Source organism: Barbus barbus, assembly GCF_936440315.1.
Source record: "Barbus barbus genome assembly, chromosome: 27".
Classification (NCBI taxonomy): Eukaryota; Metazoa; Chordata; class Actinopteri; order Cypriniformes; family Cyprinidae; genus Barbus; species Barbus barbus.
This window is the reverse complement of record NC_136755.1, coordinates 15,711,246-15,935,321: the sequence shown is the minus strand read 5'-3', so window position 1 is coordinate 15,935,321 and position 224,076 is coordinate 15,711,246. Positions and strand designations below refer to the sequence as shown.

Sequence of the window (224,076 nt, the reverse complement as noted above, 5' to 3'; positions counted from 1 at the left end):
AACAGTGAGCACTTAGATTGGCACCATTCACTTCTATTGTAAGTGCCTAGCTTTAAATAAGATTTTTGCTGTATTTTTTAAAAGAAAAGCAGAGACCAGTCAAAACGATTTTTTTTTATAGTAATCAGCATTATGCTGTTCAACTTGTACTGAACCTGGAATATTCCTTTAGGCATTCCCACTGACTTCTCTTTAGGCCTTACAATGAATCACACATCACAACCATTCAGTTCTGAAAACTTCAGACTGAACAAACACCAATCTCTGCTGATGTCACTGTGAGATTAATATTTAGTCTTGTCGGGGGAAGTGGTACATACGCATACTCAAAATGCTACATAACTTGACAATCATGAGCCTTTGATTCTGCTTTTCTCCAGGCGTTTGAATCTCTTTCATTTCTTTGTGCTGAAGACAATGACAGTGGATTCAAATTCATCATAAACACTACTGATTGCATCATGACATAATAACTGTGCAATGTGCGAGCCCAATGGGATATATGAAAGAGAATCACTCAGTACAGCTGTATGAACACAATTATCATTCTCCATAAATGATTTCCATAAGCCATTTGTGCATAATAGCTAAGAGAGGAGACCCCCAGAGATCCCGCTGCATCAAGAAGATACAAGTATCATGTATTTTTGCATTGAAATGACAGTTTCTTTCTTATTATAATAAATATTTGTCACAGCTGTGAAATCTGGACAAAATTTTGTGCTATTACGATAATAGGTAACACTTTATTTTGATAGTCCACCTTAGACATTCTACTAGCAGTAAGTAACTTTGCAACTACATGTCAACTAGCAGTCATTAGTGTATTAGTAGACTGTCTGCTTAATATCTTCTAACACTTTATTTTGATGGGTGCACAACATACAACATACTGACTATAAGAGACTTTGCAAGTATATGTCAACTTATTCTACTAACCCTAAACCTACCCTACTGAGAGTTAGTAGACATGTAGTTGCAAATTAATGAGAATTAGTTGACATGTAGTTATAAAGTTACTTATAGTTAGTAGAATGTCTAAAGTGGACTATCGAAATAAAGTGTAACCCGATAATATAATTATGATCTGCTCTTATTAAAGTTCAGAAGTCTGTATTATGAAAACAGCTAAATCTCTGAGACTAGTACGACCAAAGTGTTTTAGCGAAACTAATTATTTTTGTAAAGTTCAACAAGAGTTTAAAAATTCTGTATATTAGTGGAAAATGGTCTGAGAACATTTATGAATGACAATTTTATTTTGCCCAAAACTTGCCATTAATGTGAAAGTTTAATGATGTTTGTGTCAAGAAGGATTAAACTGGAGTCTGGCTCTAAGGCGTCGCTGGTAATTTGTGTTTACCGAGTCTTCAGGCAGCTAAACCAGGCTTATTCGTAGTCTGTTCTGCAAATAGGATTTGTAAACATTTGAGAAAGTTAGTATTTGCTGGTTACCTCTGGTATCTTGCTGAGTGTTTCTGGGAGACTTTTAGCTTCGTTTTAAGTCTACGTTTACGGCCTGAGGGCATGATAAAATCAGAGTGGCAGATTCATTAAAAACAATCAGTTTGGCACATACACACAAGCAGACCAGAACTGCTGTAAATGTTTCCAAGAATGTTATTTTAGAAATACAAATGGTGAATATGAATATATTTGAATAGCATGTGAGGTGAATTTCCATTTATCTCCATGATGAGTTCCTCAGAGCCCTAAGACTTCATCTGAATGCAGCTGTCAGGTCTCTGCATTTATACCGCATGGTAGAGCTTTTCGTGAAGTATCAATTATCACCCACGTCTACTTCTATTAATATGCAAGCAAAATGGAAACAATGGCTTAGACAAGTTTGAGAAGAAACTAATAGCTTTTTTACCAAACATTCCTCTGTGCCATTATTAAGTACAGTGACTCCATTAACAATGACTGTGGGAGTCACTGAACAAACTGTTCTGTATAAGTCCTGCAGAAAGTATTTGTGTGTGTGTGTGTGTGTGTTTGTGTGTATGTATGTATATATGTATATATATATATATATATATATATATGTATATATATATATATATATATATATATATATATGTATATATATATATATATATATATATATGTATATATATATATATATATATATATATATATATATATACATACATACACATAAGATGCATTAAATTAATAATAAAAACTAATGTCAGAAATTTATATTTCAAATAAATGCTCCATTATTCAAACTCTGCTCATCAATAGTAAGCACAGTATTTTTTATTTTTTTTCCTTTTACTTTATGGCTGCTGAAAATAAGGCCATCACAAGTAAAAAATATTTATAAAGAATTAGTAAATAGTTATTTCAAACGGTCATAATTTATAATATTATTAATTATATTCAAATACAATTTGTTGGTCACACTTTAGTTTGGGGACATATTCTCACTATTAAACTATAAACTATTAATTTTGCCTCAGTAAACTCCTAATTGACTGCTTATTAATAGTTAATAAGGCAGATGTTAAGTTTAGGTATGATGTATAGGTTTAAGGGATCTAAATTAGGGTCATGCAGAATAAGGAATTAATATGTGCTTTATAAGTACTAATAAACAGCAAATATGCTAGTAGTATATTAAAGTTCACAACACATTAATAGTGAGTATTTATCCCTAAAGTGTTACCAATGAGTTTTTTGGACATTTACTGAACATTTAAACAATTTTTTTTTTCTGATAACGAGTTGCAAGGATGATGAAGCTGAGATTGAACGTTTAAACTGATTAATGTCTGTCTGAGCTCTGATGAGTTGAATAGTAAGTTGGCCTAAGCCCCTGTGCTTTGATCACGTCTGCTGGGAGCACAAAGCATCGCCTGCATCGGCTTTGATGAAAACCCATTAGGCAGAAAAAAAGCATAATCGTGATTATACAAATAGAAGGAAACTCTCTATTGGCACTTCACAGAAAATCCCACAAAACCTGACCTTTATTTTCTCCTCATGTCTACCTCCTCTTTCTTTCAGCAGAGGTTACTGTGTAAGAAATCACATGCAGGACAGTGGGAAAGAAGAATGGAGCAGGATGAATAGCTGATGGGTGGAGAAGGAAACACACCAATGCCAAATGTCTTGGCCGTGCATGGCCCTGGAGAAAATCCAAGTGACCTCTCACTCAGAGCATTTATGCAGGAATCAGCACGTCATTCCCAAGAGCCTCGTTCAAGAACACGTGACCTGATCATGCCAGCACATTTGACTACCAAAAGTCAGTTGCTGTACTAATGTGATTTAAAACATATTAAATATGAAATACAATCAAACATACATTTTTTTTTTTTAAATCCATACAAATTCAAGAGGAACCTTTAACATCCACAGAACCTTTCCATTGCACACAAGCTTTTTATAGTAGAAAATGGTTCTTCAGATTATTAAAGGATTCTTCAAAAAGTGGTTATTTCAAGAACTGTACTCTAAAAGGTTCTTTTTGGAACCAAAAATAGTTATTCTATGGCATTGCTGTGAAAACCCCCTTTTGAAACTTTTATTTGCAAGTGCTAGTATTATATGTAGAGATCTTGTTTTCAAGAAGTGAAGGTGTCAGCTGTTTGACTGAACATATGCATGTGTTTATGCATTCGTTTTCATCAGGGGATCTTCATATGCCTACATTTGAGGAACAAGCACACAGGCTGGACATCAACTGACTACATTTAATACAGCAGTCGATGCATATTTACCTAAAATGTTAAACCTTTGCAGCAAAACAATCACTAGTATTTCCTTCAGGAAATATAAAATCTAGTTTCCAAATCATATGCATCATGAAGTTGCAGTTGACTCATAGTGAATGGGGATCTGCCAATCCTTCAATCACCGTCACCTCGGCCCACGTCCAGGTAGAGAAACAGAGCGCGTGGCCAAGAGGAGGGACGTGAGAACAGACTTCAGCTCAGGATGAGGTGCACCTGATCTTCATTACCACTGCCACGAATCAATCAGCGTATGTCTCGCATACTATTAAACTGCATTGTGCCCTTTTAAGGTAAATTATATATATATATATATATATATATATATATATATATATATATATATATATATATATATATATATATATATATATATATATATATATATATATATATAATGATGGAATTATATATGTGTTTGAATTGTGTTCGGAATTATGGATGTGTTGTCATTATGGAATTATATAATTCCATAATGACAACACACGCACACACACACACATATATGTGTGTGTGTGTGTGTGTTGTCATTATGGAATTTATTTACTTTGGAATATTAATTATTTTATCTGAAAAACAATATTTAAGTGCTATTAAACTGCGCTGTGCCATCTTAAGGTAAATTAATAAAATAAAAATATTTTGGTGATATTGTGCACCCGTTATCAAGGTTATGACGTTCATTAGCATTTATGAATCAGTAAATTGATTTTTGCATAAATAGTCATGAAAAAGCAAAGCTGAAAACCAAACACTGTTTTATGTTCTGATAGGAATCGTCAAGCATGGAAAAAATACAAAGGAGAGTAGAAACTGCCAGCGTTTAAAGTTATATATATATATATAGAGGGGGGGGGGGGGGGGGGGGGGGGGGTATTTACGTGTTTTATATATTATATAGTATATATTAGTTTTATATATTATTTCTATAGTATATATATATATATATATATATATATATATATATATATATACACACTACACTTACATACATATACAGTGTTTCCCTGATTCATTCATTATTTTAGAGGGGCAGCCTTTTCTATTAAACAAATAGCCTTATGCTTATGCTTATCTTATTTAGGGCATGTAATTTCTGAGCTACACAACTGGTGATATCTTTCATACCTTTCCACACTGAAGCAGAATCACTGGAAGAGAATTTGTTCCTTAGCTTGTCAGAATAATTCCTCTTTGCCACTCTGATCTCCTTTTCCAGTGTGTATTTGGCCTGTTTATACAAGACTTTATCCCCTTTTCTGTAAGCATTTTCTTTGGCCTGACGGAGCTGTATGAGTTTTGCAGCAAACCATGGTTTGTCATTGTTGTAGGTTAAATGAGTCCTGGTAGGAATGCACATATCCTCACAGAAACTGATATATGCTGTTACAGTCTCTGTGAGCTCGTCCAGATCGGTGGCAGCAGCTTCAAAAACAGTCCAATCAGTGAGAGAGAAACAGGCTTGTAAATGTTTCATTAGTCCATCTTTTAACAGTTCTTAATACAGGTTTTGCAGACTTAAGTTTCTGCCTGTAGGTCGGAATAAGATCATCAAACAGTGATCAGAGAGTCCTAAAGCTGCCCGTGGGACAAAATGATATGCATCCTTTATTGTTGTGTAACAGTGATCCAATATATTACTCTCTCTGGTGGGACATGTGATGTGCTGTCTGAATTTTGGCAGTTCACGGGAGAGATGTGCTTTATTAAAGTCCCCGAAAATGATTAAAACAGAGTCCGGTTGTTGTTCTGTGTCTGTGATCAGATCAGCGAGTTTCTGTAAAGCTGAGCTCACGTGTGCTTGTGGTGGAATGTAGAGACACTCACGAGAATGAACGAGCAGAACTCCTGCGGCGAATAGAACGGCTTTCAGTTAATGAATAGTGTTTCTAGATCTGAACAGCACATCTTCTTTAACAGTTACATCTGTACACCACCTCTCATTGATGTAAAAGCACGTGCCACCGCCTCGCGATTTCCCCATTGATCCCGCGTCTCAATCTGCTCTGATCATCTGGAAGTTAGTCAGATTTAGCACGCTGTCCAGAATGTTGCCATTCAGCCAGGTTTCCGTGAAACACAGAGCAGCAGAGTTAGAAAAATCCTTGTTTGTCCGGGAGAGCAGAAGGAGTTTGTCCGTTTTGTTGGGTAGAGAGCGGAGACCAGCCAGAGGGATGCTAGGCAAGGGCATTCGAAATCCGTGCTGACGAAGCTTCACAAGCGCGCCGGCTCACTTCCCCCATCTGCGAGTCTTGAAGCGTTTGACCAGAGCTACGGCTCCGCCAACAACAACGTCCAGCAAAACGTCCGAATAGTCAAAATCCGGTAGAAGATTTTGTGGTGTGTTCTGTCGAATGTTCAGCAGGTCATCCCTGGTAAACTGATCGTATTTGAGAGACAAAAAACAGGAAAAACAAACAAAAACAGTACAAACACTGAAGAGCAAAGCACAGTAGCTGCCATCTGCGGCGCCATCTAAGACCTAAGATGCATGGCGAGGAAGAGAGTTTGAGTGGCTAAAGACTCTCCAAGGACTACAGCTGGAGAATTGCAGATACAATAGTTGAGTCTCGGGATCAGAAAACCTTAAAAAAAAAAAAAAGAAAAAAGAAAAATGGTCAAACAGCACCTACATCATCACGTTGTTTGGGAGGGTTTCAAGAAAAATTCTCCTAGCTCATCCAAAAACAAACTCCAGCATATTCAGTTATCAGACACGACTAGAACTTCAAATGGGACTGGCTTCTATGGTCAGATGAAACAAAAAAATTAGCTTTTTAGCAGCAAACACTCAAGATGGGTTTGGTGAACACAGGGATAAAAAAGTACCCCATGTGTACAATGAAATATGCGGCTGTATTTTTGATGTTGTGGACCTATATTTCTGCTGGAGGTCCTGGACATCTTGTATAGACACATGGCATCATGGATTCTATCACATACCAGCAGATAAAAAAAATCAATAAGTGACTGACTCTGTTAGAAATCTTATAATGGGCCATGTTTGGATCTTCCAACCGTACAATAATCCAAACACAAACCTCAAAAACAACACAAAAATGGGTCACTGAGCACAAAACCAAGCTTCTGCTGGCCATTCCAGTCCTGTGAACTGAACCCTGTAGAAAATGAGTGAGGTGAACTGAAGAGAAGAAGCACCAACATTGAGCTGGGAATCTAAAGGGTCTGGAGAGATTCTGGATGAAGGAATGGTCTCTGATCTCTTGTCAGGTGTTCTCTAACCTCATCAGACATTATATGAGAAAATTTAGAGCTGTTAAACTGGCAAATGGAGGTTTAAAAAAGTATTGAATAAAAGGGTGCCGTTAATTGTGGCCAATGTGTATTAGAGAAAAAACATTTATTTCATAATGATATTTCTTATTATCCAATGAAAGGTTAGATTTTTGTGAATTTAAAAAAAAAAATAAAGATCAAAAGGATTAACAATGCAGATTAATTTTCACAGCCTTCTCTGATTATATTTACCAAGGGTGCCGATATTTTTGGCCATGACTGTGTGTGTGTGTGTGTATATATAATATATATATATATAATTTTTAATTCATCTGTTTTAGCTTCCAGAATAACGGCATATTTCTGTGTTTTGTTTATGCTGTGGATACAAATGGCTCTCTTTTCATGGAATGACTCATGTAATTTCTTTTCAAGTAAGGCTACAACTCACACTGAAGACAAATCCAAAAATGTGTTGCATCCAAACGGCATTAATCTGGCAGGAAGACTGCTGGCTGTGAGATTTGTTACTCTCTTACATTACAGAGCTCAGACTTCATGGAGCAGAACAATCATAGCCATTCCTTCAGCCTCATAAAGCTTAAGACTCACAGTATGATCAGAATAATACTGGAAATGTCTTCATAAAAATCAAAGCACATAATTAAATCCTAAATGGGGTTTACTGTGCACAAAAATGTCCATAAAACAGGATGTATTTGAATTAAACACTCTTTTAAAAGAAAGTGAGAGCCACAGCTACAGTATAAACTGCTGACTTGGATGCCAAAGTTCTTGGGTTTAAATTAAGCTTGCCTGCCTACTTTTCAAAAATCATCTGATCATTCACAAACTTGTGATACTGTAGCATTCGGATGGTATTTTATATGAATATCCAAGTAAAAAAATGTTTTGCTGCTCTTTCACTTCTATCGACCAACCGCTTCTTTTCCCACAGACAGTCCAATTAAAGGCAGAGCTGAATCAATAAGACAAACTGACTGCACAATAAATACACTTTCAACCATATTATGCTCAAGGTCCAAATTCTAGATATTGCTGGTTACCTGCAGAACTGGTAGATCTGATGTTGCTCATAATATTGAGCTGTCCTCACATGCTGCCAATGCACCGTTTAATGTCTAGAGACAGATTTACTGCAGCCTCCTGCATAGTGAACATAATGCATAAGACTCATGATTAATGATAAAATGATATCAAATACATCTGCCTGTCAAACTGCATGCATCAGCAAATACACAACAAAAAGTTCAACTGTTTTTCCACAAAATAAAGATCTTCAATGGCTCTGATTGATCTATAAAGAAACTTAAACATCCGCAGAAACTTTCTATTGTTGAAAATGTTCTTTACAGTGGAAAGAGATTCTTTAGGCCATGTCTACAATAATCCAGATACACCTGAAACTGACAGTTTGATTTCTAAAGGTTTCTCGTCCACAAAATATTGGAAAGCCTTAGTCATCTTACTTAGTCATTTGGAAATAGTAAAACAAGCTCACTGAGACCAGTTAGAATAAAGTTCTCAGTTATAATTTTAATAAAGTTTGCTATTCCTTTTATTAAATCTCAATAGGCATTTCATCTCTGGTCTAAAATGCAATTGCTAGTAAATATTCTCTAATCTTTGCAGGAATGTATATGAAGATTGTACAAGTAACATTTACACTATGAAATAAAAGTTCCAAAATGGCGTTTTCATAGCGATGCAATAAAATAAAGAACCTTTCAGTGAACAGTTTTTTAAAGAATCTTTGGTAACACTTTAGAACAGGGACCAATATTATTCTACATCCCTAATCCTACCCCAAACCTAAACTTAACAACTACTTTTCTAACTATTAATAAATAGCAAATTAGGAGTTTATTGATGCAGTAGTCGTAGTTAATGGTTTGATAATGGCGAGAATTGGACCTTAAAATAAAGTTCAAGTTTATTTGTCATATGTGTGACCAGGTATTCATGATGTACATTGTAATGCATTGTATCTTTTCATAAATAACTGTAACCTAAGATAAAATTCATTATAATACTTGAAAATAATTGCTTGTTATGTGCTTTAATGTGTTATATTTTCTGAAGGTGTAAGTTTAACAATGCTACGTATTATAATGTATTATAACTGTTACCTGATCATGAGATCATAATGCATTATAAGATGCATTGCAAGGCACAATTAATGCATTAAAACTTCTTTAATAATGCATTATATATAAAGGCTTTAAGTAAAGTGTTACATAATCTTTCTTTTCTTAATATAAAGAATATTTTAAAAACCTAAAAGAACCTTTTGTGGAATGGAGAGATTCCATGGATGTCAAGGTTCTTCATGAACCACATATGCTTATTGGGGACACGCTAAATTCCCAGCGATATAGTCAACTTGAATGCACAGTCAGATACTATTTGAACTGAACTGAGCTGGATGATGACATCATTGAATCAATGATGAACTGACTTTAACTGAAAATTGAGTGTTTACTGTTGTCGTTTTACATTACACACTATTTTTCCTATTATATATGGTAAAGCTGCTTTGACACAATCTGTATTGTTAAAAGCGTTAGCTACATAAATAAAGGTGACTTGACACAGATGCCAATAAAGAACTTTTTTTTTTAAGAGTGTATGCAACACGATGAGATAGATAGATAGATAGATAGATAGATAGATAGATAGATAGATAGATAGATAGATAGATAGATAGATAGATAGATAGATAGATAGATAGATAGATAGATAGATAGATAGATAGATAGATAGATAGATAGATAGATAGATAGATAGATAGATAGATAGAGAGATAGAGAGATAGAGAGATAGAGAGATATATTGGTACAATACACACCACATGACTAAACAGCGAAAATTGCATTTATAAACGTTTTCCACTTGGGAGAGAGTCTTCAAAATGCTCAGGTTTCACTGGATAAAAACAGTCTAATTGTGGGTAAAATGTAGATAAAAAGGTGAATTTGGATTAATGTACACTATAATGCAGCCTTGGATTATTCAAATTTTCTTTGAGAAACCCAAATAGTTATTCGATAGCATTGCTGAAAAACCTTTATTTTTAAAAGTGCAGATGCTTTTCCCTAGATGCAAGTGTATGAGCATGTAAACAGAAGCAAACTAAGTCACTGACCCACAAAAGTAAAAAAACAAGTGGCGGAGAGCCTGTCTAGCCGGTAATCCTGCTACCATGGTGAGATGCTCCTGAAATTGAATGATGGGGGTGTTGTCAGGGCAACCTGCGCAGATCCTTCAGGGCGCTCAGTGCTCACATTTCCCCGTATTCTTTGTTTACAGAGAGATGGATTGAGAAGGAAGACAAAGCTTGGAAAATGTCTCACTACACCTGTGCATGGGATATAAATCCAGCTATGTAAGAATGTGGCTTTCACCATGGGACCAATAAGATTCAATAAGTCCTGGCATGAATTCCCAGGCTGCTCATGTAAACGCAAGCGATCATACCGTATATAACTGAATCTGTCACCTCAGATGTCTCAATACGAAAAAGCTTCGCTTAGTGACAGTGCAGCACCACGAGAGCTGAAGAACGGCTGATGTGACCATCACGAAAATGTCACCGCTAATAATTGAGTAACTCTGTGCTATGAAATCATTTACAATGTCAGAGGAGATTGGGTTCAATGCTATAAAGCTGTTGATCTGTAAAGGTCAATTAGGAAAAACATGGACTAATTACCCTGAAGCCTTGTCATTTTTCTGATTGCCATGTGACTTTAAAAGGGACTGGTGTGATAATTAATACTAAGCCTTTTGATCCTTCCTGATGGTCCCGTTTCTCCCCAATTAACCTTTCACGGCATTGGACAAAGTATAGACAGATTTGAGATTTGAGCCCCACAGTTCAAGGAAACTGAAGATTGCTTTGCTATGTGCATGATTTCTGCACTTATTTTGAGGGAAAATCTGTTGGAAAATTCTGCTGAATGGATTTAAACATGGCAGAATATCTTAAACTACACTTTTTGGTGTCTGAAAATATTAGCTACATCCCAATTTGCATACTATCCATCCTAAATAGTATTCAAAATTTGAATTATGTGTCCCAAATCGTAGTATGTTAAAATGAGCATCGCAAAGGTGCTCTGAAGGGTCTACTATTTCCGGTAAAAATTCAGATCCATATACACTCTTAGGCTATTACGTCTACATTACATATGAAACATTCGATACATTTGAAAACAGCGTTTTCATTTGAAAATGTCCTCCGTCCACACTTGCCTTTTTTAGATTTTTTTTTTTTTTAAAACAAAATCCTCATAAAAAGGTCACTGAGACGATACTGACATAAGTTTTCATTCAATTCTTCTGGCAGGATAATTATATTTAGGAAAATATCTCTACGTTCACTGATGCGTCCAGGTCACACTCAACTCATAATTATATGTTTGATCTAAAACGTAACTGCTCTCATGTTTTGCTGTAGGTCAGCAATTGCAAGTCAATTTTCTGTCATCTTTGCAGGACTATCCCTTTAACAGCTAATACTGCCCAAAATCCATTGTGCTTTTGGAGAAAATTCAGTTTAGGAACTACAAACACAATATAAAAAAAAATAAAAAAAATAAACCTAAAACACGGTAGATGTGGGAGACCTAAGGTTAAGTAGACAGAGTATATATAAAGGGGTTTGAGTGATTTATAATCAGCATCTAACTTGATGTAAATATTCATGTTCATCTGCAACACCAATATTTGGTGATGTACACAAAAATAGTGCTGATAAAGTATACCAACAACCAGTGAAGCATAGGTATCTAAAATAAACAAGTGTGAAAACGTCAACCTTGATCAGGAGCACATGCCTGAGTGTGGTGTGATTCAAGCAGGTTCACCGTGGAGGAATTGCAGCACACCAGCCATGACAGTAATGAAACGCTCCAGAATATAGCCAGAACACCGTGATAAATCTCCTCTGATAAAACAGCATACAGTCCAAACTCTGTTTTAAGCAAAGCAGACAGCATACTTGCATTATGACATCAATTAATAGAGGCAGCTTTGCAAAATGTGTCCAAATCTATTCCATTAATGTGAATACTTGCAACAGATACAACTACACTTGCATTTCCTGTTGATTCTGGCGGCTATAGTTGCTTAAACGTATGCAAGGAAGAAGACCAACCATAATTAAGTGTACAAACAGATTTTAGAAAGATGATAAATTGCAATTATTATACATTATATGCAAATGTGATGGTGTTGTTCTTGTAATAGGATATATATTCAGTGCAGAACGTTGAATGTGTCAAAATATTGCAGAACCTGAAACAGGCAGTCATACTGCTATGGGTGGGTTTACACTGAGCATTTTTAATATATATATATATATATTTTTTTTTAAATGTTTGCATTATGAAATAGCTGAATTGGTTTCATTTGATAATTGAAAGCTATTTTGGAAGATTTGAGGAAAGAGAACCCTCTACATTTGTTTGTTTTTGAACTTTCTAGTAGATCGGACTAGTTAATTTTTATTTTACTAGTAAAACAAAATTAAATAAAAATAGCACAGGATGAAATTACATGCACTATGAATGAGTGTTACCAGTTCATCATAGGAGAAATTCTCTGGCACTGTATTTCCATATTTCAGTGAATGATAAACTGCTATGCATGGTTATGAAGGTGTGAGAGAGGATGTTCTCTCAGGTGGTCCTCTAATGTTTTAGAACACAATGGTTTCCAGACGGCCCCCCTGCTGGCCATTAAAAAACCATAAAAATGCCTCCCACTCACAATGAGTCACGGCCAAATCAATACACACTCTCCATCCCAAGCAGGCTATTTAAAGTGCAGCACAACAGGAGAAAGAGAAGCCAATTAATTAGTGCTAAAGCTTCACTTCCTATAGAGGATTAAAGGGAACTGCACAGCGTTTGGAAAAAAAAAAACATACCTGAAGGGTAATATGTCATTGTGGAAAGTTGTTAAAGAACTTTAGAAATAAATCAAAATTCGGAATGTGTGCTGATAAACTAACTGTTGATCAATGAGATTCTACTAAAGTGGAGCATGTGGTGTACTCGGATTAAAAACACACACGCACACACAAAAACCCCAGCAAAGCTGCTCTAAAAATACCTGAGCAGGTTCTATAAATGGCGGCGAGATTTTCTTCTGCTGACTGCGTTACGAGAAGTCCAGAGGGAGAGTCCAGTCCTACGCTAACTTCTAACAGCTAGACTAGAGCGGGAAACAGATCAGCGACTTTTTCACTGAGCACACAGCTTACATTCAGCCAATATGTGAAGATTCAGAACATTTGAACATCAAAATGTATTCAAATGTCGACTAGTGGACTAAATACACTGGCATATTGTGATTCATACCACAAAAAAGGAAAAAAGGATGAAACAAATAAAATATAATTTGCATGATAAAAATGTTAGCGTATTTATTGTACGACCTTGCCTTCAACTTGGTACAGCTGAATAGTATTACATTTTAGTAACCACAAACAAAGCAACACATTTCAGCAAGATAAATACAGTTTTTCTCTGCATTTCAGATGTACGGTCTCTGAAATAAATAGTTTTATCACTTTCTAACAGGAAGGTTTCAGGTCTTTTTTAGTGTCTTGCTCTATTATTACTATTAACATTTAAGTAATCACATTCCTGCACAAATGTGTTTAATGACAAAATGACAACAACACTACAATACGTCTCTAGAATCTGTAACAGGGCGAGACCAGTGACGCACAGCTAGTGAAATGACATTGACCTGTCAAAACCAGACAAGGAACGCACATGCTTTTTGTGTAAAGTATCAGAGACGGAGTCTCAGTGTGTTAGAGGGAATCTTGGTATCATTTTAAAATGCAGATCCAGCACAAATTCCTCAAAAAGGGAAATATGGAAGAAGAACCTGGTTGCTTAGCCACAGCTATGTTTAAATTACTGTTTGATAGCACATGAGTCATGCATTCGTGTTGTGATTCAAGTGATACTGATAATACCTTCATTATCCATTATCCTTTACAGCCCTTCAAATGACCGCTTCATACAAAGTCAGAGCACATCCTGCTTACATTGGTAATAAAATGTAAACAGAAACTGCAAACGTTTACATGGTTAAAATAAAATGCAGGCCGTGCACGATAATAGATACTGGACAAGTAACAGTAACATTGAATGTGTGTATGTGTTTTCTGTGGAGCTTGGTAAGGTGCTTCGGTGACATTTATTTATCTTTTCGGTCGGTCAATGTCATCGATAGCTGCGAGGAGTTTCTGTCGTGCTTTCTTGTTGATGTGGGACCCGAGGCAGACGTTGACCAGGTTAGTCAGCTGCTTCATAGAGTACTCCTGGTCAAACACAAAACAAACTCGTGATAAATCTCTACTAGAGATGCCTTACATCATTTTAATGACGAGTTAAAGCCTGCCTTTGCATGACATGCTTTACTAAGGAGCATCACAGGGTTTTTTCTTAACATTTAAATAGGAATCAATTAGTGCTGCATGATATATAGAGCCATTTTCACAATGGTGATATTAAATTAGATTAGCTTTGAGATATTGCCATATGCAAGAACTAAAGTTTTAAGACGGGGATGTTTTAAAAACATCTCTGAATTGTTCCAGATCTGACTCCTTTCTGTGAATTAAATGTGAATGTTTTAATGAATCAGTTCAAAACTATGATTAGTTAGCATTATTACTTCAAACTGTTCACATATAATATATATATATATATATATATATATATATATGTTTTATTATGTATTGTTACATTAGTGAATATATTTTTATAAAATAAAATGTTACATCACATAATATTTAATAGTCTTGAGTTCATTTAGCCTTGATTACTATTGATTTCATGTGTTTTCACTTAACTTGTTTTGATTGTATGAATGAACAATTTTTAGCTATTTCAAAGCATTTAACAATATATAAAACCTATTTAGCACCTTTTAACAACCTGCTTACGTGGTGTTGTCAGGTGCCATCCATCTTACCCTGTGGTTCTTGATGAACTGCTCCATGTCATTCTCAGTAAGGTAGTATGCCTTGATGTAGGTCTCTACGAACTCCTTGTCTGGAATTGGTCTGAGGTCGGTGAGCTTCTCCAGCTTCATCAGGAACTGCTGGAAGTCCAGCTGCATCAGCGCACGTCCTTCATTACTGCATTTCTTCACATTTGCATAGCTGGAAGACAGCAGGAGGGAAGGAGAGGTGAGTGTGCGTCAAATAAAGGGCATTAATTAAATGTTGACAGTTTATGCTACATTAATCGTAGAGACAGTTCCCTACAGTAACCTCAGGTTAAGTGCTTGTAACTCTACGGCTTACGTTTAACCTTATGTCCTATCAGTGATTGAACCTGGAACCTCACTAACTGCTAGGCCACCATAATTGTCAATGGAATGTCAATAAGAATACATCAATTAATAGATAAATAGAGCAACAATGCAGAGTTTGACAAGATTTACGATAGCTGAGATCATTATTTCTGCATCTAGGTCCCTTTCTGAATGTAAAGACATGATAAAAATGTTAAAATACAGGGGTGATACTCATAAAATAATAAATCTGCATAGATGCTCCACATATCTGGTTTTCAGCTTAAATAATACTAATAGAGACAGACTGTGGGATGTGGCATTTAAGCCAAAAGACAACTCAGCCTTTGACTGGTAAGAGACACCAAATGCTGAGGGCCATTTTTGGTCAAATTTGCCATTTGTTTAGTTTGACACCTTTTGATTTGTACAGCTTGTGGGTCTCGGTTTGCAGTCCTGAGACCTAAGCATCCAACACAACCAAAGCATCGATTTATAGTGTAGTTGCATCCAAGGCAAACAAGCATCCATGCAGAGTTCAGTGCTGTTGACACCCCTGTTTACTTTTTGGCTGACAGCGGTGTAATTACTTTCCGTGAGGGGAAAGATATTGCTGGGCCTACTGAGTATATCCAGTCTGCCAATATATCCCTCTGTTTCCCTGCCTCCTTCCTTCTTCTTGTCACGTTCTGCTTGATGGCCGGCAATGATTTGGAATGCAACTCGGCGCTGCACTGGCAGAGTCTACTTGTAAAAAGAGCGGCTGAAATGGGTATCATTAGAGTTGGTGCTAGGATGAATTCGCTAAGGGGCCATTTAGATTTTGGAAGATTTTTAGAAATTTGTCTCTTCACCTTAATTACACATAATGGTACTTTAAAGATTAAATGCTTTTTAGTTATGCATATAAATGCTACTGTTCAAAAATTTGGAATTTCTTGAGAATTTATTTGTTTAAAAACAGTAATATTTTGAAATAATATTGAAAATAATTTATTCCTGTAATGGCAAAGCTGAATTTTCAGCATTTACATTTTACATTTAGTCATTTGGCAGACGCTTTTATCCAAAGCGACTTACAATTGGGGAATACAAAAAGCGATTCATCTTGAAGAGGCAATCAGACAGAGGAAGTGCTCGTAACACCAAGTCTCAGTCATTGTTCAAATAAGTACAAGCTAGTAAAGGAGGGAGAGAAAGATAGAGGGAAAGAGTGAGTTTTTTTTTTTTTTTTTTGAGTTTAGGATTAAGTCAAGTACTGCCGAAAGAGATGGGTTTTCAGTTGTTGCTTGAAGATTGACAGGGATCCGGCATTCCAGATAGGGGTGGGAAGATTATTCCACCAGCCAGGAATGGTGAACGAGAATGTTCTGGAGAGTGATTTTGAGCCTCTCTGTGATGGTACCACAAGGTGTCGCTCACTAGCAGATCTCAGACTTCTGGAGGGGATGTAGGTTCGTAATAGTGAGTGGAAGTAGGAAGGTGCTGAGCCTGTGGTAGTTCTGTATGCAAGCATCAGTGTCTTGAACTTGATGCGAGCTGCCACTGGTAGCCAGTGCAAGGAGATGAAGAGAGGTGTAACATGCGCTCTTTTGGGCTCGTTGAAGATCAGTCGTGCCGCTGCATTCTGAATCATTTGTAGAGGTTTGATTGTATTTGATGGCAGACCAGCCAGAAGAGCATTGCAGTAGTCCAGTCTAGAAACGACAAGGGCCTGGACAAGAAGTTGTGCAGCATGCTTTGTCAGAAAGGGCCTGATCTTTCTGATGTTGTGTAGTGCAAACCTACAGGATCGAGCAGTCTTTGCAATGTGCTCTTTGAAGGTCAGTTGGTCATCAAAGATTACACCAAGATTTCTGACCGAAGTTGATGGGGTAATCATTGATGAGCCTAACTGAATTGTGAAGTCATGCTGTAGAGTCGGAGTGGCAGGGAAGACAAGAAGTTCCGTCTTTGCCAGGTTGAGCTGTAGGTGATGTTCTTTCATCCATGCCGAGATGTCCGCCAGGCAGCCTGAGATCCGTGCAGCTACCGTTGGGTCATCTGGTTGAAAAGAGAGATAGAGCTGTGTGTCATCGGCGTAGCAGTGATAGGACAAGCCATGTGCATGTACGATGGGACCCAGTGATGTAGTGTATGTGGAGAAGAGGAGGGGTCCAAGAACCGATCCCTGAGGAACTCCAGTGACCAGTTGATGTGGTTTGGATACCTCCCCTCCCCAGGCCACCCTGAAAGATAGGATTCAAACCAGCGAAGTGGAATCCCAGTGATGCCCCGTGATGAGAGGGTAGACAGGAGAATCTGATGATTGACAGTGTCAAAAGCAGCAGAAAGATCCAGCAGAATGAGGACTGATGATTTGGAATCGGCCTTTGCAATTCGCAGGGCTTCAGTGACAGAGTAGCGCAGTCTCTGTTGAATGGCCACTCCTGAAACCTGACTGTTTAGCATCCAGTTTGTTGTACTGTGAGAGAAACCGTGAGAGCTGGTTGAAGACAACTCGTTCGAGTGTTTTCCCTACGAATGGAAGGAGAGAGACAGGTCTGTAGTTTTCTAAAAGAGAAGTGTTTAATGTAGGTTTTTTGATCAGTGGGGTTACCCGAGCCTGCTTGAATGCTGTGGGGAAGATGCCTGTGAGGAGAGACGTGTTGATAATGTGTGTGAGTGCCGGTAAGAGTGTGGGAGAGATTGTTTGGAGAAGGTGTGAGGGGATTGGGTCGAGAGGACATGTTGTAGGATGGCTGGAGAGGAGAAGTTTGGATACTTCTGCCTCGGTGAGGGGACAGAAGGAGAAGATGGGAGTTAGCAGCCATTAGTTCTATCATATATCAGTGTCACATGATCAGTGTCACATGATCATATATCAGTGTCACATGATCCTTCAGAAATTTGGTTATTTAGTGCTCAAGTTTCTTATTCTTTCACTTGTCAATTTTGATGTTTTTTGAAAAAAAGTGTTTTTGATGAAGAGAATGTTCAAAAGGGAATAGAAAACGTTTGTAATGTTATACATTTTTTACTGTCACTTTTGATCATTTTAATGTGGGAAAATTGTACTAACTCCAATACTTGAAATGGTAGTAATATGTGTATATGATAATAATGATAAATAAAATGTAAAAATAAAATGGGTAAAACTAAAAAAGTAAAAAAAATAGTGGAAGAAAATATGCAATAAATGACACTACGCTATAAATAGAAAACTTTTAACATTTTAATTTAATTTTAATATTTACTGATTTATTTTATAAAGGAGTTGCAAAACATTAAACAAGTAAAACTTTTGTTCACAACTGACTTTTTTTTTTTTTTTTTTTTGCATTTCATGATTATTATTAAAGGGTTTTCCACCCCAAAACGAAAATTGTCATTAATCACTTACCCCCATGTCGTTCCAAAGAAGTAAAAGCTTCGTTCGTCTTCGGAACACAATTTAAGATATTTTGAATGAAAACCGGAAGGCTTGTGACTGTCCCATTGACTGCCAAGTAAATAGCAATGTCAAGGCCCAGAAAAGTATGAAAGACATCATCAAAATAGTCCATCTGCTATCAGTGGTTCAATCCGAATGTTATGAAGCGACGAGAATACTTGACAGTGTTATTTACTTGGCAGTCAATGAGACAGTCACAAGCCTCCCGGTTTTCATCCAAAATATCTCAAATTGTGTTCCGAAGACGAACAACGTTTTACGGGTTTGGTACGACATGGGGGTAAGTGATTAATTACAAAATTTTCATTTTGGGGTGGAGTAACCCTTTAAATGTTTCGGGAACTATCCCAGCATTTAATAAGCTATAGGACGACAGTCATTTTCTCAGCTTACAAAATGCGGTGGATGCTGTCTACCAGAACATGTGATGATTACAGAGAGCGTTAACTCCCAGCAATCGCAATCACTGTTCAGTTTTGAGCAAAACTGCACAGGCAGAGACAGCAGCAAATCTAGCGGATACAGACTGCTCCAGCTACATACAGACAGCCTCTTTAAAACCTCTTTCAAACAACCTGCCTTCAAAGACAGTGCTCTGCCATTTTCATACAAGTGGCCCTTGACCTTATGATGCAGGTGTACAGCTGAATACTGCCAGGAGGTGCTTGCCAATCTATGCTGGGCCATGCTCTTATCAACTATATATTTTGTCTTGCCAAAAAACATCCTTTTAAACAATCACAGTCCTGCACCTAAGCTACCTCTGAAAACAGAGGATTATGACAAGCTGATGTTGCTGGAACCCTAAACCTTACCCTAATATCTGATTAATTAATTAACAAAATAAATCATTCCCATACTGATTATCTACCTATGATTTTAAATTGTCCTCAGGGTGTTTGAGTGTTAATGTGTGGCACTTTGTACAAATGGAGTATGCAGACTTTATAGAGGACCAACAATTAAGGAACACACCAAATGGTGATTTTAACCAAAGCACACATTTGGCCAGTGGCAGCCCAGATGGGATGAAAGACAGGGTACAGGAATAATGAGTTTGTAGAAGACGCTTTAGAGTTTCTTAGATATTCTGGGAACATACGGTCATTCCACATCAGTCCATCTGTGCTGTTGTTACGCACTCTATTGTGAGCTTACACTGGGCTTTTCAGTTGTTTAAAAAAGCCTTTTCATCTCTGGACAGTGTGTTATTACTTCTTTATGCACTCCCGAGCTATAGAAATGAATAATCAATGGATTACATGGCTAGTGTGACGAGTCGGCTGCCTCCCCCCTGTCCATCATCACCACCCCGTCCCGTATTCGCCGCCCTTTACCAGGCTCCCGACGGGAGTGGGTGTGTGAGAGAGGAGGGGCGCTGAACACCCAGGGCTGGCGGCGTGTGATGAGGCGCACCTGACGTGAATAGAGCCTCATCACCGCCGCCGTTTAAACGCCGAGTGCGCCTCTCCTCGGGAGACCGGTCTCTTCCCCGTGCATGCACGCTGGTGTCCTCGTGGGTCCAGGAAGGGAGCGTCGAGGAGGACTGCCGCACCCGTTAGGCGGCTGACGGGCCAGAATGCCGGGCCGCCGAATCCCCCCAGAAGCGCCAAGAACCCAGGAGTAGGAAGGAGCCGCGCCAGAGACGCCGCCGCCACTCGCTCCCGGCCCCGAGAGGGGAGCGCGTGCGGCCACCGGACTCCGCCCCTTCCCTGGACCCTTTCCTGACGAACACTACCCTCCTTCACTAGCCCCGCGGCACAACGAGGACACCAGATTCCCCGTTTATTTGGACACTTTGCCCCTTTGGACACTTTATTTTCCTTTTTATTGTTTAATAAAAACCTCTCCGAGGCTTGACGCCACACCCACTGTGTCTGTCGTTGGCTCGTCCTGCCACACTAGAGAAATGCATTATTCTGATACGTTTTATTCTCATATGCGAGTGTGACTAAATCCAGATTTCTACAGTGAAGCTTTACTATGAAGAACCTCTCTGAAGTCAAGAGGTGCCTGTCAAGTCATGTCAAATGTGCTCCCAGCAAATCTTCATTATGTTGAGGGGGTGATGAGCAAAAATAGCTTCTCCGCAGGTCTGTGAGCTTCAAGATTGCCAGCACACTGAAGATAATATACTGGGGTAAGGAGAGAGTGATGGAAGACAGGTTGACAACCAGCTTTTTGGAGAAGACATGGCTTCTAAGTTGCTTGTCGCATCGTGCCACGCAAACGTCTCTGACATTCATTTACAATAATCTGGCTCACGACTAATGTCAAGCAGATGAGTGCAAGAAGGATGGTGCAAGAAGAGGAAACAAGAAGGAAAAATAAATCTGAAGAAATCAAACAACATTGATGGATTTATATATTCTGCTATTTGAGAGCAACAAAGGCTTTCTGCTCACGGCACAAAGTCATTACTGACATTTGATGAATCTTCACAGAACTAATGCATTTTTACAATATCTACAGTAGGAGCATGCCTCAGGAAAAAGGTAAAACTGGGGAAAATACAATGACGAGAGTTGTTCCAAACACAAGATCGATGAGGCAGCTGAAAATCTCAGGGTTTCTTGACTTAAATCAAATATCATCAACACGTAGCACAAGATTTCACACACCCACGAGTCCCCAGTGATAAAGGGTTTGCATCTCTCAAAACAATCACTGCCAGCAAAGCCATAATTGAAAAAGCCAGAAGCTCGTCTTGCTAGCAAAACACTCCACTATTTAAGCAGATGAATAAAGAACAGGAGAAACTAAACCTTTCATACAGATTTGCTGTTTTAATACATATAGCTGTGATTTAAAAGCATCTGGCTATGAGTGCATTTGCTTCAAAAGTGAATATACTATTGAAGGAAGTTTAACAAGAAAATTGTAGAAAATATATAATTTATCAAGGAATTTAGGGGAAAACAGTACCATTGTTTACACAAAATTACAAGCAATACATATAATGGTTTTCAACACTGAAAATAAAAAGAAACATTACTTAAGCACTAAATCAGCATATTAAAACGATTTCTGAAGGATCAAGTGATACTGAAGATTGGAATAATGGCTGCTGAAAATTCAGCTTTGCCATCACAGGATTAAATGACATTTTAAAGTATATTAAAACTGAAAACAGCTATTTAAAGTAATAACATTTCACAATATTACTATATTTTACTGTACTCATACTTTCTGTTAAATACAATTTAATTATACTGGATAAGACATTCAATTATCCAGTGATTAGTGTAGCAGATTCATACTCAGTAGTCAAATCCACTAGTGTTCACTTGTGCTTTCTTGTAGCATAAATATCACTGACTTTGCGAGAAGATTTAATCAATTGAGATCTGCCTGAGGAACTTCAAGAAGAAGTTGCTAGGAGGAAAGTAGATGGTTATAAAAAGACTGGCAAAGCTTTTAACCTTCTACGTCCATTAAAGCAAAACGGAAAGAGCGTGGCACAACCCAAACACTTCTAAGGTCAGCCCATCTAACAAAACTGAGCAATTGGATAAAAAAGGGCATTTGTAAGAAAAATGACCAAGACGCCAGATGGACTACATGGAATTCCAGAGCAGTTTGAAAAGGGGAAAAACTGTCTAGACAACAGCAAATGTTGAGCATTATTTGATGTCTTATGCCTCTTTGGGAGATCAGCCAGAAAAAAGTCGCTTTTGAGACAAGCCAACATGAAGTCAGCCTGGAATTTGCTAGAAGCCATGTGACAAAACATGAAATCTATTGGAAGAATATTTTGTGGTCTGATGAGACCAAACTTGAGCTCTTTGGCCTGAAAGTGAAGTGCTGTGTTTGGCACACCAAATACAGCGCAATACCAAAAATACCAAGCAAGATGGTGACAATGCCATATTCTGTGGTTGCTTTTCAATAGGAGGAGCTGAAAGTTTGTGACAACAATTTGGCAAAGTAATACTTGATAAAGTATATAATATTTGACAATACAGGCAAATCCTTGAAGAGAAGCTTAGAGGTAAATACTTGTAAATGAGAACTATAAGTGGAGAAATAAATGGCTAAAGGTAAATTTACTGGATATATGTGTTTAAAATCATAAGAGGATTTATAAAAATAGAATAGAAAGCACTAAAAAACCCATTTCCATCAATACTACCAATGAGAAGTGGTATTGCCACAGTAATAGGAGGTTCTTTGGCTATTGCTGAACTCAATGGACCTGTATGTGATCCAACTGCTCCTGCAAACTATTTTCTTTGTTTGGGAAAGGGCTGAGTGGTTTGTGATGGCCACTATTCCAATAAAAACACTCTGTGGTAGGAGATTTATCTGAGAGCAGGTGGTCTCATAGACATCCACACCCATTTGGTTCAGCTTGGTAGCCCACTTACCCCTCCACTAATGTCCTGTTGGCCAGACGGATGCAGTGCTCCCATAAGACATTGGACACAGGCAGAGGAATCCGAACTATTTTCGACACATCTCCCAGCTTCTGGTTAAACTTCTCAAACTCCTGCAGAAAACAGATGATGATACACGGGTCAATGTCATGCCGCTCATGTTTTGTTTGAATCTATTCATTAATTAAAAAAGGATTCATAATGAAATACAGAAAAATAAATGAAAACATTACAAATGGAACTCATACATGGAATGACTTGAATGGACCTCTTCTAAAATATATTTTGATATTTTTGAGTCAAAAATGTCAGAGTTATAAAACTCTCACAACACATTGAATATAAAGCCTCAAAAACCTTATTTATGAATAAATAATTAACAATATTTCTGAAAAATACTTTTTTTTTTAAACGATGATGATTAGTGTATACTCAAGGAAAATAGGTCACGAAGGAAAAAAAAAAGGAAAAACGTCGTGAAAGTTTTTCAAAACTGCATGAAACCCACATGATTACAAACAATACATTTCTAAGAACTTCGCATGTGCATTTTAACGTAGATTGCTAAAAGTTTGTGTTATAGGGGACACATTAAGTTGTCATTGACCCTTAACCATTTTGTTTTGCGTCCTCCCTTGTGTGCAGTGCTTGCTGTTAACCGTTCACCTTAATCACAGCGTTCTTATTGGGTGGTGTTGGAACCATCTGGTTGAGAGGTCACGAACGGGCTAGAAGCGGTTTTGTTTTAGCATGCCGTACAAGTCCAGAAATCTCAACAAAGGTGTAAATTAATCACAGAATCAGAGAAGCGGAAACGGCAGTCTATAAATGTTCACTGGAGCCATATTGGCGGACCAGGTTGTCAAACCTACAGGATCCAGGCTGTACGAAGAAACTGTCTCTGCGGTGCAGATGTCTCAAAGTAAAGTCGTGCCACGTACAAAAACCTGTACTGTATAAGCCGGCTGCTCACGGAGGTGTTGATTCAGCTGTGCTTGAGCCCATTTCTCTTTCACTTGTGACAGGAAAACCCACCCATAACTTTCTTAACGCAATGACATATGGCTCATTTGAGAGCCAAGGACTACATGCACTGTGGGCTCGCACCTTGAATGTTGATACAAAGCCAAGAGCACTAAAACGGCTGTGCAAGTTGTCTGGGTTATTTTGCTACCTTTAATCTTCTGAATAAATTTTTAAACTATCAAGTTTATTTTACAGCTTAGAAATATGGTTTTAAGAAGAACACAGAAGTGCTGGTGTCAAGATTACTGTTTCTCAGTATCTAATTATAATTTATAGTTCCTGCAAGAGATACCAAGAAACTAATCACAGTAAACATGGATCAGATTATCTGCTCTCAGTCATGTTGATAAGCATTAAAGCAATGCAAACGGAAAGGTTTTTGATTTCTAACAAGTCTTGCAGTGCAAAAAAAAATGCTGTATGATGAAAAACCACATGAAGGTTTAACCCACTTACATCCTAAAGAACGGAAATGTCACTTCTGAGCTGTCATCACTATTGGTTCGAAATAGTCACAATATCAGTCTCTTAAATCAATTAGCAGAAAAAGCTAAGAAAAACAATATCTTATTTAATCTTCAGAGTTTGTGCAAGCTTGGCGTGCAAGTATTCTATCATGCACAAATGCACTCCTTCGCTTCAGAAGACCTTTAATAACCCCATAGAGCTGTGTGGAGCACTTTATGATGGATGGATGCGCTTTTTTGGTCTTCAATATCACCATTCACTGCCATGATAAAGCTTGGAAGAGCCAGGACATTTTTTTTATATAACTTTGATTGTTATTTGATTTGGCAAAAACAGCTGAAAAATTATTTAAAATGTCCTCTTTTTCCGCAAATATCATAAAGTTTGAGAACGCCATTTAAATGATGACAGAATTTTCATTTCTGTAAAGAAATGAACAGCTTATTTTAACCTATAGAAATAAGAACTGGTTCACCCAGTACATGGGAGTTACAGACAAATAACAGCGCATTCCTGCTCTATAATGCAGGCAACTAATTGTGACATTTACTAATACATATAGGCAAATGTCCTTTATGGGCCCAGGCACCTGGACGCCATTTTCTTGGTAATTTTAAAAAGAGCAAGAGTCAGTGTGAGTCACTGCAGTATTTCCACAGTTACATAATTAATTCAGTCAGCTTGGCAAACCCAGACAAATTGGCTTCAACAAACAGACTTGGCACAGGGTTACAATGATGGCACCAGGAGAAACGGCCACAGCAGCTTCACTCAGCTTAGTGGGCGCACAAAGGTGAGCCTCATTTCTTCATTAGCAGCCAAGCTCCATTACATTCCCCACTAAAACTTTGCAGCTCGGATCACGAACTTATGTAAATCCACATGATTATGCATATTTCGGGATTCATCGAGCTTCCTCAGCAAATAAGCCAAAGAGATAATTCAATTGTGAAACCCCATCTGCTCTCGGAGCCTTTTTTTTGTCTCAATATATGCGCCAGCCATTCAAATAGCTCCCTAACTCCATGCAAAATTCATATAGGCTAATGAGCAGAGGTTATAGAAGAGATGTGGACATGCAAAGGAATGAGACACCCTCAGTCCAGTCATACTGAACTGAGACATGGGAATACTTTTCCCTTTTAAACTTGCCCCTCAAACTCATGTGACTCCCAAAGCTTGACCGTTTTAATAATTCAGATCCTGACAAATAATTGATACCGTGATCTTTCAATCTAAAAGAATTCATGAGGCAAAGTCATTAGGCAAGAGGAAAAAAATTGGGAGGAAGAATACAAATCTGCATGAAGAAAGCTAACTAGCAACCTTAGGGTAAACATATCAATCATGCCTGCTCGTTGTGAGAATCAACTTGTTTGTTTGCTTCAGTGGAAGTCACAATAGGGCCAGTAAATTATAACATAGACGTGGCATTTCCATGCATTCGTAATGTACTGCATGTGAAATAGCAACAGTGACAGGGGACAGTGACAGTTGTAAAGGGCTTTCATTCAAAAGTTCAAATCCCACAAGTCTCTCCACAGCAGCACCCAGAGGAGCAGCACTTAACCTGAATTATCTCACTTTAAACATGCAGCTGTGTGAGTGGGCATGGGTTCAACAACACAAGGTCCACTGCACATGACTACGCACTTAGACTTCATTTCAGTTAATGAGAATTTATTGGCTGTGCCAGCGCTGCAATTCATTCAGAAATCAAATACTGATTATAACTCAAAGTTGGCAAAATTATATATTATATATATATATATATATATATATATATATATGTGTGTGTGTGTGCGCGTGCATAATTTATATTTATATATAATTACCTATTATATTATTATTTTGTATATTACTATTATGCAGTACCTATATACAGTACTATTCAATAGTTTGGGGTCGGTAAGAATTTTTGTAGGTTTTTTTTAAAAGTAGTATCTTATACTCAACAAAGCTGCATTTATTTGATTAAAAATACAGTAAAAACAGTGATATTGTGCAATATTATTACAATTTAAAATACCTGTAGCCTATTTTAATATATTTTAAGAAGAAATTTATTCCTATAATGAAAAGCTGAATTTTCTGAGGGTATTAATCCAGTCTTTAGTGTCACATGATCCTTTTGAAATCATTGTAATGTGCTGATCTGCTGTAAAATTTATTTCATCAAAATAAACACACACTTTAATTATTTCTAATTAAATGTGCTGAAATATGTGCATTTGCATTTATTTAAAATATAATTTTGTAAAATATTTTTTTTGAACTGTGTGTGTATAGGAGTATACGGAAGAGGATTAGGGCCATCTCGAGATTAAAGTCGTTAAATTTCAAGAAAAAAGTCAAGATAAAATGTTGAGATAAAACCCATTCAATTTATACCCAATAAAGTACATATGTTTCAAGAAAAAACTCGTTAAATTACGAGAAAAAAGATGTTAAATTGAGAGAAAAAAAATTGAGAAGATGTTGAGAATAAACTCATTAAATTACGAGAACAAAGCCATTAAATTTAGAGAAAAAAGTTGAAATAAAATTAAGAATAAACATTAAATTGCGAGAAAAAAATAGTTACATTGAGAAAAAAGTAGAGAAAAACACACTCGTGTCATGTTCATTTCATCTCGTTGGACAACGTTATTCAGCGTCTGAATAACGTCTCCGCCACCGTTTTTCTTGAAATTTAACAACTTTTTTCTCATAATTTAGTGAGTTTATTCTCAACATTTTATTTAGACTTTTGTCACAAAATTTAAAGACTTTATTTTCGAGATGGTTTTTATTTTTTTATTATTGCTCGGCGCTAATCCTCTTCCGTAGGAGTAAAACAATAACGTAATGTTACCTTTTTGTTTTCTTTTTAAGAAGTAATGCTCCTCTACACAATTGTTTGTCATGTAAACTATAGATAAATAAGAAATAATTCCAGACTCTAACACCCAGGAGCTGATATTCCTCACCTCATCAGTAAAGTCAGCCCATAATCAAATCAGTCACTTGAGTGAGTGTTTGCACAGTGTTTGAGGAGTCGTCTGTCTCTCTCATTTAAACCCAGCATGTCAACCTTAACTTTAGACCTCTGGATAACCTTCTGACATACACATTCTGACACCACACATTTCGATCATCCTGCTTCCTGTCAGGTGAGTACAGCAGATGAGTGGATAGGACATGTCAGCAATGCCCTCCTACAGTGGCACGACAGTTTTCTTAAAACTCAACAAACCATGTTGTAATTGACTATAGAGAAGGAAAGAAATTGCCAAGAATAAACTATAGATGAAGAAAAGGTTGGCTGGTCTTTACTGATGCACATCTAAGTGAACTCCCACCCGCTTTCCTCTAGTGTGAAAATGAACAGAAAGGAGGCAACACATTATTCTCACACATAAAATCCACTGCACGGCCTCACAAACACATTACCTTTAAAAGGACATCCACATAGACGTTGTGCTGTGACATTATCTCTTTAATGTCCCATTTCACTCCCGCCATCAGTAACAGCATCTGTTCGTAATCTATGGCTTTGGCCGCCACTATCCAGTAAATGGGTTTGCGGAGCTCACTGGCTGTAGATACAGTCTATAGAGAAAACAGCATAGAAAAGGTCACAATTAAGAGTACCTACCCCAACCTCCCCAGCCAAACTTTAGTATATCTTAAATATCCAAGATCCAATGTATATGTCATAAAACACTTCACATCAATCACACACACAGCAAAGCTAATCAACAGTCATTTTGAGTCCTATATCAAAAGTTACACATTCAAAGACACTACTCACCCTGTCAGACAGAGAGATTGAAAAGGCTCTCAAAAAAAGAAACTGTAAAGGTCAGGGCCATAAATATTGGGATGAAACTGACCTGTGAGTAGAACTGTTGAAGAAAGGGCTTCTTGGCTGAAGGCATCATAGTGTCAAGATGAGGCTGAAGGAACTCAAACTGCTCTGCCAGAAAAACTCTGCGAGGGAAAAAAAGGCACAAGTGAGAGAGCGTTTTCTGCATGTTTGCAGCGGTACACAAACGCTACATATCGGTTACCCACAGGGAACTGGCTGTGCTGAAAACTAGTTACGTTGGTGAAAAAGGTATGATCTGACTAGGAAGTTTGAGGATATTTGTCAGCCTACATTTGTTTTCCCCCTTTTAAGTCAATTAATTTTTAAACTAAATTTAAACTAAGTAAAAATGTATATTTGACCATATCTGCAACATTAAACGAAGATGCATAATAATATTGCAAAAAAATATTTCAACCGCAAAAAAATAAAAATAAAAAAAACTATTCAAAAGCAAAATATTTGATTGGTAAAAATAATGATTTTTTATGTATAATTGTCCAAATCTGTTCACTGATGCCAAAGTCTAATTAAGTTCACTGTGATTCAGTGCTTTAAAACAACAAAACATGAAAAAGTCCATGGTGGTGAATACTTTTTATAGGCCCTGTAATAATGAGAAGGGAAATTACCATTCATTAGCATAATTTTCTAACTGCTGAATTGATTTTTTCCCCTCCTGTTTTGTCTTACAACCCAAAGTTCTACCATTTGAAAAAGTTAGCTCACAGTCATAAAATTAATTTATATTGTCTGATCAAATCATCTGCATCCAGAAAACGAAACAAAATTCTGCATGCAAGAATTAAAACAGCCTCTTTAACTGAGTGAAGAGGTAATTACAAATCATTGATTCCTTCTGCCGCCAATGGCTGTGCACAACCGGAAACTTCATAAAGTCAGTACCCACCCACCAACACAATGCATAAGCCACAAGATAATTTACGCTAATGACAGCCCACATACAGAGATAAGTGTTCATTGAGCAATAAGAGCCCAAATATTTGCATATAACAACTAATGAACACTAGAATTGATTAAAAGCAGAATACGTAAAACTATATTGCATGTCGAAGACTGCTGAGACATGCATGAAACAACCAGCACTAAACAACAATTACTCAGTAGCAGAGTTTCCATCCAAAGTTGCGAATTTAACTTCATAGAATTAGAAATGTTGCATTTCAGAATGACCATAACAAAATTTCCGATACTTCAAAATGCGCATTAAAACAGGAAACATAGCTAATGTGGTTTTCTGTTATGTACTGAATAAATGTTCTCTCAAAAAAAGGGAAAAGTTCATAATGAAAAACAGTAAAACAGGAATGTTGTGAAATATTAGTATAATGTTCTTATTACAGAGCCCTGACAAGCCACCAACAACGTGTTCTCAAGAAGATTTAATTTCAACAGGCAAAATAAATGTGAAGGTAATCATTGAATCAAGTGCATCATGATCAGGGCAGAAGCAAATTACATCTAAATATGTAGCAGTTATGTGGGAGGGAAAAGCGAGTAAGATGTCACTGATTTTTTGATATTTAAAATACTTGATCTTGAAATAGGTCTGTTGTATCAACAGACACATGGTGCTGATGGAACAGGATATAATCTAAGGTTTGCATGGTTATGCTTGTATAAACAGCACTCAGAAAGTAACAAGAGACCCTGTTTTGTCGCTTATCGGTCACACCCTCATGCCTGCTCTCTGCTCAAACTTTGCAGCCTTCATTGATTATTCCATTAAGAAAGGAAGTGCAGGGGGAGGATTGAGGGGGGTGGTGCAAATAAGAGATTGCACTGCCACTAACCTTCTCTGAAAAAAACAAAAACAATGGTGGTTTCAAGTGTGGTGCATTCAGAGCTCCACAAGGAGAGCAGAGACCTTCATGGCTTTGATGACTCAATATGGTGGAGTTTCTGTGCATCACGTTAAAGCAGAGAGTCATTATTTCCTAAGAAGAACCTTAGGCTTAAACTCTGGATCTTCTGATCCGTCTTCAATCTAAGACTTTGAAAACGTTCTCCAGCACAAAGCTTGGCACGAATCGAACGCCATCTGGATGCATCCAAAGCAACTATTGGGAGGATCAAACTCTCTCTGCGAATGTGCAAGGGAGGATTCCCTGCTGTTGCACAAAGGTTTAACGTCTTGCTGAAAAATCAGTTGAACGGGATAAAGGTCAGAATAGGAGGACTGGAAGTTAAAACATGGTTTGGAGGCCTGAAGACTTCCTCTTCAGGATTACGGTGGAAATTCAGGTAGCTCTCATCAGCCCCTGTGACATCACATCACTTAATGAAATGAACTCCCTGGCTGTTGCCGAGAGCTGGTTCAGCCCAACTCTGTAGACTCATCAGGAGAAAAGCAAGGCTTAATGGGGTTCGCTGATTAGATAACAACCACAGTGATATGACTGATTGGGTTAGACAGGCTTGGTAGAAAGGGGCTGCTGGGGTTAGACGTTCATCACATAGCAACAGTAAGCTTGATCACAAGACAAGAGTCAACCAGCTTTTTAATGTAAATGTGTTCATTTGCAAGTCTCATTCCGCTTCTGCTACAAAGACGCCACAGCTGGATATATGATGCAGATGCCATCTGGCTGCCTTCTCTTTTAAAGTGCAGAAATTTCTTAAAACACTGATATGTGGATTGCACTAGTTTGCTCATCCAAAAGGGAAATCTATCTATCGATTATGTATATGTACACTACTATTCAAAGTTGGTAAGATTTAAAAAAAATAAAACGATACTTTCATTTAGCAAGCATGCATTACATATTTAAAAAAATGACATGTTATAAAAGATTTAAATTTCACACAAATGCTCTTCTTTTGAGCTTTCTATTCATCAAACAAGCCTTAAAAAAAAAAAAATCTAAGTTTCCACAGAAATATTAAGCAGCACAACTGTTTTCAAAATTAATAATATTAAATGTTTTCTTGAGCACCAGATTAGCATATTAGAATGATTTCTGAAGGATCGTGTGATGGTGAAGACTTGAGTAATGACTGCTGAAAATTTAGCTTTGTCATCACAGAAATAAGTTACTGTACATTTTAAAATGTAAGTGAAAATAGAAAACAGTGATTTCAAATAAATTTAAAATAAAACTGACATTATATTTTACAATATTGCCGTTTTTACTGTATTCTTGAGCAAATAAAGCACAGACTTGGTTAACATAACGGGCTTCTTTATGAACAAAATAACGTTCATTTATTTATTGAAATAAATGTTGTATGTATACATGTTTGTAACAAAAACAAGGGTGGGTAAAAAAAAAAAAAAAATCTTTCATTTTTGGTTGAATTATTTCTTTAAGAAAGACGGTTTAAAGTAGCTTACAGTGATTCAGTGGCGACGACTCTCTCAGCCAAGCCATAAAGAGTATCACTAGCCGTCAGAACCACCAGCTGACTGAGATGAGGACTGGGGACCTTCTCCTTCCTTTCCTCAGGAGATGCGTGAGGACCTGCGTTCTCCCCTCCAGCCTCCTGCAGAAACAACAACAACAAACATTTAGATCCTGATCCTGTCCAATTTAAAGTAATAGAACTGAAAATATTCTGCAAATTAATACGATGTCCAGTAAAACACCGTCTGTATTCCAGGAATCAGTTCATTTATTTAACAAACAAAATGAACAGATGTTTAATATAAATATTAATATAAACAGATGTTTAATAAAAATATGGCCAACTTTGGTTTTATATTCAAAAACTGTCCACATGCAAATGTAGTGCTGGAACCTACTAGCTGCTTCTTTTTTTTTAACCAATAATCTCAGAAATACTCAATGTAATTATTCAGAAAAGTTTAAGGGAAAAGGTTTTGCTTTTAACAAAATGTTTTGCCAACACTAAGTAAGCCAAAGCCGCTTTTTGTAAGAAGAAAGGGGATAACTACCTCAGAGGTTTAGAGTTACAATAAAAGTAATGAGTAAATGCTGTAAAATGAGAACAAATACAGCGTAAAACAACAAACTGAATTTAACGAGGAACTGTGAGTTCTACCATCAAATGGCAAAATGTGGTGGTAAGGAGAAACTTCCCTGCTGTCCTCAACCATATTCAAGAGTCCAAAAGACCAAAGAAAAGCAATGACGGAATAGAATGACTCAAAATTACTTTAACTGAAATATCATTTAGATGTCACATTAACACAAACACCATATAATTAAATTGTAAATAGTGTCCCAAGGAAAAATTCATTTACAAATGACAATTCAGTCATCATTTACATTTGCAAACCTGTATTCTTCACGTTCACTATGGAAAACACCAGCAACAACATCCTGACTTTTTTGTGAATGATGGTAGGAAGAAAACAAAATGGATTTGGAACAACAAGAGGTTGAGTAAATGACCGGATTTTAATTTTCAGGTGAACTACTGTATCTCTTTTCAGTTCAGAAAAAGCCAAAAAAACAACAATAATACGTTTTCTAAAATTTGGGTTTTGTTAAATTGGTTTGGGATATCACAACATTGCAATGCAATTTGAACTTTGCCTCTCCATCATTAATATTCAAAGCCTTATTTCCCAATATCCTTACACAAACCTATTAAGGTCATATGTGATTACAGCTGAAGGGCTGCCTTTGCGGATACGTGTATTATATTCTACATGAATTAATCATACAACTTGATTTGGTACATGTGTAGACATCTCCCTGTAGAATTAAATTGAGATCCAATCCAGTCAGCAAGCATTGTTTGCAGACTTATTCAACAACAGCGTTATCGTAGACACATTCTGACCTATAAGCAACACTAATTTAGCACTGTCAGTTGAGTGGTGTGAGATCTTACAAAAGGCAACGGTGTAGTCAGTAAGATTATTTTTTATTTATAAAGGTTGCATTAATTGATCAAAAGTGAGATATATCGTTTCAAAAATATTTTAATTAAATGCTGTTCTTCTAAAGGTTTCTATTCAAAGAAATATCACAAAAATATTAAGCAACACCGTAAAATTCAGCTTTGCCATCACAGTAAAATACATTTTAAAATATATTAGAATAGAAAATAGATATTGTGGCTACTGTACTATGTTTTGATTAAAATAACTGCAGTCTTGGTGAGCATAATAGACATTTCAAAAACATTAAAATCTTAAATACTAATATGTCCACTTCTCACCTTTCTTTCTAGATAATAAAATAATTACTTGGAGACCAAATAACAAGCACTTCAGCATCAGTGAATCCTGAATAAGGGGTGTTTTTACCATCTCTACACTTAAGTCTAAATATGAAAGATCTGGTGAGACACAATATAGTAGCAAAACGTGCATTTTGAGGTCATTTCCTGGCCATCAGTTTCACCATGTGCAATGCACAAAGCAATATTTATCTTTTCTCCAGAGTAATGTATTCAGAACAACATAATTATATGGCCACTATAAGACCTTCATCCTTACAACAAGGTCAGAACAAATATCTTCCAAAAGCATAGTTATTTTGAAGGATGCAAGACAAATCTTTCATCTGATTGTTCTATGTATAAAAACACTGTCCATAGTAATCAATCTGTCCATGAAATGACCTTTAAAAGATCATAACCTAAAGGCAAGTGGAGCACACGATGTTTGATGAAATGTAAAATGAAATGCCAACAATAGAGACCTCTAAAAATTATGCACATAAAACTTACAAATGCCTAGAACAGAAAAAGTATTCAACCCTTTCACTACACCATTGTTTCATTTACGCCATTTAACCACAGTGGACTTAATTTGGCTTTTTTTCATTCTTCAACTGTATTAACTGTTGAAGAAAAGTCTAAATAAATGCTGCAGACTGTAGGGAAACACAGAAGGAAAACCAGATAGTGTCTCTAAGGCACCTGTGACTTGGGATATAATTTGTCTTCAAGTGAGCCAAAGTGAAAAAGCCAGTACTGCTTAAAAACAATAATGTTAATGTCCTGAAGTGGCCAAATCCAAATCCAGGTCTCAATCCAGTTGAGAATTTATAGGTGGACGCTGGATCTCCATGAAACCTGCTGATCCGGAGCAGTTCTGCACAAAAGAATGAGAAAATGTGCAGTGTCCAGATGTGGCTCAGAGAGACTTCGAGTATCCACACAGACTAAATACTGCATCTGCATAGTACTACTGACTAGATTTTTCTCTGACATGAAAGAATATTTTCTATTGATCAGGTGCCACAAAAGCCAAAATACATCATGTGTGATTAAATGAAACAAAAACTGACACTTTTTATAGTCACTGTATATTCTTAAAATAGAAGCATTTATATCCAGAAATCTGCACTCTCCAGTCTCTGTCTGTTGCCTGTGAGTGAAAATAATATGAAAGCAGACAAATGTAACCTTCCTAGCCACATCACACCTTTTTTTCCACCAACGTAACTAAATTTTCAGCAAAGCCAGTTCCCTGTGGCAAACAAAAATGTAGCAATCATGAACAAGCGTGCCACTGCAAACCTGTAGAAAACTTTCTCTGATTTGGGTCTTTTTTTTTCCCCCGCAGAGTTTTCCTGGCACAGCAGTTTGAGTTCCTTCAACTTCATCTCGACAGCATGATGCCTTCAGCCAAGAAGCCCTTCCTTCAGCAGTTCTGCTCACCGGTCAGTTTCATCCCACTATTTATGGCCCTGACCTTTATAGTTTCTCCTTTAAAGACCCTTTTCAATCTCCCGTCTGTCTGCTACAGGGTGTCTAGTGTCTTTGAAATGTGGGACTTATGTTATACTGTAGGATTCAAAATGATTACTGATGATCTCTGCTGTGTGTGTGATTGATGTGACGTGTTTATGACATAGACCACCTAATAAAGGACAATATTAGGTGATATAAAGTATAATATACAATGCCTTGTAGAAGTTTATTTAATTTTAGCTCTATGAACTGAAATAATCCTAGTGCATGATTTCTTTTCCTAAAGGTATGTGAGAGACTCTGAAGCCAGCTGGAAGATCAAAGATTCAGCTTTTTGGCAATCAGACTAAATGATGTTTGGTGCAAGCCAAATACATCAGAAACATGCCATCCTACTGTGATGGCAGCATCACGCTGTGAGGATATTTCTCTGCGGCAGGACCTGGAAGACTTGTGGAGGTTAAGAGTGGTTGAAGAAGGTTGAGCAATTTAGTTTTAGCTGGAAACGCAACAAAGAAATTGTTCTCTTATTAAATAGCATGTAGTAATTTGTATTTTTTGAATATACTGAATTACGTATTTTATAAATGAAAGGTCTAATTTAATTATTTTCTTTTGTGATTTGAAACCTGATGGACGCAGAGAAAAAGATAAGATTATTCATAACAAATGTTAAGTCTGGCATCTGTGCAAAAACAGCTGCTTCACACTGAACGGTCTAGAACAAAAACAAGAAAAGTAAGAAGAAGCAGTGAAAAAAAAAAAATTATTTATTCAATTCAGATTTATTCAAACTGACTACTTGGAAATGCTCACAACTTTTAATAACAAACACATCCCGCTCTTCATATTGACATTCCTCCATGCTATTTTTAAAATACTTGCATGTGATTGCAATAATGCTGTCCTGCCAGCTGAAAGTGGGTATATTTAAATACTGAGGTATAAATGATACCGGCTGACACATTATACTGTTGCAATGGTATATATCTTCATGCAACCCAGCCCTAGTAGAAGACAAAATTAATGCAAAACCCTGGGAAGACCTGAAGAAATCCCAGAGGAAAACCTGATGGAATCTGAAAGGAACCTGCAACTTGGAAAGAGATTTATCAAGAAGAAAATGACCCCAAGCATCCAGCCAAAGCTACACAGCCAATGGCATAAAACCATATTAATATTCTAGAACATCCAAGTCAGTGTCTGGATCTCAATCCAAATGAAAATGTACAGGTGGTCCTGAAATAAAAGGCTTGTCAATCTCAATGCAACTGGACTGAGCACTGAGATAAAAAGAAGGCGACTATGTAAAAAAAAAACGAACCAAAACAAAAAAAATACTATGTATACACAGTTGTTGTACAACTCCTCCCTTGTATGTTGCATTGGATAAATGAATAAATGTAAAATGCAGTCATATTATTATGCAAGCTTTTAGGGCGTTCTGAATATGTATTAAGTAAACAGTATGCATCAAACAATTGCTGAATGGTATCGGAGGTTAACGCTATCCATTGAGATCAACTGTAATGAGGTTAACATTAACATTCTGTTCCTGTAAGAATAAACATGAAAGAGGATAATGGGATTACTAGGCTTAATACCACGCATAAATCAGAGATTAAAGATTAATAAATTCCCTTTGAATTCTACTGCCAAACTTCTCTGACAATACAGCCCGAAATTACAAATGTGTTTAAAACACCATCAGCTGTAAAATTGACTGAACATCAGAGGTGTTGTGCTGATAATGACCCATAGGATAATCAGCTATGTGAGAAAACTAACTGAAAAAAAGGCTCCCTAAATGACTGAGTGCAAATGAATGTCACTTTACTATGACTGCATGCCAAGGCACAAACTCAGAACAGTCATTGCTGAGGTTAAATTAGAATTTTGCAGGTGCAAGACCCTAAAAGACAACAGTAATTTTGTGAAAGTTTAAGACAAATTAAACTGTCACAAGTTTTGGTAATGTGCAGATCCTTGCAAAAGCAAGGTTAAAACAAATGAATAAGGTGCAATCATTTACACTTCACGATCATCCTATTAAAATAAGGCTGATATGAAATTTCACAGTTCAGAGTTTTTGCGGTTCTACAGAATATCTGCCTTTGGGAAGTTCTTTTGGAAGAGCCATGCATGAGTAACTACAAGGATCTGCAAAGGGGCGCGATTTAAAATAAAGCTATGACAAAACAGGAAATTAATTTGGCAGATGGGCCTGCATACAAATGCTTTATCTGAATATGAATATAACTTTGTAGACTTTAGTGGCTTAGCATCCCATTTAGCATCCCTCTTTTTAGTTTGAACATTTACTGCTAATCACAATTTATGTATGACAGTATTCTAAATAAGATACCACAAAAACTACAGGTCAAAGCCGAATCATAAAAATACAATTTGAAAATAACATACTTATACTGTACAATAAAAGAAACTGGTATAAGACTTTGGGCTTGATAATGATGGCCTCATCTTGATAAAATGAATAATCTGTAAGACAGGAAGCGCATGACGCACCAGGGTGCTACTGAACACTTGTTTTTTTTCTGCGAACTCGTCTTTTAAAAGAGAAAGCTGCAGTTTATGGACATGACTCCCACAGTCCCTACTCACCTATAGTCATTTAAGCTTCATCTTTAAATCATAACCTGCAAAAAAGCCATAAAAGCAATCCCATACACCATCCACAGATTTTAAAACGAGACCGAATCTACTTTTCGCCCACCAAAAGACCACAGGCACAACATCAAAGACAAGGTTTACAAAATCAGTCTTGGTAGAAAATTTTGCAAGTGTAATAACACACACACAGGAATTAATATACAGTGCTGTAAAAAAATAATACATCCCCATAACATTCTCCATTATTGCCTGTTTGAAGAACTTTATATTTGCACGGTTTCAAACTAAACGTGATGTTTGCAGTCAGCATCACCACTTGCGATTCGATACAAGTCCTGCTCATCACTGAAGGAACCTGGGCTTATTCTTCTTTAAAAAACTGTTTTAACTTTGACAGATCGGTAGCTCTTCAAGCATGAACTGCTCTATTCAGATCCTGCCACATCATCTCTATAAGGTTCAAGATAGGGCTGTGACAAGGCCACTCTTTCAATTTAGTTCTTCTCAGCTGTTCAGATGTGGAATTACTTCAGTGTTTTAGACTACTGCTGATGTACTCAAATACACATAAAGGGACAGTCCACCCCAAAATATATACATAATCTGTCAACATTTAGTCACCCTTATAAGACTTTCCACTTCTGGGAATATTCATCATCATTCAGTCTACACCACAGACTGAACATTTCTAGAGAGATATTAAATGAGCTACACATTTCTGCTCAATTTTTGTTTGCTTTGACAATTGTTAAATGATTTTCTGTCATAACTGACCATGACACAGATGCTGCTGATAAAGGTGGTATTTATCGTTGAATATTGCTTCAATCAATCTGTCAAGATGGTAAAGATGGTATTTAGATGGTAAAAGACCTCAATAGAAAAGAAACTTTCTTTAGCACTTTACCTCAGAGCTAACAACATTGGTGGTTAATAGCTGGTGTAAACTGGACCAGGAGGAATCCTACCATGATTTATCGGCCTATCTATCTGGATGCATTAAAATGCACCAGGCTTCATAATTGTCTTCTTATCAGGCGCTAAAGCTACCATGAGCTCAAATGTAAAGGGGAAAGGGGCCATCAAACAAATATACAAAGAAAAGAAAAAAATCAATACCTCATCTCAAAATGATGACTTTTTCATGAATTTTGGTTCACTGTGAATAAACTGAAGGCTAAGGTGCCTTTATAACCAGAGCTCAGGCTTGGGGTTTATTAAAATGAAAAGAAAAGACAGAAAGAGAGAAATGCAATCTGATAACGCACAAGTGAAATACCCGCAATGGTCTAGCATTCACCAGAACCTCAAAATGCTTAAATCTAATCTGCTTCTAGAAAGGGAAGAAAAAGGCCATGAGTGGGAATTGTAAGGCAAGGAATAATCCATTTCATTGTGAACATAGCTGAATTTAATTACAAAGCCCTCACAGTTGAATATGAGTATGAATGTAATGAATCGCTCAGACTTTTTCTCTCAACCATGCACAAAATAAGTATGAAAAATAAATAAAAGGCTTATATCTCACTCTTTTTTAAAAGCATCATAAAATATGATCCTGAAAGATAAAGTGGTATTTCAGTGTTGCGTGAAAACTGTTGATAAAATTCCAAGCGACTTATTAACAATCATGTGGAAATGAGGGTAGATAATGCATGTCTAATTACAATTCGCTGCATTTAAAATGTTATGTGCAATCATTCATTGGTGATCAGCTGAAAGCCAACTGCTGACCCAAGCGCACTCATAATAATTCACAGCATAGTGATTTAATTGACACACACTTCATCAAGTGCTTCAACAAAATCAACACACAAAATACATATTCAATCAAGCATTATGCAAAAGCTCAAAGCGTCAGGCTTTTGACATGGCCATATTTAAAATATTGACTGACAAACTTGATGAGGGAATAGGCTGCAATTAATGCGCACCAAAGCAAATGGAATCACTTGATGCAGGCACAATTGATCACATTATGCATTTATGCCTATTAAGATTCTAATCTGGACATTTGGGACAGTGTAGGAAGCTGCAAACAAAGTTTTACCCCTTAGATGCTTTATGCTTTTTCAGGGCAAAAAGGTAAGGCCACAATCTTACTGTTTAGTAAGTTTTTTTGTGATGTGCACAAAGAACCTCAGTCTCAGCCACTTTATAAAACACACTTCTATGAAAATACAAACCATATACACCAGTGTTGCCATTGGGCTACATTAACACTGTTGCCGTGGGTTGTTTTTCATGTCTGCGGGTAGAAGCGACCCCAATAACGTGATATTTAGCCCCTAAAATGTGAATTTTACCAGGGGAACCCCTCCAAAAAAACGTGTATTTTACCCCCCGGAATGCGATTTCTAACCAGGGGAACTCCCTCGAAACGCAATTGGGCTATCGGTTGGGTTATCATATACATCAATCAAACAGAGCGCAAACAGAGCAAAAACATTCACTATAATTCTTTTTACTAATACATTTTTGTTATTAATGAAGAGTAACTTTAATGGGATTAACAAAAATGAAAAGTAATCCCCTTTTTTTTGTCATGGAAATGTCATTTAGTCATTATTTATTTATGCTACATGTTAAAATTTTAATTTTGTTACTAATGTTTCACTCTTGAAATTCTTAAAATAACTAAATCTTAACTTTCAATCTTAAAATTATTTTTCAATAATAAATTCATTATGAAACATGAACAACTCCAAACATAAAATTGTCTTTATTTTGTGTAAAAATTATTTACGTATTTTATATTAAAAATTATAGCTGGAATTTTGTCAAATCACTCAAAATACATATGTAAAGTAGTTAATATAGAATAAAATATTACTTATTTGTATTTAATGTAAATGCATAAAATTCTAAAAATGATAAGTGGATAAGTGTTGCAAAACAATCCACATGCAGGCACTCACAAGCAAAGTAAAAAACCTTTTTTTTCCTAAGACATGGCTAATAAAAAGACCCCAACATGTTATCAGTCCAAGCATAAATGTATAAAATGCTAGCTGTAGAATTTGCTTTAGGAGGAAGAATGATCATCATGCTATTAAAAATACACTATGAAATGTGGTACAAATGCTTACAACTTTCAGAAAAAGAATTCCATGAATATTAGAATTCTCCTGTGATTCATATACTGTATGTTTACTATTTGGCATTGTTAAAACACAAATCAAATATATCAGAAAGAGTGTGAAACATGCCAAAAATGCTCATAGTTGAAAAAACACCCTTCTACTGTATATTCAGAGGTAGCAATGTTAGCATCTCCCATGTTAACACCTCTTATAATTCAACATTGATTATTTCAACAGTTCTGCTGATATGATTTATTTTTATACAGAACGTTCACAGTGCCAAATCTGGCACTCAAACTACATGCACAATCCCATTCATCTCTATCCAGTCACTGTTAAAGTCCCCTGAATCGCTCTGCTCATTACAGCCTTTTCAAAGACAAAATAATTCGAAATCTGGACTTTCTTCCAGCATGTCTTTACACCTCCCTCCCACATTTCACCCTCTAACATCTCCCCAACGGTTTCTCACACAGAGTGCTATGTTTCCTTTGGCCTCAGCTGACCCCCTTCTCTACTCTTCATGTAGTCCATCAGTGTTGAGCTAGCATCCTCACACGCGTGTGGGAGTACACCAGAGCATTGTCACACAAATTAACTCTCTGTTTTTGTGTGTGTGCCCTACTCTCAGCAGGTAACATTGAGAGAACAGAGCTCAGCCCAGTAGGTCCCCATCACTGTGTCTGGCTGTCACTTTAGTTTAGCAAGAGGTCCAAATGGCTGTTATTTGCTTGATTAACTAGAGCCTGCTCCAACCAGGTGGTATTTGAACCCATAAACTAGACAGAGTGGTCTGATTTTGTCAGTTTCAAACACCTTGACTGGGGAAAAACAGCACTTGTCGACATAAACAGAGTCCCGTCTTTGTATTAGACATTTCACACGATGTCTGTAGGTATGCCTGATGCATTTTAAGTACACCAGTAGTTCAGGAAAAAATAAACAACCTTCACAAACCTGAAAGGTTGCAGGAAATAATATAAACAAAGAAAAAATCCAGTTTCCAGGAAAACCAGTATTTATTGTGTGGTCATGCAACCTTCGGAATGCCTGAAAAAGGTTACATGAATGAAATGTTACTTATTTTATCTTGATAAATTATTTCTTGCAGGTTAGAGTTGTGTGAGAGATTTCTCTCTTTTAATCACACAAACAAACAGATTCTAGAAGTAAAAAAAAAAAAAATGCAAAAAATGAAACCAAATATACACACATTTTTTAAATTAATATATTTTTCTTATACTGAGCACATGCAGCATAATAGCAAACATAACATCACATTTCTCAATACATCAATTATTTAGTTTTGGCTTTGGTACAGTAAATGAAAGCTAATCATGTAATTTGCAAACAACACACTGTCAATGTTTTCTCATATTGTATTGATGCGTCTATAAACTAAAAAAATATTAATATACGGCTATCTTTATATTGGAGAAACCTTGCGATCAAAAAACCTTTGAAAATTCCTGTCCCGATTCATTCTGTGGTCTCTTTCTTGTTTAAAGGTAAATTAATTTCACCTCAAATCAATCTTAACTGTCCATTTGTTTACTTATTTTGCAAGTAGCCACTTTCCATCTTGATCACCCTGTAGGGGTTCATTTTACAGTAATTAGTGCCTTACTGAACTGTTAATGTAGTGTGAAAAGCTGCAGGGTTGTGTCTTTGTAAAAATTAGCAGTAACGCCACTTTACACAATTAGGAAGACATCTGTGCCACAAACAAACACTGTAATTTTGACATTAATCATCAAACTAAACATACTGAAGCATGGATTAGGCAGTGCTGAGAGAAGAACATTTTCAGAATAACAGCTCACAAATTACAAGCTTAATAAAAAAAGCTCTTGAAATAGTAGCTACTGGTATCTTTGACATCTTTAGCAAACATGGCTCTTCTGGTATGCAATTACTCTAGTTTCAAAATTGAAGAAATGTCTGGAAATGTTGGGTCTGCGACATTCTCATTTTCTTGAGCTGATAACATTTCCGTCCTTTGCTCTTTCTGAGATACACTGTGCTTATTTTAGAAATGACAGAGAATCACAAATATAGTGAGACAAATCTCTACTTTCCAGGGCACTACTACTACAAAGAATTTTCTACAAAACAAGAACATATGGTAGATACTGCCAACACTGTACTACATATTTCTGCGGTACATCCTCAAAGCCTAGGCTTTGTAAGTAATATTTTCTGTGGCTACGATGGCATTCAAGGCTTTATACCCACAAAACTGTTCTTAATCCTCCTGGCTTTGAGGTCTAACATCATAATGGTATCATCTGGAAAAATATAGTGATACTTCACACATGGATCAGCTGGAAGCACAGCCTTTTAAATTATAACTGTTGTTGTTGGGATTCGCCTGTATTGTAGAAGCTGATATGCTGAAAATAGAGTAATGCGGTATGGCCTGCTCGGGTCTCAAATAATCTGATGACATCTTTGACGTGCTGTTGGATTCATTACTTATAACGAGGTTATAGAACATCCATCCATGTTTTATGTATTAACAATAATCTCAAGTATCTATGCATTGCTGTATCTAATAACACCACTTATCTTTAAACAATCTTTCAAGTTATTCACATGCAGTATGTTTGTGGTAATGAAAAACGTCTTGGCTCTGTAATGTCAAATTAAACAGATGGTTTTCCCAAGGTGCGCCGTTCATAATGGGCTCTTCCTCTTGTAAGTATGTTTACAATGCATTGCTTCAATATTACTTTGATTCTTTACTCTCAAGGGTTTCTGTAAGAAACGGGGCAGAAACGTCAGTTGGCAATTACTGTCAAATGCATTTCTCTACTCATTTCTTTTTGCTCTCCTAATTTCCCAAATTTGTTTCTCATTAGACAGGTGTCAAACAGAATTAGAGGCCTTGTTTGCATGTGTTGTGTCAGGTCTCCTTATCCTTGCATTAGAATATTTTAAGTGTCCATTTCTTGAATTTACAGTATGGGGTCTTGAAGAGGCTCTGTTGCTTCATTGGGATGGAGGAAATCAAATCAACAGCTTATGGAGCTCATAAAGGTGGTTCTTTGAAATAGCAAAAATAAATTGAAATCTTCACATATCAACTGAAGGAAAGTCACAGGCAATTTGCTGTCGATCTAGGAATTTGTGCACAAGCTGATGCGTGTTCTTCTGGCTCTGGACTGATACTCCAGAAAATCTCAAAACCTTAAATGCTTTTTTAAAATAACTATTTAAAAGATTAGCTTTAGCTGAGAACAAATTATGTCAGGTAAATTCATATTAAATTAAAAATAATAATTATAAAATAAATTAATAATGTTTAAAATATAATAATAAATAAAATATAAAATAAATATGAATATAAAATAAAATAAGGTTATGTGCACGGCACATCCATTAATGTGTTAACTGAACTAAAGTAAACAAAAAAATAAAAAGAAAAGAAAAAATAAAAGAAAATAGAAAAGAAAAGTAAGTGTTGTTAAGTAGAAATTTGTCTTGGTCATCTTGGTCATCTTGGTCAGCCTAACACAGCAACACTGTTTAGAGAGATGGGCAGATGATATCAAATGTACAATGTGTCAAATGTTAGAGTTGTGTTTTTTTTTTACAACAGTATATTTTACAAACTGGCCAGATATCAAACAAACAACAGAACAGCACACACCGAGGATACCCTAAGTCTGCCGCATCTAATCCTGTGGAAGAATCATGGGGGCAGATGTTCTTGTGGACTGCCATAAACACAGGGGAGACAGAATGTGGGAGGAAATAATTGATGCTTCACCCAGAGCAGCCATCATGCCAGTCTGTGATATGAGCCAAGTCAGTGTGTACCGGCACCCATAATACAACCACAGGCTTAAGGTTAACCGCCAAGCTGTTGAATGAAACTGAGCCATGGCAGACAGCTGTCTGCCAGAACCTCTGTGACCTGAGGACCCCTGTGACCCCTCAATGAAATAAAGAAGTGCTCATTTTTATCTGATTTCAAAAGTGAAACGGATCAGGACTGACGCCACAATGCTAAAATCCTATTAGGATAGCTCTGATTGTGTGAGAAGACAATTTTTCAAACGAAGCTCAACAGAAATAACATTTTTAGCATCATCTTGTCTGCATGCATGATAAGACTGCTGGATTTGTACCACCAAAACTGAAACTGATCTTTGTGGGAGGATCTATGGCTGGAGTTTTTTTCTTCAGAAAGCAATGAAATTGATCTTCCTGAAATGAAAAAAAAATGATGGCAAGCAATCATCATAAAATCTTTGTTTGTTCCATTGTACATACAACCTTGCTGAACACAAAAGCAGTTTCCAACGCTGTTCATACAAGGGGTTTGTTGATGCGGTAACACCCACAAACAGATGCTCACACACCTGAACACAAACATGTGAGGTAATAAAAGCTAAAATACAGTGTTTACAGAGTATTTCACAGAACAGTGGACCGAGGGACTGGATGGCATCGCTGGAGAGAGCTAATCACAGAACTGCAGATGGCCCGAGGGAGAACCACTATCAGATCTGAAACAGAAGTCTTCAGCACTGCCCAGTGGACACTTCACCACACACACACACACACAAACACACAAGCATCTGTCTGCAAACAAAGACAGGTAAACACACACTCTCTGTCCCAGGCTCTCTTCAAATTGAGCTCAACAGCAGGTTTCTGGAAGTCTGAAGAGATTCTGAAGGAAGCCCCTGTTACCATGTAAACGAGAATCACACCCGAAGAGCTTTGTAATTTTTACTTATAATTAATGACTCTACATTAATAGCTTCATACTGTACCATAAATTTTATTCACATCATTCCCAAAGCTTCATGGGTTTTGTCCATAAAAGATATTCACAGTGCTATAGACAGAACAATAGATAGACAGTATTATAGAACAGAAATAACAAATAGAATATAGAAAGAGTGAATGACAGCAGGACAGATAGACAGACAAACAGGCTTGCTGGCTGACTGATAGATAAATACACAGACAGACAGTTTCCTATTACAGAACAACAAATATAACAAATAGAAGATAAAAAAGATGACCGACCGACCGAACAGACAGACAGAATCTCGTCAGTAAAGCCGGTTCTGTGATTATTAATGAATGACGGAACAAAAGACAGACAGATCAATAGAGATTTGCTGAAAATCACCAGGACTAGCTTGCCACAGTAATGAAAGAATCGAACACTGAAAGATGTGTAAAACTGAAGGACTGAAATGAGAAGAGGTGGCAAGAAAAGCCATTTCGCTTTGAGTGACATGCCTCTTGAGAACGGACACGGTCAACGCTCACTGATTCCCACTGATTTATCCAATAAACAGAAAGAGATTATAAACGAGCAGCAATAATGGGTTTATAAATGAGGTCTCACCAAACTTGTTCATGTGTGTGCCATGAATCACACATTTGGAAAACAGCATACCTTTGACAAAAATAGCAATGATGCCGGTGCCTAAACAGGAGTGTTATTTTTTTTTTTAAATGGTCGATGAAGATGATCTAGATTTCACTAAATTAGACATTAAAAAATTTTCATCTTTATAGAAAATAATCTGCATATAGTGAAAAGTACTCAAAGGTTAAACTTTTACAGAGGATGAATCTTAGGTAATAAAAGATTTATCGAGTCATACAAAAATAGCACTGTGCACATTGGAGGTGAAGCCTAAAGGCTGTTCCCTCTAAACATTTTAGGTTGTTTTCTTTTCCGTGGAATCCAAGAAAAACAGAGATCAAATCTCACAGGATGTCTGGTCTTGCCAAAGAGGCGATAATGTTTAAAGAGCTTTTAATTCTGCTCCAGCTGCAGAGTGATATCATTATATCTGCGCTGGAAAGCAGGCCACAGTAGGTGTACAAACCCATGGGAAATACCCTCCAATCCCAGTGCAGAAAAATCGCTTTCTGCTACAGTGTGCTTTACTATTTCAATTCTCAAAGTTCTCAGCTCCTATGCCAGATGAACGTCTCATGTAATATGGCAAGGTATGTTCCCCATCTGTGGTGTTAACTGATCTGTGAATCCGAATTACTGACAAGAGGTTATAAACAAAGCACTGAGACCTTATTAAGAAGAGATGAGAAATGAAAGATGACATGAACAATATGAAGTTAAAAAAAAAAAAAAAAAAAGAAGATATTGATTGTTTAACCAAAGAAAACATTCCATTAGAAAAACTGTGTAAATACCATGCATTTCCCAGGACCTTAAAAGGATATTTTAACCAAGAATTAACATTCTATCAGCATTTATTCACCCTCATGTTGTTTCAAATATGTATGACTTTGTACGGAACAAAAAAGATGATATTGTGAAGAACTCCGTACAATGAAAGTTAATGGGGCCTACGGTTGTTTTGGACTCCACTGACTTTCACTGTAGGGACAAAAACAGTTCTTAAAATATCTTCAAAAAAGTAGTCATACAGATTTGGAATGAAACGAGGGTGAGCAAATGATGACAGAAAGATCATTTTTGGGTGAAAGCCTTTAAGGCACATTGACAGAAAAAACTTTGTACCTTATCAACCCCTAAAGGCTCAATAATAATAGCTTAAATTACTAATTTAGGTATAAATGTTCAGCTATGTTCTGATTGGCTGTGATTGTGTTATGTCAAGCAGCAGTTTTGCATTCGGTCTGGAGAGAAAAAAAAAGATTGCTTTTAAAAACTTGTTGCATCCGGTATGGAAAATTGAGCTTTGTCATCAGGAATAAATTACATTTTAAAATATATTAAAATACAAAACCATTCTTTTAAATTGTGTAATATATATTTTTTATCAAATGAATGCAGACTTGGTGAACATACAAGACTCATATTCAGAAAACTTAAAGCAGTGCTTTGAGAATATGAAGTGCGTAGCCATATTAAGTAAATTATCATGATAAAGCTAGTATAATCTTAAAAAACCTGCTTGTATCTCCAGCCAATAAACGATTGCTCACAAATCTCTTCAGGCCATCAATTCTCACCACTATCACAGACACCTGAGGCCCTGCTAGGCCTTTTGAAATAAGTGTAGCAGTCGCTTGATATGTGATGCAAGAGGTGCCAAAAGTCTGGGAGCAGATCTCGAATATCTCCTGACAGCCCATATGTAGGAGGGCCACTCACCACTGATGACCTAGTAAATAATGGGGGCTTATGTTTTAGTCAGTGGCATAATAATCTATAGTTTTTTATTAATTTTTTTGTGAAACAGTTAATGGGCAATAAAAAAACCTATCATGCACATGGCATAAACAGGCAATGTAACTGTTTTTAGAGACCTAACTTGCTGTCTATTTCATATAAAGGGCCTATTTCCTGAAACCTCATTAGCAGCTGATCAGCAATCTTGTTAAAAGCCACTGCTGTGCACAACAGAGCCATTACACGCTCATAGCCGATTGTGGCTAGCTGACATGTAGCTAGCAAAACAAACATGCTAATAATGAGCACAAGAAAATAGCACACATAAAATTTAATGTGCAATGGATCATAATGACTTTGTGTCCAAACTTTGCCATATTAAATATACATATAAAAAAAAAAAAAAAAAATTATATATATATATATATATATATATATATATATATATATATATATATATATATATATATATATATATATATATATATATATATATATATTTTTTTTTTTTTTTTTTTTTTTTATAAAGTTACATTAAAAATATAAACAATACCTACAAATTACTTTTTAACCTTGAGGTCGTTATGATATTTTAAAGGGATAGTTCACCCAAAAATGAAAATTATGTCATTAATTACTCACCCTCATGTCTTTCCAAACCCGTAAGACATTCAAAACACAAATTAGAATATTACATAAATAATATTTTTTATAAAATACAAGAGCTTTCTGACCCTCCACAGACGGCAATGATACGGACACGTTCAAGGACCAGAAGGACATCATCAAATAGTCAATGTGACATCAGTGGTTCAACCGTAATTTTATGAAGCTATGAAAATACTTTTGTATTGAAATGAAGGGTCAGAAAGCTCTTGGATTTCATCAAAAATATCTTAATTTGTGTTCCGAAAGATGAACGAAGGTCTTACGGGTTTGGAACAACATGAGCGTGAGTAATTAATGACAGAATTTTCATTTTTGGGTGTCCTATCCATTTAATATTTTTTAAATAAGTCTCTCGTGCTCAACAAGGCTGCATTTTAATCAAAAATACAGTAAAAACTGTTATATTGCGAAAAAATATTACAATTTAAAATAAGTGTTTTCTATTCATGTATATTTTAAAATGTAATTTATTTCTGTGAAGGCAAAGCTGAATTTTCAGCAACTTTAGTATTCCGTGTCACATGTTCCTTCAGAAATTATTCTAACATCCAGATTTGATGCTCAAGAAGTATTTCATATTAAATGCATAATATTTATGCTTAGTATTTTTGAGGAAAATGTGATGCGTTTCAGAATTCAAAGTAACAGATGTATTTTAATGCAAAATTACTAATGCTTGCTGAATAAAAACATTAATTTCTTTAAAAAAAAAAATCTATCTGTATAAAATATTTATATAATTACTCAAACACACACACACACATAGTATATTTATTTCACTTCATATAATCTATAAAGGTTAAAAAACACCATATAGTATAAAATTACATAGTAGTACATAATAATACAAGAACTTGAAAACAAACGATGCACTAAATAATGTCAAGAACAGCATGTCATGCAGAGAATAACGTCAAGCTGCAGGACACTGCGGTCACTGCTTGACATGCCATGTCTACTACCGACTCTTAAAAAAAGAAGAAAAACTATTTCTCTTGGCTCTGTTTTCTATATTGAATGGAAATTTCTTGCTGAGCTAATCATAAAATAGATTGGGATTGCCTTATCCACAAAAGAAACCAATATACTGTAGCTGCCTCAAAATACAGCCAAAATGAAATCTGTTTAGGAGACAGCTTAATCACTTGCATGATTCTACGATGACTAAAAATGCTGTCTAGGTAGGGTAGGTTAGATTTAGTATTGGAGTCAGAGCCATACTCCCAGACTCCACTGAGCACCATAACTTGCAAGTCTGACAGGATAAAAACAATCATGTTTCATTATTTTATGCAAACTAGTATCTTTTCTTGCTCTTTGACATTCAGACATCTGGGGGAATGGATCCTATATAATGACTGCCTATTTGTGGTATATGGTGCATTCTGGGTATCAGGCCTTTGGCTCAGAGTGCCTTAATGGGTGCAACCACGGAAACCAAAGGACATTTATAACAAGAGTACAGGGCTATCCAAGTGTACTGATGGTGATTAACTCACCTGTGGCTGCTATAGCTGAAAGTAAGAGGGGGTAAGAGATGATAGACCTGATGAGAGGCTATAGGGAACTCAGATAAATGCACTCTACCAGTTCCACTCGGATTCGTAATGGTTACATAAGAGAGGCCAAGAGAGGAGATGAACCATAGGAGTGAGATGGCCAGAGGAAGAAAAAAAAAACAGAAAGAGTGCATTAAAAGTGCCTCGTTTTTTTTACTCACCACATCTATTAGGTTCTCCTGGATTCGGCTAAGCGTAGTCCTCAGTCTGCTGCTGATCAAACCCAGCCCAGATGATTCATACTATAGGAGACAGCAAAACACACCCTGTGAGAAAGAGACTTTGTTGCTTTTCAATCATACAGGAATACACACATTCACAAAGTGCAATCTCCAAAGCTCCAGAGTGCACACACCACCGATCATCTCCAGGAAACTGCACTTCATTCACACAGCTCCCACGAGTGTGGTTCAAGACTTATGTTCATTAATTGCAATCTAGTTTTTTTTATTAAAGGGGGAGGATGAAGAGGACTGGCAAATCCTCCTGAGAACCTTCACTGGAAATGTATTCACAAATGCAGATAAGTATGCAACCAAGCCAACGTGTTATTAATATGCAATAGATCTGACATCAGCGAGAGAAAGGCAAACATAAGATAAATTTTACTATGGGAGCAGAGCAGTAAATCTCTAAATAGACAGCAGTAAAAAATGTATAAAGTAGTATTGAATTTACAGTAGAAATAACAAAAGATAATACTGTACATGACTTCATAACAGATTTAAGGATTAAAAGTATAGGCTAATCCTTAAATCCCATTCAAGCAACTTTTTGTAATCTAGTTCAAGATGTAGAATCAATAAAGAGTTAAATAATTTTTTGAGCACGCTGATGCCTCATCTGTATTAGTTTCAACATCATGTCATACTAAGAGAACACAGGACATTGGATATATAAAACATATGAGTAAGGGGATGAAAACACAGCACACAGTGGCAGGCACTTCTAGGCTCCACTGGCTCAAGACTCAAAGCTCCATACAGCAGTCTTACCCAGTAGATAGGGACCACCTGTCTGGACGCACCAGGTTGAGAGCCTTGTGAAGGCAGAGATGCAGATTGGAAGTGCTTTGCATTGAGAAACAAAAAGGAAAATCGACAAAGAAAATAATGAAAGAGCAAAACAACCTTTTTTTGGATAAAAAAAATTGTAATATATGGTAATTACTGTGAATTTTTACTACAAAGCATTAATTAAGCACAATTAATCATTTTAAAAAAGACATTTATATACACATTTAAATAACATTTAATCAGTAAAGAAAACTGACTTCCACCGCATTAGTGCAAGCAATTTAACACTTTCATTTACTTAGTGAACAAATGGCTGCCAGGGGCACAATAAAACTGCAGTCTTTCTCTTACTTTAACATTTTTGCAAAGTTTCCAAAGCACCCATCTGTTAGTGTGACAGTCACATCTTCTCGTCCGTTACTAACTCTATCTGCAACATTTAATAAGCACTACTCAAGCTTTCCCTACACTCAAGCGCTTCATCATCCTGGAGGTGATCCATTTTCAGATAAGCCACTTGCATATCGTTCCCCGTTCTTTCCATTCATTGCCTTTAAGCTAAGTTATTAACTTGAGGTAAAGAGCAATGAATGCCAAGACCAATGCATCTAAAATTATGTGCATGGCAGAGTTGATACTCCGGCTGTATACAATGGCGTACAGACCTTTCAGATCCTAATGTTGTTCATTACTAAACGAAATGGTGCAATACATAATCTCCATCTCCATACGAGATTGAATGTCTTGTGTGTTTGGAGTTATTCATGGTTGAAAGTGAATCCAAATGAGCATATCAATTTCGGCCGCTTTGTAAATTTAATTTTTTATAAGTAATGATATTTACTTTTTTGTCTCTATAGGCTTTTCTTCGAGCCCGGCTGCCTCTGATACGGACAGCTACTCTTACTCATTTAAGAGTTTGAAAAGTTTCCATTAATGACAGAAACCCCTCTCATGCTTCTCTTGCTGTCCGCTCAGCAGAAGTGGTGAATGTGTAAAGACCAGAATGAGAGCAAGAGAGAAAGATGAGATGTGTTGTTTTATTTAATATGCTTTCAAACCTGTCGGGTGGGTTAAAGGCTCTTGTGGCGGCTGTATCCAGTGTCCCTCTGATTCGCTGCTGGATTTGGTCAGGACAAAGCTAAAGTGTAAAGCTCTCTGATCAGCGCTTAAATTTCAAATATAATATACTACACTGTTACTCAGAGGGCATGTGGGGGGGGGGGGGGGGGGGGGGGGAGTGTTGCCTTGGCAGAGACTAAATTCTCTCTCACTTGTTCGGATTAGTTCCTATGAACAGCAGTGGCTTAAAAAGGCAAAAAGTGAAAATTTGAACATTAGCAAAGCCTCATCCAAATATGTAGAATTAAAAGTCAGGTATTTAGAAAGCAAGTCATGAAATCCTGATCACACTTGAAACTCTGTCCTGATCAATGGATCCAGAAGCTCAATTCTTCTCAGGGCCCCTCATTTCCTTCAGTTTTTAAAATGCCTTTGTATGTGGCCCATATCTGTCCAGGAATGTTCTTCTTTGGGAGTGAAATCATGACTTATAACGGCGCTAAACCACACGCGAAGGCCAAATGGAGTGCAAAGCCTTTACTCCTGCTCTATAGTGTGCAAGGGCACTGTCCTCAATCCACCAGCATGAAAGCATTTACTTTTGATTTAGCACTGGCTTAGCATAGCAAACAAACAATTATTTGCAAAGCATACAGAGCGCAAATGGAACACTTCTGTGATATGAAAACAAAAATAAATAAAAAAAACACTAAAAAAAACATGGAAGGTGCAATCACTGTATGCTGCTGAGAGTTTGGCCATAAAAGCATCACTGGGACCAGAATTTAGCGCATGACAGATGAAGTGTAGAGATCTTTTTGTTTCGTAAGACACATGTTTCATTCCCACCTGGCTTGTGTGGTACGATTAAAGACTACTGTCAAATCCCATGACAGAAACACTATTTTACAGTTGATGAAGGCCATAGACTCCATCTAGAAAACAGCACGTCACTGGTTAGCCAATCAAAGCCTAGACTGACAGGCTGGTGTTATTGATAGGTTTAGTTTTGTTGTTTTAGTTCTCATAAGAATGTCAGGATATTAACAATGAAACAAAGGAACTGAATAATGTTATTTGCACACTAAAGGCCCGATATACTTCAAACGAAATCGAAGAATGAACTGTTGTCATTTCAAACAAAACCAGGCCGAAACAAGTTTTTAAAAAAAATTCGAAACAGCTCACCAAAGCGAACTTTCTGGGGGAGTTCGTTTTGGCTCCTAAACACCTTTGAGCTACCATTGGTCCGTGGCGATTACGCAATCGGTGGGTGTGTTCTGGAACTCCCCTTTCTTTGATGCGCAATTTTTTTTTCCCGGTTCGTTTCTCATTCAACAAAGGTCAGGCAGGAGAACAACATCTAAGTCACTAGCAACATAAATACAGTGTGTCGAATAGCTGAGCTGCCACAAATATATCCGCAGCTGTACGATCGCTCGTGGAGAGACTTTAAAGATTCAGAGAAAGCATGTAATTCCTAAATAGATATTGCAACGATGCTTGGTGTCAACGACCTGGAGTTATGCAAAAAGCGCCGTAGAGAAACATCAGATGCAAGTTTTGCAAAGCCATGAAAAGAATGAAAGAAGAGTAAAACATATAAGGTACCAAATACATGCGTTTCAAATAAATGTTACACCATACTGCTGCTGCTGCTGTTGTTCTTTCAATAAGCGAACTTAAACTATACAATAAATGAAATGCCAAACGAACATACAATAATAAACCTTTGTTTTTATCAAATTATGACAACATAAAATATAAAAATGTGTAATAATTTATTAAGTTTAATAAAAGACCTAGATACACCATCATTGCACCGTTGTTGTGTTTAGGGCATACGCGCGAGCGTCGTGACATGTTTACATTAATCTACAGCCCGCCTCCAGCAGTGCGGGGGTGTTGGAATGTTCGAAAACAGTATACCGTCACTCACGAAGAACGAAAACGAACTTCGTTTGAAGTATATCGGGGCCTTAAGGAATCAACTGTTCAGCTTCTTCTTCCCAGAGAAAAAGTTCATGGCTTCTTGAAGACTACAAAGAACAAACATCTTTTTGAGGTGGTCAACAGTGAGCTGGGTAAGTAAGCGCAGCTGTGAAACAAGTTGGAAAATGCGAATGTTGAGGTCTGTTTGCAAGGCAGTAGAGGTCTGAAAATCCAAGACGAGAAGTCCAAGAATAGCAGGTAGTTCTTGTCTTTAACAGGTTCAGCCAGATACCCTTGGGCTGCCACTGCCAAACCAATGCCCCAACCAACAGCTTTATTATGGCCTCCAATGCTGTTTAACAAGCTTGCATTCCTCAGCAGATTCTCCCAGCTCACATAGGTGGAAAACAGTGAGAAAATTCAATGCCCCTTCAAAGTCATTCCCTCTGCACTCAGGAATTCACTTACACCTGCAATAGTGTTCAAAAGGCCCATGACTTTATGAAGTAGGAAAGGCAGTCCTGAAACTCTCAAACGTCCTGGGAAGGAAAGTCACATTGTCAGTTTGCAGAGGTAGAGGCATGGACCTATTTGAGCAGCAGACAATGCATTGAAATGTGGCTTTACTTCACAAAGGTCTGACAAACGGGAGGCTCAAACCTTAAAGTGATAGTTCACCCAAAAATGAAAATGCTGTCATTAATTACTCACCCTCATTTCGTTCCAAACCTATAAAACCTTCGTTCATCTTAGGAACACAAATTAAGATATTTTTGATTAAATCTGAAAGCTTTCTGACCCTGCATAGCCAGCCACAGATCTACCACGTTCAAGGCCCAGAAAGGTAGTAATGACATAGTTAAAATAGTCCACGTGACGGCAGTGGTTCAACCGGTAAAGACTGACCCGGAAGAGAAGAAATTGTTGAATAAAGTCGATATTTTTGTTTTCTATGGGCATTAAAAATTTTCCCGTAGCTTAATAAAATTATGGTTGAATCCCTGATGTCACATGGACTATTTTAACAATGCCCTTGCTATATTACCAGAGTCTTAGGGAGCTAAAACAGCTGCATTGCAACAACTGGGGGTCTTTGCCAGTTTACCTGCAACGGCTTGAGTCAGACTTCTGGGAAATCAAAGCAAGCAAGGCAACTCCATGTAAGCTTCATTATTCCAGTTACGTTTGGGCAAATGAGGTGGCTTTGTTGTAAGGTCATTTGGGACAGTGCACAGAAAATAACCAGAGAGCTCTGGGGAGCAAGAAACAAGCTGCTTCCTATGGAGCTGCTAAAGTGCAGTATATTGTGGGATACTGCTATTGTGGCGAAGGCATTGAAAACTCTTCAGATACGGCTTATTGAGTCTCAAAGAGTGACAATTATGAGGATAATTGAGCTGCTGTCTAATTTTATTTAGGAAGGCCCGGCTCTCGAAACTGATTCATCTAGCCTAAAGCTGTGCTTATTAAAGCGTCGAGAACTGTAAGTCAAGTCAATATTATTTTTATAGCGCTTTTAACAATGCAAATTGTGTCAAAGCAGCTTTACATCGGCTTCAGCAACTGTAGCGTCAGGGCACAAGCCTATAAAGAGGTCTGCATTCAAATCACTCAACAATTCTAGATATGAACTTATGAAGGCACATTTTCTTTACCCAAAACTCTCAAGGGTCAATGAAGCACATCTATACATTTGTGTATGCAAGTAAGATTTCAAGTTTCAGTAGAGTTAAATTACTACCATAAACCTAATTTTTAGAAATGGTACGAATAAGCAATTCATTCAGACATTTACACCTTTCTTTGATGTTCAGAGTCCAGCCTCCTGAAGCAAACTCTACGCCTAAACACTTGCTCACATGATAATGGAAGTAATTATAGAGCAATGCCCATGAGGCTTGCAAACACTAGAGGAAAAAACAATGCGTGTACTGGCAGGCTTTTCTTAATGAACACGTACCATCCAGAGAAAATATACAGCACAGCAAGGATCCAATTGTATATAATAAATATTGCATAATGTTAAGTATTAACACCGAACATGGAAGAGAACAAAAATGCTTTGAAATGCATACCATGTCATTGCGGCCAAAGAAGGTGTAGACGGCATACAGGTAATAATCAAAGAGTTGAGACACGCAGTGGATGACATCAAAGGCGATGGGCTTCAGAATGTTCATCATCTGCATGTATTTTCCTATAAAAGCAAAATCAATCAGAAAAAAAGTTAAATATATATGAAAGGCAAACGAATAAGTTTCACATTCAGAATATAAAACCAAAGATTTAGCAAAGGGAAATATGAATGCAAATAATTTAGATATAAAGAACTGAAATGCAATACTTTGGCAAATGTCCCATTCAAAGCCCTTGTACCATATTTAAAATATAATACCTTTTTAAAAATATTTTATTTATTTTTTGTTATTTGTTCGACTTGGGGGTGAGTAAATGGCCATTTTCTCTCCTCTTCCCCTAAAATAATTTAAAGGGCTCAATATTTTGAGAAACAAGATTCTCACTAGTCAATCAAAATGGATGTTTTCTAAAACACTGATAAAGTTACCAGATGGTGTTTAATCAATTTTAACATCTGGATGTTAAAACGTATTCCAGCTGATTTCAGCAAAACACTTTAACCTGTTAACCTTTGCCCCCATTGTGGGCTTCATAGGTGAAAATAACCTACCTAAATTAAAATGGTAACAGTTCGTGACAAAGTATGCTTACACAAACAAATTAGGTATCTTTGGAAAGAAGACACTGTGGGCTTTACTATCCATCATCCAAAGTTGATAATGCTCAAAAAGATAAAAAGTTATACACACTGACGTGCCTTGAAAAATATTTTTCCACACTGAATGTTTTTTTATTTCATATACAAATACATGAAATAAGTCCTGGAGCAATCCAGAAAAGTAATGGGTTGAAGGCCACGTGTCTCATGAGTTTATATTTCAAATTTGAAGAAGATACCATGAAAAATGAGATTCCTGCAATATTTTTTCTGAAACTATTTATAGTCCCCCCACCCCCCTGTTTGAGGAAAAATAACCACCAAATGGATTGCAGAATTATACAAGCTATTTTAGTCATTATACATGTTCCTGCATAGTTTTTCAACTATAAAATAATAGACAGATTTATTTGAGCACAAAAAAATACAAAAATAATTATTTGAGTAATAAAAAAGGAAAAAAAATAGAAAAAGAATGCTTTGTATATAGTATGTATACTGAAGTATTCTGATTGCCAGACATGAAGTGATATTGCCAGACATGGTCATACAGTCAGTAATCACACGCTGATGTGCTTCCATTCAGATGATAATCATACAGATGGGCCATATAATCAATAATAGCTGATCAATGAATCACAATGATAGCCGTCATAGACTCGCTGATGTCTGTCCATACAGATTATAATCATGCAGATACGGCCACATTCCCCACACAATACACGCACACACATATAAAAAATGTAGAAGAAAAAAAAAAAAAAAGTTTTTTATGGATAAAGCAGATCGCTAAATTACGCCCCGCTCAGATGACAGCGTCATTGCCTGCGTCACACGCTGGCAGGAGGGAGCGCCAAATTCAAATAATCTATATTCCGCTTTTCTGAGACTTTTTTTTCCGTGCACGGTCTCATTCTGTTTGTAAAACTGTATGCTACAACACAGTGTTGTTTTTTTACTACCAAGACGCTGTTTTTGAGTGTAATTTACTCCATAACGGACGCGAACAGTAACTCCCGAAGAAATGAAACGTAAACAAAGGAATATTCATCCTGATTACAACGTTATTGTTTCGCTGGACTAAAAGTGCTCCCTGGGATGTTGTTCTGTGGACCCTTACCTCTCTAACTAAACTGGGATTTCAGCAGTGGACGCGTTTGTGGCTCGTTATTACAATGATAAAGGTACGTACTGCTTTTTTACTCTGCGTGTTTGGATGTGTACTGCTTACACAAATGTAGCAAATACATTCCTTATAAGCTTTCCATCGAAAAACAGCGATCTGTCGTCGATGCTTGAGGCTTAGACCCTCAGAATGATACATAGTTTGTCAAGATTAACTTTGTCCCGTTTCATTTATTCTATTAGAAAACAATGACACATGCAAACAAAGAGCGTTCAGTGCGACGTCGCTCTGGTGAACGTTAACAGGTTTTAAACCAAAATTTTACAACATCAGCTTTTATCAAAAAAGAAAATTCCCACCTATGGGTTCATGACAGCATCTTTTTACAATTAGATTCTGTTTTCCTTAAATCGAACATTTAAAGATGAATGGTGTCATAGCCTTCATCTCATTCAACACATCAAACATGTGTTCAAATGAACCTGAAGAGATGAGCAGGCACATGCTCGGAATGAAGTTAATGACCGGAAGCTGAAACAGAACACAGCTGACTCTATGAACGCACCTCTTTCATAGTAATTGAGCTATTAGCCTGTTAATTAGAGGGCAAACTGTGGCCTTCTGCTTAGGGTCAACTTTATCATGCACCATCAGTCTTGCATGGGTGTAAGCTCAAAGGTCAATTACTCACCAACCAGGCGAATCACGTTGAGGGTGGTGTTGGTAAGGATGGGGGCATTGGCTCGGTTCAGATTGTAGTCGGACCTCTTCCGGCTGCGAAGTGTCTCTCTGGACACGCTAATTAAGGGAGGACAGAGCAGGGACACTGAGATCCAGGATTATTAGGAGCATTAGAGTTCAATGACCTTTAAAATTGAAGAGTCTCATTCACACACTTCCGTCATTAACCTGGGTAACACTGAAGTGAATGTTCTGGGTTTTGCAGAACAGATGAAGGTATGATATTTATCCCAGATCATATGTACAATAGGTGCATTAACATGACTTTAACATGAACAAATTTATTCTCCAACCATTTCTGATAAGTTATATCCAAGTCTGTAACTTTGTAGCCATGAAAATGCACTGCTATAAACCCTAAAAAAATGACCGAAACAGGTTTATAGTTCAAATAATAAACATGTTTTAAAAATTGCAAGTGCCTCACTATAACCTCTATTTTTGCTTTTTTTTTTTTTAAATGAGGCGCAGGTTGAAATGACTTCTTTGGTGATTATCATTATCAACACAAATTCTGTCAACAGAGCTTAAATTGTATTGAACCCAGAATATTCCAGATGTATTCTAAACAAGCAATGAAGTCACAGATTGTGAGCAAGAGTCACCATATTGCGTTTAAGAAAACTTATGTCATTTTAAATATGCAAAACGTCTCTAACAATGAAGTGTCACAACATGGAATGTGCCAGCTGATTTACTGCAGGGAGAACTGCCAGTCATCTTCGTGAGGAACAAACAGGCATTAAATATTCATCAGGGTTCACTGCTTAATCACATTCCTAATCATTTCCTTGATTTATGATATTTCTATCACACTTCGACACGGAGTCTAAGCCAAGAGCAATTATGAAAAGTCATGTAGTTGGCAAAACACAACCACGTGATGTAAATCCAAAAGGAGCCATTTTAACAATCTCCTTGAGACCGTTTTATTTAACTTCAAAGCCCCGAATGGCTCTAAACGGCAGCCTTGTGGACTTAAAAGGCTCATTCTTCATAAAATAATTAAAGCCTTTCTTGCTGATAAGAGGCTAATGATAGCTTGTGTGTTCACTGTACACAGTGTGAATTTAAACTATTTCTGCTGCCTGAGAGGGAAAAAGAATCCATAAATGAGAATTTTGCTGCCTCCTGACCTTGTCTTGGGTTAATGAACCGATTCATGCGCGACTTGGATCTACAGCACACTAATTTATGAAAACATGCCAACAGGACACAATCAAACCATGCATATGTAAACTAACTGTCGACATACCATTTGGTGGGCAATTACTTAGTATACACAACCTAGAGGTGGTCCTGTGTGACATGAGCTTCTGGAAGATGACTCAGAACTGACCTCTTCACTGGAGCGTCTCCTGTCTGTTCATCTACAAAGTCTTGTTTCAGCTCCTCAGGTACATCACTGTCACTGTCGTAGTCCTGATACACACTCTTCTCCAGCTCATCTGACTCATACTGCAGAGAGAGGAAACAGAACGGAAAACCACCACTTTTCTTCCAACAGACCACCAAAACAATCTGAAAATCAGCTTAGCTGGACTGGGAGATGGCTGAGAAGCCATCTAAGACCAGTAAAACCAGCAGAAAGAGTAGAAAACTGATCTGTAAATTCTGAAACTAAAAGCGTATAATAAAAATAGCACAATGATTCAGCTTTAATCAGAGCTGGCCTTGAAATAAAAGGCCTTTAATGCACCAATGTCAAATACGTGATGCAGATCCAACATAGATAAATCTAACCTTAAATAAATTTACCTTAAAGCTGATGGATGTAGTGACAAACAAAACGGCATGGAATCCTTAAAACGGCAGGCATTACTATGCAAAACACTTTGTTCTCTCTCAGGGTATAAGCACTTGTACCAAGGGCTCCCACTCTCAGTCATCAGCGTTTGTTTTCATTACAGGGGCATCATCAGAGCTTTAATAATGATGAGTATTTTCTCCACATAGAACTAATGGCCTCTGTCAACAGTTATAAGGACAATGAGTCACTTAACGTTAAAATATTTACACATCAAATTTTCACTCATTTATTTTCTCTTTTTCAGCAGTCGGTTTGGCAAGCATCTAATAAGAATATAAATGTAACCATAAACCCTTATAAAATGCTTGATTGCTGAAGCCTGATGCCAAACAGCATAAATATTGCTGAACTGTGTTTAATATTGTAGGAAAATATTGAAATAGAGGAATCAAGAGTTTAGATGGCCTAGAAATTACTGGAATTTATCCATATACAAGAGATGCACAGAAATGGTGTTCACACAAAAACTGGATGAATATTAAGAGATTTAAAACAAAATGTCTGTGAAAATAATCATCAGATACCTTTTTTCCCCATATACAGTTGGCATTTACTTTACATTGACTTTTTAAAATATTGCTAAAACCTATATGTTGCTCTGAATGACATTTATGTTTCTTAAACTACTTTATACCCCATTAGAAGCCAGGACATCCTCTGTCTCCTCTTCCTTATTGTCTATCTGCATCTCAAAAGGATTTCCTCCCTGTAGGTACTGCTCAAATAGAGAAAGCTCCACCAGCTCTGTGGATTCCAGCTGCCTGCTGGGAGATACTGAAGGAGAACGACACTGACCCATGAACTTGAACTCCTGAAAAAGAGGGGAAAACAAAACAAATGTATCAGATTTCATATCACACAGATCAAAAGCTAAAAAAAAAAGTAGGATATGATAGGTGGAGATTAGGTGGACTAGATTTAATTGAATTGTTTGTGCTGGTTGAATGTCCAAGGAGGAGACAAAAAAGCTCTAAAGACCCCAATATAATTCAAGCGAAACTGAAGAATGAATTAGTGTGATATTAATTTGAATAAAACCAGGTCAAAACATAGTTTTTTACAAATGATACGGCTTGTCAAAGCAAATTTTCCGGAAAAGTTCGCTCCGGCTGGTAAACAATTTCTATTGGTCCCTGGTGATTGATAATAGGTAGTGTGCTCTGGTTTATTTCTTGTGTTTAGCCAGTCAAGGTTAAATGCGAGTAAAATTTTAACACTCTGGAAAGCTGCTATATAGCAGAAACTGACATTGTTTTTAACATGTGTTATATAAATAAATGTGATGTGATGTGATATGACTTGACTGAAGTGCCGAACTGCAGAGCTGGTGCAAACATCCACATCGTTATGATATGATGCCTTCTCACCACTATCCATTTTGTTGTATTTTTACTTCATTATTGAGAGGGAAGCACACAACACATATTTACATATTCAGAGGTATTTCAAGTATATCAGAGCCTTAAAGTCTGGGTAAAATCAAAATTGCCACGCCACAAGGATACGTCTTCTACGTTTGTTTACGCTTTGATTTGAATGAAAACAGTGCATCCGGTATGCGGCTGACACACAAGAGCGTACTCTGCTTGCGTCCAGCGAATATTCTCCAAAATGGCGCTACGCTGAACCAGAGGATACGAATTGCTGAATAAAGTCATTGTTTTGTTTTCTTTGAGCAGAAAAAGTGTTCTCGTCGCTTCATTAAATTCAGATTGTACCACTGATGGCAGATGGACTATTCTTACGATGCTTTTCATACCTTTATGGACCTTGACGGTGCAATTTACTATGCAGTCAATGGGAGTCAAAAGCCTCCCGGTTTTCAACCAAATTATCTTAAATTGTGTTCCGAAGACGAACTAAGCTTTTACGGGTTTGGAACGACATGGGGGTAAAGTGATTAATGACAAAATTAAAAGAAGCTCCTTCTGCTAAATTTTCAATAATATATATATATTTTTAAAAATGAACAATTAAAAGCTGCAAGGGTGAAAGTGCAAAAGCTTTGAGCGCTAAATGACCTAAAGCTTCTCACAGTTAATCCGCTTTGCACATTAAAGCTCCAACAAGAAGTCATTATGCAAATGTGGCTCATTAAAGAGCACCACTGATTATGCCATTTACTGATGTGCTATTCAACACCGCCTTTCTCTACCACACAAAACTAGTGGCACTTCTTTTGAGAAAATACCTATTATATAGATAATATATATTCTGCACAAAACAGCATAAAAGATCTATCAGAGAACACTTTATCGAGCCAAAGACCCTGTTTAGCATATAATAATTGAAAGAGATGCATTTCGGTTTATTCGACAGATACTCTCGGGTGAATATACTTGCCTTCCTGAGTGTAATTTGTTTTGAGACGGATGACACCCTGACTAGAAGAGAAAACAGCTTATGTTGGAATACAATCAGTGATGATGCTTACCCTCATTCATCAAGTTGTCAAGCTTTTCCTGAGATTTAAAATGCATATAAAAGCACTCCATTACGGCAAGACGGGAAAGCCGAAGGAAGATGATCTACAAAAACGCCTTCTGTTTGGTTAGAAAACCACCCACCGTGGACTGATCTCATTTCCTGCATTGCTCACATAAAGAACACTTTTTGACCCGCTAATCATGACAATGTGTCTATGAACAGCATTTGTTATGTAAGAAAGCATGTTCCTGTGCCTTTGGCTTGTAGCCATGTGTTGATTGTCATTGCGAAGCACGCACAGAACAAAAACTCTCCGTCTCATCTTCATATGCAAATGTGAAATCCCAAAAGACTGCCAGCAATGCCATTTGGTTGATATCAGTCATGAATAAAAGTCACATTACTGCATTTCAAATTCTTATCTGTGGCATTAGGACTTACGTGAAGCTGGGCAATACTGAAGTTGGACTTCACAGGGCACAACTCCCATGTTTCATTTTCAAGAAACATTCGCAACTCCTCCAGACGAGTTCTGCAGGGGTACAAGGAGAAATTACAAGAGGTTGGCTTTTGTCAGCTGAAGACCCTTTGCCATTCAACTCACTGAAATAGAAATGGGCTGGCAAAAACTGTCGATCAGTGAAGAAGGTTAGAGCAAGTCATGCTACGATGAGTGTCAAAGTGGCCCGCTGCCAGACAAGGTCAATGCCAGCAGCCTTGTACAAAATGTCAACATCAAAAATTTTAATTTATTTTGAATGCTACGTAAGCACAAAGTGGAAGTCCACCACTAATCTCTAAAGAACATACTGGCAGTTCACATGATCATAAAGTGGGATGAGCTCTCTAGACTCAAATGAAGTGTTTGACATTTTAAATACCATCTCTAGTAACGTCTTCAATCCATTGATATTTTTAAATGCTTCAAATTTACAGCACTAGTAGGAAAAACTAAACAGTTTTGTTCTCCAAGTCAGAAGGCACAAATATATTTTAATGGCACAATGTGTTAATGGCGACGCAGTGACAGCAGAGATTAAGCATTAAGAGGACTGACAGATAATCGCTTTATGGATGCTATCCAACTGCTTGAATATTCAGAAATAATGGTAAGATGCCCTCTTTCAACGTCCTCCTCCTCATCAAGCAGCAAAGGTCTTTGTAATGCTGACTACAGCAGCAGGGAAGGATATTTCAGCCTTGTTCAGACAGACAGCTACATCTAATTGTCTAGTGTGACTGAATCAAATAACTATAGTAGTTTGTAGCGTGATCACCAAAAAGCACATTAAATTCAGATGTTAACATACCCCCTTTTTTTTTTTTTGGAATGCATTTCAAGTGTTCTTTTATGATTCGGAACATGATGCATAGTCCAGAATACACTCTCTCTATCTGAATATACTCTTACACTCATTTTTTCCTAGTGAACTACACAACATTCAATGCTTAGTGAGCGAGTCAGCAGTTTTGGACAGTATATTCTTGAATGCACAATAAGATGTTGTGAAAGACATGAGCAAATTGAGGCAAACTGACCAGTTTTCCAACCCTTCAATGACAGCTACTCACAGTTGTTGTCTCTTGGCATTGGTTTGAGATATATCATTACTATAGCAACTGATGCAGATGCACCGGATACAGACCACAACATCAAATTTCAACACTTGCGCAAGGACAATATTATGGAAGCCGGTTTCCGCCACTGAATTAAAAAAAAAAAAAAAAAAGGTTGTGACTTTCTCTCACAATTCGTACTTTTTTTCTCATAATTGTGAGATATAAACTCGCAATTCTGAGAACAGTCTTTTTTTCTCCCTCAAAACTGGACTTTAACTCGCAATTGCGAGTTTATATCTCAATTCTGAGAAAAAAAGTCAGAATTGCAAGAAAAAAAGTCTGAATTGCAAGAAAAAAAGTCAGAATTGCAAGAAAAAAAGTCTGAATTGCAAGAAAAAAAGTCAGAATTGCAAGAAAAAAAGTCTGAATTGTGAGAAAAAAAAGTCAGAATTGCGAGAAAAAAAGTCGCAATAACCTTTTTTTTATTTTTATTCAGTGGCGGAAACGGGCTTCCATACAATATGGAGAATCAGTCCTGTAGATCAGATTTAAAAATCAAATCCAATTTGCCAGCAGTGTGAACAAAGCCCCAGATGGTTATTCTCTCATCATTCTAGTCTAGAAATCTGAACACATTTTCAGACTTGAGTATTTGACAGGTACATACTTGAACACATAATTGTTTTTTACAACCTAGCTTTTAGATATATTCATATATAAAATATTGTCATAAATGTGATTTACATCTATCACAAAGAAGGTATGATGGAGTTATTATTGATATATCTACATCACTTCTCATAATTTCTTGCATTTCCTGTGAATTTATCCTATGTGGCCTTGGCGTTGCTAGTGCAATGCTATATTTAGAGCTAAATATAGAGGAACACTGTGACATTGAAAACATCCAGATTTTTTAGGCATGTTTGCAATGTTAAATCATTTGCATGTTTAATTAGTCAATTCAGCACTAAAACAGCATGAACAAATAAACAACACTATCAGTGGCCACAATACAGTGCTGCGGGAATAAGTACTTAAACCTGAAAACTCGCATTTTTGGACTTTCATCATGCTGAAGTCAATGGGGTTTTTTTAAAATGGGTTTTTGGTTAAATGTCTCTGGTTAACACAAGCTCAAGATATTTTCACATTTTGTTCTACAACATAAAACCACATACATTTTTAAACTTTTATGTGGTCTCGAAAAAGGCAGTCAATAACAAAGGGCTAAATGGGACTACTGGGGGACAGGGACATTAAGCGCCAATATGCCGAACAGGTAAACTCATCAAGTTTTTACAGCCTCATGGTGTTTTTACTCAGACTCAAAGTTTCCAAATTGTAGATTTTAAATAAAGATTGAAAGAGTTATTGGAAGCTTGATAGTGGTGACTTAAGTCATGCGACTGTGACGTAGTTTGTTTATAGGCAACCTTTAGCTTTTTACATCTGGCAATTGTATTTAAGCTCCAAAATGAATTTAAAAAGTTGTTAATTTCATGAATATTATGCTGATGAATAAATTGTGCAAGATACTGGTCACAGAGCTTACAGTTTGCAATAACTTTACAAAAATACAATCACTACAGCACTCTATTCATTTTTAGTGAATCCTGAGGTCAGTTTGGCAATGGGCTTTTCATCTTACCTGTGATAGTTCTTAAAGTAGTTTACACTCTGTCTCTTAATAGACTCTTGCAACACCTCAGACTTGCTGCCGCAGAATTCCTCTCCCACCTGCATCAACCTATCAGTCGGCAAAGAAAAAAAAACAAACAAGTAAAAAAAAAATTTTAAAGTAGAAAGCAGTTCACTCTTCTAATTAACCCCAAAGAGTCACTTCACATCACATGTCCCAGCGAGGGCAGAAAACGGTGCTTCTATTCACACAAGTCAGTGACCCCAAGGCAGGATCAATACAGAGGGCTGTGGTTTCACACACAAAATGGCCTTTTAATTGAGCCCTGTTAATGGGGATGACAGCACCACCCCTCTTGTTGAGGAACAAGCGGTTTCATTGATGCCCCCTGGCCCCATTTTCTCTTTAGGGGAGTTTCTCATGAGGCAGAAGGGATGGTGGGGGAAACGGTGAAGTTGGTCCCCGTAGGCCAATCCAATTAGCACTAATGAGGAAGTTGGTCTCTACCTGCTGATAACATCCAGAACCACAATGAAGTCGTCGTACTTGAAGTTGGACATGTCTGTTCCCAGCAAATAGGCTTTCACTTTTAATTGGACGTCCTGGGGGCAGAGAGTGGAGGGTGAGAGGTGGGAGGGCAAGTCACGAAGCTAATGGAGGAATGGAGAACAAACAGAGAAAGAAACAAGTAAATGAGCACACTCCCTACCTGCCAGATCCGTGTTAAGCCATGTTCCAGCTTCTTTTTCACATAGCTGCGGTCCACGGTGGATTCGTCTGAGCCCTCTGCGCTGGAATCATCTACAAACACAGGATTCACAGCACAATTATTTTTAAAAGTAGCTAATACTCCAGTACACTCATTATACACCATTATGACAGGAGCTCAGGTTAGTCTGATACAGTTTGGCACACGATTTCATCATGGTGCGCAGTATCTTCAACCAGGAAGTTGTTTTCTTATAAAAATTGACTCCAAAAAATTTACTAAAATGATGAAATACTGACTAAACGAAAAGGACATTTTCATCAAAAGACTTATACAGAACATCTCAACAGTCACACGTGAGATTTCTGGTGGCCAAAATCACTGGAACCAAGAACCATCACAAATTGCTCCAATGTGATGTTAGAAATTGCATTCAAAATATGAGAAAGTGGATCAGAACAGATTGTACTTGCAAAACTGCACCATGCGCTCCCAACTCTTTGGCAGCTGCAGCAATGACAGTCACGATTACAAGGACCTTGACCCTGAAATGTCACAGTGCTATGCTAATACACTAACAAAGACATTCTCTTATAACATGGGTGCCAAATATCGTTCATTTTCCAACTTTGTAGCTTGTGCAAGTGGCTCACGGCAATGAGGACCATAAGGAACCAGATACCAATAATAGAACGTCCCAAGTAAATTTCAAAAAACTTTTCAACTCCAGTGAATGTCAGAAACACTATGAAACAAGTCTAAATGTGTTCAGTATTAATGCGATCCAGTCAAGAGAGGAGGGTAGTTTCTCTGTCAAATTGTTATTTGATTAACATCTTTGGATGTACCCAAAATGGTTAAACCAAATATACATTCCAAAGTTTATAACCTCATTAAATTACATAAAAATTAAATTTGGCCCGCATAAGGTGTCTTGATCCTCAAACTATAATGAGTTTGTCACTCCTGTCTTACAATGATCAGACTAATAACAAGCTCTTCCTGCAACAAAGCAGCTGTCGCTCCTCATCAGGGGAAGTGTTCATCCTGACATACCAAAGTGAGTTTGATCAAAGAGGACACCTATCAGAGTCATCAAAATTTACCACCTAGATGCGCATTATCTATTCTGACAGAAGCTGTGCCTGTTATGTAACATGCAACAAAATAAATTGAAACAGGAAGCTCAAAAAACTTATGCGTCAGTTCATTGTGAATTCATAGTGCTGCTTTTCATTGCTTTGGTCATTATGCATCCGCTCTAATGTAAAGAGAAGGATACTTACGATGAGAATGATATGACCTGCGGCGATGAGCACAGCACGAGATGAGTGTATTAGGAGCGTGAATGTGAATGTCTATATACGCACAGCGTGACAGAGTGACTAAATACAAAAGCCCTTCAGGTGGGATTTATTCTGGACTGATACTCCAGCAGGCTCTTAGAGATACAACATAATTATCGTGTCATTGATGAGCAGATTATACAAACAGTTCCAACCTCAGCACTCTCGCTGTAAGTCATCTCTAGAGAAAACAAACATTTACACATGAACCTCCCGTGCAAAAAGCCAAATGCTCTAAAGAAACACTCCACCTGTCTGCCTTTTCTTGCCAAAGACCACTAAACCCTTCATACTAAAAATGTTGCAGGTTTGCCAGAGCCAAAACTTTGCCAAAAACAAAACATAACAAAACAACATAAAATGTACAACACAAAATACAAATCCAAACAAAACAAAACAAACATGAAACAAAACAATACAAAAACAAACTAACAAAAAACAAACAACACAACAAAGACTAAACAAAAAACATCAAAACCCTGACATATGACGTTAACAGTTCTTCTCAGTTGCTTTCAGCGGTTAGTACAACTTTTCACCCAGGAACCACCTTTTCTGTTATGGAAATTTGCAAAGTGGCATTAACCAGAAGCATTGTGAGGTTAAGCTGACAGAAACCATTGGTTCCAACATTTTTAGGAAACCATCCAGAACGGTTCCTGATTGGGCACCAGCTTTGGCACCCTATTGGTGGAAAATGGGTAAATGAAACAAGGCACAAATATTGGGACTGTTAAAGAAAGCTTCAAAGAAGAGCTCAGTGCCAGTGATTGATGGGATTTTCAGCGGATGCTCAGTGTGGCCAGCAGATGAATGTTTGGCACTCAGAAAAGAGAGCTTTTATATAGGGGAAGAGTGTTTTTATATAACAGCACGTGGTTAAACCCCAGAGAGACACCATCATCACTCAAGAGCTGTCTGTGCAGGCTTCACGTCAACTTAGTAACAACGGAGAGAAGAAAATAACTTCCATAGCAAAAACAAACCAGCTTTACATTTTACAGTAAGTGCAAGAAAAACAATTTTCTCTGATGTATACTTTAAAAAACTAGATTTGCATCATGCTTCAATTCATACGCTCACAAATCCCGTCCGGCTTTAGTTGTACAGATCACGACTTCAGCTGCAGAACACGTCAAACATTGATATTTCAGAGGCTAAATCCACAGAGCTCCAGGCTGCCTTTACCCTTTTCCTCGCTCATAACATGAAAGATTTGATCAAGTCCCTATCGCTAATGGGAACCTTCCTGAACCCCAAGGGGAAAGCGCGTTCAAACCATGTATCAGAAAATAAATGAGGTGGAAGAAACGGTCGGTGTGTGAGCAACTACCACCTCAGAAAGTCACATGACAGCAAACAAACAGTTATTTCTAACCCCCCAGTTTAAAAAATCTTCACAATGAACAAAGAAGGGGGGTGGGGGGTGGGGTGGGGGAGAAGATATTAAACCGGAGTTGAAAAGAAAAAAAAAAACCTTCCTGTGAGACCTGGCTCATACGATTATGATAACATTATCAGCTCAAACGCTTAGACTCAGTGAAGTGTAGGGAATACTGAGTGTGCTTAAATGCACTGCCTTACATGGATTATGCTTGAAAACCACAACAATGTAAAGTACTTTAAATGCAAATGTTGCATTATTGGTCATAGGTCAAAATAGGCATAAACACATACCTTTGAACATTTCGATGTAAAAAAAAAAACATGATTCCAATCACGGTAAATATTTTTTTTTTATAATTTTAGCTAATATGAGATATTACTGTGCATCTAAATAGACTCATTGATAAGAATACAACACCTAGATCCAGGAAGGACGGCTGTTCACTGTCAAGCAAACGTGTGGTGATTTTAATCAAGGATGCTCTACATATGACCTCATTACACTGACTTTGTGAGCAGTAGAAGCTGCATTAATAGTTCAAAAGAAATTGTGACCTTGGAGCAATGAAGAGAACAGACACTTTCTTTCTGCTCATGATTATATCTATGCATTTGTCCAGAAAATGTAGCAGCAGGATCAATAACATGCAATTTAACGAGTGACAGTCACATGACAGAAAAATCGTTTTTGCACCCAGACCTTGACATACAGTGGGGGTCTAAGTTGCATTATTACTAATATTAATATAAAATAATTAATTAAAAACCATAACCAAGCCATGTAAAAGCTGGACTGAATAATACTCCTGAATTTCAGAAAATTAATGTAAAAAATCTAGTTAAATTATAATAGGGGATGGTCAAAAATATTTGCAATAAAAAAATTCTGAAAGTAATTATGCATTATGCAAGAAATATTATGGAAAAACGTAAACATTTAAATATGATTTCATAATTAACAAAAAAGGGAATGATATATATTTTTACATTCATAAGTGGTCTCCAACATTTGGATCCTGCTGCCTGAAATCTAAAACATCCTATTTTAACCTCTACATGTAAATGTAATGAAAGAAGCTCTAAAGGCGTTTCTTTATATGTCCAACAATGTACAGTGGCTGAAAAATGAAAGAAAGTTCTTTTCTAAGGTCCTTTCATTAAACTTCTAGAGCCGAATCAAAGAGCTCCTTGGCTCCTGACAATAGAGTTGGACTTTTCCCCAATCATTTCAGTCCATGAGGAGTGCAGCTATGCAGAGCCACAGAGTAAATCACAGCAAGCCAACTGCTGGAGAGGACAAGAGAAATATCATCTCCCTGGCAGCGGCTCCTCACACATACACACAAACTGAAGCGGAATGAGCACACATTCGCTCCCACACAGCTGCACACAAACAGGCAACAGCACATTGTAGAGATTTCAGCATCCCAGGGAATTCTTGGGAAAGGAGAGGGGTAGACTAGCTGAACAGGCCGTTCAAGGAAAAATCAATGAAGTGAGGAAAATACAGAACATGAACCGAGCAGCACAAGAAGCCAGAGTCCTCTCACTAATGATCACTAAAATAAAAGAGAGGAAATAATATTGCGAAATATTATTGTAACTTAAAACAACTTTTTCTATATCTATTAATTTATTCCTGTGGTGGCAAATGAGAAATTTTAGATTATTAAACATTTATTGTTAATAACAATATTATCAATCAAAACAGTTGTGCTGCTTAAGATTTTGGTGTAAATTGTGGGGGGGGTTTTTTGTGGTAATGATGGCATCAATTTTGATCAATTTATTGCATTCTTACTTAAAAATATAATATATATAAATCTGACTAAATCCAATTTTTTGAATGGTAGTGTATGTTAATATACACATTATACTACCAGATAAAATGTCACCTTTTGATTTATGCTACAACAGCATGAGCTTGTCTCATCAAATATTCAAATCATGTAATTAACAAACGTGCAATTAATTCAATTAAACTTTTAGCTGATTGACAACTCTAATAATGTGTCATGTGCAACTCCTCACTGAGGCTTATCTTCTCTGGCAGCTCTTTATTTACAGATTATTCATGAGGGACATCAAGGGTAAAGTGACATTGATTACTCATAACCTTTCTTCCTGGTAAATCTGAAAGGATGCAGGTGTACAACTGTAATTCACTACAAACAGCAGGAAATAGGCTTCAATAAAAAGATGGTCATTAGATTGTTTTTCTTATTAAAAGCAAATTCTATTTAAAATAATATGATAAGTAGAGGCACAAAAGAGATGAGTGGCAAAAAAAAAAAAAAAACGCCAAAGTTTTTGACCCAAGCTGACAGGACGGTCTGACACACCGGAGGCCTAATTCTTCAGGATAAAGCGTAAAGTTTGAGAGGACAAAACCACACATTTTTCCTGAGGTGTAAACACACGGCTAGGAGAGAACAAGAAAACCTGACATTCTCACTCTAGAGAAACCTGCGTGAAAACAACAAACTTGGACTATTAGTATCAAGGCATTTTTGACTTCCAAGCTGAAAACATATCCAAAGAACAAACAAACCACCCTTTTCCAGCTAAAAAATACGTAACTGCAGCCCTGCTTTCTTTAGTCTTAAAGTGGTGATTTTGTGCTTAGGAAGGATCATCCAAAAGCAGAAATCATATGGTGAGTCTCTCCAGTAAATCTGTTAATAGACTGAGACATGAGGGAGGCATTAAATACAAAAATGGCTGAAATCCTCACTTTGAATGTCCTCATTCACACTCGACAGTCTCCTAATAAAAGACAAATGGCTGAATTGTTTAGGAACAAGAGCAATGCATGATTTACTACCTCATTCAGAGAAAGCATCTTTCCCAAAGTTCCCAGTTGATCCATTCCCACTCAACAGAGCCAAACCTCTAAAGCAGGACCTTCAACCAAAGTTACAACATCTTCGTCCCTTCTTACTCAAGCACATATACACACAACCAAAGGCGAGCAGCTGTGCTTTCCCAATGACACAGACACAATCAATCAATCTAAACTGCTTACCGAACCCCAAAACCGATCCTGAGAAAGACCCTGCCAAATCAAGGTATAACTTGCATTCTAATGAATTACTTTCGACTGGTTTTTCCACACATGGTTGTCAGTGATTATACACCTTGTGAAATTAGATAGCAAAGCAAGTCACAGGCCAGCGGAGGCAATTTACCTGTTGATAGCTCTGGCAGCTAAGAGGAAAGTAAAGTCATCTTGACACGGACCAAGATGAATACCGTACACAGCAGCACGCAACAAGAGGTGTAATTGTCAATTTCACACAGGGATTGGTGCATTATTCAATGCTACGGACACACGTATGAAGTAAAGCATATCGGTCTCCTGATATACTGCGCTCACTACAGAACAGAATATCAACTAGATATATGTAAATAAATTAGATGTTTGAATTTTCCCCAAGATCATTACCATTCATCCTTTTAAATTATGAAATGCAATCTCATATTTAATACCATTAAGCTTAAGGTAACACTTTATAATAAAGTTCAATTAGCTAACATTAGTCAATGCATGAGGTATCACAAAATAACAACGAACAAAGATTTCACAGCATTTATAAATTCTAGCTAATATATGAATTCTAGTTAATATATATAGACAGACAGATAGATAGTTCTGTTAATAATTTATGTTCATTTATAACACAATAAACAAATGTTATTTTATATTGTTAAATGTTATAATTTAAACTTTAAATGTTAAAATGTAATAACATATGCAGAACTTAGCATTAACCAAGATGAATAAATGTTGTATTATTTCATGCACTGTGTATAAAAAAAAAAAATTTAGATATACACACCAGGGCCTGAGTTTCGGTTTTTAAACTGGGGGGGAACTCCCCCCTTACATGGGTCACATGGGGGGGGGGGGGGGTTTAAAGATTCTTGGGGGGGGGGGGAGAATAAATTGACACATCGGGCTAAATTAATCATCTTCATTTATGTCTACAGTTTTTAATGTATCTTGGTTTTCAAAGAATTATAACAAAATTTGTCATGCTCTCTTTCAAATTGACATTAAGAACTGTATTAAAACTATATATTAAGAATCACTGTATTTGTATATTCCAGTTTCAGTTCAATTTCTTTGTTTTTTAAAAAAAAACTTTATACAAAATACACCATGCTCTCCTTCAAACTGACATTAAGAACTATATATTAAGGTCTCTCAATTTCAGTGTATTTCATGGGTTTCAGATCAGTTCAGTTCTTTGCTTTTTCAAAACTTCATACAAAATACGTCATGCTCTCCTTCAAATTAACATTAAGAACGCTGTTTAAACTATATATTAATGTATCTCAGTTTCAGTGTCATTCATGTTTCAGTTCAATTTTAGTCACTTTTTTTCCATTGCTTGTGACTTTGTGACTTCTTTCCTCTGTCTCCTCCTCTTCATCTCTTTCCATTTGATGATGGCTTTCATTTTTGTGCCTTCTGAATAAAAAAAGAAATGTCTCCTCTTTCTATAGCCAAATATTTTTTTTTCCCCTAATGTGTTTAAGCGTTGTGAAATAATCTAATCAGTGTTATTTTTGTTTTTATTTAAGAAAAAAAGCTCTCCAAAGATTAAAAACCATTTCAGTGAATGATCTTTATTCCGACATAAATTAAATAACACAAGGAGAAATATCATGCATACCAAGCTGTTGGCGTCTTCTCGCCGTTGAAACATGGGTCGTTACGTGAGAGATGATGACGATCAGTGAACAGGAGTCTATTTTCTTATGTTCATTCATGTTAACTTTCGATAAAATGCGCATTTTAAGATAAGGAGATGATGATTTACTCTCGCTTCACTGCTGCTGTGTTGAGGAGTCGGCGGGCGCGCTCTATCCACTCACACACTATAAAGAGCAAAACAGCATTTGATGTTTGAATTTCGGGATTAAAATAATATAATTTGGAAGCCGATAACATCTTCACAAGCAACTCATTATGACTCAGAATATTAGAGCGCGTTACACAGCCTTGTGTGAATCAGTGCGACGCGGGCCACGGAGAACACGCCGATGCTCTGCTACAGGACTCAACGACAGAGAAGGCCGGTGCAGCGCTGTTTTTAAAAAAAAGACAGGCTGTTTGAACCAGTGATTTATTTATTTTTTCGCGTCTGAAGATGTATTTAATCTGAGATGAAGCAAATCTATTTGTGCGGGAATTTCTCGCATTATAAAAGTTAAACTTGCGGGAATGGTTTAAATTATGCGCGATCCCCGCAATCCCGCGCCGAAATTCAAGCCTTGCACACATGTATATATGTGTATGTGATATGTGTGTGTGTGTGTGTGTGTGTGTGTGTGTGTGCGTGCGTGCATGCATATATATATAATCCATAATAAAAAAAATATATATTTTTACAACATTTTGGCAGCTGTAGTTGCCAGAATAATTTTGCAAAAAAAAATGTAATGCAATAAACATTCATTAAACAACAGACGATGTAACATAAAACCCAAATGTACATAAATGCTACAAAAGCTATTAAGAAACATGATTATATATATAAAATACTTTTTCAGTTTACAGTTTTTGACTGTAAATTACACGTTGACTTGTTCTTTACTTCTAAAAATTGTACAATTAACAGCATTTTACTGTAAAATTACATTAAATATCTGGTTGGATCTTTTACAGTTTTTCACTGTATACAGTACATGAACTTACTGTTAACCTATAAAACAGTTTTTTCCCTTAGCATTTTTACAATATTTTACAGTTAAATTTATACTAATTTACTAATTTATTTTAACGTCATTTAATATAGTGATTAATGTTAATATTTCATCTTTTAAACAGTCCTGGCCTGGTTTACATCCATTGTACAGTAATTGCACTACTGTAAGCTTTTTTTATTTATTTACAGAATTAGGCTATTTTCTGAGGTTATCAACAATGCCATAAACGCCAATCAATAGAGGTCAACATGTAATTGAAAATTCAGGACTTTACTGTAAGATACACACCAATCAGGTATTTAAAAATGAGTGTGTGGCCTTCACCTTTCCTCACTTTCTATGTCAATACATTTCAGTGCGTCACTTTCCCAGTCTCCCATGAATAATTATTTTTCCTCATTTGGAAAGCTGGTTCTACTCATTGGGTGGACAGCCCTTGAAAATCGGCGGTTAACAAATTTAGCATATTCCATGTTTAAGAACAACGGCTTCTTAGGAGTAGGTGGAATTAATACATAACTGACAAGTTTAGCGTATCAGCCATCAAATCCTAGGAAATGCATTCATCCGTTTTGCCATTGATGGAAGGTTAAAGTGCCCCCTCAGGCAAAAGATTAGTCAAGGACACTACTGTATTTGGATCCAATAAATGCAGCCTTGGTGAGCGCAAGAGACTTCTTTTAAAGAATTTAATCATTTACAAATCATGCTTTGTGGGTGAAAAAGGAATAATTTAAGCCACCTCATAACATCTTCCTAAGTAAAAATGAACCTCAGCTTTGTGGAGTAACTGATGACACAAGCAAAAATTCTTGCCTATCCTCAATAAGGCCAGACACTGACACTGCTGCACTGTCACAGTGTCCTCTGCTTTTCCATAGCCTACAGGCCTGCAGATTAGTGCAGTCACTTAGTTGAAGAAGCTATTGAACGCGGGAAAGAGGGAAAAAAAAGTCCTGAAAGAAATGGGCAGGAGATGAGAGAACACCTTAAGAATATAAACCAAACATCAGGGCTGCAAAAACAACTGATGACTAGCAAGCACATGATACACTCGGCGTCCCCACAATGTCTCAATCACAAATGATTCTTGAACTTGATCGGTCAAATATCTCAGGCTAAATATATGCAAAGGTGCATAACAACTGAGATTTTTTATTTATTTTTATTTTTTGAGAGAGATTAGGATGCAGTTTCTCTACATGGCATAAAAAAGTTTCCCAGTAAATTATTCCACCACAAGCAAAAATGTTTTTGCAATATTATTCAAGATATATTTTCTATGAATTCTGCTTCAAGTAAATTCATATTTAAAAAAAAAAAAAAAAAAAGTTTACATGTTATGGCTAAGTGAGACAAAAATACTGAATTTTTTTTAGCAGTGTAGACAAGGCTAAATTATAGATTAAGATTAATAAAATTGAGCGTACTTTTTGTTCCACTGGCAGACTTTCCACTTATTTAAACAAAGCTTGCTAAATGCATTTTATATTATTAAATAAAATTGTACGTTATTTTCTAAAAGCCATTTTGGCAGAGTATATCTGAAAAAATGATGACTATGGTGGAAGTAATTGTTCTTTAGAGGACTGATGTGGAGAAAAGTACAAAAATGTGTGTATTGCTTGGCTTAAATTATTCACTTGAGTTGTAGCAAATGTGAAAAATAAATGAATAGCACGAATAACAGAGATTATAAAAAGAATACAATGCAAGTACAAGACAATTGCTAAATTCTAAAGTAGTACAGAGCTGGCTGTGTTAAAAGCCATAAGAAAATACCAGTTTTAAAGAAAATACTTCCATTAAAACGAATGATTTATGTCCCTCATTTAATATTTATAGAAAATAACCACAAACCTATCATTACCTACAGCAACAATGCCTGTTCAGTTAGTAGCATTCCGTACACTTCCCTCTGTAGGGGGTATTAGGGTACTTTAGAAAGGTTCAATGAATTTCCAAGGACAGACCTAACCAAGAACAAGCACCAATCTGTTTCAGCACTGCTCAGTGACCTCAGAAATCGAAACGGGGGCAAGACAGAAAGGCAAACGTTACAAACTACACTGCAGCTAGCTAACGGCGCAGAGCTCCTTTCAATTACCTGCTCAGTCTCCTTGGCCACTGCTGTGCCGATTACAGCACACAAAAAAATAAATTTCCTCTGAATACACAAGGCAGGACCTTACACTATAAAAGCACAAATGTAATGCTTATAAATCTAACCATCACAGGTAGTGAGCACCCTAATGAATCCCTAGCTCTTTCTAATAAAACTGATTTAGTTACATATAAAGGAGCAAAAATACAGAACGATTCCACCTCCAGACAGTTTAGAGAAACACAAGAGAACTCAGAGAGTTGCATCAGCAAAAAGATGAAGCATAGGTGCCAAAGAACATTGAAAAAAATTATATTACTGTCAGAGATGATGCAAAGTAGTCCACATGACACGTTACACCAGAGTTTGAATCTGGCTTGGGACATTTACAGATCCCACACCCCATATTTTTTCTTATCTTTCCCCACTTCTTCCTAACTCATTAAGTAATTAAATTAATTAAGGGGAAGTCGTGGCCTAATGGTTAGAGAGACGGACTTGTAATCCAAAGGTTGCGGGTTCGAGTCTCGGGCCGGCAGGGATTGTAGGTGGGGGGAGTGAAGGTCCAGCGCTCTCTCCACCCTCAATACCACGACTGAGGTGCCCTTGAGCAAGGCACCGAACCCCCAACTGCTCCCCGGGCGCCGCAGCATAAATGGCTGCCCACTGCTCCGGGTGTGCGTTCACGGTGTGTGTGTGTTCACTGCTGTGTGTGTGCACGTTGGATGGGTTAAATGCAGAGCATGAATTCAGAATATGGGTCACTATACTTGGCAGTATGTCACTTCACTAAATTAATTTGTAAAAAATCCAATTCTCAAACATTATCTTTCCCTATATAAAAACAAAGTTTATATCAAATTTCATTACATATTAAGAGAAATTAGGGTTAAACAACCTGAAACCATAAAAAAGCTAGGAACTTCAGCAAAGGATACATGTACTAGACATAAAAATCACAATAAATACAACAACAAAATTACTAAAACTTAAACTTAAATAAAAATTAAAAATCAAATATAAAAATACTATAATAGTATCCAAATGATACTAAACTATATTATATATAACTGTCTAATTCCATTGGCAGATTTTAATTATTTATCTTACTAAATTTACTGAAGAAACAAGTTAAAAAAAAAACAAAAAAAAAAACTAAGTAATATTAAATTTAAGGTACAAGACTAAATTCATATACAATTTGGCTAAGGTATTTTGTCTTGTTTAAAGGATGTTTATACTGGAAGAAAAGACCAAGATGCTGCTGAAGGATTTTTTTCCCAAATGTCAAATGTACAAGAGGCATTATGATAGGGAATATGGAGTGTTAATATTTCAGCCAGCTTGAGCCTGATATCTGATCAGAGCTACTGATTGTATCATGGGAAGTCGTTTTGATGCTCTGCTTAGTGCCATTGTTGTTATTGTTCTGCTTTCGCTGACTATCTCTGCATGACAGCTCTGGCCCAGGATCTGGAATTGTGCCTTGAATGTCAGCCAAAAAGTATATTATTGGCACAACGTGTCATTTTGAATCTTCTGAATAGTGCCATTGGTAAGACTGAAATAAATTGCTGTCTTTTGTCACTTTTATTATATTTAAAACACAGTTTACCCAAAAAAATTAACATGACTCTTTACAGAGGTACCAAGAGTGACTGATTTTGCTTACCCGCACCAGGAGTCGCCTCTTCTTCTTTGTAGTGCTCATCATGCCACTGCATGGTTAGATAGTAACTGAGCATCACCTCCCACAAGGCCTTGCAGAGGTCGGTCAAGCAGGGGATGTAGCTGTCTGTGGTAATGTGCTGGGGTGAGAAAGATAAATGAAAAGAGCTTCATTCTCACTGTTTTGATTTCCACAAGCCCCTACAGGTTCAACAACAACAACAGAACAACAACTGATTTCAAAAAGTAGTGTCAACAAAGATATACAGGAAATGATGGCATGTGACACTGAAGACTGGTATTATGGCTGCCGAAAATTCAATTTTGCTATCACAGGAATAAATTACATATTAAAATAGAAACAGTTGTTTAAAAAAAAAACAAAAAAAAAACAAAAAAAAAAATATATATATATATATATATATATATATATATATATATATATATATATATATATATATATATATATATATATATATATATATATCAATCATAATATTACAGTTTTTACTCCAATAACAGTATATACATATACTAAACCTTCCAAATACTTTGTAAAGATCCATAGATGCCCTAAAAATTCAAATCTGAGCAAAAAGACACACTAAAGATCTGGAGACGAACCCAGTTTAGCCTGACATTATGTGTCTCTGATGTGTGTCCTTAAATCTAGCTGAAGAGCCATTTGGAAAACAGTAAATCTGACATTGAGGGAGCATGAATACACCAGAGATAATGATTGACCTGCTGTGGACCTTAATGAATATTTACCATGCAATCAATCCTTCAAAACCTCAAAATCTTACAGAATCTCTAGCATTCCTTGGAACGCTATAATTAGAAATAATACCATAGAGACAACAAAACAAGCTCCTGTCTGGGATGAGAGACTGTATATCAAATCGGGAGGTGGACTGTGCACGAAGTAAAATACAGTTTGAATCAACTTTGACTTCGGTGACAACAGCGTTCTCAGAGGAGCTGACATACTTCCTTTGGTCAGTGCGATTTGTGGCCGGGAAAAGCTGACATAAACTTTGCTGTGTCTAGAAGCGCTGCATTGCCGACTCCATCCATACACATATTCATCAATGCTGTCAGCAGTGAGATGCTGGAGCTCTATCTCTGGCTTTTCTTCTTAACCAAGCTTGGAAGCTCTGCAAACTACTGGAGCCTGGTAAATTACGATCGGCCTGAGGCTCGCCAAGGCTGTTTTTGAAGGCAAGGGAATGGCACATAGCAACACGGCCTCCAGCTGTGGAAAAGCTAACAGTTTTTGCTCTTTGGTTACAATTTATGTATTACCGTCATCACTTTTTACTACCGAACCAGTGTTGCTGCAAGGCTTATTTGTAAATTTACCAATGGACTCTTTAAATTAGGCTCCACCATAGAAGCCTTTCAGCTTCTGATTGTCTATTGCCAAAAATTGGCCTAATCAACGGTAATGGCACACAGCAACACGGCCTCCAGCTGTGGAAAAGCTAACCGTTTTTGTGCTTTAGTTACAATTAATGCATTACCGTCATCACTTTTTACTACTGAACCAGTGTTGCTGCAAGGCTTATTTATACGTTTACCAATGGACTCTGTAAATTAGGCTCCACCGCAGAAGCCTTTTAGCTTCTGATTGTCTATTGCCAAAAATTTAACCAATCAACTTTACTGAAGCTTTACTTAGGATACGATTGAGGTCACTGCGCAGGAACTTCAAATGTGAACAACATTTATAAAGCTAATGGCATAGTCATGTTGCCAGTTTATGTTTATAGTCTATGAAAAAAAGCATAAAATGAAACATTAGTGCAGGAAACTATCAAATTGAATTGTCCACTAAATCTTGAGACATAAGAAAACAAAAATGTAGCACAACACTGTGCTAATGTAGCACTGCCATTAGTTAAGAGCAGTATTTACAATTTGAAATTCAAACAGTGAAATTCAATACCTGTGCTAACATGAGATTAAAATTCTATAGTATTAAATATTAAACCTGTATGTAAAATGTAAATATGCACTATGCATGTAAATACATATGTATTTAATTCTGCAGTCCCTAACTTTTTTGGTTAAAAATGACGCAAAATTAATTTGAGCAAGTACTTAACCAGCCATTGTAAGGTAAGGTAAGACATTTAAATGGTTCATTAGGTAACAGTTGTTCGCTTAATCAGTGGAGTCTCTTATGTTGTGTTTTTTTTCTCGTCTTGCTTCGTTCATTATGATAAAAGATTTACTTATTTATTGATTTATTATGATGCATTTGATTTATTTATTTTAAAACAATATAAGTTCAAACGAAATTATGAAAAAGTTATTAAATTATTATTATTTGAAGTGGATACTAGGTTCGTAAATATACAAAATGTTTCGTCACATTAGTTTTGTATCTGACAAAGATGAGTAATAGGCAAGGAAATTTTTTTTTTTTTAAATCACACATTCTTGAGAAAACAGAAGCTCCCAAACATAAATGAACACTTCAGAACACTAATCACATTCATTAAATTGAATTCCTTGATCCATAAACTTGTTTCAGCCCTGTTTTCACCCAGTACTCAAGAACCAGTGTGTCTCTTTTTGCAGCAGCACTAGACCTCTAAGATCATCTCAGAGTTTGCTTTTACATGTTCTCATATCATGGTTGAAAACCAAAGGTGATCGAGCCTTTCCTGTGGTAGCCCCATGTCTTTGGAATGGTCTCCCATTGCACATTAGATCATATGACTCATTAGACCGTTTTAAATCAATGTTGAAAACACACCTTTGCTCTGTGGCATACAGTTGCCCCTAGCTGTTAGGAATATTCAGTGATGGATATTGTTGTGTCTTGTGTCTGTTTTTGATTAATTTTTATATGTAAAGCACTTTGGTCAACTGGTGTTGTTTTTAAATGTGCTATTTAAATAAATGTTGAACCAGTGTGTCCAAAAAAAAAAACCATCAATAGTTTCCCTCTGTTTTGAGAGACACTTAGTCAAGACTACAACTTAAAAAAACACACTTGTTGAACAAATTGAGACTTTAAAACAAACAATCAAATGAATAAAAACACTCATTCACTTTTGTATCCACATACTGAGACACGATGCGACCTGATCCGAGTGGCTGCAATAAATCTAATTAGGTCTGTGCTGCATACAGAAAAAAGCTTTGGGCATTTAGAGGTGATTCATCACTTTGCAGTAACAGATAAACAAGCTCATATGAAACCATCCCACACAACTCATTATACTAGAGCGGCTCCGACTAATGCAATGAACTGTGGCTCAAGTATTACACCGAAGGAAATGCGTAACATTGCCAAAGCTGCCAAAATGTAATACTCAAGGCCGAAAGCAATAATTATATGAGCCATTCATCTCATTTGAAGTTGATTAATTGTTTTGGACAGCTTCATCCCTTCTTTGAATAAAGTTGTATAGCAGCAATCATTGAGCGTAAGGAGATACATGATGCTTAGCTGGATTAACACTGATCTAGTGGTTACTACACAGGAAGTATAGTATTCTAATTGATGACTAATGACTCCTGTAGGTGAGCAGAGGGAAAAGTCAGCATCTCATTCAAACAATCAATCCCTCAACCTCTCCTGATGACTTCCTGCTTTTGGGATTGAGGCATTGTTGCCTGGCAACTGAGCGTTGGTGGAGAGAAAGGATGATAAATGTCTTTCTAATCTCAAAGGAGTCTTATTAGACAGACAGATGGACATTTATAGCTGATATTTTGATAAGAACATTTCACGCTCTGTATGGGATTCAGGCAGGTGCACAGAAACAGATTCAGGTCAGTGACTTCATTCAATGGTGAGGTGGGAATTACATCTGAAAACATGAGAAAGTTCTTTCATGTACTCTTGATTTTTTCCTCCCTATAGTCTCAAAGACATCACTGGGGTTATTTCAGTGCTAACTGTTATTTGCTCAGATATAAAAATACGGAGTACAGTCCTGGGCAGCAGAGGTGACCACCTTCCTAAATACAACCAATTCATACCCATTGTCAAATATTTTTATATATTATATATATATATATATATATATATATATATATATATATATATATATATATATATATATATATATATATATATATATATATATATATATATATATTAAATATTTTTCATTGATATGTTTATTATTGAAATGTTTTTGTTATATGCATGTGTCAATTTTATTTAATTTCTTTATTTTCTTAAATATGTGGGTAGATAGTATATAGAGTTGTAACTTTTTAGTTTTTACTTTTTCTTATTTGTAAGTCGCTTTGGACAAAAGCGTCTGCTAAATGACAAAATTAAGTAAAAGTAAGTAAAGTAAATATGATTGCAGTAAATATCTTAAAAGTGCAGAATGAGGAAAACAAAGTGAGGGGGAATGTGCTGCTGCCGTCAGCAGGCTGTAAACGTGAAGTCAGCAAATCTCTGTGGCGTCTTCTCTATCATAGCCAAGCTCAAGAAGTCACAACACAGATGGCAGAGTTGGAGAGGCTCAACCAGGATCAAGGGCTTTCTAGTTCCTCAGGAACAGGATGTTAGGATAACATACTATTTGTAATATTAGGTTCCTTTTTTTTTTTTAGATATGCGTTTTTCTCTTTTTTTGCTGTTAATTTTATCGCTGGTCCTTTATTACATACACCCACACACTTTTCAGAGCTACAACTCAAATGGCTTAAAATCCTTTAACGTTTTATAGGGAAGAGCATCAACCAACTATATTTACATGCATCAATATAATGTTACATGTGATGCAAATGTCAAAATGTATTATTTTGCATTATGCATTATGGTAGAAGTATTTTCAGGTGATTACATAGTACTGTGCAAGGAACTGCATTAAAATGTCATTTTCAAAAATGTGCCCTTGTAATTATAATGTGTGTAAAAAGAAATATAAGCAAGCCGAGTCATGCATTTCCAACACTGTAAAAAATTTTTTTTAGATTATTGGAGTATGTTTTACAACAAAACTATTTCAGATTTTCTACTTCAAAATGTCATGTTTAATTTAACATGTTGCTTGTTGTTTCTTTCAATAAAAATCATTTTAAAGGAGACCTATTATGCACCTTTTTACAATATGTAATATAAGTCTGAAGTGTCTCCAAAATGTGTATGTGAAGTTTCGGATCAAAATACCTCACAGATCATTGTATAATTTTGAAAATGCCTATTTTGAGTGGAAGCAGAAGCACGCCGTTTTCGTACATGTCTCTTTAAATGCAAATGAGCTGTTGCTCCCTGCCCCCTTTTCTAGAATAGGGCTGTGCCTTTACAGCTGGTTCCTCAGTATACTCTGCCAAAAAAAAAAAAAAAAACCATCTGTTTAGTTTTGATTATCATGCCTATTACGCTGAAATCATGCATTTTAAAGCTATATCAGTTTAAACTTCTGATATACGGTTTTCTGAGTGCAAAGAAAGCGGCTGTCACACAGCATGAGTACTAAATGAAGTTCTCTTTCAAGTCTTATTGTTCTTAAACAGTCAAATACACACAATTTATGTTAAAAATACACAAGTTACCAAAACAGTCGGTTATGTCTGTTTGGGTTGGTAGATGTACCAGGGATCCAATTATAGCACTTAAATAGGAAAAAAGTCAGATTTTCATGATATGTCACATTTAAAATTTACTAGCAATTTCTGAGTGAAGGTTGTTTCTACAATTTTTATTTTTTTTCCCCCACTGAATGGGCCTGGGTTGGATGAACCACATACACTATGACATATTTATCCGATTAATACAGTAATGATGGCTCATCTTCCCAAATGATTATCAAACAAAGGGAGAGTAATTAGTCTGGTGCAGGATTGGTGCTTAGAAAATAGCTCAGGACAGACCTAAAATCAGCTTTGGAAATCTCTCGGTGTGCTGTTCAAACTGCAACTGCGTCACTAAGAGTCAGAAGTCAATGAGGCACTTTCTACCCAAACGCTGATCTCTGACACCCTCCAGAGAGGGAAAACGGCTGTGAAAAAAGCTGAACTGACCCGATCCTTTACGAGGGTTTAATGTAATGCAAGTCAATTTCTATAAACGCCCTTACTTGAGCTTTAAATCTAACACTGCACCTTAGGGGGAAACATTCAACCTGCTGCATTAGTATATGGTCAATATTCACATATACACAAAGAACGACAACACATTTCTCAGTTCAGCACGACAACTCATGAAGCTCTAATCATCAATGTGCAGCCTTATCTTGAAGTTTGTTTCCTTCATTTATCCTTTAGATTAGGCTGGGCTCAAAAATGCCTGCTTTGTGTCAGGTCTCATTCTCAATGAATCTGAAAACTGCTGTATGTGCGGCTTTCCTTATTAGCTATATCAATGTAGCTTCCCTGCTGTCTTAATGAACAGAATCAATCAAATGTTCCCACATTTGGAACTTCCACTGACAAAACTCTGCATGCAGTCCTTGCGTGAGAGTCAGTTCTCAAAATGTGGGATCATCAGAGATACCACAGATAACAGTTTGCGCACATTTACTATTCAGGAGGCTGACAGTTCAGAATTTGACAGCTTGATAGCACAGAATAAGAAAGACAGCAAGACAGCTCAGAAGATAATTGCTAAACCTATTAATATAACTAGGTGGGAAGCAAGAACCGATTCTCATTCAAAATCCATTTTTATAAAAATACAGGATTCAAAGGGATTTCATGATGATCATTTCATTTAACTATTCAGCAGCACGCAACACTGATACAGAATCTATAATGTAAATGCATACAGCATGACTGGTTCAGTGTAATTGCTGAATAATATGCTTGTGTGCTGATTCTTTTTAAAAGACTTATTGCAACCATGCACACACCCACACACAAAAAATAAATAAATAAAACTCTAAACTGTTTCAAAATCTGCACGGACAAAATTTTATTCCTGAAGCGAAATTCCAAATCACATGGACTCCTATTTAAATGACTAGATTTTGTCCATGTAAGAACACCAAACAATGGTGATTATGACTGCTCTTCAGTCAATAAGACTGATTCCTGAACAAATGCCTCTTATCAGCTGGTTCTTTTTTAGTAAATTAAAAACATAAAAGCACAATTAGTCCGATTTCCAATCAAATGGTTCTTTTTAATAAATAAAAAGCAGTGCATGGCCAGTCAGTATAGTCTGATTTCCGAACAAAAGCCAGTTTTTTTTTTTTTATTGAATCAAAAACATACAGTACAAGCACTGACATTTCCAATCATGTGACACTTATGAGTACGTTCTTTTTAGTAAATTAAATGTTTAAAACACAAACATAAATTGCTATATACTTTACTAGAAGCGATCAGATGTGCTAAAACATTAACCACATTTAAATGCAGACTAAAAACTCATCTGTTTAGCTGTGCATTTATTGAATGAGCACTGTGCTACGTCCGAACTGACTGCACTGTATTTTATGCATAATCATTTTCTATATTTAACTGTTTTAAATTCATTTTAAATCAATTTCTAAATCATTTAAAAATATTTTAAAGTTCCCTGTTTTATTGTTGTGATTATTTTTTGATTATTTTACTTCCTTTTATGTAAAGCACCTTGAATTACCATTGTGTATGAAATGTGCTATATAAATAAACTTGCCTGCCTTGCCTATAAAGAAACAGTAATGTTTAAGAACTTTAGCAAATGAAAAACATATAGAATAAACAGTATAGTCAGATTCCCAAACTAATGACTCTTATGAGTTTGTCTTTTTTAGTGAATCAAAATCAGCAATGTAGTTCAAATAAATAACTCTTACGGTTCTTGCTAGTGAACCAAAAATATTCAGAGCCAAAAGTGTCTGATTCCAAAATGAACAAATATTATGAGCTGGTTCTTTTTAGACTAACTTACTAAACCAAGTTATCAATCATGCTTGACTCAAAAAGGAATCAGAAAAGTTAAGAGACAGACTTGACAAAACCCACCTTAAACTATTACCAATGCACTTATTTTCCAATGCATATCCTGTTAAACAGTTATAAATGGGAGTAAATGATGTGTCATAGTGAGATACATGGGAATAACCATTTGTATAGAGATGGACAGCAGGGTTAGAGAAGAGAAGCTGATGTGATTGGCACACTCTCATACAGTACTCCTGTTCAGCTGCAAGGTCAATAACCACTAGGGTCCATCGAGAGCTCTCCAAAATACGAGTGTGAGGGATTTATTCAACTACACTGATGGTAAATAACACTGATACTCAGCTATGACGTAACTTGCAGAGACTGTGCAATTTTTAACATTTGTTTTACCTTTGTTGATGTTCACAAACAGGGCGTTTGTCACTTCTGTTCATCTACCTCACTCATTGCCCAAAGCTGAGTATGGAGAGCACAGGAGATCTCTGAAGGGACGGGATAACGATAGTTTCATGTAAAATTCATGTAGCGCTCTGCATTATGATGTGACCTTTGGAGTGTTCAAGTTACGCTGCATTTTAATTCCCACGCTGTAGTTCAGAGTTCAGGACTGAAGTGATTGTCATTAGCATACCTCTCGTCGTGTTTACTTTATGACGACTAGACGCTCAGGAGAGTTTGAGAGCCGGAAGGATGACGCATTGTCCACGGTGCTCAAGATAAAATTCATCTGCAATATTTGCCTTGCTGTGAGATGAGAAAAAAAGACAAAATCTAGGAAAATCTGTCTCGGGGCAAAACCCAGATACAGGATTCATTTTCTTTTCCCTTCGGAGGTTCAAAGGTGCCACTGTATCCAGAACGGAAACTGAAATGAACAACACTGCATCTGATTGAGAAAATACTGTTGCCGTTTTTAGCATATGTTTCAAAGCAACGTCTCAGAGAAGGAAAATCAAAAGATTTTATCAGCTGAGCAGACACCTCAGGCAGCGTCAACCCGTGTCTGAGTGTTAAAGGCATAGCACATGTTGCTAAATTTCTCAGTGCTAAAACATGTATATGGCCCACACAAGCATTCACATTGCAGCATGATCTGCTCAAGAAACATTATGATCAAAGTTGAAAAGTGATTTTTTTTTTGCGGAAACTAGACTTTTTTCAGGATTCCTTGAATAGAAAGTTTTTAAAAAAGCATTTATTTGAAATAGATTTTGTTGTAACAATGATAGAGTTCTCAGTGGCACTTTTGACCAATTTAATGCATCATTGCTGAATTAAAAAACAAAGCACAGTAATTTCTTAAAACAAAAACAAAAAATCTCAGTGACCCCAAAATTTGGAACAGTAGTGTATGAACACTCAAGAGGGGCAAAACAAAGCTTCCTTTCCAAATCATTCACTTACTTGGCATTAATGCTAAGAGCATTGAGTTCTGTGCAAACATCTGTTGATCGTACCAGCTGAACTTGAACATAAGGGCTATGTTTTACCTCAGATCAGCAGATATAACAATATTCCCTTCTGACACTCAAATATAGTACAGCCAGGTGCAGCTAAGCCTACGCCAACTATTTGAGCTCTGTGCCAATAGTAGGTTGTAGAAAGACACCACACTCTTCAACTCTAGACGTGGAATATGATGTGCAAATTAATTATAGTGAAATGAAACCCATGCTATTACTCTTAAAATGGTTTGAAAGTGAGTTGAGAACATGTTAAACAAACAGGAAAAATGGGGTGGGAAAAATAAATGCATAATTTTTACATAAATTTTACCCATGCCCATGATACCATTCTAGTTTAAAGCATGTACCAAGTTCCTACAAATAATCAACATGGATGCATTAAATTGGTCACAAAAGATTTATATTTTAAATAAATGCTGTTCTTTTACACAAAAATATTAATCAGCACAACTATTCACAGCACTGATAATAATAAAATGTTACTTGAGCACCAAATCAGCATTTCAACATGATTTCTGAAGGATCATGTGACACTGAAGACTGGAGCTGCTGAAAACTCAGCTTTGCATCACAGGAATCAATGTGTGTCATAGAATGGGTTTATTGAAGAATGAATTGCATTTTTAATTTACTTTTGAATGAAGTAATAAATTCAGACTCAACTATAATAATAATAAAAAAAGAAAGAAAATACAATTTTACATAAATTAATAGCTATAATCTTTCAGTTTAATATAGGAATAGTTACTGGGAGCCAAAGAAAAAATGAAATAATCATTATCAGTAGTGCTCCATCTACTGGATGAGCTTAATTTTATTTATCAATTATATAATCTGTATATAATGTAATATCATACGGTAATAAAATGACCCAGAAAAGATGACTGCAATTTGGTTTGTGATCTAAAGGTTCAGTGCTTCTATACAAATGCAAATGAGAATTTTAGTATCCAGGCTGAAGATGTAGCGAGACCACAGTTTGTGGTGAGTAGATAAGGTGCTTGGCAGAGACTCAATTTTTTTTAACTCAAATTAATTGCTTCATGATTTGCTCATGAATGAGATCACCTGCCCCATTCACCACGCAATACATTTCCCTCGCTACAGCTAGACAAATATAAGTCATTTCCAAAGGCAGGAATCTAACCTATTTTACGCCTGTCTAAAGCAAAATGAGAATGAAATCAATTAATGATTTCATGCTCAAGCAGTGAATTTGGTTCACAGTGACTTTTGGAAGTGACCTCTGTTTGTGTTGGCCAAGTTTATCTGATTTTCTCAGACATCCATCAACAGGAGGTATGGAGGAATGGATGGCTGGCATACCGTGCAAAGGTCCTTGTACTGCATCTTCTGGAACTTGGTGTCAGCATTGCCTGCGCACAGCTCTACATATCCCAGCACCACCTGGAAGACGGTGTTGTGGATGGCCTGAGTAAAGTGCATGTGCAGTTGATCCATGGCCGTCTGGGGAGAAAGAGGAAAAACAGGAATGACAGAGTACACACTGGATCGTCTATAGTTTTTTTTTTTTATATGAGTATTTTTATTCAGCATATTCACAAAGGCATCGATAAAAAAGAAAAATCAATATTACAACCTAACAATCTTTTTTGCATTGCCCAAATGTATATTTTTAAAGTAACACCTCTATTTATCTAAAACCTGCTGTATTGACTTTTCTCCAAAGAAGTGCTTTGAAGCTAGCAGCTTTTCTTCTCACAACCATTAGATGCTTTCACCATCACAAAAAATAAGCAATGGGGTTTATCCTACAAAGCAACACATAAATAAATAAAAAACACAAACCACAGTAAATAAATAAATAAATAAAACTTCTTTGAAAAGTGCCCATGCACATTTTTCTATTAAAAGAACCATTAAATGACTTTTAAACAGTCTGATTTCTTCCCTAGTTATTATTTTTGTCTTGTTTTCCACTAAAAATATTTATAGTAAATATTCTTAGAACAAGATCGATTTAACTGAGATGTAAAATTATACAATAACTTGCTTCAAGAATTTGTTTTATTTATTTATCTATTCTTTCGGACTTCCTATTGTAAACTTTTGAATGGAATATACCCATACTGGACAAAATAATGTTATGCTTAATTAAAGGGAGGAAAAAACAGCTTTGGAGTATGTTGTTTGTTTGTGTTTAACGCCATTCCAGCTTCAGTGGCTATTTTCATGGCGAAACATTTTATGGCTGAATTATATAATGTTTTTACAAAATTTAATATTCTTAATTCTTTAATTATTCTATTAGATAATGTAATAGAATAATAAAGGCATTCTATGAAATCAAATCTTATAAGTGTACTTTGTTCTATGGATGTTCAGATATTTTTTTTTTTTTACTAGAAACTAGAAGAAAATTACATAATCATGTATTTTCCCTGCCAAAGCAGATCTGTTTGAAGGTAAAACTTCTGGGTAACAGTGGGCCTGGCTCACAGTCTCACAGGAGATGAATCATTACCCGACTACATACTGAAGCTCAGTAGGGTCCCAATGGGAAAAGAAACAGCTTTGCTACAACTTAATTACTCTTCTACCCTCTCGCTTCTTCCTTCAGCCATGAGCGCATCCTTCCCTCGGCTTTGGCTGAATTCAATCACTCAAAAAGGCTATCAGGATATTTGCCTTCTCCTGCAGGTCAGTGTGTTCAAAAGCTGATAGGTGGAAATATTCAAAAATATTCAAACGTATTTAAATGAAAATTATGAAGCTGACGAAGTCATCAACTTCTTCTGCATTTGGGAAAATATAAAAAAACCTAAAAATAAAAAAAAAACTGAAAACATCAAATTGAAAAAACATATCTAAAAGACAAATGTTACAGAAATATTAATTGTGCTGAGAAAAACGAGCAATTACATCCATTAGACTGATTTAAAAACAAGAAAAACAGAGAAAATTAAAAGATGGAGAATTACATGTGCAGTCATTAGGCTAATTGCTGAGTTCATGGAATAGAGCCTGAAAGAACAGCACCTCTTTAGAGGCACAAACAACCGTTTTAAAGAATGACGTACAAACTGTTAACATGTTTTGCGTTTGATTTGTTTTAAACTTTGAAGCTAGATGGTCAGTAAATATCTAGCTAAAAGCATGTTGGAACATCTTGGTCAAATCCATGATAAAATGTCCATCAGTGACGTCTCTTTAGAGTTGTGAAAATTGATTTCTATGAGAACAAAGAGTGAGCTACTGCACAGAGTGAGCTACTGCAGAGAAAAGTGCATACCCCAAGTACAAAGCAGGGAAAAAGTTGAAAAGATTCAGCCGATAGGGCAGATCTGAGAAGTATGACCCACATGAATAGTGAAATTGCCTTAAACTTACTCAACAAACCGCAAAATGATGCATTTCCAAAAACATTTATATACATTTGAATGCATGGAGTGCCAAATGAGAGTAAAAAGGACAGATTTTTCTGATCACAATTCTGTGACTTTTACTACTGCTTTTCCTCGTCGATCAAGTAACGTCACTACATCTGCTCAGGCCCGCTGGGTTCGCTACTTTTCTCCTACAGCCTGCGAGGACTTTGCTACTGCCTACAAGGCAACTGATGAATTGTCAATCATAAACCGGTTCTCAGAAAGCTCTGACGCTAATTCATATTGTTATTGTTTAGTAACACCTGCCTGAGCATCGTTAACAACATTGCCCCTTTGAAGATGAAGCGTTCTACTAAAAAATCTGCTCCTTGGTTTAATGACTCTTCGTTCACTTCGACGGAATTGTAGACAAGCAGAATGCAAATGGCATAAGGACAGGTTGCAGGTGTCCTATGACATTTTAAGGGAGTCTCTCTCTGTTTTCCAGAAAGCAGTTAAGTCTGCTAAATTTAAATTTCTTTCTGAAATTGTCTCAAAAAAAAAAAATCACCATAGACCAAGAGTTTTATTTTCAACTATAGACGCTGTTTTAAATCCTGCTGTTGATGTTTTCCCTGATGTGTCTGATCTCCTATGTGAAAACTTTCTGTAGTTTTTTGTTGAGAAGACGACAAGGTTAAGACCTCAATCACTTGTGACTTCTCATGCTCTTCCTGAAACAATTAGGTGCTCTTCTATTTGGAGCATGTTTGATTTAATTAGCCTTCAGACCAGCAAAGATATTATTGATCATTTGAATCCAACTTTTTGTCCTTATGATAGTATTCCATCACACTTTTTTAAGCAAATTGTTGATACCATAGGGCCTGATTTCCTGTTTTTTATTAACGTGTTTGAGTACTGGTACGGCCCCTGACTGCCTAAAACATGCTTCAGTCACCCCTCTTTTGAAGAAACCAAATCTGGATGTGTCTGATTTAGGTAATTTCAGACCAATTTCGAATCTCCCTTTCATTTAAAAAATTGTGTTTACTCAACTACATTATTTTCTGGGATCTAATTCACTATATGAGACTTTTCAGTCAGGATTCAGAAAACTTCACAGTACTGAATCTGCTCTATTGAAAGTTACATTATGCTGGCTACAGATAATGGGAGTGCTGTTGCTCTGGTCCTTTTAGATCTCAGCTCAGCTTTCGATATGGTTGATCATACAATTCTTATTTCCCGACTGGAAAATCTTGTAGGCATGCAGGACACAGTTTTAAAATGGTTTCAGTCCTTTTTAAATAACAGGAAGTTTTCTGTATGCATTGGAAAACACACTTCCTCAGCAGCACATCTCTCCTGTGGTGTTCCGCAGGGATCTATTCTTGCTCCAACATTGTTCTCTTTATACTTGCTGCCATTGGGCTCCATCTTTTTAAAATATGGCGTATCTTTTCACTTATACGCTGATGACAACCAATTGTACCTGCCCTTTAAACATAATGATTCAAGCTCCATAGAGGTCCTGCTGGCCTGTTTACAGGAAGTGAAATTATGGCTTACACAAAATTTTCTGGCCCTAAATGAGAATAAAACCGAAATAGTACTGTTTGGTCCAAGTGATTTCTATGATTTAGGTGACCTTGACGACTTAAGTTCTTATGTCTCCCCATGTGTGAAAAATCTAGGTGTGTTGTTTGATTCTGGTCTCAAGTTCGATAAACAGATTAATTGTTAAGTCATGTTTTTATCATTTACGACATCTCACAAAAGTTAAACCTTTTCTTTCTCTAAAGAATTTTGAAATAGTCATCCATGCATTTACTTACTTATTTTATTACTACTGCAATTCACTCTATTATGGAGCTAACCAATCTTCGATGGAGAATAGAATTTAAAAAAGTAGTTTTTGTTTTTAAAGCATTATGCGTCCTCGCTCCAATTTATTTATCAGATCTTTTACGTTGTCATAATCCGTCCAGGGCACTTAGATCCGGCAACCTTGGAGTGCTTTCTGTTCGTCGATCGAGGTTAAAACATCGTGGAGACCGTGCTTTTGCGATAGCGGGCCCTAAACTCTGGAATAGTCTCCCGGTATCAATCCGAATGGCGTCATCACTCTCCTCTTTCAAATCTAAACTTAAAGCACATCTTCTGATTGTGGGTTTTTAATGTATTACTCAGATTTCATGTATGCTGTCTTATAAATTGTTATAGATCCTGTTTTTTATTTGAGTTTACTGATCTGTGCAGCACTTTGGTCAACCTTGGGTTGTGTTTAAATGTGCTTTATAAATAAACAATGAAATAAAATGAAATATTCTAGTGATAACAGAACTCCGAACGTTTACCATTTGTATGGCTATTTCTCACAGGGAGTGTCATGGCAGACACCCAATTCCACTATAATTTAAAAAATAATACTGTTTATTTTTTTTGCCAATGTAGTTTTAGGAGATTTTTAGGCAAGAATGTTATGGTGGCCGAGAGAGCTCAATGCGCTGCAAATAGAAAAAAAAACACCTGCAAATTAAGAAAACAACTTCCTCAATTTTAATTGCTCACAACTCAACCAAACAAAGAAATGCACTGCAAATAAAATTTATTTGGTTGTATTGTGAGAATTTGCAGTGTGTTTCTTTATTTGTTTGTGTTGTGAGCATTTGCACCACCTGCTGTCAAACTGATGAAGATGTTTTCTTGATTTGCTGATGCTTTTTCTATTTGCATGCGTTTTCTGAAGTTGCAGCGCGTTGAGCTCTCTCGGCCACCGTAGAATGTACTTGTTTAGACTCGTGATCTGATATGCTGCACGTTTTAGAATGAAGCGCAGTACTGTGCTCTTTAACACGCAAGCAGTTCATGATCTGATATTTTCAGTATCTCGGAGCAGCTCGTTTCACAGTAAACGCTGCTACAATTAATATTAGTAGTAATGCGAGTAGTAGTAAATTCTAATATTTTACATTACAATATTAATATTGTTATAGTAATATTTTTATTTATTACAAAACTTTACCAGGCGGAGGGGTGGTTCTGGCCTTCTTTTTTGTCCTTCGCAGAACACATGCCTTTGTCATTTATTATATTCAAGAACAGAAGTTGGAGGTTCGAAGATGATCAGATACCGTTATAGTTCGGACTGTAAACTGTAAACGATGCCGATCCGGCTGTATTATTCCCACGACCCACTGGGCAGCGTGCAGGAAATCACGAGTCTTTGGGATTAAGTTTGCAAAGCTGAAACTTAAAAGGAACTTAAATTTTAAAGGATTTCAACTAAATATGGTTAATTTAAAACCTACATTTTTATATTAAATACGACAAAACCTATCCATGAATAGTTCATTAAAATTAATATTTTAGTCAAAATGAATGCACTTGCTTTCATTTGGTTAGCGTTTACAAGCTTTTTGGCACTTCAATGTATTTAATTGTTAAATAATATTCAGTGTAGTTTAAGGACAGCTGTTTTGCAAACTGGAAATACTTAAATGACAATGAATTAATAAAACAAAACAGTTAAGTTATGCACTGAAGAAACCTCTCAAATACATTAAACAGTATAAGCAATCGGTCACCTGAATTTGTCGGCAACCACATGAAACCAAGTTACCAAGTTAATTATTTTCATAATTCTTTTTATTTTATCAATTACTTGTTGCACTGGTGCAGTTCTCAAAAGCTTGTATTTCATAACTACTCCCTGGAAGGATTTGATCATGCATCCCAGTTAAGTGTCCTGAATCACCTAATAATCTCTTCAGCCAGCGAATGACCCTCTCGGGGGTCTCCAGAGAGCCGACTCTTAAAATCAGAATCTGTTTCAAGGGTTACGTATGAATCACACATCTTGGAGTCGATCCTTCAGTAATTATGGGTTGATCCTCGGCTTAAACACCCTCACTCAGTAACCGCAGATGAAACTGCCATAGTCTGGACTGCAGACGGCAAATAAATTAAGTTCTTAGAGGTGTGTGTGTGTGTGTGTGAGAGAGAGCGAGTGTGAGTGAGAGAAAGTATATGAATAAACAGCGCAGCTGCCATCTACCCGAGAGGCTTTGGTGATCAAAGTGACACAAGGAAGGCTCTTTCAGAGGAGACAGGGGACGTCTCAGGACGCACATACTTGCATACTTAAACACAGTCAGGCTGATGGACAAACACACACAAAGAAATGCTTACAGACACACAAAGAACACATGATTTTGGATAGGATTAGATTTCTGAATGACTGCGAGTTGTTGAATTGACAGTAAACAATACTTTAATATAAAAGAAGATCTGTATCAACTACATAATATCTTGATAGCACTATTTATAAAATTTATATATTTGAATGAACTCATTTTGAATTAAAATTAAAAATGTTAAAAGTATTTCATGTGATGTCAATGCTGAATTTTCAGTAGTTATTACATCACACGACCCTTCAGAAATCACTCTAATATGCTGATTTTAGAAAATACAGCTTTATATATTTTTTGTAACTGTGATACTTTTTTTTAGGATTCTTTGATGGATACAAATTTATTTAAAATAAAATTCTTGTGACATTAAAAAATCCTTAGTCACTTTTGATCAATTTAATGTGTCCTTAACGGATAAAAACATTAATGTTTAAAAACATTCTTACTGACCACAAACTTCTAAAAGTATTTAGATATATATATATATATATATATATATATATATATATATATATATATATATATATATATATAATTAATTATACTATTCATATTTGTACTGCTACAGTCGCCATTAGGAGCAGACTACCTTCTATTTTTTAACAATGGATGGGATGCCAGCAATATTTGAACCTCCAACTGTTATTTTATCTAGAATGTTGGCAAAAAGGTCTAAATTCATAATGAAGGTGCACCCGGCAGCACAACAACAAATTTTGCTTTAGTTACAGTTTTCAAGGTCAGAATTAATGAGGAGAAACATCGTGCATTCCCAGATATTTATATCCAGACAGAATGTCTCTAAAGTCCTGAGTTAGCAGAAAAACAGAAGGTGATTTGCTCCATACTTTGTTTTTTGAGGTTGTGTGAGAAACACACAGACATGTTCAATACAGATGAGAATTAAAGCACAAAGTATACCTGTGAAACATCTCCTCAGAGAAAACTAGTCCTATCAGTGTACACACGTATATCATCATTAAAAAAATCATTAACTATTGTAAAAATACACACCTTAAATTTCAGGTGTTTGACAGAGCTATAACCTTGAGTGATGTTAGCTGATGATTGGAGATCTCCATCTGAACAATGTTTTATTTATTTTTTAACTGTTTGTCCTGCTCTTATTTTTTCCCTTTATCCAGTCATCTCACAAACACATGCAACCATGCTTGTCTAATACTTCAAAAAAGAAGATCTTTAATCCCGTAGATCAATGGCAGAGCAACAATAGCAGGAGATTTCTACCTGAACATCGTTTCATAAGAGGATGGGGGAAGGCACCCCAGCCGGGGTAGGAGTCAGCTTATAATAAAACCAACAATGAGATATTTTTCCTGGATTCTGCTTTCAATCACAGCTTTGCCTTCTTCAGGGAAAAAAAAGTAGAATACAACAGAGTGCACTTTCCTTCTGGCAATCCTGTGCCAGGTATGAATCATCTTCCCATTTTGGGGAGGGGAGAAAAAAAAAAAAAAAAAAAAAAGGAAGGAGAAAAGTGGCACGGAGAGGGGAGACAGAGTCAAGAAACACTGGATAAAGCTTCGATGATTACACCAATAATTTTATCTAGGCGAATATTTGTGTAACTGTGATTACTGTATGCATGAATACAGAAATGCCATAAAAAGTGTCTCTGAAACACTTTGGGGAGCGTGTGCACTGTCTATGGTTGTTCATGCTGCTCTCAAAAAGTATAAACAAGCAGTTCAATGGCATGGTAAATGCAAAGTGCTTCGCTTTCATCTTACTTTATTAATTTTTGTATATTGCAAATTCATTTGGCTGATCCAGGTCAGATTGCAGCAAAATGACAAGTGAAAATCAAGAATTTAGGACAGAAATATACTGCGTTATAGTAATATATATATATATATATATATATATATATATATATATATATATATATATATATATATATAGAGAGAGAGAGAGAGAGAGAGAGAGAGAGAGAGAGAGAGAGAGAGAGAGAGAGAGAGAGAGAGAGAGAGAGAGAGAGAGAGAGAGAGAGAGAGAGAGAGAGAGAGAGAGAGAGAGAGAGAGAGAGAGAGAGAGAGAGAGAGAGAGAATAAAAATAGAATAAAATAGTACATAAAACATCTATTAAATTAAAAAAAATTATAAAATTTTAGATGAAGTGAAAGTAGACCCTTTCTACACTTTCAAATTTTTGTTCACAAAGACAATCAAATGTTTTGTTGTATAACTTCTTCACAGGGTGTATGTGTATTAGGCTTACGCTGTGTGCCAGCGTCATAAACAAAACAAACAGAAAAAATTGGCGAATCACAGTTATTTGAATGACAATTCAGCATCAGCCAAAATGTCAGGGTCGTGACAGCTCAAGCAGCGATGACTCACCTGTGTCTTGCCCAGCAGCTTATATGCCAGTTGAACTTTGGTGTAGTGAGAAACATCAAAGTGCTTGCAGGTTTTGGACAGCGCCACATCTAGCTGTTCCTGCATAAACGAGCATGAAATCAGCAAGATCGGCAAAGGAAGTTCAATGGTATAATTTGAGTGCATATGGAAAGCAGAAAGAACTTAGAAGCCTCATTTTATGGTGATGAAATGTACAATTACCACAAATGAATGAGGGACATAATAATCAATGGTTTAAATCACTGATGATACTGAACGCACAACTTCATTTTGAGCTCAAAGATAAGCATTCGCATTCTTAATGGGTTGAGACGTGCGCTGCTACAGAAATAGAAAAGTGGCGTGAATCATTGTAATTTTGGTAGCAGAGCTCTGCGTTGGCACAGGCGCGGTGCTATTCGCTAATGCATGTGATGAGACGGCAAACGAGATAAAAAAAGACGGGGAGGAAGGGAAAAGAGAGTGAGAGACCGATATTAAAAGAGAAACATGAAAGAATAGGGAAAAAAGAGCAAGTCAATGAGTAAAGGAGTTGTATGCGAGCCTGGACGCCATCCAATTACATTTGCCACACAGAAATCTCTGCATAATATAGCAGATAACACAAACAGCAATGCTTGAGACACTCTGTGTGTGTGTTTGTGGCTATGCGTGTTTTGTGGCGGTATAAGCTTGAACGAAGCTACCAAGTCCTGAAAGACAGCAATTTATTTAATAAAACACAGTCCATCTGCCTCTGGGCCTGAGAGACCAAATGCTGGCAGACTGACACCCTGGGCGCCACTGTTAGACGTACAAACGCATGGTCAAGTGTTCCTTCCGATCTGTTTAATTCATATAATGTTGAAGCACTACATCAGGGCAACTGCTGTTGTTAAATCTGTCAAGGGTGCGTGAGTGTTTCTGAAGAGAATAGGGTGATCTGAGATTGAATGCCTGATTCAATGAAGGAGAAGGTCACCATCCTAGATTCTTGTCCTTTGCCTAAGGACAACAACAAAAAAGTCACATACCTCGATTTGCTCCAGAGTGTCTTGCAGTTTGGAATTCAACTCACTGAGGAAAAAAAAAAAAAAAGAGACAAGGGTGGCAAACGGTGAATAGGAATACAAAACAACAGAAATGTCGGTTCATTGTGAAGCACACGTAACCATTGTATTCTGTTTGCAGGGTAACACAAACCACCAAAAACATTACAGCAACATGTTGGAGGCAAAAACAGCTAGCTTTCTCTGAGAAATGGGCCGTTAGAATGATAGAAAGGGAGAGAGAGAGAGAGAGAGCACTAAACAACACAAAACCTGCCTCACAGACAGTGACATTTCTGTGGAAAAACAGGCACTGACATTTGAAAAACAGGGGTGTATTTTTACCGAGCATGGCTTCTTGCTTATCTTGTGCAGCTGGAACAAGACTGATGTGTGTTGTTAGTGTCGAGAGGATGGTGCTAAACTAGTCAGTGGGTTTTCTGAATGAGGGAGGAAAAAAATGACTAGTCTGTCTTACGAAGGCCATGAATAATAAGGCTGATTTAGGGTCACGTCAATCACGCACCAATCAGTCGTCTTTCTTAGGGAACTCAACAGTGAAGCTGTCTTTCCACTATCTCCAACATTCATGAACGATTGTCGCATTTCGTCCCTAATGGAAGTCGCACAGAAGTTTCAGATTGGACGTTATCCTCTGTGTATTCATCATGGTAAAATTAATCATGTATATATGAATTTATCCACACAAAATAAATGACCGCCATATTTGTTTGAAATACACTCATAGTAGGTTTTCTATAGCTTATCAATGTAAATAATTACGTAATGGCAATAAAATGTTATCTGGACATAACTATTCATAAGCACCAACTTTACAGAAACAATGATTAGGATTAGAGAAAAAATACTCACATTAGGTTTTCATTTAAATACATGTCTAAATGTATGCCTTTAAAGCACTGCCAGTAAAAATACTAAAGCTAAAACAAAATTTAGAGTAAAAAAAATCTGACCCATCTGATCCCATTAGTGTCTAAAAAAAGCAAACCTTTGGGCCGCTATGAGCAGCAACTTTGCCGGTGGCCACGCATAATCATGATCTGACAATTAAGAACAACTGTATTTTATTTCACAAGCTAACTCAGCTTGACATGAGGTATAGCCTGGCCCCTCTGGGCCAGTGTTGTTGAAAGATTAGATGGAATGCATAAAACTTTAATTAAACTGCCTCTTCCTTTTCCTCATGCTTCTCTTTGAAGGCACTGGATGCAAAAAGAGGTGTTCCAGAAAACAGTTTTTATAAATGCTCTAATTTTGCCACATTGCATGATTCCTGGCATGAGGAACCACATACGTATAACACCGCCCGGCTGGTGCGCAAAAACAGGAGGTGTTTTAATATGGAACAATCCATTTGTGTTGTTATAAAAAATACCGGCAGGAGAGAATGTGACCTTTTAATGAAAAGACTGATTCCTTCAGACAAATGATTTTGAGTGCTGATGTCCAGGACGAGTTTTTGCAAAGGCTGATGGGAGGATGCAGAAGTCCTTTAGTCTGCCTCAATCATCACAATGGGCTCTGACTCAACGTGGGACCCCTTTTTCCTTTAGGGCCCTCAGAGTAAACCCAGCATCACGTCGAGCTGATCAATTACTTCCGACTCGCAGCTCGTCACCACTGTGCCTCTCTGAGCCTCACCGCTTCCTTCGGGAAGGCCATGCAAAATCACATTTTAATGAGCTTTCACGACAGGATCCATTGCACAATAAAAACATTTCCATTCAAACGGTCTCTTATCATTATCATGCCATTAGGCAAGAAAGCGCAGAGAGGAAAGACCAATACTTTTTTTTCCCCCATTTCAGTTTCGGAACATAAATCCTTTGCTAATAGCATGGGGCCAATGGTGTTAGATGTGATTAAATTAAAGGATGTAGCTGGATTTGTGGGTAGTGTTTTTAAAAGTTGAGTGTGCTGGGCTGTAAAACCACACCGCTGGGCACTTTTGCGGTGTCTCTCTCCAATTAACTCCGCTTTCTTGCACCTGAGTGAACAGACAACTGAAGTATCCATTACTGGTAGAATAAGTGCTGGTATATAGTCTATAACTAGCTGCAGGAAAGAAATTACTTGAAAAAGTGTCAAAGATGTCCTCAAAATCCAAAACATGTTTATCTGTGAAAGTCTGCAAACTGAAGAAGTTTTTAAGATGAAGCAACATGAGAATCACAATTTCTTCATGTTGCAACAGCACATAGTTCATGCCAAGAAAGCAACTGATGGACATCTGCTTTGACTTTAAAGCTGTCATTTCACGAGAAACAAAATTTCCCTTGATCTTTTGAGATAGGTGTTTGACGTAGGAACACATACTGTAACCATCAGAACTTTAAACTTCCCATCCAAAAAAAGCAACTGGTTCTGAACTTCTTCAACTGTCTAGCATTAGATAAATAAATTAAATATATATCTGTACATGTAAAAAGTAATCCGGACTAGGGCTGTGCGATTTGGGGAAAATATCTAATTGCAATATTTTTGACTAATATTGCGATTGCGATTTTAAATTTGCAAAGTCAAGCTTCAGCTCAATATTGTCAATAATGTGCAGCACAGTATGAGTATCGTTATCCTGCTGAAACAAACAACAACAACAAACAAAAAAACAATAGAAACCATCACAGAAATTCTTACAGTTTCCATAAAAACCATTACAAAATTCCTTTTTGTTTTGGGCATTATTCCAATAGGAATTGCTGTTGTTCTATTGGTTATCTATTGGTTATCTGCTAGATTACATCCCACCAACAGAATGCATCAAATACCAGTAGACACCATTATAGTTTACATTAAAACCAATGCAATTCCCATCATAACCCTTAAATCCATTACATATTCTGTTGTGTTTTGGGAGGGGTTCTACTGGTTTTTTGTTTGTTTGTTTTCTGCAGGGAAGGTTATAATGGTATTACTACTTTTACAGAATTACTGAATTTCACAGGAAAGATTTGTTTATTTTTTTATAAATAACTGTATTTCTTTAGTCAATTATTAAAGTATTACATGTTACGCGGGCTGATTCATTAATTTTTAAGTATTTGGGATTTTAAGAACAAGTGGGAAATGTGCTGAATGTTTCATTTCCATCCATCCATCCATCTTCTTCCACTTATCCGGGGCCGGGTCGCGGGGGCAGCAGTCTAAGCAGGGATGCCCAGACTTCTCTCTCCCTAGACACTTCCTCCAGCTCTTCCGGGGGGACACCGAGGCGTTCCCAGGCCAGCCGGGAGACATAGTCTCTCCAGCGTGTCCTAGGTCTTCCCCGGGGTCTCCTCCCAGTGGGACGCGCCTGTTTCATTTCATCCAAGTGAAATTAGCAAACTGTTAAGACTTAATTTACATTCGTTTTAAACGTGGAGCCAGGCGCGAGTTGACAGAGGTTGCGCGCGTGCGTCAGGCATCGTCCATATTACCAGATGCGCTCGTGAGAGACTTGCGGAGCAGAACCGGGCGCGAGACCGTGAGTATAAAGAGCATTACGAGACAGGCTGCGTGTAAACGGCTTGTCCGTGAGACGCCGGAGACGCGCAGAGCGGAGCGACTATGAGAAGCATTCAGAGACACAGGCTGTGTGTGCGGTCTTCTGAATTAGCGAACATGCATTATAAACTTATTTCAAATTAATCTGTTGGGGAGATAAAATGTGTAAGATAAGGTTCATGTAGCCTACTAATAAAAACATCTAAAAATGTATCTTTTATTTTCCAGTACTGAAAGCAGAACCGATAAGGGAGCTCTTGATATGCGTTGTGACACAGCTCTTGCAAATTACCTTTTTTGTTCATTGTCTGTCATTTCGAAGCTGAAGTTACGCACGTTTTTCTTTAGTTTTAACTTTCATCTGACCCTTTTTAAATGGTGGGCGTTTACGCAGTTGGCTAGAGCAGTGCTGATTGGGGAGAACGGAGGTGCGCTCACTCTATTGGTTAATAAGACTGTCACTCAAGGCTGACAGTCATGCATGTGCTCTGGATCAGAGTAAAATCGCGTCCACATCGCAGGTTTTGCGATTAGCAAATCGCAACGTCTCAAATCGCGATTCGATTTCGATTAATCGCACAGCCCTAATCCGGACCATAAGAACTTGGCCCAGGCTTTGCAAAAAAGGTTGCTGCTAAATAATAGGGTAATTAAGAACTACACTGAATGCAAAATCAAACCTGGTTCCCATGTGAATTGGGCATATAAAAGCAAAACACAGCATTCAGTTCTAGAAATATGATAAAGTACAGAAAATAGTTATGTTTTGGTGGCAGATAAAACACAAACACTGTTCAAAATATTAGGGTCTTTCTTTTTTACATCAAAGTCTCTTATGCTTATCAATGCTGCATTTATTTAGTCAAAAACACAGTAACATTTTTAATAATCGCAAAATATTACAATTAAATTTTTATTTCTTTTTACATATTTTAAAATGCAAAGCTGAATTTTGAGAAGCCTTTACACCAGTCTTAGTTTCGCATCCTTCAGAAATCATTCTAATATGATGATTTGACGCTCAAGTCACATTTCTTCCTATCAATTTAATGCTGAAAAGTCATGCTGCTTAATATTTTTGCAGAAGCACATTACATTTTTCACATGACATTCTTCAGAACTCTTTCATAAAGTTCAAAAGAACAGCATTTATTTGAAGTACGCTTTTTATAATGAAAACATCTTTACTGTGACTTTATTAATTTATTATAAATGTAGGAGGTGGTGATGGCGCAGTGGATAAGACACATGCCTTTGGTGTGAGAGACCCGGGTTCGAATCCACTGTGAGACACCAATGTGTCCCTGAGCAAGACACTTAACCCCTAGTTGCTCCAGAGGCGTGCGACCTCTGACATATATAGCAATTGTAAGTCGCTTTGGATAAAAGCGTCAGCTAAATGAATAAATGTTAAATTTTAAATGTTATTCATTTAAAAAAAAATTTAACCCCAAACTTTTGAAGGTAGTGTACTGTAAGTGCAGCTCAAAAACAATTCAAAATATGAGACACCTTTGCATTTTATACTGTCCAAATTCAGCTGATACATGTGGATTGTAGGGATGCAACGATAACATTTTTAACGATAACAATCCTGAAAATTCTGAGTATCTGCCGATACCGATCTAATTCGATACCAGCACAGTTTTTCTTTTTTAAATCGATGTAGAATTTCTATACTTCTGTTTGTGTTAAACAATCTACTACATATAGATAACTTCATTTTAATGAAAAATAACAAATGAAAAAATATATAATCATAATCTATGACAAAAATACAATTATAAACTTGGTTTATAGTACAGCAAAAGATACTCTAGAAAAATCATGGAGGCACAATTTTATAAAACCTAGTGAAACATTTTTATTTACAAATAAAAGTGAATAAGTGTAGGACTAATCTGGTGAAATTATACACATTGCTCTTTGAATTGTTGTAAAATACATTCATGAAAAAACAATCAAATACATTTATATATAAATATATAGGCTACTATAAAATTAAAAGACATTTCTTTTAAATCTATAGCACAGTAATGAAGGCAGCAACATATGATAGATAGGACAGAACAGGAAAGACTGTTAATAATCTTTCATTGCGCAAAAGTGTTATAATAAGTAAGGCTCCAATATAGAGAGCAATATAAAGCGCTTATGCGCATCCCGTGCACAGAATGATGCGCTTGAAGTGACACGGTGTCACAGCGCGCAGCTCTCTGAGTCTGCATAGAAACGTTCAAAGTACAAAGGGAAGAGATATTGATGCGTAGTGTATTAAATCTGTGCGCAAGTTTATTAAGCCTTTTCTTTTAATAAAAAAAAAAGTTTTAAACCTCAGTAACTGTGCACTCTTGAAGAGAGTTTGACTGTAGTAACCGAACGCGACACGCAGTTTGATTGCTGAATGGAGGATGACAGACAGCCGCGGCGGAGAGAAGAGTTTAGCTGAACTTGAATTTAAAGACTTAAATATTCATCTGTACCTCAGATTAAACTATGGAACAGCTTCAGAACACTTGAAATATCGTGCACGAAAACTTTATGGTGCTTTATAATGTTTTTGTGCCTTTCGTGGGGCTCAACAATAACACAATAGTATACGCACAATATCGGATTTGGATCGGTCTCATTTGACTGATACCCGATCCGCAGAAAATGACCGTATCGGAGTCGATACCGATCCTGAGTATCGGATTGATGCATCCCTAGTGGATTGTTTCCAAAACCCCAGAAAACCGGTTTTGAATATTTGAAGGTCAGTTAGCAGGCACTTTGACAAGCACACCAACAGCAATCCAGCTTTTGACAGTCTCCCCACAGACTGTATGAGTCATTTTGCAACTGCTTGCGTTCACAAATCAGTGGGTATTCTTCTTTATGGTATCCATGTCAATTCTCATTCTCCGTAGGTCTGTTAAAACATTTGCATTTTAAAAAGCACAGAGAAACACAGATCTTAAATCTGAGTATAATAAAATCTTAGAATTTCAATCTCAAAGGCAAGAAATAAAGTTTTACTTTAGAAGTAAGGAAATAACCAAGTGACATTTCTCTCCGTGATATTGACCGCAGGTATTCCTAGACTCAGACATGGAGTTCGTTCCTTCTGAAACTCCTGTGCTCAGATTCAAGGAGCATTCTCCCACAGTGACATCAATACCTGCCCGCACAAACGCCTGACAGCTTAGAATCTCAATGCATCCAATTATACATCTTATCAATTTTCCCTACAGGGATCGGAATGAGCAAACCACAGTACTATCAGTATAAAAATCGTGAGATTCCATCAAACATGCTTTTATTAACAAGGGCTTTGGCTCTTGAATAGTACTCCACTCTCCTGAAAGAGTGCTCTGAATTGTAAAACAGGTGGATGAATTTGCAGTCAAAAGGAATGTTTTAGTGGTTCAACTGGCAGTGGTTCAATCCAGATGCGCACAGCCTTATTAAAGTCAAAGGACATAACCTGCAACAAAGTTTAAGAGGAGAGACGAAGATTTGTAGTTGAATCCTGACCAAAGAGGCCTACAACACCTGAAAATCTCTGTAAGTTTAATACAGAGTTTAATAAGTTTAAGCCAATCATCTGAGCCAAAAATGCCAAGTGAACAATAACAAGTCAGTACCATACTTTTAACAGCCTTCCAATTAGGGGTGGGCGATCTTCCCAAAATGTCATATGATCTTATAACGCAAAATCACAATCCACGATGTGAATCGCGATCTTCCCAATTTTGAGAGACTATCGAGAATATCCAGACTGTAACAAGCCTTATTTGCACAGAATAAAAAAACACAGCATCGCATTAAACAATTAGTTGTCAAAATGGCATCCAAATGGCACTGCATCACTGTATGAATTAAATATACATTGATTCTTATTAAAGTTATAAAGTGATTATTACATTAATGGATAACATTAATGACACAGTTTACAGTGAGTCTATTAGACGGCTGCCTCTTTAAAGGGGTCATCGGATGCAAAATTCACTTTTCAAGTTGTTTGAACATAAATGTGTGTTGGAAGTGTGTACACACATCCATCCTATAATGATAAAAATCCACCCAGTGGTTTTTTTTTTTTAAATCCCTATTTTAAAATCCCCTCTCTCAAATCAGGCTGTTCTGAGAGTCCTGCCAGAATGACATAGTTCTGTAAAGGCCCCTCCCACGATAGTTGATTGACAAGACCGTCTTACCTTAGACCCGCCCTGAGTGAACTGAGTGAGCTGTAAACAGTCCGACCGACTCCAGTGCAGGGGAAGACAAGATGTCTCAGATTAAGCGATTTAAATGTTTAGTTGTTGGATGTAATAATGTCATCTACTCCTGACATCTGAGCCCCTGAAGAGGCAGAGGATTAACATTACTTTCGCTTTGAAGTGAATGCGCTGATCATCGATTTACATAAATGCATCTATGTTCGCCCGAATCATTCGTGATCCAGCTTTATCTACAGATAAAGGAGAGTATAAGGGGTTTTATGAATCTTTGCAAATCGCCTTTCCTAATAATGTGCTAGTTAGCCAGTTTCGCGGGTGCTGTTTAGTATGCTCCATAGATATATATACCTAGATGCCTCATTATCGACTGTTTCTATTTGCCGCGATACGCAAGCCATTCGCCATTTTTGGAATGGTCTGCGAATCTTTGAGCACATTGACTGTGTCTACAATAGCAAGTTATAAGCTTGTATATCTTTGAATATTCATTGATTATTATGGTGAATGCGAGATGGCTGATGCGCCAATCTCGTCACTCCATGGAAGTGTAGCAAATAAGCTCAAAGTGAGATGAACATAATCATAATGGGTTGTTATCAATTATATTCATCCTCAGGAATTAACCGCAGCATTAATAGTACAAAAAATTATTTGTTCGTCTGCAGTACGGACAGTTTTAATTGTCTATTGACTCTATTGATAGAGAGAGAGAGAGAGAGAGAGAGAGAGAGAGAGAGAGAGAGAGAGAGAGAGAGAGCTCGTGCGCAAGAGAGTAGAGTGTAATGGCAGGATTTATACATCAGCTAACCACAACCTGTTATGAACCATCAGACAATCACGTCACCTTAATTAAAAGGGGTCGAAGCCTAGAAGCACATCTAAATAGTTAACAAGCAGTTACTTGCACTGGTTTGTTGCATTTGGACCAATCAGACACACAACTATTTGTTATATTTAACAAATAATCTCTTATGCCCCCTCACCTAACCAAAAGGCAAACTATGAGGGTCTGTGGACCCTTCCCCCGAAATGCATCTAACCTAAGAAAGGCAGAACAGGCCTCTGGTTCCATGGCAACCCATCTGATAACACTTGTTTTACTACTCAAAGGAATGTGGGCAGAGCAACTCACTTCATTTCTCTTTAGGAAAGAGACATTATGCCATAAAAATGGACTCATCTCTAATTCATTTATAGAAAAAAAAAAAACTTTCTTTGAATGAACACACATATCTTCAGGTCATTGTGTATATTACTACTGTTCTTGTATATGTTTTTGTGTATTGTATCCTGTTTTATGCACGCTTATGATAGAACACTAGTTAATATTACCTCACTTATACCATGTTTGGTCTATCAATTCGTCTTCGGATGATCTAATTGAGAGTGTATATTATATTTCCATACCTATGCAACATATTAGTGTCCTAAGAATCTTTAGTAGTTTGTGCATTAACCCAGGCATGGGTTCGGAGACAAAGAGTCGTAAAACTTTACCTCCAAAAATTCAGGACTCCATTGGCTATTTAACACCACAGAGGTGTGACCTTTATAGCAGATAAAGCTCTCACATCAGTGACGCCCCTCCAGTCTGTGGTTCTGTTAGATCCTAAGAGGATGAGGAGGATGTGAGCTAGAACTCTTCTGGACCCTTAAGTTTTTGTGCCAGGCCTTGCGGCCTTGACTTTCCTTTCAACCGAGGATCCTTGGATCTCAGCAGATCGCTTTCTTAGCTCTTTTCCCCTTTCTACCTGGGAAGAAACTCCCAATTACCACAGAGCCAGAATAACATCTTTTGGAGCGCATCGCCTTTCAAACCTGGAAGAACTTTCATCCGAGACTGCATCCAGACACTGGTTCAACAACCAAAGGCATTGCAAGTATCGTACATTTAACTAAACGAAACAGAGGTTTAGTATAAGCTATAGAACCCATTATAAATGGCGCTGATGGTTTTATTCAGGGCCCGTATTCATGAAAAATCTTAGTGCTAAGTGTTGCTCCTAGTAACAAAATTCTAAGAAAATTCTTAGAAATGTGGGTGTTTCCTCTTGAAATTAAAGAAAAGATCCTAGTAAAGAAAAAAGTCATTCAGAAAGCATCTTAACCCTTAAAAGAGGTCTTAAGGTCCAAAATTGTTAGGAGTACGGACGAGGACTTTTAAGGGGCTTACGAGTTTCTTTAGCAGCGGAGAAAATGGACGAAACATGAAGAGGGAGAAGAAATGCGTTGCACACAATGCATGACAGTGAGTTAATAAGACGCTACACATTAGATCGTGCAGGGATCATGTTTGTGACCGATCTTATTAGAGACGCGCTAAAATCTCAGACACCGCGCTGAAATGCCATAGCGCCAGAAATGGACGTAATCACTACATTAACATATTTGGTAACTGGAAAAATGCAACTATGCAGCAGTGATGATGTGGGTCTGTTACAGCACTTATTAGGCAATGTATCTGTTAATTTCCTATAAAATACGGTAAGTATGACAGCATGGTAAATAAAAAATAAAGAATATATATACATATATAATATATGTGTGTGTGTGTGTGTGTGAGAAAGAGAGAAAGAGCAAGAGGAAAAATTACGCCTGTAATTTCAAAGTGAAGGCTTATAATATACCCTACTCTTAAAAGCGCTCTTTTATTTCCTTCTTGACAACCAACCAATCACAGTCTCCAAAAGACTGTGTCATTCCTAGCAACGGGGTCGGCCCCGCCTCCTCACTAAGATAAAAGTTTTTGTCTTTTCCTCCCTCAGAGTTGCTCTCAGATTGGTCCTGAATCCCTCTTAAGCTAAGACTCCTAGTTAGAAATGTTTAAGCTAAAATAGGAGCTCTCTAAGAGGATTCTTAGAATCTTTATGAATACGGGCCCAGGTGTTTAACTGACTATTTTCATAACTTCATTCTCTGGTTTCCTGATGGTTTCATCCATCAACTCTCATTTGCCCTTTCCCCATGTATGAGTGATTGTATGTTTGTTAGACTAGTTTGAGTTAGTGTTTAGTTCATAAAAGTTGTGTGCACAAATTACATAAGCTTCTGGTTCTGCCTTGCAAATTAAATGTCTCTTTACGATTTTGACCCTCGCTACATGCTCTAATGCATTAATAGGAAAGTATTTTCTGTGGCCAAGGAATTATCCTTTCTTAGTGTTGATATGAACTTGCACTGAATGTTCGCTGGATGGACAGATCAGTTGATGGCAATTTAATTCTGCTACAGTTATTACTGTCAGCTGATATAAATAATTGTAATTAATCATAATTAATCGTAACTATTTACATACAATTCCCTTTTGAGCTATAATTTGCTACACAGCTCATGATGCTAAGCAGATGTTTGTAAATTAGGGGTGAAATTACAGCCCTTCATTCTCACACATCTGTCCAAATTTCAAGAACCATTCAACCTGACTTGTGAGTAATGCAGAGGCTGACGTCACACTTCCCGCAGACAGACGTTTTCACCTACCTCACTGCTTGTTGGAGACTAATTGCATGAAAAAACATAAGGGAAGGTGGAAAAACAACATGACAAAACACATGGCTGCTACATCCTGAAGAATACATCACTGCCAGAGTGTTAAAACCCCAGTACGCCAAGCCTAAAATGCCTTTGATATTCACTGGGTATCAGAGTAACGCACAAACATATGACAGAGCATATTATGCATCATTACATAAACAAGTAAATGAGGAGGGAGAGCAAGTGGCCAAACAGCTCCATATTGTTCCCAGCTCACATATATCAAAGCTATGCTTTTATAAAGACAGCCTTGTTTCCCAAATGTTCCCGCTGCAGGTCTTATTACTTCTGCTGCAGAAGTGACAGTGCCTTATGGAATGTGGTCTGTCTATCTAGCAATCGATCTATCAAATCTCACCCCTAAGAATTTTAAGGGGCCAGATTGTAAAATTCGACAGGGAAAATGGGACTGATTCCTTTTTTTAAATTACATCTCCTTCATTGCAGGCTTTTGTGGCTGTGCAGCTTTCTGGGTCCAACAACTGAAGCGCACAAACAAGGGCAGAGTCCAAAAATAACACTTGCAATTGGCTAACTGGGAATAAACATTTTGCAAGTCAATAAAATGGAGCTTTTCTCCTTTATTAACTTTATTAGGAAATGCTACATTGCAAGAGTAAAGCTGCAAAATATCTATTCCATTTTCCTCCTCCAAATAGCATTGTGTAAAATAAAATAAAAATACATTGAATCCATGGCATTGGCTACTAATGAAAAAAGATAATAATTACAGCCAGATATGTAGTTATGGCATCTACCAACAGGAATATACTATCCAAACTGACCTCAGTACCTGGATATATGAATATGAAATATGAAAAATTAATTTTCATTCCATTCTTCCTTCAAAAAGAGAGCTTTTAAACAGAAGGAAATCACATTGGGCAGGTTTCCATGCACTTTCATGGATATCAATGTGTGCAGAGCAGGCTGACTGGAGGCTGATCAGATAGCAAAAACGTCCTGTGCCAGCTTAAACAGAGCAGCAATGCAGAGTGACAAAAAGAGAGGGACATCTAAAGACTAGTGAACAACTGCTAGTAGTCTTTACATGAGCGAAACTGACTGCATCCCCCCCTGTCTGTTAGGCCACATCCTAATGAGATTAGTGCGGGTCGTGACATATCAATCACTGGCCAGCAAACAGGTGCATTTGTTCCTCACCCTAATACTCACAGATGAAACTTCACAGCTTAAGTACCATATCCTTCAACACAGATTGCAGACTGTTTTACGCCAAACTGAGAACATCTTGAGCAATAAAAGCGATGTAATGTCATTAGGAAACAGCATGACTACGAATTCATATTGCTATTTTTAGAACACACAATAATTTGTTCCCAAAGGGTTGAAGTGAAAGACTTTGTCAGAGGAAAGAAAAAACTCAAAAAGTGCAAAAGTGAGTGTTACAATTTGCTGAAGAAGTACCTTTCTTTATGGACAGCTATTCAGATGTGGCTTGCAAAAATCACCACTTTCAAATCATCAAAATTTCACATATTTACAGTTATTATTTGTAATTAATAGGGACCTAGGGTTCATGGGACCTAAAAGGTTTTAGATCTATACATACTCTTCACTTCACGTAAATTAAGATGCCCATTAAAGACACCAAAGAGGTGGCCATGTGCCCTGTCAAAGAAACAGTCATGTGACCCATCAAAACAGCGGGCAACAGAGGGAGGCAGCCACAGAGCAGGGAACCGCTGTATCAAGTCTGAGACATCATTATACAGTACACCATGTGATAAACAGTGGCCTTACCTTGGCAGAAGCTGTCAAATTAAATTTAACTCAGCAAATCTGAAAAGGTCGACTATAGTATGAATTCAGTTACAGTATATTGAACATGAAAAGCATTTTTTTCCCCAAGGCTAAATCTGTAGGCTATGCAGTACAACAATAACGGAAAATGGCATTACTGTATACATTACTGCAGAAAGTACCTGCTTCACAATTCTTACAATATCATTTACAGTACTGACTTATTTTTTACTGTCAGAATTTGCACAAAATCTCATGGAAAGTTCACTGATCTTGATAACACACTGGATAGATATTACAAGGATTATAAAACATAAAAATTGATAATTAAGACTTTTTGCAAGCAACACCTGAATGGCTGTCAGCAAAAAAAGATGCTGTATGGATATGGACTGTATACAACCCTACTGTTTTAAATCAATGGCTATGTTACAAAAATAATCAGTTTGTGAAAAGAGTACAAAAGCAATTTAAAAATGCAGTTCAGAAATTCAAATACATTCCATCACATATGCACATCATTTAGTGAACTTCAGAATCTGGATTTCTCACCAATCCAGTCAGCGGTTTTCCACCCACCTTATACAGTTGTAGTGTTTGAATGTGCTGGCAGCCTTCTGGCATTCTAAACACAGCTGGATGGCGCCTGGATAGTCTTCCTCCTGTAAAATTAAATGCTCCATTTTAGATGAATATCTGTAGACATTTTCACAGGACTCAACTAGAACAACTGAGCTAACAGTTTAATGAATGATGTTAGATTTCTATCATTACCCTCACAATGACAGAACAAATTCATATTTAATTTACATTTGGAAGTCATAAAAAGACCAAACACCACAATTAGTGGGTGTGAGAAACAATCTCAGTCCAAAGCATCTTCGTCCAGCTAATACTTGTTCAGTTGTTTCAGGTTCTCTTTTAGGTATCTTTTAAATATGGGGTGTATTTGTGTAGATTTCTGTGCCAACGTACCTCCAGCATTTCACTCAGTCGAACATCAGTTCTTTGCTGTAAAGGAAGCAAAGAGAAGAAGGACAGAGTGTCTGTGAAACTAGGCAGAAGGAAATTAACATGCACAGAGGACTGAAACTCTCGGTTTAGCCATTAACAATGTTGATGAAGTGATTACCAGAGTCTTTATGGTCCTCAAAGACTTCAACAATCCTGTCAACAGCTGTCGTCGCTTCTGATTGGCTAACAGCCCCAGACTGGCTTCAGTGAAGCCTTCTTTAGCAGAACGAAGCTGCCTAAAAACAGAATTACAGAATTTGTGCCTTTTCTACTGCTTATCAAAAATAAAAATTTTCAATGAATACAAAAATAAAATGACTGTTTTCCAAGTTCTTTTTCAAAGAATTACAATGTGCAGGGATTGAAGCATCAAAAGGACAAACAACATTAGTATATTTAAAGTAGTCCACACAACTTGTGTGCTGTATTCTAGTTCTTCTGAAGTCATATGATAGCTTTTTGGGAGAAAAATAAATAAAACAAATCATGCATCCACACACAGTGACCATGCATGGGTCCTTTGGCATATTCATTCAGCCTGCATGAGGAAAGTGAAACAATTAATAAAGGATTTAAATGATTCTTTCATAGAACCAGTCTGAAAGATTTGTTAACTCGCTGATAAAACTGCTCACTGGAATGAATAATGATGTAAATCACTTGCATTTTCTGTTTCTCACACAAAGCTAACATGTGACTTCAGAATCCTTGGAATCATTCAGGCCTTTTTGATATTTTTATGCACTTATTTTCTTTTTGAAACAAGAAAACTTCTGTCCACGTTTAAGTCAATGTTCTCTCTTTTTTTTCTTGTCCCACTGAGGAAAACAAGTCAGTTTGGAACAACATACAGTATGGGTGAAAAATGAAAACACAGCTTTTATTTATTAGCTGTACTATTCCTTTAAACCAGATTTTCAAAATTTGACAGTGATAAAAGCTCTCTGACCTTCGTGCATTAGTGCAGATGACTGCAGCCAGCTGCAAGTTGGTCTGCAGAGATGTCACTCTCTCGAGCTCCTACAACACAACAATGATTTTCAAGTTTTTCCAAAACATTAGGCAAGCACTACTCTGGTGTCCTTTGAAGTAGACAAGACAAATGAGACAATGGTTATGACCTTCCTTCCATATAGCAGGATATTATCTCTCATGGATAACTGCGATTCTAACCTCTATGCTTAATGGGTTCAGACCAGAGATGTTCTCTTCTATTAGGTAATTTTTTCAGGCTTGTTATGAACAATAAAGCAAGAGAGATGATAATGGTGGCAAGGTTTTTAGTATAGGAATGAGAAAAGCAGCATAATGAGATACATGCTCCCTTAGCCCACACCGACATGTCCACGAACTAATAGACAGCTGAAGTTCAGGGCTTTTTGCAAGGTTTTTCTCATGCAAGGCCCCCCTTTCACAACATTCTCGGTTTTGAAGAGTGCAGCTGTCACAGCCTGAGGTGAGCTCACACTGAGTGACCCAGTCTTTCGACGCACATTAGGTCTGGCCAACACAGAGACAGCCTTCAGAACCCAAACATCATCTCAGTGTCACGTTAAAGATAATTATTTGGCCAAAGAATACGAGGTGGAAAAAATTGATTCCACAGAGAGGGGCAGAAGAAACAGAGGCTCCTTATGCGAAGCGTCACAAGGAGAACCGTTCATTCTTCAGAAGGCTACCAGTAGCAAATACCCTGAAGAATCCTGCAAGGCTTCTGGGAGATGAACAGACCGTATTGAGCTTCAAGTTGGGTGCCTGGAGAACCTCCTGCAGACTCTAAAGTACCGTTTAATAGATGACAGCACAAACAGGAATAAAACAAAGAGTGCAGTGTTTGATTTGTTCTGCCGTCCAGTCTGCTGACAAACACAGGGAAGGCGTGAGGTTAACAGGGTGCCTTTGCTAAGGAAACACAGGCTGGTCATTTAGCAAGGCATCTGCAGAATAAATCTGTGCGATTTATTCAGTGGAATTTCTGTCTCTGTGAGACGGAGAGCTTTTGAAGTGCCCTTGGAGTTGCCCTCGCTAGAGCAGGAAGCTGAACCCAGCCATAGCCCCGCTGAGTCATAGGATCCTTAAGGGATCCAGTGGGATTCAGAACTCAAGCAAGAGTGACTCACTATCTCCACATACACACTGCAGCCAAAAACATGGTTGTCACTCCTGTTTTGAGAGCTAAATCCCATTCTGTACACACAAATATGTTAAGTCAAAACATTCTATAATTAAATTCACTCACAAATAAAATTAAATATAACCAAGACCAGTAGCGTGTTTAGGCCCCACGCATTTGTCCAGGGGGGCCCCCCATGGAACAATTTCTACTGATGGGGCCCACAAGGAACCACTTACTTAGGGCCCACAAAACTCTAAACACGCCCCTGACCAAGACTGCCAACGTTGATCACTGTGCAATTTCAGAAGTAATTAATGCACTGCAAAAGACTACCTTAACTCTTTCCCAACCAGCGGTTCAACTTTTTCAAAAAAGTTTCCGTCGGCACCGATAGCCTCGTTAGTGTGGCAACATACAGCGCATCTTGCGCACGCAGCAACCCGAGTTCAATTCTCATTTCGAGGTCCTTTGCCAATCCTGCTCCCTTCTCTCTACCCAATACTTTCCTGTCATCTCTCTACTGTCTTGCCCCAATAAAGGCATAAAAGCCCTTAAATATATTTTGAAAAAAAATGCCAGCCACTGCCAGCTTTTTTGATCATTTTCAGTTTAATGGCATCCTGAATATTTTGTTGTGTGAATATCTGAACATGCAATATGTAAAAACAAAAAAACTAAAATATTGCTTCATGCAATATATATATTTTTTTTATAAAACTTGAACATGGGTAAGTTTTATTAAATAATCAAAAGAAAATCAAGTTTTTGTAAAAGACTACATCTGGATCGGATTCAGAATGATAATCAAAGGACAAACAGAACAGATCGCTTCCATCAACACTTGCACAGTCCTATACCACTTCCTGGATAATCATTTCATTCAGTAACATTAGGCAGTTTTGATTTATAATGCTTGATAATGGTGTTATTTTACATATCCATCTACTTACATATGCAATGAATTGCTTGTTTTTGCTTCTCCACTGTGTTTTCATCCAGATGTTCAATACTCTTTCAGAAGATGCATAATAGCGCCTCCTACCATACACCGGTGAAAACACAGAAAGCTGGAAAATTCTGCCCATGTCAGGAAAGCGTTGCCTCATAAATGAAGGAAAGTTCCGTCAATGTTGGGGAAAGAGTTAATCTGTATTTTTTCCCCCAGAATTAGACAAGCAATTCCAACTGAATTTATCTGGGGGTTTTTTTCATTTACCGTTTATCGGCAAAATTGATTTTAATAGGAATCCACACGATTCCTGAGAATTAAAAATTTCTCCATGAAGATTTCACAATGGGTTTAAAGTTGGTCACACTAATTGTAACTATATTGACCAACTTGGCTTGGTTTGAAAGAGTCTTCATACTTTGCTTCAATGAACACTGGACCTTCTTGCTAATGAAATGTCACTAACGTGGCCATACTTTCAGCAAAGGTAGCACCATGTTTTTGACAGGAATAAAAACGAGGCTGTGAGAAAAGTTCAGGGAGTTCCCTGGATTTGACTGTTCTTTAACAACATGCCAATTGTTCACCTGACTAAACATTTTCCCAAGTAACCTTTCAATAAACAAACTTGACAAAAAAAAGTTTTAAAAATTAAATGTGATCTAGCACCTAGAACATGCCATTATAAAGACTGTAAAGTGCTTTTCACAAAAAAACATGATATAATAACTGTAAATTGATATTTTTAATAACTGTTCTAATTGTATGAGAACAGAGAGGTCCACACCACAGCTATAACGTTAACAGAGCATATAATCGCGGTCTAATGTACCTTAACCAGAATAGGCATTGTTATCCAACACACTGATGCCAAATTCTACTGAAATGATTGAAAATAGAGTTACAGCCTACATAGAGGTTTCATTTCAGTCAGGACAATGCCTTAGAAGGTGACATAAGCTGCCTACGTTTGCTGTACACGGTCTCTTTTCCAAAACTTTTCTAAGTGATGTGATATACCATTACTTGGTAGACTATTTCTGTGACAGGCACAATAAAATATATCACGGATATCTAAAAGCATGGGCGGCATTTAATACAGCTCAAAAGCATGGCTGAAATCCCATCTTATTTCTGAAAGGCCTGGGACAAATGCAGGTGGCTGAGGTGTAAAATGGCTTGTGGCAAAGTACCAGCAGACTTAAAAGCTCTTCAAATAGAGAAACCCAAATAACCATATTTCTCTCTACATCCTTTTGGCGAACACTTCTTAAGAGTAAACGTCCGTTGTTTAAGACAGCAAGGGTCCAAAAATAGAGCTTTCTATTCACAGGTGCCTTGGTGACCCATTGACTCGTAGTTTTTGACTATGTGTGACTCGGTTTTCCTGAAGCGTTCTCTTGTTAAGGTTACAAGGCCGGTCTGAAATTAGAACTTCAAGACATCAACTTCAGCTATAAATAGGTAAAAGGAATTATTTCAGTGATGTGAATGCATTTTATTCAATGTGCATTCTCAATGTTGTATAAAAGCATCTGAGAAGGCATGAAATATGGTATTTGTCCTACACAATGACTAATGCAAGAATAATATCTAATGCTTTTTGTGTTGGCTTACAATGACTCAAGGGCAATTTGCCGTGACAAGACTGTAGCAGTAATCTCTAAATGTTTTCTGTTCCGCTGTCCATCACAAAAACTGAGATTGAGGTCAGAAGATGAATATCTTCATTCCATTTTGGATGAAGACGTGTAATTGGTGAAGCATGTAGTTTCTAAGCCACTAGTATCACCAAATGGAACTGTCTACAGTATAACTGTACATAAGGACAAGAAATGTTTCTTGAACACAAAATCAGCATATTAGAATGATTTCTGAAGTATCATATGACACTGAAGACTGGAGCAACTCAGCTTGCCATCACAGGAAAACTAATTATAATCTTATATATTACTAAAAACTATATTAAAAAATGGCAGTAATATTTCAGAATATTATATTTTTTACTGTATTATTGATCAAAAATGCAGCCTTAGTGATCATAAGATTTATTTGTTTGTTTTTATTTTATTTTATTTATTTTTTAATCTTACAAACCCCAAACATTTGAATGGTATTCCATAGCTGTAATGCATTTCTATCTCTACTATTGTAGCCCTCAACACACACACGTCATACACAAAGCGAGTTGGACAGCATTTCTTTAGGGACGGCACATCAGACCAAGTTCGCCGGCTGAGTTATTGTCAAGTATAACATATACAGCTAAACTGTATAAATTGGACAAAAAAGAAAACATATCTGTTGTCTTTAAAGCAATGCTTAAGATATGACAGCTTGATAGATTACAGAATTTGCTGCAGAATTTGATATATCACACTTGACAACAGTTGTGATTTTTTTTAACAAAAGTGTCTTTTCAACCAACTCACAGAAAGTAAAACATCTTTCTTGGTAAATTATGACTTAAATCATGGAAAATAACATTTTCTTATTTCAGCTTTTGTCCAGTAGAATTTTGAACAACAAAAGACATAGGGAGGGAACACAATTTGGCCCATCTGACGTTAAAATTAAACAAGACATTATCAAGACAAAAACAGACTACTGCATCCATCGATGAACATGATGCATCTTTGAGTCAACCAGGCTTCATCAAGAGTGAATCTAACACAAAAAAACAATTCCACACATCAAGTTTGAGATGAAAATCCCGGCACAGAATCAAAGCTAAGCATTTCAGGCTGTGAATATCTTTAAGAGAAATTTCAAAGTGTTCCAAAGTGATCCACTTTCAAAGGAATTCACAGTTATTTTCAAGGATGTGCGAGAAATATGACCAGAGGGAAGAGGACACAGAGCCTTGGCTCAGTCTTCTATTTCCAATTTGATCCCAAATTGCATGGAAATACTCATTTGAGATAAAAATCGCACCGTATCTTCAGCCTCATCTGCAAAACACACTGCACAAATCTTATTTTAAACAACACATCTTTAGAGAGTTTAATGGTTTAATCACCAAGGTAACTAGGATGCAATTATAGTAGTCATGGAATTGAATGGGGACCATCTTTGGAGGAAAAAAAAAAAAATCAACTTAATTCAAAAGGAAATATGTTTTTATACTCCACTCACAGATACTTGTTATTGTTCTAAACAAACTCACTTAATTTTGTTCAAATTGTCAGAAAACTAGACTTCATATGTTCATTTTGCATCTGAAGTAAATATATCTTTATTTAACTATGTTTAGATATTTGCATCAGAAAACAGACATAATGAGGACGATATTATTTTGCCATGCCATGACTTTATAAATTTAAGACTTTCTGCTCCAATTTAGGACCTTTTATGGCCATCAAATCAAGACTTTAAGTTCCATTATGCTTCATAAAGCCTTTACACATAAAGGATTAGATTGTTTTTTCATACTAAAATCATGTTAGCATGCATATTGATTTGGCTATACTTTTGAAATAGTAAGTATTTTAACATTATGGAATGTTCCCATTCTCTTCCATTGTAAATGTAACCCAGATTTTTGTTTTCGTTTTCTTTTTTTTAAAAGAACAGAAGGAGCAAGTGAAAATGTAATGTTGATTACCACAAAAACGTAACATAAATACAGTAAATCTCAAATTGTTTCCCTGACCTAGATGAAAAAGCAATAATCTGGAAGTCATACGTAGATTGAATTTAACCAGCAGCCCCAATTTTTCCGGATGTGAAAGACTGCTTACCTTAACATAGGAAGGCTGTTTCTCCAAAATGAGGTCTGCCACTCTTTTAGATACCTGTAAGATGAGAACACAAGCTAAAGGTTAACATCTGTTCAACATGTCCAAGCTTTGTGCATTCAACACCTCTTTTTAATCATTCGCAGCATTAGCTGAGGCTTTAAAAGTAGTAAAAAGAAGAACAACTTGAGACTTTAAAATTGAATTGAAGTCTATTTTAGGCTTTTCATGTCTTCCGCATCTGCAACAATGACTCTGTAACAATATAGTAAATGTTTTCTTGGGGCACTCGAACATTCAGTGGGTAATAATGGCTCCACAGAAGGTCAAGTCATAAATATAAGGCATACTGAAGCACGCTCTGATCGATATGTGCGTCACATGGTGGGGTTGTCAGGAACGAGAGAGCAGGACGGCTGTGAAGTGTTGGCGTGTCGGTGAGAGCTGAACAGATGGCAGACTCAGCTGAGCAGCAGCGTATGTTAGCAGATCTCACTGTGCGAAAAGCTGAGACTGACTGGCAGGAGAGCAGTGGGGTTGTGTGTGTGTGTGTGATAAAGACAACTGAAAGAGACATTTTCAAGAGCACCTCAACTTGCTCTTTCATATGCATCAGCTCTTGGCTCTTAAAGGAACAGTTCCCCCATTTACCCACTCTCGTGTCATTTTAAACCTGCATGATATTCAAAAGTAAATATTCTGAAGAATAAGCCATACAATGAAAGTTAATGAGGTCCAAAACGACATTAGACTCTGCGGATGAAAAAAAAAAAAAAAACATTTTTGAAAATATTTTCTTTTGTGTTTCCAAAGATGAAAGACACTGGTCAAGAATATTAATGTTTTCTAAAATAAAAGAACCCATAAAAATAGTCACTTCAGATCAAATAAATGTTAACTAAAAGATATATTAAAAGATATATTAAAAAACTTATTTTATTTCAGATAGCTGCCAAGGAACCATTTCTCATTTTCATTGTTTAACTAGATGTACTAACATATCTAAAACTAAAATAAAATTAATAAAAACTCCAGACACATTAAAAAACTAAAATTATGTATAATAAAAATGATATAAAAATGAAAACAGAAAATCTAATTCAAACTCATTTTCATAGTTTAATCTGATGCACTAATATAACTAAAACTGACATAAAATTAATAAAAACTACAGACACATTAAAAACAAAAAATTATTTAAAAAAAATTAAAATCTAGAAAATCTAATTAAAACGGTTAATAAAAATGATAATCGTATCTCAGTGATACTAAAATAATCCTGATACAGGTTTAAAAAGATATGAATGTGAGTAAATGACACAATTGCTATTTTTGGGTGAATTATCCATTTAAGCCACATTTTTCTAACCAATTCTTAAAATCCCAGATTAATGCCAAGCAAACCTGCAATTTACCCACGGAATGAGTAAAGGCATTTTCTTATTGTGCAAAGATGACCAAAGGAGACCTCGAATCAGAGGGAGGGCCTGTGATTTTCACAAAGCTCACTGCTCCACCTATTGGTCATTCATTTTTGTAAAAGACCCCACAGGACGGATCAACGCCAGAATGAGAAAACAAGCTGTGAGGAGCCTTCCGGTGTGCTGTTTCCAAAAACTAAAAGACAAAGACTTTATAACAGGTGGCCAACACACTCTGTCTGACTTCGATAGGCCGAACACTGTGACAAGCGGCAAAGCTGTCTGTCAGCGAGGCACAAGACTCTCTCTGTATGCCTTCCGGCAGCCAACTGTGAGTGATTCCTGCATGGGTAATAACTCTAATTAGAAATCTATTAACCAGTGCTTGCACCAGAGCAGTAAACAGCCTGCAATTTTCTCAACCGCTGGTTCTACAAATCCAAATTACAGCAGGGAGGACCTACATTCAAATTCAGACTAACAATTCCACCTTATTTTCCAATTACGCCAATCTTTCTTAAGGACACAAACGAATATTACTTAATTATTCAAATTCATCATTAATATGGTTCATTTTAGCTAATGACTACAAGAAAAGACTTCTTCATATTCATCTAATCAGCTAAAACAGCATTACATTTAATTTGAACTTGAAAGAAAAACTCCATTAGACAGTGAACACAAAGGCCAGCAGTAAACAAGACATCTGTTGGGCCCTGATCAATACAGTTTTATTCATATTACAAGTGAATCGATTGGCATTCATTGCCAGATACAACAAACGATAAAAGGCTCATTTAAAAGCATGCATTTGAGAATTAATCACTTGAATGCTTTTTTTGCCCTATTGTGTTGTTAAAGATGAACTGGAATTAGCCCAATTTCACAAGTCAATCATTGATTAAATTCCAAAAGTTTACAAGTGTAAAAACTGTCACTTTCAAACATTTCTCACACAACTTCCTCCTAATAGCAACCAGCAGTGTGATTTTGGGGTGGCAGTTTGGAAACAATTTTGTTTTATAAAATATCTTGTTGTTCAGAAAAATAAAAATACCATCTAGGGGTAGGTTTTTTTTTTTTTTTTTTTTTTTTTTTAAGAAATAATTTTTCTGCATTTATCGGATCAAAAATGTAGTCAAAAACGTAACATTGCGAAATATTACAATTTAAAACAACTGTTTTCTATTTGAACATATTTTAAAAGGTAAATGGCAAAGCTGAATTTTCAGCAGCCTTTAGTCTTCAGTGTCACATGATCCTTCAGAAATCCTTCTGATTTGATGCTCAAGAAACATTTCTTCTTATCATCAATATTGAAAACAGTTGTGATGCTTAATATTCTCGTGGAAACTCTGACTTTCAGAAGTCTTTGATAAAACTAGCATTCAAAAGAGCAGCATTTATTTGAAAAGTCTTTGTAACATTATAAATGTCTTTACTGTCACTTGATCAATTTAATGTATCCTTGCTGAATAAAAGCATACATTTATAAAAAAAAAAAAAAAAAAAACTGTACTGACCCCAAACAATACCTGAAAGGTATTGTAAAACAATTGATTTCCTAGTGAGAAACAACTGCTAAGAATGTTGTAAGCACTGAAAACTTCTTCCTGCCCACCAAAAAAGATAAAGAAACAGGCTTATCCTGAAATACACTTGCACCGCAGACAAGCAATTAGCTCAGTGATGAGTTCCTGCCAAAGAAGTGTCAGAGCTGCGTGTTAGCAGAAGAATAGGCTGCCACCTCCAATAGACCAGATGGATTTCTCTCCCACTGACCCATCGAATCCACAATAACCTACATCTGCCAACGACACATTCAGAGACTGTGCATATGGGCATTCGAGAGAGAGCCATCTACAAAATCATTTCAGATGGGCTGAGAGAGAAAACGCATCATTACTGTCAATAAGGCCACGTTCTCTTGTGTAAATGACACTGGAATAGCTTGCATAAATCATGAATAAAATACCACACCATGCGAGCATGCTTAGTGAGAATTAACGGCATTCAACAGGAACTTCGCCTTACACAGCTCCTCCTCTGATGCCTGCAGCTGTCTGTCATGACCCGGAGTCAGCGTTCGGGGACAGGACCCCCGGTGACCCCAGGGCCACTGTGTTGCCAGCAAACGGTCTACCCATGGCCGGCCACAACACAGTGTCAGACTGAGTCATTGGGTACCCCCAAGGATCCAGAGGACCTCATTTTTCACCCTAAAGCTGATAGGACAGCTGTGCATAAGCAAGCATCTTAAGCAAGAAACAAAGACAGAGGTTGACATTCCTCTTTTTCTAAGGCTGCAGCCAGCAGTGAACTGTGAATCACCCCGGATCAAGACAGAATGTACTCACGCGCTCACAAGTACGCTACACCACACACTGGGAAGTTGTAAAAACACTAATAAAACTGTGAAGTTTGCACTAGGATAAGATACATGCTCAGAAATGAGTCAGAAAATGGGATTAACAATTCCCTTGACTTTTCAGTCAAGGAAAAGATTAAATACTTAGGCATAAATAATTTTTTTTTAAAAGACATCAAAAATAATATGACATGATCTGAAATTATTGTTGCACTTTTTATTATTATTTTAATATTAACACTTTCATCTAGCATAGAATATTTAAGACATGTGCATGTACATGTACATATTCATTTTTCAATAAAAAAAATTCTATAATAACAAATAATAATAATACCAACCTTTATTCCTTCATTTCCTTTCATCAGTGTTATAAATATAAAAAATTAGGAAAGTTTTTCAAAGTTTTTCCAAAGCTCAGCAGAAAAAACATCGAAAATATTCTTAATTTATCTTTCGTTTTATAATTTTTTTCATTGTTTAAATGTTAATGGTTTCATTAAAAAGTATTGTGTATTGACTTTAGTCTGATTAATGAGTTTTGAGATTTTGAAAGAGAATTTATCACATAAATTAGGAAGACTGTCTAGTAAAGTTGTGCTTCTTCCTTAGTAACAATGTCAAGATATATACTAACGATTAGCTTTTATGTGAGGAAACTAAACTGAACTGGATAGAAATCATCATGACCAGTCACAAAGTCCCATTTTATCGTAGACAAAAAGTATAATTTGTGATTTAAAAGAATTAGCGATATCACGTGTGTCACAAACGGGCGCTGCAAGCAGCATTTGAAGAGTGAAGTTTATTTTAAAGACTTCCCTGAATGTGGTACTTACGGCTGCTTGTTGTCTCTTCAGCTTATCTCTGTACTCCTCAAGCTCCAGAAGGTTCAAATCCGGAGGGAGTTTCTGTTGGGCAAACATAAACATACAGAAAAATCTGAGATTTGAGAATTTATTTTATTCTGATGATACTATATATAAGTTTGAACATTGTGGCAGATATCCCTAATACAGCCATAGCCAAATTATCTCCAGCTCTGAAGAGCTCCATAAACAAAAGCAGGTGAACAGCTCTAACAAAATTTTACTTGAGATGCAGGCCAACTTTATTATAGAGGAATAAACAAATAACACCCAATGCCCTATGCCCAAACAGAGAAACAACGAAAACTCAAAAGTCTGGACTCAAATAAGAGTAGTTACTTTCCCTCTTGGCTGTAATTCTCATTCCATGCATGCAGATTTTGCAAGGCACCACCAAATCTAATGAGATTTCGCATTTGCAGTATGTGACTAATCCGTTAATCGTTGTTGGCTGCTACCTGTGCTGTACTTATATATGTGTTTATATGTATGCGTGTGTGTGTGTGTGCATATATAGTATATAGTGTGTGTCACCAATCAAAAGTGTGACAAAGAAAAATCTCCGTATTTTAAAAATGCTAAACATCTTACAGATTCTGCAAGTGGTAAGACAATAAGAACACATTATGACATTCTCAAACACACACCTCAAGCTCGTATTGCACCATGTCGAATGAGTCACTGGAGAAGTACACTTCCTCTATGCTATCAATTATTTCCTGTTCTGCCTGTGGATCAGTGGGTTGTTCTCTCAATTCCCTCAGCTCCTCCTGTGGGGAGAAAAAGAGAAATGAGAATGATTATTGGCAGGGAAATCTCACTACTTCTGGGACACCATCGTGGGGAAGCTTGCAGCGCAACTAAAAACAGGGTTTGAACATTGATTATTTCTCACGTCTGGCTTATAGCGAGGCCGAGTGCAAAGATTAAGTGGTCTTAGCACCCATCCCTGAGGAACACCCTTCATGAACCTTAATGAGGATCAACACAGGAGCATCAATTTCACTCAAAACAGCTTGAAGAAACAAAGTCGTCCACTTTTCTTTGAAGAGGGGTGCTGAGAGGCTCATTACGCATGATTCACATGATGTGATGCAATGTGGTTAAAACAGCTCCACGACCAAGACTGAGATAAATTTACTAAGCCATACTGAATTACAATGATGTGGAGGCAACATTTAAAAACCCTTTAATTACAGGCATCAGCCAAATTCACAGGAAGCATTCCAAATCAATAAACCACTTATTCACGTTTGACACTACTGAAAGAACTAAGAGTTGGACACTTGGTAATATATGATGGATCTTCCATAAAGGCTGCAATTTGATGTCATTGAGATAGAAGCTAAGAAATTATTTGGCCCGAAAGCCTTTAATCTCCTCAAAGACACATGGTGCGGCGTGGATGCGGTGCAGTCTGATGTAGGCAGCGCTGTGAGAGCGCATGGGTGAACTCACTGAGGGAAGGCACCGGCATCAGCATCCGCAGGGGGTGGGGTGGTATGAGTCATTCTCCACTGGTATGCGCACAGCAAGAACAAAAGATAAAATCCTTGGGCTCACTCACTACCATTAGGCCTTAAAGACACCTTGAAATCAAATCTGGACATTTGAGGCTAATAGCATTGAGCTCATCAATATATTTTCACGTGTGCTCATAAACAATGTCAAAATGAATCAAATAAACCTAATTCTTGAATTATGAAATTTTTTGTGCCTTACAGTATTTTTTAAGAACCATTTTTTTTTACTATCATTCAAATTTATCTCCAATATTAACCATTTTTTCATAATATTTTAAGATAACAATATGCTGAAATGTTAATTAGGTAATACTTACTATTATTTTGGACCTTTCCCTTACCAAAATTGCCTTCAATGGCAAATTTGAACAAAACCTCCCACCCTCCTTTTAACCATGGTCGAATTTTACCCTACTATTAAAATGTATTAATTTCTTTAAATATTCAAAGTTTAGTTGAAATTCAAATAGTTATAAAATCAATTTTAAAAGATAATAAATGAATAATTAATTTAATTTTAATATTACAATATTTTTGGGAGTAAGACAATGAGTAAAAGGAGATTAAGAACTACTTTGGGAGACAACTACACCAAAGTTTGTCCTTTTTATTGTTTTTAATCATTTTTGCACTTGCAAATAACTTGCTAATTTTATACCTACTTTAAGCTACCATAGAGTATAGAATTATTTTCACATCTATCACAGAAAATCCATTCCACCCTCATTATAGCAAACCATCTGTTTCAGTACTATAGGCGTTTAAGAAAATGCTGCAGTGTTTTCGGTGCCTTGAAGAATTTTAGTTGAAAATAGCAGCTTTTTTCCCCTTGGGGGATTACATATATATTTATATACTCATAGTATGTGTGGGCATGTGAATGTGTGTGCGCACCCTGCTTGACAGGAAAATATCCACTCTGTGGGAGAGATAGATCCCAGGGGGTTACAGAACAGTACGTGTAGGGGCTAAATCTTACAAAACGTCACATTTCTGGGTCAAATTTGATTTATTGATTTACTAAAAGCTGCATAACATCCTGAAAGGCCAAAAGTGAAAGCCATAATTGGTTCTAAAAATACAGTTTTACAACTTTTTTTAATGGGTATCTCCGTAAAATAAAAAGTTTATGCAAAAACCAGAAACTATGTGGTCTTTATATACATTTCGGATTGATTGGTTTTACCACAGGAATAATAAAAAAGGCCTGCTTGCCTACTGACCCTCAACTAAATCTCAATATTAGTTTTTTAGCATAGGTTGCATAGGTTTTGGAGTTAGCTTTAACGTTAATAATATTATTTGGGATGTAACATTTGTGAAAAAATAAAAAACATACATATCAAACTCATCACTTTTAATTTACATTTTAAATTCATACATCACTCCACTTTCCTGCAGTCCAGCAATCCTGGAGCTTTAAAATGTGTGTGCTTTTATTAATTTCTTCCCCCACAAGTCTTCAAGTTTAAATTTGTGATATGAATTCTGAAACGCAGCAAAATGCAAAACTTATTTTTTGAGTTTGAGTTTCCGGTCTCCAGCATTTGCATTCATATGAATGGAAGTCAAAGGAATGAAAAGTATACGTGACAGCCACTTTAATCAGTTTTCTTAAATAGCAACAAATTAGGTGAGAATGTAAAGCATTGCAACAAATTAGGTGTGAATGAAGACCACGATTTGATCGGATGAGATTGAAAACATCAATCATTTCCCACCCAAACAGTCACTTGGATAATAAAACAAAAACTCTGCCACTCTAATTAAAATGATCGCCAAGCCTTTGTTCAATTATCTTTCCATCCCATGTAGACTGCCAATGTTTACCAAAATTAACACCTCTCGTCCTTTTATTCCCCGTGCGCAGACGGAGACGAACGTGAGTCTATTTGCACATAAAAGTGTGACTCGACGTGCTATATACATCAATCAAAGCTTGGGATGAGCGAACTGAAGGGTTACTGAATGACGCTGATCAAAGGCAGGAGAGAGCGTGATTTAGAATCATATTAAAAATAACAATGAGCATTTGTTCACATGGACTGAGATGAGAGAGAAGAGATGGACAGCTGTTGCAGATGTCAGATCTGCTGCAAGATGTGAGTAAACCCGACTCACACTACTTTGTAATAATACTCAGTACCTACTCCAGCTTTTATTTGTGAGATCTTTACAAATAACAGACGCCATTCAAAATCATCTAAATCTTCCAGGCTGCAATATGCATGAAATAGGAAGGAGATAAAAGTTGCTGATTATGAATTTATATGTGGTTGTAACCTCCAAAAGCACACCCACACTTAAGAATGAGTCATCTTATGAATAAAATTCGACATATTACAATATGCTCTGCATAATATGATGAGGGCAATGACGACATTAGTCTAATGACGTAAATAAACTGCATAAATGTTCATTAATTTTTACAGCAATTCTTCAAGAGGCATTCAAGACTGCTTGATAACGCCTTAATTATGTGATTATAGTGCCATCTACAGGATACAGGAGACTGTGCAGAAAAAATTGGTTCTAGCCACTCAAACATTTTTCCATAGTTAATATCCTGTTATTTGACAAGTTAAAATGACAAAACTTTTTCAGGGTAAATCACAAATCCATACAGCGGAAATGACAGGACATTTGTCAAGCACACAAGTCCCAAAATAAACACTAACCAAGAGCTAAATTAGAGTAAAAGCTGGCCTTAAAAAAATTTAAATAGTCACCGGCCAATAGGCTTGTGACACTGCAAAACAACGCATGGTTTAAAACATAATATAAAAGCAATATCTGAACCTCATTTGTTTTATCTGACATAAGCAACAAGAACAAATCAAACAGATATATGGCCCATTAAATAAAACTCGGCACCTGTCAAACATCTTCAAAAATGTTCATCCCCTCTTAAATTTTAAAATGTGTTGATTCCTGTAAACATATGTGTTCTTTTTTCTCTGACATATAAAATACAAATTTGTTAAAAACAAAATGTAAAAACGTTAGCAAACAAATAAAGAAAATTCTTTCAAAATCCTTGTGATGCCCTAAACTGAACAATATCTTGCTTACTTGTTAAAAGAAACTGTTAAAAAAAAAGGATGCTCCCCCCAAAACTTTAACTTTCAAGATAATTTGCAGACAAAGACGTGACAACAACTCTATTTTTCCTGCACACAATCCTCATTAATGGCACAGAAGCACTTGGTAGCTATTTTAAGGGCTAATCCATCATTTTCCTGTATACGCTATGTTCGTTTCAGTGATCAAACACTTTCTCACTGCCTCAGTCGTTTCAAGAAAATTTCAAAGTGTTGAAACAAATCCCACCGGGATCTAAGCCAGATGGTTCTGAAAATCATTTTCTGAAGTATGTGTAACATAAAAAAATACAGAGTAACAACAAACACTCTGCCGGTGGGAATGAGTCTCCTTGATTTGGGTTATGTCTGCAATAACCAGGGATTAAAAGTAAAAAGCATCAGCAGAAAATATCAGAGCTGCGGTTGAGAGTGTACATCGAGCACTAAAATTACCTTAGAAACCTACAGCCAGAAGATCTAAAAGGGGCCTAATCACAAAAAGGTCCTGCTGATTTAATGGACCTGTGAGGTAGCGCTAGAACCAATGCACTGAATGAAGGTCATAATACAACTCAGTGGCACTGCTGCACTAAGGCTCTGCCAAAGTCTGATTCACTTTTGTATACTCTCTCCTATATTATAAAATTTCAGAAACATGTTACATGTGAATATAGCTGAAATGTAATTTCACAAAGCTCAACATAAGATGCATTTACTCAAATATTCATATTCTACCTCTTTCGCACTATGATCAATACCCTGGAGGATAAAACTGAGGTTCTGTTCTGCATATTTTCTACATTTCACAGAAAAATGAAAACATTCACTGTAATTATCTTGTAATCCAGACCTAGACTGTAATATATGAGAATGACTGATTCATCCAGTCAAGAAAGACATTTTTCAGACAATCTTCAAATACGAGTGCTGAGATGCATCAAAAAATCTACACAGCAGCCTAACAAAATCCATTCACAAATGTAAAAGCTTAATGCATAAACAGTACAGGTTAGGTTTGAGAACATAAACTGATGCATTAGTCACCTTGCTGGGGGTCCTGAAGCTCTCCACAGGGCTCATGTCGACCACACTCTCCTGGGGACTCTTCAGACCCTGGCAGAGAAATGAAACAGTAAACTATAAATATTAGGCAGTGATTTATGGGGGTTCTTAAAGCAAGAGCCTTCAATATTTCAAATGCAGTGGACCTCCAAATGTGATATTCTTCATGCAAAGGACTCCAAAAAAAGTGTATATTATTTAAAGGCCCAATTTTTACTGTTATAAATACATGTGAAATATTATTTGGAAAATATTTAGGCTAGTTTATTATTAAATTACATTGTTTCGTTTTAATATAGTACTGTACTGTTGGATTTATTTATTTATTTACTACCTGTTTAAATATTTATTTTAACTAAATGATCATTATATAATTCAGTTTAATCTTATTTTATTATTTATTTATACAATTTTACACTGTTTTTCTGTAAACTTTACCGCACTCTTACTTGCAAAATTGAAACCCATAACAATAAAGTATATATTCTTTTTACATATGAGCAGATTATGTTACAATTAGGGGTTTAAATGTTAAAATCAGAGTGGCGGGTGTATTCTTCCCTAGTTGAAAACACTCTAGCAAGAGAGAAAAAAAATCGTGTTTGCTTGGGGATTTAACTATAGCAACAGCTCGGGCACTTTTTGGGATCATTAAAAGTATTGACAACATGAATACAGCCATTATTCGACACTTCACTATAGATTTACAAAAATCTAACAAATTTGGTGTATGAAATTTGGCTGGGATGCCATTTATGTTGCGTAAGTTACGTCTAACTTCAAAAGATCACAGCCTGGAGACTTAAAAAGTCTTAAAACGCACGAAAATAAATATTTTATAATTCGTGTATCGAAATAATTATAAATATAAGCAATAATACAACTGACAGTGCAGGAGACCATATTGCACAACGACAAAATAATGTTAACAACACACAGCCTATGTTTATAGTCTTAACGTGAATTTATAACAGTTTTAAAAGGGAGTTTCTTTATTGATTTTACGTACATCTGAGTATTATGAACTATGAATTATGATCAAAAGCTCACCATCACCTTTTTATTTATCTATCTTTTTATTTAATATTCAGATATTTTCGTGAATTATTCCAAATGCACTGATTAAAAGCGTTATGATAACATAAGTGTGCAGATCTCAAGAAAATATAAGCCGTTTTTCAGTTTATTATAACCTTTATTTTACCAGGAAAAACACATTGAGATTACAAATCTATTTTACAAGAGCATCCTGGCCAAGAATTTAGAGTTTATTTGTGTTTTAGCTAGCAGGCTAGCTTATTTAAAATGCTTCCGGATCCGTCAATGAAATCAAGAAGCAGACTGATGTAAGATGAGAAATAACCCACCTGACGGGCCATCAAAGACTTGATTTTCTGCATCGTAGAGTTGAAAACACTAAGCAAACGCGATGTATCCTATGGTCTTTTTCTGTCAAACGGCGATTCAGTTGTTGCAGTGCTAGACAGGTGCCATGTTTCACTGTTGGACTCACGTGACAGGTGGCTAGTGCAGCACGGGATATGTAGTTCCTCTGAATAACATGCTGATACTGCTTTCGGTTTAATGCCAGAAAACAGCAGTAGACAAAAACTGTTAATATGTTAAGCCCATTTCCGCAATATAAGAAAAATCATGCTTTAGTAAATAATAATTATGACCTAAAAGCAGAAATTATATAATTAAAAATCAAAATTGTGTCAAAAGGTTATGGAAAAATTTCATAACAGCTTTTTTTTCCCCTTTGTTTGGACATAAATGTTTTCGTCATAATTTTGACTTTTCAAGTGATAAATACATTATATGTATATATATACAGTATCTCACAAAAGTGAGTGCACCCCTCACATTTTGCTAAATGTTTTATTATATCTTTTCATGTGACAACACTGAAGACATGACAACTTTGCTACAATGTGAAGAAGTGAGTGTACAGCTTGTATAACAGTGTAAATTTGCTGTCCCCTCAATATAACTCAACGACGTCACGGGGCTGGTGGATGTTAGAGACCTTGCGCTCCTCCACTTTCCGTTTGAGGATGCCCCACATGCTCAATAGGGTTTAGGTCTGGAGACATGCTTGGCCAGTTCATCACCTTTACCCTTAAGGCAGTGCTCATCTTGGAGGTGTGATTGGGGTCATTATCATGTTGGAATATTGCCCTTCAGCCCAGTCTCTGCTTCAGTATGTCACAGTACATGTTGACATTCATGATTCCCTCAATGAACTGTAGCTCCCCAGTGCTGGCAGCACTCATGCAGCTCCAGACCATGACACTCCCACCACCATGCTTGACTGTAGGCAAGACACACGTCTTTGTACTCCTCACCTGGTTGCCGCCACACACGCTTGACACCATCTGAACCAAATAAGTTTATCTTGGTCTCATCAGACCACAGGACATGGTTCCAGTAATCCATGTCCTTAGTCTGCTTGTCTTCAGCAAACTGTTTGCAGGCTTTCTTGTGCATCATCTTTAGAAGAGGCTTCCTTCTGGGAAGACAGCCATGCAGACCAGTTTGATGCAGTGTGCGGCGTATGGTCTGAGCACTGACAGGCTGACCCCCTACCCCTTCAACCTTTGCAGCAATGCTGGCAGCACTCATACGTCTATTTCCCAAACACAACCTCTGGATATGACGCTGAGCACGTGCACTCAACTTCTTTGGTCGACCATGGCGAGGCCTGTTCTGAGTGGAACCTGTCCTGTTAAACCGCTGTATGGTCTTGGCCACCGTGCTGCAGCTCAGTTTCAGGGTCTTGGCAATCTTCTTATAGCCTACGCCATCTTTATGTAGAGCAACAATTCTTTTTTTCAGATCCTCAGAGAGTTCTTTGCCATGAGGTGATATGTTGAACTTCCAGTGACCAGTATGAGAGAGTGAGAGCGATAACACCAAATTTAACACACCTGCTCCCCATTCACACCTGAGATCTTGTAACACTAATGAGTCGCATGACACCGGGGAGAGAAAATGGCTAATTGGGCCCAATTTGGGCATTTTCACTTAGGGGTGTACTCACTTTGAGCATACTCACCATCTCAACGTCAAATGCAGAAATACTAATTCATGCGTTTATGACCTCAAGGTTAGACTTTTGTAATGCTTTATTGGGTGGTTATTTTGCACGCTTGATCAACAAATTACAATTGGTCCAAAATGCAGCAGCTAGAGTCCTTACTAGAACCTGGAAGTACAACCATATTAGCCCGGTTCTGTCAACACTGCACTGGCTCCCTATCAAACATCGTATAGATTTTAAAATCTTGTTAATTACTTATAAAGCCCTGAATGGCTTAGCTCCTCAGTACTTGAGCGAGCTCTTATCACATTATAGTCCTCCACATCTGCTGCGTTTTCAAAACTCTGGCCATTTGATAATACCTAGAATATCAAAATTGACTGCGGGCGGCAGATCCTTTTCCTATTTAGCACCCAAACTCTGGAACAATCTACCTAATGCTGTTCAGGAGGCAGACACACTCTGTCAATTTAAATCTAGATTAAAGGCACATTTCTTTAACCTGGCTTACACATAACACACTAATACACTTCTATTATTCAAATCCGTTAAAGGATTGTTAGGCTGCATTAATTAGATCAACCGGAACCGGGAACACTCCCCATAACACATTATGTACTCGTTACATCATAAGAAGAATGGCATCTACGCTAATATTTGTCTGTTTCTATTCTGTTTCTCAGTCCGTGTCAGATGGTGGATCGGCGCCGGGAGATGATGTATGTGGCCCTGATCGTTGGCGGAGGCCGGACACCTGGATGAGCCCCGGGGACATATCCCTAGTCACAGTAGCCACCCGATCCAGTCCGTATCCAGCCCAGATGGTCACTGCAGTCACCAGATCCAGTCTGTATCCAGATCAGATGGTGGATCAGCACCCAGAGACGACCTCTACAGCCCTGAACGTCAGCAGAGACCAGGATACCGAGATGAGCACCAGAGACAGATCGCCAGTGAGGACCCCGCTAGCCATTGGGAAAAGACCACTGGAACCAATTGAGCCCTTACAATTCCTTTTTTGATATTGTGCAGTTGCTTTGACACAATTTACATTGTTAAAAGCGCTATATAAATAAAGGTGACTTGACTTGACTTTTGTGGCCAAATTTTGCATAATTTATACTTTTTCTCATAACTATGACTTTTTATCATGACTTTATCTCACAATGTAAACTTTATATATATATATATATATATATATTTAGAATTCTGCCTTTTTCCACATAATTATGAGTTTTTATCTCAGAATTTAAACTTTTATCTTTTAGGTAAACATATAAATATGTTTTTTGTGTCATAATTCCCACTTTTTTTCTCACAAAATCAACTTTTTTAGTCATTTATGGTTCTTTTTTTTTTTAGGGGCACTCTCTGAAGACAAAACTATGGTTCTCATGCTTATTTGTTTTTATCAGTATTACATTTAAAGCAAATTAAAAATCTGGCATGCCTCTGAGAAAGTAATAATATTTGTATAATAGGGTGTCGAGACCATTATTAGATATTTCCATATTTTTCCTCCAAGCTTTTTGAGAGATAATTAAAAACAAAACCTTTAAGGTGTCTACTAACCCTTCAATTTCTAGACACACACAATCAAATTTATTTTTGTTGCAGAAGACAGTCAGCATTGTGTGTTGCACTTCAGGACCAACAGACACATAACATAAAATGAGTCAAGAATTATTGGAAAAGTCCACAAAACCTCATTTGTTTTGGGCTTTTACAGCTCAGTTCAGAGAAAAGTTTACAGCAAAATATTTGCTACGTGACAAAAAAATTCTAGCGTGGGTGTTTGAGGCAAGCCCCTCCAACTGGCTGCTGATGTGAGCACACATAAGAGATCAAGTGTTTGTCGTCAATAAAACGCCGCAGATATCACTGAAAATTTCCCTGTCAAATAAGGGAGTGGCACCTCCCTCCAGGCAGCTGAGCTGTTGATGTAATGCTTCTGCTCTTCCTTTGAAACAGAGAAAATAAAAACACAGTCATATTATAAATCTTCCTTTTATAAAGCACTGTATGTTTGTTCCAGTCATGTTGCTGGTTATACCAGACAATCCCACTGGTTAAAATACCCAACAACAGCACATACCAAAATTAAAATTATCAGCTTTCTATGTGCACACAAAGACTCAAGGCAATACTTACCAAATTTTAATATTCATCGTTTAGAAATTTTAGACATTTCAGCATGCACAAATAAGCCAAAAGAGACTCATAGAAGCAGCGTTTTCATCAACATAATATAAATTCTAAAAAGTAGGCCTAAATCAACATATTACAAATTATACAAAACTAAATACACATATCTTATTATATCTGACATTTAATTAAAGAAATGAAAAGAATGCAAAAATATTTGTAAAACCTTTATTTTCAAATTGCGGAGCATCCATCTGTGTTTAAACAGGTTTGAACAGGTGCAGGTGCAACACATAAAAAACAAAACTGACAGAAGATGTCTGTTTTACATTCAACAAACTGCTGCCCGTGAAATGTATGGAACGGGCATGTGGCATCTTGAAAATGTAATGAGCAATATTACAGAATACGCTGCAGTGTGCAAAAAAAATACAGATTCATAGTAAAAAATGCATACATCATATTTACATTCATAACGCAGAAACAACAACCTTAGATGACGACCGTATTTATATATAAATACTCTTAGCTTTTCATTAAGCATGTTGCTACAGAAAAAAATCTCATAGTTCTCTTATATATTCTTTTTAAGACAACAAAAACTTCAGTGCTCAGCACAAGTTTGTAAATGTATGATTTTCAGACCTCAAGTAGTATAAAAATGAATAACTGTAAAACAAAAGAAGTACGTAAAACAGAATGTGTGACTGTAGAGAGAAAAAACATCTGTGCGCTCATGACTATCCACCTCTCTCATTTCAAAAGATTCAGTGTTGGAGTTTCAGGCACATGTTTGATGACATCATAGATGGTGGTATGCAAATCTTTGACTGAATCAAGCCGTGCCAAAGACCTGCAGGATGCCTGGAAAACACAGAGGAGAAATATCAAACTGTTCTAGGGCAAAACTACTCATGCAAAATAGCAAGTGATTATTATTTAAGGTTTTTTTTTTTTATATACCTGTGTTGAGTCCATTTTCCCAGGTACAGAGACAAATTCATAAATGCCAAAGTCTTCAGTTGCATCTTCATGACCTGCAAGTATATTAATCAGATAAGTGACTATATATCAAAATACAAAGCTAAATTTATTCAGCCATTAACTTCTGAGATCCATATTATGCAATGTATTTAAAGCAATTTGTTCCCCCACACTAATAATTAAACAATGTATGAATAATTTTTGTCCACCCTTTTTAATTCACTAGCACACAAGTCATTGTATTTTCCAAAGAGAGTGACTGTGTGCGTAGCCAGCAAGGTGGAAAATATGTTTAGTGTATGCTGACAGAAACCAGGCAGATATGATTATAGTAGTTGTGATGTTAATGGATTGGGGAGTTTGTTGGCACAGAGAGGTAGTGTACACATCACTGCTTAACAACACAGGTATATTATAGTCCAACACATGCAGTAAACCTACCAGAGCGGTGCAGTCCTCTCTGCTCTGTGATTGGCCTGGAGGAAAGGATCAATACATCAATGACGTCACATAAATAAATAAATGTGTCATGTATTTCTCAGATGTTTGTATAGATAAAAAATATTTTCTTACCGCCTGTAGAAAGTCTTTATCACTGTAGAAAAAAAATAAAACAATCAATTAAAATGATTGCTAATTATTTAATTTGAATATACACTGATTTAAAGATTAAAGACCCCTTTGAAATCAGTTGAAACTGTTTTGTGTCCTGTAAAGTGAAAACTGTTGTTTTATTTTTGTATTTTAGACTTTAGTTAAAGGGGATGAGTGACACACTCATTCTAGAGAGCTTTTGAAATCGGTTTAGTACAAGATGAGAAATGTATGTCCAGCAACAGTGAATTTTGACAACGTTTAGGAGTGCACTAGCATACAGATGGCACACACAAACCTTTAAATGGGTCTTTAAACAAATGATTTAATAAATAATTGATTTTGTTCAAATGACACATTATTAAGGTGATGCCTGAATATCTTTAAAAATCAGAATGATATCATACTTCTTCTTGGATGGCAGCTCTTCCTTAGGAGCACAAACATCATACACACTATGATGATGACTGAAGAGATTGTAATGAAAGTCAATGGAGACGCACTCCCTTCCTGGCTATATTTTGCTTTTCCTGGAAACAAATCGATGTCAGTGTTAGTTGCGATGTTAAAATAAATAATTTCTGGTGTAATCTTCATCATTGAACTACCAAAAACCTGCATTGCATGCTTGCATTTTTTTTATTCTGTATCCATACTGAACAAAAATTCACTGCCTGTAACAACGTAAACAATAAGGACAGGTGCCAGCCCCTATTTACTTTTCAGTGGAACAGCATGACTTAGCAACTGGGGGAAAAAAAGAAGCTTGCCACAGCCATGCAGACTAACAATGGATGGAACAAAGGAATAACAAATAGGTTAGAATAACTTAAAACTCTAAAGCCATATATATATTTAGTAGTAGTAGTAGTACTAGTAGTTTTAGGAGTAGAGGTAAAAGTAGTATTTAAGCTTCAATAATGTCAATCTACTTTGATTTGATTAGGTCAGAAGAATTTAATAAAATAATTTGAAGGTTAATTTTAAAATTAGTCATTATTTTGACATGAGGAGGACTAATGTGTAGATTTAAAACTACACATTAGCTACAATCTGCTCCAGATTATGTGTAGATAGTGACTGCAAACATACCTTTGCCATTACTGGCCATCACCAGTGTGAACTTGGTCTCGTCCTGCTTCTTAGTCATATTGTTGAATGCCCTGCAGAAGAACTCTTTACCCTGGGGTAATTCATACGGCTTCACTTCAAACCGTGGTCCAGTCATGAGAATCTCTGAGCTGTTCTTTGTCTTAGAGATCCAGACGCAGGTGTTGGGAGGGTTGGAGTCTGCAATACACTCAAAAAAGACAAGTTCCTCCGGGTTCACCATGAACACCCCTTCAGTTTTCAGACCTTGGTCAGAATTTACTGCCAAGTTATAAGGCCCATCTGAAAAATTTGGTAATGTTACAAAAACATTATTAGTAGTTTCTTTTTCAAAATTAATTTTAAAAAAATAATTGGAATTTTCTATTACTTTGTTTTAATTCTATTACTATTAATCAATTATGTCAGTTATATTGTACAAAAATAGCAAAGTTCAGCTTTTATTAGGCTACTGATATCAAAATACTATTAATTTCTTTAGAGGTAAAACTTTTATAATCAGGGGAAAAATTACATCTTAATCTACATTCATATTTCAGATCGACTTTTGATAAATGATACGTCAGGACAGATCATGTTTAACATCTGAGTAACAATGCAAACAGCAGGTAATTCTCAGGCTGCAGGAGGAACCTGCTGGACGGTGTGCAATAACGAAGCAATGATTTACACATGGGATGATAACAGATGATAAATGAGCTTGAAGTCAGAAAGTATAATAGATACTCACAGAACACAATGAGTTCAGCCGGTTTGCTTAGCTTACTGCTAATGTAGTTTTGGGCCTCACAAATGTATTGACCAATGTCTTCTTTCATGACACGGTTTATAACAAGCGTCCCATAATCTTGTGAGAATATATGCCGCTCACTTGGACCAACCACCATGTTGTTTTTTAGCCATTTGTACTGAACATTTGTCCCATGTTCAACAGAACAAGTCAGCGTCACATTGTCCCTGTCTTCCACCAGTTCTGACTCTGGGGTCTTACTTATAACGGGCATGGACACAGGCACTGGGAGCAGAGAAAACAATAAATTAAGAATTTACAAGAAAAAAAATACTCATATATATATATATATATATATATATATTTATGTATATATATATATATATATATATGGAAGCACGCTTATATCTCAGAGCGATATCCACCTTATTTTTAACATAAAAGTGGGTGTGGCCATTTCTAACTTTAATGAGCGTGGCTTTCGATGTCATTTACATCCAGTTATAGTAACGGTACAAAAAAGTTAGTTATGCTGCTTAATATTAGAAACTGGCATTTGTTATCATATTATTTAAAATATATTATTAGTATATCATTATGGTTCTTGCACAAACAGTTTTACTGTTTACTAAACTTTCTACTGTTATTTTTCTAGTTATTCACCAGTATTCACCGGAAGTCTTACACATTCATAGAAAATAGCTCACTTTTTCATTGAAAAATAAGGTGAATAAAGTCACAATTGTGAGATACAAAGACATTGTCAGTCAAAAAGTCGCAATTACAAGAAACAATGCATATTGTCTGGTCTCAAGGTTACAAGCTCTTTGTCTGTCTCATCACTCACCTGCTGGATGATGCTGTAGATCGGGGTGCCCAAACTCGGTCCCGGAGGGCCGGTGTCCTGCAGAGTTTAGCTCCAACCCCAATCAAACACAGCTGAACCAACTAATCAAGCTCTTAGGCATAGTAGAAACTTTGCGGCAGGTGTGTTGAGGCAAGTTGGATCTAAACTCTGCAGGACACTGGCCCTCCAGGATGGAGTTTGGGCACCCCTGCTGTAGATCCTCCAAAAAGGGGAAGATAAGGACTGTTTATTTCCTCAGTTTGAGCTTCATTGAACTTTGAGTTTTGCACTTACCTTTTGACGTTGCCTTCAGTTTGTGAAATAAAGAAGCTCTTACCTTACTCCTCCTCGTGTGCCTCTCCATCCAGTGTGTGACAGAAGACCAGACCAAAACTTCGACAGCTATGGACATCCTATCTTCAAACCCTGTGACTTCTTCTCTCCGCAAGGTTTTTCAAGCTGGCCACCTCTCAAGGATTATGTTGCGGAATTTCTCAATCTTTCCTATAGAGTTCCATTGAAGGAAAGAACCTTGAAGACTGTCTTCTGGGGTGGATTGGATGACCCTCTCTAACAAATGCTGGCGTCTGAGACCCTCTGTTCTCTGGAACGCTATATTGAATATGCACTGTGGCTAAGTGGTTCTTCCTTCACTATTGGAGAGGTTACTGACTGCCAGGTGGACAAAACCGTAAATCCCACGTCTCCTACAACTGCCACAATGGCTTCCAATATCACAACTAGCGCTTCCACATTCCCTCAGGCAAGGAAGGTTGTTTCTAACAGCGCAGATTTGGTGGCAAAGCTTGCGGATCCACCTATCATTTCCATTAGGAAGGCTATGAAAATGAATTCCACTCTACGACGTTCATATTCTAAATCCATACCCAACCAACATGATTCTGAATCCGTTCCGGTGAATAAAAGCCTGCCATCCGTGGGGAACTCTGCATCGCCGGCTGCTGCTGACCCAAGCGAGCCGGCCGCCACCAGCTCCTCAGGTGCCCGCTCCTCCAGAGTGGCATCCGGTTGTCAAGTTAAGCCCTGGAAGGGCTGCTGTTCCCATGACTGGCCCAGGGAGGGCCTCGGATCCAAGATCTCTGCTCCAGAACCAGTTCCAGTGCTTGAGTTTGTGTTAATGCTAGCTTCAATCCTAAAGGCCAAAGAGGCCATTCAGGAACCTCTGGAATGTCCCGCCATGACCAGGGAGGTTGTCTGTGGACCTACGGCCTACCCTGTCACAGTTGTAGTAGTCACAGGGCATATACAGATTACCAATGTTTCAGTTCTGCCCTGGTGGGCTTCAGCTTCGTCTGCTCCACCCTGGTGGGCTTCAGCTTCATCCGCTCCACCCTGGCTGGTTCCCTGCTCTGCCTTCCATGGATCTCAATTGCATGGACCAGGCACTCCATCCCTCCTGGTTGCTCCGCCTCTGAGAGCGCTCATTGTCTGGTTATAAGCTTTGTCTTGTCACTCACCTGCCGGATCCCTATGACTCGGATGTCTTCCATCTGTTGATCCTCCAAAAAGGGGAAGATAAGGACTGTTTATTTCCTCAGTTTGAGCTTCATTGAACTCTGCGTTTTGCACTTACCTTTTGATGTTGCCTTCAGTTTGTGAAATAAAGGAGCTCTTACCTTACTCCTCCTCGTGTGCCTCTCCATCCAGTGTGTGACATGCAACAATTTAGTCGCTGAAATTTATGAAGTTACATTGGGAGGTATAAAGTCAACTGTGAGAAATTAGATCGCCATTTGAGGGATGAATCACAATCTTGTTTGATTTTACTGAGACAAAAACAGCTTTCACAAGTTGATAAAAGCATTCGTAACACCACTACATCAATAGCTGAAATGAGATCCCTCTTAACACTCAAATGTTCTTACCGCTGACTGTGACTGTCACTCTTTTTGTGACTGCAACTGGACTGGGAGTTCCTGGGAAGACAATGTTGATCTGCAGCTCATATTCCCCCTGTGTGTCTTCATACAGATGCTCAAATTTTAGTGAAACATCAGGCAAATTGATTTCCAGACGGTTCGTTAGGCGCAGATTTAGGATGGCATTGATATTGTTAAAAGTGACCAAAAGGGTGTTATTAGGCTTAATCTTGCACCAGAACCCCTGGAACGTCACATTCTGGACATCAAAATGAGTCTCAACTTTGAGGAGCATCGAGTCCCCCACTTTCCCATGCTGTGTGGGCTGCAGTGAAACACATTCAGTGCATTTAGAGTCCATACCTGTTCAAATGAGAGTACGAGTCATTAAACACCATTTACCAGTGTGAAAAAATATAAGCAACATATACACACAAACAGTTTTGTGTAATGTTAAAAGAGCTGTTCAGTCATCATAACATCCTTACGAAATCCATTGACCTACAATGGAAGTTAAGAATAGCATAGCCTACTTTGTTGCATAAAGTCAAGTTTGAAACCACTGTGTGCATTAGCAACACTTGATGCTAACAAGTTACAGGAGTGCAACTACAATTTCACATGCCATTATATAACAATTTCTTAACTTGCCATTCTCTTTTAGGTTTTAGGGCTAAAAAAAACCCCATCACTTATTTTAGAAGTGCAGTTTTTGTAAGTAAAAGATTCACAACCCTTGTTAAAAAGCACGTAATTTCAAAATGTCTACTACTGGTAATCAGTAGTTTTATATTTAAATATATTTGCAATTACACATTTGAAATGAAGCTTAGTACATTTAAAATATATTAGTTCAAATGTAAGTTAACACACACAACAAGATAAGATTTTAACAAAATATATAAATGCATAACTATTTTGTTATAAATATAAAAACAAGTATACTGCATTAGAGCATGACAAAAGATTATTAAAATAATGATTTCAAATGTACTTTGAAGTAAAACCTTTAATTTGACCGTTAATTATTACAAAATGCACTTTTTAAAAGTGTGCTTAAGTGCGTTAGAATTAGGAAACAGTTATGAAAGTAAATTTAGCCTTTCATTTCCTTAATATTATATTATCTGCAAGTACAGGTTTTTAAGAATATGCTTTGAAGTACACTAGAAGAGCCAATCCAGGCCTCAAATTCTCAATATTAATGTTTTTGGTCATTTGTGCAGAAGAACCTGCAATGTTTCTCATTAACAGTGACTCTGCTGATTAAAACATTCATCTAAATCCGTTGCTAATCTGAGCAGCTTTCCTTCTCCTGCGGTTCACTCTGACACTTCAAATTAACCGTACAGAAGAAAATTTGCAGAGTAAGACATCCCTCACATAATCTGCAATTCCAGCATGACACTGGATTTATCCACATCACTAATTAGTCCATACACAGATCTGCAGTTTAATCACCACTGCCTTTGCCCTGATCCTATACCTGCCTGAGCAAATATTGACTGGCTTCTCAGAATGATAGTCATCAAACATCAAGTTCTCTCTAATTTGTCTGAACAGGTCCATGAGCAAACACTCATGGAGACCTGATCGCAAGAATAAAGCTCCCATGGAGCTGGGAAGATAACGTACTGGACTGAACTGAACTCTTGATCCATCTCATTTACTTAAGGATAAGATTTCTTTTGCATGGATGAAAATGAATGAACGTAGGCCGTGGAGGCCCTGTTTTAACTGACAGCTGTTAATCTACATTACATTGCTAGGCAAGGCCGTGTGGCAGCAAGCAGGTAAACAGTCTTCATACTCCTCCCTCTTTATCATTCTCAGGCCCCTTAACTACCCGGACACGGCCATCTCCACCCCCTTTACTCGCTTCTGCCGGCCTGCTGACAGCCAGTGTTGTGCATTACAATAGATGACTGCATGGCTCGTGTTGTGCGCCAAATAATAAATAAAGACACCCCTATTGCACGCATAAAGGACCAGAGGGCAGATTCGGTGGAAGCAAAAAGCGTGCCTGTGTTTACGCCACACTAAGCTATGAATACATCACTAATGAGTGCACTTGGCCTGTTCTGGTCTTATTGTCTCCAAAAAAGGTGAGGATTATTGCGGGGATAGCAACAGCGCACTTACTCCATCACCCATTAGGAATTGAGCTATTCACACCAACAAGCGAATAAGCGACTCCTTATGCATCCCCAAACACAAACAAACATTAGACTATTCACACCCCATGATAATCCACTACGGCCATTTATGCTGCAACCAAAATGCACATAAAAATTAGTGGACTGAAAAATGAACAAATGCCTGACCATGAATAATCCAATAAGCCTGTTTGTGTATTTTTAAAGCAGCATGTGACACGGAAAGCTAAATTTAGGAAGCGTCTGCCATAAGACAGAGAGTCATATATCTCATGTCTGATCTTAATCTCGAAATGTGTTACATATTTGTATTCATAAATATAATGTATTCTCTAATATATATATATATATATATATATATATATATATATATATATATATATATATATATATATATGTATTCCACTGAAAATTTCAAAATGGAAGTGAAAATGTCCAAATGCAGGAAGTATTCGCCACACTATTTGAAAATTACAGAATTAAAACCAAACCACAGTTCTACTCTTTCAAGTTCTATACACCTTGCTACTTGAAATAATCTTAATGGGCAGAGAAGGTTGTTTTTTGCTTAGAGTCAAAGGTCGTCAATAGGAAATAATATTTACAAACAAATATTTAAATTAGAGTATCCCTCCATCCTATTTCTTAAATATGTACACAACTTTGAATGACATTTTAGGTTAAATAATAAACATTTATTTTACTGCAAATTTCAGACTCTAGAAATGTATTTAATGTATTTAATGACTGCCTTTGGCTTAACCTCACATTTTTACTGCTGCCATCCAAAAATCAATAAAAAGCATCTTACCAGGAATTAGAAAAAAGGTGAACATGAGCAGAAACATGGTGACTCCAACACATTCCATTTCTGCTATATAATCTCTAGAAGCTGTGTAACAAGAAAAGGGAACTGGTGACAGTATTTGCCAGGGAAATGAGAAGCTAGTTGAGGCCCCTCCCATGTGCCATTTGGACACATACACCTGGCCAAGCTTCCAAAACACTGCTGTCACCCTGAGGGCCAGAGACAGTCTCTGCGATACACATTCGCTGCAGATATACACAGCTTAAGCACAGTGTCAGATCACATGAGGAAAGTTCACTTGAACAGTTGCGGTACACGCACACACCGCACACACCGCTACATGTGTGAAACCAGCACAGACTGACATTCAAGTCCCAGACAGACACAGGGTCATTCAATGCACGGACATGCAAAGTTTTGCCTGAATCCATGCATGACTTAAAATACAAAATGTTTTCAAGAATCATCAAACACAAAGACGGAGTAAAGTTTGAGATAAATAGCCAGAATTTACCTTAAAAGTGTAATTTAAGTCAACAGCTAGTTTTAAAATAGCACTTCAAAAGATCATTTGCAGAAATACTAAACTAAAAGGTTAATAAAAGGGGTTCATAAACCACAGATTAAGACTAATGTATCATAGAATTAATATATATCGGCACTACGTTTTGAGATATTAATAGATTAATTCAGCAAGGACACATTAAATTGATCAAGTGTGTCAATAAAGATGATGGCGTTCTTTTGAGCTTTCTATTCATCAAAGAATCTGAAAAAAAGTATCAGTTTTAACAAAAATGTTAAGCAGCACAACTTTTTTGAGCATTAATATTAATGTTTCTCTACATGAGTAATAAAAATGAAAGATTTGCCTTCACAGGAATAAACGGTTTTAAAATATTTTAAATGGTCACAATATTTTATAATAGCACTGTTTTTAATCAATATTTTTGATCAAATAAATGCAACCTCAGTGAGCATTAGAGGCTTCTTTAAAAACATTTAAAGATCTTGCCAACCCCAAACGTTTGAACAGTATATTTGTATATTAGAATTTTATGCAGCTTTACCTTCTTTTTTGTGGTGTTTTATTGCATTACAATTAAATTGTGAACTCACATTCAAAACTTGGGTAAAATATAGTTGTTTTGCAATGCCGCTGAAGATCAGTGCAGGAAACACAGGTTCGTTCTAATATCAAAGAAAGAAAACCATTGTCAGCTTCATAGGGAAACACAGAAGCATGAATTTTCTATAAATATTTAATGCAAGTCGGCTGCCTTTACAACCCCAAAACCAGCATTTCTCATGCAGATCCACAGCAGTACACAGATACTGTACGCAGGGCTGCCAGCGGTCTAAATGACCTTTATTTGGACTGAGAATCATCTGCTTAAACAAACAAACCTGACATAATGAACCCCACACCCCTTTCAACTCCCCAAGCACATGATCCTCTCATCCAAGTCTGCCACAAAGCCGCACGGTGCTAAGAAGCACCCACTTTTAAGAGTCACTTAGACAAATATCTAAAGGGTTTTTCCCCACAGTCCGGCAAGAGCTCAGTCTCAATTCCCACTCCAAATTCCAGCTGCCTGTTGTGCAGGACGCCACACTCACTGGCCCTTTAATCCAACTCAGAGCCAGAAGTCTTCCTCTTTCTCTTTTTGCTGTGTTTCTTATGCTTCTTCTTTTTCTTTTTCTTCTTAGACTTGTCCTGTAAATAGATAAAAAGATATAAACATAGTCATTATGAAGTTCTGTTTAGCGAATCCACTCTGAATAACTTTTTTGTAAGTGATGCAGGTAGCATGTTCAGTCATTTCCAACCTCATGTGGACAAAAAAAACAATCCACTTGAACTATGACACTGGAAGACTTACTGTAATTTTCTCCTTCTCTTCACTACTGTGTTTTTTCTTTTTGGAATCAGCCTAAAAACGAACATATTGACAGATGAGTTTAGCATGTCACATGGTTTTGCTGTGCTAAAACCATTTAATGACATACATTAAGGTCACAGAAGGTTTAAACACACTCTTACATCTCTGTCTACATCAGACTCATCTGAGGGTTCGGAGTGACTCCTTTCAGCTTTCCTCTTCATTCGGCCGTCCTTTTCATCCTTTCAAGCAACATTTAATACATGATATGATACTCTGCCGTATTATTTTTTCATGTTCTTAAAAAAGGTCTCTAACACACACAAAGGCTACATTTATTTGATCAAAAATACAAAAACAGTAATATTGTAAAACATTACAAACTTAATCATTCTTAAATCAATCACAACATGGTGGTTTGATGCTCAAGAAACTATTATTATTATTATTATTATCATCATCAATGCTGAAAACAGTTGTGCTGCTTAATATGATTGTGAAAACTGAAACTTTTTTTTTTTTTGTGATGAATAAAAAGTTAATTAGAAACAGAAATCTTTAGTAACATTATAAATGTATTTACTGTCACTTCTTAATTTAATTTGTTTTGTTAAGATTATTAGTTGTTTTTTGTTTTGTTTTTTAGAAACAATTTTACTGACCCCAAACTTTTGAATGGTAGTGTAAAAAAAACGTCTCTACCATATCCTATTTAGAGCTTGACAGATAAGGGGTATTACGTGATGCTATAGACTGCAGTTGTACAGTACAGTAAAAAAATATTTAAACTTTTATGGTGTGATCTATTTCTTTAATGACTTGAAATTAGTCTTGAGTACCTTGTCTTTCTCTCCATCCAGTTTATTCTTCTTTTTCTTGGATGACCCCTAGAGACAAAGAACATAAGGACTCAGTCTCGACAAATCTCTTCATTATCACCAGCAATTCAGCTTTTATGTTAATTTATTTAAAGGGGTCATTTGACGTTGCTAAAAATTGCATTATTTTTGTGTATTTGGTGTAATGCAATGTGTTTATGTGGTTTAAGGTTCAAAAAACATTTTCCACATACTGTACATTATTGTTGCTCTTCTTTGCTCCGCCTTTCTGAAATGCGTCGATTTCTACAAAGCTCATCGTTCTGAGAAGTGAGGTGTGCTCTGATTGGCCAGCTATCCAGTGCGTTGTGTTTGGCCAAATACGTCAAGCATGTGACGGAAATGTTACGCCCCTTACCATATTGTGATGCCGTGTCACAACACGATGAGACAAAAACAATAAAACCCATTATAAACGAGGCATTTGTTGCTTCCAGTGGGGACATAATTACTGGTTATAATGACATATACTGTCTTTTTACGTCTCGCATTGCATCGCGCTTCGTAAACATTACCATGTCTGCACTTGTGATCGGAGAAACGACAAACAACAAGTGCTACTCTACACTGGCTCAAAACTTGCGTTTGAATAGTCAGTAGTAAATTCTTTAAATATGAAAACATACTTACAGGCTGTGAGTCAGAAGCGCCAGACTGTCCTTGCAAAGTTGGAATTGCCCCACTTTATAGAAACAGCCTTTGTGCACAGCTAGCATTGTAGGCTACTCTCCCAGGTTCAGGAAATAGTCCTCCGTAAAATGCGCTGCACACACTCTAATATTTGGGTTGAACTGTTCTGGAACAGTGTTGTAAAACAAAGTAATTTCACTTTCACAACGAAACACAGCATCTCCAGGACATGGTGCCGGTGGCAGCAACAATACTACAGCGAGAATAAAAATCACACCGTCTTTCATTGCATATACATTTGGGCGGTGTTTTGCAAATCTTCCCACACTGTGACGTAGACATGTGGGGGCGTGTTTAAATGAGCCGTTTTAGGTGGGCGTGGACGAGTCTTAACTTTTATAAAGAATATCTCTTTGGGTTTGAGACTTTAGTCTTTGCAACTTCAGGGATCTTATCTATGCATGAACAGCTTGTAACACTCCAAAGAAAAAGGAAAACTTGAAATAACATCATATGACCCCTTTAAGCACTGGAAATGAATATTAATGAAAGCAATTCAACACTGTTTCAGTTAAGCCAAATACTTCTTTAACTGGCAGGAACAATCCATTTAAACCAGGGGTCGGCAAGTAAGTTTGGCATCGGGCCAAAAAACTAATTTGCCACTAGATGGTGGGCCAGAACATAGTCTAAGGATAGTTTAAGAAATTAATTGAAAAAAAAAAATGCAACTAGAAATGCCTGACAGACTGTTACAGTGTCTTTTGAAAGTGGTAGTGAGCTGTTGCTCTGTGTTTAAATCCTGTAGTTGGACAGTCATTAACAAAAAGCCACATTTGTGGCGGTGTCCGGCAGAGTATGTGAACGGAGTGGAGCAGCAACAATTTCCCCTCCGCGCTCCAAGCATTTAATAATCACTCCGCTCCGGGTTCACCATTTTATACTCCGCTCCACTCCTCGCTCACTGATACCCGAAACACCGCTCCGCCTTTGCTCCGCGTCTAAAGTATTTCAGTATGTTTGAAATATCACCGCTCTGTTCATAACGTATATTAACAAATAAAATAACAGGAGAGTTTCAAAGTGGCTTATTGGAACACTAGTCTGCAAACTTACATGGTTTCTCAGCTTTAAAAGGTATAATTGCTGCTTTTGCAGTGCAAATTTTATTTGTGATGAAAATAGTAAGTTTTCGTCAGTTATTTTACCTACAGATCGATGCATTTCTTACAGATTTCTGCTCATTCGAAATCGGATTCAGAAGTAGCACTGAAAGATTATAATTGTATTGAGATTGCGTGTGAATAAGTGTTGTAGTAGCTACTTATTTAAATCATGCTTTCAACTGAAAATATTCAGTATCTAAAAGGAACAAACAAATTCCTTGAGAACCATCAGCCTTCACATTCTTTCAGATTTGAGAGATCCTTCTCTATCAAGCTAGCTAAATGTGTTTAACATGTGAATTCTGGCTGAATATGCAGTTATATTATGGGTCGTTGGCATGAATTGTACTCGTGATAGAGTGGTGATGAAGCGAGTGAAAACCACGACGCTTTTGAAAAAATCCGCTCCTACCTCCATTCAAAATCAGGCCGCTCCACTCCGCACTCTGCTCCGCTCACGTACTGATTGTGAAAAACGGTTGCTGTCATGACAAATCCATTTCAGAACCAGCCTCTATCAAAATATCAGGCCAGTTTTGGCCCGCGGGCCGTCTGTTGCCGACCACTGATTTAAACCATGTCATTTTTTCCCCTTGCAGATATAAACAAAAAGTACCCTGCTATCAGTCTCTGACTCGGTGTCAGAGTCATCAGATGCTCGTCGGGCAGAGGATCTTTTCCTCTTTTTCTTCTTTTTCTTATCATCCTGAAAAGGCAGAAGAACAGAGAATATTCAGCGGTATGGTTATTTTAGCCATGCATCCAAATAATGTCTATATAAATATAAAAACAAGCAAGACTTACATCATCTTCAGAGTCTGAGGAGGAACTGGAGGAGGAATCAGAACTCGATGAGGAGGAGGAAGAAGATGAGGAATGCTTGACCAAACACAACAAAAGCAGAATTTGTTAGATTTTAAGCCACATTACACTGATCTGCCGACCCATGGATAACAGGCCAAATGCATACCAAATACTCTAAAAATTCTAATCCTCTTTCTAGTGTGGGACATTAACCAATGTTCCACTTTTCCATTATCAATTAATTTTTGATTTACAGTTGCTTTAGATATAAAAATGGAGAGATCTCCTCACCCTACTGGACTTTTTCTTCTTCTTTTTCTGGAAAACACAAAGATAAATCAGGAAATTATAGATACATTTTAAATAGTAATACTAATAATAATAGTAATTACATATTGTGATTGCCAATTTATCATAACTGATGTTGGATTACTAGTATTTGAGTGTAAAGTTGTAACACATACTGGAATATTTTCAAGCCATCTTCTGCCTTTATAAATCCCTATTTATTCCACACTTTTGACGTAGTACTTGGGATGAAATTAGGTCTGGGTGGTATATTGAGTTTGTACGATATATCGATATATTTTTTATAAGCGATACGGTATGAAGCAATATATCGATATACAGTAGTTTGATACGAGCACATCTGAAAAACACGATATTCTCCATTCATTTTAACCAATTAAAATTCGATACAACTTTCTTATTTTAATAGTTCGTTTGAGGCGGTTTCTATGGCGTTATTTTAATGACAAATGTCCAGAGCGCATTGTAATGTGAGGGCGCATCAAAATGTGCGAGCACAAATCTCTTCCCTCGCAGGTAGATTCTCTTCACTCTCACACAAAACGGATGCACTTTCTCTTGCTTACTTGTGCGCGCTCAGAAACATAAGCACAGGACCGCTGCGGGCCAAATGGGTGCCCTAAGCAGGATTTTATTGTTGTGTCCCCTCCCTCAAATATTATGGAAGTTAGAAAAAAAAAACACCTACCATATGGGTCAAAACAGAACTTTGATAAAATATAAAAGCAAATAAATAAATAGTAATTTATTTGTATCATTTACAAATTAAAATTGTAGCTCTAGACGGTTACCTATGGCAGTAATACAGTTGTCTGATTGATTTTATGGTTTCAAGCATTCAGAAATCATGCATAAGAAAATTAAGCAGTTTTACTATGAAAATCATGGTTAATTTTTGTAAGGGTTGTGATGTCCACATGTTTTTTGTTGAAGAAATTATAGAGGTTGTGTCATCTATAGCAAAAAGGTGGCCAAAAATGAAAGACTAAGTGGATATTTGAATTAAATGTTTGGTCAATAGCCTATTAAACAAGGATATGATTATCCTGTAAGTGTAACAGCAGCAATTACCAGGCGTTGGCGCCCTTTACAGGCATTTATAACACGTAATGTTGAAAAAAACAATAGACATCATCACAAAATTTGTAATGGTTTTACTGGTTAAAATGGACCTTGTTGATCTCTACTGGTAATTGGTCACCTTCTGTTGGTGGCTTGTTAAAACCAATAAATCCTAATGGAATATGTCCCAAAACACACTACAGAAAACCATTTTTTAACCTTTTAACCTTTCAATGGTTAAAAGTTGATGGTTTGTAATGTTTGTAATGGCATTTGCATATGTGATTTATTTGTGATGGTATTAGAATTTTCTGTGATGGTTCTATTGTTTTATTTAGTTTTTTCAGCAGGGTTGCCTCATTGTTTTTATACAATGCATTTTAAATAATTTTAAGGGCTGTTGTTTGCTTAAGTCTGTTTTTATAACTGCAAAAAAATATTATCTTAATACTTCTTTATATATTATTATTTGAAGTAACAAAACCATGGTTAATTAGCAAAATCACATCATATTGCCAGGTGGTCACCCTATACATGGTATGCCTACGAGCGTAAACCATTAGTAAATTAATAAAAATATAATTAAATTAAAAAGTTTTTGCAAAGAAATGTTACAGGTTTATACAAATGTCATATAATTGTAAAATCTTAAATGTATAAAAATAATTATCTTTTTGGGAAACCCTTTGTTAAAAACAGTGTTTATTTTTTTTATACATTATAAATTACAGTAATATGAATTTTTATAATTTGTTGAATATAATAATAACAATATTATTACTTAAATATTACTGAAACTTTAAAACTGATAAAAAATAAATGTTTTTAAAGTTAAACATGCAAATGTGCCATTAAATTACTGAAATATTTACTTAAAATCTAAAGTAAATAATTTAGGTCAAAGGTGTTCGACTAACAAAAAAGTTTGAAAACTCCTGCCTTAATGCAAAACTTACATTTCACAGGTATATTCTCCATCTGTAAATGTTAGAAAGCGATGGAAATATTTCCATTTTGCTGTCAGAAGTGCGATTCTCCACTAAACTTCACAGATGTCATTTAGAACGAGCGCCACCAGATTGCAATGTTACAATGTAATGTGATTTCAACACTTTTTTTAATCCAAATACAAAATACCGAGATATATACCGTATACCGCAAATCAGACAAAAAATACAGATATGAATTTTTGCTCATATTGCCCAGCCCTAGATGAAATCCATATAATTTAGGACAAAACCTGACTGTACTTGTATTTTATTAATGAGATCCCAGATTTCTACATTAACATTACCTCTTTCTTTTCCTTCTCCTTGTCTTTTTCTTTCTTTTCACCTCCACCAAGTACCTTCTCCCTGTTTTTCTCCAGTACCTTCTTCCATCGCTGAGAAAAATTAGTTAAAGCAAATAAGATCCAGAAAGCAGATCTGAATCTATTGCAAATCCACTGACTCTAGTAAAATAAAAAATAAACCCACCTCGTTCATTCTGTCTTCAAAATCAGCCAGGGCTCTAGAGCCTTTCTTTTTCTTTTCCAGCTGTTCTTTTACCTCCTCCCTGATATACAGAACAAACAGAGCCACACATAAAGAAATATGATCTTAAAAATCACATATATACACAATTGATGCTTCGATTTTCATCATAATCATGTTTTCATACCATGATGGCCGTGGTCTGCTTAGATAATCCTGAATGGTGGGGCCGTTGTTGGGAGCAGGTCCTCTTGCTCTGGCAGCAGCTATAGGGTTCAAGTACGGCTGAAACACAATCAAACATTAAAATTCATAATACACTTTATCAACAATCACAAGACACACTTAATAAACACACCATTCAGCGTCCACGTTTCACTTACAAGCTACTAAAATAAACACATAACGTTACTACATATTATTTCGCTTTGACGGAAAATCATTTCTAAATTACTAAAGCATTACTTTTCATATGCTCAACATAAATACAGCAGCAAACATTCTGTACAACAGGACAGTTGAGTTAAATGTGTGCTAGCCGACTTAGCATGTCTGAGACAGATACATTAGCCATGCTATCTTTGCAATACTAACATTTTACAATTTGTGCCAGACTGCAAACATATAACACAATTTATATCAAATGTCTAAATGTCTGTGTTCATTCATTCATTCAGTGAGTGGACGTGGCTAATATGTTTAAATAAATAAGCTAAGCTTTTGACGCGTTAGCACAGCGGCTTAAAGGCCTCTTGCTTATTTTCTCTTGAAGTATTAGGAAGATGCGAGTTAAACTACCTTTACTTACCACTCTATTATCTCGCTTGCCCATTTCTGCAGATTTTGCCTAAATCTATAGGCCAAAATCTATGAAATCACCCTTTTGTTTACATGGCTCTAGTGCTTGCGGTGGCTCCAAGTGTAACTTACTGCAAGAATCTCTGAATAATTGCCACCTAGCGGTTCATCAGCAGCACGCCGTGCTCAACATCAACACTAGAGGAAGCCATTTATAACATTACAAAAGATTTCCATTTCAAGTCAATGCTGTTCTTTTAAACTTTCTATTTGTCAAATAATCCTTTTCAACAGTGATAATAAGAAATGTTATTGATTTCTGAAGGAAAATTCAGCTTTGCCACCACAGGAATAAATTATTATTATTAGCCTATTATTTTATAATAAAATATAATTTTAAATTTCTAATAATATTTCACAACATTGCTTTATTTTATGTATAAATGCAGCCTTGGTGAGCATAAGAGACTTAAAGGTGCAGTAGGAGCGTATATGAAGAGTTCAGATGCAAAAGGCTCTAAATGCCTTCTGAAATTCTCTTATAAAATGAGCATGTTTATCAGGCTCCTATATTTATGTTCAGTTATTTCACTTTAATTGCATAGAAAAGAACCTATACTTTGCCATTAGAGTAAAACTACTGAACCTAAACATCGCAGCCTGATGAAAGTGCTAATTTTAGATGAAAATTTCAGATGGCATTTAGAGGCTTTTGCATCTGAACTCTATGTTTCATACAAAGGGCATTACTGTGCGTTCTCGTGTTCCCCGAAAAGGGCAGATGTATCGATACTCGAAACGACGATCAGCAGTGAAGCGATTGGCTGGCAGCAAGACAGCAGTCTAATGACATATATTTAAAGCGGTCTTTTTCACTTTTTGAATTTTAGTCAGTGTGCAGTGGGTATGTTTGGGCATAAAAAGATCAACAAAGTTACAAATCTCAAAGTCCACTCCTAAGGGAGATATTTCATTTTTTTTAAATCCCTTTTCAAGAACTACAACGAACGGCTAATTTGGACTACAAAGTTGTTTCCGGATGTTGTGATGTCACAAAGCAGGCCATTAGAATATCATTAAATTAAATCCGCCTACAGAAATTCGAGTGGTTGGCGGTGGGGAGAATGCTTGGTTGAGCACTGCACGTTTCAAAATCAAAACCCGGTGCGGGTGTTTTTATTTTTATATCACTGTATTTCTGAAGAAAACCAATCTGTCTTCAGAATCTGTCTACTTCCTGGTAGACGGCTGCGTTGACCTTGGACCTCAGAAAACACAATGGACCAACACCAGCAGATGACATGGCACCCCAAACCATCAATGACTGTGGAAACTTTACACTGGACCTCAAGCAACGTGGATTATGTGCCTCTCCTCTCTTCCTCCAGACTCTGGGACCTTGATTTCCAAAGGAAATGCAAAAATTTACTTTCATCAAAGAACATAACTTTGGACCACTCAGCTGCAGTCCAGTCAAGACGCTTCTGACGCTGTCTCTTGTTCAAGAGTGGCTTGACACAAGGAATGTGACAGCTGAAACCCATGTCTTGCATACGTCTGTGCGTGGTGGTTCTTGAAGCACTGACTCCAGCTGCAGTCCACTCTTTGTGAATCTCCCCCACATTTTTGAATGTTTTTTTGTTTCACAATCCTCTCCAGGGTGCGGTTATCCCTATTGCTTGTACACTTTTTTCTACCATATCTTGTCCTTCCCTTCGCCCCTCTATTAATATGCTTGGACACAGAGCTCTGTGAACAGCCAGCCTCTTTAGCAATGACCTTTTGTGTCTTGCCCTCCTTGTGCAAGGTGTCAATGGTCGTCTTTTGGACAACTGTCAAGTCAGCAGTCTTCCCCATGATTGTGTAGCCTACAGAACTAGACTGAGAGACCATTTAAAGGCTTTTGCAGGTGTTTTGAGTAAATTAGCTGACTAGAGTTTGGCACCAGGTGTCTTCAATATTGAACATTTTCACAATATTCTAATTTTCTGAGATACTGAATTTGGGACTTTCATTAGTTGTCAGTTATAATCATCAAAATTAAAGGAAATAAACATTTGAAATATATCAGTCTGTGTGTAATGAATGAATTAATATACAAGTTTCACTTTTTGAACGGTATTACTGAAATAAATCAACTTTTTAATGATATTCTAATTTTATGACCAGCACCTGTATATATGCGCCACAAATAGTGTAAATCTGTGGGACTATAAATAAATTCAGCTGTATACGTTTCACTGCAATTCATGTTATAATGTTAATATTCTCAAGGTCTGAATTGAGATATAATGTCTATGTGAATTGATATGGCTTGCTGTTCTGGCAAGGGGCGGGGCAGCACTGAAACACCGTCTAAGCTGTTTACCAATCACAACGCACTGGGACAGCTAACCAATCACAACACATTTCGTTTTTCTGAAGGCGGGCCTTCATCAAACCCGGAACTAATCGAACCGTTTGTGCCAGGCTGGGGTGAAAGTATTGTAGTAATGTAAATTATGTGAAAAATAATGCGATTTTCGAACCACCAAGCATGAAAGCATGTTCTAGTACACCCCCAAAACACTTTGTAAAAGAGCACAATAGCACCCCTTTATTAGGAAACGAACAAAACTACATAAATGTTATAATAGATAAGTGAAATGTGCAGCTTTTAATTTATTTGTAATTTTTTTTTTTTACATGATTCCCAATTATTTATGCTCACGATTTATGTTCTAGTATTTGTACAGGCTTTACATATTTATTTCAATGTTGCAATTAGCAATTCATTTAATTGTATCTTTTAAACAGATTTGTTAGATGACAGCATTCATGTTTTTGTAGAAAACTTTGTAGGATTCGTTGTTAAATAGAAAGTTAAGAAGTACAGGGTCAAGATCATGTTATCTGCATCTCGTGCGCTCCATCTAGCAACTCCCATAATAGCTGTCAGCACTCAAATGAATGCACAGCTCAGATGAACTGTATAAAGTGTATAAGGCTCCAATACAATTATAAATTATTTGATCATAAATATTTCAATGAGTAAAATTGGCTGTGTCTATAGTATTATAGACTACACAACATTATTATATTATTTTCAAATCAATTTTTAAATTAATTAGTGGAAGAGTGCCTAAAAAGAGAAGCCTAATTTTGACATTGCTACTACAATGCTTACAATAATTACTTGATATTTACTTATTGATACTGACCGTGGGATTTTGTCATCATTTAAGGTTTATTATAGCCTATACTTTTCCTTTAACACTGGGTGTGACCCAAGTTTTATCAAATTACCCCCTATGTTATTTAAAGTAAAATTATAAAACAATTATCCATATGTGGGAAGTTTGAGACTTAGGAAAGCATTTTGTTCTCTCTAATCAAAGAAGTCATTTTCGCAACCCAGTTTTACACACTGGAATATTTATTTTACAAAAATACGAAAACGTCAGGCAGGTACAGATACAAAACAAATGCAAAAGCAGCTTTTTTTCTCAATGGCAGCAAATTGGAATCTTTAGGTGGGCCAGTTTAATAAAACTCATTCAGGAGCCAGAGCCTAAGACAAACATTAGCAGCAAAACCAGTCCAGAAAAAAAAAAAAAAAAATACAAAATACTACCATATTTCATTCACCCTTTTTTAAAGAAAAAAAAAACTAATATGGTCCTATAAGGGCACAATGACCAACACTCATTTCAATTTGGTTCTTGCAAAAATCGTACAATTCTTTGCACTACACTGACAATAGTAGCTCAATGAAATGAATTTATCAACAAAGCATCTGCTTTAAATGTAAGAATGTGCTGTTTTAACAGAAAAACATAGCTTAAAAGAGATCAATTTTAAACTGAATTTCAGTATTTCATCATAAGAATATACATTCTACTTACTGTATGATTAACCATCATTACTAATCATGACTAGATGAACCAGACAAGACTCTTTTTTTAAACAAAATTAAGGTCACATGCACGTGATCTACAGTACATCCACATGCGATTTCATTGCTTAAAAAAATACAGTTGCTAACGCAGAAGAACGCAAAATGATTTAGCAGTAGAATTACATACAGTTGAACAAAGCATTGATTTTAAAAAAAGAGTTACAAATATTTTCATGTTCTCATTTTTCCATCCCCACATCTTACAACAAAGCTGACAACATAAAATGCCAAATAACAATTAAAAATGTGCACCACAGATTGGGTGCTTACAAAAAAAACATCACTCCAGCCAATGTGGGAAAAAAGAAAACCCTGACCAACACTTCCCACTTCTAATCAATGTGCACAGTTAAAAGATGGCTAAAATAATGACATAAATCCATAAAACAAAGAGCAACAAATAAGAAATTAAAAGATATGAATATAAAACAGAGATACATCATAGAAATCATTCCACTTAGTTTACATATGTTTTTTTTAAAGAATAAGTATAACAAACCAAGTACATTTGATGCAGTCTAAAGTGATCTAACACTTGATTATCAATGAATAAAATATAATTAAGCTGCTGATAAAATAAGATTAAAGAGTTGTATTATAATGGTAATAACTGATTTTCATTACACAGTGTCTGTGCAGCAGCTAAACAGAATGAAAACATTGTGCACATTGATTAGAATATGTATTCATGCTGGATGATTTAGCATATTACATTATTGTGATTTCATGGGATAGAAATTTCCAGCTTTATGATTTTTAAATTCAAAGTATTCTCTGTCTGGAGCACATTATAAATTATTGAAGTCATAATGGGAAAACATGTAAAAATGGTCAAATATAATACAAATAAAATACAATAAAAAGAAACCAAAATATAATAATAGAATATCTAAAAAGACACTTTTATTGTTACTGTCCTCTTGGGAACAAGTTTGCCTAATTGATTACAGTTGTTCAAGTCTGCAGTGACATGAGGTGTAGCACCATTAGTTCATCACTGTCCAATCACAATTTGAGTATTACATTGACAGAATGCCTTCTGAAGCATTACAGCCAACTAAAAAAGACGAAATGTCAATAAATAAGAACAAAATGTAGGGAGCAAAACATTATGTACCAATGTCCAGCAATTTCAAGCGGTCTCAAATGTAATTTGCTTAAAATGATATCCGATTACACAAATCAAAGAGATTTTGAAAATCACTAACTAAAGCAAATCATTTCAAACAACAAAAAGTTTAAGAAATCAACAACAGATTCACTAAAAAAAAAAAAAAAAAAAAAAAAAACACGTATCATGGGGAAAAGCACTGAGATGGGCAGATATCAAAGGTGCTATTTTTTTCAGCATGACATCATGCTAAAATTCAAATTTCATCACTAACAAGAATGGGTCGTACATTCGAAAGCCTAACATTTAATACATTTATAATGTTAAAAAACACTATGAATTATTCACCAGACTAACCAAGCTCAAAAAACGGATTAGTTCTATACAAGACCCACAAACATAAAGGCATACAGTTACATTGGTTTACATTATTTGATATCTAATGCCCGCTGAAATCACCAAATCCAATCACAGACTTCTCAAGGAGGGTAAAGCTGTGCCAGCATAACGTCAGTTCAGTGGAAAAATGGTGGCGTTATACACCAATCACAAACTCATTTGTTAGACTGATGCATTGAGACAACGAACAGCTGATCACAGAATATTTGTGAAATCAAACATGTTAACAGTACAAAAGTTGCCGCACAACAGTGAACTAATACATAAAATATCATATTAATATTATTATTATTATTAATATTAATAATATTATTATATAAATAAAAATATTAATACATTTTGAAATGCTGTATTTTTCATTATCTGTTTCATTATCGTTCAATGCAAGTGAACGATATAAATAACCCAAAACTATTGTATCCGGATAGCTTTGGGACCATAATCGATAAGGATTACTGTGAGATTAACGGTTAAGATAAAACCTGAACCCTTGTTGAATCTAAAACTAGTCATAAATAGACCTGAGCATGGAATGTGACAGAATGGGTTTACTGATCCTGAGAGAATGAATCAAGCATCAGTGCTTAAAGGGATAGTTCACCCAAAAATGAACATTCTTTCATCATTTTCTCACCCTCACGTCGTTCCAAACCTGCATGACTTGACTTCTGTGGAATACAAAAAAGACATTGAGAAAAGTCTCAGTGTTTGTTTTTGTCCATACAATGCAAGTCAATGGTAACCAAACCTGGTTGGCTGCCAACACTCCTCATAAAAATATCTTCTTTTGTGTTCCACAAGAAGGTTTGGAGCAACATGAGGGTGAGTAAATGATGGCAGACTCTTCATTTTTGGGTGAACTATCCCTTTAACTGTGTGAATGTTTTGTAGTACAACAGTGCCTGCCTGTAGCTCCTCATCCCTCATCAAACAGCCTCACCTGGAATCACCAGGCTAAATGCTAAATTCCAAAGCAGCGTCCGTCCTTCCCTCCACTTGTTTGTCACACGCTACACACGAAGGCACTGAAAGCAACCCATCTAGCGGACTTGGTGCACTTTTTGTGATGATCTATCCAGACAATTAAGTGAAACTGGAAATGGAAGGATGTAGCATTGCGTATAAAGAAAAGAACCTGGACTTAATCACTGAATTATACATGGGATAGTACATTACTCTCCGAGCCTCGAACGAATCTCGCAACCTGACCTTGAACTTAACACTCGCCAACTCTATAGCTACTTTTACTAGACTTTCATAACTACACGCTAACGCTTTCATACATGTATTTCTGTTATCCATCTCAGCTGGTTTCTGCTCTAAATCAACCCTAAATTCAACATGCAACCCGGCGTGGGTTATCCTTCGACTACGTCGCGGCACTAAATCCCTGATGACAGGGACTGTTTGGTATATGTATTGAATTTTCTACAACCACCTACACCTTCAAGTTCACTAAAATTAAGACATAACATGCCAAAAAAAATGTCAACAATCAACACTGACATAATAAAATAAGTGAACAGGATGTGGAATTTATATTGAAGAAAAAAAAATACAAGTACATTATAATATCAAGGAAATATGGAGTTAAATAGTGCTTCAAAGCATTTGGTAGCTCTGTCCTGGACAATTCAAATGAAACCAGGATGCTTGTGATTAAATGCCATATTAAATAGAGCACTAGAGTGTGTCTGTGGTTATGCAGTCATCAAAAAAGTCACGATGGAGACGTGTCCACACTCTCCTGCTTGAACTGCGAAGTAACAATGTGATGAAAACAATACAGAAAATCCTCCTGGCCTGTGACTGAGAGGACTTTGGAAGTGTGAGCTCCAAAAAAAAAAAAAAAAAGGTAATTAGCGATTATATCTTAAGGTGTAAAATAAGAGGTTCCGTTCAACGGGCCTGAATTTGCAGTAGTTGTGGTTCTACATTTGCTTAATCCATGTGAGACGGACACGGTCCCACGTAAGACCTTGCTGTTTTATGGCAGTGATATGCAGCCAAGACTCAGTTTAGACCTTTACATTACATTTATGCAAACAGACCGACGATCCCTGGCAGTGTCATGATGCAGCTTTAGATTCGAGAAGCACATTTTCCTCTGAGCAGACAAACTTCCTTTGAGGAAGGTGGGTGGGAGACGAGAGCAGCTTCTGATATTGTTAAACACGTAATTCCAGGCAGCATGTTGTTGATCCGTATTAGCTGGCAGTAGTGAGGGCAAAGACAAAACACGATCGACCAATGGTTGCAGTGATATTTTTAAAAGCAGCATGTAATGTTATGCTATAGAAGACTAGTTCATAGGGGGTCTTTTTCTACAGTGGGAAACCACGTCCTTTCAAGCAGCTCTCTCCTCCAGGGAGGGATTTTTGCTGGGGAAGGGTTGGGCGTACAGGCTCTTGCTGGTGCTGTCGAGACTTTGGAAGTATGGGTGAGACAGTGCATCGTAAGCTGATATCCTTCTGGAAGGGTTAAATGACAGGAAACGCTGTGCAGGAAGGGAAACGAGAAGAGAAAACAATAAGTAAACACAGTCTATGGCACTTTCATATAAGTCATGTGCTATTTGTGTCCCTTATATAAAATGACTTTTTTATAACATAACGCTCACACACATAGTACCGCCGCTCCCTATACGCAGAGTACGCAGTTTGCGTAGGGCACCAACCCCCAGGGAGGCACCATCCCAGATGCTCAAAAAAAAAAAAAACTTTCGTTCTATATTAATATTAACATATACATAAATAAAAAAAATATACATGAACATATATATCATATCATATATATAAATGCATTTTACAGTGAATGCAGGCAGTAGGCTATGCACACGTGACGCGGCATTCCCACATTCGCGCCCGCTCGCACCTCATTTTTACGGCTGAATGCAAATTATCATAATTGATGGACAACGATGCCCCTGAACACACATCAGCAATCCGGCGCAGAGAAAAGAAAATAAAGATGAAGCCTGTGCATCACTTTCAGGTTCATAATCCTGTGAAAGTTTTTTGGTTGTTGACGTTAATAACATGTTTTAATGTTGGTAATAATTTAAACGCATCTAATATACTTTCCATGTTACGAAAATTAGCCATGGTTTTCCTTCGAATAAAAAAAAAATCATGGTTCTTGTAGCTATGGTAACTACAAATTAACCATGGGTTTGTTACTTCAAATAATAGTTTACAAAGTAGCATTAGGATAATATTTTTTTGTGGTTATAAAAACAGACCTAAGCCAACAACATCCTTTAAAATGACTTAAAATGCATTACATAAAAACAATGAGGCAATAACGATTGGTTAATTAATAATGATATGGTTTCATTGAATAACACTGTTAAAATACACAAATGTAATACAAAATAAACAATTTATGTACATTACATATTACAAATGCCTGCAAAGGGAGCCAAAGGCCTGGTAATTGCTGCTGTTACTTACAGGATCAAATCCTTGTTTAATATTGACAAAACTTTATGCTAATTCAAATGCCCACTTAATCTTGAATTTTTGGCCACATTTTTGCAATAAAAATGCTTCAGCCTCTATAATTTCTACAACAAAAACATGTGGACATCACAACCCTTACAAAAATTAACCATGTTTTTATCGTAGTAAAATTTTATTTTGCATGATTTCTGAATGCTTGAGATTATAAAATCAGACTGTATCAATAAAATCAGAGACATAGGTAACGGTCTACAATTGTAATTTGTAAATAATATAATTTAATTACATTTTATTTATTTAGCCTACTTTTATATTTTATTAAAGTTCTATTTTGAACCCTATAGTAGGTGTTTTTTTTGTTTGTTTGTTATTTTTACTTCCATAATATTTGACAGAGGGGGCACAACAGTACAATTCTGCTTAGGGCACCCATGTGGACAGCAGCCCTGCACACACACAACACACTATATACTGTTATAAAATAAAATACTGTATAAGTCAATTCTGTTACCATTTTAAGGAATAACTGCATTTAGTTTAAGATAACACAATGCAATTTATTTATAATAAAATATTATTTGCGTGAATAAATATATTAAATATGTTCATTGAATGACATTCTATAGTAAATATTTAAAATATCCTCAGTGTTGATATTTGCTACTTACAAGTAAAAGTGATTTGCCCGGCTCATCCATGTCAGGCACCAGGCCCTCTATGGGCTGGGGAGGGCGAGGGGAAAAGGCACTCTGTGGCAAGCCCACCTCCTGTGGCCAGTCCTCTGGAGAAGGGACCCCCACCACACTGGAACATCATAATCAAAACAATCGGTTATTGAAATTTTAATTACGTCTCAATACAGTCTTATTAAATACAATTCTAACCATTTATTGTTGGAGTTACTAGACCGTTTTAGTACTTACTCAAAAATCTTGCCTAACTGGTCAACATCAGAGTTCCCACGGAAAAGAGGGCTGAAGAAAAAAGAAAGGTAAAAGATTGCAGTTAATTGCATGATTCATTTTACAGCAATAATTAGACTTAAAAAGGAAGTTTTGTATTCATATAAAAAAAAAGAAAAACTATAAACAAATAAATGAATTAAAAGAAATTAATAAAACTAAATTAAACTTAAATAATACTGAAATTAATACATTAAAACTGAAGTATAAAATTAAATGAATAAATAAATGAAAAAACAAAACAAGAGAAACCAAAACACAATAAAAAACTAATTAATAAATAAAACTAAAATAATCTTGAATAAAAAAAAAACTTAAAATCAATAAACTGAAATAAAATGACTAAATAAAACCAGAACTAAAATAATCTTGAATAAATCAAATTGAAATGAATCAAACTAAAAATAAAATAAATAAATAATACATAAGTGAATATATAAGTGTAATTAATGAATAAACTAAAATAAATAAATAAATCTTACACCTTAAAAGGTGACATCATGAAAATCTGACTTTTCCAGGTTTTAAGTGCTATAATCGGGTCCCCAGTGCATCTACCAACCAAGGAAACGTGAAAAAGATTAACCCAGTAGCTTTGTTTTAGTAAGCCTTTTTCTGCTAGCTTCTGAAAAAACGAGCGCGTCTGATTTCGCTCCCTTGGTGACGTGGCAAAGGGATCTCATTATAATATTACCGCCCCTTAATATGTAAGTTTCCACCCGCTGCGCCGTCATTTTGATTTCACAAGCCGCGGCGGTGTACCAGTTCTAATGCCATGGTGAAAGTTTGAGTAAAACATGCTAACTGTTCTGCCTTTGGCTGCACAGACGAGCACAGAACACGATTTAGTCCCAGACTCAGAGGAGACAAGAGAGCAGTGGATTTATTGATTTATTTTCTGTATGCTGCTGCCACACAGATCTAAAATAATCATGCAATTTATGTCCAAGCGGTTTACCTTCACAGACATAACCGTTTTTGTAACTCGTGTGTTTTTAACGTAAACTTGTGTGTGAATGAGAACATGCTGTGACAGCAACTTTCTGTCCGTGTGCTTCGGATGTGTGCGCTCAGAAAACCGTATATCAGAAGTTTAAACTCATATGGTTTAAAACGCATGATTTCAGCACGATAAACATGATAATCAGAACCAAAACAGATGTTTTTATATAAAATAGGCATTTTCAAAATGATATAATACATGATCTGTGGGGTATTTTGAGCTGAAACTTCACAGACACATTCTGGGGACTTTAAAAAAGGGCATAATATGTCTCCTTTAAATAATAAATAAATGGCTTATAACATCATATGGAAGACTGCAGGGACAGTCATAAACCAAAGGTTATGTGTTTAGATGTACGCTCTTAATTCTGCATTAATCATGAACAGTCTCCTGCCCGTCTTCTAGAAGTGAAGGCGGCAAAGAGAAAGAAAATCCTTATAGGAGGGCATAATATGTCTCCTTTAAATAATAAATAAATGGCTTATAACATCATATGGAAGACTGCAGGGACAGTCATAAACCAAAGGTTATGTGTTTAGATGTACGCTCTTAATTCTGCATTAATCATGAACAGTCTCCTGCCCGTCTTCTAGAAGTGAAGGCGGCAAAGAGAAAGAAAATCCTTATAGGTTTCACTGTACATATAAGGCCCTAAAGCCACATAACAGACATTGGTCCACTGTATGCGTGTTGTTTCCTGGCCAGCCTGAGGCTGAGAAGATCTGAGGGCTTTTTCAGCACATGCTGGAGTCCACCCGCCTGGACCGCTGCTGGTGCCTGTGGCTTCAATCCAGTCAGGACACCCGTGGGCGGGCATGCTTCCTTTGGCATGCACACAAATTCCAGGAGCCACAAGCGCAGGCCTCAGTCTCCAAAACACACCACACAGAGTAAAAGAGAGCGAAAAAAGCTATTTATCCCTGCCGTCTACTTTCACTCTCCACATACCTCTATGTGAGAGAGCAAAAAATGACAGAACAGAAGCACGGAAATAAAGATATGTGATTTATGAGGTAAAATAAGCTCACTATCAAAGCGTTAGGTCTTTCACAAAGCTGCAACAACCGCACTTGTAATTCCTCCCGCTGCCACGAGATGTTGCCCAACAGCAAGACAAGCGCAACCGCTCTTTATTCACAACCACATGGAGAGTCAACTTGATCTCAACTGTAATCAGACAAAGAGCCAGAACCAGAAGTGAGCACGTGCACGTTTACTTACGCCTCCGTGATGTTCAAACACCCTCAAGACTAATTTAAAGATTAGTGAGAAACAGACAGGCAAACGTCTGCATATTTTTCAGAATGAAGAATGTGACTTGCACTATTCAACTTACAGCTACTATACAGAGGCGTCTTTGTACGGCTAAGATGCTGAACATTCTTTACAGGTGAGATGGACGCCTCAGATGCTCATGATCCCTTTAACTTTGATCCCGCTTGTTAAAAAGAAAATCGCCATTATCATGCCTTTCACATGCCGCATCAACTGTTGAAGCCCTCAAAGGCAAAGTCAGTCCCGAGCAGTTAAATCAGACAAAAGCGGTTCCATTTTTTTCACCTAAAGCGGTGTCATGCCAAAACAAGTATGGCTGAAAATCTCTAAAGCACATTCTGCCTTCCCTTGGGCTACTTGTTAGTCTGAATGAATTAGTGGCTTTTAGCACAAGGCAGACATTATGCCGGGGTAGAGGCTTCCTGAGTGAGTGGGCACAGGCAGGCACACACCAGGCCAGTACACGCAGTTGAGTCACGCTCCAAGTGCCAGTGTCTCTATCCACATTCCACCCGCTCGACCTCTGGAATGCATCGGTGTATCTGAATCGGTGAATGCTGGCTCGCCGGAAAAGGAGTGAGTCAATGACAAATAATAGTGTCCACGATACAGAGAAGGAAAACTTTAGTTTAAAGGGGTCATATGATGCGATTTCAAGTTTTCCTTTCTCTTTTGAGTGTTACAAGCTGATCGTGCATAGATAAGATCCCTGAAGTTGCAAAGACTAGTCTCAAAATCAAAGAGATATTCTTTATCAAAGTTAAGACTCTGCCACGCCCCCCTTAAAACGGCTCATTTAAACACGCCCCCACATGTCTACGTCACGATGTGGAAATATTTGTGTAATGCCGCCCATGTTCACGCAAAGAAAGGCGGCGTGGTTTCAGTAACCGCAGTAGTGTTGATGCAGCCATGACAGGGAGACGCTGTGTGTTTCTAGGCGAAAGCAGAAAGCAGAGACGCGGGCCGGGCATCGGGCCTGTTTTTGGTTTCTCCTTATTTTATATTGTAGACATCTATCGATTAGCGATGAAAAAAATTGCCGCGCTGGTGGAAACAACACGAGACCGTGCTGCCGCGATTGAGAGCAGCTCGATGGTGTTTAGTTTCCCGCAGCAGCAGCAGCGTGCGCAAATGACTTCAGCGCAGCGGAATAGTTCTGCGTTCAAATGCACGCAATAAGCTAAAGCTTGCTGAAAAACCCCAGCAAACATAACCATGAATGTGTCCGCAGGAAATAGTAAGGAGAGATTTGAATTATTTATTAATAAACTAATGTTTTCTGAGTCTGTGTCGCAAGGATGAAGTTGCTGATCCTGACTCGCCGTCTCCTCATTAGACGCGCCTTTAGAGAGAAATGCATCTTGATTGATTATGATTAAAATAATAAAAGAGTTTTTGTTTTCGTATTTTTTTATTTCGTTAAGTAATAATTTAAAGCTTTCTATAGATATGTATCATGTCTGTGAGGCATGTATTCGCTCAGTTTCGGTTCATTTTTGTGAAGCGCTCCTGTTCAAGACGGCAGAAAGCACATCATGTTTGTTTTCTTTGTTTTATAAAAGAACTACCTTTTGTTGGTATTGTGAGTGCACACAAATACAAGTAGACCCTTTACAGGTCCGAATGATGTATTACTCTTACTTTTATCAAAAAAAAAAAAAAAGATGGCGTAGGCTATTTTAATTTTAGTTTTTAAATTAAGTGTTTGCGCTGGTGTCTCCATGTCCTGCAGAGCGCGCTTTAGCTTCCACTCTCCGCACAAACTTACATATAGCGCACATTATTATTATAGCGGAGGTTTAACATTTAAACATTGTTATATACTTAAACTGTTTTAGTACATCTATAGATTTTATTTTAGGCAAGTCGTGATGATATGAGAAGACTAAATTGATCAAACTAAAAATCTCATGCCGCTGGCCGCTTGGTCGTTACTTAAAAAAAACGACAAACAAAAAAAACGTATAGGCTATTTAATGAACAAAAATGCTCCAAACGTTTTTCTAAATTAACTAAAAAAACTAAACAAAATATAATAATTTTGCCATTAGACACAAAACTGAACTATTTTAATAGCCGAAACAGTAGTATAAACTGTTTTAGGAGAAGGGGGGAAAAAAGACGGGCTCAGGTCGGACTCGGGCCGGTAATTCTGATAAGCTGTCGGACGTGGGCCGGGCTAGGGCCTGAGCGTCTCGGGCCGGGCTAGGGCCTGAGCGTCTCGGGCCGGGCTAGGGCCTGAGCGTCTCGGGCCAGGGCCGGGCTAGGGCCTAAATTTGAGGCCCGTGCAGGGCTCTACCAGATGTTATCACAACGCATTTTATGGACAACCGTTTTGTGAACCTAGGAGACGAGGTAATTATGACTTTGCCATGACAATCTGGCGCTTCTGAATCAGCGACTGTAAGTATGTTTTGTTATTAGTTTAAGTATTTGCTATTGACTGATCAAATGCAGAGTTTTGCACATCGCGTGTGTGTGTACACGCGTGTGCGAGAGAGACGGTCGCATCACAGTAATCGCGGCTTGTGTACTGCAAATACATACGAGCATCATCACTGTGTCTGTCACGTGACTGTTCCCCTCTCGAGCTTGAACTGATGGGTAAAACTAAGCACATTATTAACAGTCTTTACATTTATTTTGAAAGCTGAAGTTCGCGATTATGGAACGGGGCCTTTCCGACGAGTGCTTGCAGTGTTCGGCCAATCACAATGCACTGTGCCAGTTGGCCAATCAGAGCAGACTGTGCTTGTCGGAAGGAGGGGCTTTGTAGAAAACGAAGCGTTTGAGAGAGGCTGGGCAGAGGGCATAGGAGGACCTGCACTAATGTACAGTATTCTAAAAATTATGTTTTTTGAACATTAAAGCATGTCAACATATTCTGTTACACCAAATACACAAAATAATGATCTTTAAAAAAGCATCATATGACCCCTTTAGAACACGTGCAAGATTCTTGGAAAAGTGCTCTTTGAGTTGGTTTCATGTGATTCAGGAATTTTTTTTTTTAAGAGAAATAGAGATTAAAATGTAACCAACAATTCATAAATATTAAGCATTAACGGGTTATGGCACCATATTACCTTTAACAACCTGAACTAATAGACTTAATAAATTTATACATAATAATAATGTAAGTTTATGCCAAATTACTTCATACAAAATACTTACAGTACTTGGAGTGTTAGTTCACAGAAAAAGCTAAAATTACCCCATGATTTACTTACGATTTACTTTATGCTACACCTACGTTATCCTCTACAACGCCACTCTGTCATGAACGTGCGTACGACTGTTAGTGAAAACTAGAGATTAAGGTTTCTAAAGTTTTAAATATGGATATTTTTCTTACACAAACGCATCACTTCGCTTCAGAAAGCCTTTATTAACCCCCTGGAGCAGTGTGGATCACTTTTTATTGATGATGGATGCACTTTTTTGGTCTTAATTTCAACCACTTCACTGCCATTATAAAGCTTGGAAGAGCCAGGACATTAACTCCGATTGTGTTCACCTGAAAGAAGAAAGCCATATACACCTAGGATGGCTTGAGGGTGAGTAAATAACGGGGTAATTTTCATTTTTGGGTGAACTATCCCTTTAATGAGAATTTCAGTTTTGACTTTATGATGCATAAATATATCATAGACGTACATATTTGAGCTATTCGATTATTGTAAAAATTATATTCATGGTAATTTTGGTCAATACTTCTACCACAATTACTGACGTTTGGAAACATTATGAATTTATTAAAAGTTTTTGTCTTTTTATTAATGGATTTTCTTGAATATGTATAATCAAACTGAAAAACAAATAAAAAATAAATGTTAAAAATAGATAATTTTCTTATTGTTATTTATATATTATATGCAGTACCTCTACTTTTTTGTGAGAGCAGCTTTAGGTTGTGAAAACAAGGACCTGAAAGCTGTCGCACGTTGACTCTTCAAGCAATATGCACAACCCTTATAAAAGCGGAATGTCAAAAGCACTTTGTCATTCAGAAACACTGACTGATCACTACATCCTCTAAGAGATACAGATACAGACTTGCATAAAGTATGTCTAAACTTTGTGCATTGTGACCATCAGACAAGTAAAGATCTTTTATAAAACCCTCAACAAAACAACTGAGGCAAAACGTGTCAAAGGCCCACATTACACCACCCTCTCCTGGAAAACGCTGTACTTTCAACAGTTAAACTTCCATCTTAAACAAAGCCATACAATATGTTGCTGGCTGAGGCGTTCTACATCTTTATAACTCTCAGGTGAATCGAAAACCTCCATTACTGGAGTTGGCGCGGTGCACTTCTCAGACATCAGAGGAGAAACCTAGTCCCAGGTGCCCTTTAATCTGCAACAGGTGGCCTTTTAAAAAGCACTTAATCACCTGCAGGAGGAGAAAAGGTGTGCTGGTAGCAGCAATGAAAGCCCCCCTTACCCTTCCACCCTCAGGCACTCATGGAGGCTCGCCAGAAGCCCAGCACAGTGGCGTTTTATGGCACATGGCTTTAGAGAGTGGAAACCAAACACTTGAATGGATATAACTGCTGTTTTAGGGTTTCTATAATAATTAACAAATGCAAAGCCATTATTTAAACACGTAGTTATGTGTACACATCTAATCATAACTTTCCTATCTGAAAGTTTCCTATAGGATTATTGTATTAAGCACAGAGTCAGCTAATGTTTGTCTACCGTTCCTGTAAAGCAATCACCATCAATGGATGGCAGAAGGGGTGGACAGGTGGGCCCGTTAGAATGTGAAACACAGGATGCGTGTTAAAATGTGTCCGTGCTCGTGTGTCTGCGCTTTCCATTACAAATCTCCTTGCACTTATGCACTTGTTATGGCGCGTCAGTAGAGAAAAACATCGGCCCATGCAATCCCCCCCAGCGACACGAGGAGGGACGGTTAATTCAACATCATCGGCAGGGAGGAATGGAATGTGTCAACAATGCCTATACACACATAGGTGAATGGTTTAATAAGAGAAATTGCTTCCTGGACCTCATCTAGACATTAATATCTCAGTATTCTCACTGAAAATAAGAAATTAGTTCTTTGTAGAACTCTTGTGTGGAGCAAATGTAATGAATCTTAAGTTTTCTCTTTTTAAAGCCTTAAAGAAATAGAATAATTTCAATGCACTACAAAGTTGGTGAAGTAGAAGCCCCAAAGAAAGAACTGTTGAACCGTTAAATCCTGCTGTCACTGGATTGAGCAGCTTTAATAAATGTGTCAGTGTTGGGTTAAGCAGTTGGAAAGATTCGTTAAACCGCACACAGATGAACAGATCAGGTCTGTAGTGCCTATCATAACCACAAAGACAGTTTTTCTTTTTTTATGTCCGTTTTAATAACCTCAGCCTCCTGCAAAAATGTGGTCAGATACACTATGGACCAAAATAATAAATTTCTCCTAAATTTCATTTTATCTTTTCACATTTCTGTTTTTTCTTTTCTTTTTTCTGTTATACCATACACATAAAACCATAAAATACAATAAAAATATAGTAATATAGTTTCTTAAAATGAATTCCATAAAAATCATTATTTGTACACAACTCTAGTTGCTCCCTCAGTTATCTGAGCATCACCCGTCAGAATCCTCTATTTTACTTTATTTTACAGTAAGAGAGTTACACAGCGATGCTGTGCAAACTTACCGCCGTCTGAACATCTCAGCAAAGATGCAGCCGACACTCCACAGATCCACAGGAGTAGCATAGCTGGACTGAAGCAGCACCTCAGGAGCGCGATACCATAACGTCACCACCTGCACACACACAAAAATTATTATTAGAAAAATGAGTACACCAGATATCCTTCTTTACATGGCCTTACTAGCCATTATAGGTGTAAACTGGTATTAGACACTCATCTTTATTTTCAGTGAGTATTCTTTTAGGCATTGTATTGCATAATTGATTGGAATCACATCAGAATGAAGCTGGCAATGTCCACACATGAGCGCTTGTTCTGTCTATATATTCCCTCTCTACTTCTACACTGACCTCATTGACCGAACAAATGCCTTGTACAGGCTGCAGGAGCCCAGGAAAACTCAGTATGCAGGATACTGCTGTTAACAGCTACAGTAGGGAGAGCCTCCAGACAAAACTCAGTGACCCTGCTCCAGGGTGGACGGCTTCCAGGTGCTTTCCCTCCTCAGTGCTCACTCGCTGTCCTCCCAGTAGGCTCTGGGCCCAGAAACCCCCAGGCTTATCAGCCAAATCAGTCAGGCTTGTGTTTGTAAGCAAAGCCGAGTGTATATCAGTGACTCGTATCCTAAAACGTACAGTGCTCAAGGGTACGCCAGAGGAACTGAAGGAAAAAGGGTCATCCTTATGGTGAAACACAATGAAACTGACATGAACTCTGTTTATTTCTTGGGTTATAAATATAAGACACATCGAGAACTTGTTCAGTTCAATTTAGTTCGGATCAAAATCAAATACATCTTTACTTATCTTACCAAATAAATACAGTAAAAAAAAGTTAATATTTTAATATAATATTATATGTAACTTTACTGTAAAATACTGTCAAACGCATGGATTTTAAGTAAAAATGTACTATTTTTGAACAGCTAAAATAACTGGAATCAGATAATATCATAAACCTTGCATATTAAATTTTAAGGTAAAAAAAAAAAGGTACTTAAAATATACCGTATAATACAAAGGCACCAATATGCCATCCTGTAATAACAAACATTGTCACCATATTTTTTATGGTGTATTTCTTGCAACCACAGGTGTCAGATTTTTTTTCTGTAAATTTAACAGGATTTTTTTTTTTCACAGTATATAATCAATATAAATTTATTAAACCTAATCCTAAATTAAAATGTTCTTGCAATATAACATCTTAGGGTCTTTAAAGGTAGATTCACACTGCCCCAACAAACACCAACAAACTTCGAGTCACAGAGTGTCAAGTAACACCGTGTCTACAATGGACGCGAAAGTTGTCGCATCGCGCCGCATCCAGTGTAGACAGCGTCACTGATTATAATCAATAGAACCTCTCTTGTATTTTGTGGTGTCGCATCGCTCGCATCTGGTGTACATGGTGCAAGTCTGATTGGGGACGAAACTAATGATCCTGTAACCACAATCAAAATTTTACTGTTATTAATGTCTTTGTGTGTCATTCTTCACCTGAAAAGACGGCAAATAAAAAAAGTGGCCGTGGGTGAAGCACGCTTTAAGTGAAATATGCACATCGTCATGGAAACGGTTCGTGGCCTAGTCAGAATTTTTTGTAGTTTGTTGGAAAACCCTTTCACACTGCTCAGACATTCCACGACCCAACAAACGCCGATTAAGCATGTTCAGTCGGGTGAAAACAAACTCCAACCAAAGCCAACAGGGGCAACACACTGATCCAACAAACTCCAACAAACTAGTCTGTGAATTGGGAATAGTGTGGTGTGAATTGGCCTTTAGCTACAGTCAAAATGCCCAACTACAGACACAACAGTGAATAAATTCTAGACGGTGACTACATCGTCAGCTTGAATTGAATGCAAACAATTCTGATACAGTATGTAAATCATTCTAATTGTAAAAGCCAATGACTCATTCGTGTTATAATGGTTGCGGTGCAAAATATGTTCACGTTTTTCGTATGTATAACAGACTATATTTAGTGAGGGGACCGCATGTATGTGTTGACGCTTTTTCGTTGAAGTCTTCCTGATTTAGTGGAAATGGGGAGGAAGTTGAAGGTGAAATAAAAAGGATGAAGCATTTTGGCCTCTTTGTTACCATGTGACCACAGCAAAAGTACATAATATATTCTAAAATAGATTCTTCTGGGGAATTTCACTTCATTAGGAAGGTGGTTTTGTATTTAAAAGACTTTCAGAAGTCCCAGATCAGACACATAGTGACTCAAACCAGTTGACTCACTCAAATTTGTTTACTAGGATAAAAAAACAAACAAAAAAAACCCTATGATAAGGACAATATAAAGTTTATATTGGCTCATCTAAATGCCTCCTACAACATTAAACTCTAAAGACTTCTAAAAAGCCCATTCTGATTAAGTCAAACAAGAACAACCATTTTAGAAGACAAGTTTGCAAAATAACCAGATTTTATCATCTTCAATCCAAATATTCTAGCCCAGCTGAGCTTGTTAACTGCAATGAAACAAACCCTAAGCTGCTGTCTTATCTAAATGTGCGCTACCAAAGTAGAAAAAAAGAGGGTACGCTGCTTGACTTCTAGGAAGAACCACATACCGCCACTAACTGACGTTCAAGCTGAAGTATATCCGCTTGTATGACAGTGTTAATAAAAGGCCACACCGCAAGCATACATACGCACTCGCTGGTGCACACAGCATCTCACTAGCTAGCTGCAGCTTAGCAAAGGTTAAGACACACTGCAGTAATTAAACACTGTAAACCCTCAAAAGTACAAGACGAACTGACTGATAGCGCTTCCGAATTACTGTAGCAAAGGCGCAAGATAAAACACAATGCATTCTAAAAATATCAGAATGCATGCAAGAGCCATGGTCTTCAATGTTTCTCTCATGAGTGACACTCGAAGATGGCAACAGCCTGTGACATTTACCCACAGAGTTCCTCTGTCATTTTGGCACATGCCACAGTCTGCATCATGACACCAATACTAGCACACACGACAGTGTACTCACGTCACCTCAGCTCATGTCAAACACAGAATGCATGTCAGAGTGGCTGTATCCTATGACTTCAAAAAAATATGCACGTAGCTTCTGACGTAAATTAACAATGATTCGCAGAAAAAGAATCGTTCATCGTCATATTACCATTATATAACCAAAAGGACAGAGAAACTACTGTACACGTAAGATGTAGCAAGTTGAAAGCAAAGCAAGTTATGTAAGTCTTGGAAGTTTAAATCTGAGATTAACTCGTTTCATCCTGCGGGTAACTAAATTAAAAAGTTATACCAATCTGCAGGTGCATCTCAGAAAATTAGAATATGGTGAAAGAGTTCATTTTTTCTTGTAACTTATTTCAAAAAGTGAAACTTTCATATATTTTAGATTCATTACATGTAAAGTTAAACACGTCAAAAAAAAAATTGTTTTAGAATATTAGAATATTTCCTAAGATCAATCAAAAAAAGGATTTGCAAAACAGAAAAGTTCAAGTTCTTTAAAGTATGTTCATTTATGCACTCAATACTTGGTCAAGGCTCCTTTAGCACAAACTCCAGCATCAGTGAGGAATGGCATGGAAGCGATCAGCCTGTGGCACTGCTGAGGCACTATTGAGCCTTCAGCTCATCTGGATTGTTGGATTTACCGTTTCTCATCTTTCTCTTGAAAATATCCCATAGATTCCATATTAAGATAAAGTCAGGCATGTTGGCTGGACAATCAAGCACAGTAATATCATGGTCAGCAAACCACTTGGAAGTGGTTTTGGCACTGTGGGCAGGTGCTAAAGTCCTGCTGGAAAAGGAAATCAGAATCTCCATAAAGCTTGTCAGCAGATGGAAGCATAAAGTGCTCTAAAATCTCCTGGTAGACGGCTGCATTGACTTTGTACTAGATAAAACACAATGGACCAACACCAGCAGACGTCACGGCACCCCAAATCACTACTGACTGTGGAAACTTCACACTGGACTTCAAGCAGCTTGGATTCTGTGCCTCTCCAGTCTTCCTCCAGACTCCAGACCTTGATTTCCAAATGAAAAGCAAAATTTACTTTTATCTGAAAAGAGGACTTTGGACCACTGAGCAACAGTCCAGTTCTTTTTCTCCACAGCCCAGGTAAGACGCTTCTGACGTTGTTTCTGGTTCAGAATTGGCTTGGTAGCCCTTTTCCTGAAGATGTCTGAGCGTGGTGACTCTTGATGCACTAACTCCAGCTTCAGCCCACTCCTTGTGAAGCTCTCCCAAGTGTTTAAATCGGCTTTGCTTGACAGTATTCTCAAGCTTGCGTTCATCCCTGTTGCTTGTGCACATTTTCCTACCCAATTTCTTCCTTCCAGTCAACTTTGCATTTAATATGCTTTGATACAGCACTCCTTGAACAGCCACCCCTTTCAGTAATGACCCTCTGTGACTTACCCTCTTTGTGGAGGGTGTCAATGATTGTCTTCTGGACCATTGCCAAGTCAGCAGTGTTCCCCATTATTGTGGTTTCAAAGAACAAGAGATACCCAGAATTTATACTGAAGGGATGGTCATTTATTGAAACTCAAATGTAAATATTAATATTTTGAGATACTGATTTCTGATGTTCATTAGCTGTAAGCTCTAATCATCAAAATTAAAACAAAAAAAAAACTTTTGAAGTGTTTTACTTTTCATGTAATGAAGTTTCACTTTTTGAAATAAGTTACAAGAAAAACTTTTTCACCATATTCTAATTTTCTGAGATGCACCTGTATTATCAGTATTTTTAGGTGCCTAAAAATGTTGCATACAATAGACAACTTTTGGAAGAGCTTTTGCACAATTTGCTCCATGTGGTGCTGTTGAATTTAAGTTGCCGTCAAACCTGGCATTTTTAATGACCACCAAGCAAAAGCCTTATCTTTCTGTAGGAGTTTTATATAGAACACTGCTAAATTGAAATGATCTTAAAACTTCCATGACAATTGTACAGTAGCCTATGTTCATATGAAAGATTGTGCAAATAATTCTAACAGACATTACGCATTCAAAAACAGCTAGCAGAATGTAGAAATTATGTAAAATAAATAAAATACAAAATTTTTTTAGCATACTACCATTACAAAGTTTAGGTCAGTAAGCATTTTAATGAATATTTTTTAAGCAGGGACGCATTCAATTGATCAAACGTGGCAGAAGACATTAATAATGTTACAAAAGATTTCTATTTTTTATTTTTTTTATTTCTTTTGAATTTATCAAAGAATAATGAAAAGAATGTATCAGGTTCTCCACAAAAATATTAAGCAGCACAACTGTTTTCAACATAGATAATAATCAGAAATGTTTCTTGAGTACCAAATCTGAATGACTTCTGAAGGACTTGTGGCACTGGAGACTGGAGTAATGGCTGCTGAAAATATCAGCTTACCAGCTATCGCAGGAATAAACTGTAATTTAAAATATATTCAAATAGAAAACAGTTGTTTTCAATTGCAATAGTATTTACAATATTACTGTTTTTACTGCGTTTTGAACAAATAAATGCATTGAGCACAAGAGACTTATCGACTTACCAACCCCAAACTCCAACAGCTTTGTCCGTGAATACTCTGAAAATCTGGACATTAATGGGTTAACATTTCATCTTTGGATATGGCTTGCTTTTTATTTGATCACATATAATAGTTGCTTTGAAAAGAATGTCCTTTCAGTGAAAAGATTCCAGTCTGTATACTTTAGATTGAGCATGAATACATGCTAGCATTTAAAGTTTCTCTCTCTCCTCCTCTTTAAGTTTCTAACCGTGCTAGTGGTTGTGCGACAGGGGAGCCTTCAGAGGTTTTTCTGAAACTGGACGCTAATAAAAGGGTCAGATAAAGCAGCTCTGGCTGACTCCAGATTAAAAGAGAGCATTCTGTGCATTCCTATCTGGTGAGACAGTGTGGGCCCTCTCAGCACGAGGGAAATCAAGAAGCTCTTCTCAGCACTACTGACCAAGCATATCCACAACGACCCAGCTGCTCAACTCTTGCACTGGGCCACCCTGCACTTCTCTGTACCCCACTCCAGCTCATGCACTCTAGCACCCATTACCCAAACCCCTCCTTTGATTTACCCCAATAGGTTTAAAACAATAGAGACACAATGTGATTCAGAATGAGCCTGGCCGATGGAGTTGGCTAGGAGCCTCTGTTTACATTGTCTCTCTCAAAGGAAGCGAAGGATGAAAGGCCCCTTCAACACAAGACGTTCATCCGCATTCTTTCAGGCTGCCCCCGGACACTTTTAAAGGGGCAAGTCCACCAACTTGGCACAGCACAATGCCGATTACTAAAAATGAGCCTCCATGATGACCCATTATTCAGCTGGTAATAGATCAGTGAGTGATATCATTAGCTAGCTCCTGAAAGCCCTCTGCACACTAATGATGTGTAAAACTACGTTTTTTTAAAAAAACCGACTAGTTGGTCGATTGCATAAGTGACTAGTCAACTAATCTGGCTTACTTGTACAATTATGCATTTCATAAGGGCACATTTACACAAGATGTTTAAAAAAAAAAGCTAGGCGGAGCTCAGTGGAATGGAACAGAATGCTATTTATTTATAAAAATCTATTTAAAAAAAAATAGAAGTTAAAGTTAAAATGAGATTAAAATTAAGTTCAAATGTAACTAAAATCAATACAAGTAAAAGTATTTCTTATTTTGATGAACTGTATGGTGCAGAAAGCTTTCCGTAATAAAATATTTTAATTATACACTAACAGTTAGACTGAATATACAGGCCATTTTTGTGTCTGCTGTGCTTGCACATTGCAGTCGTACTGAACAAGCCTCCCTCCAACTATGTTTTGTCTTGGGACGAGCCATTCTTTGCCTCCCAGTCAAACGGGCTGTAAACACTATTATTGTGAAGCCTGAGGGTTTCCCCCAAAAAAATCAATTTCAAATGGCAACAATACTACCAGGTTTGGAATTGGAGAAAGATATATGAAGGCCTAAGCAAGCAGCATGCACAAACTGTATACAGTAAAGAAAAAAAAAACTCCACAAATGTTGCCAAAGTATGCAGAGCTTACAGGAATGCTGTATGGGGCCCTCTCTGAGCGAACAAAGAAAGCACAGTCAGACTCCTTTTCCCCAGTGCTACCACATCCGCACATCATTAGTTGGAAAATTCCTGATATATGCTGTCATTTTTTTTTTTTTTTGCTCTGGTACAGGCAAGGCTTTAATATCCAGATGCCATTTGATCCTACAACATACCCCCAAATCAGTCCTCTTTTCACGGTTGGCCTGAAGCCATCGGCCCGTCAACAAATAGTACTGACAAGGTCCCGGAGCAAGGGTTCAGCACTCTCTGTGGACCACTAGCAAAAGAGGTCACATAGGAAATACCAAATAAGACGCTGCCTGTGCATTGTGCTGGACCACTCTTTGTGTGTCTGTTGGTGTTTGGAAGCCCCCTGCTTTTTCCGCTTGAGTTTTTTTCCTCTTCCTTTCTCCTTTTTGGAATACCGGGGTAGATATCTAAACATTCCCAGAGTGTGCCGCACGTGCTATCCTGCGTGCCATGTTTTCCTTTTTCCAGACATGCCGCTGCCTCTGAGTCTGTCCAAAGCAGAAGCACATTGTCTGGCAACAAACAAGTCACTGCACTCAGCTCAAACCCAGACCGGTCTAAAAAAACCCTGGCCATATTCATCTGAACCTAAACAATTTTTCATAATTAAGATTTATGTTTTGGACAGAATGTCTTGCTAAGAAACAACTATTTGGAAAACTCAGCGTACCAACCCCCTGTGCTTTTCAAACTTGTTTCAACGGCTAACGCCCGTAGCTTGTTTCAGCCTGGCTACATTTTTTTGCTAAATCTAAGTGTCATAGTCACACGAAAGGGTTTATATGAACAAAACTCTTTCAGGCAAGTGGAAGCACTAAAGTGCAGGTGTCCGTGTATCTCCTTGAAAGTATGACCTCTTTTGAAGTGTAAGAGTAGGACATGGGGTCCTGCCAAGCAATGATGAGAATGTGACCTTGTTCCAGACTTGTTACTTCTGTGGAACACAAAGACAATATTTCGCTGAAAGTCAGTGTAGTCCAATGTTATTTTGGACCCCATTGACTTTCATGGTATGGACAACAACAGCACTCTTCATATAATCTTTCATGTTCCGTAGAAGAACGTCATACATGTTTGGAGAAACATGCGGGTAAGTAAATCACAATTTTTATTTTTAGATGAAGTATCCTGTAAGAAATATTTAATTAGAGTATCACTAGCTTTATGTTGTCATGACATGCAACAAACATTCCAAACACAAAGCTAAAATAGAATGTACTCTGTTTAAACATGTTTAAACTATTAAGATTCTGTCAGACTTCCAATAGCAAGCTTAATCTCTCTCATACTCAGTTTAAAGGGGATGATCTGATTGGATACTGTTGGTTTGCACTGGACAGTAAAGCTGAGCTCAAAATGGAAATCCCATTAAGCATATTCATTTCGTAAAAAGGGTTGAATAATTTATGCTGTCGAACAATGAGTCATTTCCCCTGCCTACACGTGTATTGAAACAACTACAGCCTCATTTAGGAATGCCTAGCTTCACTTCAATCAGAGAAGGGACTTTTAAACCCAACAGGTTGTCTGTGCGTCTCTTCCTATTCATGCTCACATCACAATGATTATCTTCTGCAACAGCCTGCAACCAGGAGAGATTAGAAGAGGCGTGAGTCTCCGACTGCAAATCTGACCAGACTTGCTTAATGAGAGGACAGATGGAGTGGACCGTTAATTGCATTATCAGTTTGTTGGACTGTGGCCCTACTTGTCAAGCTGTTTGGACAGCCAAAAAAGCCTTGCTCATCTTATTCATCTGCCAGAATAAGTAGCTACTATCCATGATTATATGACCAGTCAAGTTGTGTAAATTGATAAAAAAAAGTTGCAAATGTATCTATACACATGAACAAGCGATCAAAAATGATACTCAAGTTCCTTAAGCAAACAAAACTTGCTTAAATTCAAACATCATAGAAAATAACTGTTCAGTGTGTCAGACATTGCTTCAGTAGCCACTTTTCAGTGAGTTTATTCACTAAAAATCATTTGTTTATAAAAATCAGACCACACTGTTCGCGTGATATAAGCAGTCAGAAGAATTCAAAATTATAAGTTCATATTTGAACATCTTTGAGAAAAATTCTTTAAAAGAACTGGCTCATACGAATCAGTTATTCTTGATTGATTTGTGCAATTCAGTCAGACTAGGGCTGCACGATATATTGCATACGATTGTCATGCGAATCTCATCAGTAAAGCCGGTTCTTCTGTGATTATTAATAAATCTCCATCAAATGGAGTGGCATTTAATACACAGTGCCGTAGTTCACTGACAAGCTACGCAATATCACATTCAATATCGCAGGTGATTCATCTGCGATTCTGAGCGCGGATTGCGTAGCTTGTTGGTGAACTACGACTCTGTATTAAATGCATGACAATCGCATGCAATACATCGTGCAGCTAACTAAGTCAGACTGATTCAAACAGGCAAGTTAAGAGTTTAACAATTCATGAAAAGAACAGATTCATTGTAAATCAGAGCAATCTGTTTGGGCAAACTGAATTGTTTGTGTGTTTCAAACTTGTTACTCGTGAGATTGAGTGTCTTTTTGAACAACTCCTTAAAAGAACCAACTCATCAGAGTCATTTTTTCATGAATCGGACCACAGTGTTGGCACAAATTAATCAGCCAGAGTGATTTTTAAGTGGTTCATAACAGTCATTTGTTTGTAAACAGAATCTGTTTCCATGATTCACATAGACCGATTCAGACTGGCAAACTGGCAAGTTATACACTTGTAAGGCTTTTTGAATAAAGTCACAAGTTTAGTTTGTTTGAACTGTGTAAACAGATTGGATTGATTCACAAACAGTTTTTCTGATTCAAACTGATTACCCTTGAGAGTCTTTTTAAATTATTCAAAATTATTTGTGAATCAGACTACAGTGGTTGCACTATATACGTTTGAAACCACTAAACCCAGGTTACAAAAAGTTATTTGTTCTGTTAAAGTTACATGAATCCTTCCATAAACTGAAGCCCCCAAACCATTAGATGTCAAATGACACAATCTGCTTCAGATTTGAACATATCCGTCATCCACGGCTGTTCAGTGAAACTCAAATCAGCATTAAATTGTGGTATGGTTTGTGTTAGAGGATGAGAGTCCAGCAAGCTGTGGTCGCTAGGTGATACAAACATAAGGGATTCATTCTACCATGAGAGGGGAAGGAAGTGACAGGGCCCACAGGACTCCCACAGCACAGACTGTTATGAAGTTTGTGGTATGCAGAAAAACGGTTGCAGGAAAAGAGGGATTCTTTTTATCTCAGCACAATTTGAGTCGCGACAGCCACTTGTACAGCAAATCTACACAAACCAACCAAAAGACCTGCATTCTCATGTGCTTTTGGATCACTTCTGCAGATGGCATCTATTTAGGAAAGGCCTATAAATACGTTTTATAAGATGATAAAAGGACTGGACAAACCCATTCACTTTGTTCAATGCAAAAATGTTTGGAGGTCTTGCAGAAGGAGCATAGTAATAGATTAATGTACGCATGCTTAACACTTAAAAGATGTAAAAACTGTACAACAATCAGTCGGATAAATGATCTGAGGCATTTGCCTGCTGTTCCCTAAATCCAATTTCATGAACAATGCGGTGCACATGATGTTTGCTTGAGCAGGATTCTAATCGCTTTCATGGGACAATCCCAGAAGCCTCCATTTCTACAATAACTCCATTTGGTATAAAGGAAGAGGCTGCAATTGATTTCAACCCCATAGAGTACGCTAGATTACAGTTTGCATGCATCATAGTGTCAAACACAGCTTCTCAGTGTACATGGGCTGAGATACAAGCAACTAGGGCTGTCAAAATGGCTCCTTATGTAAATCTTGTGAATAAATAAAGACCACTGAAAAATAGGCGAATCAGAACATAATACCGACTGTGATGTAACAGTCGGTATCACTAATAGTTACACCCCCAACATCTGCATATACCCGTCCATGTTCTAGGTCAGCCGCCAGCCAGATCATCAGAAGTTCTGCAGGTATTGTGAAGAAACAAGCGAGCACAACAGTGAAAATGGCAGATCATGGAAATAAATGTTATGTTCCAGGCTGTGCAGGGGATGTGAAGTGCAGGGATGGGTTGGTGTCTGTATTCAGAAAGGCACGGAAAGCAAATAACGTGTTCTAAAAAATAACGCGAGCCACTAAAGGGACATGGTTAGCTTCTTGCTAGCGGTAGCCTGTTATACTGCAGTACATAAAATTTTACTTACCACATAAACAGAGTAAGGAGAGATGACTGAGGATGATGGCGAATGATTTACAGATCATGAGCACCACTGACAAGTATCTGATCTTGTAAAATGTGTGGTAAGTACTGCCGCTCCATAGTATAAGCAGAGTTTGTGAGATCGTGAATCTCGAAAGTGAAAGTAAAACGCGATCGTGCATTTGAAAGCAGTTTCAGTGCCCCGCATATTAATAGCGGCTCCCTGATGCCTGCATTTTATATACAGTATAATTACCTGACGATATAACTGCGAGAGAAAGTATTGAAATACATATTTTCCCTGTGATTCCTTCCTGCTGTGAGCTACTGAAATGAGCAGCACTATGAAACAGCCAATCAGAGCAGAACTCAACATTGAGACGCACTGTGAAACAGCCAATCAGAGCAGAGCTCACTTACATCGGCGCCACATTTCGTGCACCACTGATAAGGCTGTCTAACACGCACCTAGAATTTGAATGCAACATTTTTGCATTCGAATGTGGATTTTTATTTTAAATTCGACGAATTTTCAAAATTCGAATTTTTTTGACAGCCCTAAAAGCAACCTATAGGCTCACCGGACATGTCTGTGCCTACATTTTTACAAGACTCCAAAAACATACCAACACATACAATTTACTGCAGATTCCAGCTGAAATGGACACTAGAGGCAGTAAAACACCTACAACTTTTATTACTTCAAACATTATTATTACAGGGCAGATTATCGATTGATAAAGACTTCACATGGTTACACCTCAAAACACTATTATCTTAGTCCATAATTTTCAATTTAACTGCTTTGCATCACATAGCCAGCTTTATATGCATGGTTTTTCTAGCATTGTAAACTTGCTCAGTAGCTCACCTGGTACAGCATTGCACTTGCAATTCAAAGTCAAGTCCCATAAAACAAGAGTCACGATAAACAGCCAAAATGGAATGGTTGCTTCAGCAAATGTGTTTTTAATCTAATGTTTTCTTTTGTTAACATTATCAGTTTAGGCAGGGGCATCATGCACTCATTTTTGAGGGGGCAAGGGGGTGGGGGTGAAATCTCGATTGTCACCTAGATTATGATGGTCAAAGTAGCCTAATAGTGTAGTCTATTAACTATGCATAAAAACCTATCTGTTTACTTAAGTAACACATTTGGGTGTCATGCCATGACATTTTTAATACGACTGACTTTATATTTAATGTGAATATTAAAACATTGTAAATTAGGCTACTTATAATTTCATTGTACAGAAAGAGAGCAAAGAACATTTTCACTGACAGTCTAGAGTTCAAGCACTCTCAAAAACGCCCATTAAAATCACTGAAGCGGTTTACACTGTGAAATGAATCTCTTACTTAGAGATTCATACACACATCTGCACTTTGATGTTTCTGATGAGAGAATTTGCCAGAAAGATGTATTTAGTCAGCGAGCGAGTGAAGAAAACACCGGCATTTTAGCGATGACTCATCTGAACGCCTCTGATTGGTCATTGCATTCATAAGCTCAACAGAATATCGTGCGATTGGTTATAATGCGCAGTGCTGTACAAACGCGTCTGCATCTGGCTCAGCGCCAGCCAGCGAACAGGTTTGAATTTAGCAGCTGACGATATGAAGCGCTGAACAATTTAATCACGCTGGTGTGATTATATCAAATATAGAAAATATTATTCGGCTATTTTTTGTCTTTTGGAAGCTGCATTCAAAATCCACTGGGCTGAAAAATCACTTTGAATGGGCATGACGCCTCTGAGTTTAGGGTAGGGTTTAGTGTAGGTCATACGTTAATTTCAAACACAACAGAGAATTAACATTTATCACCAGATATTTAATTTTCACAAACTGCTGCAATCTGTACAGCATCCACTGTAACTAAACTTTGCAGGATTCACGTTCATCTGTTTCAGATAAGACTGAATGCACATTTAATGCCACACCCTGGAGATTTCACTCTGAAAAAAAGTGTTGCAGAAGATGTGCAAGAATCAACCTTTTTCCAATTAACTTGGTTTGGATAAAAAGGCATCTAATTCACCCAAAAAGACAAACAGGGAAAAAGGAAAAGTTGCTCTTTTATGTCCATGCTTTAGGCTGTCAATCAGAAGTGGAGAAAAGCCGCCAAGAGAACTAGAGTCATTCTAATGATCAACAATGCTATGGATCCATGAGATTTGTAGGGTCAGGCTAATCTCCACCTCTCCATGCACCCAATGGTCCGGTCCATCCAGCCCTCGTTTGCTCGGTTTTTCTCATCTACAAGTCGGGAGCAGAGTGAGAAGCCAGTAAAGCTAAGATTTATAGTCCCTATTAACATCTTTAACAACGAGAAGTATATATTAGTATATATGCTAAAGCTTAGCAGATACATGGTATAAAAAAAATATATACAACATTTGGTAAGTAGCACTAAACACTGCACAGAAAAACCCCAAAGGGGATATTTCTTTATGCTTTATGCAAAACGGTAGAGAAAGAGTAGTCTGTTTTGAATCATCGTAATTCTGCAAGTGTTCTAGTGGGCAGTTATGACTCAGCCAACCGGTCCATTCAGCACTTCTCAAGTCTTCGAATGTACAGTTTATGTCAGCATGGCAAACTAGTAGCTAACACTGAGTGTTGTCATAGAATGAGGAGCCAAAAGCCATAACAGCACGTCTGCTTTTGAATACACAATAACGACATTCCTGTAACTGCCAAGAGAGAGAGGAAATTGATTTTTTTTAGTTGCTTGAAGGGCGGGTGATAGGGGGATTCCAGGCACGAGAACATTAATCAGGAGAGCCAGAGAGTCCATGCTCACTATAAGCAACCCCCCTGCCTTATCTATCACCCGTTTTTTTCTCAGTTTGTGTGGGGAGTGGTAAAACGGAGGGGATATTTACTAATGGTAGATTCCCAGGTGAACTTACAGAGACTCACCCGCCCAACGGCTTAACAGCCAGAAGCCCCTTATTAAAGAACTGAAAACGTTTTTTGCACAGTAACCGAAACCACACAACTGACAGAAGGCACTGGCAGTCATTCAGAATCTGCAAACTGAATGAGATGTGAAAAAGTGTTAATATAGCATGCTCTTGCACTCCCTTGTGCATGTGATACGGACCATGGTAACAACTATAATTAGATAGGTTAAATTTAATATTCGCATCTTGACATCTAAACTAAATTTAAAAATGCAATAAATCAGCCATGTAAAATACATGCAAAAAATAGCTGCTGACTTAACTTGCACTCTCTCTAAGAAGAGGAAAGACACAATGTGCTATCTTTTGACATCAGAGCCATCCTCAAAAGAATGTGACTTCAAAGGTTGGCAGGAGGCAATTGACAGGACTCGATCGCCTCAGCTTAGGCCACTTTGGGACAGCCTCTGCAGGTTTCACTTTACACATTATGCGCGCGTTTTCAGGCACATGTCCGACAGGTAGTCTTTCAGTGCTACATCTGATTGGACATCACCCATATCTGTCTCAAGGGATCTATTTGTATGTATGATTGCATGTCACACTCCTAAAGCTACCAAGATATCAAATACATTGAAAATGATCGTACTGTACTTCAGGACACAAAGAGAAATGTTAGATGTTTCACCTGCATACACGACAGGATTTAGATTTTAAGGGAATTAAGGTACAGAGTAGGGCTGAACGATTAATTGCATTTGCGATAATATCGCGATATGAAAAACACGATTTTTCAACCGCAGAGGCTGCGATTACACTGTCACGTGACACGTGAGAGTAAAGAGGTGTGTTCAACTTGAAGATTGATCGGTGTATGACATCAAAGTACGGCGAGAGAAAGCATAAGGAGACGTCTGCTCTCTTATAGCTGTATTTGATGACACACAGCGATCGGTCTAGATGCGCTGCTTCAAGTCGAACACATGACACGCATCATATTTTCTCTCAACTCTCATCACCTTTTCTGACCCATTTCAGTCTCTACTAATGAGCTGACGAGTTGAATCGAGTGTGTTAGATGAGGGAGACAATACTGGGATGCTCCAGAACAGTTTTGAAAACCATTTCAGAGACACGTTCTTAATGTAACTCATATATAACTACATGCATGCACAGTTTTATGGCAGCTTTAATCGCCTTTTTGGTAACTTCATGACTTAACTGATCACGACATTGCATGCTCGTAGTTTCTTTCGCGATTTGATATGAAATGATACAGGCTATGCACACGCCGGCACCTTTGTGCGTGTATTGAAGAGCATGCGCTGCGAGCACAGTACAGTTTCCATGCTCGTTTGACTCACGCCTGACGCTGAAGTGAAGTTGAAGCGCGCGTCTGAAACGACTCCTGTTTGATGTGCTCGTAAAGACGTTCTGCAACTGAATGCATGCATTTATTGTCAAGAAAAAAAAGAGACAGAATTAGCAGTTATGAGTGGGGTGGCCAACCCTAGGCGTATTTATAAAAGTCAGTAAAAAAAAATAAAAAATTATATAGCCTTTCAAAAGTTTAGGATCATTAAGATAAGATATCAGTTTTCTATTTTAATATACTTTAAAAGATCATTTATTCCTGTGCAGCAAAGCTGAATTTTCAGCATCATTACTCCAGGCTTCAGTGTCACATGACCCTACAGAAATCCTTCTAATACGCTGATATATAATCAATGTTGGAAACAGTTATGCTGCTTAATATTTTTGGGACCTGTGATACTACTTTCAGGATTTTTGATAAATAAAAGTTAAAAAGAACAGTGTTTATTCAAAATATAAATTTTATGTTACAATATAGACTACTATTCAAAAATTTGGGGTCAGTACTTTTTTTCTTTTTTTTTTAAAGAAATCAGTACTTTTATTCAGCAAGGATGTGTTAAATGGATAAAAAGTGATAAAGACGTATATTGTTAGAAAAGATTCCTATTTTGAATAAATGCTGTTCTTTTTAACTTTTTATTCATGAAAGAATTAAGAAAAAAAGTATCACAAGTTCCAAAAAATTAAGCAGCACAACAGTTTCAACACTGATAATAATTCAGCATAATATTAGAATGATTTCTGAAGGATCATGGGACACTGAAAACTGGTGTAATAGCTGATGAAAATTCAGCGCTGCATTAAAGAAATAAATTATATTTTATAGTATATTAAAATAGGAAACCAATATTAGAAACTGAAATAATATTTCACAGTATTACTGTTTTTCCTGTATTTTTGATCAAATAAATACAGCCTTGATGAGCATAAGAGACTTCATTAAAAAAACATAAAAAATCTTACTGATCCCAAACATTTCAATGTCAGTGTAAATGTAAATGTAAATGTGTTTGTGTGTCATTTTTTATGACATCATATGAAATGTTTTTAAAAATTTCTGCTGCTTCAGACACTTGTGCAACCCCGTTACTCACCACGGAAGTAAGAGCCATCTGAAAGCTGTAGATCCGCGCCAGACCAAAATCGGCCAGTTTGATCTGTCCTCCACTGGTGACAAGAATGTTTTGAGGCTTAAGATCTCGATGAACCACACGGTGAGAGTGGAGGAAATCCAGACCCTGCAGCAGCTGGTACATCATATCCTGCCAAAACAAGACCAGAGTCATTCCAAATATATTTTAATAAAGTGGATTTCTTTTTTTTTTTTTTTTTTTTTTAATGACTGAAAAGGTCTAATATCAAGATATATATGTATGTACAGGTACATCTAAAAAAATGTGAATATCGTGAAAAAGATTTTTCATTATTATCATTATTCATTAACATTTCAAAAAGTGAAACTTTCATATATTTTAGATTCATTACATGTAAAGTAAAACATTTCAAAAGTTTTTTTGTTTTAATTTTGATGATTAGAGCTTACAGCTAATGAAAGTCAAAAATCAGTATCTCAAAATATTAGAATATTTACATTTGAGTTTCAATTAATGACCATCCCTACAGTATACATTCCAGGTATCTCTTGTTCTTTGAAACCACAATAATGGGGAAGACTGCTGACTTGGCAATGATCCAGAAGATGATCATTGACGCCCTCCACAAAGAGTGTAAGTCACAGAGGGTCATTACTGAAAGGTGTGGCTGTTTACAGAGTGCTGTATCAAAGCATATTAAATGCAAAGTTGACTGGATGGAAGAATTTGGGTAGGAAAAGGTGCACAAGTAACGACCGCAAGCTTGAGTATACTGTCAAGCAAAGCTGATTCAAACACTTGGGAGAGCTTCACAAGGAGTGGACTGAAGCTGGAGTCAGTGCATCAAGAGTCACCACGCTCAGACGTCTTCAGGAAAAGGGCCAACGTCACAAGCGTCTTACCTGGGCTGTGGAGAAAAAGAACTGGACTGTTGCTCAGTGGTACAAAGTCCTCTTTTCAGATGAAAATAAATTTTGCATTTAATTTGGAAATCAAGGTCCCAGAGTCTGGAGGAAAAGTGGAGAGGCACAGAATCCGTGTTGCTTGAAGTCCAGTGTGAAGTTTCCACAGTCAGTGATGATTTGGGGTGCCATGTCATCTGCTGGTGTTGGTCCACTGTGTTTTCTGAAGTCCACAGTCAACGCAGCCATCTACCAGCAAATTTTAGAGCACTTCATGCTTCCTTCTGCTGACAAGCTTTATGGAGATGCTGATTTCATTTTCCAGCAGGACTTGGCACCTGCCCACACTGCCAAAGGTACCAAAAGCTGGTTCAATGACCATGGTGTTACTGTGCTTGATTGCCCAGCAAACTCGCCTGACCTGACCCCCATAGAGAATCTATGGGGTATTGTCAAGAGGAAGATGACACACACCAGACCCAACAATGCAGATGACCTGAAGGCCGCTATCAAAGCAACCTAGGCTTCCATACCACCTCAGCAGTGCCACAGGCTGATTGCCTCCACGCCGCACTGATGCAGGAATTCATGCAAAAGGAGGCTCAACCAAGTATTGAGTGCATAGAAATGAACATACTTTTCAGAAGCCTGACATTTCTGTTTAAAATATCCTTTTTTTATTGATCTTATGTAATATTCAAATTTTCTGAGACACTGAATTTTGGGTTTTCATTATCTGTAATCCATAAATCATCAAAATTTCAAGAAATAATGGCTTGAAATATTTCACTCTACGTGTAATGAATCTATATAATATATGGGTTTCACTTTCTAAAATGAGTGACAAAACATATTGAGCTTTTTCATGATATTCTAATTTTTTGAGATGCACCCGTATATGCGTGGGGAGGGAAAAAAATTGCATGTGCCTTTTAGTATGGCAGATGTTGATAACCGACATGACGGCAGAGCAGGAAAGATACACAGCCTTAAGGCTCCATCCCTGTAGGCCTCTGCTTCCCTGCAGCTGTTCCAGGATCACAGCTAATTGTGAATTATGCCTTTCTGCCTATGGGCCAATATGAAATCAGACCATGACACTGAAACTCAACATCAAACGAGCAAACACACACACACACACACAAAAAGAAGGTGGGGAGAAAAGACAGCAACTGCCATTTTCTTTAGTAGAAACTGTCGATAATGGTCAAATAGATAAGAAAAAAATGGGGCAATGCGTAAGGGGTATAGAAAAAGTCATCGGGTCAGAGTACCGAGCGAGGTACATTTGCTCACAGTTGTTGCTTGACTTGTTCCAAAGCAGAGGTATCAAGCGGTGGCAGCCTACCCCTGAGAAACCCGCTGCCAAGACCTCACAAGTGACATGGATCTGAGCCCGCAGCACTGTTCATTCCCCGACCAGCTGGTGAGTGATTAAAACCGCTGAAACAATGGGGTGCACACTCAAGCAGAAAACTGCAAACGGCACGAGTCAGACCGGGTGAGGGGAAAGGGACGGAGGTCCTCACAATGTGCACGCTGGGGGCCTGCACTAGGGAACACGTGTGTGTCAGAGTCAAGCAGCCAGGATAAACAAGGAGCCTTTCTGAATGCCCATCCAGCCATGACCTCTCAGACCTTCAGGCACAGGCAGTTATTCTGTGAGCTCCTAAAACGGCATCACCCCCTACCAGCTCCTCTGTCTTGGCCTAAAATGGCCTTAAGACAAAGGTGAAAAAAAGGAAAGGTACACAGCCGCCTCAGAAGCATGACCTGAGGATAAATATGCATATCGTCCCCTCCCAACTCCTCCAAAAACATATTAAGCAGCTTGTGTACCTTTTATGTGTTATGTATCTAATTATCATGACAAATGGAGTCTGTGCTCATTTTCAGTGCTGTTTGTAGAGGGAAATCTGCAGATGGTGTCATTTAAATGTGTGAATTGGTAGCTGAATAAAAAAATTATAAAATAAACATACACTACCATTCAAAGGTTTGTGGTAAGAAAGACTTTTTAAATTAAATCACTACTTTTATTCAGAAAAGGATGTATTAAATCAGTTGAAAGTTACAGTAAAGACATTTAAATATTTAATAAAAGAAAGATTTTTATTTCAAATAATTGTTCTTTTGAACGTTCTATTCATCAAACAATCCTGAAAGACAATTTTCCAAAAATTACAAATATTAAGCAGCACAACTGTTTTCAACATTGATAAGAAATGTTTCTTGAGCACCAAATTAGCATATTAGGATGATTTCTGAAGGATCGTGCGACACTGGAGACTGAAGTAATGGCTGCTCTTCCAATTTACCAACCCCAAACGTTTGAATTTTGAGTGCATAATTAGCCCCAACTTTTAATGCATGAACACAAAAGGTGCTTCATTTGCAAATGAACAACGTTAAAATTCTAGAGAATTCTGGGGGTACAGATACCTCATATTTATTAACAGTAATTTAAGCGTTATTATTTAAATTATGAGTGATCGGTTGAAGTGATACTCTGGAAAGCCCTTTAGTTCAGTGGAAAATTAACCTTGATATACCTGTCATTCAATCTCTCATTGCTATCTCAAAAGGAGTAACCCAACAGGTGGAATCTGAAAGATTCTTCAGAGACGGTTCTTTGTTGTAACATGCTATTCACACAACAGAGGCACCGTAATTTACAATCAAAACATTAATGCCTCAAATTAAATCAACAGTACCAACCTGAAATAACCAGGCTTTGCTGAGAGGCATTCAGACTCTAAACAAAGGAAACATTTGATAGCACCTGTCCTAAAGTACCTCTTCTTGGAAAAAGGGAGGAAATAAAGAAAAGGAAAGAGTGGAAGGAAAAAAAAAAAACTCCCCAAAAACAGCAGTCAAAACAGAGCTTCCAGAAGGCACCCCCCTTTCTAATGCTAATTCATGAGGCGCAGCCATATTGTTTATTGTGCCCCGGCACAATGCAGGACATCTGCCAGTTAGCGTTAGTGTAATTCCTTCCCCATGCTTCATTAGGCTCTCCTTTATGGAGCAGAGACAGGCCTCGGGAAGGCGCGGGGCCAGAGAGCCTAGCCGCACTCCCCAACGCAGGGCCAGCCGCTTGATCTCCTTCCAGCTCATTTGATTCCTGGGGCCTCTTTCATCAATTAGCATGCGGTGGGTCTGAAATGGGGCAGAAGTGGGCAGTTTGGGGGCTGGAATGGGGTGGATGCTGGGACCTCTGCAATCTGGTGTCCTTAGGAGGGTGGTGAATAAAGTTGCTGGGCATCTTTGGGAGGGCCACACGGTCTACAACTGAGGTCTGTTATCTGATGTCTGTGTGGCCTGACAGAATGAAATCTCACTAATGCATATTCAAGAGTCTGAAAGCCTGTATAATGCATAAATTTTGTATAAAAGACTACTGTATAATATGAATATATAATAAATGACTACTAATAATTTTAAAAATATATAGAATTTATCATCAACATCTGTTAATTTGTGGCTTGATCTCTAGATTTAATTTAATGTGAAATATATATATTATATATAAGGGCTGTCAATCGATTAAAATATTTAAATTGCATGATCGTCATGAGTTAACTTGTGATTAATCGCACATTTGTATTTGTTCTAAATGAACCTTAAAATTAATACTTTAAGTTTTTTATACTTTAATCAACATGGACCAATATGGATACTTTATGCAAATGTATGTTTATTGTTATTGAAACCATAGTCAACATAGAGCATGAAGACTAGACATGTTTCAAAGGTCATAGATGTTTTTCAAAGAACTTGTTCATGTCTATTAGACGCATGAAATAAGAAATACCAGGTTCTCATTACTTCTCTTTCTTTGCACTGAGCAATTTACTTACACAAACCTGTTTACATTTTTGCACAACAGGGCAGCTCACTTCTTCGGAACATGCAAAATGTACATTTATTTTTACATTTGTTTGCCTCTCTGTGCCCACATACTGTATTTTGATGCAATTAAATTCTCAACAAAACTATTTTCATTGGTATTTTACCGTTTCTGTTGTCAGACAACTTAATGAATATAAAAAAGTGACTGAAACGCGACCCATTGGGACTACATAACCAGCTCTCCCTTCCAAGATGTTAATCTGCACAAAAATCCTGATAATTGAGCCGTCATCTGATGATATCAAATACACATAAGATAAAGACAATAGCTGTGCTGTGATTTCAGCTACACTTGCATGTAAAATTAGACAAGCAACATAATATCTGTGTTTAACTGAAAGTGCTGCTCCTCTCTGCTGCTTGCTGAACAATGCAGACACGAGAGAGAGAGAGAGAGAGAGAGAGAGAGATGTTTACATGCTGGGAAAGAAAGATCTCGCGCGGCAGTACCGGTGAGTCTCAGAAACTAAATGTTTGGGCAAACCTTAAAGATTTGTCGCTAGGCGCTTTTTTGGAAGGAAAAAAAACTGTCTCTAAAGGGGTCTGCAAAGTCACTAAGTTGGCAACACTGTGCATCTCCATTTTGGGCTAGGCGACAGGTCAAACAGAAAATGCGCGCTGCGTTAATAAAATTAGTGCCATTAAAATTTAAAAATTTCCGTTAACTTCGACAGCCCTAATATATATACATATACACACTTTAGAACTAGTAACGAAGAAATGTTGAGTTGCTCCATTGAAAGATTATTGTATTACTGTATTAAATGCTTACTATATTATATAGAGTATTATGAGAGTGAGACAGACTGAGCGAGTGTGATTACCTGCATCTGATAAAGCATTCATTCTTCAGCTCAATCTCATATTATATCTCATATTATAGTCACAATAAAACATTAGTTTGAATGTCCGCTGAGGAAAGCGATATCTTTGTTGTACTATTCTTTCATCTGTTAAAGGTAGGCAATTTTAGAAAGGTTAGCAATAGCAAGCTAGCTTTGAAAGCAAGATCCCCACCCTCCCTGCATAAATCACTCTGCAAAGCCACACCTCCCCTAAAAAACACGAATACACTCAGGCAGACCAGAGACTAACTTGTGTTAGCCCCTTCTGTACCGAAATCATACCGAACCGTGACGTTAAAACCGAGGTATGTACTGAACCGTCAAATTTGTGTACCGTTACACCCCTATTATTTATTATATTACATTATTTATTTATACAAAAACAGCCATCATAAAAGTTGCTAGGTAATTCATTCAAAAGTACAAAGGTAGTGCTGTGATGTACAGCATTAATTTATATAACATATAAAGTGATGAGATTTTGCTCTCAGCGAAAACTCTTTGCTCTAGAACAAATAATAGATTAATGAGACCAAAGACTGCCCGTTAGGTTTACTCAAAATGAATTATATCTCATGTTTAACCACTATAGAGACATCAGAGACACCGGCAAATTCCAGAAGAACTGGCTGAGGTGAGGCTGCTTTTGACTGGCACATGAGCGCTGAACGGCCACTAACTTGGATCTCTGAAAACGTCAAAGCAAATTTTCAAACAGACATTTTCTTTATTAACAAACTGCATATTTGAAGTCTAAACAACTACAAAACAGTATTATTTATAAGATTATAGTGGATTTGGGCATCTGCCATGACATTCTCTGTGAAAAATACTACAAACTGAGTTATACAAACGGTGAAACGGTTGGAGTTCTATTATCTCTAGAATATCGCACTCCTGGAAAAGGCTCTTAGCCAATCAGATTCGAGGACCAGAAAAAACTGTTGTGTTACAGTCATGGCCAAAAATATCAGCACCCTTGGTAAATATGATCAAAGGCGGCTGTGACAATTAATCTGCATTGTTAATCCTTTTGATCTTTTATTTAAAAAATTAACATTTTATTGGATAATAAGAATTTAAAATGGGGGCAAATATCATTATGAAATAAATGTTTTTCTCAAATACACGGACACAATTATTGGTAGCCCTAGAAATTCTTATGAGTAAAATATCTCTGAAGTATATTCCCATTCATATTCACAATTTTGAGCACTCCAGGGTGATTGCGAACATGAAATTATCCAGCCATGGCTTCCTGTTTAACAGAAATATAAACAGGAGGGAAAACAAAGCCCAAATTCCCTTAATCATCCATCACAATGAGAAAAACTAAAGAATATATTTCTGATGTGCAGCAAAAGATAATTGAGCTTCACAAATTAGTGAAGTGGCTTTAAGAAAAGAGCTAGAGCAGTGAAAATTCCCATTTCCACCATCAGGGCAATAATTAAGAATTTCCAATCAACATAAAATGTTAAGACACTGCCTGGAAGAGGACGTGTGTCTATAAGGCGAAGGAGAGTTTGAGTGGCTAAAGACTCTCCAAGGACCACAACTGGAGAATTGCAGAAAACAGTTAAGTCTCGGGGTCAGAGAACCTTAAAAAAAAAAAAAAAAAAAAAATTGTCATACAGCACCTACATCACCACATGTTGTTTGGGAGGGTTTCAAGAAAAATTTGCATAGCTCATCCAGAAACAAACTCCAGCATATTCAGTTATCAGACACGACTGGAACTGGCTTCTATGGTCAGATGATACTAAAAAATGAGCTTTTTAGCAGCAAACACTCAAGACGGGTTTGGTGAACACAGGGATAAAAAAGCACCCCATGTGTACAATGAAATATACTGCTGTATTTTTGATGTTGTGGACCTATATTTCTGCTGGAGGTCCTGGACATCTTGTTTAGACACATGGCATCATGGATTCTATCAAATACCAACAGATAAAAAAATCAATAAGTGACTGACTCCGTTAGAAATCTTATAATGGGCCATGTTTGGATCTTCCAACCGGACAATAATCCAAACACAAACCTCAAAAAAAAAAAACACAAAAATAGGTCACTGAGCACAAAACCAAGCTTCTGCTATGGCCATTCCAGTCCTCTGACCAGAGCCCTATAGAAAATGAATAAAAGGGTGCCGTTAATTGTGGCCAATGTGTATTAGAGAAAAACATTTATTTCATAATGATATTTCATTATGATATCATTTATTTCATATATATATATATATATATATATATATATATATATATATATATATATATATATATATTATTATTTTTATTTTTATTTTTTTTCGTTGATGAATAGAAAATTCAGCATTTATTTGATGCTGTCATTTATTTGACAGTCATTACTGTCACTTTTGATCAGTTTAAAGCATCCTTTAAATTAGGTCTTTTAGGTGGGGAAGATGCAAGGAAACCACATATCTATCTCTAACATGCAAACTAGAGACTCAAACCAAGACTGCGTTATGTTCAAAAGTCCCTCTCGATACACAGTCCTTCCTTAATGATACACAAAACTTACAAAGGAAACCCCTTAGGTGTCACTTTTTAACTTCAAAAGTTTCTTAGCTTCTGTTTCCACTTCAGTTTGGCACGAGTGACAAAGAGAGAGAGATACGGTTTGTTACATGACTCAATGTAAGATGTCCTAGGGGGAGAGGTAGCGAAATACGATGAATGGATTTGTAAGACTACCATGTGGGAAAAGTCAAAATAGATTAGATGAGTAGATGATCAGGACAAAAAAAAAATCCAATAGTTCTGCTCAAAGCTTTCCGGATGTAAGAGGACACTGACACAGGACACGCACCAGGATTATTTCTAGTCTAATGAAAATGATATCTGGCCTGAATGACTTATTGCCCCTTAAGGAAGCCCCTTGCAGTCCACTGGTTCATTCTAGTGAAAGGCTGAGAGGGAGGCCTCTAGCCAGACATACACACTTTCACAAACCCTTTCCATGCACATACACACACATACACTAAAGCAACATTCCTCTGGCCAATCTTTGGTGAAAGCCAGAGCTGAATGAAAATAGAGGCACACAGGCACCCAGCCCTTTAATTAGAAGCCCATCCACCACATGCACTGCCCATCAAAAGGACAGGACTCTGTGATCTGAGGGAGCTCCATCCTTCATCCACCGACTTAGAAGGCCAAAACACAAATTTTTTTGCTCAGGGCCTCAAAGTACAAAATAAAATTCCTTATTATTATCCTTTTTAATATAACAATACCCATTGGAAGACAATATGGAAAATGGAAATAAAAATCATTCATATAAGCATTCATAAAACATGCTCACCTGTAACACAAGTTAATTAATACAGGTTTTAGATTCTAAATTTTCCTCGCTTTGTAGTATTAGTTCATTGTTTTCAATTACAGCTTAAGGTCACTGTAAAGTGTTATTCACAACCTTTTTTACTTCCATAACCTAACTCATTTAGGATAAATCTGGAGATTCAACTAGTAATATGTAAGAAAAGATCTTATTTTATCCATAACAGTTGACATAATAGAATGTGGTTGCAATGCAGGAGTTAATTCAAGACATCAGCAAAAAAGGAAAGTCACTTTAGATGCAAAGCAAATTATTATATTTTGATTAAGATATTATAAAACACAATATTTATTAACACAATTATGACTCATGCACAGTAAGACCAGGATTTGCATTGAATGTGTGTATTAAACAGTAAAAAGGATTTGTTCTGATTTGTTCAGATTACAGTTCCTTTGCCTGATTGGTTCAGGTTAAAGTTTATTTGCCTGATTGTCAATACTGAGATGAATTTGCTAGTGTGATGGTACCTTTATGGTTTCAGGTGGCACTCCTGGATCAGGTGCTTTCTCCAAATATGTGGTTAAATCTTGGTCCACGTGCTCAAAGACCAAAGTTAGTTTGGTTTCCCGGTCAGTCCTGGAAACTGTGCATACGTCAAACAACCTAAACAAGGGAAAAGCAAATCCAGAAAGCTTTCATTAAAAGCTCTTTGAGTGATCTCTTAATTATTTAGGATCAATTTTGACAAGTTCATAGAATACATAAAAATTGAGTATGCAAATTCTTCAATATAATCTGCAATGAAGAGTTTAATGGACCAGAAACTTTCTAAACAAGACGAGCGGATACTGTCCTCAAACTGATATTGGCAAGACCTGTCAGCAGCATCATCTCAATGCAAGAAGTTTTAAACCCTAAAATTACTACTTCAAGGTACATGGGTGCATGCTTTTATCACAAGATAAGATATTTGGAGGAGTTCTAATTGCCTGACGTAGCTTGCAAAGATAATGAATTATCCCAGACTTAATAGTGAAAGACAAAGTCACATAGCCGTAATCTACCAAAATAATCTTTCATGGTACTGTCACTTGATCCCATGACATCATAAACTGAACCTCTCCAGGAAACGCTTCTGCTGGAATCCAGATTGTTCCTCCATAATGAAGCCTCTTAACCAGCAAAACATATGGCATGAATAATATTCTCATTATAAGCACTGAGGGGTTGCTTGCACTTTCACAGCGTTCCAAACACACAGCCCTATAGGATTCTCGGGCCCCTACATCTCTTAATACTGTTTAGCGTTTAATTTAAAACAATTTTCTTCCATTCGCTTTCATGCCAAAAAAATCTGTTCTGTCGATCCTACATATACTTCATGTACTCATAAAAACATTGGGATCCAAATGTCTGCAACACCAATAAAAGAATTAAAAAAGTTTGAAGTTTTTTTTTTAAATGATGTAAATTAATGAGAAACATTTCAGATTGTGAACTTTTTCTAATGCACTATTTCCAGGTCACTAATCATGACACTGATCATGTTCTTCAATTGAAGCTCAAGATGCTCTTTGGAACATCTAAAATTATGCTGGAGAACATGATCAGGTTTTATCAAACGTATGGAGTTCATGCAGCTTGAGTGCTGTTGTCGTTAAAGCAAAGAGGAAAGCAAAGGGGAAAACAAATGGACAGACTATACATATATACACACATATATATATATATATATAAAAAAAAAGATTAATTTGCATCCATGGGCAAATTATAAACCAGCAAAATTTACATTTGCAATCCAGACCTTGTCTGGTTTAGTCGAAAGAATGAAGTATATACATGCTCTGCAGCTTGTAGTGCACAACAATCCATTGCTAGGTTAAAGCCTTGAGCTAGGCAAGCCAATTACACGAGTTCTGTCATCATTTGAGTGAACTATAACAAGAATCCCCCTGACGGAGTCATCAGTGATCTCAAAACAAGATTTTCCACCTACCCATTTTAACATTAATAAGCCATCAAGATAAAAATATCAGCACATTACCAAAACAAAACAAGATGTCCTTGATGGCAGACACAGACAATAACAAATTAAAATGCATCTATTCACAGGTGAAAAAGACAGCCGGCTGCTCACAGATATTTGTGCATCAATGGTTTCACATCTCCACATAAAGGTCAACAATGGATATCGTTTCGGTTGACCAGGAAAGGTGAATTGTCAGAGCGGTGCATGTGTCAATGGTATAATTTGCATTTGACACTCCAATTATCAAAACCATAGAAGCCGCATAGATGTTCCTTAAAAGACATCCTTATCTTAAATGCAAAGAGAGAAGACACTGTGGTTTGGTTTACTAGATAATCTGTTGCAGAGATACTCATCTTTTATACTTAGGAAAGATGAGTCATTTCATCACTTATGGCTAGAGATTGACATATGGTTACATCAGGGGCCAATGCTGATATCAATATAGCAAAAGAGATGCAGTAAAAAAGGCTAAAGCAACACTACCATTTACAAAATATTTTCTCAAAATTCAGTAAAAAAATATCTAAAAATACTCATTGCTCTAAAAAAGTCATCCAATGCCAGTAATGTCAAATTAGCCAATATATTGGCCTATTAGGAACTTAATAAGAAGCTCCCCACACTTTTAGCAATTAAAAACTGAGTGGGCATAATGCTCCGCAAGAAAAGAAGCTGATGGAGGCGAATCCACCAAATTTATGCAGCAATCTTCAACTGGAAAAAAGTGTCTCGGTTTTCTCGAAGTTCTTAGGGGATCTCCCTTGATCAAGGGTAGATGAGTGCAAAATGACGTGACAGGAAATCATAGGCATGATATATGTCTGAACCAGCTTTTGGGCAATTTTCCCCAAACAATGTAGGATGCCTACACGCTGGAGATCATTGAGTTTTACGGATAGGAACATGTGACAGCTAAACCCCTATATTGCATTTTAACAGATCCTCTTCTGGCTAGAGGGACCAAAAGTACTTAATGTAACACAACCTACCTACAATTTTTGTAACAATTGGTAGGGACAGGATTATAGTTGTATAAGGATTATAGGAGTATAATATCCTCTGAAATCAGGAAAAGGATATGTCAGCAGTCATATTTAATATTGTGGGCCACAGAAATGTGCAGGAAATGAAACTTGTAATATGAGGAATAAAGTTATTTTCATTGTAGCACCAGGCTTTTCTTAACAGAAACATTCTGAATGTGCAATGTCTTCTTCCTCACTCCTTTAATCATGTTTTAAAACATTATAATATCAAGGCTATATCATTATAAGATGTCTGACTTTCAAACAAAGCTACACCCTTGCAGGAAATACATACAACATGAGGAAGTATGTTAAGTTACCATCTATAAGCAAACTAATACAGTTATCATGCATCCCTCATCAACAGCACCAACATTCTCCCCACTTTTTTTTTTTACCTGACCACATTGGGGTGCTCAAAGGACTCCAGCTGCCTCAGCACCGCCACCTCGCGGATGGTTGACAGCGGCATTCCCTCTTCCTCGGTCTGCACCCGAACTCTTTTTAGGGCTACAAAGCGGCCCCCATTCTTCAAATCCCGTGCTTTGTACACCTTTCCATATGCACCTTCGCCGATCTCAGCCACCGGCTCATATCGTTGGGTCGTGCTCTCTTTGTCCATTTTTTCTCACGGCGAGGTACTGCGGGGAATCCCGAAACGTGACGAGCGCGCGGATATTTCACAAAGGCATTATTGGGAGAGCGGCGCTGGCACGTGCACTGCCTGTAGAGCGCGAGCACAAAAGGAGGCAGAGGTAAACACCAGAGTGATCAGAGTTGAATCAAATCTTATCTACGCACTTAAGATAACAGACATGGAGCTCAAACCATAAACACAACATACACAAAACTAGCTCAGCCGCCTTTACAGCCAAATATCAAGGAAAGTCCATATCAACATCTGGAGTGCAGAGGAAGAAGGCATCTAGGTGAATGACATAAAAGAGAAATCTAATCTTTGCAGTTTGAACACGTGGTTGAACACATAACTTGACCATAATTTTCACAAACTGCTTTAACAATTTCCACTTTTTTTTTTTTTTACAAATATAGTCAAAAGTTTGAAAATTTTATTTAGGGTACTTGATTTAGGGGACTTGGGGGAGGGGGGGGGGTGTCATTAAAAACAGTAATTATCATATATTTATATTAAAAAATGACCTTGACACACAATTACGAGGGTCTACTCGGGACCTCTTCTGTTTTATAGTTTTGTCACGTGACAACAAAATGGCTTCGTGCGTGCTGGTTAAACCACACTGACAGACTTTTAAAAAATATTTATAGACCTACTTTTAAACAATTATACATTGTTTAAAAATAATATGAATACAAAAAAAAACAACTTTTAATTACTTTTTAAACAATTTCGGCAGTTTCACCACCCCGATATGTTTTACACACCCACTCAAATATAGAACTATATGCGTTTTATTCAGAGTAAAAATTATTTTTAGTAATAATTGTAGCCTATGTAAATAATATATATTAAAAAAAATAACAATTGTAGCGTTTAATTCAGAAGTTGTACAAACAGAAAGGTATATTTAAATCATTTTGTATGAATTGCATATTTAATTGCTTTTTTAATAACCTCACGTCACTGATCCATAATTAGGCTACTTGCTAACCTGAGTCGACACAGGTATGCCTAATGTAACTCGCTTCCATACAGTAAACGACTGTAACAGACTCAAGCGTTGAATCTAACCCATTCGTATGATGTCAATAAAAAGAAACGGACCGAGTTTTCTAATGACAAGATTGTCCCTGCTCTTCTTTGTGCCACAGCCCTGAGCACGTGGTTGTCTACTGTTTGCATTGTTAAGCTGTGAATATCAATAAACGCTGGCACTAAAGCGCCTACATTAGTTTCCACACTCAAACAACATGAACGTGTGATTAATAATCCATCTAGTGTGCATGCAATGCCCCATATGCACAAACACGCGCACTGAAAGTAGAAGTAACGCAAGTGAATGGGAGTTTGCTGAGTATAGTTACCCCGTTTGTTATATTCCGCCCGGAGAGTCGCGTCATTCATAAACTTCAGTAAGTTTCCCAGCGTCTCCACACGCATCACAGCTCGTGCAGTGTCCTCGCGACGGGCCACACAGGTAGTCGTATGGTGCACGCGCTAAGCCCCATCTCCCAGCAGTACCACACCACTGTAACAGCAAATCAAGTGAAAGATCGTCTGATCAGTCCCTCAAGAAAGCGGGGTGGATAAAAAAGGGACTGATTTTCATCGATCTGCTATGGCCGTCCTTCCCCCTTTATGTTTTTCCCATCTATGCAGGAATATGCAGCGTGTGTGTGTGCTCGGTCTGCTCCTCGCTTTCCCACGCTGGCTGAATGTGCCTTGACCCCCTTCAGAGCAGTTTGACACAGAGCAGGAGCGTTTCCGCATTCCTCACCGACTACAAAGACTAACCGCCTCCTCTTGCTTTCTCCCTGCCTGCTCGCTCCTTCACCATTCATACTGCTTTTTTGTTTTTGTCTCGGTGTCAAAACGGGATCACCGCGGGGGAAAGAGCCGGGACGCGGAAAGGTTATTGGATGCATCAGCCCATCTAATGGAAACTTTGTGGATCTGAAAATCCAGATTAGTGAGGCAACAGATTGGCTCTTCTAAAATATATATAATATAGATCATATAAATTTGATATATATGACAATATGAAAAATACATGCATATAATGCATTAAAAATAACTGCCCTTATGGGCTTACAATTTTGTACTATTGATATTCATAAATTCATAAAACAGAAAATGAATGTAAAAACGCTACAATAAAAAAGATACCACAGTAAAAAAAAAATAATAATAAACAATAAAAAAAAATATAATTTAACAGGACATTGCATGAACTTTTACTGTAAAATTGATTTGTTTCAGAAGTTAAAAGTAGGATATGGTACAATCAACCATTTTAAAACAAACAAAAAACAATTTTGACAATATTTTACCTCAAAAGTACATGCAATGTCCAGTTAAAAGTATTGTCATTTTCACTGTTTATATAGTGAAAGTGGTTTCACTCGTTAGTGAAAGGTTTTATTGGATCATTTTTACATTCCCGTACTTTTCTGTGTTGTCAAATTGTTTTTTTGGACAATCTTTGTTTGTTTAGTTATTATAATTTTGTAGACAGTGTTACCAGTACAATATCTGGCCAGACAGGCTATATATGATGAATTATAATTCATCATGTGACCTATTTGAACAACTGTATTAGGTTATCAGTAGCATGTATTCCTATTTTTATTATTGTTCAAGAAGGTTGGTTTTTTTGGGGGGGGGGGGGGGTCACAGGATTTTTTGTTTGTTTTTGCAATTGTCATAATTGAGCTCATGTTCAATGTCACAGGATCCATGTTGTCTTTTCTGATCAATACTGCACTGCTGTCTTGTGTATCGTCTTGTATAGAGACTGCCTAGCAATAAATTACATGTGTGTGATGAAGGATTATATAAATATATTTGTCTTGTTACTGTGTTAAAAAAAATATTGCCAATAAATGTTATATTTTACGACATAAAACACTCTTAGCTGTCTCTGTTGCATTTTAAAGAGGATATACTGTAAAATGAAAAGTGGTGATAATCAGGCACAGAATATGGGTGAATCTTCCTAAATGAATTGTATTGTTGGGTATATGGTGGGGGGGCTTTGTAGTTCGGTGAGGTGGATGAATCTGCTCCTCTTCAGTATTCAGAGAAACTGAACACTCGTTGGTTTGAGTGAGAGCGGTTCGGCATGGGGGCAGATGATGAGTTTGAAGTAGGTTTGTCTGCCAATACAGTTTCCCCATGTGTGCCCCCTCTTGTCAACTTAAAATTCAACTTTTTTGCATCACAAAGCACACATTACACACAATGGGCTCTAAACCAATAACTGCAAAGGCTTCCCTGTACATTTATGCATCATGATTGTTCATTTTAAATGAGCTCTGAGAGCCATTTCCCAGGCTGAATACATTACCATGCATACAAATGCTTATTAGGCAGTGAAAAACAAAACAATTAAATTGGTTTGTGTGTGGTATGCTCGCTGTCCTTTGAGCCATGCCACAGCAGTCATTTTGAAAATGGAGAAACAATCGCACATTCTGGGTAAAGTCTGTGCGAGACAGATGTCATAAAACAAGACTCAAATGAGTCACTGAATGTATATCTAAAACCAGAAAGTGGCAATATTATCTAAATATATATCAGCTTGGGATAATTTACGCAGGTTATATCATATTATTAATTCAAAGAATAGTTTGTCCTCCCCTTGCGCAGTATTATCTCTAGATGCGATGAAAGCTTTTGACCAGCTAGAATGGAACTATTTATGGGTGGTTCTACAGCAGCTGGGTCTAGGATCGAGTTTCATAAATATGATAAAAGTTCTGTATGCCAATCCAGCAGCCACTGTTCTCACAGGTGCTGTTCGCTCTAACCCATTCTTTATACATCGAGGTACTCATCAGGGTTGCCCACTTTCTCCTTTGTTATTTGCCCTATCCTTGGAACCCTTATCTCAAGCGGTCTGACGATCTGAAACTATTTCTCCCATAAATATACGGAATGCTCATCATCATATTTCTTTGTTTGCTGATGATATCGTATTGTTTTTGGAGAAGCCGTCACATTCTATTCCTCGTGTTGAATTTATTTGACCATTTTGGATCTCTCTCTGGGTTTAAAATTAATTGGAGTAAATCATGCTTACTTCCCCTCAATTTTAAAATTGATTCCATGTCCCTTTCTATATCTATTCTATTGTTTCAAAACTTTAAGTACATGGGGATAGATGTTTTTCCTTTCCTGCAGGAAATCGCCTCAAAAAACTATAATGTTATTCTAGCCAAAGTATCCTCAGATTTGGAAAATTGGTCTTGTCTTCCTACTTCTTTTCAGGCCCGTATATCGGTGATTAAAATGAATGTTCTCCCACGTATTAATATTCTTTCCTCGTATTAAACTGACTAACTTTAGACTGTATGCTCAAGCCTTTTCCCTCTGCCCTTTAGCAGTTTGGTTTGATCCTGACGCTTCTGTGTCTTGGAGAGCAATTGAGGAATCTATCGTTTATCTGTATAAATTGAAGCTTCTTGTTTTTCCGAGAGTTCCGCTTAGGCAGTGCAAATCTCGGTTTGGTCCCATTGTAACCCATCTCTTCTCCACATGGAGGGATGTTGAAAGACGTTCACAACTAGTTACAAAATGGCATAGGCATTCACCTATTTTCCACAATAATAACCTTTTGTCAGGCAGTGCTCCATTTCATTGTCCGTAATGGACACATAGTAAAGTAAACACTCTGGGAGATATCCATGATGATAGTGGTTTAAAATCTTTCCAGAATCTTAAAACTCAATATAATCTGCCAGGCACCTCCTTTTTTTATGTATTTGCGCATCAGATCAGCCCTACGGGCGTATGGGGTGCCTTGGAACTCTCAACTGCCTTTCTCTTCACCCTTTGCGCAAACTAATCCTTCCTTCTGATCTCCCTCCTCTGCTATCTATCTCTTTCTTCTTGAGCATTCATACAAACCTTTATCTATTACAACTGTTTGGGCTAAAGATCTTAATGAGGATGTGCATGTTTTATTTTCCGATCAGGTATGGGGTATGTTTAAATTGTCTTCTGAAAACCCTAATCACCAAATGATTCATTGGAAATTGCTGCATAGGGTTTACTTGACTCCAATGAAACATTTGTATATGAATCTGTCGTCTTCTCCTAAGTGTAATCTCTGTTCCCAAGGAGTTTTAGGCACGTTTTTGCATTTTTTTTTGGGAGTGCCCCTCTCCCTCACCTTTTTGGACTCAGCTCTCAGAGGATCATATTTGTTGGGTACTGAGATATGTTTGACTCCACGCCATTTTTTGGGACTTCACCATGTCCGTCCGACAAAGATCTTTACTGTTAGCTGCTCTCACAGCAGCAAACAAATTGCTGATCAACTGTTGGAATCCTCCTCACACAATGGCCAGACGAACCTGGATTGTGTATTTCTTGGACATTATCTCAATGGAACTCTCAACTTCTCGTATACATGGATCTAACGTGAAAACTGTAAATTCATGGCATTCCGCTTTTAATGTTGTGTCTTCTTTTCTAAAATCATTGTAAAAATTTGTTGTTTATCTATTAATATTAATTAATGTGTTTATTATTATTATTTATTTTATTTTAATTATTAATTAACTTTTTGAGTCTACCAAGGGGTGGAATGGGTTGGGTTTTAAATTTGTACAGCTGCAATTTGTTTTGCACTACTGTTCCACAAAATAAAACTTAAACAGTTGTTAACAAAAAAAAAACAAAAAAAAAAACTTCATTTCTTGAACAAGTTCAATCGTCTTGTGTCTTTTTGCATATGCTTTCCTTATCATTACAATGGCTGCTGGTTGAGCAGAGTGTAAGCTGTATAGTCTAGATGAAAGGCTCCAATCATACACTATCAGTGCTTTTTAAATGACAATCTCTGCGGTTATTTGAGAAACTTGAGTGGCAGATGGGGATCAGTCTGTCTATGTAAGAGAGACTCTCTCCAGTGGAGAACAGGTGACATTTTACCAGATTACCTTTCCACCCCATACACTTCTAACCAGACACCAGTCGGCCCGACAGCAGCCTCTCAGATCGGCTTTCTCAAATCAGATTCAGCCACACATGGAGGCAGCATTTGTGAAAGTGATCCCAACAGTCCTCTTGCTACTCTTAGTTGATTCACTGTCCCCTCAGTGCAGAGAATAACTGCTGACCACACCCCAAACATAGTGTCTGTGTGGTTTGTTAATGATAAAACAACCTCATGTTTGGTTTACATATGGATGAAGGAGATTGCATATGAATAATCATTACTCTCTATACAATGACAGTAATATCTTTTTAGAAAGACTTTTTAACCTTTTAGAAATACTTTTTTTTAAGAAATTCAATAGGATGTTTTTGTGGCTCTTTAATGTGTTGTGACAGATCAGTTTAGCGCCTCATTTTAAGCGGCACGTGAACCAAAAGTCTTTTCATATTTAATTAAGGCAAGAAATAAACATGAATGAACATCAGAACATATTTTATTTCAGCCACAGAAAGATGTCAATACACAATATTTTTCAAGTTTAAGTCCACCGAAGTTAATCTACTCTTCTGTCTGGTTTGTTTGTTGGACAAGATGGCAGATTTGGCGCTATGATTGGTCAGATCGCCTGTCAATCAAGCTCTTTGCAAAAAGGTCAATTAAAGTCAAAGGGTCCAATGATGTTGTTTTGGACCCTGTTGACTTTATTGTGTGGACAAACAGTTGAAAAATTATTTAAAATATCTTTTTTGTGTTCCTCAAGGAAAGAAAGTCATACAGGTTTGGAATAACATGAGGGTGAGTAAATGATAACAGAATTTTCATTTTTGGGTGAACTATTCATATAAAGCGCTTAAATTGTATCAACCAGCATTTAACTTTAGAAGTTAACTACTCAAACTTATAGTGGGAACCTCGTTCAGAGTCTAAATAATCTAAGATGTGGCTATTGTTCACCCACTTAGGTTAATACCTTATATCTGTAAGATTTTTAATGTTTTTGTATGAAGTCTCTTATGCTCACCAAGGCTGCATTTATTTGATTAAAAATACACTAAAATAGTAATATTGTGAAATATTATTACAATTTAAAATAACAGTTTATTCTATTTTAAGTAATTTATTACTGTGATAGCAAAGCTGAATTTAAGGCAGCCATTACTCCAGTCCTCAGTGTCACATGATCTTTTAGAAATCATTCTAATATGCTGATTTGCTGCTCATGAAAAAGAAAATCAATGATGAAAACAGTTGTGCCAAATATTTTTGTGGAAACCATTTTTTCAGGATTCTGAAAGAAAGATCAAAGAACAGCATTTATTTGACATAATCTTTTGTAACAGTAGACAATTTTGTATCAATTGAATGTGTACCTGCTAAATAAAACTAATAATTTCTTGCAAGCCACCTCATTCTAACTTAACTAGTTCCACCCATACAACTAGAGCCCGATACTAATTTAAAGGGGTCATGAACTGCCCTTGTTTTTTATTTTTGTACTGCACTGTTCTCTGAGGTCCACTTATAATGTTATCAAGATTTGCACATAAAAAAACATCATAATCTGTCCAGTTTTTAACCCCCCTCATCAGAACGCTCTGTTTGAATAGGTGTGGTGGATTGTAGACTCAAAAGTAAACACCCACTGCTATGATTGGCTAAGAGTTGTGTATGTTTGACAGCGTATATTCCTCATAGATGGATGCTGCTATGATTTAGATCAAAAATGCATAAATAACTCAGTACATATCAAACAATCCGCAAGAAGAGACAAAGCAATAGTGAGCATGTAATGAAAACAGTCACTCACACTTGTGTGGTGCAACATTACTGTCAGATACAATATAGCCGGCACAGCATTGTCTTTTAGTTTCAATCTTTTTCAAAATCCAGAGTCAAATTGTTTCTTGTTTTTGAATCTGTGGTAAAATTAAGTGAACAAAGGACCAAGTTCAGTAACTGTCAGTAACCCTGTTGAAAAAACCAGCATATGCTGGTTAGGTATGTTTTGAAGCATGGCTGCTGGTTTAAGCTGGTCGTTCCCTTACGCAAAGAAAATATATTTCTTAATATATGAATGATCAATATATTTAACGACATAATATATTAGAAATTATACAGAAGAATATATTGTGTAAATATATTACTATATATTGAATAATACATAAGGAAATGACGCTTTTCATATAGAAAAATATGTGACAATATATTTACTTATATATCATATGTAATTTTATATTCAGTAATACACTTTATAATATATAGATAAGATATGCTACTGCATGTGTAAAATATATTAAACATATTTACTCACAGTATATATAGACATATTTGGAAATAGGCTATATATTTCTTATACTTATCATTTATGATATATGTTTCATATTTTAAAATATAGCTAGTTTACAATGGCATAAGCACGTCTGCTTATACTAAACACTTTGTGAACAGACTATCACTGTGCTGAAAATTGCACAGCCATTCATTTTTAAAAAAGTAATATATAATCTAATGGTGTTTGTCCAGTCGTCATCCTAAACACAGGCTCTACTCTTCTGCACAATGGTGACCCCACAAACTTACACATACCAGAAACACTTTTACATTTCAATATAATACAGCATTAAACACTAACAGATCTTCCCCTATATTAATATTGAGCAAAAACGCTTGCAATAACACTTAATTTTAACATTTTTACTCTCCTTTAACAGTCAGAATCAAAGCATGCTGGGAATTAGAAATCTGCTCTAACTCATTCAGTGAATGTGTGTATATATATGTGTGTACATATATTCACATTTATATGGGAGCATCTATGTGCAATATATACTCAATAAAGGATCAAACAATGAATATTTATTTCTTAATTTCTAAATATATTTGTATGTATCAATATATAGCCATATATTGCCAATGCATATGTATATTGAAAAATACAAGCACCAGTTTCCAGTATATGGAAATGTATTATGTAATATATCACATTATATGTTGCAGTATATTCCCATATTTTTTTTTTTTTCCGTAAGGGCTAGCTGGTCATGAGCTGGTTTAAGCTGGTTCTTAGATGGTCATGTGCTGGTCCTAAGCAACTAGCTCCTGATCAGGACCAGCTTAAACCAGCAGCCATGCTTCAGTTGTGGCCTAATGGATAGGGAGTCGGACTTGTAACCCGAAAGTCGTGGGTTTGAGTCTCAGGTCCGGCAGGAATTGTTGGTGGGGGAATAACCAACACTCTCTCCACCTTCAATACCACGAATGAGGTGAGACCCTTGATCAAGGCACCGACGCCCCAACTGCTCCCTGGGTGCTGCAGCATTGACTGCCCACTGCTCTGGGTGTGTGCACTTGGATGGGTTAAATACAGAGCACAAATTCTGAGGATGGGTCACCATACTTGGCCGCACTTCAAAAAATTGGTTTCTCAGTTTATGACCCATTTAACAGATATGAAAACAGGTATCTAGATTCTTCCTGATGTTTCCTTTTAAGTCTCAGGAAGTCTTGCCATTCTCAGTATAGCTACAAAATTATAAGGCTGTTCTATTATTGTTAAATGCGCGTTATAAATAAATTGTTGCTTATAAAGAGGCAATTTTAAGACGATTCAGTGACGCTATCATGTACTGTGAAAGCGCAGCACTCTCTCATATGAAACATCTGCTCTGAACATCTCCATTCAATCTCAGCATCAGGCACAGAGACAATGCTCGGTTGTTTTTCCATGTTGGATTGATTTTTCATCTTTTTTTCCCTTTTTTCTCCCCCTCTTCACTAAAGTCCGGTCCAGGCAGCTAGTAAAGCCTTCCCCGGCACAGGCCCCTTAAGACAAGACTCTTTCTGTTGAACATTTCCATGGAAACCAAGTAACTAACTTGAGGAGGAACATAAAATCTTGCTTTTTTAGAGAACGGAGGAACACCTGCCACCTCTGCAAATGGAGGGTCGAACACACAGCGCTTTTACACATCATACAGAACACACTTTCACTGGCTCTCAATGAGACCCTCACATCTGTTATCACTTACATGAATAGCCATTTATAAGTGATTTGTGAGGGGGACTGCGTGCAAGCGAAATAAACATCGTAAGGATATCCCATAGATCTCAAAGCTTTCACTGTCACAGTGGAGAATCAATGCTAACGCTGTGTTTTGTAGCCGATCTGAATTTATGTTCTTAGCAGAAGCTCTCTCTGCACAGGAAATTGCTTATATTTTGATGATTGCATCAGCATTTGAGGCTAAACACAGTATCAACGTTGCATTAGTACTGTTTAAACATAAAAAACACAGCCAGCCCAGTCAATACCGTGCTGACTCACACGGATATGGCGTTTTTCATCGGGACTGTAATGACACAAACAGTGACTGAAATTTTCTGCCTCTCCTTCCCCAAGCACTTCTACCACAGACCTGTGACGAGGGGCCTTTAAGGGTCAGCACGTCGCTGGCTGTGAGTAAAGAGTTCTGGAAAGTATCAAGAGCTTTCTTGATTTGTTCATTAACAGCATTAATCATTAACTGAGGTGCCATTGTCCCAGGCCAGCTGTCTACTGTTTATGCGGCTCCGAGCCTTGGGTTAACAGAGCTCACACAGAGCTGCCCCAATAACTTTATAAACTGACAGCTGCTCCTCACATTCATGTGAAAATGAGGCACTGTTCCAAAATCAGGGCATGTTAGGAAAAATTCAGTGTACTGTACATCACTGCATGTGTGAAATACTGTGAGAGTTCAACTTGGGTTCAGTTAGGATGACTCTCAAACTATTACATACAGAGAAGTGAATATTAGTCAATAATATTATTGAATTTTATCTGTATAATAAGTAGGGTTGGCTTTAAAAAATTATCATTTGATTAATCATGAGTTTTATTCTAACAATCTTGACATCAATTCTTAAAATCCCAAGACTTTTCATGCGCCGCTTTGCATAAGCAGCCATATTTTAAAAATATTTAAATAATAATAATAATAATAATAATTTTAAGAAATAATCGCAAAACATGTCTTTCTGTTGAGTTTACCTCAATGGTTGCATGTGATAAAATACGTAGTAAATAAATAAAAAATACCTCTTGTGAACTGGTTCTTTTTAGTGACTTAAAAGCATACAACTGAATGAATCTTATTCCTGAACAAATGACTCTTTGGGTGGGTATTTTAATGATTCATTTAAACGGACTCATGAACTCACTTGTTATATAATTGCAATTGAACAGCATAGTTTAAGCCTTGTTGTTAATTTTTAAAATTAGGATTTTTGTAACGTCGCCACAAAGTTAGAAGGTTCTTTTTTTAAATGACGTGATCATTTCTTTCATATACAAGTGAGAAGCTGTGAAGCAGAAACAAATTAAATTAGTGTGTACCAATACCCAGCCGTGATAACTTTTGCTTTATATGCTGTCATATTTCGATTCAGTACACCTGTTTATGGTGAATATGTTTATCTATTGTATTTTACAGTAGGCATTTGTATGCCACTTGTTACATTAGTTTTGCAGAGTGCTACTGCAAATATTTACTTAGAAGCAACCAACACAGCGAAGGAAGTGTGTTGGTGCAATTTTCTTTGTGTAAGATGAGTGCAAGATATCTGATGTTGTCGCTTAGCAACAGCTTTTGCTTGCTTTATCAACAATGACATTCCAGTGGAAACTGTGGTTCACATCATATTCTCACCATATATTCTTCATATAGTCCTTCATGTTCCGTCCTTTATGTATGCCATAAAAAGAAATAAAGGATCGTTTTATCTTAAAGACTTTGATTGGGTCTTTGAAGGTGCCGCTAGCAGTACTTTGATTTAGATTTGCATATAAATCATTATACAGTGACTACTTTCATTATGGATTATGCGGTATCAGTTTTTCTCCAGTCATCATGCTTTCAGACACATGAGACCTGAATGATTTACTTGAATAATGTTTAAGAGCTCTTTTTTTCGAAATAATAAAACCACATGTTTAGAGATCTAGCATATTTACATGAATCACGGTTGTATTAACCGCAGAATGTAACATTGAACCTTTTGGTGAAGCAATGTGTGCGTGTGCAGTTGAATAAATCCCATCTGGCTTGTCTTTTTGAATAATTCGGTGACAGAGTTAACCACCTGAGCCAAAATACCTCTGGCTCTTTCTATCTGGCAGCTAACGCATGTGTCTGTATAGCATGCTGCATATTTGGAAAACCATTTCTTTAGATTACATCACTTAAGTGCAAACTTGCCCTGGCTTCCCTCGGAGCATGTTCATCATCTCTTAATCCACTCAGTCTGTGAGGGCGGAGAACAACACGTGAGTTGTGTGAATGCCTGTGGGAGGTCAGGTGGGTATTTGCGTTGCGTTTACCACAGCTGAGCAAAATTATTTGACCTGACAAAATGATTTATAGCAGCTGGACTTCTCAAATCTCAGTTACCTCATGAAGACATGACCTGTTTTACCTCCAGTCTCTACAATATGACATCATATTGTGGCACGGTTATTTGCAGACTATGAACGCACGTCCCTCTCTTTCAAATGAACAACAATTCTGTTTTGGGATGAATTGAGTGATGACACAAGAGGCTGTGATATTTTGTCACATTTCTTGGTTTTATACAACAGCTGCGACAGCAATAGGCTATAAATGACACCAACTGTTGAGTATTTATAATTATACAACAGGTATGGTCCTCAAATTTGATTGGTTGAGTGCTGTTCCAAGAGTGCTGATATATAGTCTAACTCACTGCTAATCAGCCAGTCTGTTCATTAGTGGTGGGGATTTTTCTTTCTGTGTCGGTATGCCAATAGGTGGTGACAAGTGTTAAGAATTACATTTTTGCCAAAAAAAATTATAAATTTAACTAAACAATGTTTAGCGAAAAGGAAACTTAAAGAAAGTAGTTTATTTGGTATTTTGTTAAACGTTTTCATTTTCAGATTGTTTTTCTTCTTTCTAAATGTGTAGTTTTGTCCGCTTCTGGAAAAGTTTAATTCATTATTTTTGGCACAAATGTAATTCCATACAAGTGCCTGACTTCTTAACTGAGTCATTCGTTCATCTGATCCTACAAACACTCATCAAGATTAACAAGCAATTAAATCATTCACTTACCAATTGGATTAAAAACAAGGATTCAAGATTCAAGTATAGCTGTTCAAAAGGCTTTGCACTGCAAAAGCATTGGTTGCTAACGTTAAAGGGATAGTTGACCCAAAAATTAAAATTCTGTCATTACTCGCCCTCATGTTGTTCTAAACCCGTAAGACCTTCGTTCATCTTCAGAACACAAATTAAGATATTTTTGATGAAATTCGAGAGCTCTCTGACCCTCAATAAACGATAATGGCAGAGAACTATCATGGGAGAGATGAAATCATTAAATAAAGTCGTTATTTTTGTATTTTTGGTGCACAAAAAATATTTTCTTAATCGTAGCTTCATAAAATTGAGGTTGAACCACTGATGTCGCATGCACTATTTTAAGGCTGTCCTACATTTCTGGGACTTCTGGGACTGTGGTAGGACTCTTGCTGCCTATAGAGGGTCAGAGAGCTCTCGGATTTCATAAAAATATCTTAATTTGTGTTCTTACAGGTTTGGAACGACATGAGGGTGAGTAATTAATTGAAACATTTTCATTTTTGGATTAACTAAACCTTTAAATTGCTGACTTTTAATAAAAAGGAAAAGGTAAAATGCAGTACACAATGACTTGTTTTATTACAATTCATTGAGGAATGAAACAAGTGACTGTCTTTAGGAGTAACTCACTGAATCATTCATTCAACAGATTCGTTCAAAAATGCTGATTCATTCAGGAATGCCTGCAGCAACTACGGAGTAAAAATAGGCAAGCACAGACATATAAAGTCATTCTACACAATGGCTTCAACAGCAGCACATTCGTTTAGAATTTCGGATCAATATCTGTTTTCTAAATGTTTTTTTTCCTAGTTGTAGCAAAGTGGTTTGGATCGAGTTTGTGACAAAGAAAGCCGACCAGTCTTCACGCTGTCAAGCTAACCAGTCTTCTAGTTTTCTCCTCTCTGTGTCCCTGAAGGGAAAGCGGAGCAGACCAAACAACAATGACATCATTTGAGATCATATGTGGCACTTCAAAACTCTCCAAAAATCTCAGGTCTACAGAACTACAGCCCAGAAATATCAGCACTAAATACTTTAGGGAACTGTAAAAAAAAAAAAAAAAGCATGATTGCCCTTTAAGGTTACAAAGATATGCAAGCAAGGGATCGGTGCAAAAACTGAAAGCTAGGGAAAATTAGTCCTGCATCCTGACTTATATTCAGGAATTATAATAGATATAAAAGGCAAAACTGCTAGGGTCGGACAACATGGTAATGCTCGGCAGGCTTTTGAGAACGCCTTCTTGGAGAGAGCATGGCACTGCATAGCAGAGAGCACTGATTTGACATCCTTGATTTCCTGTCACTGGCAGTCACGTGCTGAGTGTGTGGGCGAGATAGCTGAGTGAAAGTGGAATGCGTTAAAGAGGCGAGGCAGAAGTGCAGACGTCGCAGTCTCTCTCACTCTCATACACATAGATACTACTGTTCTGACTGTCTGAGCTGTTAGCAAGTAAAGAATGTGAAGAAGTTTTCAAGCAGAGCTGTGCAACAAGACTTGGCAGGCTGAGGCCAAGAATGAAGGAAATGTGCTTCATGTGAGGAAAATAAATCACTTATGCACACACATTCATACTTGAGTAATTAATCTATACTGTGTATAATATACTACTCCCATAGTATGCAAATTAATAAAATAGAGTCTCTAGATGGGATGGCAGGGGGCGGAGCCAAGCTACCAATAGATAGATAGATAGATAGATAGATAGATAGATAGATAGATAGATAGATAGATAGATAGATAGATAGATAGATAGATAGATAGATAGATAGATAGATAGATAGATAGATAGATATTGCGTGTGTGTGTGTATGTGTTATAAAGTTGAGCAGTGAGATGTTAGTAAGTTAAATTTAAACCACATGTAAGTATTAGTAAGTTATTGGTGAGATGAAGCTCAATGCCCAATGCAATTCTGTCTAGAGAATGTAGTTTTCGTTTCCTCTCTCTTTCTGTATATGTTGTGTTTCAGCTGTATTTATAAATGTCTGAAACACTTTTAAAATGCGGCACTGTCTAAAAGTGTCTAAAACAAAATATAACCCAAGTCACTTTGATGCAAGTCAGTTCACTCTGCAGCCATATTGGTAACACCTCCTAGCAGCTATTTTCTATATAGGAAATACTGTAAGGAGAAAGAAAAAAGGTAATGCCTTCATCAAAAAAGATGACTGGCTCCTGTAATTGAAAGTCTTGACTTCTGTTACAACAGATGATATATTGAGCATCAAGGTTTCTTGTATTCACTTTCCTATTGTACTTAGTCTTCTCCTTACTCTCTGAAAGCTCTTGGCTATTCATTTTAACCAGGAAAAAAAGCAATTGCGCAAACTTTGTCCCAAACCCTTGTATGTTTCCTCATTAGGTGACATTTAAAGTAGAAGTGAAGCAGTCAGTCAATTTTACATGTAGTAAACTGATTGCCACTTTAATTAAAATATTTAACAAATACGATTAATGCAGCCATTTTAAAGGAAAAGGACATTTTGTTATAGCTTTTGGAGCAAGGGTGCCACCATTTTGCAATACCACAGCATGTGACATCACAGGGTTGGTTTGCTCCATTGGACAGTGAAGTAGTATAAGCATTTTTACTTTTTGAACACAAATGTTATTTTAACCCACATATGTTTTTGGTTTTCACTGTATTTTGGAAGAATATCCAACAACAAACTGTATACATCACAAAGTTTTGATCGGGGTATCCCAAACATTCCCAGCAGGCACATACACAACGTCATAAGACATTGATATTTGGTTAAATTTCGGTTGTAATGTCAGGTGACCAAATAACGTAAATTCAACGTCTAATGTCAATGTTAATTTGATGTCCAATACTGATGTCAGGTGTTAGGTTGTGTAACCAAAATCCAACGTTAAGTCAATGTCAAACTGGCTTCTCAGAACGATGAGCTTTGTAAAAATCTACGCGTTTCAGAAAGGCGGAGCATAGAGGAGCAACAATAATGTACAGTATGTGGAAAATAATGTGTTTTTTTAACCTTAAACTGCATAAACACATTGCATTACACCAAATACACTTCTTCCACTTGTAACAGTATTACTGCTCGCCGTATCGGCTCAAATACATAAGCAATTGCACTTATTATGGGCTCAACAATCTTCCTCCATTTCAAACAAGCATGTGTTCAAAAAGTAAAGAAATGCTTATATTACTTCACTGGCCAATGGAGCATACCAACCCTGTGATGTCACATGCTGTGGTATTGCAAGATGGCAGCATCCTTGCTTCAAAACCTATAACAAGGCATCCTTTTTTCTTTAAAATGGTTACATTAATCATGTTTGTTATATATTTTTTGGTAACACTTTACAATAAGGTTTATTAGTTAACATTAGTTAACTACATTAGTTATCATGAACTAATAATGAACAATACTTCTACAGCATTTATTAATCTTAGTTAATGTTTCTTTCTGGATTTACTAATGCATTATTAAAATCACAAGTTGTGTTTGTTAACATTAGTTAATGCACTGTAAACTAACATGAACAATGAACGACTGCATTTTCATTAACTAACATTAACACAGATGAATAAATAGTGCAATAAATGTATTGTTCATTCATGTTAATTAATACATTAACTAACGTTAACAAATCTCATACTGGTTATACTTTGCTTCATGCTCCTTTATACTCCTCCACATGGTCTGTGTTTGAGCCTCTCAACTTGCACTCCTGTAAGGAAATTGAGGATCATCTCAAGCTTACATCATGTCCACAAGATATAGTTCCTCCGTTTTTTTCTTAAACAAATTATGAATGCAGTTGGCCCAAGTCTGTTATCAGTAATTAATAAATGCTTACAAACTGGTACTGCCTTACGCAGGCTACTGTAACACCATATTTTAAAAAACCAAACCTCGATCCTACATTTCTTTCCAATTTTCGGCCCATCTCAAATCTTCCTTTTATTTCACAGATTATGGAGAAAATTGTACTGGCTCAACTACAGTCTTTCTTGTCAGAAAACTCCATTAATGAAGTCTTTCAATAAGGTTTTAAAGCTCTACATAGCACGGAATCGGCTCTGCTAAGAGTCATAAATGACATATTTCTCATGACAGATTCAGGGAAACCCATGGCTCTTGTCCTCTTAGACTTAAGCGCTGCATTTGACTTAGTTGACCACAACATTTTTCTGTCACGCCTGGAGTCTTGTGTAGGACTTCATGGTATGGTTTTACAGTGGTTTGTTCTTATTTGTCAAATAGGTGTTTTACTGTTCAAATATGGCATTGCGTTTCAACTGACATTCCTCTTGGTTGTAGTGTTCCGCAAGGTTCGATCCTTGGGCCTGTGTTGTTTTCAGTGTATTTGTTCCCCTTGGCCTTCTTTTTTTTTTTAAATATGGTGTCTCCTTTCATCTATATGCTGATGATACTCAGCTTTATCTTCCCCTACAGCGTAATAATAAGTATTCTCTTCAACCATTGTTAGATTGCCTGAACGAACAAGCTATGGCTTTCAAGCAATTTTTTACACCTGAATGAAAACAAATCAGAAATTATTTTGGTTGGTCCTAGGGAAAATTTAGATTTTAATTTTGATCTTGGTTTCCTTACTCCATATAATACACTGTGTGCCAGGAACTTTTGGCATTTTATTTGACTCCAGTTTAAAGTATGATAAACAGATTTCAGCTATAGTTAAGCCATGTTTTTATCAACTTCGCCTTCTCAGTAAAGTTAAGCCCTTCCTATCTAGGAAAAATCTTGAAATAGTTATCCATGCCTTTATAACATCTCTCTCTCTAACATCACTCTCTGTGGTCATTAAAAATCCCATGTCACTTCTCGTAAAGAGTAGGGGAGTAACCCCAGTGTCCTGGCCAAATTCCCTCTACTGGCCCTTGTCAAATCATGGCCTCCTAATAATCCCCATCCACTTGATTGGCTCTATCTCTCTCTCCTCTCCACCTGTAGCTGGTGTGTGGTGAGTGTACTGACGCCGTTGTCCTGTGGCTGCCGTCGCATCATCCAAGTGGATGCTACACACTGGTGGTGGAGACCCCCCCCCCATGATTGTAAAGTGCTTTGGGTGTACAGCAATACACAATAAAGCGCTATATAAATGCATCATTCATTCATTCATCTCGGCTTGATTATTATAACTCTTTGTATTCTGGTATTTCTCAGTCTTCAATTTCTCATCTTCAGTTAGTTCAGAATGCAGCCGCTAGACTGCTTGCAGGGAAGCGAAAATATGAACATATTACGCCTATTTTAATGTCCCTACACTGGCTTCCTGTCAAGTATAGGATTAATTTAAAAATGTTATTATTTGTTTACAAAGACCTCAATAATCTGGCTCCTCAATACTTAACCGATTTGTTGCTTCCTTATACCCCGTCTAGAACCTTGAGATCGTGTGACCTTGGCCTACTCATAGTCTCTAGAGTTAAACTTAAAAATCGTGGTGATCGCGCCTTTGCTACTGCGGGACCGAAGCTTTGGAATAGCCTTCTTCCCTTCATCAGACGTGCCCCATTTATTAGTATTTTTAAATCCTATTTAAAGACATATTTTTTCACCCTGGCTTATAACATTCCTTAGTATGTTTCCTGGGTTTTTTACTGTACTCTGTTGATTTTATTTGTCTGCTGATGTCCTTGTTTCTCTTATTTTATTTGTGTTTTATTCTTAGTAAAGCACTTTGGTCAACCTCGGTTGTGTTTAAATGTGCTCTATAAATAAACGTTGTAGTTGTTGTTAACAAATGACAACAACAAAATTTTTCCCTAGGGTTGCATTTGCACTGCCAGTAGGAACTCTAAAGTGATGTAAGCTTATCATTTAAGTGTGGCATTCAACAACGTCAACAACTGGAGGATGGAGAAGTGCTAGGCCTTTAGCATCAGTCATTTTTCCATGTTCATGGAGTTAGTTCATGGAGTAAGTGTTTATGCGGCTTTTTAAAAATGGCATGATTTTGACCAGTCAACATACACTTATGTCACTGACTCACTAATAGTTCCTATTGTGCTGGGTTAGACCGTACTCTGAAGTAATTTAGTTCCCCTTCAAAAGAAGCTCCAATAACTAAAACTCTTCCCAGTTCCTGAAGAGCAAACATGTCAAAAAGCAAGTACTTCCACCAATAGTTACACGAACTATGTAAACGTTCCTCCGGTTCAAATTAATATGCAAAATATATATATTTATTTGCATATTTATGCTCATTTCTCTTTTGTCGTCTGGATTCAAATCAGTATTCTAGTTTCCGGTGCGATTTGCATGGTAAGTGGCTCTATCTGCATGGCTCGAACCACAGCATTTAGTGTGCATTGTTGCAGGTACACATATGCAGTCATGTCATTAGGAGACATGCCGGATGATTATCTCAGGGTCTCACATGTTGTGGGATAAAATCCTGCCGTTGTGGGGAGGGTAACTGACCACTGAAAGTGCCAACCCAATCGCCTGACTGCAATGATAATCAAGAGAAGCAGGGCCTTTTCCTAGCCGCAAGTGTGAGGCACTGTAGGGGCTCAAGTCTTGATGTTGGCTCCTAGTGAGTTAGTGCTGAGAGTCTGCAGCTGGAGCTTTTGGCCTCAGAGCAGAGGGCGTCTGACAGGGGAGGACTTCAATGTGTTTCTATTGGAAGGACGGTGTCTTATTGCTAGAGTAGGGCAGTGACATGCAACACCTCACCTGCAAAATTGACCTGTGTTATCTATATGTGTGGGCTTTGTCGTAAGTAACAGACATTTTAGGAAATTTGTGTGCAAAAAGTAGTTTGGAGAGTAATTTAAGGTCTAAAGCCACTTTTTTTTCAAACACAAGCTTAACACACAAATACAACAACTTCTGGGAAGCAGTGATATAAGAATTCTGGCAGATACTGATAAGCTGATAATTATTTTGACATCATGGCTAATGAAATCTACACTATTCTGTCTAAATAAATTCAAAATAAAACACTCAAAACTAAAATCAAACATTTGAAATGCTATAAGTGTCAGAGAATCACAGTCACCTGCACCTTCATTAGCCAGATCCCAATCACCTGAGTACTGATTCCCCGCACCTGTCACCGGCTAATGAACAGCACTATATCCACTCACCACAAGCACTCCTTCCTCGTCCGGTCTACCGTTCACTACCCGAACCTAGCCTGACTACTAACCTTGTGTTACTTACCTGCAGACCTCCAGATTCCCCCTGTTCCAAGTCTCCACCGCTCCTAGTCTCCACCGCTCCTGTTCTCCACCGCTCCTGGCTCTTCCTGGTCCTGTTCCTCCCCGCGGCAGTGCGCACCGCCGACTTCCCTTCCTGGATCCTGTTCCCGCTCCTCCACTCAGCATTCACCCGTGCACCTTTCACAATAAACCCTGTATTGACCTTACTCCTCCGTGTCTCCTAGCCTGTTCGTGACAGAAGACCGGACCAACTACAGCACCGCGTGTCATGGAGTCCCGGCCACCCTCGGCCGTCGACACGCTGGAGGAGTTGGTCAATACTCTCCGGGCTTCCCTTCTTCCGCCACCTGTCCCACCACCTGCCTCTGAGAGTCCCGTGGCCATTCCATCCAAGTACGCGGGTGATGCGGCGGGGTGTGGCGGCTTCCTGCTCCAAGTGTCCTTGTACATCGCGGCACAACCCCGTAAGTTCACCACCGAGAGATCGAAGGTGGCTTTTCTTACCTCCCTCCTGTCCGGCAAGGCGTTGCTATGGGCGCAGGCTATCTGGGACGCGCAGAGCACCATCATCAACTCCTACGAAGCGTTCACCAGCCACTTCAAGGAGGTCTTCGGAGTCGCCGCGGGACGCATCTCTGTGCAGGATCGTCTTCTTCGCCTACGCCATGGAGAGGCGTCCGTGGATGACTACACCTTGGAGTTTCGCACTCTAGCGGCCACAAGCGGCTGGAACGAAGCAGCTTTACTGAGTGCCTACCGCCTCGGCTTGAATCCCCGCCTGCGCGCCCAGATGGCCATCTACGATGACAGCGTAGGACTAGAAACCTTCATGCAACGCGCTTCTCGCATCTCTCAACGCCTCACCGCCTGCCTCGAGGATGAGTCCGCCCCCCCGTCAGCTTCACCCGCTGCAAGCTCCCCAGTACCAGAACCCATGCTCGTAGACACCGCCCGCCTCTCCCGCATGGAACGTGCGCGCCGCCTCGCGGCCAACCTATGCCTCTACTGCGCGAAACAAGGACACTTCATCCGGGAATGCCCCGTCCGACCTCCACGCCCCGCGGTGAGTACCCTTCAACTTGAGCCAGATATTTCTTCATTATCACTGATGCCAGTGCAACTCCTCACCCCAGACTCCTCTCTTACAGTCTCCGCCCTGGTCGACTCGGGCTCCTCGGGGAACTTCATTTCCCAAGCCCTACTAACCCACCTCAATCTCCCCCGGAGGCGGCAACCCCAGGAGCTCCGAGTCGAGACCATCCAGGGAAAACCGCTGGGGCGTGGTAGAGTGAGGTATCGCTCTCCTCCCGTAACACTCCGGGTCGGCTGTCTACACGAGGAGTCCATCACCTTTCTGGTACTGGAGGGGCCCACGGTGGATATCATCCTGGGACGCCCATGGCTCAATCTCCATTCTCCAGTAGTCAGATGGGATCCATGCGAAGTCACTCGCTGGAGCGAGTTTTGTTCCCAGTCCTGCCTGCAGTCAGTACAGAGGATCCCTACGAACCCCGCCCCCCTGACAGTCTGTTCCACTCTAGTAGAAAGTCCTGAGCCCCAGGTGAAGTGTACCGTCCCATCTGACTACCAGGCGTTCCAGGATGTATTCAGCAAACAGGCAGCCACTCGCCTACCACCGCACCGGCCATGGGACTGTGCCATTGACCTGCTGCCTGGGGCAAAACTTCCTAAGGGTAAGATTTACCCCCTGTCCATCCCGGAGCGCAAGGCAATGGAGGAGTACATCAAGGAGGCTCTTCAGCAAGGCTTTATCCGGCAGTCAACATCCCCCGCCGCCTCGAGCTTCTTCTTCGTGGGCAAGAAGGACGGAGGCTTGAGGCCCTGTATAGATTACCGCACACTCAACGAGCAGACAGTCAAACTCCCATACCCGCTTCCCCTGGTCCCGGCCGCCCTCGAGGAACTCCGTGGGGCCCGCATCTTCTCCAAGTTGGACCTGCGAAGCGCGTACAACCTCGTGAGGATAAGGGCGGGCGATGAGTGGAAGACGGCGTTCCACACTCCATCTGGGCACTACGAGTACCGGGTTATGCCGTACGGCCTCTCCAACTCACCGTCCGTCTTTCAAGGCTTCATGAACGAGGTGTTCCGGGAGTTCCTCCACCAATTCGTGATCGTCTACATAGACGATATCCTGATTTACTCCCGGAACCTGGCCGAACATCGCCACCACGTTGAGCAGGTCCTCCAGCGGCTCCGAGAGCACCGGCTCTACCTTAAACTGGAGAAGTGCGAGTTCCATCGCTCCACGGTGCAGTTCCTCGGCTATACCATCAGTCCCGAAGGAATCCAGATGGACCAGGGGAAAGTCCAAGCCATCCTAGACTGGCCTCTACCACAAACGGTTAAGGAACTACAGCGCTTTCTGGGCTTCGCCAACTTTTACCGACGGTTCATCTGTCAATTCAGTCGACTGTCATCACCCCTCACCTCCTTGCTCCGTGGTAAGCCCAAGTCTCTGTCCTGGAACCCCGAAGCCCACGAAGCGTTCCAACAGCTCAAGGAAGCCTTCAGCACGGCCCCTATCCTACGCCACCCGGATCCCCAGATCCCCTTCGTCGTGGAAGTCGACGCCTCTACCACGGGAGTCGGGGCCGTGCTGTCCCAACACCACGGCGAGCCTCCCCGCCTCCATCCTTGCGCTTACTTCTCGCGGAAGCTGTCCCCTGCGGAGGTAAACTACGACATTGG

General features: G+C 37.3%; 3 protein-coding genes and 1 pseudogene across 7 annotated transcripts; all 4 read right to left on the bottom strand.

The window, feature by feature from the left end:
- Nucleotides 1-13,397: 13,397 nt before the first annotated feature.
- LOC306847063 (syndetin-like) lies at nt 13,398-132,141 on the bottom strand. Of its 3 annotated transcripts, none has more exons than XM_079380810.1 (29): nt 131,975-132,141; nt 130,590-130,658; nt 125,587-125,709; nt 124,910-124,981; nt 120,285-120,338; nt 114,429-114,499; nt 113,598-113,715; nt 113,441-113,476; nt 113,045-113,127; nt 99,426-99,468; nt 98,392-98,490; nt 89,829-89,969; nt 79,172-79,307; nt 66,949-67,040; nt 66,747-66,841; nt 66,249-66,347; nt 63,479-63,569; nt 61,245-61,421; nt 60,140-60,258; nt 58,751-58,857; nt 56,272-56,393; nt 51,182-51,256; nt 50,348-50,428; nt 31,832-31,980; nt 28,502-28,598; nt 28,059-28,217; nt 23,124-23,245; nt 15,000-15,189; nt 13,398-14,343 (listed from the first exon to the last, which is right to left on the bottom strand). In XM_079380810.1, the coding sequence occupies exons 1-29, from the start codon at nt 132,005-132,007 to the stop codon at nt 14,224-14,226; spliced, it is 2,973 nt and encodes a 990-aa protein (XP_079236936.1). In that variant the 5' UTR covers nt 132,008-132,141; the 3' UTR covers nt 13,398-14,223. The 3 variants fall into 3 exon arrangements, 2 of the variants coding, with proteins under 2 accessions (XP_079236936.1, XP_079236937.1); XR_013782128.1 differs by lacking the exon at nt 51,182-51,256 and adding an exon at nt 60,559-60,768 and having other exon boundaries at nt 13,403-14,343; XM_079380811.1 differs by lacking the exon at nt 51,182-51,256 and having other exon boundaries at nt 13,402-14,343.
- Nucleotides 132,142-136,014: 3,873 nt separating this feature from the next.
- On the bottom strand, nt 136,015-145,146 carry LOC306847069 (HEPACAM family member 2-like; annotated as a pseudogene). The gene is made up of 9 exons (XR_013786013.1): nt 144,908-145,146; nt 141,947-142,303; nt 139,214-139,498; nt 138,466-138,765; nt 137,781-137,903; nt 137,353-137,374; nt 137,221-137,255; nt 136,759-136,832; nt 136,015-136,659 (listed from the first exon to the last, which is right to left on the bottom strand). The product of XR_013786013.1 is annotated as an HEPACAM family member 2-like (transcript).
- Nucleotides 145,147-146,149: 1,003 nt separating this feature from the next.
- Nucleotides 146,150-154,097, bottom strand: LOC306847079 (uncharacterized protein). 2 transcript variants are annotated; one of them, XM_079380832.1, is made up of 11 exons: nt 153,920-154,097; nt 153,299-153,396; nt 153,115-153,193; nt 152,931-153,020; nt 150,557-150,583; nt 150,266-150,340; nt 150,078-150,167; nt 147,627-147,674; nt 146,949-147,029; nt 146,788-146,838; nt 146,150-146,621 (listed from the first exon to the last, which is right to left on the bottom strand). In XM_079380832.1, exons 1-11 carry the CDS (start codon nt 153,941-153,943, stop codon nt 146,532-146,534), a joined length of 753 nt encoding a protein of 250 aa, XP_079236958.1. In that variant the 5' UTR covers nt 153,944-154,097; the 3' UTR covers nt 146,150-146,531. The 2 variants fall into 2 exon arrangements, with proteins under 2 accessions (XP_079236958.1, XP_079236959.1); XM_079380833.1 differs by having other exon boundaries at nt 152,931-153,011; nt 153,920-154,041.
- A 7,606-nt stretch (nt 154,098-161,703) lies between these two features.
- LOC306847076 (cyclin-dependent kinase 6-like) lies at nt 161,704-202,862 on the bottom strand (the record flags this gene model as incomplete). Its single annotated transcript, XM_079380829.1, has 8 exons — nt 202,478-202,862; nt 200,872-201,197; nt 197,944-198,079; nt 188,449-188,616; nt 171,742-171,851; nt 163,741-163,791; nt 163,486-163,621; nt 161,704-161,853 (listed from the first exon to the last, which is right to left on the bottom strand). The coding sequence occupies exons 2-8, from the start codon at nt 201,093-201,095 to the stop codon at nt 161,704-161,706; spliced, it is 975 nt and encodes a 324-aa protein (XP_079236955.1). The 5' UTR covers nt 201,096-201,197; nt 202,478-202,862.
- Between the last annotated feature and the right edge of the window lie 21,214 nt (nt 202,863-224,076).

Bases quoted from the DNA above. Each gene is read 5' to 3' on its own strand.
- LOC306847063 (XM_079380810.1), bottom strand. From the start codon at position 132,007: ATGCAGAAAATCAAGTCTTTGATGGCCCGTCAG. The intron at 113,716-114,428 runs GTCAGAGAGCTT...TTCTGTTTTTAG, and splicing joins ATCTGCACTAATGCACGAAG to GCAGCTTCGTTCTGCTAAAG. The intron at 23,246-28,058 runs GTAATGTGTTTG...TGTTTTCTGCAG, and splicing joins ATGTGGATGTCCTTTTAAAG to GAGTTTGAGAAGTTTAACCA.
- LOC306847079 (XM_079380832.1), bottom strand. From the start codon at position 153,943: ATGGGCAAGCGAGATAATAGAGTG. The intron at 150,341-150,556 runs GTGAGGAGATCT...TGTTTGGTCAAG, and splicing joins AGAAGAAAAAGTCCAGTAGG to CATTCCTCATCTTCTTCCTC. The intron at 147,030-147,626 runs GTACTCAAGACT...GTTGCTTGAAAG, and splicing joins TGGATGGAGAGAAAGACAAG to GATGAAAAGGACGGCCGAAT.